General features: G+C 52.4%; 5 protein-coding genes and 1 long non-coding RNA gene across 10 annotated transcripts; 1 reads left to right on the forward strand and 5 right to left on the reverse strand.

Moving 5' to 3' along the window:
• Positions 1-4,872: 4,872 nt before the first annotated feature.
• On the reverse strand, positions 4,873-45,649 carry FUBP3 (far upstream element binding protein 3). Of its 3 annotated transcripts, none has more exons than XM_042786715.1 (19): positions 45,494-45,647; positions 38,560-38,665; positions 32,226-32,276; positions 31,704-31,737; positions 29,688-29,737; positions 28,010-28,081; positions 27,201-27,258; positions 24,435-24,597; positions 23,447-23,545; positions 21,350-21,454; positions 20,853-20,955; positions 20,078-20,178; positions 18,648-18,789; positions 13,723-13,883; positions 12,815-12,888; positions 12,240-12,316; positions 8,123-8,194; positions 7,278-7,405; positions 4,873-6,283 (listed from the first exon to the last, which is right to left on the reverse strand). In XM_042786715.1, the coding sequence occupies exons 1-19, from the start codon at positions 45,578-45,580 to the stop codon at positions 6,275-6,277; spliced, it is 1,692 nt and encodes a 563-aa protein (XP_042642649.1). In that variant the 5' UTR covers positions 45,581-45,647; the 3' UTR covers positions 4,873-6,274. The 3 variants fall into 3 exon arrangements, with proteins under 3 accessions (XP_042642649.1, XP_042642650.1, XP_042642651.1); XM_042786716.1 differs by having other exon boundaries at positions 31,704-31,734; positions 45,494-45,625; XM_042786717.1 differs by lacking the exon at positions 8,123-8,194 and having other exon boundaries at positions 45,494-45,649.
• A 13,081-nt stretch (positions 45,650-58,730) lies between these two features.
• Positions 58,731-87,421, reverse strand: ASS1 (argininosuccinate synthase 1). Of its 2 annotated transcripts, XM_033012023.2 has the most exons (16): positions 87,334-87,421; positions 85,158-85,217; positions 84,382-84,493; positions 83,803-83,871; positions 83,319-83,507; positions 80,457-80,513; positions 79,916-79,990; positions 76,614-76,684; positions 76,191-76,221; positions 72,367-72,457; positions 70,456-70,540; positions 69,383-69,447; positions 65,154-65,285; positions 61,089-61,245; positions 59,550-59,615; positions 58,731-59,023 (listed from the first exon to the last, which is right to left on the reverse strand). In XM_033012023.2, exons 1-16 carry the CDS (start codon positions 87,384-87,386, stop codon positions 58,969-58,971), a joined length of 1,368 nt encoding a protein of 455 aa, XP_032867914.1. In that variant the 5' UTR covers positions 87,387-87,421; the 3' UTR covers positions 58,731-58,968. The 2 variants fall into 2 exon arrangements, with proteins under 2 accessions (XP_032867914.1, XP_032867915.1); XM_033012024.2 differs by lacking the exon at positions 85,158-85,217 and having other exon boundaries at positions 87,334-87,391.
• Positions 87,422-88,403: 982 nt separating this feature from the next.
• On the reverse strand, positions 88,404-126,597 carry HMCN2 (hemicentin 2). The gene is made up of 82 exons (XM_042786431.1): positions 126,507-126,597; positions 125,544-125,632; positions 124,459-124,617; positions 124,097-124,219; positions 123,086-123,257; positions 122,635-122,741; positions 122,303-122,423; positions 121,942-122,205; positions 121,629-121,773; positions 121,211-121,332; positions 120,842-121,114; positions 120,597-120,738; positions 119,855-119,982; positions 119,499-119,612; positions 119,194-119,343; positions 118,294-118,488; positions 117,847-117,942; positions 117,335-117,459; positions 116,877-117,021; positions 116,622-116,734; positions 116,202-116,358; positions 115,830-115,992; positions 114,184-114,311; positions 113,924-114,032; positions 113,392-113,561; positions 112,997-113,092; positions 112,702-112,878; positions 112,233-112,387; positions 111,764-111,887; positions 111,400-111,575; positions 111,052-111,139; positions 109,757-109,876; positions 109,421-109,582; positions 108,784-109,065; positions 108,022-108,189; positions 107,741-107,854; positions 107,460-107,546; positions 106,766-106,957; positions 106,159-106,332; positions 105,642-105,755; positions 104,533-104,675; positions 104,228-104,378; positions 103,779-103,997; positions 103,418-103,531; positions 103,163-103,350; positions 102,905-103,001; positions 102,457-102,618; positions 101,958-102,071; positions 101,703-101,834; positions 101,065-101,208; positions 100,804-100,963; positions 100,308-100,432; positions 100,036-100,219; positions 99,835-99,932; positions 99,255-99,527; positions 98,966-99,156; positions 98,807-98,888; positions 98,385-98,521; positions 98,114-98,255; positions 97,174-97,321; positions 96,825-96,952; positions 96,554-96,710; positions 96,313-96,434; positions 95,910-96,074; positions 95,716-95,823; positions 95,462-95,596; positions 95,022-95,156; positions 94,708-94,898; positions 94,146-94,359; positions 93,836-93,970; positions 93,575-93,765; positions 93,416-93,497; positions 93,017-93,280; positions 92,077-92,226; positions 91,738-91,875; positions 91,417-91,538; positions 91,073-91,310; positions 90,877-90,939; positions 90,653-90,781; positions 90,218-90,538; positions 89,449-89,982; positions 88,404-89,320 (listed from the first exon to the last, which is right to left on the reverse strand). The coding sequence occupies exons 1-82, from the start codon at positions 126,595-126,597 to the stop codon at positions 88,800-88,802; spliced, it is 13,077 nt and encodes a 4,358-aa protein (XP_042642365.1). The 3' UTR covers positions 88,404-88,799.
• A 2,681-nt stretch (positions 126,598-129,278) lies between these two features.
• LOC122152754 lies at positions 129,279-134,099 on the forward strand. Its single transcript, XR_006164776.1, has 2 exons — positions 129,279-130,242; positions 130,298-134,099. It is a non-coding gene; the product is annotated as an uncharacterized LOC122152754 (long non-coding RNA).
• On the reverse strand, positions 130,568-153,589 carry NCS1 (neuronal calcium sensor 1). 2 transcript variants are annotated; one of them, XM_042786810.1, is made up of 8 exons: positions 153,110-153,589; positions 138,480-138,504; positions 136,658-136,796; positions 136,096-136,174; positions 135,857-135,945; positions 135,489-135,566; positions 135,033-135,149; positions 130,568-134,274 (listed from the first exon to the last, which is right to left on the reverse strand). In XM_042786810.1, exons 1-7 carry the CDS (start codon positions 153,171-153,173, stop codon positions 135,051-135,053), a joined length of 573 nt encoding a protein of 190 aa, XP_042642744.1. In that variant the 5' UTR covers positions 153,174-153,589; the 3' UTR covers positions 130,568-134,274; positions 135,033-135,050. The 2 variants fall into 2 exon arrangements, with proteins under 2 accessions (XP_042642744.1, XP_032837412.1); XM_032981521.2 differs by lacking the exon at positions 153,110-153,589 and adding an exon at positions 145,208-145,448.
• An 8,542-nt stretch (positions 153,590-162,131) lies between these two features.
• GPR107 (G protein-coupled receptor 107) lies at positions 162,132-203,029 on the reverse strand. The gene is made up of 18 exons (XM_042786606.1): positions 202,868-203,029; positions 197,563-197,688; positions 196,693-196,743; positions 196,358-196,446; positions 195,527-195,693; positions 193,731-193,765; positions 193,440-193,496; positions 192,508-192,618; positions 190,824-190,957; positions 189,838-189,913; positions 188,804-188,877; positions 188,093-188,210; positions 186,972-187,102; positions 185,139-185,182; positions 176,646-176,695; positions 175,813-175,896; positions 174,877-175,001; positions 162,132-167,778 (listed from the first exon to the last, which is right to left on the reverse strand). The coding sequence occupies exons 1-18, from the start codon at positions 202,982-202,984 to the stop codon at positions 167,682-167,684; spliced, it is 1,686 nt and encodes a 561-aa protein (XP_042642540.1). The 5' UTR covers positions 202,985-203,029; the 3' UTR covers positions 162,132-167,681.
• Positions 203,030-205,290: the final 2,261 nt, after the last annotated feature.

Raw genomic sequence — 205,290 nt, forward strand, 5'->3', positions numbered from 1 at the left:
CGTGACCCTCCCGGCGAGCGCTCCAGCAGATCGCTGCAGCCCCTCTGAACCAGGCGGGCTGATTGCACTGCTCGGGAAAGGAGCTTTAGGGCATTATTTGCCTCCATTTCACTCTGCGGGAGGCCGCGGAGCTGAGCAGAGATGCTGAGTGCTCTCCTCTCTGCTCTCTCTCGCTTTCTTGCCTTTTTTTTTCTTTTTTCCCCCCTTCCTTTTTTTAAAGTAGTATTTCCAGGATAATTTTGGTGAGGGGGGTCACAGCGCACAAAGGCAAACAGGGGAGGGAAAAAAAAAAAAAAAAATCAAAAAATCACCTTCCCGGCTGCGTCCGGCTGCTTCGCGGGGTTCTGGCGGCCTCGAAATGAAACATGATTGTGGCAAATTGCAGCGGTAACTCCTCAGCGGTGCTGCGGCTGGGCCAGCCGGGCCAGTGGCCCGAGGCGATGGGATGCCACCGCCCGCAGAGGCAGCCCCAGCACCGCGGGGCCCTCGCTGAGTGGCTGGAAAACCGAGCGTAAAACAGCCTCGCGATGGCTTTTTTGCCCACGGCCGAATGTGCTGGCTGGGGGTGAAGGAGGTATCGGGGGGTTCAACCTCTTCGAAGTGGCTGGGTGGTCCCAGGGGTCCTGGCGAGGCGGGGGCCAGGGTGTGGGACCAGGCACAGCCCACGCTCGCTTGCCTTCATCTTGGTGCTCTCTGCACCCAGGCTGGGTGCCAAAGGTGCCCCCCACTGTTCGAGGCTCCTCCCTGACAGCACAGAGCAGGAGGGAGCGGGGCAGGATTTGGCCTGAAGAAGCAGGAAAATCTCTGTATCTTTTCATCCCCTCTGGCAGTGCCCTGGGGATGGGACAGTCGCATCCCATCGCCATCTCTCCCCCCATCCCATCACTATCTCCCTCCCATCCCGCCAACATCTCTCCCCCGTCCTACCATCACCTTTCCTGCATCCCATCACCATCCTCCCCACATCCCATCGCCACCTCTCCCCCATCCCACCTCCATCTCTCCAGCAGCAGCCGCGGTTGCCATACCCAGGGGCTGGCTGCGGTGGGGGGACTGCAGGAGCTGACCTGGGGAGATGGCAGCTAAGGCTGGGAAGAACTGGGATCCCAGTGCCCAGCCAGAGCATCCCCAGGGCCGGGGGATGAGGGGAGGGACGAGCCCCGGCAGCACAGGCTGTGACCGCCCGAGGCGGAGGGCAGGGATGGGAGCCGGGAGCGGGGCTGCCCCGCAGACGGGTGATCCCAGCCGTGGGGCTGAGGAGGCCGACGGGAGAGACGAGCCCTCCCGCGGCTTCTGCCCTTTGCCAGCCCTTTTCTCTCCAAAACAAACAGAGCGGCGGCCCCTGCCTCCCCATGTAATGACTCCGCGGCGACAAAGTTTAATATTCCCCGGTGAATGGCCCAAACAAGGAGCCCCGCCGGCCGGTGCAGCTCACCGGGGCACGGCCGCCGGTGAGTGACGGCTCCCACAAAGGGAAGGGACCGTCTAATCCCCCCGGGACCGCGGCACCTGCACCCTGGCCCGGCCAGGATTAAAGGGGAGCGAGCCGGCCTCTGCAAAGATCAGAGGCTTCTTTATAGCAGCCTTGAAATAGGATTTCCTCAAGTGATAAGGGGCAGGGTGGGAAGATAATCTGGGGGGGGGATGTTGGTACCTGCCCCCATGTCAACCCCAGAGATGGTCCTTGGGGTCACCTGCCTTGAGGCTGGTGCCCCGGACCTGGAGGGAGGCGGCAGGGGGGACCTGGGCACCCGCTGCCCCGTCCCCCTTATCCCAGGGGTGGCTGGTCCCTCCCCACCATCCCCCTCCATCCCCAGCACCCGCCGAGGCAGGGATGGGGGCTCAGTGCCCTTTGACCCGGGGGCTGCTGTCTGCTCTCGCCAACAGACCGAGGAGATGGGGCTACTTCAACTCATCTTCACGTCACGTAACTCTGATTTCTGCTGATTTCCAGCACGAACAGTTGTGGAAAATTCCATTTGTGTCTTTTTTCAGACATAAGAGGGCAGAGAAACGCCCCGTCTGCGATGGGCACCCTGCACCGCTGCTACTCACGTCAAACCCAAGGGAAAAAAATCCTCCACACCAACCGAAGGAGGGCTAAACAGCTCAGAATCTGGAATAAAACACTCATGTGTTGCTTGACAGGATACACTGACACCTTTATCTGCACAGGAACAATGTACCACTGTGAGATCCTAATTCCTCGCCCTGCACCACAACCTTACAAGCACCAACATCCCCGAAAATCCCCCCAGGAGTGAGATGAACCAAGTGGATTTGCAGGAGAAGAAGCAGCGCAGGTGGGACCTCACGAACATCCACACTGTGTCAAAAAGCTTCACGTTAAATACCACGAGCTCTCCCTCCAACCACGCCGCCCGTCACCCACCCAGCTTACTGTAAATACACTGTTGCTCTAATGAAATTAAATATTTAATACTTGGAGAATAAAAAAAAAATAGTCCCATGCCTGCTTGTCTTTCAATAATCACTTTGGTTTAACTCACAATGTCCATGATGTAGTTCGTTTTCAAATCATGCAAAATTCAAGAGAGTATTTTAGACTATCTTAAAGTCTCCCCTCTGCTCCCAAAAGAGCCGTTACCTGTTCAGGCACACCGAATATAGAGCACAGGAGGGCATCGGAGTCATCGTGAGCCCAACGAGGCGCTTTAGTGACGTGCTTTTTCAGGCTGCTGCTCAGAAGTGGTTTGCAGAAGGACCGCAGTAAATTTCTACTTAGAAATAACCGTCTGTGCCTGAAGAGCGGGACAAGGTGCCGCACAGCCCGGGCGGTCCCGCGGGACACGGGGCCGAGACGCCCGCACTCTGAGAGATGCTCTGCTGGGGTATCACTGCGCTGGGTTCACGGTGGGGGGAGCAAAGCCATCGTGTGCCTGTGACGAGGCCTCGGGAAAGGGATCGGGCTTGAAGGAAGGAAGGATATTTGTGGGAGATAGGAAAGAGCAGGAGCCAAGAAGCCGGGGCTGGGGTCCTCCCGCCGGGGCACTCGCCTGGCCCAGCCTTTAACTCCGGTTCCTCCGTCCCCACGCGCCGCACCCCGGAGGCAGAGCGTCCCCAAACTGAAGGTCTCCTGGTTGAGAGCGCCTCGCTGTCCCCCCGGGATTAGCACCCGGGCACGGTCCCACGCCAGGCACTGGTCAGACCCCAAAGCCCCGAACGTGGCGCCTTGGGGGGACCTGCCCTGCACCTCGCAGTGCCCAACATTTCTGCCCAAGGGGCAGACGAGCCCCCCCCGCCGCAAAAACTAACGCAGTCAGTGCTTAATCTGCTTTATTTGGGGATTGAATTTACCCAGAGCTGAGCAGGAGACTGTTCCTCTCTCGGAGGCCACGGACTTGGCTTGAAGGCACCCCAGCGGCTTCTGGGCTGCACAACACACCTGAGCCAGGAGGCACGAGGAGCTGCCCACAAACTCCAGCGTGAAACATCGAGGTGTCCTGGCCAGCCCCGGGGTGGGACTGACCCTCACAGCCCTCCCCAGGACCCCCGGACGGCAGCAGGGCTGGAGGGAGGTTTGGAGGAACCCAGAGGTTACCAGCCCCTCTCCAGCCCCGCGTGGACTCACAACGGAAAGAAGTTTAATGGCTGCGGCCCCTCCGCCCCGAGCAGGCAGCAATAATGGAAAACAAATTGCTGAACTTGGTAACGTTTCAAGCACTTTAGCCTTCCAGGACACCAGACTGCTGATGAAAACCCAGCTTTGCAGGCACCATCTTAATGACAGGCCAAATTTCAAAGGCTTGCAAACTATTTCTTTCGGTGCCCCACCCCCTCAATAAAAGGTTGCATCAGAAAGAGATATTTCCATAATTTATAGTATGGGTATTTCACTGGGGAGACTCACTAATCTGTACTTACAGATACATTTAAGAAAATGCATCCTCCCACAATCCTGTGCCATTTACGACTATTGGCACAATCTGTAATACTCAGTCTTCAATTAAGGGACACCTTAGGGTTCATTATCACACAATTGCTCCCTGTGAACCATGCCAAATGCTGTTTTGGCACAGAGCTTGGAAGATGAATTAGAAGGAAGTCTTCTCGGTAATGCCCGCTCCCAATTCCCATCAGCAGCCTTTATGCCCTCCTCTAGCCCTTTTTTTTCCCCCCTCTCCCCTCTTTCCAAGTGGCTTTTACTATCCCATCTTTCAACGTCTCTCTTGATTCTCTGGAGGTATATTTAGAGACGCTACATCTCCTTTTCTTCCGGCTCTCAACATGCCTCCCGCTCCCTGCTTTGCAGATGGGATCTTCTTCCCTCCCTCCCCCCACCCGTAACTCCCCTCCAGCTGGCCGGGGAGCCGTGGACGGAGCCGTTTTAGTTTGGAGGAGCACAAACCTCACGTTTTACAAGAAAGGGACGGCTGCAAGGGCTGGACTGATCACCGAACTCGGCCCGGACGCCGCGAACAGTTAGCGCTCCTTAACGTACCCAAGGGAGGAGCACGGCCGGAGCCGCGTCCCCCCCCGCGCTCCCCCCCCCAGCCCGGGCCAGCGGGTCCTGCACGGCTTCGGCCTCACGGACAAAGCTCTGGCAGAGCAACAAGTTCAGGACATTAAATCCAGGGGCTGCCGCCTCCTCGCCAAGCGCTAAACCATCTCCGCAGGCCCGCGCGCCTCTGGCCCGTCGGCGACTTCCCTTTATCAGGCCAGACCCTTCTGGCCCAACCAGCCACACCTGCAGCGCCTTCCCGGGGAAATCCTCAGCGCCGCCGCGAGACGCTCCGACGTGACATTAGCAGAGTTATTTTATTAGAATTCAGACTAGAACGAAGGCTCACCGACCACCCCCGGCTCCCGGGGCGGCGGCGAGGGGGCAAACGGAGTAAAGCAGACGGGAAATACTTCACCCACAAGACACCTTGTGGAAATTTTATTATATAGAGTGTAAAATGCAACTGTCAGTCAAATAAAAAGAACACTTTTTTTTTTTCTTTTTAAACACCATGCTCAACATTATCCAATTGCGTTTCTTTATAGTTAGACATTTCAAGCATAAGGAAAAATAAGGAAAGAACCCAAGAACAGTAACTTCAGTACATTTCAAAACGGAATGTCCTGCAGGGCAATTAAAAATGCAAGAAAAAATAGCTTCAATTCCGTTTTTTCCTTTAAAAATACACTGTTATCTGTACAAGAAACACTACAGTAAACATTGGAAATCATATTATCCCTTTTATTAAATCAAAATTATTTAGCGCATACTGTGGTTAATACTAGATTCATTTATTTCTCTAGGTAATTTGACAAATATTAGATAAGAAAATATTTAAAAGAAATGAAAAAGCAAAAAACACCTTGGAATTAAAAAATAGTTACTACCTTTTATATGGTTTTATGTTCCACAGTGTTTGTTAAAGGTACTAATAGCAGATTCATTTTAATATTAAAAATAACAGTATTTATATTTCTGAGAGCATAGAGGAAAGTTTTTTTCTTTTTTTTTTTCTCTTTTTTTTTTTTTAAACAAGCTTGGAGGTCTTAGATACATAAATGCAACTAGCAATGGAGACATGAAAAAATGTATTGCTAAAAAAATTAACACGTTTTTATATTACCCCTTTAGACTCTAGAAATTATACAAACCCTACAAAATGCCCCCCCGCCCATAACTTGCCTGACAGCAAAACAGTAACTGTCTCAATACAGAATTCACATAATTAATTACAATACATATCATAGTTCAGTTTTTAAAAAATGCAATAAAATCAAAGACAGCCAAGATACAAGAAATTAGAAGTAAAACATTTAATGAATTTACATATTTAAGAATATTTAAATACTGTTTAAAATTTTTTTTTCCTTTTAGGATTTGTTACATACCACCTAAGACTTCCAAGCCACTCTTTCTGTTGCAACAGAAAAGATCAAAAATTAAAAGGAAAAAACACACAAAAACCCACATGTTGAAATGTCACAGCTCTGGGGTGCGTTTTGGTGCCTGCAAATTCTCTGGCTTCTCTCCAAAAAGAATCCCGGAGGTTTGTTTTTTTTTGTTTGTTTTTTGTTTTTTATAAATTTGGAAACAAAATTACCAGCATGTCCATGAGTTTAGTACATTACTAATTGTTCCTGATTCTTAGAAAAGTTCAGTATAGATTATCCTACAACTAGTGTTTCACAAACAAAACAGAAAAGTCTTCATCAAAACGTTGCAAATCTAGAAACCTCTGTTATAAAAAGGTTTTCTTCCACAATGATTCCAAGAAAAAAAAAAAAAAAAAATTGCCACGAGGATCTTGTTCTACTGCTCCTAGAGAGTGGGGAAGGGGGGGGGGGAAAGGAAAAGTTACTGAGCGGCAGCAAATTGAGCCCTCCTCCCCCGACAGAGCCAGGTCTCCCTCCCCGCTCCAGCCGAGCGGGATATAGACCTTGAACGATGCTTCCAGCCGAGATCTCTGCCCCAACTCCTGCCACCCCCCAGCGCCCCTTCCAGGGGCTCGTGCCTCTTGCTGAACGAGACCTCTCTTCTCCGGAGCCGCCAGACTTTGCGGGAGGAGTGAAGAGAACTCCCTTTTATCCCCGGTTCCAGGTGACCCTTGGCCAGCGCCGGCGGCGAGCGCCGGTTCCTGCCCCGCGCGGGGCCGGGGGAGGCTGCAGCTGCAGCCCCGGCCCCGAGGAGCCCGGGACGAAACGCCACGCGGGGGGTGTCCGCGCGCTTGGCTCTGGGCTTGGCGCCGAGACGTTCTCTCCGCAAACCCGGCTCGCGGGAAAACCCCGCGGGCACCAGCAGGATAAATCCCACCCAACCCCTCTGGCGGTCCGGGTGACAGGTGAGGTGAGATTTTGCTTGGTGGCTGGTTGATCCGAATTATTTTTCGGGAGTTTTCTGCTCCCTCTCGGGACAGGGTGCTCCCTCCCCCAGGCGAGCGCCAAGCCCCTGTCCTAGCACAAAGCTTGCAGAAGAAAAGGCAAAGCCCGCACACACGGTCCCGGGTGTGCTGGGCTCCATCACTCCTTTCACGTTAAGTCCCCCCAAACGGCCTTGGGGTTATAAGAAAAGACCCCCAGAAGAAACAAATAATCTCCTAGTCCTCTCCCCCCCCCCCCCAAAAAAAACCGCTCACCCTGTACAGGGAACTACGACCCCCATGTCGAGACAACACTGCTGCGATCCCTTCCTCAGCCACCAAATCTCTCTGCCCCACCATGTGAGCCCAGAGCAGAGTCCCCACACCGAGGCAAGGCCGACGTACCCAATTCCCTAAGGGAAAGAGCAGTGGGGTTCAGGGAGCGTGAATACAGACCTGGCTGTGGGCCTGAGCCTGCCCTAGTGTCTGCCCGTAGTAGGCAGCTTGCTGTCTGTAATACTCTGCCCAAGCCATCGTGTAGTCTGGCTGGGAACTCGCCTGAGAAGCGGCACTGGCAGCATGACCTGGAGGAAAAGAAGGAAAAAGGGAGAGATGAGCGATTCAGCAAAGAGCAAGCCCAGGCTTAGGATTTCCTTTTGTAAAGCTTAAAGTGGAGCCAGCCCCTTCCAACGGCAGCAGACATCTGAAAGCGACACCGGCTATCTGCTGATACGACAGGACAGGCTCTGTGCTGGTTTGCAAGGGACAAACCCACAGCAGCCACAAAGCATGAAGAGACCCTTCCTGGGGGTGCAGGGACAGTCCGACAGCCTCTGCACCCTTCACCCTCGGCCCGAAGGCTCCAGCAGCGCAGTGGCAAAAGCAAATCCAGAAGTCAGCACCGTGTACTACTCGATGGAGTGGAGAAAGCCAGGCCCGGATTTTCCCACGCGCGCAGAGCTCTCCTGCCCTCTCAAGAACCCAGCTTCAGCTTTCTGGTTTTTGTCAGCATCAGATCTTGTGTGCTACGTTTCCCCCGGGCAGGCCACGTGCAAACGTGGACATGAGGTCTATCATGGTTCAGTGGGAGCACCTCTCCCGAGGCACGACAGCAGACAGCACAACTGAGAGCTTTCAGGGGAAGAACTACATGCACCACCACCAACAGGAGAGGACCAAAGGGGTTTTACGGAGGATTGGAAGCTAATAGTGGCAGGGGATGGAGACGCAAGTCATCGGATTGGCGTTAACTCTGTTTGTAACGAGAGCTGAATCATCTCCAATAACCCTGTTTCACTCACTCTGTTTTTTGAAATACTCCTCCCATGCTTTGCTGTAATCGGGATGGCTGTTCTGCTGCTGGCTCTGTTGGCCTGTGCAAAGATGACAACAAGGGGCACGTCAGTATGGAATAGGTGACAGTTTCCAGCCAGTGACATGAACCTTTCCGCTAGACTGGCCCTGGATCTACCTCAGTTGCCCAGACTTCACACTTCAGCTTCCACACTGCTACAAGTGCTGGGCACCTTCAGTTCAGGGAAAGCCGAGGAAAAGCTCAAGTTCCCAATTTCACCTCACGTCTGCCCTGTTAAAGGGCGTTAAGCCAAGTCTCCCCCCCTGCTGCGACCTCCTCCAGCCAAAGCACCGTGGCTGGGAGAGGCTCAGTTTGCACGTCGACCACCCCAGGCTGTCAGCCCACTCCCATCCAGCACAGGGGTGGAGGGTTGAAACGCCCGACAGAACCGAGGCCTGTCACCTCGACCTCCAGCCACGGAGCTGCCAAGGCAATGGCCAGGTTTTGAGTCATTTCATTTGGTTTTCAGGACTCTGCAATCCTTCGCCCCCACTCTCAGCAGCGGAGCACATCTGAAGGAGCCCCGGCGGGCAACGCCGATCCGTACAAGGCACCCACACACGAGCCTCCAGCTTTCCCTCTGCCCCAGCACACGGCTCCGGGGGAGCCAAGCTGCTACTGGCTGCAGAGTCCTCAGGACCGAAGGGAGTCGCGGGCCCTGCACGAGGCACAGCCAGCTCCACCCACACTACACCCCACGCACCATCCGGAGAGGCACCCACGACACCCTCCTAGCAGCCGCGACGGGCTCTGCGCCGGCACTCAGACACCTCACAGACCCCAAAACCTTGGTCTTCACCTAGCAGAGACTCCTCGTCTTTGAAGCACTAAGACACCTTCAATCCAGCACAGCTAAGCGCTACTGCGGGGGAGAGTCCAGCCAGCTGGGTGCAGAGGCGGGATGCCCACACTTCCCTTAGTCAGAGTTAGAGCAAAGAGCCCGCAGCGAGACACACAGCGAACAAAAAAAGCCCTGAACAGAAAACACAGCAATTAGAAAACGGCAGAGAGAGGCAGGCACAGCGAAAAGCACGAGCGCTGAGCGCGAGGGACACACGCAAGGCCAGGAGACACGCGTGGAGGAGAGCTCTGCCCAGCCCATCCAACCGCCCGGGCTCCGCGACGCCGGCCGAAGGGGGGGCTTTGAAGTGGGGGGAAGGGGGGGGGGGGAAATAATACACTGCAAGTGTGAAGTGGGTGGAGGGAACAGGGCAGCAGTGTCCTGTCCAGGGGCATAAAAGCGGGTTAAAAGACTTGACCAACGCTACAAGTCAGGACCTTTTCTGGCAGAGGTCAAGGCTGCCTCAACTGTCCACCTGCTAATGCCAACAAAGGACCTCCTTCAATGCCTTTTCTTCTAGGAGAATTACAGTCCGCAGCAGGCTGAAAGGACACGCAGCTAAATGCATTTCACAGCAAAATGTTTCCCCAGCCAGTTAATTTATTTAAGATGGGGGAAGTAATTAAAATCTAAATACATGTGTAGGGGGTGGGGGTCTGCCCCTCCTCCCACAAGGAGGGCACTCTGGAGCCCGTCCCTCGAAGCCTGCTCGGGGAACGGCTCAGCTGGCTCTGTGACAGGGCCAGCAGAGCTGCGAACAAACAGGCTGCGGCACTCGGGGAAGAGACCCTTCACAAGACTGTTTTCAAACCAAACCTTAACGCGCCAAAGCAGGTATTTACCTAGTTTCTTATAATAATCCTCCCACGCCTTGGTGAACTCCACCTGGCCTGACTGCGTACCACTGTGATCTGCAGCAGAAGAAAGCAGTGGAGGCTGCTTAAAGCACAGCATTATCTTGTCTGTCCTCTCTCCTTACCAAGACTGCCTTCAGTCTGCCTGGCTACCAACAGGAACACGGAGGATCCTAAGAAGACATGGAACTGGAGAGCCAACATTTCCCATCAGGTTCAACAGCAGAAATAAAACATCTGCCCCCCAAACACGGCACTGTGGTCCTACGATCGTACAGGGGAAGGATAATGGCAAGGCAGGATGCTTCACTGGGCTTGGGAACCACCAGAAACCTGACAAACTCATGGCAAAGCAGTTACTGGGAAACAAACTGCGCAATCAGGGGCTTCAAAGGGGCTGTGCTTCTTGTACCAGGCTCCAAAGCCAGGAGCTGTGAGCTCGAGACATGGCTACACATTGCAGGAAGGTGGATTTTTTTTTTCCCCCGAGGTGGCTGGTGGGCAGGATAAGAGGGTGGTTTAGGGAGCTGAGAACAAAGATAAGTTACTAAGATGAGTTTCTAAAAGGCATCTTGCAAGGCAAACGGCAATGCACATCTCATAAGCATTTATTCAAAGGCTTTATGGGAAGATAAAAATTAATTTTTTTTGTAGAGCTTTCCCTGCTGCACTGACTGCTCTGCTTCCCAAAGCTCAGAGAAGTCCAGTACTCCTGGGGATGCACAGGAAAGGACTGGAATAACAAATTTTTCTGTAAAACAAGGTAATTGGAAAATACTCTTCTTCAGTACCATACTATTCCACTCCCGTACAAAATAAAAAAAGTCCTTTTGAACCCATCACTGCATTTTGCTGTCCTGAAAATAGAACAACTATTGACCTTCTACAACTCCCTAGAGCTCAGAGGAAAAGTCACGATTTATAGACTTTAATTGCTAAGGAGCAAGACTCTTCCAGAGGAATTTAAGAGTTTAACACACACTTCCTGTGCAGGGTTCCTATGTCCTACTGTAGCACACATTTGAGATGTGTTAACAATGCAGCATTGAGGATTTCCAAATTTCATAAATGCACAATTTTGTAAACATTAAAATGGGATTAGTGTCACAGGGAATCACAAGTGCAATTGCAGGCATTGCTTTTCCAGTGTTTACCTCAGGCACCTCAAAGAGTGAGAATTTATACTGAAGTTAACAATCTACTTCATTGCTAAATCCACCTTAGCACTGAAAAGCACCTGTCAATTAAACACCTTTAAAATTACCCCCCCACACACATTTTTTGGTGCTTAGCTTTAGTTTTCACAAGACTAGGCCATTAAAAACCTCGTATTTCCTGAAAAACTGTGATTGAAAAGTCTCTGTTGCACATTACTGCCCATTACATGAGCTCTGAGATTACCAAGCAGACTATCAATCTGCTGTTTAGGGCAAACCATTACTCCGGCTGTTGAAGACACAGGATGACACAGTTACCAATGCCACCACCAGCATTTACTACTTCAATTATTCTGAAAATGGAGACTCCCCAAATCCAATCTGCTGAATTTTGACTTAACAGGCTTTTAGGAAGAAATAACACTTCAAAACTTGAATAACAGCCAGCCTGACTCAGTGCTGGTGGCTTGCAGTGGAAAGCTCAGCAGCAGGGGTGATCTGGATTCAGTTTTTGAACTCATGACTATGGATATGTATGCACGGTTTTGTGTTTTATTTATTTATTTGAAGGCTGGTTATCCTGCTGGCCTCATTCTGAGCATTTAGCACTGTGGAGGCTGAGCAGTTCTCATCAACTCCCAGAAGGAGACAAGGGGACACTACTAGAGCCAGTGTGGATGAACCAGGATAGGAGCCCGGCCTATCCTTTCTTCCATTTTCTGCATCTCCTTTCCCAGTCCATCAGACTGGGAGTAGAACAGTGAGAAGAGCTCACGAGGAGCATTTGAAAAAGAAAATAAGCAAAAACTGATAAGGTCACGAACAATGAGGTGGGAGGGCTCTCCACCAGACATGGTGTGCTGGTTAGGGGGAAGTGGGGTTGGCAAGCACTTGCCTGGAGAATCCTGGCAGAAGAGACCCTAAGGCAGAAATGTTTTTGTTAGAGAGGAACAGACAGCAAGGACCAAGTTTCTACACAAGAAGAGCAGGAACAGGCAGTAAGCACACAAAAGGTGTTACGGTTTTCAGTTGGCTTCAGCTTACTCTGAGCTCAAACACCACAGCATGCCTCCACACACCTCTTCTGCTCAGGAAATTCTTTTGCGGTTTTCACACAAGTCGTCCCATGGGTGAACCTGTGTTTTGCAGGCATGAGGGAGGAATGGCAAAGGGAACACCAACCCTTTTCTAACCCGGGTCCTAGACACTTACCTGGGACTTGCTGTCCAGGCTGCTGCCACGTCTGGTAGGTACTGCCCCAGCCCTGCGTCATGAACGCCTGAGGACCACTGCAGAGGACAGAAAGGCACGCTGAAGCAGACAATAAAATACTTCACAGGCTGTACACGTGAAATTGCTCACAAAAGTGACATTGCTACTTGTGGTCAGCAATTGCTGAGCAAACAGGTGAACATGGGAATAAAAGGAAATACTGTGTAGGTATGACTGCTTGATATTGGTCTGTTCACAAAGCCAAAATGAAGACACACCACACTGAACAGCACTCCTTGGGCAGTATGCAGTTCAAGCTTCTTTCCATGCTATCACTGCGCTAGACAGGAATTTTGGAGATGCAAATACCAACGGTTTATAATCTAACAGCTAAAAATCCCTCCCATAGTCAAGCTTAAAGGATTAACCTCACTTGCTTCTTGCTTCTGAATGCTCACTCTTTAAAAGGCTCCACTTACACACCACCCCTTCATGGCCCTCTACCCTCCTCCCGTTGCTTTTACAGCTCCCAACCATTCCCCACAGCCCATCCATGATGAGATGGAGAAGCTTACTTTTGATGAGGTGTAGCGGGTGCTTGGCTGAACGGACTTTGACCAAATCCTCCAGGTCCACCCATGCTGGTACCCTGTCACAGAATCCACAAATATTTAATGCCAGCACTAAGCACAGGGTGGAGGCAGCTAGCATGAGCAGTAAGAAAGGGGAGAAGACAGCCTGGGACACATTCCACTAAACCCCAGCACCTGACAGAAGCGACTGATTCTCCAAGGACAGAGTTCTCAGGACTGTCAGCACACTCCAGGAGCCCAGCTTCAAAAGCAACTCTGGCCAGCCCACAAAGGGGCTAACAGGACTATGGCACAGACAGAGGTTTCCTTTGAATAGCTTGGATCCCGAGGTTGGTATCAAGCCTTCTCCTCTCAGGCAATTCAGCACAAAGCTTGCTTTTCAGCTTTACCATACCCCAGTTCCGTACTTTCGTACCTAAGTCTCCCCCTTCAGTAGGACTCCAGCCTGACATTTTTAAGCTTCGATACTATAGCACTGCATTAAGTGGAAGATGAAAGTCATCCTAGATTTACTGGAGCAAGGAGCTGAGTGTCACTTTCAGTATGATGATGCCAGGAATGTGTCATCCTCATGCAGTGACACTACTGTCTTCCTTTCAAAAAATCTATTTTGACAGCCTTCTCATACCTTATTATTGCTGCTCTTCCCCCTCATACAGCTGCACACTACCCTTGATTATGTCAGCAAACAGTCAGGTCCTTCTGGGACCACAGCAAAAATTATTCCAAGGGATGCTGGAGGGACATCAAGGCAGCTGCTAACAGGCAAATGGTTTTGAAGCTAAATAATGTACGTGTGTGTATTCTGTGCCATCCTGTAAGTTCAGGATTACAGGTACCTAAGAGTGAAAACACCACACCTGAAAGAGATCAACAGAGATAGGACTTACACCAACTTTCTCATCTATGAGATGTCTAGCGAGTTCAATTTGCTGGGGAACTCCTCTGATTGTGAATATTCGTACACCAGGGTCTGTGTTTGGAGGTGGGTTTCTCTGGAGCTCCACATGGGCTCCTGACTGCTGATTTATGCTCTTGATGTTCTCACCACCTGAAGAAAGGAAAACCAAGACACAAGGAGGGATATTCAGCATCTCTTTCCGTAAGAGCATATCAAAGTCAGGTTCTAGTAATGGAATACAGTTTTAACTACCTTCTGCATGCCTCAAGGGAGGTGGGCAGAGGATGGCAACAGCATAAGAAACCACAGTATTTGAGCTCATGTTGTTCCTTTGCACTGCCTCATAAGCATGACCTGAAACCGTGACCTACTACAAGAGTTTTTGGGGTCATGGATGGTGCTGTTTTAAGAATACACACAGTCCCCTATGTGCACATTGCTAGGCTCCCAACAAAATGCAGCACGGCCGAGATACACTTTGACAAACCAGATGCAAAAACTGTGCTGACTGAATTCCGGTGGTTTTGCATAGCTGTTCACAATCCTCAAGAAAAGAAAGTCACCTGCAACTAAAACACGCTTTTTCTTTCTTCCACGAGGCTTTTTTTCCATTGCTAGACATTTCATTCCACTACAGAGAAAACCCACCAGCCACATACCTTGTAGCTTACAAGCAAAGCTTAAGCTTTCTCACAATCATGTGCTGTTCAATAGCTTATTCCCTCAAAGAAGCCTCGGCTTACCACACTTCCCATTCACACGCATCCCTCCACACAACCGCAGCAGCGCAGGATTCCAGGCAGTCTTCTGCTATTTCAGAGTTAGTCGGGCACGCAGGGAACATAACTGGCTAGTTTGTCAACTGGATACACTAGAGCACAGGAGCGCTTCGAGCAGGACGCTGGCCAGGCCCGGCAAAGTAGCTCTGATTTCCTGAAGATCTGCTAGGGCCGGGTCTCTTAATGAAATTTGCTTAACAAAAGCCTCAGCCAATGTTACAATGCTTCAATTCTTCTTTTGGAAGCTGACACAACTTACAGACCAGCTCTGCTCAACTGGAGAAATTAAAGGGTGTGGGGAAGGAAGGGGTTTTACAACTTTTAAATCACAAACCAAAAATCACTAGCCAAAAGGACATACAGCAAGCAGGAAAGAGAGCAAAGGAAACTAACCAGAGATTTTTGTTTGGTTTTAATTAAGAAGTGTCCAAAAATAATCTCCTCAATGTTGCTCACATTTCCATCTCTATACATCCAGCACAACTTCAAAACAAACTGTGGATGTTGCAGACACTTGTTCATTTCATTGTAATGGACTCGTGACCTTTTTAACATTTTAAAGCCTTCCTGGGGAAGGGAGGAGGAAAAGTTGCCAAAGGGCAATTAACTCTTTCTAAATGAATTTTTGAAGATGCATTTAACAAAAGATAATCGTGTCACATCCCTGGGTAGACAACAGTGATTGTACTGTGCAGCCAAAAGCCAAGCCACTTATTTTCAGTCAAGCATGGGAAAGCAGTAAGATGAAGTTTCAAAATTGAGGGGGTTTTTTTTGTTGTTTTTTTTTTTTTTTTGTTTGTTTGTTTTTTTTTTTTTTAAATGCAGATTTGTTTGAAGCTCTGATTTTTACATATTGAGGTGAGTCTGAAGAGTCTGAATGAACAGACACTTCACTTGCTTAAGGAAATGATAGGACCCTTTCAGCCAACATGCTTTGGATCATGAAGGAGTGGGAGAACTTCTTTACAGGGCGACAGAGGCACAACCATAGGTTGCTACTCACAGAGCAGACTAGGTTTCTCTTTCCAAAAGGGGATTAAAATTTGAAGCGGTCTCATCAAACTAGAAGTGAGGAGAATATAGATTTCAAATAATTTCCCTGCTTGGTAGCTGTTGGGGCTGTTTCCACATCGGCTCCCTCCTAGACTGCATTGCAGAATCAAGTTAGTTGGCTCTCCAGGTTTGGTCAGAGGCTGCGAGCTCCTACCTCCTGCACCAGGACTTGGTGGGCTTTTCCTCCTTACCCTCCAGTCTGGTACATGCCAAAGTGCTCCCTCCCATCCAAGCTATCCCAGTTCAGCCTCCAGAGCATGCAAACGGAGTGACGCAGTCAACACGATGCTGCACGGTGCCGGAAGGAGTTCATCTTCCCCCATAATGAGGTGACCCACTTGGCACATGGTGGCTGTCTATAGATGCATTCAGCAGCCTGCTCCATTCTTCTACCTGATGGGGGGCAGAAGTGATGCAAGAGTGGCCCCCCAGCTGGACGTGAAATCTTAAAGCAATTAATCAAACCTGCTAAAAGGCAGAGCTGACAAGAGCCAGGCCAACCACGTTATCTGTCAATATTGCCGTGTTTATCATGGAAATCCAGCGGGGGCCCAGAGAGGCTGTGGTTTGTTTCCAAGCACCACCAAACAGAGAAAGCACTTGACATATGTATGGCGCTCGTCTCCACCCTTCCTCCAGTCTTTCAGAAAAGAAAAGCTGCACCTACCCACCCTCTAGAGGAAAAAGCTATGCAAAGGATTTGCAGGGAGCCACAAACTTCTTATCAGCTCATACAGGTTCACATTCCCAAGCTGAGAAGTGATGTCCAACAAGAAAAGGGCCCTAGATCTTCTATCATATGTGCTGCAGAAATTGCACTGAGAAACTTTCTCAGCATCCTTTTTTCCCCCCCTTCTCGAGTAGTGACATGGAGCTGGAAGCAACAGCAGCAGTTATCTGGCCACATCGCATGTACTACACCCAGGGGCCCAAGATACCCACTGCTTGGGTGCTAACTTCAGAGACCAAGCTACGTGTGCCCAGAGGACTCGGCCAGATTTTACAGAGAAGGCTAACAGCCAAGTCCTGTATCACAGGGAGGGAGGGGGGAAAAAAAAAAAAAAGAAAAAACCCACAAAAGCTGGAAAATTCTCAGAAATTAAAAGTGGGGAGCAAAGGTTTTACAGTTGGTTATCATTAAGAAAACCCCACTAGCATGCCCTCTCCCCTATACTACCCCACAGGCAGTGGGAGAGGAAATAAAAAGAACCAGGCGTCTCACACCACCACAGAGTGCATTACATCCACCCCAGTCCAGGCCCCAACAGGCAATGCTACAGCCATCACTCACTTGACAAAAGTGAAGGCTGCAATAGAGTAAGCGCATAGGCACTGTAAGAACACCGATTACAAGGTAGTATTACAAAGCTACAAGCACTCAAATCACCATACAACTAGTAATTAGTCACTCCAGAAAGCTTCTGATCTGACTGAGTAAGAATCTCTATTTTGCTGTTGTGGAAACAAAGGCAAAAAGCTACCCTTCACCCCCACAGTGAGCCTGTGCCTGGCCTTGCACTTGAATGCTAGGACATCCAACTCCGCTACCTGCATTTATCTTTTCAGCACACAGTGCTCTCTGTAGTCACAAATGCTCCACTTCAGTGCACTGCTGAACAACAAGTGACCTTTTCTCATCCTTTATTAAGGATGACTAATGGATACAGCAATAAAGTTTCATTATAATTTGATTTTTCCGTACATATAACTCTCACTTATGGGTTTAAAATTTGCTTTGCTTGATCTTTTGCCCAACTGGACCTTTCAGTGAGATCAAGCACATTCACTCTGCAATTTCTGTATAAGTGGGAGAGCAGGTGTTTTTTCATATTGAAAAAACTTTTCAGGTTTGTGAACAGGTTTATGGAAAAGAATATAATCTGAAAATGACCGCAGATACACTGCTGACATGCTTGTGTCCCATATCCGTGTCCCTTGTCACCCAGTAAGGCAGGAGTTCAGGATGCTACAGGGGCCAGACACATGGAAGGGAACAAGTGAGATGCAGCAGGGTTGTGCAGCAGGAGAAAGAGGCCACAACATGTTTCATTGCAAGTTCACTCCAGCCCAACAGGATGGCAGGAAACTAAATGCCACTGAAATATGGCACAATGCCCTCAATTCTCTGCCTCCTTTACTGCTGTAGCTAATCTGTTCCTATTCTATTCACCTCACCTCTGCTGAGGCTAAAAGCCAACTGTGATTACTTAAATACCAGTTAAGGCATATGTTATTCTTTCTGAAACAAGCAGATAAAAAAATTAAATACAACTCCTTTGATACGTCAGTGTATTAACTCAGAAGCGTTGCAACAATTCAGAGCGATAGGGTTCTTCTATTCTTGGCTCCAACCTAAGTACTGCCATTACCCGATGCGTAGCTCATGCTCTATGACAAACTGAGACTGCTGCTGACGCTCTGGTTTCAAAACCGTCTTGGGGTTGTACTGGTTCTTGAGAGGAAGGCCAGGAGACTCCTCGTCCACCTCCTTAGCGTGGAGCTAAGGCAGCCAAGGGGCCTCCACGGCAGTGAACGTGCTTGTCTGAGCAAGACAAGGTGCACCAGCCTGCTCCATGACAGGCTCAGATGCAGACAAATCTTGCTTCTTCACTTTATTCATCACACACTTCAGGTACGTGGATGGAAGCAACTACTGTCATTAACACATTCAGAGACCTTCCATTTTATCACATGGCACTCTCAGAAATCCAGCATGATGAAATGACTGTTCTACTTGTCCCTGATAAACCGTCCTTTAAACGAATTCTCTATAAAAAAGAATCCACAAATGAACCTGCCTTTTCTCAGCCAGCTGCTTGTTATAACAAGCTTACTTGACAGCTCTGCATGAAGAGCCTCTCTTACAGCTTGTGAACAAGGGCCTGGAGAGTACAATTATGAGTGAGAGCACCACAAAGAAAACAACCACAAGCGCTTATAGCTTATTCCTATGCTGCATTCACCAGCCACTAAATACCTGCAATTACAGAAAACTCCAAAGCCTCACTGTCAGGCAGCAAGAATGCAACCATCCTGAGAGAGAAAGATTGCAAGCTCAAGTACTTAGTGTCACTGGACCTACCTTTGCCTATAACAAGACCACACTTATCGGCTGGCACCGTGTAGGTTATTTCCTGCATGCCCCCAGGTGTTCCAACACTCCAGTCCCCACGGCCACGACCTCTTCCTCGGGCAACAGCCAAGCTTCCAAAGCCATCTCGTTCCTTGGAAGGCAAAAAACTGTATCAGTGTTTTTCTGCTGGCCCCAATGCACATTAAAAACAAAATAAAGCAAGGTAAGTTAAACTGCATTATAATCAATGGCACTGAATTAAGATATTCTTAGACTTCAGTTTCACATTCAAGATTTTGAAGCACTTTACAAAAATGCCATGTAACGTAGGTTACAGTTGCCTTCCTGACTCAGGAAGATATTTATATATTTTAAATGCACGCCTTTATATCTGTTTATATAAACAAGCATCAACTACTAAATGACTTTTAGTTTGTGATGGGTGCTTTCCCTTAGAGCAACCAATAGATCTTAGTACTGACACACACAGAAGTTGCTTTCAAACCCTTTCAAGTATCGTTTTTTAAAGAACTGCTGGAATTACTCAGCTGAAATGCGCATTTCCCAAAAGTTCCAAAGGAAGCTTTTAAGTTCAAAGACACTTAAAGGACATACCTATTTTGGGTAACTGAATTCTCCAAAAGAGAAGACCATGGGTAGTCAGAGGCTATCATAACAGATCTCAAAATTGAAGTGGATTATTAAAAAACATTATGAAGTCAAGTATTCAAACTAGATCTCAGGACAAGAAGAGATATCAAGACCTACCCTTGATGGACAAATTATGCTCAGGTATCTGGTCTGGAATGACCGAACACCTTTACTCCCCAAATTATGAAGGGAATATACTCCCCAAATTATGAAGGGATATGTTTATCCCTTCACGAGTCCATCCATCTTGGTACTTCTTGCTCTTAGGCAATGCCCTATGTTGGTGTGTGTCTGTGACCACGTATGTGAGCACTCATTGCTTTCCCAGGCTTCCCACAACCACTAGACCAGAGGACTGGAGTCTGAAGAGGAGGCATCACTGAGCACTGTTAATGCTCTGCTGTCGAAGCGTTACTCAGCCCTATGGAGCAGAGCCTCCAGTCTCTGTCTCGCACTACTGCTGGGCTCCATTCTATCAGAGCACAGTTTTGAATAACTTGAGAACAACTGAACATGTGGAGTAAACGTGAAGCTATAATGAGGCCTCATAATACTGCCTGAGAGTAAGAGACCTTCCCATAGCTCAGTTAGCCCATGTTCCATTAAAAACCAACATAAACAAGAAGACAAACCTAGAAGCTCTGTCCTGGGCAGCAGCATGTGTGGCCTACCAGAGGGAAAATGTGACACTGTTGTTCTTCAGATGGTGGCATCCATCCACACAGCTGTGTGCAAGCAGACAACATTCCCATATAACCATTTTCCTCCCGAGAGCCTCCAGAACCCACCTGTGCTGTGAGAATGAGCTCGCTGATGATGTGTGCTGCATGTTGACACCTATCAGGAAGCCCCATGACCTGTGCGACTCTTTCAGAACTAATCCCATCATCTGTGAAGAGAGGTGGCAAAGACTAAATTAAAAGGCGAAAACATCCACCTGCCAACAAAAGTTTCCTTCTAGCACCACCACTGCTAGGAGCATCTTCACATACCGTAACCAACCCAAGAGCTACCTCTTCCCTCCACTTTCAGCTCCTCTTCCATGGACTGAAAGAAGCCAAAACCCAACCCACTTGGCAGAGGGAACAACATTTAAAAGGCAACACTTCCAAATGTCAAAAAGCCACGAAAGAAACTGATATAATTTTAAGAGGACAAAGGCAGCTTTGATAGGTGATCAGACAGCCAAGGACCCAGAGAAAGTTACTTAGAATTAATCAACTCCTGATCCCCAAAGGCTTTAATGTCCTGAAGGAGAATTCTTTAAGCAGGAAATAAAAGGATTTCTGTTACTGTTATTTTGTTTATTCATGTAATTACTACTCAAAACATTACTGCTGTGACATCTAACATTTGCAAATGAGCTGTATATAATCTTACTCGCTGAAAAACAGAAAGTGCACAAGAAAGCAGCACATCATATTTAAACGTTTTTCAGAAAGAGACACAATCCACCTCTAAATCAGGAAGACCTAGCTGCTGTAACCTCGGATCAGATTCACTTTAGCAATTCCAAGCTGGAACACTGGTCAGAAAGCAATGGCTCTCCATCCTCACACAAACCTGGTTTAAATTGAATCCTAACTCCAGCATCATTCTGAATCTTTTTGATCATTTCTCCATTTCTTCCTATCACAATTCCAACAGCAAACCTGGGCACAGAGACCTGATGGGAAAGGCAAAGCAGTATGAAAGCTCAGAGAACTAGACTGAATTACTGTGATTTACAAGGAGATGCTCTTAAACTACGAGGACAGGCCACGTTAAGCAGCCCCAGGCTACAGAACAACATCCCTCAAAAAAAACAAAACATGTGGCCACAAATTCCTTCCCCACTAAATGAACTCTGCACTACAAGAATGCAGCTTAAAAAGACAATTAGAAAAGTGCCATCTGGGAGTCCATGAGAACTCCTCTTCTTTGCAGCCAGACTTGCTCTTCTGGCAACAAAACACAATGCATTTTAAAATAAGCTTACAGGTTACATGTGCAATTTGATGACTTCCACCCACTACCCATCCCACAGGGAGGTTAGCAGAGTACTCGTGAAGAAAACATACCTCTATGCTGCCTCCTCCCATTCTAGAACTGAAATCATTGCGTACGCCTCGGAAGTCTGCCTGATCTTTCTCTCGGATGATCTCCAGTACCATTTCCCTCGCTTGCTACATGGGGAAAGAAGTTACAGTTAGCTTAAAATGATTCTGCTTGCCATCTTGGTGTTAGGGCCTCAGCAGTGGCTAATGGTCAGGCTTCAGGCAAAGTGATCTCCATCTGCTTAAGGGAAACAGCATTCTGATTGTAGAGTTTCTTTTACCATAGTCAATGGAGATCTGTTCTTGATGGCATCTTCCATGTCTGACAAAACCTGCCAAGTGTGCAAGGTGGCAGTTTCTTGTGTGGAATTGCTTCCTTCAGCCTTTCAAAAGGCCCTTTAGCTTTTAAAAAATTTTGAAATTTTTTTTTTCCGTTTCATTGTTAAAGGAAGCAAAGGCCCTTTCCTACTGGATAGAACTGAAACCAACACAGTAAGGTAGAAGCTGTGGTAGCATAGCAGAGATCATGTCTACTACGAGCCAGAGAGCATGTATCAAGGAGGCAGGTGGGTAGTAGTGAGATCAATGACACTCAGAAAAGTTAAGCCCAAGTCTGCAGCAATCCAGCCAGACATTTTCTGAGACAAATGAGTATTCTTCCTAGCTACCTGCACCCCTCAAGGTGATTCACAAGCTTGCATGTAACCCAGCTAGTAAAAGTGTACCTTGGAAATAAGCCAACAGTAGTCACCATTAAAAAAAAAAAAAGCCTACATCTCAAAACCAAAGCCTTTGTTTCTATATATTACCAGTGAAGCCTTTGACATTTTGGTTCTATTTCCGAGTTTGAGGGACACTGGTGAATCTGACTCCTTTCACATTTTAAATATTTTCCATGCCCCCACAGTATTTTTTACAGAAGGAAACAACAAGACATTTCAGAGATGCCAAGACAAAATAAGGGCAATGGAGAGATTTCATAAGGATGTGAGAGTTAAAAAACACTGTTGTAGCATCCAGAGAATCCCACCAAACCCAAGGATTCATCAAGCTGAAGTGCTTTCTAAGTGTGTGCAACTTTTCTAATCGCCTCAAAGTTCTTCCAGCCCGTGCAGTCTCCATGGTTGCTTGGGATGATTTATGGCATGGAAGATGTGACAACAGCAAATCTTGCAGGGCTGAAGAAGCTACCTGGGAAAGAGTAGCACTTAAAGTACGATTTGGTTAAAAGTAGCAAGACTGCCATTGAACTCCTTTTTGCATATCTGTACCTCCACAATAAGAATTTGGGGGAAAAAAAATAAAGAAATCTAAAAGCCCACTTGCAATAAGAGGTTTGAAAAATACAATCCAAACATGCTATCCCTGAGCAACATCAACTGTTGCAGCAACTTATGATTAGGGAGACCCTATGAAGCAGAACTATTTTTATTAGAGACAGGAATGCTAAACTAGATTTAAGTACTTAGCAAGGTATGAAAAGCACTTGCTGTGAAGTGGAACATGCCACAGCTAAACTTTAATTCTTTAATTCAAGCACTCCCATCATGCTGCAATCTTCCAGTCTCTGGTTGATCATGAGTTTCTGCTTTGAACCGCAGGTATGAACACATCTGTAGAACCCTGACACAAGGAGACTGAGGTACCAATATTAAGCAAACCCCTTGGTTTCAGGAGTTGTTGTAGGTTTATTTTTTTTTTAATTACCTGCGTCAATTGGCTGTCTGAGATAATGAACCTTCCACAAAACTTTCTCAAGTGTGTGATTAAGTCAGTCACTAAGAACCCATTTGCTCAAGTAACATATAGCTATGATTTTTTGCTACACAGACTGGAAAGCGTTTCAAAGCTACTTTCTCCAAATCCTCCTCCTCAGCTCTTCTCCTACCCATGTCTAATATCTATGGGGAGTGAGAGCTCCTAGACCACACTGCAAACAAGCCAACACTTGATAGTCTGGTGTTTTAACTTGTTCTACTCAAACCTCATCAACCTTACAGAACAAACAAAACCAGCAAGGACCATTACAGTTGGACTCAACTCCATTAGATGTTCACAAACATGCTAAAGTTTCAATTTCTCCTCAGTTATCTGGGGCAACTGCTTACTTTTATTACATACCTGTACTTTAAATGCATCTCCAGTAATACGGAGAGGTTTATCTGCTCCAGTAGGCAATGGACCATCTTGGATCATAATCATTTTCACACCTGTTCGCTCCTGAAGAAAAAGCACAGAGCACTTTGCTAAGCAGAGTCCCTAGAACAAGGGACTATATTTTGGTTATAAACATTACGTAGGTCAAATCAGCAGCTTTACAGAACGCTACTTTAGCTCTTCATTGGTAATTATAGCACAAATTCGGTAACAGTCCTAAAGTGCAAAGAACTCCCAGAAAGTATGCTACTTCTGAAGTTCTCAAATAGCTGAATCCCTTGCAAAGAGAACCCCTCTACCTCAACAACTCATTTCCAAAAATCTGTAGCTCTCTGCAGATAATAGTTCTTAAGAGACCAGCCTTAAAACTATTGGATGACAGAGGCCTAGTCAGGGCACTCAAAAAACCTACATTTTTGACCTAGGTGTTTTTCTGAAACCCTCTATTCTTTAAAAAACTTGTACCAGATGGAAGAATAAAGAATGTCTAGGAACGTAATTTTATACATAACACATCACTTTTAATTAGAAAGGGGTGGGATGAGAAAAAAAAAAGATGACACACACCAGCTTTATCACAGATCAGCAACAAAAGAGAAGCACAGCACTCTACAACAGCATGGCTGGCATTAAAAACTACTGCAGCAGCAGACTAGACATAGCTTTTTCTTGGCTACAAGGATCCCCTCCTCAACAGCACGCACCAAATGTTATCTAAAGCACACTAGTTTCTTCCACAGTTCTGGCAAAATTCCACTACGTGCGTAGCTGGGGCCAAACCGATTTTGTTTGCAACACAAGATTGGATTTGAGTCCAGCTCTCCGAAGGCAGAAGAGTAGTCCCTGCTGTAGAAGGTTAGAGCATTTAAGGCTCTCCATTTCAGCACGCTCTTGTTGATCTAGAGAAGCTGCAGTAGGGAAGAGAGCCCTAAAGTAAATGCATCTTGCGCACCTGCAACTGTTTTATTGTTTCACCTCCTTTGCCGATGACTAGACCCACTTTGGATGCCGGGATCAAAATCTCCTGAATCGTACTGTTGCCATCAACATCGTTGTGAAAACCAGGTCCGTTCCGACAGCGATCTACAATCTGCCCCAGTAGCCGTTTTGCTTGTCTTTGGAAAAGAATCGAGGGAAACAACCATTAGACAACATTGTTCCACGTGACCAAGAGACCAGGAACCATCGGAATGGGAAGCGATTGGGGAGAGGAGAAGTGAAAAGATGAAGGAAACCATAGTTAGCACAATGTTTGACTTTTTTTTTTTTTTTTAAACTCTTTGATGCATATTTTCCCCTATCATGATTACTTATAAGCAGTTTGATTTTTGAAAGGGGAAGAGAGAAGGAAGAGCAGCAGCATGCTCTGACGTCTTTGGAAGTTAAAGGTAATAGGTGAGCTATAGCATCTGGGGTGCTTATTTTGAATGAAGATGCTCTAGATTCTACACTTTTCTACACTTTAACACATACACAATATTTGGTAAAACTCAAGCTTTGTTCTTCTTGGTCAAGACAAAAACCACACACTGCTCTGATACTAACACAGCACACTGGTTAACCACTCTCCGATCGGTCACAAGCAACTGCCTTGCTGCTCTCCACCTGCTCTTCCCAGCAGCACCAGAACACTGCTCTAACACAGCCTCTGCCCCAAGCACTAGGTGCTGAAGCTATACCACGAAGCGAGGCAAGGACTGCAGCAGCAGCCAGTGAAAGACTGGGTTTTTCTGCTCATGGTGAGAAGAGACACACAAAGAAGCATTTGGGAGATTAAAGATCCCTTCTCTAAAATCTTTAGCCTGTCAGAGGTAACTGGCAGGGTTTCCCTTCATCTTGAAGACTCCTAGTACCACCACATCCCTCTCCTGACCTTTTCCCACAACCATTCTCAAAGCAGGTGGAAGAAAGTCACCAGTTCCCTATGCAATCTAAGCAGCATCTTCCCCTCTCCACTTCTTGCCAAGCCATATCAGGCGCCCTAGGAGGACTGCCTTCTCCCTGATGATATGAAGAAACAGTACAAAGTCATCCCCTGCAAGCAGACATTCACCCAAGACAGTTCAGGGGGTGGTGATCTGAGGCTGCACATATCAGAGCACTGCTTTCTCTTGACTGTCTCACAAAACAAGGCAAAAAGTGGAATTTTTGGAAGCCCACTTCAAATATTCCACAAGAGTCTTAAGAGGTTTTATTCATTTACCTTCGTATTTTGCATAAAGTTCTTTTAGTGACAATATAGAGACTACAACAGTTAATACACAACATATTTCAGATGGAAGGGGTCATTTGGAAATCAACTCTATCAGTTTGCCACTGCATATAACTAATGGAAACACTCCTCACAAAATCCTTCACAAAGAAGTCTGATATCTAGATTGGTTTCCTTACTTAATTTTCTTTTTTCTACAAGTAGCCCAAGGAAACAGTTCAAACAACCAACTTGACAAGAATTTTAGCATAGAAGTAAATTAAATATCGTCTAATTCCATGTCCTCAACACCTTGTTCTGCTTCACAAATTGAGTGTTCTCAGTTTTCTTTATTTATATTTTAAAGACAGCTTTGGACATGACTACGTTTAACTGCTTATTTCAGAACCATGAAGTCTTACTTCACTACACTCTCCCCCACTGTCCCCCAACTGCATCTCATCAGGCATCCCAGCTTTTTAGTATTTTGCTCTTGTTCTGAAATATCCTTTGCTAAAGGGGGGAGAAGCACTTCAGTATCAGCAAGAATACACTGCCTGCCCTGTAATGTGAGCTTGCCAATTATATTTATTCTGGCTCACTGCTTGCAGTATTATGATAGAATAAGGAGATTTAAGTACCCTTACACCTCTTAGGAATGGAAGAATGATGAGTGTCTTCTCTTTAGAGAGACAGTCTTTGCGCCCATGTATTTTCACTATCAAATGCAACTCAAAGATTTCCAGATGGATTTTAAAAAACCCACCTACCCAAAGGCTGGGGAGAGAAAGAGCAGCTCCATATGTTAAGTGTGTTCCTGTAAGCCTGAGGATCCTGGATCCAGTTCCAGCAGGAGGTCCTCAACTGGTTTGTGAGAGTCTCAAACTCAGCTCCTGGGAAGGGGGAGGGAGGAAACACTGTCCCTAAAGTTTCTATAGGCCTAAAGAGTAGAAACCCCTGCTGGCTGGCCGGCCACGTGTCTCTACCATGCAGGGACCAGAATTCAAGACTTTGGTTCAGTCCTTTGCTTCCTGTTGGCAGCGATGCAGAGGCAAGCACACCCATGGGCCTCATGCTGCTCTGCAACAACACCAACACCTCCAGATTATTCTGGAGTGGCACCGACAGGCTTTGGAGGCCTCATGCAGCCCTTCTTCAGCTGGAAGGATGGTCATCTCAATAGGAGTAGGGAAGCGAAGGGGAGAAGAAGTGCCCTTCAACAGCTTAGCTCAGTATCCTGAAAAGCTGCAGTTAGAAAACTGCATCCTAGGTGCCCTAAGAGCAACCTTGCCCTGCGGAGGGGAATTCCACGGAAATTTCTGCAGAGGGTTCAAACTGTAACTGGAAAAAAGCCTTTGAGGTGCACAGTTTAAAGCATCAGACCAAGAGGTTCTATGCTGCAGAGACCCTCAAGTTTCTCTAGGCCCACATCTGCTGGTGTGGCTAATCGAGTAGCACCACTGACAGAGCATAGCATTAGGGAGAAGAGAGAGAAGGAGAAAGGAGAGAAATGAAATCCGAACTCACTCAATGTTCTCTGGCGTCCCAGTGAGTACGCAGGGCCTCTCGGGCATCCCACCACTGTCTACAAAGGAAACAAGAACAAAACTTTCAATACGTGGGATTAAAAAAAAAAAAAAAGTGGCAGCTGCTTCAGTAACTATCAAGCACTCACAGAAGCACTGCCATACCCCCACCCCCCAGCACATCAATGAATTCAAAAACATCCGGGGTCAATAAGTTTTAAATGATTTGCTGGATGTTTGCATTCCTTTAAAGCCTTCCCCACCAATTAAAGGGAAGAGTAAGAACTTAGATTACATTCATCAGCTGTTTCCCAAACAGCACTGTAGTACAGTCTTCCCCAAAGCAAACAGGCACTAGCACAGAACAAATGGATGGTCCCCTGTTTCTGATGCAAGGCGAGTTGTATGAAGAGCTGTTGCCACCCTCCTGGAATGTCTTCTGCCAGGAGTTGGAGCTGACCAGACTAATCAGAGACAAACCGCAGAGCTGAGCAAAGTGGTACCACCAGAACACTCAGCAGCTGCAATTTCAGGTCCAAGTACAACATGGATTGATTGTCCATTTGCCCTGTACCCATCTGTTGGTTAAAGACAGTCTCTTAATCGTTTCACTCCCCAAACCACCTGACAAACATGTTTTCCATGCTAGTCAGGTCAGTCCCACAACAGCTCTCCCATGCACGTTAGCCCAGTATAGACCAGTTGTTAACAGTGATAACATGCCATGAGCACGGCAAGATGTCTGATCTAATGGACAGCACATCTTTCAACATTAAAACCTGTTCACCTGCCACACAAAGAGGCTCTTACCTGGAGCAATTTGAATTTTGCAGCCAGACTCTGCCTGAATCCGTGAGATCTGTTCTCCTCCCCTGCCGATTACTGAAATGAGTTCAACAAGCATCAGAACATACCATTTTTCCAAGTAACTGCAGAGTACCTTTCCCCTTTTACTCCACTGCAGCTATCTATAAAGGAACAGTTTGACTCCAGGATTGCAGAAGAAGCATCCACAGCATGACCAAATTTATCATAGGAGAAAAACATTAAAATACTGCCAAAAGTTATTCTATTTGCTTGGAAAAACGAAACAAAACAGAAAAGCCTGTCTTGCACCAGAATAGAAATACACAGTATGCAAGAAATAAGGCATTAGTTTGAGTGCTGCTAGAAGAGTCATTTAATTATACTTTGCTCAGCCTGAGCCAATAAACCAGTTAATTTCAGGTACTAAAAAAAGAAAAGACTTTTGCTTTCATTTTTTTAAACAATTCATATTTTACTGCCTCTTTTCCATGGACATGCTATGTGGCTGGTCTGCACTCAGAACTGCTACATACGGAAATGCTCTATCAACTTTAAGTGAAAACAAATACCCATATCCCTTAACTTTGAGTCAGCACATCACTGTTACCCAAGACGACGTACTGAGGAGAGGCTATGTGCCAGTCACCACTCATAGCCTTCCCAGACTGCAAAAACAGCAAAACTGTCAAGCCAAACAGGTATGCCTGGCTCAAGATGCTCCAGAAGCATCTCTCAGCTGTGGGTCTGTCACCCTCATGCATCTGTCTGCCCCTGAACCAGGCTTAGATTTAACACAGAGATGATGCACCAACAGAGCATGCAAGCTCCCCTCTCAGAGCTGCAGCCTCCCTCCAACAGTCCCCCACGTGTGGTACCAGGATCGATAAATGGAGAAGTCTGACAGGAGAAGAGTGAGCGTTTCCTTTGTAGGAATCTGAGTTACAGTTTTATAGTGTCTTTAGAGTCAGGACAAAACTTCACACACCAAGGGGTAATTATCATGGCCCGTTATTTTCCTTTTTACTCTCCATATATCAAATTAGAAGAGATACACAGAGATCTAGCAGTGAAGAGTCTATGCAATCACTGTAGTAACATATCAGCAGGAGGTGCCATTGAAAGGAAGAGTAATGATTGTGAAGAGGAAGAGAGAAATTAGGATCAAGCTTGAAAGAGAACAGTATCAGGAATGCAAATCTAGGAAAAATTCTTATCTGAGCAGTGCATGCTGGTTGCGTTTCCCTGTAGCAAATGTATGAGAGATTTAAAATTCTGTTTAACTTGCCTTGAGTCAACTTTTATTTTAACATTTAAATGTTGTTTTCCTCCCTCAACTCTCACAGTTTTGCATACTCAAAGGAAGTAAAATGTTTTAGTGAGAGGAAATAAATTCACTTTTGACTTGTTTATGTACTGCCCTATTGGGAATTCAAAGAAGAGAATCACTAAAACTCTCAGTAACTTGCACCACACAGTCTTGTTCTTATTACTGGGACACCAAGCTTGTCCATGCAGTTTGCACCTGGATTTTAAACACAGATCATCTGGTCCCCATGAAGACAGCATTAGACCAGGCTTATCCAAGGCTAGTAAGCACAAAAACTTGGGAGCATGTCAGAATAAACAGCATTCCTGCACAGAAAACACATCAAGAAACATCAAAAGCATCCAAGGTACTTACTAAATCCAACCATTTTATCAGGCACTTTGAACTCTTCTGTTATTACAGCCCTAAAAAAAAAAAAAAAATATATAAAAAAAATCAAATAGTCATTGCAAAGAACAATTTGGAAGACAACTATGTCCCTGCCATGGAAACAGGGCACAGCGTAAGGATTTTGTGCACAGAAGTAAACACCATACCCCAGTCAAAATCATTTGTTTTGTAAAGGACTTCTCATGGTCACCTAATTTCTCCTATGCAGGATATATTTCCAGTCTACCCTTCCCTAGCTTTAATCGAGCTGATTTTTGTCATTCTTCCTCCAGTCAGATTTAACAAAATATTAATTTCTTTAGTATTTAGCCTAGACCCTCCAAGACACAATCTCTGCCTACTATTTTTGGTTATGCTCTTGCCAAGAGACACTAACCAAAGCCAATCCTGATATGAATGCCCCCTCTGATATTCACAGTTTATATTTTTTTTTTGCCTGCTTGTCCTTATCATTCTTTTACTTGGAATTTATAAAAGCTGTCTTCAATTATCCTTTGAAGTCTTATTATCTTGAAACTTCCATATCTGTTGCTCTTTGGACTTTTTCAATGTGTCTCTGCCTCAAAACATAGCACCCAAAGTAATTTCCTAAGACCTGACCATAGTCAAGTAGAAAGGAATTAAAACTGATTGGTTTTGGTTTTTTTTTTTTTGCTTAGTCATTTCTATCTTGTAGAAAATACAACACAATGAATATGGAATTTTCAAACTCCATATATGTAGATAAGCATTATATACAATTTGTTCAGGAATTCAAAAGCAATTAAACACCCACGTGATAAATTCAATGCAGGTTTTGTGGTGAGGTATCTTAAAATCTTCACATTTTTTGCTTTACATCAGTTAGGGAAGGTATAAAATACACATCAGACTTCACAGAGACTGCTAAACTGCAGGTAAAGTACACTCCACTGTCCTGAGGCTCACTAGCAGCGATGCAAAACCAAACAGTGCCATCCATACCTGCAACAGAACAGACTCACCTGCTACAGGGAGGTTCAGAATTACAGTAGTTTTAACCTGAAATAAACCCAGCCTGTTGCCCAAATGTCCTATCCTGCATTCATTAACCACCTTGTGCTGAAGGAACAGTTGCAGCTGGACAAAGAAGCCAACCTAGCAGAAAAACCACCATCAAAACTAGAAAGAAGCCAATTCAGGCTTTTCAGCCGAGTCAGTTCCCTGCATGAACATCACTCCTGGCCGAAGAGAGGTAGCAGGTAGCAGCAGAGGAGAGAATGCTGCCCACCCCTCTGTGCTGCCCTAAGCTGGACATTAGCTTTAACCTAACCATTAAAAATTGAAGGTTCTACAGTCTTCACACATATTGCTCGCCCTTTCTGCTGAGGCCCCCAAGAAACAGCTGGTTATGATGGAAATGCACTACTGTTAGCCTGAAGGTGAATCCAGCTTTAGAAATGCTCTCCCCTTCCTGCTCAAAACAAGACAGACAACTCTTTAAGACCAGGATTCAAGTAGAACTGATAATTTTACTTTTGTATTAGATGCTAAGACATGCTGCATGACAACTCATACTTGCTTCAGTCTCCCCAAACCATCTTCAATAAAGGAGTCAATCCAGGTCATATTACACCAATAAAACTAAATAATAATACTAATAAAAAGAATCTACCTGCCTACTTAATACTTCCAACCTCTGTCAAAATGTCAGAGCTTTTTGAGCTTTTTTTACTTTTTCTTTCTTCCCCCCCACCAGGACAGGGGAAGGGAAAGGAGAGAGAATTTATTTTTCTCAGTCCTGCAGATTTACAGGAACCAAATCTAAGTTTCACATCAACTCTTATTTCTTCATCACAACAAACAACCTTAAAATGTTAGCAGAAACCCCAGCCTGGAGAAAATCCAAGCTGACAGTTTCTCCACATTCTCAACCTCTGACTTCCTAACACTACTACAGATGGTGGATCAATAAACAATTAGAATTGATCAATAAATAATAAAACATAACCCACTGCTTACCTTTGATGTACCAGGGCCCCTAACTGGTTACCTACTGTGGCAGAGAGAGAAAAAAGGAAAAAAAATCAAAGCATTAGCACGGATAAACTAACTTCATCCCTACAGAAAAAGAGTTCTTACCATTTCATCAAAAAGAAAGAAAAGCAAAACAGTAATTTAGGTTCAGTAGCTGAAATGAATGCGTTATGGGTACAAAACAGGAGGGGATTTCTTGGTCAACACACACCATAACCCAGTGTCCAGCTGAACACAGGATAGGGAATTGATCCGTGTCTCCCCATGCTGAGAGTCATGGGAGAAAATCCTGCCTGCCCAAATCCAAATCCCTGCAACTAACCTCCCCCCTTCCCAAATTAAGCCCAAGGTAGTAAAAAAAAAAGGGGGGGGGGGAGGAAGGGGGGAAGGGAGGAGAGAAAAGAGGAATTTCAAGCAGACTGGTTTTTATTGAAAAACAAAAATAAAAGCTGAGCAGACTCAGAGATTTAGACTAGGCAAAAGGCATTAAAGACCACTTGCACATACTTCTCTCTGTGTCTCTTATCTGTGCTCCATGGAGCCCACTTACGCGGAGACCTGTTAAAGGAATAGGTCTGTTAAGTAACTTTGTGGCACCCAAACAGTATTTTTTTAAAAAAACACAACACATTTTACTGAATGCACACATTCCAGGCATATCTGCGATGTTAGCTTGGTGGTCCATTTATGATTAGCAGTTATATCCCCAGCTGACAACCCTCAAACAGATTTCCCCCCCCCCACCCCAATATATTAGATCTTTCTTCCAAATGTTAATGGAGAAAATATCATTAGACCAGCTCATGCAAAGTGGGAACACATGCCCTGCTGGGCTGCCTACTGGACTTTGCCTCCAGCAAACTAGCTAAAAACCAGACCATTTGGTCCTAACAACCAGTTGAAAGATTATATTGCATGCCTGCAGGGCACAAGTAGCGAAACAAATGAAACCGGCCTACATGTGAGCTGTGATAATAAAGATGCTGTTTCAAACTACCTTGCAGCAACCTGTGCATTCTTTGACCTGAAATAAATTGGCAATCAGCTGTCAGGGTTAGAAAGAGGATGCATCCCACACTCTCTAAATCCGGTAGAAAAATGCATGAAGTTTGTGGCCAAACACTTTACCCAAATAAAACAGACAAAGAGAGTCAATACTGTATTTCTGCTGTGTGTCAATACCTTCATAATAGTTCAGGACCAAAATATCGACAGCATATATATTTTATTACTCTCCCTAGCTCAGTGGTAAGACAACTGCTGTGTTATTGACTCAGTAAGATTTGTCTTTGCATATTCTCACCCTGAATATAAAAAGCTCTAATTTGATAACTATCAATTCTGCAGTTGAAAAACGTGGGTGATGTAATGGGGAATATTTGCTCTAGCTGATAAGCTACTACTGCAGACCTGAGCAAATATGACCAAATTCAGAATCTCGCCATGTTGCCCTAAACTGTACTCTGATTATTTTTACTACAAGCAATAGGTCTGGTGGCTATTGCTGTAGTATGGGATCACCCTTGCCACTGACCAGGCCACTCATTATCCCAAGATGCCAGAAAGAGTGGTCTTAACACTACAAGGCTGTATTTAAATATCCACTTCGCATTTCAATTCACCATAACAGCTCTCTTAGCAGTCTGTTCCACCGCAGCCACTGCCCACAAATTATGAGACAGATACACATCCTATAATCAACTCCTGAAGTTCATGCAAGGAATTGAAGAGCCTTAATTTTGTAACACAATCCTACACTTGAAAAAGACAATTTCTTAGGGGAAAACTGTATGAGCATGAGAAGTTAAATTGGTCAGGAAAATAATGCTTTAGATGTACATAACATTTCTCCAGCCCACTTCAAGTGTGATACATAGTCAGCCATTCAACACCCCAGGCAGGTATCAGCTTCAGTGTGTATTTATTGTATAAATTAGTTAAAAAAAATTAAGCCACAATAAATTGTACAAGATCATTCCTTCCACACTTCATAAATAACCTCTCCAAGAGCTCAAATGGGATGGAGAGAACTGGGAGGAATTTATTTGAAGTTGGTTACAATTTTACTCTGTTTTGGCGGGGGGGGGGGGGGGGAACAGGAGGAGAAAGAAACAGCGTGGCTCCTGGTTCCAACAACCTAAAGGTCCATTCCTCCTCCAACATGCCCGTTTTGCTCTGAAAGACAGGGACTAACAGAGAGGCTGGGCAGATCGCGCTCGCTGCGATACTGGGAGCTGATGTACATGCCAGGGATGGGGAAGAACGCTGACAAGCCACGTACATATTTCCCCCTTTCACATCTATTGAGTACAATTTAACTGTAACTGCAGTCATTTTACTGCAAATAAGGAAAAATACTGAATAAAATCAGGACAATTTCCTATTAATGGCACCTGCTGGTTGATAACTCTTTACTCTGCTTTGGGCTTCACCTTAACTGAATTCTACCAAACAGACACTCAAAACAAACATGGATTTTTTTTCCACCCCATAAAACAAAGCAGTGCCTCCCACTAAATTAATGTGCATGATGGGAATCTTGTCAAGAATACCTTCATGGCTAGAATAAAATCAGAGCGATGCATCTCCTGGAGGGCAGTGGAACAGGACTGCATTTCATACTTTTGAATCAAAATGGGATCATCCTAAATTTTAACAAAGCTACAAGGAAGACATTAATTACCCTAATTTTTCATCATTAAATATTGCTAGGTTTTCTTTACTTAAATGGTTAAAAACTAGTAATTTTCATGTCTGCCTGCACTGCAAATTTTCATAGTTTTTTTCCCCCTTCTCAAATCATCTTATTTAAAAAATAGAGATCTGCAAAGTTGCAGTTTTGAAGAACATTGACATTTTGTGTATTACACTAAACTTTGTGCAGAGAAATCTGGACTTTTGCCCTAGCCCTACCGCTGCTACAGATGTATCAAGGAGCATCACTACTAACTTTCATCAGCAGTAAAACAGGGATAAGATTTCCTTCTGGCCATCACTGTTTTCACTGAAAACATGTTGGAGCAAAAGAATAAAGCATTCCGTACACCAGGATCGCATTTGAGCCCCTTGGCTCTACTACAATCAAGTCTTATTACACCAAAACAGGCCATCTTCCTATCTGGATGCACCACAGCAGCTTGGGGAAGGCAGGGCGTGAAGAGAGAGGGGAGGGGTATGAGGCTTCCTCAAGGTCTCCCACCTTTGTTTCTCCAGACTCAAAGTATGCCTCAGCCTTCAGCTGCAACACTGCTGCTTAACCTCACATACATCACTGGAAACTTCTTCAAAGCAGTCCAAAACAGGGCAAACAAAGGCTAATGTTCTGGTGATCAGACTCTTTGCAATAGACTAGATCCCTGCTTCCTTTGAACAAAAGGAGGTCGATTCTTTAAGGATTGTTTAGCATTAAATAAACTTATTAAATTGTGCTGGTAATTAGAGGGCCACATTAATTAGAATGGAGGCCAGGAACAGCTGTTGACCCTGAACAAGAGGGCTGGGATCTATCCTCAGCAGTGAGCCACAAGCAAGATGCCACCAGGTCTCTCTGCAGCTCAAGCTAACCCCGTCTCTAGTGCTCACCTTTGCTGAGAAACATTAACTGCAGCAAGTGGCCATATAAATGCCAACTACAACTTACTGCAAGCAGTACAGATAAACCTGATCTCCTCCCTGCACTACAGCTATTTGCAGGATTACTTTAAAGATGTTTCCAGAAAGGGGAAATAAATAAGCCAGGGAAAAAGAGAAATAATCAGTCTCAAGCTCCATCTAATACCAATAGGCCAGGTTATCAGGGCCAATCCTAGCAGCTCATTGTTTCAGATGAAGGTTATGTTAAAGGAAGTGCAAAAGGCACTCACACGTTCTGGTTTCCAATACTATGACAACTCTATTTTTTCCTGGAAATGCTCTAAAAGCAGCTGAATTTGTTCTGACCAGCACACTGTCACCCTGTTTTCAGACCACTTCCTAGGCTGACATCAATCAGCCACGCCAGCAGCTGTTTACAAAAATGGACAGGGAGAATTAGATTTTCCTGAAAGACAGACAGTTTTCTTTTCACCTCAAATACATCTCCTGAACCCAATTTTTTCCAGGAGTATTAGGAACAGAAGTAATTTTCTAACAGCTATAGGGGATAAGGAAGCAGTGAGAACTGCACCCAGCTGTGAACACACAGTATACAGAAGTAAACAATCAAAAGATTTACCACCAGATTTGTTTCCAAGCTATCCAGAGCAGCAGAATGTATCCAAACCCCCGCACTATAAAATTTCTAGAGCACGCGTAACAACATAAATAATCACTTCTTGACAACAATGTCTCCAAACTGTGGTTCACAGACAAGCAGAAAATGACGAAAAGTGTGGGCATGCAATCCCGACACCCCTTGTTCCCAGCTAACAGAGAACTAAAAGATCATCCAAATGAGAAGTGCTTTCTTAATTTAAGTGTCCTATTAAAAGCAACTGCCACCTTCCAGATGCTTAAAGCTAAAGCTGAATTATAGACTTTCAATGCCATGGCAGCAAGAGCAGGTAGCCTAAAACCAACTGAAGTATGGCTCATACCACAAAGTGCCCATGGCTTCGGGAGCTCCTTTGCCAGGCTGCAGTTCTGGGTATGCAGTAAAAGAGCAGCGCAGGAGGATCGCGCGGTTAGGTGGGGAACTCATCACACAGTTGTATTTCAGTACAGGACTTAATGCCAGTAGAAATAAAATCCAAGACAACCAAAATTGAAAGAAGCGATACAACCCTTGCTCTTACCCTGACAATTCCTGTTTGGTTGTGAAATTCCAGCCCTTTAAAATATTACTTCCATCATTTCTCTTCTCCTCTAAGATCTCACACATCAGATATTTGGGAAGGGAGTTGGACGAAGTTATAAAACCTACAGATGTGTACGAACAACCCAAGAGCAAACACAGCACTGGACCTACTTTCAAAACAGTTACAGATGAGGCCCAGTGCTGAACTACAGGGTGAGCAAAGACTTGTAGGTCTTTACATTGGCAGCAGAATTGCCAACACAAGAGTCAGTGGTACAGTCACTCCAGAAGGCTCTCCCAGGACCGATACCTGCTCATGGAGTTATCTATCCCAACGCAAGAAACCAGCAGCAACGTACATTTATAGTCCAGACTGCAACTGTATTGACATGGTTTGTGTCAACACAAACAAGGTTCAGCAAGGAACAGTGCTCACCAGTAAAAGTTTAAGTACAAAGTCTAACTTGTGCTGTCATTAAGCACTACAACTATTTCACATGTTAAAAGTTCATAAAAGCTTTTTGCCAAGAGGTCAGATTTCTCAGTTCAGTCTGATGAATCGATGAAAGAAATACAGGACAAATGTTATGAATGGCTTGTTCCTAGAAGGCTACTTTAATTCTTTTTCACATATAGCCACTTACCTAAGTAACTCAGACACAGCTCAAAGTTGTTCAGCATTCTTCACTGCTGAACAGCCTGCTTGACAGCCAATCACCTTCCCATACTAAAACCAGCACATACCAGTAATACCGGGCCTCTGGCTTCTCACAGACATGGTGATGCTCCAGCCTCAGATCTAAGGTGCAGGGACTCACCCAGATAAACCCATTCTTTCCTGAAACACCAAACCAAAGGAGCAGCAACCTCTTGCTCAAATAGAGCCAACACCAGAGAACAAAGTGGGCTGTGGCATGCGTTCAGTAAACTAACGTTAGCAAGCTAGAGGCTGCACATGAAAGAAACTTCTCCCCATGGTCCAACACATTTTTTTCAGAATGAGAAGCAGCCATGTCGTATTTTCAGCCTCTGTATCAGACAGAAAAAAAATTTTCAAAATGAAGCGCTAGGCAGCAGCTTTGCTTATCTCCTCAGTACTCCTGAATGTATCTGCGTGGGAAAGAATCATGCTGGAGGGCTATCTGTGTCAGTACAAATACTAGAGGAAATATAAAAAAAAAAACGTAGCTATGTCTTTTTCCGATAACCAACCACAGGCAAAGGTGAGCTCCTCACATCTATACAGCAGCAGATAATACGGTTCAAACATTTCTTATAACAGTGTACATCATTAGATTTGTAAAAAACCCCACCTGTTCTAACATTTTTGTTGCTCCTACCAAATATAAGAAACTAATAACTTATATTAAAATTGCAACACTTTATACAACATTAACCCATTGCAGTTACTAGATATGGTCCACCAGTAAATTATTCTTTGGCTGTGGCCAATGTTAAATGCTTCAGAGATTTAAGAATTTTAAAAGAATAATTATGAAAAAAGCTAGGCCTAATTAGGGAAGTTTCCTTCCAACTTGCATCAACTTACATCAATACCTTTCCTCCTTAAAACTCACGTACAAAACAATCAGAACACAAGAGCGACTAAACTACTGTGCTGTGACCACTGCTACACATGGGAAGGAGAACATGTAATACTGTCCCTACACACTGCCTGCTCTCAGAAAATAAGGATCATCAGGGAAGAACAGCTTTACTATGCACGTCTGGTACTCTACACATGGGCTCCAGCACAGTTCCAATAAGCACATATTCCTCCCTCCCCAGCTACCCCAGAACAAGATTTAAATTAGAGTTCATTTGCTAATTCCTGAAGTTCATGAACTAAGAAAGAATTGCTTCACATTATTAATACTAATGCATAGGATCCCTTATCTGTTTGGCCTTATCTACTATCTAGATAAGGCCAAACAGGACAGGGAATTTTGTATAAAATTTCTATACACAGAAAGATGCCTCTATTTCTGTCCTTAAAGTGGACAACTGCCTCTATACATGAATTTCACAAGCTGCATCCACAGTATTGAGTAATCATAGCCAGCTTACCTCCATCATCCAGGGGCCGTTTCTGCACTCCATAACCGTAGACTGATGGGTCCACAAGTGTTGTAGAATTATTCAAGTGAGGAATATCTCCAATTTTAGCAGCAATCTATAAAGGCAGGGGATAAAAGCATGATTAGCATACCTGAAGTTTCAGCCACCACAGCTAAACGCTTTCTTCCAACAAGACATTTACCCCAGGCCAAACTTCCCTTAGCTATTTACTATACAGGTGGCTTTATAACAGTACCAGGACAGCTATGCTTCATTTGTAAAGTGAAAGATTTTCTGCTTGCTTTTAATATCTGTTTAATTAAGATCACATTCACCCAGATCCTCCTCCTGATCATAGGTAGGTATCTACTCCCTGGAACATTATATTCAGGTTTGTACACTCATAGACAGCTGACAGGTTACATCTTGCAAAGAGGAGAGTTCAAACTAGCTCACCGACTTTGTCCTGGAGAAGCTGCCACCACCATAGCCGTGTAGGAGGACACATGCTTCCTCCTGTGTTTGTGCATATCCCGATACAGAGAAATGCATAATCGCACATCAATGGGGGAATGGAGGGAGAAGAACATGAAAATACCCAGCACAAGGACAGGTTTGGGAACTCCTTGTCAGAAATCACCCTGTGTTTACTGTAAGAAGAATAAGCTGGTGGGCAAACTATTAGCCCAGAATTGAGTTTCAATTTCCTGCAGTGGTCAATACAGCAGGAACATGACTAACTCTGCCTGGGCCTCTGCTTCCATCCCTGGCTAACAGCCATTCCCTGCCAAGCCCGAGTGCAAGGAGGATGTTTACAGGAAAGAGGAGTCAGTCAGGTATCACAGTAAGGGGACTAAGGTAAGCAAATAGGCTACGCAAGAGAGAGACCTAACCACCACTTAATAAAAGGGAGAAGTTAAGCTCATGTCTAATGATACCTGGGACACATCTATGCAGATGGATGCTGACCAAAGTGAGCTCTTTCACCTGATGTCCAAGCTAACTGAAGTAAGCCCGCTCTAGAAATACAGAGGTGCCTTGCTTCAGCGCTGCACCCCAGTGAACACCCCCTCCAGGGACAGCAAACTGCAGCCTCACAGCACCCCTTGCCTACACAAAGTACTCGGCTATAATAAGCAAGTGCAGAACAAAGTAGTTACAGAACAAATATAAAGCATGGTGTATTCTACAGCATTTGCTTTCTTTTCCAGAAAGAAAATAACTGAACAGTATCTTTACTAGGAGTCTGATCTCACTCCATTTTAACTGTGATTTCACTGAAGAATAAGCAACGGGAACAGATAAAAGAACATTTTACAGATATGTTTTAAATGAAAACAAGGGCAAATGACAAATATAACTAAAGGTGTTTCTAAAATTTGAGTTTTACTGCAACAGAAAGACTTTTACTGTAACTCTGGTTGTTGACACTATGGGCTCCTGCATTGGAATAAACTGCCCAACATTCAGAACTACAGGTTACTGAAAAAAGCTATTTGAAATAATCTTGAAAGATTGAGGGCATTGCTTTTAGAAAGAGAATAGAAAACATTCTCTTCAATGCTGTGCATAAAAATGGTTCCAAGTTTTGACCATTTGTCCATTCCTTCCTGTCTTCTTTTCGAAAGTCAACAACTTTGTTGTGTCAGAAATGCCAGGAGCTAGAGAATGAAGTCTTCCTGCAGGACCAGCACAGTGATCACGTAGCAAAGCTGTGATGACAAGCACCTTGTAGATCAACATCTCCAAAACCTAATAAGCCCATGGAAATCTGATTCTGAAAGCATTAGCACAGACTACCCCTTGTCCACTCCATACTAGGGAGTGCCAGGTGATGCCTTGCTTTTTTGTTGAACTGTACTGCATCCATGGTTCCAGCTATTTGCCCACCTGCCTTCCCCTTATATTTGCAATGCAGAGGATTTTAATGAAGGTACAAAGAGCACAGATATTTCCTGACTAATTCCATGCTGAAAAACAAATCTAAAGCTGTATTTTATAACAATCTATTAACAGCTTTCACACAGTAACTTACAAATGTATGCCAAAAGGAACCAGTGTCAGGTATAACATACCCTGGCATGTTCTGGCACATTTGATTTTAACACGCGTTTTATGAACTCTCTTTCTGTTAGTAGTTATTTACTTGCAAAAAAAAAAAAATCTTAGTTGTGGAAACTGCTAGCTGATAGTTGGGAGCTAAAAATCATGCACCACACATTCAAGAAAAAAGGAAAAAATAGTCTGCGGATAGCAGAAGCTGGTCTACAGAAGCAAGCTAGCATGAAGCACAAAGGTGTGCACAAACAGATCATTGGCACTAAGGCTGTCCGCCCCCAGAGCTGGAGAGCTTTGCAAACCCCTACTCGTGCTTAGCACACCATTATCACCCTGGCACAGAACCCTCCAAGTGAAGGGCAAAATAAGAGTCAAAGCAATTTTTACATTATCAGCTTTTAGGATATTTTCCTCTCTTTCCCCCCCCCCCCCCCACCCCCACCTTCTTTATTTAAATTTGCACCCTTATCTCCAAAGCCTCCCAGCTGCCACTGGATTACAGGCGGACAACATGCCACCTCACCACAACATGAAAAAATACCCTGCAAAATTAAAAGTTGAGCTTTTTAAGTAGATGTAGCAGTTAAAATATATTTTAAATTCTTATGGTCAACTTAAAATGAGAACCTCAGCTTGTACTACAGGTTCAGCAGGGAGATAAGCACAGAAGTTAGAACACAGCAAAAGCAAGCAGACCTAGCCCTTATCTTACTAAATGACCTTGAGTAATGTACTGCTAGCCACTGCTTTTGTCCTGCTGTCAGTCTTCGTTCTCCCCCCCCTTTTTTTTTTTCCCCTAAACTCTACACATCTATTTTAATAAGATCTGAAATACACTGGAAAAAAGCATCACTACTACAGAACTTCTTCTGCACAAAAATTTCCCCAAAATAATGCTCTCCAACAAACACTTTAAAGAACATAGCGCAAACCTGAGCTATAAATTTCAATGGTAAAGTCAAGAAAAACAAACAAAACCCCACAAAGTTGTGTAAGGGATACATGCTTTCCTGTATCTTGCACTTCTGTCCTCCTATACCATTAACATCCTTTAAAAATGGTGTAATACCAAACCACTGTTAAATATGAAGCTTTGCTAAGCACAGCAGGACTCAAACACGCGTATTTGCAGAATTCAGCTTTCAACAGAAAAGGCCTAGCTTCTGGGAAGAATCTCTCCATGCTGTCCCACCAAAGAACTGCAACTGATAAAATCATCGATTCTAGGTATTAGTAGGATATAAAACAACAAGGTGCTGTCACCTGACCCTTCAGACAATTCTAGTGCTTCTGCTACCCTTTCCATTTGTTGAGCAGAATACTCGAGTTCACATGACAGATGTTTCTCCAGAGCTCTGCAGGAAGTAACGAAACCATTCAGAATCATTTAAGTTTCAGGTCACAAGTGGTTTTCCTAAATACTAGAGAAATTTCAAAGCCTTAAATCTATTTGAGAATGATCTGAAGAAGTACTCTGCAAGGCAATAAAGAAAAGTTAGTCTAAGACCCCTCCATCACCACAGAAATTAGAAGTTAGAGCCTGATAATAGAAAGGGATTTTAAACATACAGCCTGCTGGCTCTCAGTAAGTGTCAAAATATTCATCCACTTTCAAGGTACCCAAGACGGCATGCTACAGGCTTATCAAGCCACAGCCTTTCCTCTTCACAGCATTCCCAAAAATTCAAGTTCAGGCAGCACATATGGCAGGTTGCAAGAACAGCACATGTAAGAGGAGGAAACCAGTAAGTGCTGCAAACGAGACTGCCGAGGAGAACAGAAGAGGGTAAGAACCAAGCAAGACGCTGTTTTGTCAATAAGAACAAGACTCAAGGACAGTCCAATAGAAATCCATTTTTTGTCCAAAGTACAGACAGCTCTGCTTATTTTCTGATCCCATTACTCAAAAGGGGAACAAATATCCTCTTTCCCTACCACCCCAGATGCCACAGAAAAGCCACCCTGCCTAGGAGCGGCCAGACAGATCAGTCACCACCGATGATCCATAAATTAATCCACTCACTTGAGGTGTGGTGTGAAGATGCAGGACAGATGGTCTGAAAGTCCTGGCATTCACTCAAAAAAGTAATTTCTGATACATCTCAAATATTTAAGAATCCACAAAAAATCCAAGCAAGTCCAGCACAGACACTGAAAGCAATTTATAAGCCATCTCTTTCAAAGGTATTCTAGACTTCTTACTCTTATGTCATCTCACACCCCAGTGACTTAAGGAATGCAGTTACTGTGATTAATCGGGAAAGTCTTCCCTGTTCTGAATTATTTTGTTATTAATAACTAAGCACTGTATTCCACAGCCCAATTTTAGTGTTACAGCTCTCATGAGAACTGAATTTAGTAAATTTGATTACTGGTCTTAAGTATAAGATCAAACTCCAAAAGAGTTCAAATGTCAATTTAGGGATGCCATACCAACCCACAAAGCAAGAACTACAACTGAATTTTTTTCCTCTGCTCACTCCCTCCCTTGCCCTTAAAGCAAAAGTAATACTCAGAAAAGGCTACGGCATTGGCCAGAAGCAGTACAAAAGCTGACATCTACGTACCAGATCAGCATGGTTCAGGCAACTACAACATTAAACACACTCAGTGAAAACTCTGCCACCAGCTCCAGAAAAGCTGCATTTACATCTCACCTGATTCTCAGCCCCGAAGTTCCATCACAGATTGTTTGGGTGGCAAGGTAAATACCCATCCACTGCGCAATGAAGACCATCTCCATTCTCATGTGGTAACAAGTCACTAGTGACAATTTAGTCCTGCTGTTCTGGGCAGGAAAAGACTACCTACTCCCTTACAAAGCCTCTATGGAACTAGATTAAATCAAGTACTTTTGCAGGGGGGGGAAGTATTTTAGCACTTGCCAACAATTCTTTTCATCCCATAAACACTAATGGAAAAAAAAAAAAAAAAAAAATCACATTCAACAGGCAGCATACAACTCACTGCACAAAAATGTAGGCCACTGTGCTCCCCTGAACACGTGCAGAGAGCACATTTCTCAACACACTTGCTTCCAGCGTGAAAAGATAGCAAGAAGGTTGCTACGCTGCAGCGCCTGACCTGAAGTTGGCAGCTTGGAAGATTTTGAAATCTTCCAGTACAGACTAACTCAAGTTGCAGGCTCATGGAAACCGAAGACATTCTTTCAAATGTAATGAACTTAGGAACAGCAAAATCTGAAAAAGCGAGCACATCTAGGTTACAAAATTATTTAATATTCCATCTCCTTCATGTGTGGGTTATGGGCCTCACAGATTTACCCTACAAACATGGTGACAGCAACCACGCAACACCAATTCAGAGTAATTTTCAGTTAGTGCTGTGTTTTAGCCTAATACTGTCCAGGGCATCTCACGTTCACATTGGACCTGTTACTGATTAGATGAGTAGTGGTACATACTGTTGCACTTGAAACATACTCACAAAGTAATTTCATCAAGCTGCAACTTACCAGCAAAAAATGATTTTCTTCTGCATAAACAGATTATTCAAAGATTATTCAACTGCTAGCAGACAATAATATTACCAGATATTCAGCAAGATGTTTTTGCAATGAGAAGCCTTCAGTAACAGACAACCAGGTCAAGACAAACACAGCTGCAACATCTCTCAATTTAACTGCATCAAGTAGATAACACTGGGCTAACAGCAAAGCTTTCAGACACCACACACCAACCAAGGCCACGGCGCTTTGTTAGCCACTGAAAAAAAGTGACGTGTGGTGGCATTCAGGAGGCAGCTAACATGCAACTTGCCTACTGCAATATTTATGCTGAGAAAGAAACCAACGACCAAAGAGCAGACTAGCTTGTGATATCCTCTGGGAAGGTGCAGGGTGCTCATCTAGAACAGTGAGTGCCTCTGTACGGGTCGCTGAAGCCCACACAGGATGGGGACTTGCTGCCACACTGATTCACGAGTGAGCTGTGAGCGACGGTAAGCCACTTCAGTTCCATTAGAGCGACCGCTTGAAAGATCTCAGTGTCCAGCTTCAGAGGTTTCTCAGTGAAATAAGAAAAGTGAGTCTGAGCAATAGAAGATTTCTCCCACCTGGCCCGTAACATTGGAAAGAATAAAATCAGGGTCTTTAAGCACCAGCTGGGCAGTGGTCTAGTTATTTAGCTGTATTACATCTCATTAAGGTGCAGCTACTAAGCACGAGTAAAGTGCAAACTGTTCAGAGATGGAATGAACACCTGCAACAGACACGGAACAAGAGATGCGATGAACAGTCACAAAATCGGGTTGTGAGCAACAGCTTCTCGTCTCTGGGGAGACCTTCCACAAACTAAGGAGCACACAAACACCTGGAATATCCTGTACTGAAGACGAGGGTGTTGATTTCTGCAGGTCAGGGTGCTTCCACTGAATGTTTCCATTTTAGCACCGTGTAAGCTCAGGGATTCCTTTGGGGAGTGAATCCCTGCTCGCTCACTCTCTCCTTCCCATTGGGAACGCAAAGCTCCCCCTCTGCCAGGGTTTCTATCGATTAGCCTCACGCACAATTAAAGGCTCGCTTAAAAACCGAATTAACGTTAAGATCACGCCCACCCCCTGCAAAGTGCAAGACGACAGCCGCCCAGCCGGGCTCCCGCAGGCTGCAGACCGCCGCCTTCCCCGCAGAGCGGCCGCTCCGCCGTGTCACAAGCCCCGGCTTGCGGAGGGGACTGTCACCGAGCTCCCCCGCCTCAGCGGACAGCCCCGGGGCTCCCGAGGAGCCGCCGGCTCCGGCCCGGCAGGAGAAGGGCAGCGGGGCCGCGGCCCTGCCCCTCACGGCGGCTCCGCGCCCCGCCTCACCCCCGCGGCCTAGCAGCGGCCCCGCGGCCTCCTCCCGCCCCCGGCCCGCCGAGCCGGCGCCTACCTGCCGGACCCGGTGCAGCGCGTCCACGAACCCCTCGGGCTTGATCCCCACGGACGCCGCGCTCTGCCCCTGCGCCAGCTCCGCCATGACACGCGCCCCGCGCCCGCCCGCCGCCGCCGCGCCGTCCCGCCGCTCCGCCCGGGGACCCGCACCCGGAAAGGGAAAGAGCCCCCCGCTTCCGCCGGAAGTGGGGCGGGGGGGCGGGGGCGGCGGGGCGTGGCCTCGGGGAAGGCGATTTTGGGGGGGTGAGGGGGGTGTGGGGGGGGTGTACGTCACGGCGGCTCACGTGCCGGAGGGGGGGGGGGGGGGGGGGGGGGGGCGAGGTCCTGACCCGCCCCGCGGGACCCCCAACCCCACCCGTGACCGGACACCCGCGGGGTCGGGGGCCGCCCGGGAACTCCAGTGCCCGCGGGGGTGTCGCCGCGCCCGTGCTCGTGACACCTCGTCCCTGCCCCGGCCATCCCACCCGTGCCCGTGACACCCCACCCGTGTTTGACTCATCCCACCCGTGCCCGTGACACCCCGCCCCTGCCTGTGCCATCCCACCCGTGCCAGCCCCCGCCATCCCACCTGTGCCCGTGACACCCCGTCCCTTCCCCGGCTATTCCACCCGTGCCTGTGACACCCCCGTCCCTGCCTGTGCCATTCCACCCGTGCCAGCCCCCGCCTGACACCCCCTCCCTTCCCCGGCCATCCCACCCGTGCCTGTGACACCCCACCTGTGTTTGAGCCATCCTACCCGTGGCAGCCCCCACCACCATCCCACCCCTGCCTGACACCCTGTCCCTGTCCGTGACACCCCACCCGTCGCAGCCCCTGCCATTCCACCCGTGCCTGTGCCACCCCACGCCAGGCTGCGCCACCCCTGGTGCCCACCGAGGTGCCCCACCAGCGACCAGCATTTCAGACCCCACCCCCCCCCCCCGTGGAAACTCATCATCCCACCCGTGCCCACCTCCCGCCTATTTCCGTGCACGTTTCAGGACCGTGTTTCTGACCCACGCGGCTGTGGCTGGGCACTGGTGACATGTCACACGAGGTGCCAGCGTGCTCCGGAGAGCTCTGCCCCGCTTTACCAAGAACTGGGGCTCCCAGAGGTGCCCCGGCACCCCCCCCCCCCCATCCCCTGGGCCCGACCCCCTCAGTCCCAACCCTCCCACCGCGGCGGAGCCGCAGGACACGGACCAGTTAGTCAAGAATTAATGCAAAAAACATGCAAAGCTTATTCCTCGAGCAGGGCGCTGCTGCACGGTCCCTGCCCAGCGCTTACAGCCTGGGACGTTTGGGCGATAGTGGTGCTTTTTGGGGGTGTCCCAACGAGGGCTGCCACCCAACCTGTTGCCCAGGTAGGTCCGGTGATTTCCCACCTCCCCCCCCCCCCCCCCCAGCCTGGCAGCACAGGGGGGACCTTGTCCTAAACCCCCCGACCCACCCACTCAGATGCAGCTGCATGAGTGGGTAAGAGATGTTATCTCCCAAATCGCAGCCTGCAGCCAGCTCCTGGCGTGGCTGGGTTTGCACGCTGAGCCTGGAATACTCCAAGTTTCGCTGATCCCAGACCCCGTATCCCGAAGCCACCGAGTATTAAATTCAAAATTCAAACTACGACCCAAGTCGTGTTGTGCTCCTTCTCAGCTGTTTCTTGCTCTTTCCAGTTTTATGCATCTCATTTGCGCCTACATGAGTAGGCAGGAATTGCTGAGGCTGAGGAAATTATCTGGTGGTTTTCCAAGAGCAGTGATCACTGGGATGCGCAGTCTGCTGCCAGTCACCTACGTTACACCAGCGGGCTTGCTGATGACCAGACTTTCCTCCTTTCCTAAGTCCATATTATTTTCTTAAGCAAAGAATTTAAAAAAAAAAAATTTAGGAGAAAGAAACACAGCCCTTGGGGGAGGGATTTTAAGATTCTCTGTATCACCACAGCCACCCCATCATCTTCCGACCATGGTGGAGACAATTTCTCCAGCTATGCCCAGGGCTTTGCTTCTTCCTCTCTTGCAAACAGCTCAACTACTTTACTGGATTCGGCAGCGTTTTCCCCTCCTAGCCCTGGTTGGGAAGACCCAACAGGCTCAGCACCAGCCTTTCACCAGCTGCCCCTTTCCCCAGGCAGGTCATGGGTGTGTGGGGGGTCACCCCAACAGCCCCACTCAGCTCTCAGGGGTGCCTTGCCCTGAGCAGGATTCGCCCTGCAGCCCTCCAGCTAATGCCAACCTCAAAGTGGCTGCAAAGAGAGGTGACCAAATCTGAAGCCTAAAGCCCCCGGCGCTGGCATGTCGGCAGAGAGAAGCCGGACCCTTCGCTGCCAGAGCCAGCGTGGGGCTGTGAGAGCTGAGTTTTGGCAATCTCAAGCCCTGGCAAGAGATGGGGGAGCCTCATCGGTGCTGGGCAGGACTGAGCTGAGGGACCAGGCTGCCAGAAGGGTGATGGTGAACCCCGGCACTGGACAGGCAGGGGTGGCTGGGAGGGAGCCTGGTGAGAAGAAGACATCAGGCAGCAATTGAAAAGAAGGAAATTACAGGCCTTAAACACTTTCAGAAACAAATTCCTGATGTAAATCTTCCCTTCGAGGGAAAAAAAAAAAAAAAAGGAAAAAAAAGGAGTGATTCTACGCCTCCATCACCCGCCTCCCCCTGCCCGAGACACACACACCTTCACACACACACGCGCTGAAATTAGTTGTGACAGCTGAAATTCTCCTCTCGTCGGACGCCGTTTGACAGGGTACTTAAAAAAGGAGGAGAAAAAAAAAAAAGAGAAGAAGAAGAAGAAAAGGGAAAGTGGTTTGGTGTCACATGGGGGAGGCGGAGGGGGGTTTCAAGTGATACAAGGCGCATAATTCAGGCTTCTTGGATTGCAAAAGCTCCTCTTACCTAAAGGGCCTGCTGCCTTTATTTTTATCCAAATGGCTCAATTACTGCAAAGCCCCACAGAGAAAATTATGGATGTTTGCCTCTATTTTTCTCCCCTTGTCTCGACAACTGTAGATATTTTGTTTTCCTTCTTTCTATCTCTTTTTTTTTTTTTTTTTTTTTTTTCTCTTTAGGTGGTGGTGGGCGCGGGAGGTGGAAGGTGGCTGGGAACCAGGACCGGGGATGGATGGGCAGATGTGGGGGACCCGGGGCGAGGGATGGGATGCTGGCATGTGGTGGCCCTGCCACCATCACACAACTTGGTGTTCTCCCTGTCTCTCCTGCGTCACCTCACACCTTCAGCTCCTTGCGTCCCCCTTGCCCCCATGTCCCCCACCCTTCTCCCTTCCTCCAGCCCCTTCTCCCTCTCTTTGCTCCCACCTCCCTCCTTTCCTTCCCCCTGCTCTCCTCTCCATCACCCCCTCCCTGTGCCTCTCAAAGCCACCATAATAGCAGCTTGTTTGGCACTTCACTTGGTCTCAATGAGAAAATTCCCCCCTCTCCCTCTTTTTGCCTTCGTTATTTCCAAACCCTGCAATAGCTCCTTTGCTCAGGGCTGCGGGAAGTGCCCATTTTTCAACATTTTTCTTTGGCTTATGTTTGTCATCCTCGGAATTACCGCACCGGGGAGTCCAGTCAGCCCGACACTGGGCCCTGCTATTCACGCCTCTCCTGCTCCTTGAGATCATGTAGGGAGAAATTAGTTATTTATTTTGAGCACCACTGCAATGCACTTCTCCGCAGAAGTGTTTGTTTTGATCCCCTGCTGGAAAAGGAGGCTCTGCGGGGAGCGCCGGCACGCTGGCAGCGCCGGGTCGGGCAGGAGGTGCAGTGAGGGCAGGGCAGGGTGCGGGCAGCCCCGGGGGGCTCTCAGGAGAGATGGGAGACCCCCAATGAAAACACGGCTCATGGAGGGGGTCCCCATCATGCTGAGATGCTTCCCGAGGCTCCTCCTGGGGCAGATGCTCTCTGCAGGTCCTGAGAGTTTCCAGGCGATGTTGTCCCATCAGGAAACCCGTGGTTTTATCCTTAGGTCAGACATCCCATGGTAGAGATGGATCCTGAGACCGCCTGGTGCCGGGGGAGCATCCCACCCCAAGCTGGCTATGACTGCGCCAGGGAGTGCAACCCAGGAGGTGCTGAAAGACTGGGCAGGTTTGGTGGCTGGAGGAGAAAAACAACCCTGCTCCAGGCCCACGGTCACCAGACGTGGCCCCCAGCCCCGCTCACCGGCTGGTCCCCTTTCACAGAGCAGTGCCAGCTGTGCTCGGGCAGCCAAGTTTTTGGGCAAGGGAAGCACAGACCGGGAAACATTCACCAGCTCAGAGGTGATGGGAGATGGGAAGGACGCTGCCTGTCCTTGGAGCTCGTGACCCACCTCCCCTCCTCCCTGTGCTAAGTCAGCGAGTCCTGTCGCTGAGCCCAGCGGTGCCGTTGCAGGCCAGGCTGGCATCGCTGCAGCTCCACAGCCACCCCGGCAGTCGGGATGCTGCCAACGCTCACGAGCCCTTTTCCTTGCGGAGATGCCATGGGCAGGCGTGGGCAGCACCGGCACTGGCCGCGACAGGCTGCTGGCAAAGGGGCCCAGGGAGCTGCGGCTTTAAAGAAAGAAGAGGAGCAGCGGGAGGAAGAAAATGCAAAATTGGCCCAGTGGGTAGACTTGCTATTTAAGTGCAGTTGAGAAGCGAGCGGGAGGAATTACAGGAGAAATGATAGTGCCCTGACAGCTGCCATTTCCCACCGCCAGTCTCCCCTAATGGAGTCCTAATGTAGTGGTGGGCTCTTCGCTGTCAGCCCAGCCCGAGACAGGGCTCGTCTTTGTGCTGGTGACAGATGGGACAGTCCGGCAACAAACCTGTAATCCTCTGATTTCTGCTGGCGCTGGCTCCGCTTAACCCCTTCTTTCCCCAGCACCCGCTTGCTGCCCAGGTGTGGGGCCAGCGTGGGGTCCGACCTGCCCCCGGGGTCCCCCATCGATCTGTTACGGTGTGCAGGGTCTGGCAGCAAAGCAAGGCGCTGGGAGGAGGAGGCAGCCGCCTGCAGCTCCCTCGGCATCCCTTGGCTGCTTCTGGCCAGGGCAGCGCGACAGAGGCTCAGCCCCGTCACCAAACCCAGCCAGAGCAGGCGGCAGCACGGCTCCCTGCGGGGAAAGCAAAAACCTGGACCCCACTCTGGCCTGGCTCCCCGTGCTGCTCTGCCTGCGTGACATTTAAGCGGGCAGGTGAGTGCAGGCAGGTGAGTGCAGGCAGATGTGCTCTGCGGCACAGCGCCCGCCGGGAGGGCTCTGAGCTGCCTGCCTGGCACAGCGCCCGCCGGGAGCCTCCTGCTGCCGCTGGCTGCTGGCTCTGGCACCGAACCTCCTTGCCTGCCTTGAATTAGCCCCAAGCCAGGGTAGGATTAGTCACTTTTGAGATAAAAGGTGTGACAGTTCCCCCTCCAAGATCAGGCTGACTTGACTACGCACAGCTCCAGTCCTGCTTCCCAGGATGCCGGGGGTGGCAGCAGGAAAAGCTGCTGGAGTTTTTCTGCAGAAAAAATAAATGCAGCTACTCCATGCGCTTGTCTGTCTGATGGGGAGGAAGGCTGGGTGGGCTGGGGGACCCTCTGAGGCAGAGGAACAAGCAGAGGGATGCTCTCATCCCTTGAGATGCAAAGGGGGAGATTGACTATCTGCTGATCTCTTCTCCCCCATCCCAAAGGATCCCTGAGGAGGACTTTTTGGATTCTTCTCCATTAGGCAAAGGTCCAAGCCCCTCTGCCTCCTTCCCATCACAGAACACCTCTCACTTCCACCCTATCTGCCCTCCAACATGCAGCTGGATCTCCATCCCCTCCAGTGGAACCCACTGGGATCCTTCCAAGCTTCTGTCGGCACAGGGCAGCCAGCTCTTCTCAGCCTTCAGACACAGAGCCATCACCCCAGGGTCACAAGCACCAAGCAAAAAGTCACTGGCCCAGAGGGGTCCCAGCACCATCCTCATCTCACCCTGGAGCTCGCATCCCACCGGCAGCATGACTGCCTGCTTCCCTGCCCGGGCTGGAGTTAGCAAGTAGGACAGAGAGATCCAGGCAGCTCTGCTGGGTCCATCTGCTCACCATCCCACAGAAAAGGTGGGTCCTCAGATGAACCCCACTCTTGGCTCTGTGACCACCTTCTCCGTCTGATCCAGACCTATCCAAGACCATGGGAAGTAAAAACATCCCACATGCTTGCCCCACCAAAGCTGAGACTCCTAGGCCTGATCCTGGTGGATGCTGAGGGTCCCCATCACCCTCTGCTTGGTGGGGAACCCCAGCCCCCCGCAGCGTTAGACCCTCCTTGGCAGGAAAGCGCAATGCGGCGCACGCAGGTCCTCGGCACAATTAGCCAACAAGTGGCTGTTTTGTGAGGGATTGTTGCTGATGTGTTTTAAGTGGCTTTCTGAGGGGAAATTGTGAGGCGCTGGAGAGGCCGGCAGACAAAGAGGGGGATGCATTAGGTTTTATTGGTCTGCTTCGCACACATCTGACATCACTCCACAGAGCAAGTTCTGCCTGGCTTTGGGGAAAATTAAAAATAAAGCAAGAAAAAGGGGCCGAGGGTACAGGGGCGGGGGGAGCGCGAGTGATTCAAGCAGGCAAGTGGGGGCTTAATAGCAGGAGACACTGGAGCAAACTGTGTCAACCAGATGGGACCCGGGTGCCGCGGGAGGAGAGGGGAATTAGCCAACCCGCGCTTTGTTCCAGCAGAAAGCGCGGCCCTCTCCCCGCAGGAGCTGCCTACATGTGATATAATACAGCCCCTTTCAGCCGCTAAGCTGGCCAAGGACAAAAGTCACCGATAAATAGCAAGAGGGCGAGGCTGAAAGCAAAAGGCAGAGTTGCCAAGAGCCCCTGCTTTCTCCTCGGGCTGCCCGCACTGTCGTGCTTCTGCCCCGGACGCCGGCGTGGGGACCCGTGGGCGTGGTGGTGGTGGGGCTGGGGGCGATGCTGTGGGACAGGGCCGAGAGCAGGAGGGGTTTTGGAGGCATGGTGCCTTCAGTTGGACGTGTTTCCTCTGCCTTGATTCCCTTTGCCAAGCTGTAAGAGCAAGAGCCCCCCCCCAAGCGTTGGGCATTCCCCAGCGCTCGCCGGGAAGGGCTGGAGGCTGCTGTCCCGGCCATGTCTCCCAGCAGCCCATCACTTGGGCTTATTAAACCAGAGTGCATCCTTTACCTTCACTTCCAGGCTCTGCTAAAAACACCCCCAGCATCAAATAAAACAATTTAAAAATCCCTCACCCAGCCCCAAACATCGGGGAGCCAGAAGCAGACCCCACCGAGTGCTCTCCCTGCAGCTGCCGGCATCCCTGATGTTCATCCAGAGCCCGATGAGCACCCTGCACCCCCACCCACTGCTGCCCCCCTGCCCACGGCAGCTGCACGCCTGCTGTGTGGGCGACTTGAGGGCTGAAGCTAACCCAGCTCCTCAGATTTTGGACCCAAAGGCATCCTGACCATCATGCCCCAGCATAGAGCTCAAGACCAGCAAATTCGAAGGAGGAGACCTCAGATGCCCCCAGTCTGAGCTGGCATCCCTAGTTTGGGGTGTCCCTCCCTACCCAGTCCCTGGCAGGGACCCAGCCTGACCAAGAACTAAACCAGCCATAAGGCTGTGCAAACAAGCAGGACCCCCCCATCCTCTCCAACCCCCCCCCCAGAGGGGTCTTCCTTGATCTTGCAGAAATATTGATCCAGATAAACCAGGGAGTCACATTAGGTGCCCCGGGGGGGTCAGGAGATCAGCGGCTCAGCTGGCCGCCCGCCGCCCCGTGCCCACGGGGTCCAGCTACACAGCACTGGGATGGGCCAGGGCAGCACTGGGGGCCTTGGGAAGCCCCTTACGCCACCGAGGGGGCCGGGGCCAAAGTGCTTTTGCCAAGGGGAGGTAAAACAAATCGATGAGGGGCTGCCGTGACACGCTGACCCTGGCGCTGAGCCATGGTTTTAACGCGTGACAGTAAATCTGGGCGGGGGGGGTGTGGAGGCAGATGGCTGGAGGGGGGAGGCGAGATGGGGCACTTGCTGGTGGGACAAGGGAAGGACAAGAGCTCCCAAACTGAACAGAGGCCAGCAGAGGCCCCAGGGAAGGGAGAGGAGGTGGGAGAGGGCAGCTTGGACATTGACATGGGGATGGGTGATGCCTCTGCCATGACCAGGATGCCCCTCGCAGACGAGCATCACTCGCAGGTGGTCCCTCCCACTGCTGCATATGCCCTGGTCCAGTTGGGAGGGCTGTGGGGTGCCAGAGCAGAGACACCCCAAGGCTTTTTTCCAAACCCATTTCCATCCCGCCAAGAAGAAGCATCCCCTCCAAATGGAGGTCTCAGTTTCCAGCCCTCGGCTCCTCGCTCCCACCTCCCACCTCTCACCCCCTGCCAAAGCCAGAGGAGAGGGCAGAAAGGCACCAACGGCTGCGGATCCGGTTACCTGCAGCCAACAAAACCTACCTGTCCCTTCCTGGCCGCTCCCCCTGCCCCCTCTCCGGCGGGATGTATCAGAAGGACCCCCCTGGCCCTCCCCAAGCATCTCCGGGTCGCTGCCTGCCACGATCGAGTGACCAGATGGACGGCGGGCTCACGCCGCAGCCTCCTCTGTGGGTCCCTTGTGTCCCCCCCCCCCTCGCCCCGAGCCGACTGAGCTTTGACGCTCTGTCCCCCCGGGGCAGCCTTTTGTCAGGGGTGTGCAGAAGGGCCCCTGTGTCCCTCTGATCCCCGCCGGCCCCACGGCAGCGCGTCCCCAGCCGGAGCATAAAGCTGGCTTTCAGGGACCCAGCGTTGGGAAACTCCCGGGGAAGAAGCAAGGGAGCTTCTTGTTAAACGGGGAGACAAAGCCACCTTGTTAAAGGGTTTACAAAGGCGACCATCTCCCCCTTGCCTGGGAAGCTCGTGACCGGCGACTCCCAACCTCACCGGGGGGATGGCTTTCCCTCGGAAAGATAGAAACACTTAATAGCCGTGCTGTGCGGCAGCCCTGTGACCCGTGTGCGGGGCCCAGGGCATCTTCCCCGCTCCCAGGAACCGTTCAGAGCCACGTCTCTGAAGGAAACTGGGGACCCAACGCTCATCGCGGGTGATCTCGTGGTTTTCCCCGTGAGGGCACTGTCACTACTGGTGTCCCTGCCTAGTGGACACCATCCTCAGCACCACGGCCCAGGCGAAACCACCTAGACAAAATTACGTGGTCCTGGGTGGCACAAGAGGATTTTACGTCCCTCTTTTGGGAGAGGTGGGCCAAGGTCCCCTCCCACACACCTCACAGATGGGGAGATAGAGCCCCAGGAGGGGACGTGATGGGGACACAGTTACACGGGGCACAGCCACACAAGACCTTCCTGCTTCCCTCCCGCAAAATGTCATCTTTTTTGCTCACAAAGACGCTGTGATCCCTTCCTCCACCCAATAAAACAAAGTTTAAGCAAAAACCCAGCAGCCCCACAGCTGCTCTGTCCCCCTGGGAATTTTCTCTTAACACCCAGCTATTCTTACTGCCTTTCGCAGGAAAAAGTCCCTGCCCTGAACAAGGTCAGTGTGATCTTTGCCATGACCTTTGTGGGATCTGATGGCGGCTCAGCCTCTGATGGGCACCCCCAAGCCCTGCTGGGCCCCCCATTTTGCAGACCACATCTGGGGGCTCCACACACTGTGGCTACATCTGAGACCCCAGGATGCGCTGCCCAAACCTGCACATTGTTCCAAGCTCTTCTTGGCAACGCTTGTGCTAAAATCCACATGCATATTAAACCTTAAACCCAGTAATTACCTCTACCTTCAGAGAAAGAGGAAAATTGATTTTGCCATAGTGGTGCAGCAGGCTGCGGTAGCCAGAGTTGGCTGGTGAGCTTACAAAAACCAGGACCCCCCAGGGATGGACAAAGCCTGCCTGGGCGTAACAGCCGGCTGGGCTGGGGAAGGGGAGACCTGCCTGTGCTGGCAATCCCTAGGGACAGGCAAAATGGGCCAAGCCCCCTGCGGTGAGCCCCCCCGAGGCAGCTAGCACATTGCCAAAAAATCCAAATTAACAAGCAAGGAGCTTTCACCCCTGCTTTTCCCTGTGGCTCATGCTTGTCTCCTGCCCACACTTGCAGGTGGCACTCTGGGGAATCTGCATCCCTCCTTGCATCATCCCTACATCCTCCTCCTCCTCCTCCTCTCCCTGGGGAAATGCCATCCCCAGGCGAAGGAGGCTGGAGGACATGTCACCTTCTCTGCTTTGAGGCAGCAAATACGAGCGGCTGTCCGTGCTGTGTGGTGCCACCCTGGGTGCTGGTCCTTCGCCGGGAAGCCCCAGCCACGGCTGTGCGCCCCGTGGGGCCAGGCTGGAGGCCACTCTCCCTTGCTGGGACCAACAATAAATTGGACTGCTGCAGCTTTAAAGAAGCGTGTCTGCTCCTTGGCTGGCTGCAGGGCTGGTGGCAGCGGGGAGAGCCGGAGGACACCTGCGGAGATCCTGTACAGCTGGGGAAGATTAGCCTTTTCCACTAGACAAGACCCATTACCATGTTCCAATATACCATCACTTCCGCTAGGAGAGCCTGCAGATGAGATATCGATTGCAGTGACCCCAGACAAGCCCTTCCCCAGAGCCTGGGAGGGTGGCAGAGCAGCCCCACGGCACAGCCCATGGTGCAAAGAAGGGGTGCAGCTTCCCAAGGGCGTCCCCAGGGACCCCCAGCCCCAGGGCAGCAAGGGGCTGGAGCTCAAGCAATGGGTGGTGCTGTGTGTGTATGGGGGGGGAGTGCAGAAGAGCTTTGAAGCCCAGCAGCGACCCAGGTCCCTTCCCAGGGTCCTTCCAGAGTCTTCCCAGCTGCAACTCTGCCCTGGGGATGGGGAGCCCCCGGCCCACCCTCGCTGCCCTTACAGCCAGGTGGGTGTTGCAGAAATAAGCCTGTCATCCTGAAAACCCAAAATGTTATCCCCCAAACGCCTCTGCTGGGGAGTTACCAGGTGGGTCAGGAACTGCTCACACCATGCCACTCACCCACTGCTTTTCCCTCTTGCTGTGACTTGAGGCTGGCAGCCCCTGAAGTACCTCCCCGAGACACACAGGGGGTGGAAGGATGCTGGGAAACTGGGAATGGCAATGAGAAACCACCAAACCATGGGAACTGGAAGGCCTGATGGTAATTAAAGTAGTAAAGTAATTAAACATGTGGTGTTTGACTTGCAGCATCCTATTGCTGCAGCCCCCCAGTAGCTGCACCAAGGGGAAAGAGCAGGAACTCGTTGGGTCTCCTCTACCCTGCGACTCCACTGTTTTCAAGAGGTTCTTTTCCTCCTGCAAGACTCGCACTGGGTTTGACTTGGCTTTTCGAATCCACTGAGCTCTGCTTTACCAGCACAACGAGCCTTCAGCCCGCTTGGAAGCAGGAACTGGAAGCCAACACACGCTGCTTCTCCAAGGCTGATCACAGCCACGTCTACCACTGCCTCCGAGAGCAACCCTGCGCTGCCCAAGGAGCTGGAGCTGCCACAGTATGCAGCATCCGAAAACTGAAAAACTCCTTGCACATCCCAGTGGAGGCAGGGGCAATCAGGGCTCCCTCGGATCCAGGTTCTGCAGTGCTGCAGCATGAGTGCTGGAGGATGCGAGGCCTCAGAGTTAAATGGCTTTTTCCAGCTGATGATTTAAGCACCCTGGGGAGAGTTGGCCCAGCTGGTCTGATGAGCCCTCCTGGAGCACATCTGGCATTTCTCAAGCATTGGGGCACAAGAAGCTTCTGCTGTGACATTTTATTTATTTTTTTTTTTTTTTTTTTTTTGTGTTTCCCCCCCGGCCAAAGAAAAGATTTCAGCTCATCGTTGCACCAAGTTCTTTCAAACTCCACTTTGCCAGTGGAGACCTCTGACATGGCCAAGCCACGTTGCTGCCAAGGAGGGGCAGGGGAGATAACGCTCACAGTTTATAGGGCTGCCCGTTGTTCCATGGGCCAGCACAGCATCCTTCCCTGGCATGCAGGAGGGCAGCAGCCCTGTTCTCATCTTGGTTTTTTTGGCTGACACACCCAGGAGCTGGCTCCTGATGATGTTTCAAGCCCTTTCCCTGACCTGGGAAGGGGCTGCTGTGGGAGGAACAGGGCTGGCTTGAGGCTGGGCACCCGTTCCAGGGCTGGGGGGTGCTCAGCAGCACCCCCCCACTGACCACCACCGCTGCGGGGCTCCAGGACGCTGCTCACGCGGGACCCCCACGTGAAGCTGTACTTTCACCACGGACTTGCTGCTGAAAGCAATGGGTTGTAGGGAACGGGGTGGCCCCGTGCAGCATCCCCCCTTCCCCACACCCCACGGGGGTTGGACAGGCTCCACCAGCCCAGAAAACCATTTCTCTCCCCTCGCCTGACAGCCCTCCGCTGCTTTCTCCTCCCAAGATGGTCGCTGCCAGTAATAGCAGGGAAAGTCACATACAAGCTGGGAAAATAACATGTTATTTTCCCAGCTGTGATGTCAGAGCTTGTCACACTTGCTGGCTCGGCAGCAGAGCGGGCAGGGCACGCCTGTATGTCCCCAAATGGCCACTGGGCCTGGCTGTCCCCCTGAGGGCTGCAAAAACGTTCCCCTTTTTGGTGGCAGCTCTGCTTTTGCTCCCCGAATGCACTGGAAAGCAGCACATCTCTGCCATCGGGATGGGGCTGCTGGTACCCGGTGGCCATGCCGGGCACCGCAGGATGCAGCACAGCGAGTACATCGCTCCCAGCCCTGGAGGGCATCTCTGCTCCTGGCAGGGGACACCCACCATGGGGACATCCCAAACCTGGTCCTTCCCCAGCCTCGGCGGTGCAGAGCAGCAGCGCATCCTGGGCATTTGCATGGGTTAGAAAGTGTTTTCTCTCTTTCCACCTGCTTCCACCATAGTTTTGGAGCAGGTCTCCCTCGCTGAGCTGTTCCTGCATCCTGGTTGAGCGCTGCAGCCTGAGCCCCGGGGATGGAGGGACCCACAACCCGCCTGGGCACGACGGGAGAGAAACCCACTGCCCAGCCCAGAGTGAGCACTCCTCCTCGCCTCCTGCAACACCATCAGAGGATATTTCCCCCATTTCTTCCTTTTCAACAAGCCCCAACTCTACTCTTAAAATGCACTAAAATGAAGACAAAAGAGAAAGGATCAAATCCTCTTAACCCATCCCTGCCACCCAGCTTGCCCCTCCGGACTGGCACCGTGTGGGGCGATGTGCCCCGCTCCCCACCTTCACAACAAGGTACTGACAAACCCCCCCACGTCCTTCAGAGGCACTTAATCCATTACAAATTTCACAAAGCCCGACTCGGGGAAGCGCTGGGCCAGAAGAGCAAACAAACAAGGCAGGAATAAAGCCCAGCTCTCAATGAGCGGACCCAGCGCGTGGCTGGGTTTTTATTTATTTTCCCACTTCTCTGGCCGACCACCTTTTTTTAATGATTGCATTTCACTTGCCGCCCCATAACAAAGCCATCACCTCCACCATGACTCCGGGGAGACGAGTTACAATTACAAATTACCACCACAATTAGTGCTAGTTCTTAGAGAAATTAGAAAGGGGAGCGGGAGGCTCGTGTGCGATTGATTGCTATTCATCCTGCTTTACGGTGACCTTGCTCTGGAGACGATGATATTCCTTCAGCCTGGAAACCAGATTAAAAAAAAAAAAAAATTAATTGTAAATTAACAGTAATAACACACATTTCCTTTCAATTAATTTAAGCAGAATGAGGGGGCGTGAAGAGCAGGCATTTGTTAAGGCCTGTACAGTTTAATTATTTTTTTTTTTCCATGAGATAATGTAATTAATTTATCTTAGAGGGGTGGGGGGACATGGCGGACGGGGAGAACAAAGCAGTTAACAGGCAATGGAAAAATTAAGAGCCCATTATGTAAATGTGCCGCGTTTTACAGCCCCAGAGTTGGGGCAGGGAGGGGAGAGTATGGTGGGGTCTGAGAAAGAAGTAAAATAACGAGACTGGCTGTGCTGGGGAAAGCTATAATTAGGCAGGGCTGGTGCTTGGGGGGGGCTGGTTGCACCCCGGTGGTTGGTGGGGGCTTGGGGGGAGACCTCGGTGCATCCCCAGAGCCCGAACTGGGAAGGGGAAGAGCCCCGGGGGTGCTGGGGGCTTTTTCCCCCCACCTCGGGAGGGTCCCGACCCCACAGACCTCAGCGAGTTGATGTTGATGAAGCCGGTGGCGTCGGCGGGCTCGTAGTCCCCTTGCACGTTCATGCTGTGGAGAGAAAGGCACCGTCACTAGGATGGGGGGGTCCCGGAGGGGGCTTGGGGCTGCCTTTTGGGAAGGGACAAGACACGGGTGACCCTGGAGCTGGCTGCTCCCCTGGCGCTGGTGCCCACTGATGCCCCCTCATTGGTTGGTGGTTTGGGGGGGGGTGGGGCTCGGGGCAGGGTCCCCACCAGCTCCCGGGGAAGCAGCACGTGGCCTCAGGAGCCGCGGAGCCACAGGGCCAACCCGATGGCCGTCCCCAGGTCCCAAATTTCCCTCCGTGGTCCCTCGTGTGCATCATCACCCTTCTTCCCCGTGCTCTTGCATCAAGCAGGGATGCTCGACCAGTCCCGGAGCTGTCCCCCGGGGATGGCTGTCCCATGCCAGGCGGGGATGTTGCCCCGGGCAGGGGACAGGGTCCCGGGCAGGGCAGTGGTGCTGGGGGACACCCCCGGCACCGATGGGGTTTATGGCCGTGGCGGCCGGTGCCTCGGTGCAAAAGGCAGCAGCCACCCACCAAATCCCAACTCCGATGGTTTCCTACATCCCCAAAACACACGGCTCATTTCCCAGAAACTGCAAACCTTAAAGGAGGAAGGCGGGGGGGGGGGGGGGGGGGGGGGCGGAATAAAGAAAAATAAAAAAAAAAAAAGAGTTTACAATGATTTTACCTCCCCTGACGGGCTACAGAAAAACCTCTGTGCTTTTATTTTTGCTCATTCGAGTGGTTCTGACCTGCTCTATAATTACGTTACTTTCTACCTACTGTGCAGAGGCATTTCCACACAGCTCTGCCTCTCACAGCTTTCTCTCGGGTTCCTGTGACGCCGTCACTCAAAGGCTTTCAAACCAGCGATGTAGAAATCAAAAAGAAAAGGAAAATGGTTGGAGACGCAGGGAGAATAAGTGCCCCTGCTTTTCTCTCCCTCTCTCTTTTTCCTCTGTCCCACCCCCCTCCATCCTCCTTTTTTTTCTTCCCTCTTTTTTTTTTTTTTTTTTTTTTTTTTTTTTTAATACTTTATTCATTTAATCTCTCCAAGTGAGAGCGTGAAGCATAATGAAGGGTTGGGACGGATTATTAGGAGCTGTTGATTTTGAGGGGGAGAGAAGGGGGGAAAAAAAGCCGGAGAAGAGAAAGAGAGAAGATAATTTGACATTTACTCCGACTGATCTAAACTCATTCGGGTGTATTTATGGCTTATAAAGTGTTTAGAGAGATTGAAAGGGGTTGAGGGAGGGCTGGGGGGGAACGAGCAAGCGAGAGAGAAAACAACGTGAAGAAAAGGGAAAAGCCAGAGGGGGGGAAAAAAAAAAATAATATTGACTTGAAAACACGACTCGTGCTTTGGCTGGGAGGATGGTGCCACCAGTGTCACCAGGGATGGGACAGGGTGGAGTGGGATGGGGTGGGGTGGAGTGGGATGGGATGTTTGCTGCCATTGCCCCTGCCCACCCTGGCCCCCCCCAAACCCCACTCACCTCACCAGCTCCTCGTTGTACAGAGACCGTGGGGACTCCCTGCCCAGGATGTAGACCTGGCCCTTGAAGACGGAGAGACGGACGGTGCCCACCACCGCCTCCTGCGAGCGCCCGATGCACTGCCGGAGGAACTCGCACTCGGGGCTGTGCCAGAAGCCTGCGGGCAGGAGGCAGCGTCACTGGGGGGCACGGGGGGAAACCGGGGTGCCCACGCAGCGTGGAATGCCACCCCCCCGGGATAAGCCCTGAAAAGCAAGCTCTAATAATTTACAAGGGATGGGACCGGGAGAGGTGCCAGCACACCCAGGTTCGGCTCTGAGGGATGGAGACCTCACGCATGTCCCTTTCCCTTGGTGGCCCTCGAGTTCCCAGTTGGGAAAGGGGGCTGGAAACTACTGGAGGAGAGGCAGGGGGGGCCATTCTCCTTCCAGCTCCACCGGGTGGGGCTGATCATGGAAATTAAAAGTTTCATTAAGCTAGTTTGAAACTGCCACTCGAAAACCACCATCTTGGGAGGGTCAGGTGGAGACAGACAGACAGACACAGAACTAGGGGGGTGGGGATCAGCTCCCAGCCCCCTGGGAAGGTGATGAGCTGCTCTCCCATGGGAAGGTAAACCCCGCTAGCCATGGGGGTCCCGGTGGGAAGCCCCCCGAGCCCGCTCCCACACCCCGTCCCGGTGGGATGCGGAGCAGAGCGCTCCCCCCAGGGTAACACAGCCTGGGCTGCCCCCAGAGCTCTATTGGGCTGCACATCGGGGCACAGATATCTCTGCAACCCCAGGTGGGCTTCACCTCCCCACACCTTCCCAGGGCACAGGGCTCCACTTTCCCCCCACCTGTCACACTTGACTTCTTCCCCCCATCACCCCTGGAGTGAGGGGCTGGTGGGATGTGGGGATCCGGTGCCAGCACCCATGGGAAACTCCATCTAACCACAACCAACAGCAAGTGCCTCCCCCTCCTGCCCTAGCTCCAGGCCACACAGCAGCCCCCCTGCACCCCAAGCCCCCAGCAGCCAGGCTTCAGCCCAGGCTGGGCGCTGGGGTGATATGCGGTCATGCTGCAGCCCCCCCCCCCCCAAAACACATCCTGCAAGAGCAGCCGTCAGCATTGCCGTCCACCGAGGCCACCACGGGCGCACGGAGGAGCTGTGGCCCTTCCTGCCACCCCCGTGCCCCTTCCTGTCCCTAAGCAGGGTAATTAGCCACGGAGCCCTCAGAGACCTGGAATAAAGCCTGGGAGATGGAGAAGGAGATAGAGGAAAAGAGAGAAAGAGCCCATTCACTGCCCTCCGGTCATCCCCAGGTTTTATCTCTCCCATCGCCGTCCTGCTCGGCTCACACACCGGTGCCCTCTCACCTTTCCCTCCCCAGCTGGGCTCTGGGGCCGAAGCCATTAAAGAAACAAACAATTTCTTTTGTTGTTTGGCCTCGCCAGCCCCCAAGTGGGGCTCTTTCCTGCAGCCTTGTCCCCAGGATCTGCATAGCCTTGCTCCAAGGCACAGCATCAAAGCCCTGCAACCCCTCATCATCAAAAAAACACCTCCTTGACCCAGACCATCCTTAGCCACCCCACCACAGCACGGCCAGGGGGTTTGGGGACCTCCTCCTCACAATCAGCACTGCCATGCAGGCAGGGACCCCAGCTCCAGACAAATACACCCCGCTTTTGGGTAACCACCCTCCAGGTACAACTCTTCCAACATCAGGATTGATGTAGGGCTGTTGCATCCCTGTAAAAATAAACCCAAGACACATTAAAATATTAAATTCTGACTCTGACAGCTCCAGGTGCGAGGAAGCATCCCTCCCCCAGCCTCGCCCCCACCACAGACATTCCCCACTGGAAGTGATCCCCCTTAATGACCTCCCCTCCTCGTCATCATCATCCTGCCTTAATCATGCGGGCAGGGGGACAATGGCATTTCCACACCTGGCTGTACCTGCCGGGATGGGAACTGGCTTCAAAGCCACCCCTCCACAATGGGATCAATGGGGACAGGGGGGAAGATAAACACTAATTCTCCTAAAATCAAGGACTAGTCAAAATAATGAGGTGTTAGAGGAAGGTGAGCTTGAAAGCCTGGCCTCCGGCATGGGGACCCAGGGGTGCTGTTTGCACTCTGTCGGGGTTGTTCCTCAGATTCAGGCTCTGCAAATCCATAGGGATTCAGCATCCGGAGCCAGGGAAACAGCAGCCTTCTCCTGGCCAGAGGTGGGGAGGGAGAAGTGAAATCGCGATTCCCCGAGCGGCTCTATAATCTGGTGGCTTCGCAACAAGCAAGTGGTTAGAAATAAACAAACAGATTTATGCTTAAAATAAAAAAAAAAAATAAAAAAAAAATTCAAAATAAAGGCAGCCCAGGACAAATCTAATAAAAATAGCCAGAGGCAGGAGCGACATCAGAGAGTGCATTAAGGCAGGGACTGTGATTCAAGGGGAAAGTAGCTGAGACTTCTGCAGCCCCTGAAGTTCTCACCCTGCCAGGGCCCTAAAATATGGTTTAAGCAGCAAAGAGCCTTGGGCATTAAATGCCAGTTGCTGAGAAAGGTGCAGGAGGGAACATCCTTGGAGGGGAAGGTGCTGAGGATGAACACAAGCATCAGAAACTGCAGGGGAGAAGACAGCCTGATCCAGTTCCACTGGATCTGCTGCTGCCCAAAGCTCAAGCTCCTGGATTCAGGTTATTTCCAAGGGATCTTCCCATGGAAAGTCTCATGGGAATCATCCCAGCCCTTGCGTTTAGACAGAAATGTCTGAAAAGTAATGGGAGGAGGAATTGGGAGGCTGAGAAATCAGGACATGTGAAAGATAAAAGTGTTTGGCTGAGGGGCAGGAAATCTCCCTGGTGTGGGGTGTCCAGGGTCATCAGCTCCGAACTGGGCAGGGGATGGAGGAAAAGCCGGGGCACGGGGACACAGTGCTGTGCTTGGAGCCACCCATCAGGCGCCCAGCTGCGGGCAGCGGGGCTTTGAGCCCACCTACGGCATTTCGGCCTCATCCCGCTTCCTTCAGTTTAGCACCAGCAACCGAGTCGGGGTTGATCCATGGAGCAGACCCTGGGGTAACGCTGATATCCCCTCCCGGGGTGGGGGTGCCATTCCCAGCTCCCCCCCCCCCCCAGATCTGGCAGCCTCCTGACCCAGTGGGCTGTTCCCTGCAGCACAGGGGGCTGAGACCCCTCAAACTCAGCCCACGTGAGCAGACCTGAGCAGGAGCTGCCGGGTGCACCACAGGAGGAGAGGCAAGGGGCTTCATTTCTGTCCCTAACTGAGGGTGTGAGCCAGCGTCCCCATGTCCCTTATGGCTCCCAGCCCAGTCTGGGCTGTGCTGGGAGCTGCTGGAAGCCCCTCCTGCAGCCCCTGGCCAAGCCACAACCCGCAGTGCCCCTGTGTGGGCTGCACACAGCATAGCACGGCCAGGACCCTCCCGTCCCCCACCCCACAGCCCCCCAGAGCCCCGCAGCCAGGGCCACGGCACCTCAAGAGCCCCCTCCCCGTGTCACGCACCCCCACGCTTCTCCCTGCCAGGGCACGGGGAGAGGTCTCTGGATTCAAATCCCACGGCGGGGCCGGCCACGCCGGGAGCGTGGGTGCTCCCGTGCCCTGTATCCCGGAGTGGTCCAGTCCCCGGTGTCCTGGGCAGGCAGAGAGGTGGAGGGGGTCGGAGGGAAGAGCTGGGGAAAGGCGATGTCAGGGGGACAAAGGGAGGGTGAGCTACAGCCTGTGAGACATCCCAATGTGTTGGATGGGATGAAGTGGTGGCACTGGGCTGGGAGACACGCTGGGCGCATCCCCCTCCAGCAAGCCCTGGTGGAAGGCGGAGGCGGGGGGGGGACACCCATCGGCATCAAAGCAGGCAGGGTGCAGGGTTGAGCTCAGCCCTCGGCACGAGCAAACCCATCTTTTGCCCTGTGAGCAGCCTCAAAATCCACACCTGAATTTTACAGCCCTGAACGCGTGTATGAGCGGGACCTGCAGCCTCTGGCAGCAACGAGGGAGGAGGAGGAGGAAGGCTGGGACGATGCTGCGGTGGCAGGGCCGGCCCGAAGGACCGTACGTACCGTTGTACACCAGCTCGGAGAATTTCAAGGCGAGCCCCTGCTTGATTTTCCGTACTTCCCGGTCCATGGTGAAGGCCTCAATATCTAAATGCGCATGGTATAGGATCGTTCCCGCTGGGGTCTCATAGATACCTAGCCATTTTTCCAGGCAGGGGGAAAAGCAGAAAAAGAGAGAAACAAATGAGACCAAAACTGTCAGCAAATGACAAAAAATAATGACTTGGCTGACAGAAGTAGCTGTGGTCGAGCGCATTCAGTCCTAGCTCGCTGTAAAATGCATCTGTCATTATATTCATGCTGGGGCCGAGACAGTCCACTCCGCACCTTGCGGAGAAAATTTCTAGATTCCCCTCTTTGAAGAGGCACTCTGACGAGGCTAAATGACAGGGTTTGGGAACCGATCCCCCCGCCGATCCATGCCCAACGGTCTGCAGCTGAAAACCTGTAATTAAAGGAACGACGCGGGGCACAGGCACGGGGAGCGGAGGGCCTGAAATACCCTCCTCTCCCTCGGCTGGTGAGAAAGAGCCCTGTGCGGCCGCTGTGAAGCAATGAGGCTACCTGGGGGCTGGGAGGGCAACCTCATTTGGGGCTGGCAGGGACCCCCCCAGGTCCCTTCCCGCCTGCCCCCACCATTGCATGATGCCTGGGGATGGAGGGATGCTTAATTATTTTGGCGATAGGGGCTAACGCCGCGGGCGAGCTGCTCCCTTTGTTCCAGCCTCTCGGGGTTTATTTGCTGCATAACATGTTTATTTGGTGTTTAAATCTGAGGGCGGCCATGCAGTGCCCCGCTCTGGGTTGGATAGGAGTGGAAAGCCGGTGGGGGAAACGCTGGGCTAGTCCGGCAGCCAACACGCAGCGGGCATGGCTGTAACCTGCCCGTGGGCAGGGCTGCTCCGCCAGCACGTCCCCTGTCCCCCGCCCACCCGTGGGGACGGTCCCTTCCCAATACCCAGGCACGTGTGCTATGGCACAGCCATGGCAGAGGGCACCCGCACGTTGGGCTTTGCTGGTGCACAAATGCCGTAGGAAACCGTCCCCACCGAAGGGGATGTGTCACCAACCAGCCCCAGCCCCGAGAGGGAGTGAGGGGGAGCCCACAGAGGTGTCAGAGGGGCTCAAACCCACACCAGACTCTGCTTGGTGCCCTGGAGAGTGGCACAGGCTCAAGTATGTCCTGTCCCAGGGTGGCCACTGTCCCGCAGACACAACAGGAGCCTTATCTGCCACAGCAGCCCAAGTCACCTCCTTCAAACCTCATCCCTGCCAGGGTCCACAATTTCAGCATCCTACAGGGATGGGTCTCCATCCCAAAGGAGAGCCGCCCCCTCCCCTCAGGCCCCCCCCCCCCAGCAATGTCACAGCCCAGTCTCCGAGGGCAGCTCATGGGGTGCTCACCCACCACCCATCCTCGCAGGGCTGCGGGAGGAGGCATCCAAGTGAACACCAAAAACCAGCTGTCCCCGCGGTGGCACAGTGATGCAGAGCGCTGCCCCCTCCAGATCCCCACGCCAGACCCGCCACTAACACAATTAATACTCCCTCTCCTCCCCTCGGAAGGTGTTAAAGCTGATTTAGGTTGACCAAAGACTTGGGTTTGTGTCTTGACCCCCACCTCCTGCCCATCCCAGTTGACCCAATGCGAGAGGATCGGGGACCGGAGCGTGACAGCCGGGGCGGAGGGGAGGGGAGCTGACAGCCACGCTCCAGCCTTGCCGCCGAGGAGACAAGAGACACCTTCAAAGTGACACTCGCAGCATCTCCAAGTGTCTATTTTCATCTCCCCGTGTTTACAGGAAAAAGACAGAGGTGTCAGCGCTGCAGCCTGGCGAAGCTTCAATCACCCCATAATTACTGCTGGGGAAGGGGGGGACCAGAATGGGCGGGGGGGTGGGGGGGGACATAGAGGGGGGCAGCCAAGGAGACAGCTGCCGCTGCTTAAAATTTTCTAATTTGTAACCTTGGCTGTCAGTTCACCTTCATCTGAGCAATTTTGCTGTGCTGAGTGCGGGCTGTCACTCCTGATGGCATCCGTGGGACAGGACGGGATGTGGTGGCTTCCCGAGGGGAAGGGGAGGGCGACGCTGCCCATGGGAAGATGCTGCCCAAATTTCTACCACTGGTCCAGGGCTGAGACCAAGTGTGACCTGGTGTGGGTTCATCACAGGGAAGGGGTTTTCCACTTTTCTCCTCCATTTGCTCAGGGCGTCATGGGGAGGAAAAGGAAGGAGAGAGCTGAGGGGAGGAAAAGCCCCAGCCGGAGGCAGCGCTCGGCTCTTTTGGCAGCGGCCGTCCCCTCCTTCCCCCTTCCTCCCCACTGATTTCATTTACCTCACTTAATTAGCCCCCCTTCGGAGTTAAAAAGATAATTTGATAATGAGGATGTGAAAAAGCAGGAGAGGCAGGACTGTGCTCCTGCTTGCAGCCAAGAGCCCCCCGGCCAAGCCATGGCCCCCCCTGGCCGGCTGCAGTGCTGCTCCCCGACACCCCATAATTAGCCACCCTCCTTCCACTAAAACAAATACAGCAAAATCGAGTTAATAGGGCTTAAAAGGCTGGCACGGGCATGCTCAGCTCACCCCTCGCCCATTAGGCCTTAACGAAGTTCAATTAGGAGCTTAGTAAAAATCAATGCAAATGAATTTTTTCTCATCTCCGACTCCCCGGGTCTGGGAGGTGAGGGAGAGGAGGCACCTGGCTGGAGCCTTCGCTGCCACCTCTGTGGCTGTGGAGGGCTCTTGCTGCGCTGCTGACTGCCCGTGCCTCAGTTTCCCCTGACGAGCGGGGGTCCCTGTGCAGCCCCAAGGACCTGCAGAGCCCCGAGCCACCCGGGCCACCACACACCCCCGGGGTTTAAGGCATCATCTCCTTCTGCCAACGAGCCTGGGTCCTGCCTCCTGCCCTGGTGACCCTATCCCCATTTGGGGTCCAAAATACACCTGGCAGCACAGTAGTGGGGTCACCCCAAGCGGCCCTGCACCCCAAAACCCCCGAGGGGAGGCAGGTACCGGCAGCACCCTCCTGTCCCAGCTCTCCATCTCTCCTACAGAGCATCTCTTGAAGCAGATTTCTGGGAGATTTCTGCTAATCCCAGGGAGCAAAACCGGGGACGGGATCCTGCTCAAAGCAATGGGGAAAACCTGCCACCAAGGTCTTGTCCCCGAGGCGTGTGCACCCCCGCTGTCCCCAGAAAGCCCGGTCCTCCCGCGTCTGCTGGCACACAAACACGGCAGCGATCACTTGGCGATGTCAGGCAGGAGACAGACATGACAGTTAAATGGGGTTTAGAGAAATTATTAAATGCTGGAAGGGTCACTAGAGCGTGTCAGTGGCTCTTAAAAAAATAAAGTAGATTTTGACAAATTACTCAGCATCCTGCATGCAAATGGGCAGGCTGGTGTATGTGGTTTGGGGTTTTTTTTCTTCCTTCTTTCAGTTTTAATTTGATTGTTCGAACTGGGATCAAATGATTTGGGGGTTTTGTTTCTCGCCTTTCATGGTTGATGCTTTTGCAAAGGGGCTGGTGCCCTGCGCTGGGGAAGGAGACTGCGGACTGAGTCTTATCAAAATATTTGCTGAAGTCCTGCGCAGAGGGCAAGTTTAAAGAAAGGGAGCATCTAATTAGGTATTAATGAGATTTAAAACAAGAGAGCAGGGGCAAGGAGATGAGGAATGATGATGAGCCATCTTGTTACTTAGTTCTGCACGGGGCAGCTCACTGCCTCCAGAGATTTCCAATGAAGCTGATCCTAATGGATAATCAATATTAAGAGTCACAGCCTCAAAAACACACAGATAAATCAAAGAATTGGCTTTAAAAAAAAACCCTCAGTGACTTGCATTGGCCTCCTGTGCTTTGTACTTGTGTTATAGGACCTTGCACCCCCCAGGACTCTCCCATGAGCATCCTCTCACGCGAGCCCACAGCTTGGTGTTTTTCCCACTGGAGACAGGTCTCACCCGAGATCTGGGGGTCTCTGGTGGCACTGGGACCCCAGGGCTGGTGCAAACGGTGGCACTGGCAGCAAGCGGGCAGCTGCCTTCGTTAGACAGCAATGAGAAGTCCCTGTCACAGGGAAATCTCGGTCAAAAGCTGATGGGGAGGGAGCATTTGAGGGCTGCTGGGGTGACCCGAGCCCGAGCACCCCAACCACATCCCACCAGGGGTTTCCCCCTTTTTGCTGTTTTTTGGGCAGGGACAGCACCGCCGGCGGGTAACTGCTCACCTCTGGACTTCATCCCGACGAAGCGGTTCTCCACGATGTCGATGCGCCCGACGCCGTGCTTGCCCCTGCCGAGGAGAAGGGATGCGGGCGGCCGTGAGAAGTGGGGGCACAACGGGGGACAAACCCCAAATGACAGCGTGGCCAGCCCCTGGGCAGCGCTGGTGACCATCAGCCGTCACCCCCAGACAGGATGAGTGGCAAGGAGATGGATTTTTCTCTCCTTTTCCCCTCCTCTTCGCTGCGCCACTAGCCTCTCCATCCTCACTTCAGGCAGCCATCCCATTTGGGCCACTGGAAAATAAATTGAGCAAGGGGACAGGCCACGCCGCGGCTGTATTCCCAATGGCTGAAGGCATTTTAAAACCACTTAATTAACATTTAAAAAGTGAACTACATGGAAAAGTTCATTCCCATTCAGCGCCAGGGGGATAAAGGCAGAGGCACAAAGGAGGATGGCGGGGGACCAGGTGGCACTTGGCACGGGGCGGGAGGAGCGGGTGCCCTCATGGGTGCTGCTGTATTTTTGGGCAAGCCCCCGGGGTTGGCTCTGCTCTGGTGGCAGCAGAATCCGGGCACAGGGTGGCACAGGGCAGAAAACCCCGAAGGAGCTGCTGCTGCAGAGGCAGGGGAAAAGGACAGGGCGATGGAGCTGGCCAGCACATCTCCATGCACCAAAAAAGTTGACTCTTCACCCAAAAGGGACACTGAGGCCTCTCAGGCAGGTAGGGCAAGGCAATGCCCCCGGGGGGGGGGCAACACAGCCATGAGGCTGGGGCACACAGTAAATACGGAGGGTGTTAATAAGATTTCTTAGACCTCCTCATGCACAGGGAGCAAACCCCTAAATACTCCTGTGCTCCTGGTCTGGGTGCCCAGCTCTGCTTGTTGACATGAATGGCACAACTGGGACCCAGCTGGGACCATCCCAGCCTCACGCTGCTGTCCACCATCCTTGGGCTCATCGGGACATGCCTTCTGCAAGCAACCTGCTTCCACCCCACGCTGGGGACCCCGGGGACCTCGTCCCCGCTGCCAGCCGTCGGGGAGGTGGCAGGGGACAGCGTGGCACTCACGCGATGTCATTCAGGTACACAAAGAGCTCCAGGGCCGAGCAACGAGTGGCTCCATCCCCGACGTTGGTGACCTTCACGGGGACACCTGCGGAGGCGAGGAGGGAGGATGGGCAGGATCAGCCGGTGTCAGGATCCCCCCGGAACATCACCCCGCGGGCGTTAAATAGATGTGACAGATATGAACTCTAAATAACTTCTTAAAAAGGCATATCCAAGCTGGTGCCGGGGGGGAGGAGAGGGGAGGGGGACCCACCTCGGGAGAGAAGTGAAATAAATAAATAAAAAAGGCCATAAAACGTCCCCCCCCACCCTTTTCCCCTCTCCTCTCCCTCTCTCTTTTTTAGGGCCTGTGAAATTGCAACCAGGCCCTTAACTAATTGAATTTCACGCTCGGCAATTGTCTTACGGCACAGCACCTTCTGTCCCACCAGTCCCTGCCGGCGAGGGGAGGGGGGGGCACTGACAAATGTGTGTGTCCCCCCCCCCCCTCGCCAGCATGGGGGGCGTCTGGGGGGGACCCCCACACCAGGACACGGCTGCTCGCACACGCACGCACACGCACCCCGCGGCGGGGTGCTCCCCGCCATGAATTAATTATTGCACCCTTTTTTTTTTTTCCCCTCTTTTTCCCTTAATTTTTTTTTTTTTAAGGGCGCTGGGCAGGAGCAAGGAGGGGGGGATGCTGAATAGAAAGAGGCATTTTTCTTTAGCGGTGTGAAATGAGCAATAAATGTATTAGGAAGCTGACAAGGGGGCTGCGGGGCCCACAAAGAAAAGCGGTGCGGAGTTGGAGGCTAATCCCCCCTCCATCTGCCCTCCTCATTACCATTTAACGCACTATCAGTTGCCAATCAGCCTCAATGCCTCCCTTTCTAGTCTTTATTATTGAGGCGCCTGCGAGAGCCCTGTCTAGTGATGGGGGCTGTCAGCTCCCCCCCCCCCCCCGCCCCTCCTAAACCCCCTATTTTCCAGGGGTTTATAAACTCAGTTGTAAATTGCTATTAAATGTAACTCGCGGCAATAATGAACCTTAAGCTGCTTCTCGGCGCGGTTTCCCCCCCCCTCCACGCCCTCCCCTGGCCCCGGGTCTTTCTATTCGCATCCTCCGCCGGGGTATTGGCCGGGGTCCGCTCGGCGGAGAGCCGACGTTGTCGGGGCCGTTGTTGGTGAAAGCTGCTTAGCCTTTAAAATAGTTAATAATTAGATTAAAACTTCAAATAAATTAACTAGGGGCTGAATGGGCTGCTGGGAGGGGGGGGCTGCTCCTGGCAGGGGGATTGTTATAATGGAGCGGGGATGCTGGCAGCAGGGAGGGGGGTCCCCCCCTCCAAGCGGGGTGTCCCCAGCCTGGGTTGGGCTCGCTGCTGCTGCCAGGCTGGATGGTGGCTCGGGGATGGTGGAGGTGGGAGACGCTGCCCCGTGTCCCCCCTCCGGGTGACAGCTCCAGGGCTGGGCCCCGCCGTGCGTCCCCGGGGGGGGGTGGAACGGGGTGTCCCCGTCTCCTTCGTGAAATACTGACAGCGCCGCCGGCCAAATCCTGCTGCAGCACCTCCACAGCTGTGACACTGGCCCACCTACACGTCCCCAGGGCCACCTCTGTGCCACCCTGCAGAGGCGGGACCCCTTGCCCACTGCACCTCAATGGCTGGGGCAGGGGCTCGGACCCCTCTCTGCTCTCAGGGGGGTCCCAACAAGCTCCCCGAGACGTACCCAGACCCTCCCCACACCTCCAAGAGCCCCAGTGTGCTGCAGGCACCGTCCCAAGCCCTGCCGCCCTGAGTCGGGGTTCACCCCGCCAGCCCCTGCCCCAGGGATGCTCCAGGCTGCCTGCGGCCCCTGGTCCTGGCCGGGAAGCGGGGCTCGGCTTCGAGGGGCAGAGGCACGAGGGTTCGGCTGCGAGGGGACTCTTACCCCGCTCAAACTCGATCTCCAGCACGTCCGGGGTGTCGGGAGAGGTGGCCGGATCGCGGGTCTTCGTGTAGAGCCCTGGGGGGGCCTGATTCTGCCAGGGAGGGTGCAGGGGAGAGAAGAGGGACAGTCAGTGGCATTGGCATGGCCCAACACTGCCGGCAGCCCCCACCCTGGCGCGCAGCCCCCCGTCCCAAAAGCGCGGGGCCGGCACGGCACATCGCCGGCGCTTACCGGGGAACAAAGGGGTTGGAGGAATCAGCCAATTTTTCCCCTCAACTTGATCTCATCTTTTTCTCCGACGCCCCCACAGCTGGAGGCGGGATGGCTGCGGAGAAGCAAGTCAGGCAGGGAAAAGCGGGACGATGGCAGCGAGCGGCAGGGCGGGCGCCCGCACGTCCCCGCGCCGCGGCCGGGCTTATTCGGCACTGACCGAAAAAACTAATGAGGACGCCTGACCCCAGCAGGTGCTCCAGGCGCACCGGCTCTTTCATGGTGTCCCCGGGGTTAATACACACGGGGGAAAATAGAGGAACAAAGCAAAAACCCATTTCAGAGCACATCAACCTTTATGTATATTTTTTTTTTTTTTTTTGATAGATTTATAGGAAAGTGGCATCTTATCTCCATCAGAGCCGGGCCAGCAGAGGCCTGGGCGCTGACGATGAATTGCTGCAATTGAAGCGCGTGCCAGAAGATGGGGAGAAAAAAATATAATAGAAAAAAAAAAAAAGCTTTCTGTCCCGGAGTGCAAATGCTTTGCAATTTTGTGTGCCCCCTCGGCACTCATGCACGACGCAACTGCCCACGCTGGCCCCCAAAACATTTTCGGATCGGTGCTCGCATATTCCTGTCTCTGACAGGACTACTCCGCTCAGCCGCAGCTCCGAGCGGTGGAGGGGAGGGAAACTGAGGCACGCAGCACCCAGGGCCCATGCCACGCTGTGGAAGGGCAGGCAGTGCCGAGCGAGAGAACCGCAGAGCCGGGCTGGGCTTTGCCTGCCATCAAGGGAGGGAACGCTGCCAAGGGGCCTCCAGCTGAGGGGTCCCAGAGACCTAAACCCCCGCCCCGTGCAAGCAGCCCAGGTGGAGTTTCTCCAAACTGAGCTGCTCCTGAAAATGGTTTGGGTGGTGGTAAACTGGTATTTCCCCATGAAACCCAGAGCTGGAGCTCTGGGCATCCCTGGGCAGCAGTGCCCTGCCTGCACCCACCCAGCCCTTGTTTCACAACTCTTCTCCTGCTCACTTGCCCTCCCTTCTCCGCCTTTCCAGTGAGGAAATAAAGGACAAGGTAGAAAGCAAGTTAGGGAAAAAAAAAAAAAAAAACAACAAAGAGAGAAGCAAAAGTGATTTAAAAAAATCTTAAGCTTTTTTAAGGGAAAATTAATTTCTCTGCAGAAGAAGTTTTCATCTAAAATTTTTAAAGATGGGCAATAAGCCTTTCAGTGAAAACTTCATTTTTTCTTTTTTTTGGTCCAACAAATAGCAAAGCCCAATCACTGCCAACACCCGAGGGCAGCCCGCCTGGCTGCCAGCACCCCTGCCACCCCCTCTGCACGGTGGGACCCCCTCACCTCACCCCAAACCCTGCAGCACACGTCCCGGCAGCAACTGCAGCTGAATCCCAGGAATACAGACATAACTACCCCAGTACATGCTCCAGCAAAACCACCCTCAAGTTCCCATTTTATCTCATTTTTGCCCCTTTCCCTTGTTTTAAACAAGAAGCGCTTGCAGGCGCGCCTCCCCCAAGCCCCCCGTGCGCGCACACGCACAAATTACACGGGCTGCAGATTTCAATTTTACATCGTCTGGCCTTTCCTAGCCCTGATCACACTTATTAACTAGATGAACCCGTGAGAGATGATGAAAAACTTTGAGTTCAAAAGGAAAGATTGGGGGGGCGGGAGGGGAAAAAATACCGGAAAGTATTAAAAACTCTTTACTAAACATTGGAAGTCAAAGTCAGGTAGTTTCCAATTTTCCGAGCCAACTATGAAAACCCCCATTAAATAAAATAACTAAATAGAAATAAAAGTGACATTTGGCTTGCATTCCATCATTATGGTGCGAGTCTGTCCTCTTTTTATTCTCTCTCCTAAAAGCACAGTTCAAATGACAAATAGTTTGTTGCAGTGTATCAATGCCTTCTATTTATCCCTCCCCGCAGGGGGGCTAGTCCTGCAATGTCATCTTTAAAGGGGAGAGAGGAAAAAAAAAAAAAAGGAGAGAAAAAAAAAAAAAAGGGGAAAAAAAAAAAAAAAAAGGAAGAGTGTGTGGAAAGGGAGAGAGGGAGGGGGGAAGAAAGAAGCAAGAAAAACGGGGCAAGAAGAGAAGAAATTGGAAGCAAATGGTCCATGAAGTAAACCATGATGCAGAGCTATCGATGCCGCAAATGGTTTATTCATCCGGCTGATATTGTTGTGCCCAGGACTGAATGAACTCTTTCAGAGTGCCATATGAAGTTAAAGCAAGTAAATTTCTATCTTTCTCCGCATTAGCTGCCTCATTGCCCTTCAATCGGGCCTCACAGAGGCAGAAAATAGCTCAACCATCTGCTTTCAAATCCCTGCATTTGGCAGGTCCCGGGGGTTTGGGGAGGGGAGCCCGCCGTGCCTGGCACCCCGGATCCTGCCGCGGCTGCCCCGGTGCCCGGCACCGCTTCCCGGGATGGGGAAGGGGACGGTGGTGACACCACGCTCCGGGAAGCCACCTCCCTCCCGGCGCTGGCAGAGGGAGGGGTGCCCAAGCAGAGGATGCTCAGAGACGTGGGGTCAGGGCACCGGTCAGCCCCATTTTCCAAGCTGGATTTCGGAAGGAAAGGGGCTTGGCGGAGTCTCAGGACTGGGGGATCTTCCTCAAGAGTACTGGGTGTGGAGGGGTGGGTCAGGATGCGTGCGGGTCAGACCCTTGCTGGCTCCAGCTAGAAGGCATGGAAACCCATCCAAGTGGCAACGGCTCTCCTGGAGGAGGAGAACACCACCCCCCCAAGGGCCCAGTTTTGCAAAGCCCAACCTACAGACACCCCTCCAGAGGGCACGGAAGCGGGAGCGGGACCCCCTCTCCACCTTCCTCTTCCTCACACCCCCGCCGGAGGCACGCGCCGGCCCGGCTGCGGTGAGCCGGCTGCGGGCGCTGAGCTCCAGCCAGCTCCTCTCCCTCTCCTCCTGCCTCCCCCCCCCCCCCTCCTCTCCCCGGATTGTCTAATTAGCTCTGATGGATCGTTTAAGTAGCCGCCGAGCATGGTGACCCGCTGGAGCATGAACAGAGCGGGCAGAGGCCAGCAGGCAGCCGGACCACGAGCCCTGTTCGGGGGCAGCCGGGGCTGGACCCACGCATCCTGGAGAGCTGTGCCCACGGGGATCTCGGTCCCATCAGCAGCCAGAGCTGCCCGGGAGCCGGAGGTCCCATGGGTGCCCTCAGGGTCTCCAAGCTTTCCGCACCAGGGGGAGGTTTTTACTTCGTTTCCCCCTGGATAGTGGGGATGGGAAAGCAAGGAGGGCTGGGCGAGCTGCAGGCATGGGCAGGGGACCCAAGCTCCGTCACCCGCCACCAGCCCCCACTCTCCCACCAGCGCCTCATCTGTCTAATTGCTCCTTTATCGCTGCCCCGTGACACTGTCCCCTCTGGTGTCACCCTGAAACGGTCCCTTCCCCTATTCACACCAGCGGCAATTAACGTGCTGGGAGAGGCAGAGGGGCTGGGACGGGCGGCAGGGCCGCCCCACCGCCCACGGCCCGCCGTGAAATTTCCAATTAGGCTGCAAATACACGAGCCGCCCTTGGCTCTGCGGCTGCCATGCTGGCCGGGTGGCCGTGATCGATTACCTTGGGGTTCTCCAGGATCCCGGCTTCATAGCTGCAGCGGGCAGGGAAGGAGAGAGACATCACTGCAGCACCTGCAACCCGTAACCCCAAAACCCACCGGGATGACCCCCCTCACTCCCACCACCCCATGAGGGTGGGTGTAAGTACCTGATATGGATCTCCACAGGTTTTTAGCAGCAACTCTGCAAGGAGCACCCTGCCTGGGAGAGCCCAGGGGATGGATGCTGCCATGTGGGACGTGGACAACTGGGCAGAAAGGGAGGCTGGAGGTTTTGGGGGTCACCCTTGGCCAGCATGTGGTAGGGCAACCTGGGACTCGGGAGGTGCAAAGGGCTGTCCTGGCCAGGCAGGATGGGGGGGGGATCGGGGCCCCAGGGTCTGGATCCTCACCCCCCAGGAGCTCCCACCCACTCAGTCTCTCACCTGATGTGCATGAGGTTTTCATCCATGCTCCAGGGCGTCTGTGGTGTCACGGGCACCGGGATCCCATGTTTCTGCCAAGAGAAGGGGAGGGGGGCTGAGCCAGCCCGTGCAGAGAGCCAGCCCCTGCCAGCACCGGCTCCTGCCGGGATCAGCCCCAAAAGTGCAAAGGCACAACCCATGGTCACCAGCAAGGTGGACATCAGTGTCCCTGACCCTGGGCAACATCAGCTGCCACCATGAGGGCCAACTCGATGGGGACACCAGGGACAGAGTGCAGCTGGGGGAGAACAGCCACGCCAGCCCTGTCACAAGCTGAGAAGGGGCCCCAAAGCACGCCATGAACCCAAGAGATGGAGATGTTAGAACGGACACTGTGTGCTTTTTCCAGGTCCAGGTCCAGGATGTTGCATTCATCAAGGGGAGGTGACGCAGGGACAGATGTCCCCAAAACCACACGATGCTCTCCAGCCTAAAGAGGACTGGTGTTCTGCTGGGAGGGGACAACACACCCTTCCCCACGGCCTTGGGCAAACTCGTGGCAATGCAGACGCGCAGCGCACGGGCTCCAGGCATTCCCCCCAGCCCAGGCACCCTGAGCACGCCGTGCCCGGGGATGCACGGCCCCGCGCCGGCTGCCTCCCCAGCGCAGCGCACAGAGCCGAGCCCGGCTCCCTAACAAGGTCACCGGCGCGCTCAATTATCTGCTGACATTTCAATGGGGGAAATTGCCTGTGAAGACGAGGTGAATACGCGGGGGAATTAGCGGGAGAGGTGACAGCGGCGAGCTAACAACCGGAGCCAGCAGGGATGTCACCCACCCAGCCACGATGTCCCAGCTGTGGGATGGCCACAGCGAGCCAGGGCTGGAGACAGCAGTGGCTGTGGGTTCCTGCCGTGCCTCGGCGTGTCCGGGCAGCCTGTACATCATCAGGTGGCTCTGCCATTTCAGTGTCACCACAGCAGGGACATGAGCCAAAGGCTCAGCCAGGAACAGAGGAGCAGGGGCTGAGCAGGAAGAGGGAAAGGAAATGCCTGTGGTTGTTAAATCACGTTCCTTAACCCACCACCCGAGGTGGAAGCAAGGTTCTGAGATACCTCTTAAGGCTGCAGAGGGACTAACTCAGCCCTGCTCCCCGGGCGATTTTGCCCCAGCCTCATGGGTCCTGGCTTGCTGGTCCCACACCATATTCCCAGTGTGGGACCCCCTGGGATCCCCAACCCAGGCTTTGGAGTTGGGTGTTGGGCAGCCTTTGCCTCCTCGACCCAGGCCCCACTGCAGAGCTGCTCGCTTGCCCGCAGACCTTGCCCATGGGGGAGAGCAGGCAGGGCACGTCAAGGCTTCACACGGGCTTCAAAACACAAGCTGGGGCTTGCTGGGAGGGCAAAACGCTGCCTGCTGGGTGCAAGTGCTGGGGATCGCCCAGCTTCTCCAGGAAAGAGCGATAAGATGTTTCTCCCTATCCCATCCCTTGAACGGATGGAGCTACAGATGCCTCCCATCCCCCCAAAGTCCCCCAAATAACGACAGGGGAGGCTGAGGGCTGGGGGAGAGACCTCAACCCCTCCTGGGGTCAGACCATGCTCCCATCGGCACCTGCCCCCTCATCCTCATCTCATCACCCTCATGGATGTTGGTAGAGGACATTTCATCTTAGTTAATTAAAGCCAAGCAATTAATGCGAAGGGCTGTTTACCCTGAGGGGCCACACTCAGCCGCGGGGGGCTGGGGGAGGCCGTGCCCTCTGATGGGCTCTCCCCATGCCATCAGTCACATCCATCTCACCCGGGATGTCTAAATGCATCTTTCAGGCCCAAATACCCACCGATCGCAAGCCATGAGCCCCAGCTGATTAATTTTCTCAGTCAGCCCTCTCCGCCCTCTGTCTCCTCTGTTAGACGGGGAAGCTCATGCTCCCTACCCCATCCTCACCCCACGTTATCGCTTCAAAGGGGGTCCTTAAAGTCTGGACCCACATATTGATGTCTGCTCAGCCCAGCCAGCCTTGGTTGGGGCGGAACATGCCGTGATTGAGGAGAAATCTCGTTTTCAGGGCACAGCCCCCACGAGCTCCATTCCACCCAGCTCTGCCTGCGGCAACGGCTCATCCTGGAGCAGCATCCAGGAGAGCTTCACCTTTCTCATCGAGGTGATTCAGCCTCAGCTGGCTGCGGGGATGAAGCGGGCGCCACAGCGGCTTGCTGCCAGAGCAAGGTTGGCTCCAGCTCCCAGGCAGCAAATCTATGGCAAAAGCTGTGCCGCGGTGGCACGGACCCGAGCTCTCCCTGGCACCAACAGAGCCCCAAATGTCAGCGCATTATAACTCCCCAAGCACTGAGGTAAGCGTATCCAGGTGCTGAAAGAACCTGGCCGCACATCTCCCCCTCCTGAGCGTGAAAAGGAAGGGAACCCTCCCTTTTTTTTAAACGCTGAACGTAACGAGAGACTGAGAGGTACTACAAACCCTCAGTCCCAACCTTTTCTCTTTGAACGGGGCCCCAGCCCATTTAATTTCCCTTTTTCCCCCTCTTCCAAACAAAAAAACCCAACCCCAAACAAAAACTCCAAACCCAAAACACATGTTCCATTTTCCATATAATAAAACCGTGGCACTCTTAATAACTCCCCTATTTGACAATTTGTTTGGCAACATATGGAAAGCTCTCGTAAACTCGCCCCTTCATAATACAACAGCAGATGGCAAACACAATCCTCAACACGCTGCTCTCGGCGGCCCTAATGGGCTCGGAGGGCTCCTCACCCCACGCCACATCCCTCCAGCTCCGCGCCTCGCCTTCCCAGAGATTACCCAGGCAGCCTCGACGGCAGCTATTTAAAAACTGAAGCAATTTTCTGGTTTATGCACAGAGCTGCCTTTTCCCTTTTGATTGATTGAGCCGAGTTGTCAAGCATTTCCATGAAGTTGCTAAAAAAGAAAGGTACCCTGGTGGGCATGTAAAAACCTGATGCAAAACTTCTAATATGTTTTATTGCAACTTGTACTTCAAAAAGGAAGGGACAACAAAGGCAAACGTATTTGCTTTGTCTGTTACGCAAGTCAGGGAGCTGGGACCCGTTTCCTTGGAAAGCAGGTTACCATTAATAGCCAGGTAATTATGGGGCTTTTAGAAAGGAAGGCGAGGGAAAAAAAAAAAAAAAAAACCAAACCAAAAACGAGGCGGGGGGGTGAAAAAAAACACAAGAAGGCTCTAGCATGGTACTGCAGGGATGTTGTGCAGGGCTTGCTGCTGTCACCTGCCAAGCCATGGTGAGCACCCCACGGCCACCCCACACCAGCTCCTACCTTGGCGTAGTCCATCAGCTCGCGGCGCCCGGGGAAGCGCTGGTAAAACTCGGGCAGCCTCCACGGTGCGACGACCTGGAGCGGGAGACGAGAGGCCCCCAGCTCCCTTGCAGCTCCTCAGCACCCCCCCTTTACCCCTCAGCACCCCCCAGGCTCCCTGCAGGAGGAGGCTCCTGGCAGCCTCGGGGAGCCAGAACCCATGGGGTAGCCGAAATTTAATCTCCCTGTGCAAGGGTGGAGTAACCCAAACCCCTGACCCTAACAAGGCGCTGGATGCAAAGGGGAAACAGGCAGCATCGATTACCCAGCAGCTGCCTTGGTACTGTTTCCTCGGTGGCCTCGTGGTGTTTGGGGTAAAAATAGGTCAATTAAGGATCATTACAGCCCCCTCAAATGCCAAAACGTCACTTTGTGCAGCTGGCAGCTTGTTAAAGCAAGGCATGGCCACTTGCATCGGTGTTAAAACAAAATTCCCCACCAGCTGGGGAGGGGACCAGGACCCCGGCGTTGAGGCCCTGGGGGACAATTTTGGGTGCCTTACCTTGATCTTAGGACACAGGGCGTAACAGGTGAGCTCAAACCGAACCTGGTCATTGCCCTGAAACACAAATGGGAGATGCTGAGGGGTCACCCCACACCGGGGCAGCCTGGGAGGTGGGTGCCCCCCACCCCAGTCCCACTGATGGGGGGTCGGGGCCTCATCCTTGCACCAGCTCACCCACCCAGAGCCAGACAGCACCCTCAAGAGAGGAACGTAGCCTGGCAGTGCTGCAGGTTTGGATTTGGAGAAAGAAACTCCAAAATCGGTGGGAAATTTAAAAAAAAAAAAAAAAATGTAGAAGGAGCATTGAAAGTGCAGATGAAACAGCAGCTCCTGGCTGCGCTACAGCCTCACAGCTTCGTCCAGGGAACTGGGAAGCTCAGGGGCTGCTGCGTGAACATGTGTGTGGCGATGCACACATGTGTGATGGCACACACGTGTGCAGCCCCCGAGACGCCCCTTGGCTGCAGTAGCAGCTCCCCTTGCAATGCTGGAGACCTCAGGCACGGGGAGCAAGGACCCACCATTTCCCTGCTCCCGGCTGCTCTCCCTGCGCAGGGACGGGACCAAAATCCCCTCGGCAGAGAGCCAGAGGGGACATGTCTCAGGGTCTCAGCTCCAGCCAGCACAGGACAGCCACTCGTCCTATATCCACTGGGAAAAACATCCCAGCACATGGCTCGGGAGACCCTCGGCTGAGCGAGGGAATTCACAAATCCCTGTGAGAGCCACCAGCCAGGAGGGACGCTTGGCTGATGCTACCTAGGACTTTGTAGAGCGAAGGTCTCTGTGCAGGAGGGGGAGGTCACACCTATTCTCCCAGAAATGCCACTGGGATGGATGGGATTGCTGGCAATTTTCACTGGAAAAATCAAGGCCTGAGGCTGGGGACACATCTATGTCCTCAGTTACCCCAGCACAGAGGGCGGCAGGAGGGGGGATAATGGATGCCAGGACCTGGACTGGCTCTGTCCCACGGGGTCACTCCTGGTCCCTCACCATGTCTGGTTTGAAACTCAAACCACATTTCCTGGTGCTCCTGATAGCTGGATGTTCAAAACCCCAGTGCAGCTCATTCACCTGGCTCCAAGGGAGCCTGGCTGACCCTGGGGTCCCCCTAGAGCTGTGCTTTCTCCTGGGCTGACACTCCTCAAAATTGAACCAGCAGAAACCCAGATTTGAGGGTTTTTCCCCCACGAGCATCAAAGAACACATGGTGGAAGAAGGCAAGAGGCGGGGGGGAAAGACCATGGTGTCAAGGAGGATGCAGCAGCTCATAATTAAATAGCTCTGAACCTCCCTATATCTTAAGTAGCCCGTGTTGACGAGATCCTAATGAGGCCAGGTAGTCAGGAAGGGGCGAGGAGGGAGCCTGGGAGTTATTAGCAGTTCCAGAGGAATAACGCTCACCAAAGCCTATTTTCCACCAGCATCAAGGGGTGTAAGGACCCCCTTCCCCTCTTCTTGGCCTCAGCCCGGAGGATACATTTACAACCAGGCTGGGAAATCCCCGAGGACTATTACACACAGGCGAGTACCTCCACCAAAGCACTCATTTCCCTTACAGGCCCAAAACAAGTCCATCTGCTCCGGCAGCGGGGACACCGCAGATGGCCCCCATTTAAGACGCCGCGGCCTCAGTCGGGGCGCAGCCGGGTCGAGTTACCCGCAGTCGGTCCCTGCCTGCGCCCCTGGCTTAATGGTTTGGGGAGTGGGCAGAGCCTGGGGAGCAGCCGAGGGTGCCCCTGCGAGCGGGGACGGGAGGGTGCTGGTGGTACCCGGGAGCAGAGGGGACATCGTCGCGTTGGGGTTGTACTCCCTGAGCGGGGGGGATTTCAAGAGGGGGCTGCTGGGGATGGGTGAGATGGGCAGGGAAGGGGTGCAGGGAACCCATGGCAACAGGAGCAAGAATTATTTGAGCCGTGAAGCCCCACAGCTGCCCCTCTGTCCCATCTCCCCAGTGCTGGCAAGTCCCCCCCCCTGCCCCGCTATCTCCTGGCTGCATCTGGCATCCCTCTTCTAGTAGGGTTCTCTGCCATAGCTGGGGACGCCCAAACCCAGCCCCCCAAACCCAGCCCCTTCCACTGAGACCCCTCCAAGTGGACACCTCGCCTTTGCCCCAGCACCAAGACAGGTACAGTGGACGCTTTGGGTCCCTGTGGGACAGGGACGAGGGGGCATCGGCAGGTCCTGGGTGCATGCACAGCACCCAAGGGCCCCACAGAAGCCACTGGTGACGGTGCCACCCTGCCTCAGGTGTCCCCGCACCAGGCTGGGCAGCAGACGGGCAGGGGCTGGAGGTGCCAGGGGGGTGGCCCGTGGTCACATCTCAGAGGTCTCACCCACCCACCACGTTCCCCGTGGAGGATTCCCCCTCTCCCGGCAGCGGCTGGCCCTGAGCATCCTTTCCACGGTCTCTGGCTGCCTCTAGTGGCAAAGTGTCCTCCCTGCGACGGGGACAGATGGGGCTAGGGACAGGGATGGGGACAAGGATGGGGACAGGGACCCAGACAGCTGCACCCTGCCCGGGGTGCCCTGAAACTCCCCCGGCAGTGCTGGCTCACCCCCAGCCGGCTCCTGGCCCGGGCAGACCCCGGCTGTAGCAGCTTTTAGAAAGGTGCTGTCGAAAGGGTGGGGGTTTGGCTGTGACCCGAGCCTTCCCGGCAGGGAGGGGGAACTGAAATTGGGTTACAGAAATCCTGGAAGGGAGCAGGAAGTGTCAAAACCTGGTTGGGCTTTGCACAGCCCCACAGAGCACCCACAAAACACCCTGTGCACCCCTCCTGGCCCATGCCCTGACCTCGTATCCCTCACCCAAGCACCCCACACCATCCCTGCCACGGAGCCCCCGTCCTCCCTCACCTTGCCTGTGGCCCCGTGGGCAACATACTGGGCTCCCTCCTGCTGGGCGATCTCCACCAGTTTACGGGCGATGCAGGGTCGTGCCAGCGCCGTGCCCAGCAGGTACCGGTCCTCGTAGAGAGCGTTGGCCTGCACTGCTGGCCAGATGAACTCCTCCACGAACTCTTTGCTGACGTCCTCGATGTAAACCTGTCGGGACGGAGGGAGCCTTGTGATGGGAGGGTGGCTGGGGGGGGGGATCCCACTCCTCTGGGTCTTTGGGGACGGTCCCTTTGCAGCGGAGGGTCGCTTCGCCTCCTTTTTCCTAGATGCTGCTAAAAGGCTTTGGTGCAAAACCTCTGGAAAAGGGATTTCTCGCCAGCACTGTCCCTTGCCTTGCAGGTCCCCAGCCGCGGGGTGTGCGAGACCCCAGGGCTCAACCCCATGGCGGGGAGCAGGGGAAGCTCAGAGCCCCCAGGACACTGGGAGGGAAGGATGCTGTTACCTTCTTGGCCCCCAGCGCCAGCGCTTTCTTTCGTGCTGCCTCAAAATCTTCCTTCTGCCCAATGTTAGCCTGGAAGGGGAAAAAAAAAAAACAAAACAAAACAAAAAAAAAAAAAACCCAACCAAAAACCCACGAGGTAGTTTGAAAGGAGACCACAAAACCCAGCACAAGCCCATCCCTGTACAGAGCATCATGCAAGACATGGCAGACCCTATGCTGGCCAGGCTTGAGGCTACTCAGGATGGGCAGAAAGGGGGTTTCTGCCCTCCCCCACCCCCTGAGACAGCATACCTCAGGGCAATACCTCCCTCGGGCAGGCGCCTCAGCTTTGCCCCGTGCACTGCCCTCATTAGCAGAGGATCATTTGCTGGCAGGGACAGGCTGTGCTGTACAGGGCTGACAGCTCAGCAGAGCAACACCCAGGCTGGGCGATGGTTAACCAGTGAGAACAGGGTCACCACCACGGCCACGCACACACCAGGACCCCCGTCACCCACCCGGGGCCCCAGCCCCATGGCCCAGCACCCCTTCCACCCCCGGGGACAGGGTACATGTGGCAGGGCTCAGCGCGGAGCTCACCAGGTAGGCGATGACGTTGTAGCCCTGCTCCTTCAGCCACACCAGGATGCAGGAGGTGTCGAGGCCCCCGCTGTAAGCGAGGACCACCGTACCCTTGGGCTGAGCCATGGCGCTGGCAAAGCAAAGGGAAAGGGGTTCACGGCTGCCCCAGCCCCTACCCTTGCTAGGCACAGGGATGCTGCAGCCATCAGCTGTGAAACCCTCCCCGGTGTCCCTGAACTGGCCACGGGGCCATCACAGTCCAGCCGGGTACTGAGGGCAGCCAGGAGTGAGAGCTCTCCCAGAGTTGGGATATTCCAGGCAACACAAACATTATCCTGGGAATGAATAACCAGGAGGCAAGAAGCAAATCCCATGGCAAACTAAATGCTCAGGGCTGGCAGTGACTTGAGCAGGTAGAGGAGCATGCTGGTGCTGGGACAAGCTCTCTGATTAAAACCCAGGTGCCCAGCACTGCTTTTGTTCATGGGCAGTGAGAGCTGCTGCTGTCAGGTGCTGGGTGCTCCTGTGGGACCCAGGGTATGGGCAGCACACCAAGCCGGGCCACACTCAGCCCACATCTGGCTGAGAGGAGGGGACTCACCCCAGCATCAAGAGGGATCAGAGAACCCTCCCGGGGCTGCAAGGAGCAGGGGAAAGGGCTGGGGGAAGGAGAAAAAGCCACGGCACCATGGCCACGTCCAGGCTGCGGCTCCCAGCCGGGGCGGGCACCCTGCCCACACGCTGGCGGGTGATGGAGGAGGCCAGGGCAGCCTCCGGGGTCGCTTCGATCTTACCTTTGCTCCACGCAGCTCTCGCAACCCCGGCACAGCCTGACCCCACGTTCTGCAAGCACCCTGCAACGCCGAGGGGCCGGGATTCAGACGCAGCCCGACGCCTTGCTCGGGCACGACCCGGCACGTCGTGGCCAGTGTGGACGAGCTGCGGTGGCAAACGGGCGCAGCCGCCCAGCAGCTCGGCCCCGAGCACCCACCGGCACTGCCGGGTGGGCCATAGCTGCAGGACTGGGGCACTTGGCAGCATCCCCCACAGCCCAGCACCAAGTCTAATTAATGCTTATTGGGTGTTTATCCTAATTACGCTGCCCTGTGTTTCTTGCCAGCGTGAAACACCCGCGTGGGGAGTTGATGTCCTCACCCTTTGGCCAAGGATATTGAGGGCAGGAGATGGAGAAGGATGTGGCAGCCCCGAGCTCAGGGGGAGGGACGGGGGTCCCGCTGTGGGGAGGGGCTCAGGGCTGTCCCCCCAGTCCCCGAGCAGGGCTGTAAATCCCAGGGCCCCATGAGGAGGCGATGCCAGCTGACCCTTGGCCGGGGAAGGTGGACGGCAGAGCCGGCCAAATCCTGTCCTGAGCAACTTTCATCCTGCTGCTGCCAAATCAGCACAATCCTGCTCCTGCTTTTGCAGGCGGGGAAGGTGCCATGCCGAGCTCCTCCAGGCCCTCTCACACCGGGATGTGGTTACGCCGGGGTGTATCCCTGCACCCAGCTCCTGCCAGCCCGGCGTGGGGCCAGCATCCCCCAGGGCATGGCGTGGAGCCGGCCCAGGTGCAGCATCGGGCCTGCTGCTGCCCGTTTCTTGCTGAAGAGCAAAGGGGTCTGGCAGCCCCGTAACCACAATTCGGCTCCCCGACCCCACCGGGGTGCCTGGGCAAGCAGTGCCGGCAGCACCCGGGCTTGTGCAACCGGCGTTTCCCCACCCTCGGGGCCCCACGGGTGTGCCGAGCTGGGGACGCTCAGCCATTCCCTTCCTCACTGGAGCATTTACAGGAAAACAGGCGCAGTTCCCCAAAGCACCCAGCCCAAAGCATGACGCTGCACCTGCGGCTCCTTCCTGGGTAAAGTCCCTCCTTAACCCCTAAATCTGTCCCTGCTGCGGCAGCCGGCATCGCTGTCACGACCACCAGCCTGACTAAGCACCTCTGAGACCAGGCACACTCGTTCCACGAGTGGCCTGGCAGTGGGTTAGAGGAAACACCTCCAACTTTTGCCTGCTCAGACATGTTTCTTTGCCCACGTGATGCCCAAGGAATCCGAGGCACCTTGCTCTGAGGTCCCATCCTGCACACCAGGAACGGTGCGGGGCCATCAGCATTTTCAGCTACGGAAACAGAGCTTGTGCCAAGCCCGTCTGCCCAGGAAGGGAGAGCCCTAAAGTTTTGGCATGAGGTGGTAATAAATCAGAACGAACAAAGCCCAGAGAAGAGGAATGTTGTGGGACTTTCTCAGCCCTGATTATTATTCTGTAGCAATTTCCGTGTGAGTTGGGGCAGTTTTCACCAGGGCGGCTCTGGCTGCTCTGCTCTTCTGTTTTTAAAACCATTGCGCCTTTGTTTTTTAAAACCAAGGGGAAAAAAAAAAATAAAAGGGGAGGGGAATAAAAAGCTTGAAACTTTGGTAAGGAGAGGAACTGCCTTTGCCAGCCAGGCTGGAAGAACAGCCTCTGTGGCGAGCTGTGCCTGTGGGCTGGGGTGGGCGGGGGGGGCAGGCGGGGGGGACAGGCTCCCCAGGGGTTCCTGCAGCAGAGGCAGGCGGGGATGCCTTCAGCGGCGCTGGGGTTTACCTCAACATCACTCCTCCACTTCGTGGGGGTCCCATCCTGCTCCCCAGAGCAGAGCGGGGAGGGCACGGGGTGGTGCCGGGCGAGGTCACAGCTCCCCTCCCCTGGAGGTGGCCAAGGGGAGCCCTCAGGGAGATGGCAAACCCCCCCCCCCCCCCAACCCTAAACTGAGCTAGAAGGGGCTTGACTGCAGCCTGCACCTCCCAGTGCTGGGAAGGGGTTGGGACCCCACTGCTCTGCTCCTACAGGAACCAGCAAGCCCTTCTCCAGCACCCAGAGGTGAGAGACGCCCGTGGGTGGGTGGAGAGGGGACAGGTCCCCCAAGGCAAAAGGCCCCTTTCCCCTTGCCCCCCCCCCCCCCCCGCCACCTTCCCGTGCCATGGCCCCACTCACCCGCTCCCCGGGGCCCGGCTGCCCTCGACGCTCCTGTCGGGTGCCTGGAGCATCCTCCTCCTCCTCCTCCTCCTCCCTTATAGCCGGGCGTGGGCAGGCGGAGCTGCCGCAGGACTGTCCCCTCCGTGGGCACTGGCCTCAGGCGAGGCCCTGCCCTCCGGGCACAGGGGCAGGAAAGGGGGGGCGGCTCGCACCCCAAACCGGGATGGAGATTGTCCCCAGCCCCCCAGCCCACTGCACAGCTGCTTTAGGGCCTGTCACCCCGTGTCCCCCCCCCCCCCACTCCTGGACCTCTTCATCAGCCTCCACAGAGCACTGTGGGGGTGTCCCCCCTGCCCAGGGGGGGAACCTCACAAAGTCACCTGCCCTGAGGTGTGGGAAAATGGGGGTAGGGGGGAAGCCAGTGCCTGGCTGCTCTGCGGCTTTCCTCCCCAGCACAGTCAAAGGTTCAATTTCTTTGAAACCCCAGGAGGAGGCAAAGCTGGAATCTGGGAGCTGCAGCTCCCAAAGAACCTGGAATGGGCTTGAGAGGATGGGGCAAAACCCCCTCGCCTGTGCCCAGGGGACCTCAGACCAACAGCAGACTTGGTCTTGGGGGATGGGAAACCCCTAACCCAAAGGGATGAGGGCCTTTTGGGGGCATCTCATTGCCCCTGCATGGGCGCAGTAAGAGCAAACTCCCATGACAGGCTCCAGCTGCGGCACTCTCACCTGGGTGCTCAGCCACCACCCAACCCAAAGTTTCAAACATGGGGAAGCGTGGGCTCAGGTCCTTGGGGCCAGCACCCCATGTCCCTCCAGCCAGCACCCTGGAGTAGGACTGAAACGGCTTTTGGGGAACAGCCTCCACCTGCGCCATGTGCAAAGAGGCCAGATTCTTGCTGACAAAGGGACCTGACGCTGGGGCAGGATTGGACCTTCAGATGCTGGACGTTTGCCCTCCGGTGTTGCCACATCCAGACAATCTCCCTTCCACGGTCCAAGGCCACGCAGGGAGGTGCCCAAAGCCCTGAGAAATCAGGGCTGCTGCTGGGGCAGCCCCCTCCCGCATGCTGAAGGAAGCTGCTTTCTTCAGGCATGGCTGATATTTAGCCACAAAACACCTTTATTTGGAACAAAACCATAAATAAATAAGTGTGCACAGAAACTAAGTGGATTAAAAAAAAAATTAAAAATTGAACACAAGGCTATTTCAATTTAATATGTGGTTAATGCCAGGGTGCTCTGTGTCCTCCCTAGCCCAGGGGATCACACCCTGCACCCCAGCAGGACCCTCACCGACCGCTGTCACCCAGCTCATCCTCCCTCCCCCCCATCTGGGGGCTGACTGCAGCCAAGGCCATCCCAAGCCGTGTTTGCTCTCAATCTGCCGGTGGGAATTGCGGGGTTGCAAAAAAAAAAACCAAAAAAACAACTGATTGCGAGAGGCTGTCGGGACAACTTGTACCCCTCAGGGCCCTGCTGAGTCAGGGAGTGGCCCCGGGTGACAGCAACGTGGGCAGGGGCTGCTGGGGTGCAAGGAGGGGGGCCGGGGGGTGGGAGTGGAATGGTACAAGCTCTCCCTGAGCCACGCGTCCCCACCGGTGTGGTGGTAAGGGACAGGAGGAGATCTGACCCTGCATCCCCTCCTGTCCCTCGGCTGTGTCAGTAGGGGTATGGCGAGACGGAGATGATGAGGAGGAAGATGCTGGGCGCCCGCTGCCCGCTCGGGACCCATGCCTGCACCTTGAGGCGGTGGGTGCCGGGGTCCCGCAGCGGGCGCAGGGTGGAGATGATGCCACGGCCCCGCTCGGTGCGGAGGGCGAAGGGGCTGAGGGGCTCCGGCTCCAGCAGCGTGAAGACGGGGCGGTGGCGGGGGGCAGCACCGGGGGTGAGGTGAACCACGTCACGGCCGGCGGCGAGGCCGAGGGGCAGCGTGAGCAGCCGGTATTGCAGCGTGGGGGGGCCTGCCGAGCCGCAGTCAGGGGTGCAGCGACCGACGCACAACCTGCACGAGAGCCGGGGGGATGCGGGGTGCCGTGGGGGGTCAGGAGGAGCCAGGACATCTGGGTCCACGGTGCCACGAGGAACGTGGGGCGGGCACCCCCCCCCCCCCAGCCCCTCAGCACGACTCACCCGGGGCTGGAGCCTCTCTGGTAGCCGGCCGGGCACGGCGCGTCCACGCACAGGGCACCCCCGTGGGTGTTGAAGCACATCTGGCTCGAGCCACACTGGATCGTGCCCTCCACGCACTCGTCCACATCTGCGGGCAGAGAGCGGACAGGTCTGAGGGTGCTGGGGTGCCCACATGCCCCAGGCTGAGATGGGGATTCAAATCCCAGCTCCCAGCCCTGCCTGGGGTCTCAGGTACTGGGGCAGCGAAGGGAAAGCGCCCAGGCTCGGAGGGGTGCTGAGCCCGGGAAGCATCCTCCCCTGGAAGAAGAAAGACTTGCAACCCCAAAGGGATGACATCCAGGGCACCGTGGGGACTGGGTTGACACCCTGAGGGACAGAGGCATCCCTCCAGGGGAGGGGCACCCTGGCACTGACCGCGGCAGGTCTTCTCGTTGGGCAGCAGCCGGTAGCCGGGGGGGCAGATGCAGAAGTAGCTGCCTGGGCTGTTCCTGCACTCGTGCTGGCACTGGTTCAGCGTCTGGCACTCGTCAAGGTCTGCAGGGTGAGAGGGGTGAAGGCAAGCGGGGAAGCGTCGGTCCCCTCTGGTGCCCACCACCCTGGGGCAGCCTGGCTCTCGCCTCCCCTTCCCAGCACAGCCAAGCCCAGGGAGATCCCGACCCCACGGACGTGGGCACAAACAAAACGGGAGACAAGGCAGCAACAGGCACAGGTTTTGAGTACAAAGTGGCCTCCAAACACCCTACAAAACCCTTCCCCGAGGCAGACTCACCGGTGCAGGTGCCGTTCCTCTTGACAAAGCCTGTGGGGCAGGGGGGGCCCCGGGCACCCAGCCCCGCAGCCTTTGCCACGCGGCGGAGGACGAGCTGAGTGTAGAAGGACCGTCCCCACGGGCGGCTGCTCGGCCCCAGCCAGCGCAGGGGGGGATCCCTGGGGGTGCTGCCCGTTGTGCCCCCTCCATCCACCCCTGCTGCACCACACTCTCCGCCCGGCAGCAGGGTCCTGCCGGGGGGGCACAGGCACTCGTAGGAGCCCCGCAGGTTGCGGCACTCAAAGGCACACGGCGGAGGAAATTGCAGGCACTCATTTATGTCTGGTGGAGGAAAGAAAGGGGGAGTTGCAGCTGGATGGGGAAACTGAGGCTGGAGCAGGGCAGGGGAGCGACCGTGGGCCTGCGCTCTGTGCCCAAGGAGACCCCAGCCCGTACCCAAGCACGGCCAGCCAGCACCCAGCCAGCGGTAGCCCGGAGGGCAGGTGCAGAGGTAGGTCCCTACGGTGTTCTGGCAGAGCTGGTTGTAGCGGCAGGCGTGGGACCCCTCGACACATTCGTCGATATCTGGGGAGCAGAGAGGGGACAGGGTTGGGGGGATGTGACACGATGCAGCAGGTGCCCCTCACCATCCTCATGCTCCCCTCAGGAAGAGTCCATACCAGTGCAGTACAGCTGCCCGGGGCCCAGGTTGAATCCCAGTGGGCACTGGTCTCCATCAGCCCCTGGGAATCAAGCAGAGATGATGAGAAGGGACATGTCACTGCAGGGATGTGGCCCTTTGCACCCTCACAGCCACCCAGGACCGACAAGGGATCCTGGCACCTCCATCCCCATCCCTGGGAATCCCCTCGTTACCCGCATCAAGTGAGGCATGGAGCTGGAAGCGGAGCTCCTCTGAGGCTGGGTCGTAGGAGGTTTTGACAGCGCTGGCCCGGACGTGCTGCACCAAGGGGGGCTGTGGGTCCGCGGGGGGGTCGTACACGATGCTGTGATTGCAGCGGGCGCGGATGATGCGCCCGTCCTGCAAGAAGCTCTGCACCGAGCCCCCCGAGATCCGCCCCGCGCCCGTCTGCACGTAGCGTTCGCTGAAGTCCTGGGGAGAGGCAGGGAAGGGGGGGGTCAGGCCACAGACACCCCCCATCCCCAGGCTCCCAGCATGGGAGTCATGGCCCCACGGCGGGGACAGGCAGTGCCGGCACCTGCAGCAGCACCGTGGCCCCGCCGATGCTCTCCGGCACGGAGCCGCTGATCGCACCGTCCAGCAACAGAGCGCCGGCGGCATCCACGCCCCGGGCGAAGTGGGTGACCCGCAGGAGCTCCCCTGCCAGGGGGGAGCAGTGAGTAGCAGCCCACGGCACCCCCAAATGCAGCTCCATCTCTGGCTGTGAAGCTCAGCCCAGCCCAGCAGTGGGCTGAGCCCCCCGGGGATGGTGCATGGGGGGAGATGGAGGTTAAACCGGGCAGGACCGGGCGCCGCAGCCACCCCCCCCGACACACCTGGGGCTCCTGGTGTCCCTCACCTGTGGCAAACTCCAGCTGAGACTCATGCTGGAAGGTGCCCCCGGTGAGCAGGAACCCACTCCGGGCCCCCCCACCGGTGTGCACCAAGGACCAGTAAATGGGGGCGATGATGGCAACCAGCACCCGCATCAGTGGCCCTGAGGGTGAGGGAGGAAAGATGCCACCACAGATCCAGCACCCTCCTAAGGGGGCACCCAGCCCTCCCTGACAACCCCAACCTCCCTCACCCACGGGGCACAACACAGATGTGGGGTGCAGCTTTTGAGGGGAAAAAAAAAAAATCTTTCCTCCAAGCTTTCAAAATCCTGCCTGGGGTGAGGAGAGGGGTGAACACCTACCAGCAGCAGGTGGGATGCTGCCGATGCTGCTCCGGATGACGGTAGTGCCGGAGCGTGGGTCATCCAGCACGCTGGCATCAAGGGTGGCAACACCAAGCTCGTGGGCATTGATGACACCAACCAGGTTGCCCTGCACCCTGCGTGGCTCCCCTGGGACAAAAGGGACAAGGGGGTCAGCACTAGGGCTGCTCTCCTGTGGGAAAGTGGGGGGGTTTCCCATCTCCTCTCAGAGTAAGTTGTCCATCTAGAAAATCTGATTTTCTGGAGGTGAAGGCAGCCAGAGCAAGACGGGCAGAATCCCTACCTGGCTGCAAGCACAGCCCCCAAAGACCCCATGGGTGCAGGCAGCACGGTGCCACATCAATAAGGGACACTGCCAGCATGGCTCCGTGCCTTGTGCACACTGATGTGCACCAGCACCCCCCAAACACTGCTGTGTATCAACCCCCACAGCCCTGGCAGCAGCCCCAAGATTTCATTTGCCTTTCCTCCGGTGCACCTGGCAGCAAAATGCCAACAGCCACGCAGGGGATGCAGAGGGCACCCGGCGCTTCCTCCATGCTGCCGGCTGGACTGGCCCCCTGCTCCCCGAGAGGATGTGCCTGGGCATTTGGCAGAGCCCCTGGGAAATGGGAATTTAATCACGGGCAGCAAACGCAGGAAGGCCGAGGAGAGGGGAGTGGGGGCATGGGCTGGCACGTGGCGGCTGCACCAGTAAGGGTTTGTCTGGGCTCAGACCTCCCGATGAGCGGTGGAAGAGAGGAGAGGGCAGACCAAAGGATGGATCAAGGGGTGTAGAGTAAGTAAGGAAAGGCAGTGTCCTTCCAAACCGCCGTGTCAGCAGTCTTACCCCAAGGTGTAGCGGTGTTGTTGGCAAGCCCAGTCCCCCCTCCCCGGTCACCCAGAAGCCCCCCCAAAGCCCCGGGGCAGCCCCCCCCACCTTGCACGGCCAGGGAGGCGTGGGCGACGGCGGTCCCCAGGGCGTTGCGAGCGAGGCAGGAGTAGCGGCCGGCGTCACGGCGGCTGACGGCGGGCAGGAGCAGCGTGGCGTTGGGCAGGACGCGGGGACCCTCGGGCAGCGGCTCCCCCTCCCACCGCCATTCCACGGCGGGGGTGGGCTCCCCTGACACAGCACAGTGCAGCAGCACCCGCTGCCCGGCGCGCACCGCCACCGCCCGCGGGGTGACCGTCACCGCCGGGTCACCTGGGCAGGGAGAGGGATGCAGGCAGTGCTGCAGCATCCCGGTGGCACTGGGGCCATTCCCCAGGGGGCGGGGGGGGGGGACGGACGTGATCAGCAGACCCTCGAAAGGAAGGTGCAAAGCAGAGCAACACTCACTTTGCAAGGCCAGGGTGACAACTTTTGCTGCTGTGCCCGCATCATTCTCTGCCACGCACCGGTAGTGCCCTGCGTCGGTGCTCTAGCAGTACCAATAGCATTAACACAGCGCCATGAAAGCTCCCCAAAATGTGCTTGCACCCCCCTGCCCCCACTCACCCCCACAGCACGGATGACCAGGGAGCCATTCTGTAGCTGGTACAGGTGCCCACTGGCCACCACCGGCACCCCGTCCTTGCTCCAGTGGATGAGGGGCATGGGGTGGCCCTGGGCAGCGCAGTCGAGGCGGGCATCGCCCCCGGGGTGCTCCACCTGGTAGGTGCTGGGGTCCCCCTGTATGATGGGTGCCTCTGGGGAAGGGAGAGGGATGGCAGAGGAGGGGGGCTGGCTGGGCATCCCAGTTTCCTCGCTGACACCTACCTCTGACGAAGACGAAGGCCGTGGCCCTGATGGCACCGGCGCTGTTCTCGGCATGGCAGACGTAGGTCCCGCTGTCGGCACGGGTGGCTGCCTCCCGCCGCAGGGTGCTCCGGCCACTCTGCCCCGACACACCATCTGCGGGGTACAAACACCCCAAAAAGCAAAAAAGTGGGGGACCAGCTGGTTATAACCTCACACAGCCAGACATGCCAGCACGCTGGGGACCCCAAAAGGTGAAAAAAGGACCGGGGTGGCACCAGCATCGTGTCCTCCCCTCAAGCTCAGCATCCTCCACCCCTTGCCCACGCACCAGTGATGAGCTGCCCGTTGGCCGTCCAGGAGATGTGGGGCTGGGGGCTGCCCGCGGTGGCACACACCAGCTCCAGCCTCTCACCCCGGCTCAGGGTAACGTCTCCGGGTGGGAGGGTGAAGGTGGGCTGGGTGTGGACAGAGAGGGAGAGCTGGTGGACAGCCCTCCCAGCTGAGTTCACCGCAGTGCAGGAGTAGCTCCCGGCGTCCCCTTCCTGCATGGGGAAAGGGGAGGATGAGAGAGGGGGGTCAAAGCTTGGGTCTGGGGTCCAGCTGTAGCCCTGGCTCACTGGGCTAGGGGTCTGCTGGCTGCTGTGCACCCAAACAGCCACAGCTTGGCCACAGCCACTTTTTCCAGCCCACGTTAGCAAACCCGCTCTGCCCCAACCCACCAGCCTACTGCAAAGGGCTGCTCTGCCTCTGCTAAAGATTTTTGAAAGCAGCCTGGGACTGAAAGCAGGGCGCGGAACAACCTGGGGCTTTCTTTTCAGCAGCAAAAGACACTTGTTTCTCAGCTCTCCGACCTTACAGCCAGCTCAGCTACAGGAGGGAACGGTGCTCACCTGGACATCCCGGAGCAGCAGGTCCCCAGAGGGAAGGATGGTGGCCTTCCCCCCACCGCCCCGCACCAGGACTCCCTCCCGGCTCCAGGACACGCGAGGCTCAGGGATGCCACGGGCAGCGCAGGGCAGCAGCACCTCCAGCCCCTCCAGGACAACCAGCTTCACCGGGCCAGCCTCAATGATGGGGGGCACTGGATGGAGCAGGAGGGCAGGGACTCGCTCACACCCTGACAGTCACGTTTCACCACGAGGTGCCAGGGAAGGAGCCGGGCGGAGGAGGGGACAAGCGCTGGGGCCCCAGTCCACAGCTTTACCTTGCACGATCAGCCTGGTCCTCCCCGCAGCGGTGCCCGAGGGGTTGCGAGCCACGCAGAGGTAGGTGCCTGCATCCCCTGGGGAGACTCGGAGGAGATGCAGCTGCCCGTTGGGGAGCACCTTCAGCCCAGGCCCTGCAGGGATGGGCAGGAACAGGAGGTAAAAGGGGGCAGCACAGGCGTGCCAGGGCATGGATGGGCAGGGGACAGGGACTGTTCCCCCCGCAGAAATGCCCCTTCCTGGGCAGTCTCCAGGGAATGGCTCCAGCAGCCGCTGCACCCACCTTGGATGGCAGCTGGGAGCCAGGAGAACCCATGCACAGTGCCACCCAGCACCCTGCTGGGATGCCTACAACCCCCCCAGGCACCCAAATCTCTCCCCCAGGCACAGGCTGGCAGGCAGCGCGGGCTCTGCCAGCCTCCAGCGGGCTCCCGCTCACCTCCGGCGATGCCGACACCATCCTTCTGCCAGGTGACCTCAGGCCGGGGGACGCCTGTCACCTCGCAGGACAGCACCGCGCTGGCATTGACCATCACCATCACCATGCCAGGCAGGGGCTTCAAGGCGGGGGGCTCTGCAAGCAGCAGGGAAGCGTTACCCACCAGGGCTCCCCCAAATTGGGCCAAGGCACAGGGAGCAGGACCTCTGGGAGTAGGACCCCCAGAAGCAGGACCCCCGGGGAGCTGTGCATACCATGTATTGTGAGCTGGAGGTGTTTTTGGGCCGTGCCAGCCACGTTCCTCGCCGTGCAGGTGTAGTGGCCGGTGTGTACAGGCAGTGCCTGCCTGATCTCCAGGGCCCCTGGGCAGACAGTGGGCAAAGGGAGGGGTGCAGGGGGGGGTCTGACAGGGACCCACCACCCCGTCAGGACTGCCTTGAGCCTGTACCTGTGGGCAAGATGCGGTAGCCCCCTCCTCGGCTGCCCAGCTGAGCCCCATCCTTGCTCCACGACACCACGGGTGGGGGCACGCCGGAGGCATAGCAGGTGAGGACCGCGGGGGACAGGCGGGTGACAACCACGTCCATAAGGTCGTTGGCAATGGTGGGGGGTACTGAAGAGGTGAGGGCGGGAGGTGAGCGGGGCTGCACGGCAAATGCTGCAGGGGATTCCAACCCCATGCACGTGGGCACAGGTATTTCTATTTCTCCTCTTGCCCACCCCCATGGCCCAGTAATCAAGAGGGGACCCAACCCCACAGGGGGGCTGAAATGCACCCACGTCCCCCCCGAGGTGGTGACAGACCCTGGGAAAGCCGCTCTCGGCGAGACTCACAGCCCCCAGGGTCTCACCGCTGACGGACACGAGGAAGACCTTGCGTGCCTCTCCGGCGGCGTTGGTGGCGATGCACTCGAACCGCCCCTCATCCCAGGGACCGGGGCTGGCGATGAGCAGCGACCCCGAAGACTGCAAGCTGCGTGGGCAGAGCATGCATCGATGTCAGCCCCTGTCCCCTGGGGAGCAGCGAGAGGGGGCAAACCCCACCCTACAGCAGGATCCTTCGGTGGGCGAGGTGGCCGGGGCTGTGGGTACCTGTAGGCTCCAGGCAGGAGGTGTGGGTTCAGCGGGCGGCCGTCCTTCTCCCACCTGACACGGGGCTCAGGGGATCCCCACGTGTCACAGCCCAGCGTGACCGGCTGCTGAGCCAGCAGGGTGAGGTTGGAGGGCCCGGGGGCGATGGCGGGAGGGACTGTGGAAGGGCAGGGTGGCGATGAGCAGAGGACAGCAGCGCATCGTTGCACTGATGAAAGCAGCCCAGCAGTGGGCTGAGCCCAGGAAGGATCCATCTAGCTCTTCTGCTTACCCAGGACGTGGAGGTCCAGGCCTTGCCGGTCGGAGCCAGCGGGGCTGGATGCCATGCAGAGATAATAGCCCGAATCCTGGACCTGAACAGGGTCGATTTGCAGGGACCCGCCTGGCAGGAGCTGCAGCCTGGGGAGGGAGAGCGAGGGAGCCCTGGGGGCAGGGAAGGTGACGTGTGCCATTGCAGCCATACGTGGCACACGTCCACGGAGCTGGTGTGGGAACAGAGCACAACCCTGCACGGGGTGACAGCACTGTCTGCTCCAGGCACGCCAAAACACCTATTGATGGGGAGGCTGGCACGACCTGAAAGCCGGCTCTTGGTGCTGCCAATCCACAGAGCCTCATACCTATTGCTCCCGTGCAGGGGTAGGAGCTGGTTGTCCTTCTGCCACGTCACCTGGGGCACGGGCCATCCCTCCGCCTGGCACGGCAGCACCACCGAGCCGTTCAGCAGTGCCCTCGCCTCCTCGGGGCCCGGCTGGATCTCCGGGGCCACTGCGGCACCGCAGAAAGTCAGAGACGGGGCTCAGAGGATGGAGAACGTCAGCCCAGACCAGCACTAGAAGCTGGGCACCATCCAACCCTGCCTTCCCATTCCCCCGGACCGTAGGACACCTGTCCTGGTTTGGTCTGAAATAGAGTCAATATTCCTTTTTGGGAACTAGAAGAGTGCTGTGTTTTGGATTGAGCTTTGGGTTTGGTAGGAGAAGAATGCTGATAGCACACTGATGTTTTCAGCTGCTACCGAGACTTCAAGGACTCTCCGACTCCCCATGTCCTGCCCGTGCGCAAGGGCACAGGGAGCAGGGAGGGAGCACGGCCACAGCACCAAACCCAAACTGGCCAGTGAAATATTCCATATCATGGAACGTCATGCTCACTATATAGAGGAGGGGTGGTTGGGAAGGAGATCTCTCTCTTCCAGGATTGCAGGATCTTGGTATTTTGGGATCACTAGCCAGGAACGGGTTGGGTATTGGTCAGTGGGTGGTGAGCAATTACACTGTGCCTTGCCCGTTTATATTTTTTCTATTATTGTCATTGTTCTTGTTTTATTACCATTATTAAACTGTTTCTATCTCAGCCTGCGAGTCTCCTTTTACCCCCGCCCCCCAATTCCCTCCCCCATTCCCAGGTGTGGCAGGGAGAAGGGTGGGTGACCGGCTGTGGTGGCTGGCTGCCGACCAGGCTCAAACCACGACAACACCCCATAACACCGCGCATCCCTGAATTAACAGGGAAGGAGCTGGCACCGCCAGCAAAGCCCCGCGGCAGGGTGGCACTCACCGTGAACCTCCACGCGGGCGCGCAGGCTGGTGTCCCCCGGCGCGGTGGTGGCCCTGCAGCCGTACTCCCCACCGTCAGCTGCCCCCACGGCCCGGATCCTCAGGAAGCGCCCCTGGGCCAGGACCTGCCTGCGGGCATCCTCCTAACATCCCCCCCCCCAGCCAGGAGCCCCCGTCAGAGGCTCCCCCCCACCACAATGGGGCTGGTAAAGGTGCACCCCCAGCCCCTGCCCCTGCCCCTGCCCCATCCCAGGGCCCATCATCACACGTACCCGCAGCGGGGAGCCCTCCCAGTGCCACTCGATGCGGGGGGGTGGCACGGCAGCCTTAGGGCACTCCAGGATGAGCTGCCCCCCTGCTACAGCGGTGATGCTGGGGGGGTCTCCCACGCTCGTGGTGCTGAGAGGTGCTGCGGGACACGTTGCCAGGTGATTCAGGGGGTGCCCTGTGGGCTGGGTCCCCCCATAACTGTCCCCGTAAGTCACGCAGAGCCTCCCACTCTGCAGGACAATCATGCTGTGCTCCAGCCCCTTCTTTGGAGGCTTAGAGCCCCCACCGCCCTCCCCATCCACCCCCTAACAATCCCAAGGAGGGATGCAAGGGGTGCTCCAGATCTCTGGTCCCCCAAAGCTCTGACCACCCTGCAGCAACCCCTGCTTGCACCCTCCTCACTGCACTGCTGAGGCCACACTACCTTGGATGCCAACATAGAAACTCCTGCTGTCTTCCCCGGCAGGGCTAGTGGCCAGGCAGGTGTACAAGCCAGCGTCGGCCACCTACACAAAGCCAGGAGATGGAAAAATTGAGGCACGGAAAGAAAATACAGGTGGAGAGAAGAAAGCAGAACCCCTACCTTTGTGCTCTCGACGTGGAAAGTGCTGTGATTCCCCGACACGAGCCAGGGCCCTGCCAGCAGCCGTCCGTCCTTCTCCCAGGTGACAGTGGGCACGGGGACACCCGTCACCACGCACGTCAGCTCTAGTGGGGTGCCCACGGCGATGGACATCTCAGTGGGATGGGACGCAGCTTCGATGCGGGGTGGCTCTGCAAGGCACACAGCGAGGCGGGTGGGCTCATCCCCTTGTTGCTCCCAAAAAATTGGCTAAGCTGGCTTTCCCAAATTCCCGGGGGAAGACACGCACCCATCACCAGGAGGTGGAAGGCTTTGCTGGCCTCCCCTGCCTCGTTCGCTGCCAGGCAGGAGTACACCCCCGCGTCGGCCGGCCCCACGGCCACCAGGCTCAGCCGTGGGCTGCCGGGCACCTGGTTGCCCTGTCGCCCCAGGGGCTCGCCATCCTTCAGCCAGGTCACCGCTGGTGCTGGGGACCCGGTGGCTTCACAGCTGAATGTGACATTGGAGCCCTCAGCCACCATCTGCTCTTCACTGGTCTCCGAGCTCTCCAGGACAGGGGGTACTGGGGAGGGAGAAGTTCCCTTTAGGGGGGGGCTGTGGGAGTGAAGTTGGATCCCCAGACACTGAGGATGGGTTTGGCAGTTCCGTGGAGTCATGCGAGCACCCAGAGGTGACTCAGCCTCCCTGAAGGTTGCTTTCAGGCTTTTCCTGCCTCACTCCATCCTTTCTAAGCCCACCACAGTGGCCAAGGAATGGCTCAGGGTCTTGCTTGGAAACAGGGCTGCAAAGCACAACACGTGCTCTGCCAGCAAACTTGGTGTCTGAGTGCCCCCCGCCCTGCTCTCCCCAAACCCCTGGCTGCCCCCTACCCTGTATCTGCAGGATGAATCTTCGATCAGCTACCCCTGCCCGGCTGGAGGCAATGCAGGTGTAGAGCCCAGCATCAGAGACCTGTGCCTGGGAGATCCTACCCCATGGAGTGGGGTGTGGGGAGGAGATGTCAGCTCCAGGTCCACTCCCTCATCCCCCCTAAGGTCTCCACACTACATCACTTCAGGATCGTTTCTTACCGAAGGACGTGCCCAGCCAAGAGCAGGGTGACACGGGGGGAGAGGCGCAGGGGCAGCCCGTCTTTCAGCCAGCTCACGTGCAGCGGAGGGGACCCCCGTGCCCGGCACTCCAGTGTCACTGCCATGGACAGGACACCGTGGACCACCCCCGAGTCGTCGGTGCCTCTCTCGATGGCGGGAGGGACTGGGCGAGAGGACAGAGGGGCTGAGGGGGCTGGTGGGGGGTGGGTGGGTGGCCCTGGTGCTGCCCCGTGGGCCGCAGCCCCACTCACCCAGCACACTCAGCGTGTGCAGCCGCGCATCTTCACCCGCGCTGTTTCGGGCCAGGCAGGTGTACGCCCCCGAGTCGGCGGCTTGGAGCCGCTCGAGGAGCAGGGAACTGCCATCCGGGGACATCCTGCACGGGGAGGATGGTGCAGTGACTCGTTTGTCCATCCCTAAGGTGCCCATGGGGCAGAAACGCTCTGTGCTTGGTTGCAAACCAGGCTGCAGGTTTTTGGGGTGTGCTGCAAGGCCAAGGCAGCAGCTGGGACCCTGACGGGGTGACTGTGACCACGCCAAGCTGCGGCACCACCCAGGACACCGGGGCTTAACCCGGGATGATGTTCCTCAGCAAACAGCTGGGATATGCTCATCCCAGCCCAGGCAAAGAGACAGGGGAGAAGCAGCAGAGCTCAGCCCTGCTTTTGCACGAGGGGAAACTGAGGCACGGATGGGGCTGTGCCATGGCTAGCCTGTGGGGGTGGTCCCCCCCTGCCCCAGACTCACCGGGCGTGTGAAGGGGGCTGCAGCCCCAGGGGCTGCCCGTCCTTCAGCCAGGAGATCTGGGGGGGGGGCTGCCCCTCCGCCCGGCACTCCAGCTTCACCCCTCTGCCCTCCAGCACGACGTGCTCACTGGGGACCCCCGCGCTGGCAATCCGGGGTGCCACTGCACCGAGAAGAGAGGGAGGCTGAGGAAGGGGAGGGGGAGGAAGGCTCCCATCTGAGGGAAGGCCCACAGGGACCCCCGCCGCCTCGGGGAAGCCCTACCTCGCACGAGCACCATGAAGTCCTCGCGTGTCTCTGCACCCGGGCCCCGCGTCAGGCAAGTGTATCGGCCCTGGTGGAAGGGCTGCAGGGGGCTGAGCTGGAGCTCGCCCCCCCCAGACACCAGGCCCCACTCCGGGCTGCTCTCTGGGAGGAGACAGGGTGGAGAGGGCTGCAGCGGTGCTCCCTCACTGAGCACGTTGTCATGCTCCCCCTCTTCCCACCCCCCAGGACCCAGATTTGGCGACGTCGTTAAAGCGGCGGTTGGGGCTCTGCAGAGCAGGGTGTTTGCACTGGGCATTGCTGGAGTCTTGCAAGAGAAAAGAGCCGCTGGTTTAGGGGCAAACCCCTGTCCCAGCAAGTACCCCAAAGGGCTAGTACCCAGAGAGCTCACCCCCACATCCCTCCATCACATCTCATGCCCATATCCCATTTCTTCAGCCTGAGGAATGAATCCGAGTCCTCTTAGAAACATGCAGGGAAAACTCCAGTCCCTTTGTGCTCTGCCTCCTCCCCTGTGAAGCCCGGCAGGTCTCTTGCAGCAGGATTAGAAATGGGGAAACTGAGGCAGGATTGCTTCAGTCAGGGTGGCAGTGAGGCTTGGGATGGCAGCCCGGCACGGCTTCCCCCTGCACACATACCCAGCGGGGTCCCATCCTTCAGCCAGGTGACAGCAGGCGCAGGTACACCAGTGACTTGGCACGTCAGGACAAGGAGGGTCCCCATGTCGGCATCCAGCATCTCCTGCTGCTGGTCCGGGATGCTCAGGGGCTCTGAGGAGGAGGAGGAGGAGTGGGGATGGATGGGGGAGCAGGAACACGCCGGCTGGCATTTGCCATCAGCTCCTCAGTGTGTGCTTGGGGGGCAGAGCTCCCGGCCGAGCCCTCGCCGCTTACCGTGGACGGTGAGGATGAAATGCTTCTCGTCCTGGCCGGCCTCGCTCAGCACCACGCACGTGTATGTGCCTGAGCTGGAAAGCTGCAGGCGAGGGAGCTGCAGCACCCGCGAGCCTGGAAAAAGCAGGGAGCAGGGCAGGCTGGAGAAGGACCAGGTCTGGGCCACCGTGCCGGCAAGCTGACCCATCCCCCAGCAGCTGGCCAAGCTCCGTGCAAGAGGTGTCTGACCATCAAAGTCTCTCTTTGAGGTCTGAGGCTGCCCTGTGCACAGCAAAGGGTGCTGAGCTCCTGGAGGGCAGCAGCAGAGAGTTTGCAGGATGCAACCCTTGGTGCTCTCCAAAGGGGATCTCTCGGCAGCGAGTTGTTAGCACGTGGTACGGCCAGAAATCTGAGCTTGAGTCCCGCGTGTGGCATCCAGAAGGGTGGATTAGGGGAGGTAGAGCCCGTGGCTGTGCCAAGCCCCGGGGTCAGGCTGTCGTCCTTGCTCATCCCAACGTACCTGGGGTGACGATCACCTCCTCACCAAGCTGCAGGACATGACCATCCTTGTACCAGGCAACCTCCGCAGCGGGGTGGGATCGGACGTCGCACTCCAGCGAGGCGCTGCCGTTGATGACACCGTCGATGCTTTGGGGGGTTGTGCCCACAATCCAGGGAGCTTCTGCTCCAGCACACCCCAAAAGAGAGTGACAAAAAGGGAACCGTCACTGCCGAGGCTGAGCTCTCCCCAGGAGGAAATGCACATTGAGCGTCTCGCCTGCTCTGAGTGTGCTGGCACCTCGGCCTCCTTGCACAGGGCGAGCGTGACAAGTACGAGGGGATGGAGGCAACCATGCTGCTCAGGAGATACTGGAGACTCCAGCTGGTAGAGGAGTAGGAAGAAGAGGAAGAGGAGGAGGAGAGAGTACATCAGCAACACAGGGAAGGATTGCTCGGGAGTGCCTTACCCTCCACAGCAAGGACAAAGTGCTTCTCGGCTGACCCGGCTGGGTTCTCGGCCACACACGTGTAGCTGCCTGTGTCACCCGCCTCCACCGCAGCCACCTGCAAAGGGGGAGCAGGGAGCTGCTGGGGGTCCCATGGGGACCTGGGCACCTGGCAAGACCAGGGCAGCCTCTTCCTTGGGGAAGAAAAAGAGTGTCCCATCCCTTCCACATCTCCCGTGTCCCCCCCGGCACAGCCACCCTGCTCACGGGGACACCGACCTGCAGGACCGTGCCGCCTTCCAGGAGCCGGTGCCGTGGGCCGATGACAACGGGGGCATCGTTCCAGAGCCAGGACACGGCGGGCACCGGGTGCCCGGTGGCTTCGCACTTGAAGCGGATGGTGTCATTGATGGTGGCCGTCACTTCCTCAGCCAGGTCCTCCGTGCCACCGCCGATGGCCGGGGCGGCTGGAAGCAGGCGGTTACGGGGCTGCCACGTGCCTCTGTCCCCTCCCGGCCCCGACCCCGTACTCACTCAGCACCTCCAGCTCGTAGTGCAGGCGGTCCTGCCCCGCCGCGTTGGCCGCCTCGCAGGTGTACCTGCCCGCATCCTCCTCCCGCACCGCGGGCAGCTGCAGCACCCGGCCCCCTGCAGCACAGGGCAGGATTGGGGCAGGGAATGGGGAGGGCTCTGCAGGGGGGGTCCGCTCCAACCTCGCTGTGCACAGGTCCCTGCGCAGCCCCAGTGACCCTGCAAGGTCCCATGGGCGCTGTGCACGCCGGCAGGAGCGAGGGGACAGGATCCAACCTCCTCCACGCTACTGATGATCTCAACCCACAGAGCTGCTGCAGGGAACTCCCTCCAAAACCCCACAGTGGGGGTTCACGGGCATTACCTAGCAAAATCAGCACCCCCGGGCCAGGGGAGAGGGGCTCCCCATCCTTGTACCAGGTGAGCCGGGGGGGTGGGATGGCGTTGGTGTCGCAGTAGAGCGCAGTGGGCTGGTTGAGGACAGCCTGCCGGTGCTCCGTCACCTCCCCATCCTGGTCTTCCTCCCGGTAGAAGATCTCAAAGGCTTCGTTGGGGCTTGTCTGCTGCTGGAAGAGGGGTGGCACTGCGGGGACAGGCTCTGGTCAGATGTGTGGAATGGGGACTTGCACCCTCACGTGCAACCAGAGCATCTACCCAGGCCTGATAAGGGCCAAGGAGATGCTTGTTTTCCACCAGATACAAACTTCTCTTCCTGCTCACTCTGCTCTGCTCCCACAAGGGACCCCACCGAGGACCCCTTCTCTTGCCAGGACACCCATTGCTCTGGGTGCCAGCCAGCCACCCAGGGCTCACCTTGGACGTGCACAATGAAGTCTCTGTCATCTTCACCCACAGCATTGGTGGCCACGCAAGTGTAGTGCCCCGAATCAGAGACGCCAGCTGGTTTGATCTGAAGGACCTGCCCCTTGCTGAGGATCTGGAGGTGGCCAGCACTTTCCAGGAGCTGCACAGAGATTCCCAGCCCCAAGGCATGGGTAGGAGGAGGATTACACACCCAAGAGTAGGACAGAGTCCAGCCAGCCATATCTTCCTGCTCCATCCACCTGGGAGGGTCCCCAAACCCAGCAGCTCCTCCCTGGTTGCTGTTAGGACCTCACCTGCTTGTCCTTGTACCACTGGATGGTTGGCTCAGGCACAGCCCAGGTCTCACATTCCAGCATCACGGTGCTGTTGACACTGGTTTTCACCTCTTTCACAGCAAGTTGCCCCAAAGGATCATCTCTGGCAATCCAAGGAGGAACTAGTGGGGAAAAATGACACAGCTGGGATGAGAGAAGAATCTCCAATGACTTTCTTCTGCCCTCATCAGTGACAGGCAGCACCTCAGGTTACTCCTGACACCCCTAGTTGGACCCTTGGCAAGTGGTGGATGAAAAACTGAACATGACCCAGGCAATCTGTATTTGCAGCCCAGAAGGCCAATGGTATCCTGGGCTGCACCAAAAGCAGTGTGGCCAGCAGGTCGAGGGAGGGGATTCTGCCCCCCTGCTCCACTCGGGTGAGACCCCACCCGGAGTTGTGTCCAGCCCTGGGACCATCAGCACAGGAAAGAGATGGAGCTGTTGGAGTGGGTCCAGAGGAGGCCACAAAAATGACCAGAAGGCTGGAGCACCTCTCCTGTGAGAACAGGCTGGGAGAGCTGGGGTTGTTCCACCTGGAGAAGAGAAGCCTCCGGGGAGACCTTACTGCAGCCTTTCAGTACTTAAAGGGGGCTTATAAAAAAGATGGGGACAGACTTTTTAGCAGACCCTGTTGCGATAGAACAAGTGGTAACAGTTTTAAACTAAAAGAAGGTATGTTTAGTGTAGATATAAGGAAGAAATTCTTTACGATGAGGGTGGTGGAACACTGGAACAGGTTGCCCAAAAAGTAAATGCCCCATCCCTGGAAATAATCAAGGTCAGGTTGGATGGGGCTCTGAGCAACCTGATCTAGTTGAAGATGTCCCTGCTCATTGCAGGGGGGTGTTGGACTAGACAACCTTTAAAGGTCCCTTCCAACCCAAACTATTCTACGATTCTATAACCCCTTTGCCCTCCCCAGGGTAGACCTGAGGCTTTTTGGGGGGTATGTGCTGGCATGACTGAGCACCAGCTGCACAAGGTGCAGCTCCCCAGGATGAAGGCATGGGAAGGGAAGGGCACTGGCCCGATTACAGTGGTAGGGTCACTGCAGGAATTGGAAAGGACAAGGAGAGCTCCCGCACCCAGGACCTTCACGGAGTAGTTCTTCACAGCCTCCCCAGTTTCGCTGGCCACGATGCAGCTGTACGTGCCTGCGTCCTCTTCCTGGGCATTCAGGATCTGCAGCTCGTGGCCACCTGGGCAAAGGGAGTCTCCTGAGAGGGTCACCGCTTACAGCCAGCCACAGCTGTCTATCCCCATGCAGCATGAGAAGGCATCTTAAGGGACCTGCTGATCATCTGTAAGCCTGACTTGAGGGGGTTTAAGGCTCTTCTAGAGCCCAGTTTCCAGGCTTATCAAAACCAGCACTCTCACTGATGCTGCTGAGAAGGCTCTAGCTATTATCAGGTGATGCAGCACATGGAAGAACAGCATCCACCTGATGGTCCGAGCCCCTCGGGTCCTGCAGGATGAAGACTTCTCACCACCCCACTGCCCTGGACCACAGCCAGGCCAGGAAAAGGCCCCACTCCCACTCCCCCAGGCATGCAGCAAGGGGCCACCACAGTCATGCAGAGCCAGTGGACACCAGCACAGTACCAGGGAGCAGGAGGACATTTCTAGACGCTTTGAGGGGAACCTCGTCCTTGAGCCAGGTGATGTTGGGAGATGGGTATGCCAGAGCCTCGCAGGCCAGGGAGATGGGGTTGTTGATGACCACTGTCACTTCTTCCATGGCAGCATCATGGGCATCTCCAGCAAAGGCAGGACTGGCTGCAGAGATGTGTTTGTGTGGCAGATCAGCATTAGCACCCACTTTGGCTTCCCAATGCTTCATCCCCCCACCAGAGAGCATGACCCAAGTTCAGGGAGTTGGACTCAACCACAGCATGTGAAATGCACAGCACAAGCCCAGCTTCAGGCTCTGCCTTGTCTTGTTGCCCTCCAAAAACACAGTGGACACAGAAGACATACTCCTCCTTCCCATAAGCCATCAGAGATGGATCCTGCACTAGATGGACCTTTTATGTTCCTCCAAGAGGTCTCACAAGGGTTTTGGGGCAGGTCTAGGACCTCATGCCACGCTGCTGCCTGTAGGACTAAGGGATCCTCCCCACCTACCTGGGGCAGGCAATTAAAAAGCCCTCTAAGTCCATGTCCCCTGCTCACACCTGAGGCTCTGCCTCCATCCAAAGACATCTCGTACCCAAAACATCTAGCAGGTAGTGCTTGGTTTGATTTGCCACGGAGCTGGAGGCCAAGCAGGAGTAGCGGCCAGCATCAGACAGGGAGGCCTGGGGGATGTGGAGCACGGAGCCATCAGGGGAGATGGAGAAGGTGTCTCCAGTGGGCAGAGGGTGGCCGTCTTTCAGCCAGGTGATCTTAGGTTGGGGGTTGCCTGTGTGGAGTGGAAATCAGGTTTTGGCCTTCACACAAAGTTTTTCCATGCATGAGCACAGCCTGACCGAGGTCACCGTGCCTGAGCTTTTCTGAGAAGCAGGGACATCAGCCCAAATCCAAAATTATCATGATCTGGATCAGATTTTTAGAGGCTGCTGGATGAGCCAGCAAGAAGAAAGAAAACTGTCCTGAGTAGGAGGTGATTAATTATTCCCATCACTAAAGGAGAAACCAGATTAGAGGAATTTTAGCTCCATTTGGGAAAGATTGGAGCTTACGTTGTAGAACAAGCTCCCCACGTGGGCGTCCCCTCCCCAGTGCTTCCCGGACAGCCCAACTGCAAAGCCAGGAACTATCCCAAAAAAGCTCTTCAGCTGATTTCAGCTATTCTCACGTCATCGACTGGAGCCATCCATTTGCTCCACGCCCCAAAGGGAGACTCAGGTGGGCTGTCCCCGAGCCCCAGCTCCCACCTGCTCTGCTCCCAGCGTGATGCTCACCCGCAGCCAGGCAGGACCAGGTGACAGGGTGACCCTCAGCCACTCTGATGGTCTCTTCTTCGCCCACGTTCTCAATGTGGGGAGGAACTAGGAACACAAGCCACCGGGGATCTCAGCAGCTGGCCAGCTTCACCGAGCCTCTGAGCTCCCATGCTAAAGCACGAAGGACTCCAGTACTGCATCTCCCGCCATGCCCAGTCCTAACTCGTGCCTGTTCCTGCAAGGATGAAGCTCTGAAATCCCACCATGAATCCTGCAGCAGACGGAGGACCCCTCCTTACCTAGGACCTCCAAGTAGAAATGCCTCCTGGCTTCCCCAGCTACGTTGCTGGCCAGGCAGGAATAGTGGCCACCATCCTGGGCTCGTGCATGGGTGAGCCTCAGCAGCCAGCCCCCTGGAAGCACGGAGAAGAGAGGTCTCAGGGCCCCGATCCAGACACCAGCCCCTCCCAGCAGTGCTCCTGCAGGGCTGGAGCTCCACCATATTTAAACCCATCAGAACTGGGGCAAAATGTGTTCCCCAAGCTCTTGTCTCTCACTGCATCCATGCCTCATCCCTGACCTGAAAGCACATGCATGTGCTCGCTGGGGGTGACAGGAGAGCCGTCCCAGGACCAGGTGACTGTGGGCAGGGGAACACCGGTGGCCTCGCAGGTCAGTGTCAGGGATCCTTGCAGAGAGACGCTGACGTTGGTTGTCAGTCCTGATCCTTGAATGATGTCAGGAGGAACTGGGGATGCAGAAAGGTTGGACATCCATTTGAAAAGCGGCCAAGACATCAAAGGAGCAAAGTGAAGGGGGGAAAAACCCAGGTAAACCCAACTTGTTCACAACCTCCTGCTTCATACAGTTTAAGGACACAAGCCCAGAAGGACCATTACCGTCATCTGAAGTTGTTGACTTTGAAGGTGTTATAGGACAGGTGACCCACAGCAAGTATGTACCACTTACCTGCACCAAGCCCACAAGTGTGACACCAAACTAGCCACACACCCTGAGCCACCTCAGGTGTTTTTCAGCTCAAGTTCTTGGTACCTTGTCCCATGAGTTATCCTCAAGTCCTGGGGAAGTAGATGACTTCATAAAGTGTGAGATGGTCTGTTCTGACGGCCCTGGAAAGAAACTCCTGCCTGATGGAGCCAGTTCTACAGCTGTGCCTTCTGACCCAAGACCTTCTACCTGCTGGGTTGTCCAAGATCTACTCCACATCAGGTTGTTCTCTGTGCTTATGCTGCCTCAAACATGTGGTGGGACATCACCACCCTCCTGAGCCTCCCTGCATCCCTACCCCCCCGCAGCCACCAGCCCCGTCCCACACCCTTACCATGCACCGCAACGTCAAACTCCCTCCGCTCCTGCCCCACCGCGTTTGCCACCAGGCAAGTGTAGCGTCCCGCGTGGGCCACCTCCGCCTCGGGGATGTGCAGCCGCCTCCCTTCCTCTGTAAGCAGGAGCCCGTCCCCGCCAGCCACGGGCTGCCCGTCCTTCACCCACGTCACCGTGGGTGGTGGCTTCCCCGCGGTCTCACACTCCAAAACCGTCTCGCCAGCCTTGATGACAGACACCTTCCTGGGGGCTTTACTGCTGCCCTGGATCCTCGGCAGCGCTGCGGGCAGAGGGACATGGGGTGGAGGTGATGCTGTAGCAACAACCTTGGCCGTATGTGAGTGGCCATACCAACGCCGTCGGTACAGATGGGGTCAGCGGGACGGTGGAGCAAATGCGAGTGGGTGCAACTAAGTGCAGTTGGGCTGCTGGAGCAAAAACCAGCTGCAAGAAGCTTGGAGCCAAGAGGAAAGCTGGAGGGGCAAAGCTAGACCAGCATCCTTTCCAAAGCACCCAAGGCAGCAGGTAACGGCTGTGAGCTTTTGTGTCCAGCTGGACCTTGTTTTGAGATAGATCAGGGCACCTTCAGCCACCCCCACAGATTTTCTGTGTCTCTGGGTACCCCCCTGGCTCACCATGCACCTCCAGGTGATGTTCCTTGCTGCTGCTGCCGGCAGCATTCCTGCACTCACAGGTATACGTCCCCTTGTCCACCAGCAGTACCTTCTCGATGTACAGCACGCTCCCTCCCTCGGACACTAGCCTCGGGCTCCCAGGCTGGGCAGAGAGGGGCTCGCCTGCCCAGGGAAGGGGACAGGAGCCTCCTCTCAGGTTCCCAGCAGGACCAGCTCCCACCCAGAAGCTAGATACTGCTCAGTGGAAAGCACTCCTCGCTCTGAGGAGACCAACGTCTGTCTGGTGGGTCAACACATGTGTTGGGGGAGGGATGAAGCCGAGGAGCAGGACCCTACCGTCCTTCCACCAGCTCAGGGTGGGGAAGGGGATCCCGTGGCACTCGCAGGCCAGCCTGACGGACTGACCCTCCAGCACGGACACGGCGGCAGGCTCTGCCGAGGAGAAGGACGGGGGGACTGCAGGGGATGAGAGGAGAGGAGCAGCTTACTGATGGCACCAGACCAGAGGAGAGAGCTCCCCACCAGAGCTCTGTCCTGCTGGCTACACACCACACGCAGCTCTGCTGGGCTCCGCACAAAGAACCAGCAAGCCTCCCTTACACTGGCTCCATGTGGAACTAATAATCTTGACTCTCCAGCTATTAAGTGAGTGATGCTTTTAATTGCACGTGGCCTACAGCAGAGGATGACCAAGCATCTCACGCCAGCCACACAGGCAGGCCAAGCCCAGGTTGGCCAGACACAGCCTTATTAGGTAGCACTGCTCGCTGGGAAGGTTACCTAACTCTTTCCATTATCGGATGCTGTTCTCAGTTGCTCATAAATACAGCTGGCTGGAAAACAGTAACTCCTTCCCATGAGGGATATTAGTTTCTAGAAGAAAAACCCCAACACCCAGAAACCCCTGAAAAACAAAAACAGCAGAACCCAAACAATCTACCCGAGCCAGGACACCAGACGTGCAAATGTTTCCCTGGGAAGGGATCGCAGGAACAAGCCCAGATCAGGAGAACTGGATTTTCTCCACTCCCTGGCTACCTGCCTGCAGGACTTCCACCAACTGGCCTAGAGCATCCCTGATAAAAGCCAGACCCTGGCTCAGTCCCCAGCGCTGCAGACATGCTGAACGGGCTGGGAAGCTGCAAGGATGCTCAAATCAAGCGAGCAAAAGCGGCCAGTGACCATCCTGGGAGGATCCACTGCTGTCATCCTCCTGACTCGGGCAGGGGGAAGGAAGGGGGACAATACCTGCAGCAACTGCTGCACTGGCTAAGTGCAAAGAAAGGACAGAAAAGCCCTGGCAATGGCAAGGAGATCCCTTCTCTCTCCTGCCCAAATTTCAGAAAGACACCTCCTCTTCTGCATCATCACTGAAATCTTCCCCCAAGGCTCATACAAACATTGGCTTTTTCCCCTCTGACACCCGTTCTGGTGGGGACTCCCTACCACCTCCAGCTCCATTATTTTGCAGAGCTTTAATATTTTGGGTTAGTGTTTTCCAAGCAGGTCAACTACCCCAGGTACTTATTTTAAATATAAACAAATAGTATAGCATATAGTATATACACGTGTACACACACACACGCAATATATTTACCCTGATAGGCTATTTCAGCTGCAATGGCCCTTACCCCACACATCGAGGTTGTAGTGTCTGTCCGGGCGGCCGGGCACCCGGCACGTGTACCTGCCCGTGTCCTGCACGGTGGCTCGCCCGATCTGCCAGAACAAGCAGAGACACTAAGACACTCTGCAGCAGAGCTGGATCCCCGCAGCCCCTCCACGGGGGGATTTTGTGCCAGCAGAAGCCACGGGGATGGGATTAGCGTGAGGGGTGGGAATGGTGCTGAGCCATGGGCAGCAGGGAGAGACACCCCCCTCCCTCTGCACCCACTCTCTCACAAGGGTGGAGAGGGGGAGATGGGGGTCTTCACAGCCCCGTTTCCCCTCCCATTCTCTGCAATAGTCCAAAACATCACCTGGAGTATGGTCCCCTCCGCAGACAGCTGCACGCCCTGCTCTGGTGTGAGAAAACTCCCGTCCTTCAGCCAGTGGGACCCCCGAGGGGGGACCCCAAGGGCCAAGCACTCCAGGGTCACTGGCTGGTTGACAATGACAGAGACATTCTCCTCCTTGCCCAGGGCGGTGGGGGGCACTGGAAAACAGACCAACAGGGTAGCACCCTCCCCGAGCCACCCCTTTTGGTACCCCTCCCCAGGGCTGGTCCCCCCAGCCCTGTGCACTTGCAAGGGGACAGAGGAGCAGCCCCACAGCCCCGGGCATCACCTCCAACCCCACAGCCACGCTGGCGGGAAGGGGCCAGGGGTGCACGGGGGTACTTACGCTGCACCTCGAGGGCAGCCTCGCGTCTGTCCTCCCCCACAGTGTTACTGGCTACACACGTGTATGTCCCCGAGTCCTGGAGGCGAGCGGTGGGCAGGGACAGCATGCGCCCACCGGAGAGGATCTGTGCTTCCCCAAGATGCAAAAAGAGCCCAGATGAGCATGAAACCAGAGAAACTTGCAACTGGGCTACAAGCAGGAACCGCGATGGGTGGGCAGAAGCCTGCCTTGAGCTCGTCCTCGTCCCATCCCAGGGAGCCTCTGCCCATCCATGTCCCTCGGGGCAGGAAAGCCCAGCACAGGGCTGAGCAGGTCCATGATCCCATGGATCAAACAGGGGGCAAGTCTGGGCAATAGTGCACCTGCTCAGCCCCAGCAATTGTTTTTTTAAAAGCCAGAACAAGGAAAAGGAGGATCTTCCTGGAAGGGCATCCCCAGTGAGCCCCTTCTCCATCAGGAGCTGTCTCACCTGCGGGCCACCGGCCACCACGCTGGGCACTGGATTGCCATCCTTCAGCCACAGCAGCACTGGAGCTGGGGTCCCCGTGGCATCGCACTCCAGCATCACCGGCTCGTTCACCACCACCACGAGGGGCCTGGGGCCAGCCGTGATCTGGGGGGGCACTGGGGGGCAGAGAAACGTCACCAGGAGCCGCAAGGTGCAGGAAGGACAGGATGGGTAGGAGTCACCACGGTGTAGACCAGGCAATAACCATGGCCCCATGGATGGGTTTCTTGGAGGTTATTTGGGATGAACACAGGGGATTGCACGGCTGGAATTGCATACAGGACAGAGGACAGGAGCTCTGCTAAAGCCATCTTCCAGGGATGTGCCCCAAGGACTGGGACAGCCCTGTTGGTCCCATGCACACACAAGAGGTTTTGGAGCGGGGGAAGCACCCAGCTCTCAGTCCTTCCCCCGCTCACCACAGACTCACCAGTCACCCGCAGGCTGTACTGGAACTCGGCGGCACCGGCCACGTTGGAGGCCACACAGCGATAGCTGCCGGTGTCAGAGAGCTGGGCACGCTGGATCTCCAGGCGCTTGCCATCCCTGGCCAGGGACCAGCCCGGTCCAGTCGAGAGCTGCTCATGTCCCTTGTACCAGGCAATGTCTGGAGGGAAGCAGGGAGCCGAGCTGTAAGAGCGACGCTGCTGCCCCTCTCACCAAGGGGACGCAGGGAAAACCCCAGGGACGCACGGGGAAGAGACAAGGGAGAGGAACCGACTCACCGGGAGCAGGCAGCCCCGAGGCCAGGCACTCCAGGGACACCGTGCCGTTCTCCAGGACAGCCAGGTCCACCACGCTGGGTTCGATGTTGGGAGGCACTGCAACCCAGCACGCACAGTCACCGGCTCTGCGCATCCCAAGCCAGCTGCAGCCGCATGGCGCGGTGCCATGGGGCACGGCCGAGCTCGCCGGGGGCTCTCAGCACACACCGAGTCCTGGGAGAGTGGCAGCCTGGAGAGGGGCTTGAGGCTGGGGAAGGGCTAGATACCAACGGGTCAAGCTAGTGACCCTACACCTCCCAAAAAGCTGGGCCAAGAACACGGACTCCTTTGACTAGCTGTATCTTCCCTGGCACATGGGATGAGTAACAGGTCTCACCCCCAGACGTTGCACTCACCTTGCACCGAAACCTGCACCTCTGCCTGGGCCACCCCGGCCTGGCTCCTGCCCTGACAGACGTAGAGCCCTTCGTGGCTGAGCCCCACGCGAGTGATCAGCAGGGTCCCACCATCCTCAGACACCACTGCACCATCCCCTTCACCCAGCGGGTGCCCATCCTTCAGCCACCTGTGAGGAAGGGGACAGGAGGCAAGCCCTTGGTCTGTCCTGCCACCACCCACCCCCCGTTTCTGCCCACCAAAAGAGCAAATAGTGAGGTGCTGACAGCAAGGACTGTCCCCTTGGAAAGGGGCTGGCAGTGCCCAAATCATTGAGCAGGGCAGGATCCCAGGAGCAAGGAGCAGGAATGGATGCCACCCATCATAAGGGACATCCCAAGATGAAGATCCCTACCACCCGTCCTGAACTCCCATCCCAGTCTCTGCTGAAGCTTTGCACGCTGGGCTGCAGAGCACCCCAGGGAGTTACACAGCCCCTAAAGGGAGTTCAGGGGGATGAGGGCAGGACCCCCCCCACTCTGCAGTACTCACTGGATCCGGGGTGCGGGGATGCCCATGGCACGACAGTGAATCCTCAGGGAGTCATTGGTGACAGCCGTCAGATGGCTTTCCCCATCACCGATCAGCAGCCGGGGGGGAACTGGGGGGGAAAGGGGACCTCAAATTGGGACCACCTTCAGACCCTGGCACGGCAGTGTGGGAGCAGCCAAGGGTTTGGAGGGTGCAGGACCCTGGTGGCACATTAAGACCCACAGCCCACAGGAGGAGCATTTTAACCCATGGACATGAACCTTGGACGTGCAGGCTGTAGCTGAGCGAGGCGTTCCCCGCAGCATTTGTGGCTGTGCAGGTGTAGAGGCCGGTGTCCGTCACCCGGGGCTCAGTCAGTTGGAGGGACCCTGAGGGGAGGATGTTGTACCTTGGGGGAGAGGGAACAGAAAAGCTGGATGGGGGGAACAGTTGTGTCCTCTGTCACCTACCCCTAGGCAGGAGCTAAGGGCTGAGAGCTCACCATTGCCTTGAGACAGCCAAGAGAATGTCCCCAGGGCCACCTCCTGCACAAGATGGGCAGCAAGGCTGTCCACGGGTGCAAAATCCCTTTGCTCAGCTCCTGCGTGAGCTCAGTGTGAGGGCAGCAGTGTGAGCCACCCCCCCGGGGGGACGAGGTGGGACAGGGCTCCCAGCAGAGCATGGCCCCTGCAGCTGGAGCTGGCCGGGTGCTTGCTCCCAGCGCTGCCTGTGCTCCACAGACATAACATCATCCCAGCCCATGGCCACAGATTCCTCCCCGTGTGCTCCCATAAATCACCCAGGCGTGTGAGGACAAGCCAGCTGAGATGTGGGAAGCAGCACAGGTCAATCAGGAGCAGCCATGGGAAACCAGACAAGAACGACAAGGCACCACAGTCCCTCAAGAAGAGGAAAACCAAGATGCCTTCCTCCTTCCCCAGGCCACAGCAATCCTTAGGTTCAGGGAAAGATGGGATTAATGCCAAGATTGGGGCTCCTTGATTTTAGGGAGCCCTTTCCAGCATGGTGATAACATACTGAGAAAGCATGTCCTGCTTTCAAGGGGGAAGACCAAGATGTTCAATAAACACATATCCACCCATTCTCCAGGTTGTCTTCTCCCATCAAATCACATTAAATAACTGTCCCGTGGCTGCCGTCAGCCTCAACACCATCAACAAGTGAATTTGGCCCTCCAGAAGTCACCCGCTGGAACAGAACTGGCCTTTAAATCCACGTCCCAGTGCAGACAAAGCCAGCGCCGGGCTCACGGTTGTGTTTCTGCCAAACCTTGGCCCAGGAGAATTTCAATGCCTAAAGCCCATTAAGTCACCCCACCAGATGGGCTGTCAGTGGCAGCCGAGGTACAATTCCCCCAGCCTCCCCGACTGCCCACCCTCCTCTCCACACTGCTCTGCTCTTCCTCCAGACCTCATAACTCCTCCTCCTCGATGCCCTGCAGTCGCCTGGGCGCAGAGCAGCCTCAAGCCCGGGTCCAACACCTCCTGCAGGGATCCACCATCCCCAGGCACATCCTTGGCCTCGCCGCCTCCGGCACCGTGACGGCACGAGGCAGGAATGTGCATGAAGGCGGACGAGTGAGCGGGGCCCTGGAGCTGCCTTCCCTTCCCAACCCCGGCCCTGTGGCCAGGGCAGGCGCGGGAAGGGTCGGGAGCAGCTGCACTGTCCCAGCAGATGTTTTCATGGTGGAAAAAAAGCCTGATGGTCCTTGCTCTGCTCTCCTTGAGGAGCAGAGTTAATGCCGTTCCACTTGGCTGCCTCAGTACTGAGCATCAGCCACTTGACGCCAAGGATGCCCTTTGTGCCTCCCTACCAAGCACCCGAGTCCCTTCATGGGCCCACCATCCTTCTGGGGAGACACACAATCCCAAGAGGTCGTGGCCCCAGTGTCCACAACTGTCCTTACCTCGTGGTGGCGAGAGGCAGTGGCTGGGACTCCTGGGTCCACACCACCAAGGGAGGGGGATCGCCTTGAACCTCGCAAGGCAGGGTGGTCTCCTGCCCAAGCACAGCCAGGATGGTTATGGGGTTCGATGCCTGGGATCCGTTGACGCTGATCCTGGGCTTCGCTGGATGGAGAGGGAGCGTGGCTACTGCAGGGACACTTCAGGTGCCCCACAGCCCTCATTGCTGCTCTTCCCATCCCGCAAACCCATCTGTCTCCTGGCTAAGTGTCCCAAGGAAGCTGGGAGAGTCCCCAGGTCACGCTCTCCCAGCCAGTCACCCTCTGGAGCTGCTTTACTGGGAGCTGGTGTCAGGGCCAGTCCCGGGCACTCACTGCTGACGGAGAGCTGCATCTCCCGGCTGGAGAAGCCTGCCGCGTTGGTAGCTGTGCAGAAGTAGGTCCCAGCATCCCCAGGGGAGGGCGAAGGGATCAGGAGGGTCCCATCGGGGTCGAGGTGGTAGCGCGGGCTCAGCGAGATGGGCTCTGTGCCCTGCAGAGGAAAGGGAAGGGAGGGAGGAAGGCAGCAGAGATTCGCCCACGAGCTGAGCATCCCAAGGGCAAGAGGAGGGTTCTGGACCATCAGAGCAAGACACCGCCTGGTCCCAGCTTCCCAGGGCAGTTGGTGCCACCTCCCCGGGCAGCCACAGCCACATTGGTGAGCTACATCCTTTTTAAACATGCTAGCCCACATCTGAGGGTGACCCACAGCCGGGATGGCACGGGGACAGCAGCCTGCCTGTCTCTATCACTTACCTTTGCCCAGGTGACAGTCGGGGGGGGCACGCCGGTGGCATTGCACCGCAGGGTGACAGCCACTCCCTCGGTGGCAGCGACAAGGGCAGGGCCAAGCTCGATGCTGGGAGGAACTGGGAAGGAAGAGAAGCGCCTCATCCCGTGTAGACAGGACCACATCCACCAAAGAGAGAAGTGCTTTGCAGCTGAAGTGGTGCAACGGGCACCCGCCCCTGGGCACCGCGGAGCGGGGACGCTCAGCACCCTGCCACTCACCGTGGATGACCAGGGACACGTCCTGCCTGTGCGAGCCGAGGGCGTTGGTCACCTCGCAGGTGTACCTCCCCGCATCCCCCTGCGACGCCTGGTCCACATGCAGGCTTCCGTCAGCCCGGACAGAGTAGCGGCTGCTCGGGGCTACCTGGGCACGGGCACAGAGCAGAAAGCAGGACAGATCGGGGGGGGGGTCAAACATTACCGTATCGCTGCGTCTTTGGGGCATATAAATAAATTGATCCTTGAGTAGTAAGAACATCCTCACGTGGCGATAAACCCACAGTGCTTTCCTGATCCAAATGCTCACCCACCCTCCCCCCCCCAGCATCCTTCACCAGCAGCTTTGGCCCCAGGAGGTTGGGGCACCCACCCTGCAGCAAAGCCCCCGCCGCAGGGCTGTGCTTGCAGCTGCCCACCCACTCACCCACCCGCCATCCCATCGGGAGTGGAAGCCTCACCGGCTGCCCGTCCTTCAGCCAGCGGCGGGCTGGGAATGGCCTCCCGGCCAGGATCACACAGGGCAGCGACACGGGCTGGCCTGGGAGCACACGGACCACGGGGGAGGCAAGAGCTATTTCTGGGGCTGCTTGAAAGAGGCAAAAGGGAAACAATATTCACTGGAGAGAAACTGGCTGGGAACGTTCAGGAGAACAGATCTAGGTGGCCTTTCTTCCCAGGTCCAGACGTTGGCTTGGCACGAGCTGGGTCCAACATTCAGCCTCCCCCCCAAAATTGGGGGATATTCATCTACAGTTTGGGTTCAAGAGCGTGTCAGTGCATTAAGCCAAAGAGACGAAGGACGTTATCCAAACCCTGTGCTGGGGGGGGAGGGGTGGTTTTGCTGAGCATTCACCACGGCTGGCTTGGGAGCAGACGTGGCTGCGCAGGTCTGCTGCTCGCTCACTGCCGGCACGGCCGGTGCTGGCAGCAACTGGGATCAATACACCGACAAAAATATGTAAAAGCAAACCGTGTCCGGTGACCGTGAGCTTGATCTCCGCTCGAATTTTCCCAAACTCGTTCTGGGCTTCGCAGATGTAGACAGCTTGGTCATCCAGCGAGGCGCCTGGAGCGTGGAGGGGAGAAGCCTGAGCCCGGTGGGGCTGGAGAGCCCTGAGCAAGCTCCGGGATGGGGTAAGACCACCCTCCTTTGCCCCACCACCGCCTCTGACAGGAGAGAGATCCCACAGCGCTGGAGGCTTGCAGGCTGTGACAGCACAGCTAGGCTTGCACAAGTGCAAATAAAGCCACTACACCAAGGCTTTACTACTGCAAAAAGAGCGGGCACGGGGGCTCATCCCACTGTTGGGACACCAGCCTGCAGCGGGCGGGGGGGGAGAGCACCCAAGGGTGACACTGTGTAAGCACGCACCCGAGCGGGATGCCCAACACACGCTTGCACACTTGGCTCTCTTACTGTCGATGAAGAGCTCGGCAGCCTCCAGCTGGCTGGAATCACCTCGGGGCTGGTGCCAGCCCGGCACAGGCTCCCCATCCTGCCGGGACCAGGCGACCCGTGGTGGGGGAGAGCCCTCGACGCGGCACAGCAGGCTCACGCTGTCCCCGACCTTGACCGCCACATCCCCCAGGGGCTCGGGAAAGTGAGGGGCAGCTGGAGGAGAGAGCAGCAGAGGAGGGGCTCGGGCAGGTCTGACACCCCAGCTTCCCCATAACAGGGTCTGAGCACAGCCGGGCCTGGAGAAGAGACAGGGCTGCAAAACCCACGAGCCACGTGCTCCGAGAAGTTACGAGACTGACTTGAAATGTTCAGTGTTGTTCCAAAGCTGTTATAGCTGTTGCCGTTTCCATCTCTTCCAGTTAACACTCAACACTCTGCCAGCTCAGCAAAACCTCTTGCACTTTTCCACCTTTAATTGCTTCAAACCTTACTGCCCGCAACTCAGAGAATCTCCTCCTCTCCAGGTACTTGCATCCCTTCTGTCTACAGTGGGAAGTTCTGAGCACCACTGGGGTACCTGGATTTTCAGACACACAGAAGCCAGCCCCCCCCACCCCCTCCACCCAATCCCATTAATTTATACCCCCAAGTCTTGCCCCAAGCCATCATGCCCCGTGCAATAGCGTCTGCACCAGTCTTCTGCCACTTCTTGATCCTCTTCTCTCCTCCTGACCCTTGGAGATCCCACCAGGCTTCAGCCTGCTTGTACTGAGCACTGACACCCCCGTGCTGGGAAACTGGGAAGCTGGGAGCAAGAAAAGCCTCGGGAAGCAGCAAGTGGGAGCAGAGCCGGGAGGGAAAGTGGTGGAGATAGGGTCGCACACCCAGCGGCACCCAAGAGGAGAGGCAGGGACTTACACCCCACGTCCAGCACGGTGCTGTGGAAGGCGACGCCAGCCTCCCCGAGCGCCTCGCAGCCGTACCGCCCCGCGTCCTCCTCCCGCACCGCCTGCAGCCGCAGGACGGCCCGCTGGGTGCCGGCTGGGAACGCTGCCACTGCCTGCTCGCCTGCCCCGAGACCCCCCCCACATCAGCAAGTGCCTCTGGGGGTCCCTCCTGCTGCGAGGCCGGGGGACCCCACGTTGTGACAGCCCTGCAAGGTGGCAGAGAGCCCCCCCCGGTGCACGGAGGGGGTTTGCTCCCCAGGTCCGTCCCAGCCTCACCTTTGTACCACGTGACGCGGGGTGGGGGCACCCCCAAAACCCAGCACTCCAGGGTCACGTCTTCTCCCACCAGCGCCTTCAGGCTGGGTGTCACCCCCAGGATGGCAGGAGGCTCTGCACGGCGGGGAGAGGGACAGCTTCAGTGACACCCAGGTGCGGTGCCTTTCACCCCAAGGGGACCCTGGAGCCCTGGGAGCTGCCCCCCAACCTGCTCCATCACAGACAGCCCCTTCCCATAGCTCGCATGCCGCAAGGTCTCAGCTGGCAACCAAGGGACAGCAAGGAGGGATAAAAAATCCCCCAGTGCTGAGCCCGGGCCCTTCCCGGGATGGTGCCAGCCAGTGGGGAGCGGGTACCGGTGAACTCCAGGGTGACGACTTGCTCATCCCATCCCAGCGCGCTGCTGGCGTAGCAGCTGTAATTCCCCGCATCCTCTGGGACAGCAGCCCTGATGTGCAGGGTACCCTGAGCATCCACGAAAACCCTGCGGCAAACAGGGAGAGAGAAAGAGAAATGATCCCTGCAAAAACAGAGTCAACGTAAAATGTGTTGAAATAAGGCTTAAGGCCATCCTGTACACGTGGCAAGCGTTGAGCGTTTGATAGACGTGGGCTAGCACTTAAAGTCAGCTCCGTCAGCTGCTGCAGGAAAGGAAGTTGCTTTGAATCAGGAAAAACCATTGAGAATTGGGCTTTTTCATCTCTAAATTAAAAAAAAAAAAAATCATTCCCCCAAATCCTCTCCAGCTTACAGCCTGACATGGGTAGGGAGGTGAAAGCCAAAAAGCAGAAGAAGTTAAGGGGGAGCATAAGGAGTATTTTGAGACTTGACTGCACACTGGGCGTGCAAAGCACCTCAAGTCCCCCTCAGTGAGGAGGGTGATCTGGATTAGGAAGGATGGCTTAAAAATAAATATATGAAATTAAAGCTAGCAACATGCCAGGCATCTCAGGTGCACAGGTTGGGAATTTTGCAATGCCTTCCTCTTTCCAGAGCTAGGCACAACCCCAAGCCCCTTTCCCTCAGCCCGTGCACTCCTGCAAAGGGGAGCACCATCCCCAGCAGGACAGGAAGGTTGAGGGCACCCACGTTCCCCACCTCTCGTCCTGCTCCAGCGCCCAGCCCCAGTGCTTCCAGGTGGTGTGGGGTGGGGGGTGGCCCCCGGCCGTGCAGTTCAGCCGCAGCTCCTGGCCCCTGCCAAAATGCTGGGGGCTGGCGTCGACCTTCACCCACGGCAGCTCTGCAGGGGGTTGGAGAAGGGCTCAGCCCCTGGGGGCCATCTGCTGCCCACCCACAGGGCAAGGCATCACCCGGGGAAGGGTCCCACGCAGGACAGAGCCTACCCTGGACGAAGAGCCAGAGGGAGGCGGTGGCGGTGCCGTGGGGGTTACGGGCCACGCATTCGTACAGGCCCCCGTCCCCTGGCTGCACGGGGCTGATCTCCAGCGAGCGGTTCTGCAGCAGCCTGGTCCGGCCGTCCCCCGACCGCGCTGCCTTCCCGTCCCAGCTCCACGTCAGGTTGTAGGGCACATCACCCAGAACCGGGCAGGACATGACCACGGTTTGGCCCGGTGAAGCTGTGATGTTGCCCGGGGCTACAAGACGGGGTGGTGGCTCTGCAAACGCGGCACAGGCAGGGGCGAAATGAGGCCGTGCCCAGCCACGGACCCGGAGACTTGTGGGCGCCGAGGTTTGGCACGAGCAGCCCCCACCTGAGACAGAGACATGGGTGCGAGCCCGCGTCACCCCAACCTTGCTCGTGGCTGTGCACTCGTAAAACCCTTCATCACTCTTGGACACCACAGGGATCAACCAGCTGACGTTCCCCGAACTCCTACAAAAAGGGAGAGGCTACGGGGTCACCCCTGCCCTGGGGCTGCCATGCCACCACCCTGCTCCAAATCCCTGGGACTTTTGTTTTTTTTTTTTTTTTGCCATCTGGGTCAGGCAAAGGGGTGCACTCCCACCCCCTGCAGACTTATCCCTTGGGATTTTTCTGCTGCTGCCTTGGGATGCTCAGCACTTGCAGGCACCCAGCCAGCACACAGCATCCCCCAGCTGGCACAGCTCAGGGCTGCTGCCCACACAGGTCCGTGTCATGGAGCCCACTGGGCCAAACCAGAGGCTCACCTGAAAAGCTGCTCATCCCCGAGCTTCATCCTACCGCGGCTGAGCTGCAGGCGAAAAGGCACCTCGCTCCGTGCCGAGCAGGAGATCAGCTGTGGCTCACGGCTGTAAGCCTGGATCTTGCTGGAGATGTTCACTTTGGGGAGACCTGGAAGTATTTGGGGACACGCACACATACAACGCTTCTCAGGAGCTCACCAAGAGCTGCACTGGGAAACAGGGTGAAAAAAAATACCCGAGGAGAAAACAAAGCGGAGGCGGTGCTGGAGCCTCTAGTCCCTTCTCAGCACCCTTGGGGAGTGTGGGGACCACTCACCGGGGACCACGCTGGTGTAGGTGACACCGGAGAGGCGGTGCAGGGGGTGGCCCTGGGCATCTTCGCCCTTCACCTTCAGCAGAAAGTCACCCGGGGGGACGCGGAGCGGCGAACCCACCCAGAGGTGCCCCGAGGAGGTGTTGGAGAGGGGCCGTGCGGGCAGCGAGAGGAGGGCATGGCCGGAGGTGTTGAAGAGCTCGATCTCCTGCAAGCGCCCGGGTGGCTTCAGACCGGTGCAGTTCACCACCACGGAGATGGGCAGACCTGGAAAGAGGAAAGAGAAAAAACCAACCCAGATGCGTTCCTAGCTGCAAGAAGCCCTGATGCAGCATCCACGTCCCTGGGGCAGCACCAGCCTCACCCTGCACCGGCCGGTCCCCGAGCTGGCTGGCATCGAAGTCTGGCTGAGTGGAGAAGGTGGCTTGAAAATTAACGTTGCTGATGCCCGTGATCCTCAGTGAGTGGCGGCCGCTGCTCTGGGTCTGGAAGAGGAGTGAGAGGCACATGCCGATGGCAGGGAAAAGGAGAGGCCGTGGGGCTGGGAGAAGGTGGCAGATGGCCCCTTCCAGCCCACTCATGCGTCCTCTGCCTGGTTGGAGGTGGATAGGAAAAGCCCACGCCTGGCAAAGCCCTGGCTGGCTAAATATCCATCAGGGATGGGTAGGGGATGTACAGGGTCTGCCACCAGCCTACCGTGACCAACCACGTCCCTGGCTTGTGGGGCTCCACAGCCACCACCATGGCTGAGTTGGGGATGCTGAGCAGTTCCTTCAGACCTTGGCCTTTCTCGAGGATCTTTCCTGCAACAGCGAGTGAACCTCTGGGATGGGCAACCTGGGTCCATCCCCTGGTCCCTGCAGCCGGCCAGGAGCCGCTCCCCTGGGGCTCACTGCGGTGCAGAGCCCATCACCCAGCTCTCACAGCCCAGGCAGCAGAGAAAACCCTCCTAAAAACCAGAGGCAAAGCCCGCCCAGGAGGGGAGCAGAGCAGAGGCACTTGGTGCTTAAGGAGGGCTTTGCAGCTCATTGCTGTTTTAATTTAAGATTTTAGGGCACTGTTTGGCAATCCCCATGCCTGCAGCTTCCCATTTCTCCAGGAGACAAAGCATCACCCCTGGGCCCATTCCCCTCCCCTGGGCTCTTACCTGCCGGATCCCGGACCTCGATCCCCGGGGCAGGGCCGCTCAGGGAGATGGTGACTTCCTTCAGGCTAGGGTCGAATGGGACAGGCCATGTGTGCTCCCCACCATCCTCGTGGTCCGTGGACAGTAAGTGGACTTTGGAAGCCTGGATGGCCTCTTCCACCCACTTCAGCACCTGGGGGCAAGCAGGGGAGGATTAAACCAGATCCCCCCTCGCCACCAGGTATGGCCATTTTGGGAGCAGGGCTGTATTGCACTGGGTCAAAATCTTGGGCACGGCTGCAAAACTGTTCCCAGGTGAAGGACCAGCCCCAGCTGGGTCTGGTGGGTGCCAGCATGAGGGTGGCACAGAGACGAATGGGGAGGAGGTGACAGGCTTGACTGAGCCCCCCCTTGCTACAAGCAGGTGCAAAAGGAATTGGGCAATTTGGTGTAAATGTTACTGCCACGTGGCTCCTGCTCAGCTGCTTGGAGCAGGGATGTTATTACCCCACAGCTGGCTCATGGGAACAGAAACGATTAAAACACACAACTGCTGGAGGATGGGGCTGTTGTGGGGGGTCTGCTGGGAGATGCTGCCCAGTGATGAGCGGAAAAGAGCTTTGATCTTCCTCAGGTCTCTCTGATTTTGTGCCAGTCAAGAGCTTCAAGGACAGGGACAGGCAGAGAGGCTTCTCTCCCTGCGGCCAGGCCACCCGCCCGATTCCCGGGGTGCTGAGAGCAACAGGAGCACCCCAACTTCAGCCTCAGCCCCAAACAGACACGTCCCCTCCGCAGGGGCAGGTGAGTCAGCTCATCCCAAGGATCACACAAGCAGCCCAGCAGCGAGCTCAAGAGCAACCAGCCTCGTCCAGCCCTTGCTTCAGCTTCACGCTAAAGCGGGGTTCCCACAGCAATCTGGAGGTGCCTCGGGCACGAGGATTAACCCCAAGGAGAATATAAGAGCAGCCGAGCTGGGCTGGACCACATGGACCTTGGCCACCCCGTCCCTCTCCCGCAGGTCTCCCCGCTCACCTCCGTCACCTGCTGCTTGTCCAGGTGGAAGATCTGCCCGGAGCTGGTGGCAGCGATGCGCTCGTACACGCGGTACCCGGGGTGGCTCCTGTCCCCGCAGTCCCCCGTCAGCACAAACACCACCTGCCACAGCAACGCTCCCCGTAGCATCACGCGCGGCCATGGGGTGTCCGTCCATCCCAGGGAGGGGACGCAGCCAGCATCTGCCAGCCCCCAGCACATCGAGCCAGCCCGGGGGGGATGCAAAATTCACCCCACTAATGGGTTTATTGCTGCGGCTCCTTGCTGGGAGCTGCCGTTGTGCTGCTGCAGCACCCACCCAAGCCGGCTGTTGCGGGAGGCCGATGGGCAACACCGCTCACCTGGGTCTGTTTGTGCTGCAGCAGCCGCAGCAGCTCCTCCTGCTGCTCGTAGTCCTTGGCCCGAGCATCCGAGAAGACATAAACGAAGGAGCCGGGGTGTGAGACCTCCACGGCCAGCCTGATGGCTCCCACGCTCATCTCCGGGCAGTCCCCTCCGCCCTGCGGCACACAGTGAGGGATGTGGCACCCGCACCAAGCCACCCAGCGCTCGGCTCTTCTCTGCTGGGGTCCCGGCAGGATCCCACCCAGGGTCTGCTCGTGGGGAGGAATTGCACCGGTTTGCCAGAGTCAGCCCAAGCGCAGCCAGAGCAGCGTGATGGTATCACAGGGACACGCAGGATGAAAAGGACCCGTCCCTGCCTCTCCACTAATAAAGATTAAACCACCCGTTTGCCGATCCAGACTCACAGAAGCCACCGGCTTCCCACAAACACCTTTCATGGGCACATTCGTGCCCACCCCAGCTCATCACCCCCCACGTGGCAGCAGAACCAGCCGCCCCAGGCAAGTGCAGAGGCACAGCGAGGACCAGCTCCTGCTTCCACAGGGCTTTGCACCCCCGCAAAGGGCTGCAAAACAGTTTGCAGCCGCAGCTTTACACCTCCCGCCAAAACACAGCTGCATCTGAGGGGAAACGCCACAGGGATTTAGCAACACATGGGAGGCAGGGCAGGAGCGGTGATGGATAAAGCATGATTAAACTCCCAGAGATGTTTCAGCTGGCAGAATGCAGCTGAAATCGTTTAAAAAAAAAAAAAAAACGCAACCTCAAAAAAAAATTTTCAAATGCTTCTAGAAGAAGAGATTTTTGGTTCCGTGGAGAATTTATGCAAACTCCCCTGGGGAAAGCACTCCCACTTTGGGACAAGAGCTGTGGGCACTCTGCCCCGTCACAGGAGCCTGGGGCACAGCACTGGTGTTACCCACCCTCTCCACCCCCCACCCCGGTGCGATCAGCCCCCAGTAAGCCCAGCTCAGCTCTAAGCCCCCACCACGCTCCCAGGGGATGCCAGGCACGGAGGAAGCACGCAGGAACATGGGGCCAGGCTTTGCACCAATCCAGCCCTGGGGCTGAGGAGCCTTACCTGGACGTGGAGCTCCCGCAGGCGCCTCTGGAAGAGCCGGGGGTCCGCGGTGAGGGTGGCGGGTCCCACCTCTGCGGGCACACCGACACCTCAGCGTCCGCCGCTGCCGTGACACCGGCAATCCCGAGCACCCACCCCGGCTTAGGCACCCTTACGGGACCTGCGAGGCTCAGGGGTAAGCAGCTACCCTGGCCTGGCACCCAGCGAGACGTGGATTTGGGCAGACCGGCCCCGTGCCCACAGCTCTCCCCAACACGCCAGGTTGTCCCGGCCATGGTGAGCTGCAAACCCAGGACCCTTTTCTACTGGGGGAGGCTCCCAGCAAAGTGGTGTAGAAACACATTTACTGCCTCTGCTTCCTTGATTTTCATTCCAGTGATTTTCATTCAAACTCAGCGTTTCTGCTGAAAATAAAGCCTCGATCCCACTCTCCTTGTAAGGGGTCAGGGCTCTTTTGGAGAGCAGCTGCTATTTATGGGTGTGCATAAAAATCCCAAGGCTGGCACAGAAAGAAATGATTCTGGTGTTGCAGTAAATTACCAAAACCTCTTAGCAAGTGGTGCTTTTATTGAGGCGACCTGGAAGAATGTTGTGGACTTGTACAGAAATGCCCCCCCGTGATTAAACCGGAGAGATCAGAACAGGCTGGAAATAGAAAAGCCACCCACAAGCAGCTGCCAACATCACCGGGATTAATCCAGAGGGAAACAGCTTGCCCTGTGCCCGCAGGGTGGCTTGGGGATGGGAGCCCCTGCCCAGCACCACGTCCTTGAACTGCAGCTCATCCTGCGCCACCATCCCCATCGCAGCGGTCACCAGGGCATTAAAAATAGGGAGAAAGGACAGCGCAGGCACTTGGGAAGCGCACGCTTCAGCCCCAAACCCAGCCAGGACCTCAGCCCAGCTCCCCCCACAGCCCCGTCCCCCGGCGGGACGCGTGTCCTCGCCCTGTCCCACCCGTACCTGGGTCGTGGAAGGGGACCAGCGCGTAGTTGCTGATGGGCTTCGTGCTCCTGCTGAGCGTCCGCTCCAGGATGCGCGAGGCCCCGTCCATCACCTGGACCAGGTCGTCGTACATGGAGCCGGTGACATCGAAGACAAAAGCGAGGGTGGCCCCCCCTGCACTGGGGGTGGGCTCGGCGAGACTGGGGGCCAGCAGCAGCCAGAGACCCACAAACACCCCTCCGTGGAGTGGCATCGTGGGGGAGACCCTCAGTCGCTGGGGTCACCCCTTCTGTCCTCCCCCTGCTCCTTTCCTCGGCTCCCCCCGGGCACCGTCCCCGCACTGGGGAGGGACGCAGGGTGCAAGGGGCCACAGGTGGTGGGGACAAAGCAGGGACCCCGACCCGGGGACGCCCAGCCACCCGCAGCTGCCGACCTGCTCCTCCAGCATTCAACTTCTGGGAGGGAGGGAGGGAAAACAGGACTTTTGGAGCCAGCGGCGCGGCAGGGAGGTGGGTGGGAGCTGGAGGAAGCCGGGATGGGGATGTGGGGAATTAGGAAGCAGGTCCTTCAGCCCACAGCATTGTCAGAAACATTGCTCAGGCCCCCTCCCCAGCTCTGACACACACACGCACACACCCCCACTCCCAGCTCAGAGAGCCCCCCGCTCTGCCGGGGGGAGCCGGGGGTTAGGGGAGGACACAGGGGCTTGCAGCTGAGGGCCTGGGGCGAAAGCTTGCCAAACCCACAGCAGGAGGGGAGGAGAGCCAGCTGCAAAAGGGACCCTGAGAAAGCAGCCCCCTTTCTCCCAGGCAAAGGGCTCTCCCAGGAATAGGGGTCTGCAGTCAGACTGGGGGGAACAAGGGGCTTTGGGGTGGGGGGTCCAGAGGGGGTCCCCAGCACAGCAACCCTGGGAACGGGGAACAAACAGCCACGGCAAAGTGCAGACGCAGCCAGAGCCAGGACGAGGGCTGTGAAATGGAGCTCTTGGCCGGCAGCGGCGGAGATTTTCCTGGCTCCCCTTGAAGCGGAGCGCTGAGCTCATGGCTGCTCCGGAGGGATGCTCCGCTCTTGCTCAACTCGCCCCCCCCCCCCACCCCCCGAGGGACCCGGGGAGCAGCCGTGGCCAAGGGCCGGCTCCAGGTGAAGCTGAGCACCGAGGGCTGAATCCTGCCCCGGGCTGAGCACCTCCTCCAGCCCCCAGCGCCTCACTGGCATCAGCCCTGCTCCTCCCAGACACAGGGGCTGGGGGACATTAGGGACCACACGCCCCACATGTGGGACCCTCTGGTGCATCCCTCTGCCCCACATGTCCCTGCAAGCCTGGGCTCAGGCCAACACAGTCCCAGGGTGAGCAAGGATCCCCCCCCATGTCAGAGAGGGCAGCCAGCTGGCACCTCTGCCCCAGAGGGCTGAGCCACCAGCTGTGTCCCTGGCCTGTCCCCCTCCCATCCCACAGACACAGCCACTCACCTGCAGCCCCCAGACTTTGCACCCCCAGCCCCACACTCGCTGCAAGCCTGGGGAGGGGGGTGGAGGTGTGTCCCACCCCACAGTGTCACCAAACCTACTGCAGAGCACCCCCAGCCACTAACCCTGCACCCCAATTCCATCCCGCACCCCAGCAGGGAGCACCTCTCTGCAACACTGCTGGCACCAAGAAACCCAAACAGTTTCTCCCCATCACCAAATTAATCCCAGCCAGCCCTTCCCACACCCACCAGTGTTCCCAGCCCCAGGAGCACCTGCACTAGCTGGGCTTTAACCCCTTCCTTGCTGGGGGTTAAAGCACAGCAAAGCAAGGCACAGCCTCTGGGTAACCGCTGTGGTTTGAAGCTTGTGCCCATCCTCACCCGCTCCCCAGCAAGGGGGATAAATCCCTGGGTGTCCCTGCTGTGTGCTGCCACAAGGCACCTCCAAACAAAACCCCCTGTGCAAACACAGCCTCCTTGTTTAGACCGTTAGGGCATCTCCTCTGGCCCCCCCGAAAATAATTAGTCAGCCTCGTTAGGAGAGCAAACAAATGAAGATGAGCTGGCAGGGAGGCCTCACAGAGCTTGTTTCCAGAAGACTTGGCAGGGCAGAACGGCAAACGCGATCCTGCTGCACGTGAAAAGCCTAAGCCAGGCTGTGAGTCCCCCTGCTCGCCCGGCCAGCCCCCGGCGGGGGTCTGCCACAGGGCACCTCTGTTATGGGCTGTGAGACACAATTATGAGATATTAATATCAAATTTCTCAACAGCCCTTGTGTGCCAAAAGTGACCCAATGGCTCTCAGCGTCAACAAGGGGGCTTGGAGGAGACGGGGACGGCGCAGGAGGGCACGGCACGGCTGCAAGTGGCTTTGGTGCAAAAGAGAAATAGAAGAAAGGATGCGGGTGGTGAGTGGGGGATAGGACCTGGCAGACAACAAGATGTGTCTGGGTACAGGGAGGGGGAAGGAGCAGTGTGACAGGGGTGAACGGTCCCTGATGTGCCTCCGGCCTGGAGCTGAGACCCGACAGCTCATCACAGAGCGTGGGCACCGTGCCTCACCGCCTGCCTGCCAGCACGGGCATAGCCCAGGCACTGCTGGTGCCACAACAGCCCCGTGCTCGGGGCACACTGCACCAGGCAGCTGCTCCCCCCCGTCCCCCAGCCCAGCTCCCAGCCCCACAGGGTGCAGGAGCAAATTTGGGGGGGCGCAGGAGGGGACAAGCCTGACCCGCGCCCTCCCCGAGCCTGCCTGCCTTCCCCCCGCTCACCCCGCAATGCATCACAGACCATAGGTGCTTCATTACTGTTATTAAGCTTTTATTTCCACTGTCACAAAGTTCCTGGGTTTTGTTTCGTTTTTCTTTTGTTTTTAAACTGTTTCGTTTGCTTGGTTTGCTCTTGAATTCATCTCAAGACAAGGCAGCAGGGCATGCAAGCCGAGACACCGGCACGGACGCACAAACAGGCTTCATCTTTACAAACAAGGCTCTTTGCTGGAGCTGCTGTTTCGCAGCGGGGGGCCCGGCTGCCCCCGGCCAGGGGTCCCGCGGGACACGGCACCCAACCGCGGGGCTGGCGGCCGCAGGAGCCGAGAGAGAGAAGGGAAGGATGGCATTCCTGCCGCGCTGCTGGAACTGGGTCGGGGCTGGCACGTGTGACTGAGACCCCAAAATTGCTCTGCAAGAAAACCCCCAAGCTGCTGCACCAAGAGCGGGGTCAGCAGCTCCCTCCTCCCCCCCCCCCCAGCCCTCGCTCCTGCCCCACCGGCCACCACCACCGGTCCAGCCAACCCCCTCCCCTCCAACGCCCCCGTGAAGGTGGGGTGGCCGTTGCCCTCCCAAAATGCCCCAGATCTCCCCCTTTACCCTGGGGCCAGGGACAATGGGACAATGAGCTGGCTGCGGGGCACCCACCCACCCCAACCAAACCCCCCTCCAACCCTAAATATATAGGAAGAGGGCAGTTCTGCCAGTGATTTCGGCTGCCCCCATGCCGCACCTAGCCCTGCTTTGAAGCCAGCCCTGCTCCAAGCGCGGCTCAGCCCCAGACCCCGAGACCCTTCCACCCCCCCCCGGGCTAGCACAGCTGCTGGCAGACACGCACTTACATCCCTGCCTGCTCGGGGGGGGCAGCGGCTCTGGGATGGGGGTCCCACAGCCTCAGTGCCCCCCACCCAACTGGGACGCGGTGTCCTGCCAGCACGGGGGGCAGGCACCGACAGGCACCCGCTTCTGCACCGCCGGGTGAGATGCAGCTGGTGCCCAGCACAAACGGGGTGGGGGGGTCCCCCATAAGCAACACCCCCCCCCCCCCCAAAAAAAAAAAACCTGGTGGGGAGAGCTCCAGGGGGCCACCTGGTTTCATTACACATCGCAGCAGTTATAGGGCTGCTCCAGAGGAAAAACTTGCTTCACTTTTCTCTCTCTTGGGTCCTGGTTTGTGCCGTGATGGGGGGGTGGGGGGGGTGGGGGGGGTGGGCAGGGAATCTGCCCCCAGAGCCTTCTCCCACGTCCTTGCTCTGCAGGGGAAACAGCTCAGCCCAGCCCAGCCCCAGAGCTCAAGGAAAGACGGTTACAAAGCTGCAACAGTCAGCACACAAACAGAAAAATGAAAAGAAAGGAAAGCACAGACATGGCATTTTAATGGGGCAACACCAACAGGGACAAATGAGAGGTGGGGGACACACACGCCTCTGCCTGGCTGCGCTTCGGGTCCCCTCCCCATCACCGGGGCTGCAGCCGGCTGTATTTCAGGCAGGCACGAGGAACCCGAAACAGAAACAAATCAGGCCTTGTCACCCGTTCGCTTTTAATAATGAGCAGGTGTAAAAAGAAGACCGAAATGAACGATTCTCTGATGTAAGCTCCGCCGCCGCGGTTCACGCGCAGGTCCCGGTGCTCCGCACGTGCCCGAGGTTCGGTGGCTCCTGCCAAACCCCCCCGGTCGCAGCCGTGAGCCGGACCCAGTGCTCGTGCTCCCCGGGGCACAGGCGTTGAATCGCTCTCCGGAGAGGGGGGTGGCTCACCCAGGCCATTTCACTGATGGGGAAACTGAGGCACGAGGAGGTTAAGGCCAACGTTTCCAAGCACGAGATGCTTCAAGCCTTAATTTCAGCGGTACCGAGAAGCTGCAGATCCTGGTGATGTTCAGGAGTCGGGGGCCCTTGGTGCTCCTCAAAGGGAGGCTAGAAGCATCCAAGCCAGGGTCCCAAATCCACAGCCAGGGGGGGAATACCGGGGCCAAAATGATTTGCTCAGGGACACTCAGCATGCCAAGAGCAGGGCAGGACAGAACCCACACTGGGACCTGCCACGGGGCCGGAGCCAGAACCCAGGAGCCAGCCCCGAACCCGCAGGAGGGGCCTCTGCCCAGGAAAAGTCATCGTTGCCATCAAGCCAACGGCGTCCTCACAGCTGGCACAGAGCTTTTGAAAACAGGCCAAAACCTTTTATCCTTTTCGCTCATTCTCCTTTTTTTTTTCTTTTTAATGTGCAAATATTTAACGAGGGGCGAGGGAGGACGAGGCATTGGGCTCCATCCCTGAGCCCACCAGCATCAGTGGCAGCGGGAGGTTCATGGCGATGACAGCAGCACCAGACACTGAATTTTGGGAATTCTGGGGTCTGAGGCTCTCCCAAGCCGGTGCTGGTCCCTCACCCCACCCGTGACGGGGGCCGCACACCCCGCTGCTGCTGCAGGGCTGCCTCCCTGGTGAGATGTCAGTGAGTGCTGACGGAGCTCAAAGCATAGCAGGTCCTCTGAAAATGAAAAGCCTTTCAGGGGAAAGTGTCAGAGCAAATGAGGTTTGCCTTTGCCTGGGAATTATGTCAAACGTCGCGAGGTCCATCATTTATCAGCGGAGGCGATTACAGCAGCGTCACATTCATTGGGAACATCGATTGGCACTGGGAAGGGACCGTTCTGGCAGATGAGCGTTAGAGAAGTTGGAGGCACTGCGAAGATCTACCCAAGAGAGTCGCATTTTGGCCACAAAGCATCAAGGAAAAGGAGTTTCCATGAGAGGGAGAGAGGTAACACCCTCGAGCAGCCCCCCACAATGAACCACAGGCACCCTCAGGGGCAGAAACCACAGGAGAGGCAGAAATATTGCACGTGGATATGAGGGTGGTTCTCCTTGGGGATGGGGAAGGGCGGTTTCTTATGGGCATCAGAAAGTGCCACCAGCACACAGCCCCAAAACCGGGGGAGTGGGGCTGCACAGCGAAGGACCAGCATCGTTTGGCCCGAGAGTTTGTCCCTGCCGTGTGGGGACGATTCAGACCCCGCTGGGGCACCCCCCTGCTTCCTGCGTCGTGGGACACGGATGTCCTCCACGTCCAGGCGTCACCTCCTGCTGCCGTGGGGACAGTCCCCGTGGCCGAGGGCTGTGGGCACCGGCCGGGCTCGGCCGCGGGAGCTGCAGGCATCCCGGAGCAGAGCGGGGCGGGAAGGCGATGCCGCCTCAGGCGTACCGGGGATGGAGCGGTGGGAGAGCAGCACGGGTGCTACCGGGCCAGCAACGGAGCAGGAGGGGTTGGTTTGCATCCCGGCTGGTATTAGGGGTCCCACGGGCATCTCGCACTTTGCTCCCGTGGAGGTGGAAATCTCTCCTTCCCCAGCGCAGGGGACAAGGCGGACGGAGGCAGAGCTGCGGATCCCCGTAACGCTCGTCCCGCAGCAGAGATGCCGCTGTGTCCCACGGAGTGGGAGTGTGTCCCGGCGGGGCTGAGCCCTGCTCGGGCACATCCCGGTGAGGTGTCAGGTGCTGGAGAGGCCGTGTGGCCACCACTCGTGGCCGCGGGGGGGGTGTGTGTGTGCTATTTCCAAGCCCCACGCTCAGGTGTCTCCAGGCGCGTTTCCCCAGCCCTCTGTCTCCCCCAGAGCGGGGACAAGCGGCTCCGCTTTGGGGCCGTGCTCTCGATCTACCACAAAACCTCCCACGTCCTAAACGAGGAGCAAGGGAGTAAGGAGACACCCCGAATCGCGCGTCTCCCAGCCTGGCACCCCCGAGGCAGGAGCTGCCTCATCGCCCCAGCCGGGATGGGGGGGCACGGAGCGAGCCGTCCCCACGGGCACCCCCAGCCCCACCGGCACACGGGCTAATCCCCAGGCACCTCCCTGGCACGCAAACAGACTTTTCCACCGTTTGCAAAACAAAAAATATTAAAGGAATATTTGCTTGGAAGCAAAATCCAACTCTCGGCTCCATTAATACTATTTCATGCAGTGAGAAACTGAAAAAAAAAAAAAAAAAGGAAAAAAGGGTGTTCCGGTGCCTGGTGGTTTCCTCGCCCTGCCTAAGGGATGGAGTGGGCTTGATCTGCTCGGAGCCTAGGCTGAGCAAGCTTCAGCTGGGCTTGCAAAGAGAAGGCTGAACAGAAAAATGCAGGAAATGGGAATGGGAAGAAGAAAAGAAGTTACAGCATCCCCTTAAAACGGCAGCCAGCCCACGGAGCTTGGGACACGGCGGGGTAGGAGGAGAGGGGGGGAAGGCAGATTTTTGGCTTCATTGTTATTGCAGGCTCCTAGTGCCCCGCAATAGTGTACGAGCATGTAAACCTTACATATCATCACCTAGGTGGTTGGACACACACACAAGGGACTAAACACGGCAGCAACATTTACAACAAATAAATAAGGATATCGATCGTCGAGACAGGCATGTAAAAAAAAAGCCTCACTTTTTTCCACCAAAGGAAAAAAAAAAAAAAAAAAAAAAAGAAAATGCACAATACTGTCTCACCAAAAAAAAAAAAAAAAATTATATATAATATATATCCCTAGTGAGCCGGGCCAGGCTGCCAGCCGCGTCGCAGGTGACACCAGGACTGTCCCCAATCGCTGCCGGTGCCTTGGCTCCCCGGCCGCCCCGCGCAGGCAGCACCCCGGGGTGCGCGGCCCCCCGGTACCTTTGGGCTCCGTCTCCAGCCGGCCGGTTCCCAGGAGAGGACCGTGCCAGCGCCGGCGCATCCGCAGTCCCATCCGAAAACGTAGGAAAGGGGGAGCGAGGAGGGCGAGGAGGCCGAGGTGGGGCTCTGCTTTCGGCAACGCTCGACCTGTTCCCCCGGCCCTGAAGTCTCGGGCGTTCGCTGCCGCTCAGACCGGGGTCTGTGGCGGGTATTTTTTTTTTTTTTTTTTTTTGGAAAAAGCAGAAGTTGGCAAATGGCAGCGGCTGGTTCAGAGTGCAGAGAGGGGGAGTGAGCTCGCGCTTCGAGGGCATCCTTTGCTCGCAGAACAGAAAGGAAGGCCGAGAGGGACAGGCAAGCTTCGCGCGGCGGTGGTCGGATGGCACGGAGAGCATCTTCCCCCAGGCATCTGCAGGAGAGGGTGGGGAGAAGGAGAATTGGGTGAGGAGGACGGGCAGAAAACCCTGCAGCCATCTCACACCACACCAGTGCAGCTGGAAGAGCAAAGCTGGAAACACAGTCAAGATTTTGAAAAGCTCAAAACTCCAGCAGGGTTAAAAAAAAAAAAAACAAAAAACAAACCCCACCACCCATGGTTGGCCACTGCCTGGACTGCAGTGACCAAAATCATCCCAAGAGACAGCTCTGCATGGCCCCACAGGGCATGGGGAGGACCATGGGGTGCTCAGCCCAGCACCCCCGGGATGCTGTGAACTACAGCTTCCCTGACACCTCCACGCCAAACCCTGCCAGCTCCAGGGCATCATATAATAAGATATAATATAAATTAAACATTTAATGTCTCCCTCCAGAGCATCCCCGTGCCCCCCAGCACGCCAGCTGCCTCCCTGCTCCCTCTGCAGCCCCATCTGCAGGCGAGGGCACGAGCCGTGCCGCAGGCAAACGCCTGCCAGCCGGGCGGCTTGTGCTGCACCCCTGGGGGCTGCGGGCCTGGGGTGCTCTGGGGGGGGGGCACTGGGAGAAACCCATCGGTATGGGGGCAATACCCCTCCCCGACTGGATTGGGGGGGGATGCCCACGCTTTGATGCCTCCAGCAGAGGAGAACCAGGTGCCCGCCCTCGGGGGAGGTGGGAAGAGCATGAAGAAGGGGGGGAGATGGGGCACCCCCGGGCCCGTCCCCCCCCCCCACACACACACACACTCACCGCCGCTCGGCCCCGGGACTATACGAGCCCGTCGTAGAGGGAGAGCGCCTGCACGATGGAGGGGTCGGCCTTGGAGCCCTCCTGAAACTCCTGCAGCGTCAGCTTCCCGTCCGCGTTCTGCGAAACAAACACCTCCCGTTGCAGCACCCGCTCCGTCCCGCGCAGCCACTCGGGTCCGTGTGTCCCCCCCCCCAGCCTCTGTTCCCCCATCAAACCACCCACACCGGCAGCCGGGGCGGGGGGCCACGGAGGGTTCAGTGACATCTCAGGGACCCTGAAATGGATACGGGGATCCCGGAGGGATGCAGGGGGTCTGCAACGAGCCCAGCGGCAGCTCGGACCTCGTATTAGCGGGAGAAGGAGCCACCTGAAGGAGCCGAGACGTGGCAAGGGGGCCCGCAACTGCCTCCTAAATCCCTTGGCCCCAAGGAAAAAAATCCACTGAAGCATCCTCACCTTGTCCATCATAGCAAAAATCCGATCCACCCTCTTCTCCGGTGTGTTCTCCTCCTCAGGAAGCTCCACCGTGTTTCCCTGTGGTGGCAGGATGGGGCCCAGTCACCCGCCCATTTGTGTCCCCAGGCGAGGACACACATCTCACCCCCGCCCCTCCCCGCATCAGGACAGGGCACAGGGGGCTGGCATTCGTGACAGACCCAGACCCTGTCCCAGCCATGATGATCAAAAATGCCCAGGGAGGGAATCAGGGGTGTTTCAACACCCTCCCCACCACCCCCCTGCCTGCAGAGCCGGGCTCTAGCCCAGCAGGGACCCTCAGGGACTGTGTTCCTGCACACACACACCCCCCCCCCCCCCGGGCTTACCACCATTTGATAAATCGCATCCACAATGTCCAGCATCTCGTTCCTCGTGATGTACCCGTCGTTGTCCAAGTCGTACAGTTTAAACGCCCCTGCAAACCAGAGCAATGCCGAGGTGCTGGGGACTGCGGCCCCCCCACCCCCCCCCCCCCCACCAGACACACACCCCATGGCCACCCCCCGGCCCCCCTCACCGTGCCGGGGGGCTGCGGGGCTGAGCCCACCACGCGGGGAGCACTTACACCTCAGCTTCTCGTCCAGCGTCCCCCGGGAGGTGACCGACAGCGCCTGGATGAACTCCGAAAACTCGATCCTCCCGTCCTGGGGGGAGGGAAGGGAGCGGTGGGGTGAGGGTGCTGCTGCGAGCACCCCCACCCCGCAAACTCCTTAGGGGCCACATCCGAAAAGGCAACGGAGGACTGATGCACATTTATCTCCAGCAGCGTGATCCAGCCTGACAGCGAGCATCCCGGCGGGAGCGACGCCGGCACGCAGGGAGCAGAGTTGGGGGGGGGGGGACACACACACACCCCGTGCGGGTGGGCTTTATGTCAGCGGCACCAAAACACCACGTTTCTCCTCTCCCATTTGTCACCTCACCGCCTTTTCCCGTGGGACTCTCATCGACTAAAATAAGCGCGGGGGCTCGCCCGCTCCAGCTGCGCCGCTTTCATCTCACGCCCCAGGAAGCGCTGGGATATTTCGCTCCTCCGGCGCCGCGCAGTCGCGTCCCGAACCCGTCCCACTATCGCCACGGGCCCGGCCCCGACCCCCCCTGGCCGTGTCCCCAGCTCGCAGACTTACTTTGTTCTCGTCGAAGACATTGAAAACAAAGGTGGCGAATTTGGTCGGGTCGCCGAAGGGGAAGAACTGCTTATAGATCTTCTGAAAGCCGGCAGCATCGAGCTGCCCGCTGGGGCAGTCCTTGATAAAGCCCTTGTACCTGCGGAGGAAGGGCAGAGGATGGGCACCAGGGGGGTCTCGCTGCAGAACGTGGTCCCCCAACCCCTGGGGAGGTCCCCAAGTGCTCCCTGTGTCGCTTCCATCACTCGCCTGCACCCTCCCAGCCCCGTGGGACGAGGTCCCTGTGGGCACGGCGGTGACGGTGGCAGCGGGGAGAGCAGAGAGAAGCAGAGAGCAGCACTGCTGCGAGCCCAGAACTGGCAACCGAGCCTCAACCAGGCTCCTGGTGAACAGCGTCCAGGAGCTGGGAGGGGACGGGGACCCACCACCCAGCCACGAGCACCCGGGAGAGACTTTTCATCCTCCTTTAAAATAAAAAGCCCTCTGCCCAGAGTCGCCTCTCGCCAGCACAGCCACGCTCGGCCCTGAAGCCATCATGGGGAGCGCAGGAGAGCGTTTATATCCCTCGTTCACCTCTTCAGATGCACGCAGCTCCCGAGCAAGGCGTTGCAAACAGAAAGCTTCACCCAAGGGCCGGAGCTCCCCTTCCCCTGCACCACTGTGGCTTGGCCCCGCTACATCAGGCGCATCCGACCGGCTCTCCCGGACAGAGGCAGCCGGGAACTCTCCCCCCAAACCTCTGCACCACCACGGGGGAGGGACTCGAGGTCAGCAGCAACCCCCCAGGCAGTCTGCAACCCGCTGCTCGGCACCCACGTCCTGCAGCCATGCCCTGCTGAAAACCAACAGCACGGCGGCCCGAAGCACCCAGGGCAGCGGAAGCTCCACCACGGCATTTTTCCACGACCCCGAGTGAAAGCTGCTCAGAGAAGCTGGGGGAGCACAGCGGGGTTTACCGCACCCCTGAGGTGGCACAGCCCAGGGCATCTCCCAAAACCCATCGGTACTTAAACACCCCCAAAAGCCCTTGGTCCCAGCTCTGGGTTGGACCTGGATGCTGCAAAGTGCCACCTCGGAGGGCGCAGGGGAAGGGGCTCGCCGGCTCCGTGGGCGCAGGGACCACGTGGGGACCACGCAGGGTGCGTGAGCATTATGCAACGCGTCGCCCAGATCTGTCAGGCGCCCGCTGCAGCGGGCCGAGGGCTGGGGGAGGAGGGGAAGGGGGTGGCGAGGTGGGAAACCAAAGTGGCGGTGACATCTTTTTCACGCTGCTGCATCTATGACTCATCGGGGAGGGGGGGGAAGGATGAGAGAAAGAGATAAAGAAAGCAAACCTTGACTGGTGGGATAGGAAGATGAAAGGGAAACGGTGGATTTTCTAGGGCATCGCGTTCGGTGGGGCAGAGGGGATGGGGCGAGAGTGTGCTGCTGGCAAAGCACCACGGCCATGGCCCCTGCCAGCCTCGGTGGGCCCTGCTGCAAACGGGGACGTGCTGGGATGGCACTGGCCGCCTGCAGCCACCCACGTCCCCGTTCCCCTCAGCCACCCATTTGGGGAGGCAAGAGGGAGGGTGAACTGTCCCACATGGGTGGCAGAGAGCAGCCAGAGCCAAGCACCGTGCACAAGGTGCGCAAAAAAAAACCCCAAACCTCTAATTTCTGGTCTCCCCGCTATGAGCTAACCCCTGCACCCCAAAACAGGTGCACCCTCCTGCACCCCCTTGCTCTGCATGGCTGCTGGGGTTGCTGAGCACCACTGGCTCCCACCCCCTCGCCCACCAGCCCCGCGCCCCAGCAGCTCACCGCCACGCCGGACACTCACCACTGCTGCACCTCCTTCTCCGTAACTGAAAGAGAAAAAGGGAGATAAGAGAAAAAGAAAAGAAAAAAGGGATTTAGCGCTTTCCCAGCTGGTTTTGCACTTCACTTAAGTGGCTTCCCCGGGGGGGATGCCGCAGGGCTCGCTCGCTCCACGCGTTGCTGTGTGTTATGTGTTACCCACACGCAAGCAGCTGCCTTCGAGGCACAACCCGGGAATCCTCCGCCAGCCCAGGAGGTGGATGGGGCCGGGGCTGCAGGCACTGGGGTCCCTCTGGCTCCAAAACTGGGGAGCCCACCATGTCCTTTTGCCAGGGGAATGCCACGCCATCGCTGCAAGATGCAACGGGTCATGCAAAGGCCAAGCTGATTCATGCCTGGGGGGCATCTGGTCCTGCCCTCCCGCCTCCTCAGAGCCAAACCATCCCTGAAAACATCTGCCAAAACATCTGCCAGGAGGTAGCTCGGGGAAGGCACCTGCCCGGCCCCAACATCAACACACTGAGCGTGGGCATGGGCACAGCCCTGGGGCCAGCATCCCCCTGGGTACCAGCTGCCTCTGAACCGCACAGAGAAACATCACCAAACCCAGCCCAGGGCCCTGGGAAGCTTTACCAGGCTCCGGAGAAACCCCAAAACTGTGATAAACTAGAAAACAGCGAGCATTGGCAACTCCAAATGTCCCCAGCCTGGGGACAGCTGCTGAGATCACAAATGTCCTCAGCAGAGGGAAGGCTCCGATGGGATGTGGGATGCTGGGGAGCCCAAGGGGGCGGGGGGCTGGCACCCGTCCCCACGCATCCCGGGGCAGGAGCGGTGCCTGACCGGCACGCCAGCGGGGAGCCCGGTGCCAGCGGGCGCAGGGGGAACGGCCTCATTAGTCATTTCCTTTCCATCGAGCATCTAAATAATAATAAAAAAGCAATAGGTCTGAAACGCGCTGGGATAATGAGGCAGAGTGGAGACGTGTCAATGTGCAAACGGCTGATAAAAATAGAGAACCAAGACACATCAACAGATGCCAATTACCTTGGATGGCGGAGAAAAGAAAGCAATTTTCCATCAGAAGGATTTCTAACATGCCTGGCAGAAGGCGCAGGGCACAGAAAGCGAGGGCTGGCGGGCGGCAGCAGTGGGGCAGCGGGGAGGGCACACGCTGGCCCCCACCTCGCAGCCGGCCGGGTGCTGGCTCCCGTGTCCCTGTGGGTAGGGATTGACGCACCGAGGCCGTCCCCGTGCATGGGTGGGGGGGTTCCTCCATCCCAGCTTGGGGACTGCTGGGGGGACAGAGCCTGAAAACCCCCTCCCAGGAAGGGGTTGGCATAGGGCAGCCTCTCCCCTGGCCTCCCCGGGGAGCCGGCAGTGGGTGGCTGTGCCGGGAGGGCAGCGGCACCCGCCGTACCGATGTGGGGTGTCTGGACGGCAGCACCCCGGGGGAGGGGAGGCAGGAGTGGGGATGCTCAGCACCTGGGCTGAAGGACACCGAGGGCTTTGGCTGCGCCACAGGAGGGATTCGGAGGGTTGTTTTGCCAGGGGTGTCTGGCAGGAAAATAGCAGACAGGGGAAGGGACAGAGATCTCCTGGCAGGAGGGAGCCAGCCGCATCCAGCAGCTGAGCTGGGGCAGGCCAAAACAACAGTTGTGCCAATCCCAAAAGATTCCCCATTCCCCCCCTCACAAGGGTTGCACAGAAGCATCCTTCCAAAAGAAAGATGCTGAGTCTCTAACAGAAAGAGGCTTCCCTGCACACATTCCCCACAAGCAGCAAGACATCAGCCACAACTCCCACCCCGAGGATGCTCGGGGGGATGCCCCAGGCACCAGCTCTGCAGCCCCAGTTGCCCACAGGCACTGATGAAGGCAGGTGGGAGGAGGACGAGGGTGATGAGCAAGACTTCGGGCAGCCCTTGGGGCAGGTGAAAGGGGCAACAGCAGCGTACTGGGTTTGAGAGCTCAAACCACGACAAGCAGCAGCGGCCCGGGGCTGCAATCAGGGCTCAGCTGGGCCCTTCCAGGCAAATGGCCTTCTGCTCGCTCTCTTGTTCAACTGTGTTTCCCTCAACGTGCTATTTCAGGCCTGGGAGCTGCCTTTCAACTCCAGCAGGAAACAATTAAGAAATTTGTGCTTTTTTTAGTACAGGAGAAACGCTGGTAATGACACGCTTGGGCTGGGGCAGGAGGGGAGGGATGGAGCTGACTCCCCTTGTGCCCGCAGGAGGGATGCGTGATGCTCCCGGGAGAGGCTTTTCTGACGGAAGGAACCGTTCAGGTGCCAGCTTGAAAACCAGCATGGGGCTCCCGAGGTGGGATTTGTTAACGTGCATCCCTGGAACGGGGCCACGCAAAGCCCCATCCCTCCTCCAGCGCGCTGGCACTGGTGCCCTTCCTCCTGCCCCGGGTGCGAGGGGAAGCTGCGGGGTTTGCTCGGGGGTGGGAATGCAGCCCCATCACCCAGCCCTTGGAAAACCAGCCGGCTCTGGGTGCACCCCTCTGCTGCCACCAAATCTTCCCTCTCCCCGAGGGCAGTGTTCCCAGCGCAGGGAAACACCAGAGCCCTGCACACAGTGTCACTGCGGCCGGGCAAACTGGGGCGGAGCGGGTACCTGCCTCCCCGAATCCAGAGTTACAGACCCAACACAGATGATGGCTCCGACCTCGCTGAGTGTCAACGCTCTGAGCGACACGGATTCGGGATGCTAATGTCCCCACAGCACGGACCTGTGGCCACGGGAGCTTTGGGGGGCATGCCAGTCTCCTGGCCAGGTTGAGCCCCCCGTCCTGGGGCTGGGGCCAGAGGACACACACAAGGGCAGGGCTGTCCCTCCCCGATCCATCCTCTGCAGCTCCCCGACATGCAGAGCCCAGCCAGGCTCACAGAAAGTACCCGTGCGGTGGCAGCTGCTGCATCTTCCTCCCCCAGCATCGATTACGGCGCGACGCTGAGCCGATGCAAATCAATTTGCAGCGATAGAAACCTCAGCCAAGTTCGACCCCGAATGCTCAAGGACGAGGGGATAACCCGCAGCAGCCCCACTGTACCATCCCACCGGAGCAGGGCTGGCTCCCTCGCCGTGCCCCCGCCGAGCCCTGCCGTGCTCCCCAGGGACCCCCGTTCCCACAGCGGCTGTGGGGACGCCTATAAATAGCACACGTAGCGGCTCGTGAGCGGATGCAGCGTGCCGTGGGATCCTTGGGGACGAAAGGTGCTAAATAAAGGCAGGGCATTAGCATTCGGTACGAACCGCAGCGCCGTAAGAGGCACCGCTGAGGTGGGAGCCCCGGCTACGCGCCCGCAGACGCCCTCCCGTACGCACGACACCGAGCAGCAGCTCGTGCCGGCAGCACCTTGGCTCCGGCTGCTCTTAGCAAAGTGCAGGGAAACACTGAGCACTGGGCTTGCACCCTGGGCAGGAGCAGGCAGCGGGGACAGTCACCCCCGAGCAGCACGAGAGCTGCCCCAAACCCCGGCCACAGGCCCTCGCTGCCCCTTCGCAGCGCCGGTCAGTCCATCCCCACTCCCACCTCAGCTGGGAGGGCTTTGGCCACACGTCTCGTGCAGCACTGAGGGGCAGAGAATGCCCCGTGCAGCCCCCAGCCCCCTCCTCCCAGCTACCGGTACCCAAAAACCCCCAAACCTCTACTCCCACCTTTCCATCACTCCCCAACAGCACAGGCGAGGACTGACAGCTCTGTCACCACCCGCCCTTGGTGTGCCCCCTCTCTTCCCACCACCCAGCTGCCGCTGCAGCAAGAAACAGCTCTGGTTAATCAGTGCTCAAGCCCGTTAATTTGTGTTTGCCAGGCGGAGAGGAGAGGAGGGACTCGGGACTGCGAATCCCCATCCATCACCCTGCCCGCGGGTGAGCTCGGTGCTCGCTGGATGGTGGGGGCAGTCAGGAGAGGTGCCGGATTCGGAACGGTTTGGGGACCCCCGGCCACAGTGGGAGGCATGAGGTGACAAAGTGACGTGATGCTCCAGCCCCACAGGGCTTTTTATGTGCTGCCATCCCACCCCGCAGCCGGCCCCTCCCCTGCCTGTGCCAGGGCAGGGGTTTAGCCACAGCCGCAGGGCTGGACCCTGAGTGGGAGCGTGCACGCTCAGCCTGGCCCCCGTGGGCCACGGCACAGCTCTGTCCTCGCGTGGGCTCGGGCTCCCAAAGCCTCAGCAAGCACCGTCCCCACACAGCAGCCAGCAGGGATTTTCCACCGAGCCCCCGCGCGTCCCCCCCCTCGCTCCAGCCTCTACGACAGCACCTTGGTCCCACGGGGCCACGGGCACTGCTGCCTTATCAGGGAAGCCAGGGTTAATTATTTCCAGGCACAGAGCGGGTCCCGTCGCCACTGCAGGGCACTCCAGCTCTGCCAGGTCATGGTCAGCCCACGGGTGACTGGTCCAGCATCACCCACTGAGACGTGGCAGTGTCAGCCCTGTGGCATTTATCTCCCCCCAGGGACCCGCTGCGGCTCCTTCCCGGGGTCCCCACGCATCCCAGACTGGGGGAGCTGGCACATCACCCCGTGCTGGGGCTCCCGTCGGGGTCTGGGACTGCCTGGACCTGCTGCGGGATGCTCAGGGCAGCGCCCAAACGAGGGCAAACTGGGCACCCACGTGTGCCCAGAGTGGGTGCTCCCGCGTGAGCAAAGTGGGTGCTCAGGCATGAATTAATGGGGCACTCATGCAGGCACTAACCAGGCACCCATGCCTGAGCTAGATGGGCATTCCTGCAAATACAAATCGGGTGATCATGCGTGGGCTAATTGGGCACTTGTGCATAAATTATTTGGGTGCTTCTAGGTGAACTAATTGGGTGCTCATGCATGAACTACCTGGGTGCTCAGGTGTGAATGCAACAGGTGCTCACAAACGAACCAGCTGGGTGCTCATGCATAAATTTTTTGGGTGCTCATGAATTTATTGGGTGCTCATGCACAGACCAATTGGGAACTCACGTGTAAATTAACTGGGCACTCTTGCATGAACTAATTGGGCACTCATGTGTAAATTAGTGTAATTAGTAGATAACACACTTGTGCATGTACTAATTGGACACTCAGGTGTGAATGGATCAGGTGCTCATGCATAAATTAATTGGACACTCAGGCATGAACTGATTGGGAGCACATGCACCAATTAATTGGGCACCCATGCATCAACTAACAGGGTGCTCATGCACAGACCAGTCTGTGATTCAGTGCAGATTAACTGGGAACCCATGCATAAATCAACCGGGTGCTCATATGTAAACTAATTGTGCACTCGCCTGTGTATGAATTGGGTGCTCATGCGTGAACTTATTGGGTGCTGATGCATGAGCTAATCGGTCCCTCATGCATAAAATACCACAGTGCTCCGGGGTGAACCCCGCACACCCTGCAATTTATGCCCAACACACTCCACCCCTTGCCTCTGCGAAACACATATTTAAGAACTGTCTGAGCATAAACCTGTTACAAACACCACTTTCAACATCATCACAACGTCAATATCCACCAATTTCGGGCTCCAGGCTGAGCGGGCGCCGGGGCTTAGCAGCGTGTCCTCGCTCAGATTTCAGCCCTTGCCCATGGCACCCAGATTTTGGGGGGGTCAGCATCACAGCCTGGATTAGCCCCCGGTCCCTGCCGAGGGACCCCGGGGCTCAGTACAGAAGCCTGAACGGGTTCTCAGTGCGAACTTCACACCTCGCTCCTGCAAAAACCGAGAAGGTCCCACCAGTGGGCGCAGACGGGCCCGTCCCCAGCGCCAGCCCTGGGGAGCGGCTCACCCGGGGTAACCGCTCCATAACCTGAGCGGTCATTACCGATTTCAGGCCTCCTCCCTACAAAACGCGTAGCCAAGAGCGCGGCAGCAGCTCAAGCTGCTGGAGGTACCGCTGAGTGCAGCAGCTGGGGGCGGGGGGGCTTCATCCAGCCCCCAAACAGGCGCTGGGCAGCATCTCCTTGGTGCAGCACGGGCATCTCGCTGCCCGGGATGATCTCCAGCAGCCTGAGCTGTTGGGTGGCTTTGTGCAGGCCATTTGGGGTGGGGGAAGGACCCGCTGGGCCCCCCAAGACGGCAGGGGTGGGGGAAAGGGGTGAAAACAGCCCCCAGGCTGCTGCTGCCTCAGTCCTTCCCTGGAAACAGCCATCACCCCGCCTTGGGGCACCTCAAAGCTCACCCGGGTCCCCATTTGATGACGGTAACTTTTAAGATACGCCACACATCAGCACTTTGCAAATTTGGGTTGTTTTGGCCCCAACAACTCGGTCTCATTAAAATTCAGGTTTAACTACGTAACCGGTGTCCTGGTTAAACATTACAGAGCACACCGTCCTCCTGCCCTCCCCCAGGGCTCAGCACCCTCCCCGGGGCCACCAGATCGCCCCGGGGTTGGGGTTTGCTCCTGCCCCCGGACCAGCCCAGGGCTCGCTTTGCAGAGGCAGTGTTAAAACATGAGCCCTGCAAAACCCGGCTGCAGCACCGGGGTCACCCCCCCCACGGAAACAACCGCGACAAGAGCCCGCCCGACGGCATTTTTTTTTGCTCCCGGAGACGACCAGCAGCAGCTTGCCCAAACCACCGCGCCACCAGCTCAGCCCCCTGCACCCCAGCAGTGCCCAGTCCCCGCTCCCACCCCATCGCCCACGTACCGGGGGTGTCCCCATGCGGGTACCCATCCCTGCAACACCCCACCGCGAAGGGGTATCGGAGCAGCCTCCTCGCGCGGGCACCCACAGAGCCAGAGCTGCCTACCTGTCGGAGCAGGACATCCCCATCCCAGCTCGCCCATCTCCCCGTGCTCTTGCCCAATTTGGCTTCTTTCCCCATCAGACACAGACACAGCATCACGGCGGGGCCGGGAGCCTCCGAGACGCTCGGAGCACAAGCCCGACAATGTTATTGGTGTCATTTGTTACTGCTGAGATTCGATGCAATATGCGGAGAGAACTGCATGTGCGTTTGGCACTCTTCTCGCCCGGCGGTTGCCATTAGTGGTCTGTCTTGCTCCCAGACTGGATAAACAGGTCCATGAGCAGCTCTGTTCTCATCTCCCCCGGGGGCTGGTACCAACAGGAAAGCCAATATGCAGTTAAAATCCTTTTTAGACTTTATTAAATATTTAAGGGCCAGACATTAGGCTTTGGAAACTGGGTTCAGGGTAGAAGCAGCAGTCGCTCTTTGCAGCAAAGGCAGCAGAGGAAGGACAAAGAACAGTGCCTTCGTTTGGAAATTAATGAATCAGACTGAAACACATCCACAGCGGGAGCCGGTGGCTGCAGTGGGTCTGTCCTGGGCTGGATTTAATTCTGGCTTCCCCACCAGCCGATGCAGCATCCCCAGTGCTGCCGGCACGGGGATGGAGCTGCCCCCTCCTCTGGCCCCTGCTCCATCCTCCCCTTGGCCACCAGGATTTAAGCATGGCTTGGCGCTCTCAAGGTGCTGTCCCCAAGCCATGGAGCGATTCCTGCCCTGGGCACAGGAGAAAACTCCCCTCCAGATCCAGTGTGAGCAGGGGAAGGGAAGTGCCTCTGACTCGGCCATTGGACCCTGGAGCCAAGGGAAGGTCAGGAGGATGCTACAGGGCAAAGCCTCGCCGGCAGCGGGGCCGCCTCTGCCACCCTCCCTGTCTCATAGAATCACAGACTGGTTTGGGTTGGAAGAGATCTTAAAGATCATCTAGTCCCAACCCCCCTGCCCCAGGCAGGGCCCCCTTCCCCCAGCCCAGGGGGCTCCCAGCCCCGTCCAACCTGGCCTTGAACCCTTCCAGGGAGGGGGCAGCCACAGCTGCTCCGGGCACCCTGGGCCAGCACATCACCACCCTCACAGGGAAGAATTTATTCCTTACATCTAATCTAAATCTGCCCTCTTTCAGTTCAAAACTGTTACCCCTCACCCTATCCCCACACCCCCTGATCCAGAGTCCCTCCCCCCCTCTCCTGTCCCCCCTTTAAGCCCTGGGAGGCCGCTCGAAGGTCCCCCCGGAGCCTTCTCTTCCCCAGGCTGAACCCCCCCAACTCTCTCAGCCCGGCCCCCCAGGGGAGCTGCTCCAGCCCCCCCAGCATCTCCGTGGCCTCCTCTGGCCCCGCTCGAGCAGCTCCGTGTCCTTCTGCTGTTGGGGGCCCCCAAGCTGGCCCCAGCACTGCAGGGGGGTCTCCCCAGAGCGGAGCAGAGGGGGAGAATCCCCTCCCTGGCCCTGCTGCCCCCCTGCTCTGGCTGCAGCCCAGGGCACGGGGGGGTTCTGCGCTGTGAGCGCACGGGGCTGGCTCACAGGCAATTTTCCCCCCACCAACACCCCCCAGTCCCTCTCCTCGGGGCTGCTCTCCAGCCACTCCTCGCCCAGCCTGGATCTGTGCTTGCGATTGCCCCAACCCACGGGCAGGACCTTGCACTTGGCCTTGTTGAACTTCATCAGGTTCACCCGGGCCCCCCTCTCCAGCCTGTCCAGGTCCCTCCGGATGACATCCCTGCCCTCCAGCGTGTCCCCGTACCACACAGTCTCTCCCGCAGGGACCAGGCTGCGCCGAGAGCTGCCGAAGCGGAGGGTGCTGGAGCAGAACACCCGCTCCTCCCCGGGGGATAACACGGACACCCAGAGCATCTCCACAGGGCCCAGCCATCCGTCAGGAAACGCTGGAGAAAGACGGGTGGATGAAGCACAGGCAGCCCTCCTTCCACGTAGAAACCAAAAACTTGCCTCGAGGGGAGAACAGCGCGCAGGAGGCATGGGGAGCAAGCCCCGGGAGCTGTGGTGATGGCAGCAACGCACCCATGACCCCGGGCTGAGCACCCTCCCGGCCACCCCTGCCCTAGGGAGGGCAGGCAAGGGTGCAGGGCATGGACCCTGGCTCCCTCTTCTCCCTCAAACACCCGTGAGGGCAAGGAAAGGAAGGATGAACAAAGCAACCCCACAAATGTCACCCCGATAACGGAGCAAGCGTGTCCGCCAACTCCTCCCTGAAGCAGCCGCTTCCTTTGATGCCTTCAGAGCTTCTTGTTTCACAACCTTAATTATAGCGGCGGCAGCAAAGGTCAGGAGAGTGGTTAAGCAGATCCATTAACATGTCAGGGGATAAATGAAATGTGATTCTTCTGACGCCTAAGCAGCAGCCGGCAGCGGTGCGAGCGCAGCTGGTGGGGACGGCTGCTCTGCGCTGCCGCAGAAGGAGCCTGGGGGACCCCTCGGTCGTGTCCTCCCCCTCCCACCCCAGCACTGCAAGCACCTCCCAGGGACCACAGGGATGCCTCAAAACTTGCTTCTGACAACCCAAAACTTGATCCACTTGCGTCTACCTGCGGAGCCCACACACACACGAGATGCCCCGTCATGAGATTTGCTGGGGAGCAGGTTGGGGTCTCCCTGGGGAAGGGGCTGTGGGTGCCAGACTGCCGCAGCCCTCCAGGTCCCCATGGAGCTCACACCGACCCTGCACCACGGCTGCCACCTTCGCAGCTCTGGGTTGCGCGTGGCTGCAATAAAAAGAGGCCCCAAAGCAAAGCCAGCCCCTGGGCATCCCCCCAGCACGTCCTGCCCATCGCCCTCCCCCAGGACCCCCCCCTGGGAGGACAGACCCGCTCTGCTCCCCCCACTCCCCAGGACATCTCCAGGGTTCTCCACGCTTTAGGTATTTCACCCAGCACTTCCCACCGAGGGATAACGGGTGCGTAACCCCCCTGGCCGGCTTGCCCTGCTCTCTGCCCGAGGTGCAACAGGAGGGATTTCAACACGAACCAACCTGGCAGAGAAACTCAAGGTCCCTCCTCTGCTCTGCCTGCCCCTCTGTGCCTGCCCACCAACCCAACCAGCACATTTCCCCAGCACCGGGGCGGCACGACGGAGCCAAGCCCCAACCCAGTGCTCCCAGCGAGGAACCGACCCATTTTCCTGGCAGAAAACTGCTGCAATTGGAGCATTTTCTTTCCTTTCCCACAGAACTAAACCCGCCGCTATGTACCCCCGTAACTACAAATCAATATGTTTGCAGTTTGCTCTTAAATTAATGCCCATTAATTCAATGCACTACTGTCGAGCAACAGAGCCAATTTTGCGGCTTATTGTAAAAGAGCAGAAAATGATGATGCCAGAGTGAGTTTAAAATCCACAAAATAGATCACAGTGGGTGGGATGTGGTTCTTGGAAAAAGAGCATCTTCCTCTCCCCGCACCCACTCCACAGCCTGGGCCGCCCAGCACCACAGGCGACGTTTTGGTGCCCTCGCCGCGGCTCCCACGCCTTCACCAGAGCCTCACCGGGGCCTCTGGAGCACCGGGACCATCATCCCGACCCCATGCCCAGGCCCAGCAGCGATGCCGCTGCACCCACATGGCTCCGAGCACACCGGATTGCCCGGCTATTGCAGCTGGGTTTAAAAAAAAAACTACAGTGTTAGTAGTTCTGGACACAGGCAATAGCTGTGAAAAGAGAACCCTAAAATCCAACACACCCCCCCCCCCGAAAATGACTAAAAACAAGAGCTAAAGATGTGCTTTTCTGAAACAACATCATGTTTTTAAGCCTGTTTCATGATTTTAAGGGCTGCCAATGCTGTGGCTGGGCTGGCCTGGGAGCCCTGCTGCAAGCAGGGATATTCAGCTCTGAATTTCTCTCCCAATTTCTTTACCAGGAGCCCACATCGAGCCATTTCTACCTGCAGCACATATTCTGCACCCACAACTGCACACGTGCACTTCACACAACTTCATGCAGGCTGCAAGGAGCAGCGGTACCCCCGGACCTTCATAAATCTCCAGCTTAGCAGAACCCTTTGACCACAGCCCTGCAAAGCTCTTAAGCACAATCCCAAATCCCACCGTGGCCCGGAGCCTCAAGCACCTGGCTCAAGTTAAACCCAGGTTCAAATCCCTGCTGAAGAGGGGCCAGCAGACGCGATCCAGGGAGGACGGTGGTTCCTTCGAGTCTCGGGTGTTATCACCTCCTGGGACAAAACACACAGGAGCCAAAACTGCGTCTCCAAGCTACCTCAAAGACGCACTGGGAAGATTAATAAATTAATGATTATAAAGCATTTTAAGAGATTTTGGATGAAAAGCTCTATGGAAGTACAAAGAATTACATAATTTATTATTCATTATTATTATCACTCAGCGTTGGCTTCTCCCACCCGCTCCTACACGGCACCAGCCTGGCCTCTGAGGAAGGTGAAATCCTCGCCCCACAGCCGGGCTCTCCCTGCCAGCGCTGCTCCAGCGCCTGGCAGACGGGTGAGCTTGGCACTGCCAGATATTCCTGGGCACTCAGGTGCCCAGAGATGCTGAAAGGCACACGATGATGGGTCCAAATCAACAGGAATTGGGCAGCCGGCACTTTGAAGAAGCCCTCAGATGTCCTTCTGCGCCTTTAGGTGTCCAAGTGTCATTAAAATCTGGCCCCACACACCGTAAGCCAGGGGCGGAGTGGGGAGGGGAGCCAAGAGACCAGGTTTCCAGGCTCCTGCCCTTCCGTGTCCGGTTCCCAGCAGGGCCCGGGACAATCTGCTCTGAATACCCACAGTAAAATAATTCTCGCATCTCACGGAGGATGCTGACAGCAACCCTGAGTGCCCTCGGCACGAGCACCGTGCCCACGGCTGCCCTGGCACAGAACCAGCCCCAAGCTCCTCTCGTCACCTGCTCAACCCAAGATTGCTGCAACCAAGGCACAGCCAGAGAAACGCCACAAATAAGAAATGGAGAGACCACAGGGGACAAGGGACAGTGGCCGGGGGACACAAGGAGCCACCGAGAATTGGAAGAGCTCTGAGGTGACACAGCATGGGCTGCAGGTCCTCTGCGTCCCACGGATGAGAGGAACCTGCAGAAAAGACGCGTGGAGCAGGGAAAGGGGGTGATGTCTCCCCATCTCTCTGATCCTGCAGAAACAAGAAGGGGCTTTTCGTTATTTGCTTCATTTTGTTTGGAAACAGCACAGAAAATGATGCAGTGGAAGGAAATCCCATCGTGGGAGAAACAATTCACGTCCTGCAGCCATGGCTCACGGGAGCCTCCCTGGGACAAAAGCGGGTCCCCATCATTAGCTGCCAGTTACAGGCTCCCAAAAACATCTGCCCAGATGTGCTGTAACAGCAGCAGAAACAGCACCACGCTCGAGGCAGGGCCAGCGCCCGCTCGGTAACGTTCAGCCAGCACGCGGGATGGGCACCACGTGCCGGGGATGCTCTGAGAAGGACGGTCACCGCCGGCCCGCCAGAAAGGCACCGAAGCACCACAGTGCTGGGGGGTAAAACCTTTCCCAAGCAGCCCCCGAGCAATTCTTGAGTATGCCATGGATTTGCGGGTACGACTGTCCCCTGCTCGAGCCGGCCCGCTGGCCACGCCGCAGGGATCTGGATCAGTCCCTCCTGCTGTAATCAGCGCAACCTGCACTCCTACCTGCAACTCCTCTGCCTGGATTCCCTGAAACGCAGAAGGCAATTAATATCTTTCCAGTCTCCCAGGGTCTGAAGATAAATCAGAGGCTCTCAGACGTGCCTGGGAGGGCCCTGCGAAGTGTTTCGCCAGACAAGGGGATGCGCGCTTGCCTTGACAGCTGCAGAAAAGGGGCAGAAACACTCAGCAAAAGTAATTAATCCCAGAGACGAGAGATGGAATGAGCAGAGCTCAACAAACAGAGCCTGGTATTAGCGACCATTAACAACAGGCTCTCCCTGACAGGCATCGCACCGCTGGCCGCATGCTGCCGGGGCCCGTTGGGATGCTGCACCGGGCTGTGGCCACGTGAAGGGCCACGTGCTGCCCCACGGCACCGCTGGCCGGGCACTGCCCCCACACCAGCAGAGGTACATGGGTCTGGTGAACCTTGAAAAAGAGGCAGCAAGAGGCCCAGAGAGGACAGACAAACCCCAGGCAGGCCGGGGACTGATCGAGGGAGCGATCAGAGGACTGGAGTCTGTTTTGGAGGGGATGTGGTGAAAAGGGGAGGGCACCCGAGAGAGAGGAGCATAAAGTTTGGCATAAAGTGGTTCAAAAGGCAATGACACTCTGCTGGCCTCATCCAGCAAAAAAGACAACCCCGTGCCCGCGGCCGATGGTTTCACCAGCGCTGCGTTTGCTTGGAATCAGCTGCCGGTAAGACAGAGGGCATCGCTGCCCGCGTGTCCCGCTGGGGTTTGCCCCTTCCCCGCACAGAGAGGAGCCAGCCCAGGGGTGCAGGAAGCCCAGCACGCAGGAGATCACCAGCAGACGAGGCTGCGTGGGGGCCGGCTCTTCCCAGATCCCTCTCCATCAGAGATGGGATCGTCGTGGCGGCTGCAAACCGAGCGGGCGATTGCAGCGCGGCGATAACCGTACCTGGCTGCACCCGCCGCGGGTCACAGCTGCAGTGAGGACACCGAAACCCGGGGCTCAGCTCCAGCCAAGGTCTGTGCTCAGCCAGAACTGCCACGTTCTCACTATTTCTTCTCCCCCAAGCACTTCGAGGAAGCCCAGCCGGGGTAGCCCAACCTCTCCTAACACCGCTCACGGCTTGGCTATGCGGACATGCCCCCCGCAACCTGCTCTCCTCCTGCCCGCACCCGGCTGTGCCACGACGAGAGAGCAACCCCGCGTGTAGGGTTGTGCAATGCACCAGTATTGCCTCTTCTCCATCTGGGAGAACTTGCTGCATCCTAATCTATTGCCTTTTTGGGTAAGCGCTGCTGTGGGACTGCAGCAATGACAGCGGGGAGAGCTCGCAGGTCTGCTGCACGTTAGGGGAATATCTCCGACCTGCAAGCGGAGAGGCAAACTTGAACCACCAAAGCCTTTGTTCCCTTTGTGCATCCTTCAGGAAAAAAAAAAAATGATTTTGCTAAAACTGGATGGCTCAGGCACTAGCCACGTTAATAAGATTACAGTGGAGGTTCAGACGGGAAAGCCACTCACTTAGAAAATCAGGTTATTACAGTGATACTGAGATACTCATAGAAAAATACCGAACTCTCTGGTGTTGGGCTCTTCACTTCAGAGCATAACAACAAAGCAAACCCCTCCAACTAACGCACCCAAACTTTGAAAGCCACCCAGACGATTCGACTCCCCGTTTAGAGAGAAGCTGCCCGGCTCCTGGGAGGCAGCGAGGGGAGGACAACCCCCACGGCCAGTCCCTGGGCACCGGCCCGGCAGCAAAACCCCAGGGCCAAGCTGCCCCGGGAGAAAGGATGCTCCAGGCAGGGGGGTCAGGCAAAGGCAGGCGCATCGCTCCAGGTGGGCAGGATGCGGCCCTTGCCCCACAGTTACCGGAGGCTTAGGAATAGGCCACAGAGGATTGTTTTTATAAGAAATCAGAGTGTTTGTCTGGCTCTCCTTGTCTGTGCTGCCTTCTGGGGGTTTTTTTTGGTTTGGTTGTTTTTTTTTTGTTTTTTTTTTTTTTTTCCCCTATCCTTCCAAGCTAATCTCTGAATTCTTGCAACAAAGCCCGGCCGAGCCTGCGCCCTCCCCTGGGGACCGGCCCTGCCGATGCCCGGAGAAATCCCAGCTCGGGCGCTGCAAACGCCGGGACGAGCCGGGGGAGGAGGCAGCCGGGGCCGGCGCCGCATCTCCGGGGTGGCCGCAGAGCCCAGCGACCCCCCCAATACCCCCGGTAACGGCCCCATCGCCTCCCCTCGGCACACCCCCCCCCCCCACACCCCCCCCAGCCCCCAGGCAGGCCCGGTTACTCACAGTACGTTTTCCTGGTCAGCTCCTCCACAACTTCAGGCTTCAACTTGCTGTTGGATTTCCCCATGGTGGCCGGTAGCCCCGGCCACAGCTCGCCCGCCGCCTCCCGGCCTCACTGCGGGGGCATGGAGGGACGGGGGGGGGGGCTGGGGGCCGGGGGGGGGGGGGGGGGGGGAGGAACGGGGACACGGGGGACACCGCGGTGCCTCGGTGGCAGCTCCCGGCCGGGCTACATCCCGCGGAGGGGACGGGCAGCGCCGCGCAGCAAAACCGGGGAGGGGAAGGGGAAGGGAAGGGGGGGGGGGGGGGGGGTGTCTTTGTTGCCGGGGTTTGGCCGCAAAGGCGAACGGCGCGGCGCTGCAGGGCCGCCCTGCGTGTGCGTGACCGTGTGCGTGTGCGTGTGTGTGTGTGTCCGTGTCCCTGGTGACACGCACCCTCCTCCCCGCCCTCCGCCGCCAAGCGCGGAGCGGCCGCGGCCGCGCTGCGGAGGCGCGAAAGGGGGGGGGGGGGGAGGCGCGCCCCGCCCCGCGCTGCGGGATTGGGGGGGGGGGGGGTGGCACGGCCTCACCGCCCCAAATCGCGGGGGACCCCGAGCGGGGGAGGGGGATCCCACACCGGCCTCAACCACGGGGGGATGTTCCCCCCCCCGGAGCGGTTCCGCGGGGAAAAGCCGGCGTGAAATGTCGGGTGGAGGAAAGGAGGGGATGCTCGTGGCCGGCCGTGGCCGTGGGCCTGCGTGGAGGGAGGCCGGGTGGGCAGCCGGAGGAGGGGGGAGAGGGGGGAGCTGGCCGTGGGAGCGCGGCTGAGCTCGGGGCCCCGGGGACCGAGGTGACCTTGGTGGGACACCAGCACCTTCCACGGTAGAAGCATCTCCCAGCTCCTGGCTGGCCCCAGCTGAAGGCGGGTCCCAGCCTCTCCCCCCGGCCGCCTCGGGAGCCTTCCTTCGCTCCCTGCAGCAGAGACCGAGCCCAATCCCTTCAAAAATCCCACAGGTTCAACCTACGGCGGGTTTGCAGCACCGGCAGGAAACCATACAAGTGCTAAAAGCAGCGGCACTCGGCTCTTTTCCACCTCAAAACCATGCAGGGCTTTATGCCTCTACAAAAGCTCTCTGTGTATGTGTGCACACATTCATTAGCTGTACTGATGCACACGATAAATACAGGTTTTTTTCTGCCTGTGTTGCAATGAAGGCCCGGCTGGAGCTGCCCAGGCTTGCCTGGACTTCTGTGGTAGCAGCCAAGGAGGGAAAAAAAAAAAAAAAACAAACCCAAACCTTGTGCTTGGATACAGTAAAACCTGTCTGCAAAGCTGCAGAGAGCCTAATGTAAAACATGGGGGACTTGCAAAGGGGATGAGGAGCACAGCCGATGTGATGCTGGTCTCTGCACCCCTTTTTTTTTTTTTTTTTTTTTTTTTTATATACCAGGGAAGGGCTGCCTGACACTTCCCCAGGGATACCTTCCCCAGGTAGATGTTTCTAAAATGCACCAGCCTCTATTACCCAGCCTTCCAGAAATGAGCTCATTAAGGCAGAAGAGTATAAAAACACTATCATCATGTCCCAGCTCAGGCACCCAACAGCGGCACCCCCCGGGGGACAAGAAGGAGGCACAGCACTGAGCGACGGGGGATTTGGAGCATACGGCTCATGTCTTCCCTCCAGCATCCCTCCCAGTTGCTACCAATATTTGCACAGCATTTAGGGACAAAGGCCTGCCTGCAGCTCAGGCACAGGCCCCACCAGATTTCAGTTTGGTCCTCCAATCTGATTCAAAATGGCTTGTGCAGCCCCTTCCTTTGCCGCCCATCAGCAAAATACCAATTATTTGCAGTATTTCCCTCCATCTGTGGTCACTGGGCTGTAACCGCGTTGCAGCGGGGGGGGGGGGGGGGTCTCACTGCGTCCCACACCCAGCTGGGGTGATAGCACAGCTTCCCTGCACAGCACAGGCATTTCAGCACAAGCTCTGCTGATGCAAAACCGATGTTAAAGGGATTTAATTCTATTTAAAACTCTACCCTGCCTCCACCACAGGGACTGCTGAAGAGAGAGCTCAGATCACACAGACGAGAGGAGAAAAGTAATCGGAAACTGTGCAAGCCAGTCACTTTCTCTTCCTAATTATTAGCTTTAACACTATTATTCCTTAAATAACAACACTAGTGGCATTTTCTGAGATGCAGTGACATTTCTACATCCAGAGGAACACGGCCCCAGCACAGAAAGACTCCTGGGGCCGACGGGATTGAAATCTGAGCAGTGACTGGGGCATGGAGCAATCCTGTCCAGCTGAATGTGGTCAGTACGCCAGGGAAGGAGCCGGCTTGTTTGCTCAGAGAGGAAAATCCAACGCCGGGCCAGCCCTCGAGAGCAGCTTTGCTTTGCAAATCCCCCTGCGTCCCTCTTCCAAGGCAGACCTCGGCAGCCCGGGCAGTGCTCTCAGCTCCCCGCCGCCAGCCACTGCAGCAGGGTTGGCTTTTTTTATTCAACAACGGCGTGTGCTGCTCACGGTACATCCACTGTCTGTTCACCATATTGCAACGTGCTGCCATGGAAATGATGGTTCCCTGGGCGATATTTGCTGTTGCTGCCACGGTTGGGGGGGGTGGGTGGGGGTCAGTCTTACTTACAGGGGAGCTGCCACCCCTCCTGCCACGCCAGCGCCGGAGGTTGGGATGGGATCTGAGGATGCTCTGCAAAGGCTGGGAGCTGTGTGGGCTGTGCAGCCGCGTCTGTGGCTGCGGAAAGCTTTTCCTTCCTCAGGTATTTACTTAAAATTGTTTAACAAAACCACTGAGCTCGTTTTCCCCAGGACGCAGCAAGGCCGTCAGGCTCAGCCACGCAGCCTTTTGTTCCACGTGGGCTCGCCACGCTGCGTGCATTTAACAAAGCACCCTCAGACACTATCATCAGGGGTTTCCCCAACGTGTTCTTGTTGATTTAATTGGCAGGAACACAGACCTCATGGGAATAGCTGCCATGCAAGCAGCGAGGTTCGGTCCCCCCATTCTTGGGCACTTCTTCGCTTAGCTTCATCGCAAAAGATCTTTTCTTTCCTCCCTTCCTCCCCTCTGCTGATGTGCTCAGACCTGAAAAATCGGTGGTATAAGGTGGCCAAGGCCCAGCACCCTCTAGCCCCCACCTCGGGCATGGCTGGAGCCATGAGGAGGGCTGGAAAATTGGGGATGGGGTAGTACCCAGTACCCCACACTTGCATTCTTGGGTGTGCACTGATGCAGGAGCTGCCACAGGAAGGGGAGGAGAGAGGCAGGGGATGGGCTGCACTGACCAGGCAGTGGATCTTCTCTCCTCCCTTTCCCAGGGTGGGATGAGGCCCCATGCAGAATCCACTCATGCTTCAGGCTTCACTCAGTCCCTTTTTCCTAGTGCATCGTTAGACCCACACATCCATCCATCCATCCATCCATCCATCCATCCATCCATCCATCCATCCATCCATCCATCCATCCATCCATCCATCCATCGGTTACTGCCGTCTCTGTGGCCAGCATTACCCCCAGACCTGTTGACTTGTGAACATCCCCCTTCCACATCCACCCCTGCAAAACCAGATCGAGAAGGTGCTCCACAACCAACCGCCCATGCAAGGGAGGAAGCTGTTGTTGGAGACAGCAGCAGCAAACAGCCTTTGCCCACCAGTGAACTCACCAAGCAGAGCACACACAGCCCATACTTTGTGCTTTCTGGTGAAAAAGCCAAGTTTTGCTAAGAGCTTTCTTGTGCCAAAGCAGGGAGTTGGTCAGCAGGGGAGTGGTGAAGCTTCAAAGCCAAGGATGGGAAAGGAACATAAACACACACACGAGATTAATTATATCAACTACAAAAATAGTAGCTATTTTAAGGTTAATGCCTAAGTGATCTGACTCAGTCAGAAAAAGAGCCAAAGACATTATTGGCATCAGGGCTGTCTGCTCCACCAGGCAACCTGTGGTCACCGCTGGCACAGAGAGCCACCAAAACAGTTGCTTTTCAAGGGCTTTTGAAAAAACATGCCAGTAGAGAGAGGTCAACATCCTCTTGCAACAGCCACGAACAGGGACCACAGAGACGCATCAGCCAGTCCTGGGGACATCCTCGCCCACGCCTCAGCTTCCCAGGCATCACCCGAATGTCAGTTTACAACAATTTTACGTACATGTATGACTTCCAGGCAGTGGGCAGCTTTAAATGGGTCTCCACAGCTTCAAGCTCACCAGCCAGTGGGTTCCTAAAGCTCTTCTAAGCTCGACAAGATGCGAGTGGTGCTGCTCATGCTTCGCCCCTGGTTTCACCGTGGGCCACAGCAAGCACCAAGAGCTGGCAGTTACCACTGTAACTGTTTTGATAGCTGAGCTATATATAACTAAATAAGAAAGCCCTCAGAAACCAAGATTTATAACCCAAAATACTCTGAGACTTGAACTCTAACATCCCTACTGGCTATCACAGTTATACATTAATTTCAGATAGCATGGCATTTTAGTGCCAATACATAGCGTGGCTTTAGAGAAAACACAACAGGAAGAAAACACACCAGGTTTTTGGGCAAATGGCAGCGGGAATGGTGCCCTGCCGGCTCTTTCCTCAGGAAACAGAATTGCAGATGCTGAAATGATGGCCAAATGCAGAGAAAGGTCTGGAAATCAGCACAACCGTGCCAAGGCTGCACATACAGCTGTCTTTTAAAACTGACATGCAGCCGACGTGCTGAGCATTACAATTTGCTACGCTATTAATTTCTCTGTTAAATTCTAGTGTATTTTTTAAAAGACTGTGTTCTCTTTACAGCCTCTGGGGCTGTAATTGTGCTAATGTGGGAACCTGGAAAGGGTGGCTGTGGTGAACTCATCAGCTGTTCTCCTGCCCTGTGCCGCCTGCAGCTGGCTGAGACAAAGCCAAGCAGGAGGAGGTGTTGCGATCTTCCTTCGTGGCACATCACAAATCACAGCTGGCAACTGGGAAACCACCTTCTTTTTCTGCTCCTGCCACACTGATCCTGCAGTAGAGTAACTGCAGAGCTCAGCCCAGCCACCTTGCGCCTTCAAACAAGGCTCAGTACTAAAAACAAGCAGCGTATTTGTTCAGGGACAGAAAATAAAAGACTCATAATGACAACTAAGCAAGTGCTGCAGAGTTTGTCTGCATGAGGTAAGGTCACAGTTGCAGAAGTAGCAGCAGCTTTTTGCAGCAAAGACGCCCCGCAGCATCCACCAGCGCCGTAGAGGGGTCGGAGAGGCTGTTCTCGGCGCTGGGAGCAACGCACTGTATAAGGTTGCTTAAGCACCATTCACCAATTCTGCTGCCCAGCTTCAGCAGTTGTTTTTACTCAAAAAACCCCACCTCTTTGAGAAAAGTGTCCCTAAGACTGCAAGATGTTTGGAGCAGAAAAAAAAAAAAAGCTTTTTTAAAAATATGTATACATAAGAACCTTTAATATAAAGGGACAGTACGCAGCTGCCAGCTGTCTGCTTTCCTGCCCAGTTCTTCGCTGGGAAGGTAGCTCGGTGTCCTTGTCCATTCCACGGTGAGCTGTGAGCCCAGGGAGACAGTTGCAGGGGTGGTTTTCACGCCACGAGCCGGACAGAAGTCAGCCTCTTTCAGAGATTACTCGTGAGTCACATCGGCTCGCCAGCCTCTCGGTGCGGGGAGCCTGTGCTGCAGACACCAGCCTGCCACGGCCGCGGAGCAGCCCACGGAGCAGCGGCCACGGCTGGTCACGGCTGACCTGGTCAGGTTTTAAGACAAGCCACAAACCTCTTGATCAAGCTTCGTCAGCAAACTCTGCTGTCAGCAGTGATGCCTGTCCACCCAACCGCCCCCTTGCAATCGTTAAAGGAAATAAAACGAAAAAAAAAAAAAAAAAATCCCACAAAACCCCAAAAGCATTCAAACATACAAAAATCAACCTGTACCTATTTTTCAAGTTTCGTTGCCATAAGAGGTTGAACTGCTGCCTCCCACAAGGCTGCTCTGATTCATGGCAACACGCAGGCATCGTGTGATTGGTAAATCCCAGCAGATATGCGTGCTCAGTTTTTGCAACAACAGTTAAAACCCTGATTTACCAGGAATACAGATTAGGGCACACAGGTAGCAGCTTCATTTTAACGTAGTACTTTCATGTTTCTCCTACGGAGCAGCCAAGCTCACTTAAGACATATACAAGGTTTAATAGTAAAACAAAAATGAACCCTCAAACCAGAAATTACGCACACAATATATTTCACACAGAGATAAGCAAATGGAAGAAGACTGACTCAGGCATTTAGTCCAGCTCACAGCCAGTAAGGGGTCATTCCCTACAGTATATTTAGCAGTGATTTGTCCAGTCTAGTGTTGATTATCTAAAACAGGACAGAACTGTCTCCATTTCTCGAGGGAGATTGTTTGCAGCCAAACCCATCTCATTGGCAAAAGGTTTCTCCTAACATCTTGTTTTCCTCTGCTTTCATTTCATCTCACCTCTCCACAGCTCGGGCCTTGAGCCACACTAATTAATTCCCCACTCGTTTCTGCAGTTTCCCCCCGTGCAGCCATTTTGTAGCGTGCTACATCTTCTTGGCTCTCTTTAATCATCACTTAGTCAGGCTTACAGCTTTAATTCTTGTAATCTTCTGTCATTGCCCAATTCTCTCGTCTCAGTCACTGCAGATGTTCTTTGTAGCCCCTCCAATTTGGCTACCACCTCCCGGTAGGAGATCCGTCCCAAAATGAGCAAGTTTGGCTTCTCCCAGGAGACGTAGATCAATACCTTCAGAGCCGTGTCGGCTGTGGGATTCCTTCCCACTTCAGAGAGCTCCTGCAGAACAAAGCACCCCAAGCAGCTCAGGGAGAAGCCAGCCGAGGCACTAACAATTGCTCTTCCACACCCCGCAGTAAGTGGTGGGTGCATACGCAATGGGCTGCCAAGGGGATATTGTGCCACCCTACAAAAATAACTCAGGACTGAAGACTGTGTAGAAGATCAGCACCCCAGAAGAGCGTCCTCGGGGACAAAGAAACCACCTCACTAATATATCTACCCTCGCTGCAGGAGACCCATGCTGTTAACAGCTCCTCTCATTGAGGATTCTGGAAGACTTGCCAAGCTCAGCACAATCATCCCAAGAGGGAATAGTAAAAGGAGTTTTAAGCCATCTCCTCCATTTTGATTCTCACCTGTGCCACCAACCACCACTGTCACAGTCTCACCTTGTATGCCTGCTTGTTTTTCTCAGTAATACAAGAGATGTCTCATGCATTATATCTCAATTACCCCACTAAAAATATTCCACAGGGGAAAAGTCAGGAGAAAGCAGCGTCACCCCAAGTTACATTATTTTCCATAGATGAGAAAGAAGAAAGGAATGACATGCATTTGTTATTACTTAAGACACATAAAAGCTCGTGTCCGAACTGAGGACCCCAATATCAGGATCAGCTGTGCCAATACAAACTGTGTTATTACCTCTTCTGTACAAAGCAATTTGTTTTTATTGACCATTCACTATACAGGGCACTGCAACACGCTCCTGCTCATTAGAGTCTGTCAGTCAGAAGGCAAAGGAAGGTGAAAGCAAGATTTAAAGAGAAGGCAGCTCTTTGCAGTCATGAAGATAATCTTGCTAGAGCAAGAGCATTGACAGCAGGCAGCTTGGACTGCAACAAGGAGCAGCAAATGATCAAGACAGCTCAGAATTTCAGACACTAGAGGAAAATCCTTAAAGCAGGCGGAACAATTTACCTCCCCTGGACAGGGGAACACCTACAAGCTTGCATCCAAACACAGCACACTGAGGAAAGCTTTCTTAGGACTCTGGTTTTGTTTATTCTCCCCCCCCCCCCCCATGTAAGTCTACCAGACAACCTCCACTTTCAATAGACCTTAAATAAAATACCAGGAGCTCTGATTGCAATTAGGGGCTTTTTCTTTTTGTGTCTGTTTGGAGAACATAGTCAGAAACCAAGTTGTTTTTTTTTTTTTTTCCCCACATAACCTACACATGGTCTCAATCTCAAGTGAGTCTTCCCACAATTTAGTCCCACTTTACACAGCCCACCCCTAACATTTCACCTTTCATTACTGCTGAGCCATTTTTTGGCCCAGTGCAGCTAACTCCACTGAAGTGCTGTGCACTTAAAGCAGGGTTGAGTTTGGCTGCTGTCACTTTAAGGGGAAATGTTTTCAGACCAAATAGACAGAAAATGCAAAGGATGTTCAGCTTGGAGAACCCAACATCCAAGAACTACCTGCACGAAATAGATATAAGCTACCCCAGTGCAACAACCAACCCATCACCTTCATCACATGAAGTTAGTTTCATTTTACAGCAGGCTATTAGTAAGTCCAAAGCCCATGTACTTTTTATAGTTTAGTTTTCTGGTAAAACACCACCCACCCAAAGGCTTGAGGCAATGCAGAACTGGCTGCTTAGGATTTGCAGGGTAGAGAACACAGGCTATTTTTGGCATTACCCCTCTGTGGTAGGATGAGAACTATAGGGTAAACTGTAAGAAACGTCTTTAAGACCTACACATTGTGATGAAGGACATATGCTTTGGAGGGGCAGGGGATTATCAGGAAAATCACTTTACAGAAATACTTTGTCCTCTTCATCCCTGCCAACCCAAGCAGTTTGCAGAACTGAAATGCATGGGTTGACCCTGGAAGAGAACAAATACAATCACCCTCAGTCCAGCCTAAAACAAACGGGTCAAAGACTTGCACCTTTGAGATCAGATCCAATAGTTAAAATACAGGTTTCTACCCCTTATTTCTGACAAGAAAGCTGACACCAAGCCCTGTGGAACGAGGAGCCCACAATGCTGGTGAGCAGCAACAGGCCCTGGCTGCGCCTGCCCTCCCGCCCGAGACTGCGAGGCCACGAGAAACAGGGCAGTGAGAAACACTTCCATTCATCTGGGGCTCAGTCCACAAACTGCTGCAGAAGTTCAGCTTACCAAAGTGAAAGAGGAGCTATGGAATCAACGGGTCAGCTTGGTTGCTAGCAGTTCAGAAGCAGAAAATGAGATGCATTGAACTTCTTTCTGGTCAATCTTTATTTTACACGTTCAGCATGACAGCAGGGAAACCAAGTTACACAGACCGTCCTGATTTGCATCTATCTTGCCTCTCTTCAAATACTGTTTGTTGTTCTTATAATAAAGTTTAAAAAAATACTGAAAAAAATCTATTTGTACATCTGAACATGAACTGAGGAATAGGATATTTACAGGTCACCAAAAACCCTGAAACTGGACCCTGATGTACACGGGAAAGTCTTTTTGAGTTCTTTTGGAGGCCATTTACTAAATGAATTCAAAGTGACATTGTACAAGGTGCCCTAAAGCTGCTTAATGACACAAGAGGATCTAGAATTAATTATTAATAGTTACTAAAGGAAAAGGGAAGCTATTTAGACCCATACTCTGTTTTGACAGAACAGGTACCAGCCCAGCGCTCCAGTATCCTAGCTACAAGACTAAGTGCTTCTGATAATGTGAAGGTTGGGCTCTACTTTATTACACAGAGAGCAGAACACCAAGTGAAATCCCACAGGGAAATATTTATTAAGAATTGTCCTTTCTACAGGATTACTGCAGTCAAAACAAAAATGGGTTCTTGAGCCAGTCAACCTACAAGGAGTGACTCTCTTCTCGGCCACTTTCTTCCAGTACCGTCACTTCACACGTAAGTGTCTCAGTATTTTTCTTAAATCCTGTTCCAGCCACTTGCAAGTACGGATCATGCACAGTTCTTACAGGATCATTGCTATATCAAAGCAAGAAACTACAAGGGGGAAAACACACAGCTTCCCAATATTGCTAAGTAAAAGTGATTAATAAGCCCAAAACAGCATCATACCCAGTGGCTACAATAAAATTAATCCAATTTAGAATGTTTTCCAGCAAATCAACCCCAGGGAACACAAAGAAACATTGGTCAGGTGCCTCTGGGCAGCACCACCTCAGTTTTCATGACACATTCAGGATACTGAAGTTACACACAATGTCACTGGTTTTACATGGTGTAAATCCTGTTATGTTTTAAATACCACTGTACCTTCCATCTACTACAGACCACAGCTCCACGCTCTTTTTACAAAGGTGAAAAATGGGGAAGTGTTTTATGACTGAAGTGGAGGTCATAACACAGAATCAATAAAACACATTTGCTTTAAAGTAAAAGTAGTCTGTTAGCAATCATGACAGGTCAAACTGAAGGAGACAAACCAGGTAGACTGAAGGAGGAAGGATTTCCTTCCCTTTGATACCTGAGCTACTACCTGATTTATTTTTTTAATAGCTAAACAGCTTCAGTTCTCAGAGCCCAACAGGACAAATACTCAATATTTGCTTCAAATGCAGCCGGACAATTTTCAAGTAGACAACAAAACCCCCCCCTTTCTTGTCAATTTGATTGTCACTGGCCAGACTGCATTTCTCTTCTCCAAGAAGAGCATACTGAATGGAAAAAAGACTTAACACACTAAAAATCTTCCACTAGGCTTTCACCAAGTGTGCACACTAGAGTCATTAGGACGTGCCCTTTCATGGTCAGAAGGAATGTTACAGTGCTTTAGGATACGTGGTGGATGCACACTCATGCAAGAGAGAGTCCACTTAGCTTAGAAAAATACACCTTCCACATTACTAGCTCCAAGACAAAATACTGCAATGCAGCAAATTTTTACAACATGCTCCCGGGGTATGCCAGCATGGAAATCCAGGAACAGGGCACTCAGCTGAAGAGAAACACTGAGCAATGCACTGCACAGACCATGACATGCTGAGTTAGATGACAACATGAAAGAGCATCTTAATAGGACAGCATGTGGTTTCTTCAACTCGAACTGCTACATTTTGAGCAAGCAGCAGCAATGTTCTGGATGACCCCATTATGTCTTGCTTTCTTTTAGTACGTCTCTTGATGAAGCATCAAGTAAAATATTTTCAAGCCTGGAGAGCGCAAGAGTCTGGCACTTGCATTGCAAGGAGGTTTCCTCTGGAAGACAGCTTGCTGAACAGTTACAGCAGGAAGGAGGAGTGCATCAGTTGTGTTTGCATGTGAGCATCAACAGGGAGTTACTGGAGCATAACCTGCATTACAACTGAAGACTGAACCTATCTCATTTTTGTCTGCAGAGGGTGCCGAGTACTCCACTGCAGCAACATATGTGAACACATTCAAAACCATTTATTCTGAACTGCACCGGACCTGCTTTCCCAGGACTTCTGTCATTATACCGCTGTGTACTCCCAGGGCGATTGCTGTAGTTGCTCACTTCAGTAAAAGGCAGCGACAGGAAAGTAAGGGTGTATACCCAAACAACCTGTAAGCCACAAGCAGCTTTCCTATTTTCCCTCCCTGTTAAAGACGGAGCTTCCTACCAGCCAGCCAGCTGTCAGCACCTGAAAGGCCAGCACTGTGATTATCCGGCCTGGTGAGCTCTGAGCTGCTGCATTTCACCAGCAGCAGAGTCAAGCACTTGCCAGTCTTGCAGGTGTGGGCTCCCCTTGGGAGGAAGAGGAGGGGGTAGCCCTCCCTTTGATGGTTTGTGGTGCAGCAGACAACTGTGCTGCGACAGAAGCACAACCGCAGCCATCCCCTCTATCCTCCAACATCCCCACACCATCCGATCCATCACACAACCCTGCAAGACTAATTTTCCAACCCACTCGGAGGAATTCCACCAGAGAAAGTAGAAATTCACTTTGGAAATGGCTGCAGTAAGAACTTTCTATCACTCTGGTTTTTGATTTGTACATCCACATTAATTTCTTTACTAATGCTTAGGTCTGACTAGTTACTGTTGTACTGCTGGTTAGCATCCTGCATTAAGTGTCAGCTGAAGTTGGTTGTACAGCTGACTGCTGAAGCTCTTCTAAAAACACTTACGGAATACTGTTGTGCCTTTTCATGCCAAGGCAAAAAGAAATCACCCATTTTTTGACCTTTGGTTAGCAAGCCAGGGATGTGGCAGATAACCTACACGATACGCAACTTCAGCAAAAAGGTGCATATAAAAAAACCAAACCTGAGACTATGGTAAAAGCTCTTGCTAAGTGGGCAGCTCCACTGATGGTGAGGTGTGGAACAGGCAGCTGTTTGGAACCCGGTCAGCATTTGCTGGGATCCTGGCACAGCCCCTCAGGGTTTGGGGTGAAATGCCACACCCACCAGAATTTCTTATCTCCTTTGCAAAAGGTGTTAACAGATTGTAAAACAGCAGCATGCCCAGTTTAACACTGTTCTTGCACTTCTGTTCCTGACAGCAAACCCTTATCCCTTACATACTTGAGTGCCAACGGACTTCAAGTCTCCAGTGGACTATTCTGAACAAAGTTTACAGCCTGTTTGAGTAGCCCTTTGTATCCAGACAGTGACATTTCCACAGGGACGGAGTAACTGCAGAGTGAGAGGATGAGTTTTTCAGGTATTGTACTTAAGCATATGATGAGCTAGGACTGCTTATGTTTGTTTATAGTCCAGTTTCTCACAGCTCAGCTACTTAATATGTAGAAGATTTCTTCATACAGCAAGTCTAAAAGCCTCACAGGTCTCCCAACAGCCTTCCTAGTGGTGTCAGCTCTCTGTTTCAAATAAAACTGTATCATTGCAAGACAAGGACAGCAGAAATCAAAGTATCACTGCTGTGATTACTATGCAGTTACAGCTGAGGAGGAAAACACATAAGAGGACTGTACCCAGAGAAGGGGGCTACTCTCATGCTCCATCAGAAGAGAAACCAGTTCCAGGTATCAATGCAGTTGGATTCATTTCTACCATTTCCAGATGCATAGAAACAACACCTAGGAAGAGAAGTGGCAACGGGAGAAAACTGCAGGTCTTGGTACAGACTGCTCATTTAAGAGCTTTACAATCCCTGTTCAAGACTGAGGAAGAAGTGATTCAAGGTTCCAAAGAAAAGCCCCCTCCTAAACTTAAAGAATAAAAAACCCCTAGTGGCTAGTATTCCTCTCATCCGTTGTGCCCCAGAGATGTAGTCCCTTCAGTCAAAAAAACAATTCCTAAATGAGTCTGTAGAAGATGCTGGCACATCCGGAGCTCTGACGATGCCTATCCCTGTCACCCCGACACAAGCACTTTGCTCAACAGCACCATATGTCAATGTCTCCACATGAATATTAAGGCTTCAGTAGGTCAGTGAGTTATACTCAATTTATTTTTCTTAAAGCTTATCCTCTTTACATCAGTGAACCACCTCCATCCTCCCCCAAATTAACAATCATTTGCTATGCCTTACTACTACAGCTATGGGGGGCACCAGCTTGCCTTACTAATACCAGAGTACTACAGACAAAACGCACGTGGCATTTGTAAAATGTTTCTAAAGATTCCACTGCAAGTTTGCAGCCAATAGTCAAGACTTCCCATATTACCCTGCAGTGAGGTTCTAGTCATCACCATCTCCTGACCTGACAAAAATCATTTAGGACTGGGAGCTGCAGTTTTGGTGGCAATACCATTTTGACCAGTTCAGCTCATCTCAAGCAGCAGTTTCATTAATCCTACGTAGCCAGAGGGGTACAAGTAGCCATCCCGAGATAAGCAATTCAGCATATGGTGAACCAGAGATTTGTGCTGCAGTACATTTACTAGACAGATTCCCACTGGAGATTCTAGTACTGTTTACACTGTGCCAAAAAGGGGTGTCTTTTGAAATACCTTGGTAATATTTTATAAAGCAGAGCAGAGTGCTCTGGGTCACAACTTGAAATTAAAAGTTTAAGATAGCATGGCAGATCCCTAAAAAGCAAGCATCAGTCTTACACCTCTTGTGTACTTCTTGTCAGACGGGTGTGAATCAAGAGCAACTCCATGAACAGTGGAGAATTTACATTAGTGCTTATTGCACTATGGGCTAGTGCTGTTAATGGGGAACACTCACTTGCTTCCTGTATAGCAATACATTTGAAAACCTGACATATTCAAGTGGATACCTGCATGGGTAAGACAAGAAGGTACTCATCACTTTTCCACTGATGTGAGTAGTGGCAGAAGTCATCTGATCCAATACCCCATTTAGTCTCTCAAGTAACTGCAGCTGTTTATATTCATTTGTTTTGCAATGTTTTGTCCAAGACAAAAGGAGTGTTTATAAAAAGAAAAAAAGAATACTTAAATCTCTTATCTTCTTTTCCCACCTTCTGACACGCTTTGTAATTCTCAGTATACATGTTACATAGCAAGTGTGTGTATATATATATGCGCATTATATAAAATATATACTTTACATACACACTAAAGGTCTCTCTCTTCACATTAGTATTACACATTCTGAAGAACGCAACTGCAAACAGTTCAGAATACCTAACCGATCCAGAAAGGGGAAAAAATAATAAGCTACCCAAAATCCCTAGGAAAGCTTCAACTCCTTGCAGGTACCAAGAGATCCCATTTTCTTATGAGCAGAGAAATAGTTATATTTCCGCACTGCTTTGCTCCCCCTAGGCACACCCCACTCTGCAGTTTCAGTGTCGGGAAGTGCTAGTTGCTCCCTTTCCACTGAGAGTAATATTAATAAATTAAAAAAAGTTTCTCTGAAAGTGCTGCCTTAGTCCAGTCCATCACGCCGTGCTTTCCCACTCGCCCTGTGGCTCTGCTGAACCATTCACCACTTTCTTGACCTTCTTCATGCCTTCCATTACTCCAGAAGTCGTCACCCTGAAAGAGAATGGAGAAACATCACAAAACAGAACTTGAACAGTAACATCCATTTCACCAGCAGCCCATGCTTGTCTTCCTGCACACATCAAATACCACTTCTCAAGGGTCGCTGTACCAAGACCTAGCAGTCTCAGTGTTTGGTCTCTCCTACTGCTACCATTTTACAGGCCAGGTATCATCTTGAACCCAACACTGATGGGCACTGGGAGCAAGGGCACTGTCCTTGAGAGCCTCAAGGCCCTCCCCATTAAACTAAATCATTAATCATTAAACTAAACCAGCAAATAATACGTGCTTGTACTTGAAATAAGATAGCAGGGGTGGTTAAACAGTTAAACCAGGTGTTTATTTGCTAAAGTTTGAGCAGCTCGCTTAAAAAACATTTTGCTATACAGCTGAACACTCTTAATTCTGTGCACTAAAGACTTTCTTCTGCATTTGCAATGCTCTTAATAGGTACAACGTATTATACAAATGCACACACCGTGGACAGTGCCCTAAAAAGAACCTTATTAGCTTAATGCACACCAACTCCTGTTAATAGCAAAATTACTCTATGAACAGCAACAAAACAGAAGAGAGAGCTCATCCTTTTAATACCATCCAAGTCTGGATTTGTCATGGCAATCTCACCATTGAACTATAAAGCCTCATAATACCGTTCAAATATTAGGCAGACTGTACTGTTTGTCCAGCCAGAATAGCACCACTCCTCTCAGAACTACCTTCGCTATCCAACAAGGTCTTCTGCCCCACAGCCTTCTCTTGCTATACAAAACAGGCTATTCACATGCACAAGACATTTGCTTTATTCTTTCGCACAATACGATTCTCATTCCATGCAGGTATTTGTTTCCCACAGATGTGCTACAAAGGTTATTTTGGATGCTAAAAGTAAGAGTGCCAATAATTCAGTGCATTCACAGGGGATGCCTGGAAGCGTACACAAACCTGTCCTGTTTAAAGATGCCGCTGTCAGTGTTCGTGTGCTTTCACCTGCTGTTTACCATGTAAGAATACAGTATTTGATCAGACTAGCTAACGACATTTTCACAGTATCACCAAAGAGAAGTAATCTTCAGATACACTCTTTGATAATGCCCTTAGTTCCATGTTAGAAATCAGTTTCTGTTCATCTACTGTAAAAATAATTTACTCAGACTGGTGTGTTCAGTGGCTCTCTAGCAGTGGCAGTACTGGGACTGGCAGTGGTCCAGACACTTTAGAGTGGGCTTAGATGAGCTTGTGTTTAAGAGAACAGGGATAGGGTCAGAAGAGTACAGATCAAATAGCAACTTTATTCCCTATTGAAATAAAAAAAAGAAAAAAAAAAGATGGAAAAAATTAAGCAGGATGCTTAAAGAAAGACTGAATTAGTAAACATTTGCCTGGAAGAGATCATACCAAGTTTATCAGCACAGAGAACGTGTAGATCTCTTAAATTCTCCCTGTTGACAAAGGTTTTCTCACAGTCATATCGGAAAAAATCCAGGGAAACGTGAGCTAGACAAAACCAAAGTAGATGCATAACTAATTGAAAAAGCATGAATTGAGATGTACTTAATGGTTTCCTGTCAAAAGTGAAAGAACATTGAGCGTGGTTCCAGAAAGGTCTGTCCTGGGTTCACTTCTATTCAGTATTTTCAGTAATTGCCTGGGTAATGGAATAGAGAACTTGCTTATTAAATCTGCAGAAGACACTAAGAGCTACATATTTGAGAACAGGACTAGAATGCAGAAAGAATCTGGCAAATCAAAGTAATGCTCTGAAAAATATGGGACAACGTAGCAAGACAGCTACCAAGTTTACCCTTCAGAAATAATAAACTTTGTAAGTACAGAGTAAGGAGCTAAGTATCACTTCTTCAAGGAGGAGCTGAAGATGACAATGGACTACAAACCAGAAATGAGCAACTAACATAGCAATGCAACAGCAGACATACTGGGGTATATAAATAGGTGTTTTATGCATACATGATACCAACATGGTCCTAACACTTGACTCACAGCTAGTAAGGTCCCACCCGGCACACAGCCTAGATTTTAGCACTCTAATACAATTACAAGCCCATTGCACACCGAGATGATGACAAAAGTGATGAGACGTTATGGCTAAGAGGGAATGATCCACTTCCCACATTCCTGGAGGGACAGGACAAACAGCTACATACTGAAATTGCAGCCGGGCCAAGTCATGTCATTTGTTACCAGAGAGGCCATTTATAGTTCCCCAGTCCCCCGGCAACGACCACAAAGAACTGGGAGATATTTCAGGGTGGATTCCTCAGCAGTGAAAGTTAAAGACCATCTGATGAGCACTGTTCTTGTCTCATGAGAAGTGTATGGCATAGCTCAAGTCCTCGTTCTCTCAGATTGTTTGTGTACAACAGGTGATTCCTCTCAAAATCAGTTCAGTCAACATGCTTTAGCACCCAATAAAATAAGGATATCAGCGCTAAGACCAAGCACACTGCAATTCTCATTCCAGTCTTCCGAGCTGTCTCAGGACTTCAGCTCTGACCTGCAATATTCTAAGTAAATGTTCATTACCTGCAGTTTGCTGAACTGCATTTCTAGCCCACAAACTAGCAGTAGTTAAAATGCAACAGATCCTTCTCACTAAACAATCTCTCTCTAGAGAGAATTTTTGTGGCTGTTGGAGGGATACCAGTCACAAATGAGGCACAAAAAGAGTTACCCGAACACGCCACTGCAGACTGGTAGGCGCTGTGGAAATTTCATAGTTTTCTTTTTTTCCCCCTCCCAACATTGTATCCAAGGCATCAAGGAATGGCTAAACATTCAGAAGCATCTTTGGTCCTCCACAGTGGTGTCTCTCAGCTGTATTTTCTCCTGTTTCTTTTTGTTTTATAGTCCAATAAGAAACACTAATACCGGCAGCAGCCAGCCTTTACAAGGTATTGCAAACTAGAATAAAAACTGATCAGCCATTGAGCAAAAAAGCTGATCTCTGCAAGGAAAAGATGTGTTAGGTGAAGAAAATCACTTCTAATGGAGAGCATCATGAATCAGCCTGCCTTGAAGCACAACCTGAAAGAGAGAAAAGCAACCAACCAGGACTTCCAAGTCTCAGCACAGATGTGGTTGCCTCATGATACAGTGAGAAACTCCAGATCCCAAGCCATAAGCAAAGGTAGGTCGGTGTTACCACAACAGTTCACAATGTTGAGGTTGTTTTGGGTGTTAGAGAAAAACAAAGTTAGTCTCCACACACTCAGCAAGATGGATTTACCAAACTGAGAACAAAATCATTAATGGCTTTTCCTGCAATTCCTCCTCCAGTGGAAATATCTTAACCCCACATACATGTATGAACATCATTCTCAACCAAGCTCTGTAGAAGAGTACTTTGGTACCTGACATTTAAAGCAAACTTACAGACCTAATGAAATAACTTCCTGCAAAAGTAAAATATACTAGAACTGCTTCCTTTCCCCTTCCGCACCCCCACCTCATCTACTGCACTGTTTATATTTTTGTGTTCATGCCCCAGAAATGGCATTAGGACTGGAAGCCTGACAACTCCTTCTGCCAACTGTGGCTGCACCTTTTCAAACAGAGTACTTTAATCTAATAAACTGTCAGCGACAAGCCCACAGACTGACAGAATGGGCTCAAGAGGCTGCCCAGCACAGAGTGCACAGAAAGCCACTTTGTTGATGATGAATGGCTATTGACCCTACTTGAGAAAGAACAGACAGGCCCTTAGTTCAGGTTTAGTCCCGCTCCTTCTCCACCAAGAGAACTTCTATTGAACTTGGTATAACTGAAGAGGAAGTCCTCTAACATTTGTGGATGCTTTCTCCCAAGATAGAGATGTGTCAGTTGAAAAGACTTATTACAACTTATACCTTTGCTGTTCTTGATTTTTATTTTATTGTTGAGAGTTACAAGAATTTACAGAGGGAAGATTTGTGCCTTATGTTGCTTTTGTCACAGACACCTAGCCTTTGGATTTTTCTTGAAACTTTGCAGATTTCCACACTATCCTTAATATTTACATTTACTGCCAGACCGAGCTTTGCACAGTTTGCACTGCATGGAAACAGGCATAAGCTAGAGAGCTGCACTTAAAATGTCCTATTTTCTGCTGGAAGACAAGCAAGCCTGGAAAATAGGCTTGATGACCTCACAGCTCTCCCCTCCACTGGCTCATAGAAATGTTGAGTCTAAAGAAACTGAATGCTTCTGCAGCAAATGCTTTAAAGAGACTGATTTTAACAAAAACCATTTGGGAGAGGAAAATAACCAAAAAACCTGGCAACAAGACATGGCAGAACATTGTGAAGTTTGAAGTTCGCAGGCTTTTAACTTCTGCAATAGCCTCTGAAGACAAGTGGGTATTTATCACATGAAAGACAAAACACACTCATGCTATGGTTAGTCAGGATGCTGTCAGGCACTTAGTCACTTGCTCAAATAAGCTTCGGTATTTTTCCCCTACAGAAACAACATTTAATATTTATAAAAGCAAAAATAGGACCAGCAAGACCAAGTCAACAAGAAATTTAATACACTTTCATTGCAGTGCTTCACCTGTCACAGAATGTGTATACACCACGCTTTTCAAATACATGCAAACTTAACCTCCCTGATGCAGCTGGGGAAGGGAGAGCAAGACACTTACAGATTATACCCTGCCAAGTGCCCAAATGGAGTAAACCTCATGGTGAATCAGATGAGAAGAATTCAAGTAAGACTAAGGGGAACAACCCACAAAGCACAACAACGGAAACTCCCAAGGCAAAGAGCAAAATGCCTTACTAGGAAAAGGCTCACAAGGAATTCTGATCCTGGAGTTTCTAGTAGTGCCTATTTCACTATGGCGAAATGTAAATCACTTTAGTTCATTAAACTTCCTCCGGCTTATTTCTGGCAGATTCTCCTAAATTTCGCACCTTCTCTAATTTACTGAAATCACTAAATATGAAAAGGTGTCATATTATTAATACTAAAAAAAAAAAAAAAAAACAACAAAGAAAAATTCATTAAGCATGAAATGCAAAGTTGAAATTCACTCTAACAGGCAAAAAAGAAAAAAGCTTGTTTCTTTACACAAATCCTGCCACATCTTCCAGTTCAGACAGTGCCTTCCTGATGTGGATGCTCATTAACCAGCTTCCAAACTGAAACCAGTTTCTTACATAAACCATTTAAAGACCGTTAAGTGATAGCGATTTTAAGGCCACTACCCAGTAGTTGGATTCCACTTCCAACAAAGACAGATTTTATGGACCCAAAGCAAAAATAGCTAAGCATGTGAAAAGAAGATTGTTGTTACGAGAGAGATTTCTGACAAATTAAACTCCTTGCATGCCATTTCAGGCTGGATTTTACCTCAAACTTCCTTGTAGCAATTTCCCAATAAGAGCCATTTCTTTCCAAGCTAGCTGTGAGGGCAAACACATTCTGACTTTTTTTGTCCCTGCAATAAAAATTGGAGTGTTGATTTGTTTCACCCAAGATCAGGTAAAGGAGATTTGCCAAACTGGAAAAACTGTAAGGAACAGGCTTCTGAGCCTGTACATGAATTGCAATTATGCATGAAATGTATAACTACTAAAGACATCAGGTTAGCTCTGCTCCTATTAAGGCAGAGTCTGTGGCAGTTATAGCAGTATTCCACACTTTTAGAAAGCTGAATTTCTTAGGGCAGTTCCTATTATAGATTCAGAAATGCCACTCATTTTTTAAGTCCTCAGAAAACCACTGCAAATAAAGTGACAGGGACTTTAGCTGAGCCCTTGTATCGGGTTTGTGTGGCAAGGTTTTGGTTATGGCAGGGGGGCTACAGGGGTGGTTTCTGTGAGAGGCTGCCAGAAGCTTCCCCTGTGTGCAACAGAGCCGATGCCAGCCAGCTCCAGGACGGACTCGCCGCTGGCCAAGGCCGAGCTCATCAGTGACACTGGTAGTGCCTCTGGGATAATGTATTTAAGAAGGGGAAAAAATTGCTGTGCAATGGCAATTGTGGCCAGAGAGAGGAGTGAGAATATGTGAGAGAAACAACTCTGCAGACACCCCAGTCAGTGAAGAAGGAGGGGGAGGAGGGACTCCAGGCACGGGAGCAGAGATTCCCCTGCAGCCCGCGGTGAAGTCCACGGTGAGGCAGGCTGTGCCCTGCAGCCATGGAGGTCCACAGTGGAGCAGACACCCACCTGCAGCCCGGGGAGGAGTGAAGGTAAGCCCAGGGAGAAGGGAGTTGTGGGGGGGAGGGTGTTTTTAAGATTTGTTTTTTTTTTTTTTTCTCATTATCCTACTCTGATTTGATTGATAATAAGTTAAATTAACTTTTTCCCCAAGCCAAGCCTGTTTTGACCATAACAGTAATTCACAAGTGATCTCTCCCTGTCCTTATCTCGACCCACAAACCTTTCGTTATATTTTCTCTCCCCTGTCCAGCTGAGGAGGGGGAGTAATAGAGTGGGCTTTGGTGGGCACCTGCCATCCAGCCAAGGTCAATCCCCCACAGCCCTACTTCATATTTTCTCCAGACTAACTTGGGTCCTACCACATTTGTGGTGCCTCATGGTTTAGTAGCAAGGAATAGAACAGAGAAGAGTATTCATAAAAATCCATCTCCTCAGCTCAGCGTTACTTAAGATAAATTTCTGCAAAGCTGCAGGCTGAATGCCAAGGTAGAAGGGACCTTACATCATACTCATTCATATTCTCTGGATTGGTAGTTTGTTTTTGTTGTTGGTTTGGTTGTTTGGGTTTTTCTAAATATGAAGCATTAGTGACAATCTATAGCGCTCACTGGCATTCAGCGACACAGATTAAACACCAAAGCTTTTTTATTTGATATTTTAATGGGCATCTTTTCGCCCCATGAAAAGCTTTACCAGCTTATTCCACACTACTGCAATATCCAGCTCAGCGGCTCCTATGCATATCACAAATCTCTGTTAGTTTAAAACACACCAAATAGACACCTCATCTTGAAATGTGTGGGCAGATCCTAATCTTTTTCAAAGAAGGATTTAGAGAGATTAAAGTAAACTGTTTTTAAACATTACTTTTCTCAAATAAAGTGAAGAGGTAAAAAAAAAAAAAAAGAGGGGGAAGACTTCTTACACAGCTTCCATCTCCAAGTCATCCTCATCATCTTGAGAAAGTTGTAGATAAGGGTTGTCTGATGCTGGACGGAACTTGTACCCAGTGAGGACAAAGAACACAAGTGTGGCCATTTCATCCAGCAGCTGCAAGTAAAAACACAAGATTGAAGTCCGGTCCTGTAATGCTTCACGTGGTCACGAAACATTTCTCCTTATTCATAAGGTTCAAGGTTTAATGGCCAAGAAGCCTGTGACATAGCAGAGGTAACAAAGCAATTCCTGTCCTGTTATCATTAATCCCAGGCTAAAGGCTGTCAAGGCCCTTTGTTCTTTCAGCTTTTGCTGTCACTTTAAATACAGTTACAGTTCTAGCCACCACTCCAGTGCTTTTAAATAACTATGGTAAGACTTGGCTTTTAAATGAGGTGGGGGGAAAATCATCCCTATATTGTTTGGTATTTTCAACAGTTAATGTATTCCAAAGGCTCCCTGCACAGTTACTTGGATTATACGTTAAGAAACCGAGTATTTAAAAGTCACTAGGCAAATACAGCCCGTAGATGGAAAGAGCAAAAGCCTATTTCACTGGCTCCCTGGGGCCTCAATTACACAGGACAAACCTGAGGTTTTTTCTCCTTTGTATGTTCTTGATTAATTTCCTTCAGACATTTTTAAATCGAAAGACTAAAAATCAATAATGCAATTACTTTCAGACATCTCATGTATAATCCAGCAGCCTTGCTAGACAAACATAAAACTAAAAATATATTCCTGCCACCTTAAGCACATCAGTAATAAAGATCAGGAGGAGACAGAGTACAGCACTGTGCTTTGAGATGTTCTACTACAACATAAGGAACAATATATGGATTATTTTTTTTTTGGTGCAGTTATATTTAAAGGAAAATCAAAACAGTATCAAGGAATGGATGTATTTTCCTTTGCTGGCAAATACCTGGTACAGCCATTTCCACTGGAATGGAACAGCAATCTTTATGAGAATTGCAATGATCCGTGTGAAGTAAATGTAACACACAATCTGGGAAGGAAAAAGAGAAAGCATGATGAGAACAATAGCGCCATCCTTATAGAGCCTCTTTTTCCAAAGAAATAGCTCAAGCAATCCCCAGACAACTCATTATGTCTGACTAGTCTTATCATGCTTCTCAATAAACATGGAAGATGTAGGCTGAGGGCTCTACTGCTTGTTGAATGTCCAAATGACTCAAGCTATTGCTAACATATTTCAGTTATGGAAGGAAATGCTTTAAGTATTAGGATTTTGTATAACTTGAACAATCATGATTCTAATTTAGTACTCTTACCACTTATAAGAATCTGAAATGAGGCTGTTGGAAATCATTAAGAAGCCTATGCTCTCTTGGGAGGCATGCTCATGGCTCCCACTGACTTAAACAGAAACTGCACACATGCATCTCAAGGCACCATTTGGTCCCAAGTTTAATTTTTAGCAAGTTTACAGTATGTTATTCAAGCCCATCAATTCAACTGGCAGCTCAAGCTGTCTCCAGAGGAAATCAGTAAGCGTTACAAATAGCTGGAACCAATTTAAAGACAGACAGAAGGATTCAGCCACTAGAAAAAAAATGGAAGTTGCTTTGAGGGTTGCAATCCAGTTGACCAAGATGCCAAAGCACAGCACTGCCACAGAACTAGGAATATCTCCACCACATCTACCAGCTATAGTAGATTCCAACAAGTAATCCATCAAAAAGCTTGAACAGCTTTGAAGTACTCTGTATGCACGCGTACAGGTGTTTTACTTACCATAACATAGTAATGTCTGAAAAGCTTCAGCTTTGCTAGGTTAATGGCAGCTATCAAGAGAACACAAAAGTTCATCAGGAAAGTGTTAAAACGAGACAGAATTTCTTTTGATGCTTGTCTGCAAGGTAGGCAAGTAGTCAAAATTAGGACTCTGATAATCCCAGACTAGAAGGGTTTGTCCCACTGGCCAGTGAGCACTCTGAGGAATGCCAGTCTGGCTTGTCTGTGTACTGGACAACTCCTAGGCTGGGGTGAATGCCCTCTTAAAAAGACAATTCACTGAGATCACTTTTACACTAAATTTTATATGCACACTCTGCAATACAGAACCTTCCTCTAATACTTATCTGCATATAGCCAAGTACATACTGTCACCTCAATCCTGCCAGAAGGGCCATGTGCCACTTGACAACGCATCCTAGAAAATTTGTGTATTTTCTAAAGTACTTCCTGACCTGCTCGGTGCCTTTGGCTGACCTGAGTGACTTTGGGGTAATCGCAGCTCTGGGAACTGCTACATCTTGTTCAACAGCAGAAGTATTTTAACATCTAAGTAGTATCCTCTATCATTCGTGGCTCAGTCACAACTTACAAGTGAAATGGGAAGTCATACTAAATAGTTCTCATAGCAAATGCATGCGTTTCAGTCACAAACCGTGTAAGCTAAGGCCCCAGGCTAACCTGTGTTTATTGGACAGATTACATCAGCTCCTGAGGAACACAGCATATATTCATGTGAACGAGCAGAGGTCAACAACAGATGGAGCAGCTGTCAACTCTGGTTTGAGAGTCAGGTTTTATAGGTGCAGCAGGATTACAAATAGAGACTCCTGGTGCTTTTGTGACAACAGCAGAGGCAAAGAGCCCAAGATATGTTGACAGCATACAGAGATGCAATTTAGAGCCAATGAACAGAAGCTGCCAGTTAGAAAAGTACTGCCACATATATACTGGTATTCTGTCCAAGCCCTCCTCACAATTTTTTATCAGATGTGGAAGTGCAACGCTTTGTATTTAAATTCACCTGCATTCCCTCACAGAAATTATCCACTGCAAAAAGCTGATTTATAAAAGGTTGTATGTATTTGCACATAAGATTTTCTATGTTCACAACACTGCAAAATATAGTATTATTCATCAGGAAGAAGACGGCTAATAGCTACCAAAAATGTTTCACTTCCAGTGACAAAAACAATGAGACTTTTCTTATGGAAAGGTAAATGTCAAATGCACCACCCAAAGTAAACTGTTGCAGGTTCCCACTACATAAGCTACAGTAAAAACAAACAACATTCTGTTATAAACCTACTTTGCATAATCTAGAGATCAAGAGTCACTTTGCAAAACTTACCTCTAGTGTTCCAGAACCACTGAAAGCTATGGACACCTTGAGACAGATACAAACTCTCTTCCAGCAGACATACTATGACAACAGCACCTGACTTACACAAGGCATAAACCGACTGACAGATAGATAAAACTAAGCTAAGAGTAGTTTTGATTTAGTGCTGGCTAGTGGCTTTACACATTTCCAAATGGTATGTTTAGCTTTTGACAGAGAACAGGACATCTCAGCAAGAAAAAGCAGAGCCAGAACTCATGAGGAAAAGCAGCAAACCTTGTTTGTGAAGGAACACCAAATTTGTTTCCATGCAACTAAAGCTTGTATGGTGCAACACTCCTCTGAACACCCGTCAGACTGGGCTGGCTTTAGGCAGGACTGTGCTCCTGGGGGCAATCTTACAGCACAGTATGTCAGAAGAACACCAGCTCTCAGTCTTGGGAGGATGCTCCCTTCCAGACTGTATGAAACACTGAACATAGAATAGCATCTCCTTCGCAATATACAGTTCTAGACTCCAGAAAGCAATGCCCAAGCTCTAGACTCGCATCTGTGGAGTACAGGCAGTGAAACACAGAGCACTTCACTGGGCAACAGATGGCAAGACTTGGAACTGTTAGAACAAGAATCTAACTAAATGCTTGGTAGCTAAATCAGCCCCGAGACTTTGGCTTAGCTACTTCTCCCTCATTTCCATCCCTTCTAAAAGCTAGTTTCCCCACATTTAAATAGCAAAAACTTATGGATTTTCATGGGTCTAGTGCTCCACCAGATAACTTAATGTTAAAAGCTTTTCATAATACAGTTGGAGAAAAACTAAAGCATGTGAATATGCAGGACAAGCTCATTAAATCGTGAAGCAGGGAAGCAATATTGTCTTATTTAAAGTAGAGCTACATTAAGTGTGACCATGAAGATCTTGTGATTTACCACATACCGGTTTGTACACAGAAGGATCTATTTTGAACTCAACGCATTCATCTTCAAGATCTGCCACCAACTGGTGCAATGACAGGCCACGAGAATTACCAGGCTTTGTAGTTAAAGGAACACCAACTCAACAGCTGTGATTCAAACTGCCAGTCCATCAGTGCTTTACAGTCAACAACTGAGTGAGCTGGAGAGTCATTTCTGTTGGATTCATGCAGTGCATAGGAGGGAAGGACAGTGAAGCCAAAGATCCAGCTGCCAACTGAAGTGTCACAATGCCACCTCTCCCAGCTGACGAAGCACAGCTCAAGATCTCACCTACTCATCATGATAATCAATACCAAAAAGCCATAGGTTGGTACATCCAGATATCTAAAATGGCTAAGCATGGGAAAGAAGGGTGAGGGGAGGAAAAAAGACAACCACCACCAAGTAGAGAGACTGAAGAGCCACCCCCGGAAGCTGACGTACTTATTGATCACAACTAGGTGCTCTCCTCTAGCCACCTCAACTTCAGGAATACTTCTTTCCACTATCAGATACTCTAAAGTCAGTAGTAATGCACGTCTACAAAATTCTGTCAGTTTTTTCAACAGCTCAAAGTTACAGCACACACTGTTCTGGAGAAAGTCTAAAATCATCGTTGCTTGGCATCAGCAGCCTGTGAATTGCTTTTTCACAGGCTGAACGTGCTCCAAGCAGTAACGCTTGAGTCTTGCTATGCTGGACATTAAGACTTCAATTCACCTTAGCCTGGCAGTCCAGACTCTGACAGCAACACTTGCAAGGAGAGAGGTTAGGCCAGCAGCTGTCACAACCTGAATCACTTGCAGCCCCAAACTGTAAAGCTGTGATAACACAGCAGCAATCACAGCGTGCAGTAAAGGCTGGGTAAATTTATGTTTTGGGTATGATAACCATTCTTCAAGGAACAGTACTTAACTGCAGAGAAGGGGTGAAAAAAAAAAAAAAAAAAAAAGAGTAGAAACTTTCTACCACTGGTTTTACAAGTGAATTAATACTTGCATTCCATCTCTTTCATGGAGTAATTAAAAAGATAAAAGCCATCTTCCAAGAAAGGTTTATAACATCTGTACCTTGCTTCTCTCAGTTTCCCCTCTCTATCACCATTTACTTCAACAGCTTGTGCCTGCAATAGCCTGATCTGCATCAATCAAAACATCATACCGCGGTATTTTGATAATCAGCCTCCTTTTCATATTGCTCCCTGTGCTAATTTCAAATGCTGAGGCAGCCTGTACAATGGGGAAAAGAAAGTCAGACCATCCACTACAGCCTTGTACACCATCAGACAATAGCTTTTTGATGAATAAATTTGACCTTTTTAGAATATGTATGCAATAACAATAAGAGGACTGCAGCTGAAGGCATAGGGAGCTCAAGTCCAGACAATTCAGTACGCAAGGGCAAACTATAATGCATCTTGAGTGAACATGCTGTGAAGTACAGCTAAGAATATTTCTACAATGTTTTGTGTGCTACGCTAACTGGTGCATTTGAGATGCAATCTCTGCCATTACCAAATAGTAAATGGAAGTTTTCTATTCTCCCCACAGATGAAGGCACACATGTAGCTCTAGACCTCAAAAAGCAGCTCTGGAAGTAACTCTGTGAAGTATGACCCTATAATCTCTACAGTTCTCTGCTTAAAAGCATTCCTATACTAGAAAGAAGAGGTCAAGCAAACAGATACAGCAACTCTCAGTGTCATGCATGAGAAGGTGGCACAGACTAGTTAATCTTGAATATTCTGAAACACATTAGCCATGTGGCATGAAAGTTCCCCACCAGGGTCAGAAGGAAGTCCAAAGTACAGGATAAGCAATGTATTTCCAACACGTAATTGCTACCTCAACCCTGGATAGCTATCTAGGGCGCCTGAAAGTGGTACGCTGGAACATAATAGGCCTATTTCATTTCTCCATGTTTCCCAACTCTGCAGTGCTATCCATTGAGGTCTCGACACTTAAATCACTAATCTTTATCTCAAGGTTTGAGATGCCCATGTACCGCCTGGAGCATGTTTACCCTGAGCTACCCCCTCCTCCTCACTGGAGCTGCGGAGGTGTTTTAGCATGGGTCTCCACGGAGCCATCGCCTCCAGCATCTGCTGAGCTCAGCTTAGCAGAGGGTGTTCTGCACCACGCAGGAGCAGGACCAGCCTCTTTGTTCACAGCATTTTCATGGTACAGAATCAGGAAGACACGGAATACGGCAATTTCCTGACATGGGGGCAAGCATAAAAGCATTAATCATCATTTGCCCACTGCACAGCACACAGGGAATGCTGCCCGGGAGCGACACACTGCAACGTTTTTCCCCTAATTCTGCTGCCAACTATGACATGCTGCATTGCTTCAGGAAAATAGCTAACTGTTCGTGATCAGACTGCACCAAGTTTCACATCTCTCACACACAAAGGTACAAGCAGAACAAAAACTGCAGTGGTGTTTCCAGCCTTCCAGTCCTCCCTCAAACAACAGCTGACATGATACACAAGAGTGCGTTATGAGACATGAGAAGTCCAGAGACCAAGAACTTGGAGTTTCAAACAAAAATAAGGACATTTACTACAAGTTACTCTCTGCCTTTTCTCATGATGCCTGTAAACAAAGTAGTGGTAGTTGAGCAGCTCTTCAGCCCAAACAATTCTTACAAGACTGATTTCCTTAAATTTGCAGATATTTGTGATACAAATCTAGAATAGATTGTGATACAAATCTAGAAATGGCCAGAGCACAGGCTCCCATCTGAAGGAAGACACAGTTACAGACCAAAGAGCTGCAGCTATGTACTTGTTTAAGTCTGGAGGTGGCGATTTTAAAAGGGCAAGAAAAAAGCTTCTAAAAATGGGATGTCTACGCCCACTGCTGTGCAAGATAAGAAGCCTGTGTAGGTCAGATATTTTGCTTTAGAGTTAAAGATCACCTTCAAGGGAAAAAAGCAAACAACTAGACAGCTCAAACTCAGATGTATCACTGTACCATGCCTACTCTTCACTAGCAATCCACAGCATCTGTGCATGTAAAGATTTCCCTGGATAATTATGTCTTTAGACCCATTCCTCTAGCTTTCCCACTTTAGAAAATCATCTTTAAAAAAATCAAGTTTAAATAACCATTAGTGAGTGACTCCAAATCATTGCTGCTTATAACAAGCCTTCTTACTAACTGTACCTTGCTAATACAAAGGCCTATGGCAAACACAGCTGTAACAGACTAAAAGACTGGTAGTCTGACCAGCCTTATGCTTCATTTCTAGTCTAGTCACGCTGCAGTCATGGCTGCACTTGACCCAAGGGAATGCTATCTAATAAACAGGTCGTGAAGTAGCCGGAAGAGGACAAGACAGACAGTCAGGAAACACCACCAGGATACTGAGCCGTGAAGTCCTAGAGTTGTTAGTTCCAATAGACACAAGGAAGCAAAAATAATTTACCTTCGGTCTTTCTCACCAGCGAGAAGGTGACCAGAAGACTCAGCACCAGGAAAAACAGCTATTGCATTTATAGTATACAATTCCCCATGACACCCTATAAGTTAACAAAGTCTGTGTGAGAGACGAGGGAAAGCAGCCTTTGAGGTAATACTAAACAATAAATCTTAGCAAGCAATAAGCAGTCCAACTACAACTGTCTGCACAAGATTCAGTCAGCTCTAACCACAGGACAGGCAGTGCAGCAGTTAAACTACCTATGAAAGGATCCAGTAGTTTTCATCACTTCAGGAGAAAACTATTTTCATCTGTAGAAAAAAAATAAAAAATGCCAATGATTTTAGAGTTAGCATTGGTCCTATTTTTCTCATGAGAAGCTAAGACACTGTGCAGCACCTCTGCAGAGCAGGGCCTCCAAGGAAAGTCTACAGAGTTATGAGCATGTGGTTCTAGTCAAGGGTCTCAATTTATAAGCCTAACATGAACAATTTTACCTTATTACTGTGTAACCATATCACTTTCAGTTTCCTCAACCAGGCACACAAGCAGCGTGACATCATTAGACAACATTCTGCTCCTGGCATCACATTGCCATTCTCTTGCTCCCTATGGACTCCTATCAACAGCCTCTAAATATTCTAACCACACTGTATTTCACAAGTGAGTCCCAGCACTGTGGCTGTCCTGGCTACAATCTGGTGCTTATGTTTCCCCTGAAATTTTTTTTCCTGAGCTTCTTTTATTATTAGTGTAGCATAACACAGCTGCTAAGTCCCTCTCAACATACAATTATTGAACTTGCAGGATCTGCATAACCAGATGGTAACATCAGTAGGTAAAGTGTGGTAACAGCAGTAGGTGATGCACAAGCAACACTCAAGATAAAGAGCGCTGTTACCCGTGGAGAACAAACAAAACAGAGGACTAAGAACAGTCCTTAGGGGCTATTGTGCATAGCACTGACTAGCTGTAAAGACACAACCAGCTCTTCTCAGATCACCATTTTCTTTTATCTCCATTATACACGACAATGCATTCTTCAGAACTGTTTTACTCAGATCATGATTTCACCCATTATGATGACAAGTGGACCGGTCCTGCCTTTACGCTGAACATCCTTGATGTTGGCCACCTTACTTTTCTCCCTCAGTCAGTATGTTTTGAAGTGAAGCAAACTCCACAGCACCATCTTGTGATCAGAACCATCAAGTGCAAGGTAGGCACAGGGCGATGACCTGAGGCCACACAGCTCTAGAGGTTTTGTGTCTCAGTTTGGTGCACTGAGCTCAGCGCTCAGTGCCGGAACAGTCACACACTCCATGGCCACCCAGCAGTTCTGCCTTAGTTATAGGAAAGCTGACCTCTGTTTGCAGTCACACACGGTGGCTTCAGCTAAGAACCACGTCTTACATATGTGAAGTCCTCAGTTCAGAAGAAAACAGACTGCTTCAAGGACCGTCTAAATTTAAGCAGACTTTTTAACAGTAAGAGCACAAATACAGATGCTCAGTGGACAAGGCAAAACAAATTCATCAGTGATTGTCACTAAACCCATGTGAACACACTGATCTGAAAGCTGCCAATAACATTAATGCTACATTATCAACACAAACCTTTTACACTGGTTTCTATTACAAATTAGTATTTTTTTCCCCCTTTAGATTTGTTGGAGTGATGTTTTTTTGTGTGTGTATGGTGGTGGTTTGTTTTTTTTTAAATGGCTTGGAATCTCAAAAAATGCAGGGCTCATCTCCAGTGTTGTTTCAATTTAACAGATGGCAAAAAAAAGACCTAATCTGTGGTGTGCACGGAGCTGAGTTCAGCACCCAGCCTTACACTTCACCTACTAGACTACAGAGGCAATCTGCCCTGAAATGCAAGTGTCTCAGTGGAAGATAAGAAAATGGCTGGAAGATGTATCCAGACGTAAGAAGCTATCTCCAGAAAGAAGAGACAAGAGTTAAGGGATAAGACTGGGCTGAAAGGATGTTGCCGACAAAGGACCTTCTACAAATGTAGCTTTCAAGAAGAGTAAACCATCAAATGACAGAATATTGAAATGGCTGCCTGCTTCCAAGGAAGCCAGTGCTATGCTCTGTGCCTTGCAACTGCTGCAAACTGAGGAACTAATGCAGAAGTGAGTGGATAAAGCAAGAAAAGCACACACTACAGTAGTCATATTTGGGTTGGCTTTCCATCCATCATCTCATTTTCACTGCTACAATAAACATAACCCAACTTTACACAAGCAGTCCTTCAAGCTGCTGTAGAAACATAGACAAGTCACGAACTGTGTTACACTGAACGCCAATTTACATTCTGTTTCATAAGGAGGTTTGTTTCCATCTATTCCAGCAGGAATAGATTTCTGCAGAAATTGAAATAAGGTGGTCTATTTTGACTAATAGTCAGCAATTCTGGAATTCATTTCTAGTTCTGCTTCTGAACACTTGCGTCTGAGAAAAGAAGGCAAATCTGCCAAGATGATTTGCTCTAGATGTCTTGTCTAGCTCGAGCACAGAGCTGTGCAAGTACCAGAGAATGAATTCCACATATGAGTTCTGACAGTCAAAGCAACATGAAAAAGATAATTTTCCAAAAGTTATTCCCACGAACCCACTGAGGAAAAGCAGCAGTGTGACAATAACACAGTGTAGATTTATAGTTATAGTTTACATACTTTAAATCAGCATCATGTGTTTGAAATTCTGGCATTATCTTATGGTACATAGCATAAAACAGAAAAAAAGTTACAGATTACTTGCCTTTCCCATCTGTTGCTGAAGCCTCCTGTAAATGTCTTATTGACCTGAAAAATAAAAATAATTTTAAAAAGGAGATTAGATTAGCTATAATTTTTGCACTCCCTTTTCACTGCAGCCCTCTAGAACTCTGATGAGTTTTGTTAGCTCTAGGCTATGCTCGTAATTAACTGTGCTTAATGTGCTTGGCACTGCATATATTTCCCCCCCATCTCAGGCAGCTAGTTCAAGTATCTGTATCTCCTTGTGATTAAGAAAGCTGACTGCTAAAGCCTACTTCAGCCTACAGAAAGCTTTGTGGGAGGGAAGGAACAGAGTAAAAAAACTGGGGCATTTTCCAGCATAATTGTTTCCACTTGTACAATTAAACTGAGCTACTATTCAGAGTACCACCAAGCATTTGGCATTTTACTGCTCTTTTAAGCTCTTTTCACTTAAATAGTTGATTACAGCTTACATGTCTGCATAGACAACTTATGTAACAGAAGGTACCCTGTAGGAATGTAAATTCAAGGGTCAAGTCTTAGTCACCTTGCTCACATGAGTCACCCCATCAGCTGCTGTGACACTATCCAGATGAAAAAGGGGCAGGATTTTGTGTCCTGGGCTTCACTGACAGTTTATGTTGGTACCATGACAATGCAGGAAAATTGGTTGCACACTATAAACAACTACAGGGCAGTTCACCCAAATGCATTTGTTCTTCAGATACAGTTCCTTTACAAGTTCTGTACCAGCATATCACTTCATAGGAGATATGGATTCCAGCATTAGGTTGTAAGAGCTATGACTATAAAAGTCACCTTTATCAAAAGGAATCAGAGTTCCTCTACAATTGAATTTAATATTCCTGCAGTTTTACCTGCCATACCCAAATGTTCTCAACCTCAGAAGAGCTGCAGCATTTTAACAGAAGCAGGGGAAGGGACAAGTGCATAGTGCAAATTTCTTGGAAGACATTTCCCAGCCTTGGCAGATGGCCACTAAGACTGTGTAGGGTTTTGCCCTTACACACAGGACAATTGGGAAGGTAAGGACAGCTGAAACACACCCTCACAAGCCAAGCTGAAGCTTACTCCCATCTACTGAGCAACATATATGCATGCCTTTACACACATACATATACATATGCATTTATTCATTCTGCGTTTCAGAAGAAAAATACTGGAGATATTTGAGGAAAGTAAGAATATTTTGTGTTTACTAGCTGAGGAGCCAGAAGCTCCTCCTTTAAACCCAGCTGTTTATCCAATTAAGATGAATTTAGAAGATAAATGTTCTAACTGGCACAAAGCAACAATAGTGTTTATCTGAATTATCTATTTTGGTTGAGTTTTATATAACCAACATTTTTCTTTGCCAAACAGAGTGGAAGGAAGGGCAGGGAAATGCTCCCTGTGGGATTATTTCTTCTAAACAGTCAAGTAAAAATGCAGCTACTCTGCTTGAAGGCAGTGCTGATCGGAGACAGCAGTATTGGTTTAGAATTTAGCAGCCTAGTTTCCAACCTAAGTCATTAAAGCAAAACCCTGTTTCTCCATGTAAGAGCCAGCATTCTGCAAAATTCAAAGATTCAAAAACACCTAAAGTCTGCACTGTGCTGGCCACACTTAAATTGCCACCCACCTTACCTTCTCCCCCCTTTAACATCCCCAAAACAAGTATCTTCCACAACACAAAACTGAAGCATTAAGACTGATACAGCTTCAAAAAAGGTTAACAGAACGCCTAACTCCAAATGACTGATGTTTTTTTTTGCTTTGGCAGTTTCTTTAGCTCTAACTAGCAGTCAATACCCATTAGTTCAGAAACAGCTCAACAGATACAGTGACTCACCATACCACTGGAAATAGGATGGCTCCACAACATAGCAAGTCTACCAGGAAGAGGATTTCTTTCCACAGTCCATATTCAGTTGTCCCCTCTTCTGTTGACTCTATGATAATGTATGCCACATTTGCCAGTACCTACAGGACAAAACATGCTTAATGGTTTCAGAAACTTTCCAAGGAGACACTAGATGTGGGCTGCCAACTCAGCAAAAGCTGTCCCACAGTTGCAGAGAGCCCATTCAGTAACATCAATTATTCTTCTGCAGCTCTGTGTCAAGAAAGTCATACATTCAGCAGCACCTTCACAGGATTTACAGAAATAAAACTGATCGGAACTTATTTCTGCTGACATTCAGAAAGTAGCCCTTTTTTGTTATATACTGTGCCGAATCTATTGTAACAGTAGAGATAAAAATAGTAAAATTTATTTATAAAAATACAGAAACAGGACTCTGCATATGCATAGATAGCAAACAGTTTAAACGCATTATTCTAAATTAAGCCAATAATTCAAATTGGTCATTGACCATGTTTTGTACTCCATACCTAAGCTCTACAAGAGACTCAAACACTAATTATATACTTCTGGTTTTGCAGCTGGGTAAGGGATTCCATCTGGAAAGGCAGAAAAGCTATTCTGTCTACAACAAATAGAAGTGCTGCCCTCCTATTCAGTTCCTGGAGTAGGAGACAAGCACTGATCACTTTGAACACACTAGGAAAATTCCCCTCAGACCCAATGGATCTACAAGTCTCATTTGTCTCTTTTTTTTCTTTTCTTAAACCCATTTCAGAAGTGACAACTTCCACTTAATTTCTCTGCTTAGTAGTTTAGTACTGTTTTGCAGGCCAAGTTTTGCCCCAGCATGAATATACCTACCTTATAGCTAGTTGTTCATTTGCTGACATTATTTGATCACCATTACCTCATACTCAGTGCAGGGAAAAAAGCAGGGAAAATTACAAAAGTAACTTCTGGCCCAGGATATTCCAGCTCAACTGAAATTGTAACCAATAGGCTTATACAAGTAGTACCTATGTGGTATTTTGTGAAGGATTCTGTCTTTTACACTTTACACAAGCAGCCCTCCCACAGGATAGTATTGACAACAGCTCAGTCCTCACCTGAAGTGGGATGACAATCATGAAAATTTTTTTGTCTTTATCTGAGAGGATGTGTTTAATGAAAGCCCAGCCTGTGCCAATAAGGGCAATAGTGATGAACAGAAGAGCACCCTTCAGTCTGAAAGAGAAAAAGATATTGCAGTGAGAGACTATTTTATCACACTTCCTCTCCTGCCCAGGTTCTCTCCTACAGTCAGCAAAGCCACAAACCCATACAAATGCCTTGTTATTCATAATTTTGGCAAGTGCTTATCCTACAACAGTGAAGCAGATGTACTTGCTTACAACTGTGTATCACATAGCAATATTACACTTCATTCACAATTGTCAATATATGCAATCTTTTCCTGGGGGAGTCATTCATTCACCATCGTGAACAGGAGAAAACACTGGCAGCTGTACCCTCTTACCATTCACACTAAGTGCAAATTAGATACTTGAATATTAGCATGAACAAAGAAAAGCAAAGCATTTATTCTCCTTTTACTCCTCCACCCAGATAAGTACCAATTCTCTGCAGCTGCTCTCTATAAGTAGAGCTTTCCCCTTCACACAGGGCTGATTGTTGTCTTGTCATTCAGACCATAGTACCAAAGAATCAGCAATTTTCCAGTTTGCTCAGGAGGGAGGGAGGGAAGGGAGGTGGGCAGCCCCACAGGGAATTCAGTTTCATTGTTTGAATCTATCACATCAATCTTCTGACATACTTACAGGTGAGTGATGTAATAAACAACAGCCCAGCCTTCAATAGGAAATCCCTGAGAAGAAATGTAGTGATAGTCGATCTGGAAGCAGAAAATACAGTACATTACAAGCTGCTCATCAGCACCCCACCCATGTCTATAAAATAAGTCTGCTTGAGAGCCACTTCAAGTTTCATTTTCCAGTCAGCAGGTACAAACTCACCTCTGTTACATCCTAGAGAATACTCCCTCTCAATGCGTTCTAGTTTTGTTTAACAATGAGGTCGTTTCCATTTGCTGTATTTCCTAAGTGTCTGTGAATATATCTACATCCTTCCCACACTTACCTACGAATAACTGCATTTGTAACCTATTTATTAGTTTCTTGTTCAAATTCCGTTCCATTAGGTGACTAGAGGCTTTCTACTTTCACTGGAAACCACATTCAATTCATCAGACTCCAAAAGCGTTTGTAGTCGTTATCCTATCATGAACATGAAGATCACAGCTGGCACAAACACTAAAGAACTAAATGCTTGCCATTACCTTTGTTTATGAAATCTTTCCAGTGAAAAGGCAAAGTCAGTACAATTCTGCAGAGACTTTGTGTATTGGAAGTGTTAAAGCTTATAATGTTAGGTCTGTTACCTAATACTTCATCTGAAGTAGGGCCCTTGAAATTTTACAAACATTCATCAAGGGTTCCATTTAATAACATTTATTGGAAGCCATGTACCTGAAGCAGCACCATAGCTCAAACTCTCAGGCCAGCCACAGATGGCCAAAACATTAGAATTCATGGAACTCATTCAACCTTTATTTATGCTTACTGCTTCAGCACTTCAGGTCATGATCTCAATTGTATGTAAAGTCAGAATTTGCCGATTAAAACTGAATCACTTCCACCAAACAGCTGCAGTTCTGTTCCAACACTTCGATACAAAAGACACTTCTCTCTCCCGCCTATTCTCCCCCCCAAAGCAGATTTCTCTAATGGCACGCTCTGGATTCCACTTTTCTACTTCCCAGCTGAACAACTTAAGGCAGAGACATTATACATACCGCATGGAAGACTAAGGACAGAGATTTTGTGAAAGGGAGGGCTGCCATTAGCCAGTGAATCTTAAAAACATCATTTCTGGGAAGAAAAAAAAAAGAAGGAGGAGCATCAATTAAACCCAGCAGTAAAAATTTCAGTTCCCAAGGGTATTCCTTTAAAACCTATAAATGTCAAATGGTAACTCCCAGGCTGGGCTATTAGTGTAACAGGATTCCCTTTAATGCTGCAGTCCTGGTTTTAGCAACATCCTGAACACCGGTTCAACTGCACGTTCTACAATTATGATTTTTAATAATTGTGTTAATTAAAAATAGTAATTAATAGGAACACCTTGCATATATAGATCATAACTGTTAGAAAATTTGCTAAACAATTCAAATATGTATTACTCCACCCTCTGCCTTCAAGTCACTACACCACACCAAGTGAACTCCAGACTACCAAATCATCTGGTTACCAACTGAACTTCAGACTTAATCAGAGGTAAAGCCAAATGGAATTATTGGTGCTCCTGGCTTCTGCTACTATGTCTTAACTATTAAGAAGCATCATTTCCAACTAGGAATTCCTACCATTTTAGATTATAATCAAAAAGTTTATGGCTCTCCACTGCCATAAACTGCCATTCCCCATACGAAAAAAAAATTGATCATGTTTTTCTTGTTATTTAAAGTTATTTCCCAAAAGTGGTCTCCTTTTGTCATCAACTACAGGAATTTCCCTGTTTATGTGTTGCCTCAATATATTTAAATATGTATACTACATGAAGAATTTCTTAACATAAGACCAGATAACTCTAGAACAATAGTCTACAGCAACAATACCAATGGAAATAGCTATAAACTGAGCGTATTTGACATACAATATTGAGCCAGATTTAGAGCTCTAAACCATTAATCTAACTGTGAATTGGGCATGATAAGAGGAAGAATAAAAATCAAACAAGGTAGGCCCATACTTGTCACTGACACTGAGCTAGTCCATTTACCTGCGTTTACGAAGTATGTGGATCCATACAGTCCCAGACAGGAAGAAGAAGATAGCCATGGAAATGTAAAGTTTTGGCAGTGGGATCTCACCCGCCGAGAGGTAGCTTTCAGGATTCTTTTCCGTAATTTCTATCTGAATATTAAAAGTGTATTATGTGTATAGTTGAAGAAACATTTTGTTAGAGCACTGAGTTAACAATTACATTTCACAATCAAATTTGCGCATTTAAAATCAGCTTTTCTGAAGTGGTGACTGTTGTAAGACTCTTCAGAAAAAAAAATAAAATCAACTCTTCATCCTTAAGAACCTCAACACATTTTGCAAAATTATACCCTCAACAATAATTTCCTTGAAAAGTGAAAAAGGACAGAGATCCCTTCCAGTGCTTCAGTTATGCAATATAATTCAGAAAGGCAAAGTAATTTTCCCAAAGAACAGCTGTTCTCTATATCAAATTTCACAGTGTTTGTCCACCTTTGATTGAGAAACACTATCTACAACCTCGCATAAACAAGCAGGTTTTTTGGCACAGTCCTGATTTTAGGTGTGGAGAGTCATACATAGCTGAAAAACCTGCTCTTAGGTTTACTACAGTGGATTTGTTCACCTGTCAAGAGAAAGGAAGCACTCTGCCACAAGCGTTTTACCCTGTGACTAAGAAAACAGAAGCTTTAACATCCTGTTTATGCTGCTAAACAACTTGGTTATAGGTGCTAGGGGACTTCATTAAAATAACACATAAAGACTAGTTTGCGGTACTGAAACTCTCCTGCATCTCTAAATACAACCAAGCAGGTTAGCTATCCAGGTTTTCTTCTCTTTCCAATTTCTTCAGTGGGTCAAAGCAACAAACAGCAGTTCCAGAATTTAGTCTTCTAAACACACATCTTTGGAAGCAGATTTAAAGTACTCCAGTTTGAGTTAAGTTAGGGCTCCTAAGTTTTATCATCCACACATTCCCCTGCAGTAGTTTGCACAACCATGTAAAAAGCAGTTCAGGGGTCTGATCTGGCTGACAGTTACCTCGGTTAATGAGAGGATTCATTACAGAAAAGATCATTATACACCAGCACTGATGTCAGCATGGGCACAGGAAAGAAAAAAGGGAAGGCCTGAGCTGCAGTCATGCACTCTGGCTCAAAAGAGCACAGGACTCAACTCTTAAGACATTAAATGGAGGTAAGACGCTTGCTATAACATACTGCCTTTAAGATGTGCTTCTAACACTGGAAAAACACATCTTTAATTGGGCCAGGAAAAGCAAAAACACTGAATTCACAAATACCAACAATTTAGGTTGCAGCAACAGCCTTAATATCTGTAATTGTGTAAAGAAAAAAAAAGACTGATTTCTGAGCACAGCAAAACACAAACAGCTGTTTTAGCTCTCATCTCATTACAGCATCTAATCACAACTGTGTAGATTGAACCCAGCCCACATGCAGTCTTCAGATTTCCAGACATTTCTCCAAAACTAGTATTTTAGTTCTTCTTACTGTAGTTGCTTCCTTCAGAAATGCCACTACAGAGATTAAATGCACAACTCTGAATCACTTCCCACCCCATATATACACCCCTGTACTTGGGTATGCTTGGTATACAAGCTCAAATTGAAAGCTCCATATTTCAGTCTAAGTGAATGATAATTCACTAGTAAATTCCAATTCAGAAGTTATACTCACATCGAGACTAAATAGCTGTTGATCATTAGTCGGCCCATCACTGCCAACACATTTATGGAAATAAAGGCTGTAGAGACCTTCTTGGTTATCAGAGCTGATGTTAAAAAAAAACTGAAAATAAGAAATAAGATAGTCAGCATTCTTCTCATTCACAACAGGGTTGCCCTGGTAAGAAGCCGTTTCTACTGAAGCATGAAACAAGTCAGTCATTTAGGGTCAGTTGGTTCCTTTCAGCAAGCATACTGTTCTGAGGACACAAGCATACCTTCAAGTTTCAACAGAATTTCAGATACAAAATCATTGCATCTATCTATGATTATGCACTGTGGTAGTCAAAGACCTTTATGTATCAGTGTTTAACTTAGTTCATGACACAGAAAAGGTAGCAGGAAGTGCCATATATTTAATGTGGCAAGCATAAAATTTTGATCATACTTGCCCTAAAGTATAAGCAGCTATTCTGTTTCTCTCCCCAACTATATAAATTGTGATAGCTATGGAAATGAGGTTTGTGTCATATAACAGAATTTAAAATGAACTTGTTTTGTAGTAACCAACAATCACAAGTAAACCAGGGTGCTGAAACAAAGCATTAATCTGGTTTCATACAGAATATTTTAGGTGAGGCATCAGTCAGGTCACAGCTATTTGTTGTTAGAAGTCTGTATACATTAGTTGCACCACAGTAAACTTTAATGTGCTGAGGCTCACAGACTAAGATACTTAGAACAGCACCACACCAAAGACAGTTTAAAACAGCTCCCACACCTTATGAAAACAGAGATTTCCAGCACTTATTCTTAACAAGAATCCTCTCAAAAACTTACTGAGCTATCAGAGAGGCATCTATACCAGACTTTTACTTTTCACAAAGTAGTACAGTGCAGACAGTTCTTTCACACATTACGACTAGACACTGACAGACACCCTACCTGAAATGAAAAAGTTCCTTTGTCATTGTGAACAGGATGTTCTTGTTCTATTATGCTCTGGGAAAAGCAAAAGAGACTTTTAGGGTTTGTTTTGTGCTTTTTTTTTTTTTTTTTTAAGCAGATAACTACCACATTTGGCTATACCATCCAGGGAATCAAAACCGCATTCTGTATATTTACAGTGGAAGCTGAGAGCAATAGAAAAATAATACTCTCTACTTTCTGGCTATGCTAGTACTGGAATATTCCCCCAGGTTACTTTCTGAAACAGAACAGCAGATAGTTTCTTACCTGGGAGGATGCTGTACTCCGTTTGGACTTCTTACCTAGAGATAAGAGTATTAACAGTACATTTAGAGTGTTTGCAACTAAACATCCTCATAGACTACCACCTTTTACACATTGCCAGTACCTTACTCAAACCTTCCTATACTTGTCTACGTGGCAGATGCCTAGACAATCATTAACAGAGGTTCATTCCCAGTCCCTCCTTACTCTCCCAGAACTCTTTCTATAACTAGCATTCATTCTGAATGCATCCTCAAATGCTAGGATAGGCTTCCCTACTATTATACCTTCTACAAAAGCCTACCCAAGAAATCTTTCCAAGTCCTCCAATTACAGTGACGCAGGAGGCAGATGACCTATACCAGATGCAGGCTACAGCCTTGTTTCATACAGTATAGAGCTATGACTTTTAATGTTATGACTGAGTAAGATTAGTCATGAGATTAACAGTAATCTGGACCTTAACACATGGTCTGACAAACGTATGGAAATCCTAATTAGCCCTGGGAAGGAAAAAGTTCTCAGCTCTGTACTAAGCAAGGTCCCAGTAAAAACACAAACAAACAAAAAACAAAAGCACAGGTGACCTGCCAAGTCAGTATCTGCTCTGAACTTGAGAAACGTAAGTTGACAGGAGACTCTAATAGAGCAGCATGTCAAATTCAGAGTTTCATTCCACTCCTACAAGAAGCTTTTCAAACATAAGGTCATCCCATTCTACCAGAAAGCAAAAGTTCAAGACTTAAGCTTTGCTTTTGGTTTCTGCACCTCAGTGCACTGTCAACATGCATGCCACGCTTTTTAAAGCGAGAAAAAGCAAAACTACAGCTGTCAAATCAATTATCTTCATCGCCATCCAGCTTTAGTTCTTGACTTATTAGAACAGCTGTGCAAAATTTTCAACGATATCAAAGCCTGTGAACGTGACAGGCCATGACAGACTCAGACTACTTCAGATCAGCAGACTGCTCAGCAGTCTGATCTGAAGCCTAAACTCTTCCAGGAAGGGATAACATGAACTGTTTAGAGCTAATCCCATCAGACCTGAGATTACAAAATTGTTTCATCTGCTGGTCTGGAAGCCAAACAAAGATTTGTGCCTCCAAGAAAGTTTACTGATCTAGTTACTTCTCCATCCCCATAGCTTCTAAGTGACAGACTAGATTTCAACTCTTTAAATACATACACACAAACATTGGCTGGAAAGGATCTGTGGAGGTATTTAATCCAGCTTCTGAGTCAAAATATGCCCAGTGTCAATAGTATAACACATTGGCCCTCGTTTTGTTTAGTCAACTGTTTAGAACTTCAAAGGATGAAGGTTCTACAGCTTCCACTAATGATCTGCTACAATGCTGGAATACCTACACAGGAAAATTAATTTTCCTCCTGACATCCAATCTGAGACACCCAAGACTTAATAAAAGGGAACAGCCACAGGTTGCATTGTGCACCACTACTAAAAATAGCTTAGCATCACTGTCCTTCTAAACTAGTTGCTCGGGGCTACCAAATTCCCCCCTTAGCCTTCTTTTTGCCAAAGAAGACAACCAACTACCTCAACACCTCCTCACAGGTACTGTAGGTCTCCAACAGTCATGCTGGGTCTGTGATGGATCAATGGAACTGGTTAACACAAATCACTGAGTAGGAGAGACTCCAGCCCAGCAGGTAGCTCTACACACAGGTTTACACAAGACTCTGCGTCAAGTTCTAGTCCAAGGGGACCCCAGAACGTGACCACAACACACTGGTGGATGCACATCAATGAGGAACTAGGTCAAGTTTAGCAGGCTTACCTTCACTCTCTGTATTTTGGTTGGTCTTTGCAGGATTTTTACCAGAATCACTGCTCTGTTCGGAAGTTTTTAGCGGCTTGGTACTTAAGGCAGTAACATTTTCCTCAGACGTGAATGAAATTTTAGGTAACAAAGAAGAAGCTTCTGCAGAGAACCGTACTTTCACACTAAATAAACAAAGAGTTTTTATATAAAATTAAAGCAAATCAACATTTACAAAGAGGCTATCTGTCATAGCCTACATACACCTGATAAAGGAAAATCAGCTTGTCTTGACTTGTTTTTTTTCTACCATAGAGAACAGGCAAGCCTGGCACAGAACTGATCACTGTGGGAGAAGTCACACTATAAATTTACATCAAATACCAGAGCAGCTGAAGAAAAATAAGTTTATTCAGTTTTGGTAACCAGAGGCTCGTTAGAAAGTATGTTATCACACAAACAATTACAGTCGTTCTTGCAAAGAAAACAAGGCAGTCTTGAAGGTGTTCTTCCAGAAAACAGATTCAAGACAAAGAATGAAAAGGCATATTCAGTGCAAGAGCTGCAAAAGTGCCCCAAGACTCCAAGTTCATGCCTTGAGCACAATTAAGGTATGATTCCTTTGCCCTATGTCCCCTTATCCATCCAACATACCGCAAGAATTCTTGGGAGCACTTCACACAACAGATTCTTTCTTTCGCTCTCTCCTCCTCTCAACTCTTATGTAACCCATTAAAAAATAAACTGTGTACACAGCATCTTTCCAAGCCTTTAAAGAAATTCCACAAGTTTTATGTTAGCTTCAACTAGAGAAATAACGTTACAATGTAGTGTACACTATTTACTCACACTTCAGTTTTGAAGTCCAGAAGTAAGATTACAACAGAGACATCTTGCTCTGGTTTCTTTTTCAAGATACAGTAATCCACTTCTTCATCCTGGTAATATAAGCAAAACATATTTGGAGTCTGCTCCTGTCTATAAGAAGTGGGGCATGTTCCCCCCCAGGTAGAAGTTACCATTCTTAGTCCAGCAAGCTGTAAAATTGAATTATCCTTAACAACCTGTCCATGTCTAAAGGTCCCCTTTTTAAAGTGTTTTACTTCTTCCAACCATTCTTGGAGTAAGGTAGACCATGAGATGTACCCAGCTTAAAAAAGTAAGTTCACATCTCTTGCTCTTACCAGGTACGTGGAGAACCCATCATTCCTTGTTCGATCCAAACTGAACCCCACCTATGAGACAATTGAGAAGAACCTGTCAAATTAAAACAGCTCAGGTTCCCCTAGTATCAGAAGCCAAACCACCACTGAAAGAGTCAAAGATACTGCTCTTTAAATAAATTAACCTATGTTTAAGGCAGAATCCAGGTATTTTTCTATTACCTAATTAGAAAAAAATACTAAGACATAATAAACTTGCTGCTTCATTCATATCCACCAAGAATAAAAAATATACTGACTCAAACTCAAAGTAATCTAGAGTACCTTCTGTCCCTGAACCTTTTAACTTATTTCAATATTTTTCCAGAAGCTTTTGCTTGAAGAAAACATTTAATACTTTCAGTAATACAGAGGTTAAACTGCACAGAAGAGTAAGAACACAGATCTGTTTTCTACCCTAGTATTTCAGTCTCTCTATTAAAATCACTAATATAATGTGCTATACAACATGTAATGTTAGAGTCCTCTGAAAATAAGACAGTCGCTGTTCTGGAAACCTATTGATATAACGATTACAAAATGCATTGCAATGCAACAGGATGATGTGAAAATCTCACATTAGGGGACTTCTTAGGAAACTTACATTCAACAAAGGTTATAGATGTGTGCATCAAGTTCAGTAGAGGATCCAGTAAGTTAAAGTTTATCCTTACAGCAGAATGAATAGAACTCAAGGATGAAAATCATGATATACATATCCTCACAAATGCCCAAGTAAGAAGCAAGGCCAAGAGCACCACCAAGTAGGATCTGACAACTCAAAGAATACATCCAGTGCAAGGACAATTTCACAGGAAGCTTAATACGGTTATTGAACTCAAAGTAACTTACTGATAAGCTACTCTTGTCATCAGAGCCCACAGGTGGCTTCAATGAAAGGTTGCTGACATTGACTTTCATGAAACCATCCTTGAAGAAGCCAAAGGTATTCAGGTGCACTTTCTGCCTTACATCATCCTGTAAGAAAGGAAAGTAAGTTTATAAATCACGCACACGGTCATCTGCAGAAGCAGTCAAGAAGGAAGCAGGATGACAGGGATTGACACTTACTTAAATATTCACGCACAACATCTATCTGATCATACCAAGTGCAAATTTCTTTAGGATACCTTCAGATATAACCGATTTCCCTGGAATCGACCAACTCTTCTAGTAAGCTGAATAGCAAAAACTTTAAATAAATGTGTCTTTGCTAATTACCTGGCTATACCACTGAGAAATATGCAAGAAAAAGGTCTAGAAGAAATTAAATATCTGGCATCACTGATTAAACAAAATATTGCTACAAAAAAAAAAAAAAGGATACTGTAGACAAATCAAGTCAACTATTACTTGAACATCAGCTCCCGACATTGCGACAAACTGAAGAGGAATTAGATGGCTATAGTGATCTTACCTAACCAAGAGGTGGGTTTTGGCCAAGTGTTTAACAAGTATCACAGTGTACTGTCATCCCACCAGATCTTCTCTGTTAGGCAGGGTCAATGTTTGGACAGTCAAACACCTAACACACTGGAAAATCATGTGTATGGTGTAGATGAGAAAATTTCTTAGGTAGCCTCATTCCTCCAAATGATTTCTAACAAGGCCTTGCATCTTATAGGTAGGATAAATACCAAGAACCAGATGTGTGGGTTCAAACAGAATCACCTGGGTTAGTCTCTCTAACAGGAAAATTCCAGTCCCCTCCTCTGCTCCCAGTCTTAGCTGCAGAACAATTTACTTCCTCTCAGTCTGGCAAGGACTGTAGAAATTGATCCCTTTCCATGCTTTGCTCAGCTGACAAATGTTCAAGTACAGTGATCAGTGATTTTTTTTTTTTTTTTATTAATAAGGAGGTCATAAAGAACCTTACATGAAAAGTAGTAAACATTACATACAGTTGCCAGATGAGATGAGGGAAGGTCCTATCCCTGTCAGTTCACACTCATAAATCAATAAATAGGTATACAGTTGGAACCTCGATCCTACAGGGTTGTTAATTGGACAAAAAGCAGAAACAGAGGAGCAACAAAAATTAAAAAGAAAGTTTAAAATACAATTTAAAGTACTTTTACAAGTTGTCACTAAAAATAAGAAAACTTTTTCTTCCAGGAAAAGATAATCAGACTGCAGAATAAGCAGAGAAGTCAGCTGCTAAAGGCAAGCAAACTGTTCTGGACAAGGTACTGGAAGACTGAGCTAAGAATTGTAGAACAATACCTTCTCTCTCTTTACCCCCAGTATTAATTTTTATATCTCTGCATAAAACCTTCCTGACGCATAAACATCATTCACTGTAATAGCAGGACACTAATCCCGACACAGCTAACCTGTAATCTAGCTGTAATTAGATTGCTCTAACAGAATCAAGTTAACCTGGCAAATAACCAGATGGTTCCTTTAATGCTCAGGAGAGGAAAAAAAAAAGTGACATGCCTCACAGCAGATGCTTTGTTCAACAGAGTATTATAGCTGTGCTGTCTTTGGGTTCTAGGTCACTTAACATGCTTGAACAAGAGCCCATCTGGTTCATTTAACACTGCTTTCAATATAATTTCCCAGTCAGACTGGAAGACTAATACTAGCTCTTTACACAGCACATCATGCGTATGTAACCACATCTGGACAGATGAGCATTTGTCTGGGTGACTGGGTAGAGGGAAAGATGAAGAGGGAGGATACAGTGTCATCCAGCCACAAGGTGTTTTGCACCTTGAAGACATGACCAGAGACAGCTGCTTAATTCAGAGTACTTGCAAAAGCTATTCAGTTCAATTTAACTTTATTTATTCTGCCAATTCACTAATGTGCTCCCCACCAACAAAAAGTAATTAATATACCACACACACACACACACTTTCCTCCCTGATTTTATCTTAGCTTTGCGTGCTTAGAGTTTATAGTTAGTTCATAAATCCTTCAGCTTTACATGATCCCACACGCTCTGTCACCAGTTGCCACCAAGCAACAGCATGCTCTCCAAGAGCATCTCCTGCTCCACATACTGACAGCTTAAAGATACTGTGTTACTAATAACTGTCTCACCTCTCACAGGAGGTTTAATGGGTTGGAAGAATCTGGCTTTTAGTTATAATGACTCAACTGCTGATTTCACAAATATTCAGTTGTAAGTTTACAACAAAGGTGTGAACCCATACAAGTGAATACTTAAGCATCTGAGTTGTCAGCATACACATTAATTTACACAGGATGCATTTAATAGTTAAGGCTGCCCCTTAGAGAAGAGATGATATGGGACTAATCGCTAACAGGTTACAGTCAAACCAATATAGTAAATTCTCACCTTATTTCCATAAAAATCTTCCCTATCACTTCAACTCCTTTAGGATAACATTTGAATAAGATTACAGGCAAGTGGTATCCAAGATCCTGTAACCCAGGACAGGCAGAAAAATATTCTTTAACATCTTACCCAGAATCTGACTGGGATCATGCTATCTGTACAGTGCAAGTTTCACTAGAGAGTGCTTACCCTTACATGGAAGGAATTTTATTAGTGGTCTGAGACTAATAGCAAGACTTGTAATTTGTGTAAGACTAAATGAATTATTGTGAAAGGTATTTTTGACTTGAGCAATTGAAGCCTGAGACGTACCAACAGTAAAAAGTATTTACAAGCAACCACTGAAAAATAACATCTTTCAAATAATAATTTAACATAAAACTTCAATCTTGTATCATCAAATAGGAGAGGTCTTACTTCCCTTTTGGAAGTCAATTAACTGTAAAGACAACTCACTTTAATCAGAAACTAACACCACAGCTGCTACACAGTGCTGTCAGTTGGATGGTTCCTCTTGAAACCGGTACATTCAGCTATTTGCTGCCATTAAATTTAACCGTGTATCTGACAAAGGCCCCATTTAGATCAACTTCCTCATTCTCCGAGACAGTTTGCCATTGCATTATGCAAAACATAAGACTTTGATGTTATAGCATTCAACTGTTAAGAAAACAAAAATCTTATTTTTGGTCATGAGAATCATTCCAACTACCTTCTGCTTTTGGAAACCTCTGAAAATTGTTTCCATCAGTCTTTCAAGACTTCACTTTTTACAGGTTTATTTTTGTTTTTAAACATATCTTATTAAACTAATGAAGCTGATAACAATTGCTACTAAGGAAGAGGGTGTCCTTTGACAAGGTTAGTCTAACAGCAAGACTCAAATAATTTTTGTGACTCAGAAAAAAAATCTTTTTGTATGCTTTTATAAAGATAAAAGAAGTTATTTCCAGAACATGAAACTGCTCAGACTGTGGCTTGCTTTTTTGACAACAAGAAAAGCTTCACCTTAACACACTCATTACATAGATACAAGAATGAGGCTATTCTAACTTAAGCAATAACAGCTTGTTTGAGGAAACCTAATATCAAACACGCACACAAAGCTGTGGCCTCTAGCTTGGCACAGCGTCAAAGCACACTTACAAGCAAGGAGCCAACGGCAAGAACACTAGAAGGGAGATTTCATTTGTGAAAGGGTGCAGTTGTTGGAACCTGATGTTTACAGAAATGCTGTAAAGCAGCAGATGAAGTAGAAAAGGAGACTGTCCTCTAACAATTAAGCTCATGTTTATACAGGAGGCGGACAAAGGCATTAACACACTTTTACTTTTCACAGTGCTTGGTAGGTCACTGTTGCAACGCACATAGAATACCAACAAAACTAAAACCATACCCTATTTTGACAATTAAAAAAAAAAAAAAATCAGCAAACACAGTTCAGTAATTGATCCACACGGCTAAGAGACACCGTAACAGGAACTAGAAGCCATAATGTTAACTGCTGGGAACATTTGTTTGAGGCCAGTTTGAAAGTTTGCTATGTAAGGGAAGAACATCAGCCCAAGAGAAATTCTTCCAGCACTCAACTGTTGGTCACAAGTTCCTCAAAACAATAATGTAACCAGCAGAAACCTCCTAATTTATTGCTTCAGATAAAAGTTTACTTTTCCTGAAACAGAATGATATTGATGTGGCTGCACATTAGACAACTACATAGTCTGGACAATTCCCTACAAATAAGTCATCAATGTCCCCCTGACATTCACTGTATCCCAAAGGCTGAAGGGGAGCTCCTACAGTTTTGGCCTTTTCTCTAAACTGCTACAAGAACACAGCAATGCTGGTTCTCATCATATAACACTTTATTAACTTCTTCCAGTGTTTCTATTGGCAAAATATTGCATGTTGTTGACAACAAGACCAAAATTAACAACCTCATTCTGAAGATTTACGGAGTCGTTCATGAACTATACAGAAGCCCTTAAAAAGCATCATACCAAATACACAGTTCCTCTGCTATATAACAACTGTGCAGCTTTTAATTTAAAACACAACAGACAGCTACACTTTGGAGATGCAGATCTTCACCCCGATCTGTAACCCTTCCCATCAACAACCCTAAATAATCAATTGCTCTCAAATATAGTCAGAGGATGACACAACACTCTTTCAAAGCACAACCAGAAGTCTATCAAACTGAAATCAAGAGCTATCAGCATCAGTATTTTCTTCTGCCTCTACTGATCACTTGATCAGCACAAAGAAAATGCACCTAGAAGTCCGGTAAGACAGCCACGCAACTTTTTAGAGTTGAGCCACCGGTGATCAGGACAGGAAGACTACTGCAAAGAGCAGATTAAAAGCCAAAGAAACCCCCAAACCCCTCCAGAAACCTCCCCCGAGCTCATGTTCAGCCCTCTCTTATCACACACATCTTTGTGCCTTGCTTTTTAATGTGACATGAAGCGGTTTTGCACCTTCAGACCGCTACAGTTCTGAGGCTTTTTCCTACGTTTTCCTTACGACTAAGAAACAAACGGCTGAAGAAGCAGGGATGGGGTTACAGGGGTGCGGGGGAGAGGCGAGGGGGGACAGAGGATAACGGAAAAGCAGAACACAGCGGGGCCTGGCCAGGCTGAGGCTCAGGGGGCGACTCCAGAGAGAAACGATGAGGAAGAAGGGCCAGGGGCAGGCAGCGGGACGAAGCTGGAGGCGCGGGGAGCGCAGCCCCGACCCGCGGGAGGCGGGCAGGGCCAGGCCGGCTCCGCTCACGCAACCCAGAGGCCGAGCCAGCAGGGATGGGGCGGGGGGGGGGGGGGGGGGGGGGGGGGAGGGCGCAGACCTTACTTTGAGGGTGAGGTGATGGACGCGGGCACCAACCGGGCCCGCCCAGAGCAGCGCCAGCCCCAACCCCAGCGTGGCCGCGGCCCGCGACAGCGCAGCCCCAGCGCCGCGGGCCGCCATGTTTAGTCCAGCATCAGCATCCTCTCCTCGCGCCGCTTCCGGGGTCAAGGGGGGGGGGACACGTGACCGCGGCGGGGCGGGGCCAGGCGTGAGGGGAGGCCCCGCCCCTCACGCCTGGCCCTGGAGCCTGCCCGCTACCGCGGCGGCTCGTCCCCTGTTACCGGGGTTTTGTGGCTTCCCAGCCATTTTCTCGTCCTTTAGGGCCCTACCGGGCTGCCCCCCTGCCCGTGGGGTGCCTCCCGCGGTGCCCCCCGAGTCCCTCAGCGGGGGCCACGACAGTGGCCGGCTCCCTCCTCGCTGCCCTCACAGGGGACGCCGGCCCCAGGGAACCCGCTGAGTTCCCGCCAGACCAGCCTCTGCAGCCGCGCTTTCCCAGGCCCTGGTTTGGGGTGAGGCGACACAGAGCTGCTCTGCCCCCCCGGTAAAGGCCGGAGCCCTTCCCGCCTTTGCCCTCAGCCACCCAGCACTGCTCGGGGAGGGCTGGGGCTGCTGCTTCCAGCTCAGCCATGGATGGTGGGTTCAGCTTTTTCCTGGGAGCTGTGGTGAGAGCAGATGTCTGAGCATCAGGTAGTCCAAATAACTGAAAAACTGTCTTTCTGTTTAAAGCTGGATTTAGAGTATTTGTTTTAAATATCACAAAAAAAAAGGTAACAAAACAGGCCTTTCGGCTTCCTTACTGGAATAGTTTTACAGCTATTAAACTATTTGAAACTGGTAGCTGTAATCCCACTTAAAAGTGAAACAACAGGCAGATTGGGCCTGACTTCCATAACTTCTTTGTTGCTCAAACTGGGAGCAACACAAGAAGCAAAGCGGAGGTGAACAGCAACAATTAAAATGGATTTTAGGCTAACACATTGCTAAAAAAAAAAAATTGGAAGACTATGCAATGGGAAGACATCGATGTAAAAAAATGTAATTCTTCAGTGGGGAGTCCTGTGCTGTCAGCTCTTGGCACTCAAACATTCTGACTTTCCCTTTCAGTGTATGGAGTAACAGTTGTGCAAGTTTCTTCATCTACAGTCAGATAAACAACTGGATTGGACACGGCGAGTAGTAAAATTCGAGTGAGGGTGAAAAGGCAGAGAAAAATCAATAGTCTTCACCTTTATATTAGCAAGATTACGTAGAATGTCCCATCTTTGTACAGTGGTGATTCGTGTTACTGTATGTTTCTTCATACAATTTCATTTCCCCCTTTTATACTCTTTGGTAATAAAATAAACACAGAAATCTTGCCATCAGCCAAAGAAACCTGGCCTGGTACCAAAAATACCTGGAAATATGAAAAAAAAAAAAGTGGTCTGTTTTTCTAGTAGTATTCTTTTTCTGGGCAGTAACTTGTACATGCCGCTAGATGTCCTGTCAGCATCGGCCTTTCTAGTGCACGTAGCTACTCCCCACAGGTTGTAAGAAGGCTATGTAACACAAACATCAGATAGTTTATTCTGGAAAGATAACTCTGATCCAGATATTTTACTGGAATTAATATTTTTAATGTTGTAATTATTATAATTGCGGTCATGGACCACCTGGAAAACCTAGATATTTTTGAGTCCTGAGAAATAGCTGCTTGCAACCACAGCTGTGGCACAGGCTTTCATGCGTTGCTGTACTATCAGGCACTCTAGCTACTTCGGTGGTTAAACAGCATGATGCTTTCCCCTGTTATTCTGAGGATTGGTTCAGCTGAAGAGCCTCTCAGTCTGAAGGTATTTCCTAATAGCAATCAGGGATTTCTCTCTCACAGACTAGAAACTGTCTAAAGATTTTTTTTTTTCACATAACTCTTCACCAACTATTAAGATAATGTAGTAACTGTAAGTTTCCCACTTACCTAGACTAAATAATTTTTAAGTTAGAATTTATAACAGGTTTACTTTGACTATGCATTTTTCTAAGAACTTGTACATTAAAATATGTAAATAGATAAAAGAAATAGGTAAAAGACATAGGTGCATATAAAAGATGCAAACTGGCTGCTGTCTGTAATGAATATGCTATAACAGCAACTCTTATCATTACATTAATATGTTTTACTGTAGCTTCCAGAGAAGATTTGCCTTGCTCTAAATGTGCCGTTCCTAGAAAGTACAGCTAGTCTCAGCTGTGGTTAAACATATTTAGCCTGGATATGTTTTTCTTTTACTCCTTCATTGTACACAAACATCTAATTAGAACCCTTCACAGATTTTTTTTTTTCCTTTTTTTTTTTTTTTTGAAGTTTATCGTGGGCAACTATTGGCATTGTATCAAAAGAATCAGCAATGTCAGAAAAATCTTGGCATAGGGACAGCCTACAGATA

Source organism: Tyto alba, unplaced genomic scaffold, assembly GCF_018691265.1.
Source record: "Tyto alba isolate M040663 unplaced genomic scaffold, T.alba_DEE_v4.0 Super-Scaffold_11, whole genome shotgun sequence".
NCBI classification, from domain to species: Eukaryota; Metazoa; Chordata; class Aves; order Strigiformes; family Tytonidae; genus Tyto; species Tyto alba.

What these genes read in the sequence shown, in the direction of transcription:
- FUBP3 (XM_042786715.1), bottom strand. Translation starts at nt 45,580, where the DNA reads ATGGCGGAGCTGGCGCAGGGGCAGAGCGCGGCGTCCGTGGGGATCAAG. An exon ending in TGGGAGGAGGCAGCATAGAG is followed by an intron (nt 20,956 to 21,349) that starts GTATGTTTTCTT and finishes CTTTCCCATCAG; the next exon opens with GTCTCTGTGCCCAGGTTTGC. An exon ending in GCCTGGACAGCAAGTCCCAG is followed by an intron (nt 8,195 to 12,239) that starts GTAAGTGTCTAG and finishes ATCTTTGCACAG; the next exon opens with GCCAACAGAGCCAGCAGCAG.
- ASS1 (XM_033012023.2), bottom strand. Translation starts at nt 87,386, where the DNA reads ATGCTCCAGGCACCCGACAGGAGCGTCGAGGGCAGCCGGGCCCCGGGG. An exon ending in AGCCGGGCCCCGGGGAGCGG is followed by an intron (nt 85,218 to 87,333) that starts GTGAGTGGGGCC and finishes TCGGCGTTGCAG; the next exon opens with GGTGCTTGCAGAACGTGGGG. An exon ending in TGGCGCTGGGGGCCAAGAAG is followed by an intron (nt 83,508 to 83,802) that starts GTAACAGCATCC and finishes CCGTCCCGACAG; the next exon opens with GTTTACATCGAGGACGTCAG.
- HMCN2 (XM_042786431.1), bottom strand. Translation starts at nt 126,597, where the DNA reads ATGGACGGGGCCTCGCGCATCCTGGAGCGGACGCTCAGCAGGAGCACG. An exon ending in GTTTGACGTTGCGGTGCATG is followed by an intron (nt 108,190 to 108,783) that starts GTAAGGGTGTGG and finishes CTGCATCCCCAG; the next exon opens with TTCCTCCTGACATCATTCAA. An exon ending in CCATGCCTCACTTGATGCGG is followed by an intron (nt 90,940 to 91,072) that starts GTAACGAGGGGA and finishes CTTGATTCCCAG; the next exon opens with GGGCTGATGGAGACCAGTGC.
- NCS1 (XM_032981521.2), bottom strand. Translation starts at nt 145,364, where the DNA reads ATGACACCAATAACATTGTCGGGCTTGTGCTCCGAGCGTCTCGGAGGC. An exon ending in GGGATGTCCTGCTCCGACAG is followed by an intron (nt 138,505 to 145,207) that starts GTAGGCAGCTCT and finishes TTTCTCTTTCAG; the next exon opens with TTACGGAGAAGGAGGTGCAG. An exon ending in GCTGGACGAGAAGCTGAGGT is followed by an intron (nt 135,946 to 136,095) that starts GTAAGTGCTCCC and finishes TCTGGTTTGCAG; the next exon opens with GGGCGTTTAAACTGTACGAC.
- GPR107 (XM_042786606.1), bottom strand. Translation starts at nt 202,984, where the DNA reads ATGGCGGCCCGCGGCGCTGGGGCTGCGCTGTCGCGGGCCGCGGCCACG. An exon ending in ATGGGTTCTCCACGTACCTG is followed by an intron (nt 196,447 to 196,692) that starts GTAAGAGCAAGA and finishes TTATATTACCAG; the next exon opens with GATGAAGAAGTGGATTACTG. An exon ending in AACAGCTATTTAGTCTCGAT is followed by an intron (nt 190,958 to 192,507) that starts GTGAGTATAACT and finishes TTTAATATTCAG; the next exon opens with ATAGAAATTACGGAAAAGAA.